The 288,358-nt window shown below is 42.0% G+C and overlaps 1 protein-coding gene and 2 long non-coding RNA genes across 5 annotated transcripts; all 3 read left to right on the plus strand.

The window, feature by feature from the left end:
* The first annotated feature begins 93,636 nt into the window (after positions 1-93,636).
* LOC142741291 (uncharacterized) lies at positions 93,637-141,746 on the plus strand. Of its 3 annotated transcripts, XR_012881065.1 has the most exons (6): positions 93,637-93,847; positions 94,515-94,584; positions 119,741-119,858; positions 133,098-133,262; positions 139,879-139,931; positions 141,606-141,746. It is a non-coding gene; the product is annotated as an uncharacterized LOC142741291 (long non-coding RNA). The 3 variants fall into 3 exon arrangements; XR_012881063.1 differs by lacking the exon at positions 133,098-133,262 and having other exon boundaries at positions 139,806-139,931; XR_012881064.1 differs by lacking the exons at positions 94,515-94,584; positions 133,098-133,262 and having other exon boundaries at positions 139,806-139,931.
* A 2,004-nt stretch (positions 141,747-143,750) lies between these two features.
* On the plus strand, positions 143,751-212,590 carry LOC142741292 (uncharacterized). Its single transcript, XR_012881066.1, has 3 exons — positions 143,751-143,888; positions 158,077-158,177; positions 211,660-212,590. It is a non-coding gene; the product is annotated as an uncharacterized LOC142741292 (long non-coding RNA).
* Positions 212,591-259,418: 46,828 nt separating this feature from the next.
* Positions 259,419-284,078, plus strand: LOC142741851 (phosphatidylinositol polyphosphate 5-phosphatase type IV-like). Its single transcript, XM_075851177.1, has 7 exons — positions 259,419-259,464; positions 281,640-281,735; positions 281,848-282,009; positions 282,630-282,745; positions 283,150-283,286; positions 283,496-283,595; positions 283,963-284,078. The coding sequence occupies exons 1-6, from the start codon at positions 259,419-259,421 to the stop codon at positions 283,569-283,571; spliced, it is 633 nt and encodes a 210-aa protein (XP_075707292.1). The 3' UTR covers positions 283,572-283,595; positions 283,963-284,078.
* Positions 284,079-288,358: the final 4,280 nt, after the last annotated feature.

Genomic DNA, 288,358 nt, shown 5'->3' on the forward strand with positions numbered 1-288,358 from the left:
ACCTTCCTATGGGAAACTTACTGGATGAGACTTTTGAACATAACAACACAAGAATTGTTATCTTCAAATAAAGGCCTCCTCCTCCCCTTCAGCCTTTCCTCTCCATCTCCAAAATTGGTGTCTTTACCAATCTTATGTGTCACGTATTGTAAATAGAAGCAAATACTAAAGTTCCTATAGCCTAGGACCTCATAATCCGGAAATCCAGTCAGTACAGAATTCTTAAATAAATAGTTTCAAACCCCTGGCTATCAGATATCACATACTACTCTGGTACACAGAAGTAGAGACTGGTGACAAATTTACCAAAACCAAGTCCCTGTGGAGTCACTGGTTTCAAAGACTAAAAAAACACAGTGAACACCATCACTAAAATCAAATCAGATGACTTCCTAACCAGCAAATGGCGCCATACTATGACACCTACACAGAATTTTGAAAAAAGCAGACCTCTTTATTCCCAATACCTTTCAAGGTTATTGGTCTGTGGTATTTCTCCAAAACAAACATGATACCATCTCAGACCACAAAATTTTACCTTGAGAGAGAGGAGCAATAACATAAGCATTACATCTCTCTTTATTGCCCTGACCAAATCCAGCTAAAGGGACCTACCCTAAGTTATTCCACTTCACATGAAGCACCAATATCCAAGGAGGGCCCAGCAACTGAACCAAACAAACCACTTCTGACCAGACATCTCCATTGGAAATTAGATGAACATAATGGAAATGACACAGTGATATGATAGCAATCTCACCATATTACCAATGTAACTATAATGATTTGAGGTACATCTAACTTCAATGTAACAGAATAACATATAAAATATAGTAAAAGAATCTAGATAAAATCTCCATGATTATACACAGCCAATCAAAATCAAATGAGAGTACAACATTAACATGAAATGTGCGCAAGTATAAAACAAAATTGAAAACTATACCAAAAAATCCCAACTTTTTTACAGTAAACAGGAAAACACAGAATTAATTCACCCAGAAGTGTATACCCCTTTACAAGCACTTTTTTTTACAAAATGTATTGATTCTATAGTACAACACATGATAGCTACGCATTGGAAAACGTACAAGGTCTGGATATCCTAAGTCTACACAATTTATCATCACACAAAAGCTCTCAAAATCTGCTTCAGTCCTGGTTCTTTATCTAAACCTATGGCACCACTACAGGCATTGGCTTTAAGCCCAATATACATATGAGTCTCCAACCATTTGTAAAACAGCTCTTGGAATATTAGGTGAGTAAATAATGCTACTTCTATTATATTTGTCAGATAGTGGGTACATGAAGAATTTGGAAAAAAAGATAGCGAGCTATGGGAAACTTAATAGATAAGACTTTTGAACATAACAACACAATAATTATTATCTTCAAATAAAGGCCTCCTCCTCCCCTTCGGCCTTTCCTCTCCATCTCCAAAATTGGTGTCTTTACCAATTCTTTGCGTTACTTATTATAAAAATCAGCAGACAGTAAAGTTCCCATAGCCTAAGACCTCATCATCCAGGAAACCAGTCAGTCCAGAATTCTTAAAAAAATAGTTTCAAATCCCTGCCTATGAGATATCACATACTACTCTGGGACAAATAAGTAGAGACTGGTGGCAAAATTTAATAAAAAAACAAGTCCCTATGGAGTCACTGGCTTCAAAGACTAAAATAACATAATGAACACCATCATGTAAAATAAACTCATATGACTTCCTAACAAGCAAATGGTGCCATAGCACGACACCTACATGGAATTTTGAAAAAAAAATATGTCTCTATTCCCAATACCTTCCTATGGGAAACTTACTAGATAAGACTTTTGAACATAACACAAGAATTGTTATCTTCAAATAAAGGCCTCCTCCTCCCCTTCAGCCTTTCCTCTCCATCTCCAAAATTGGTGTCTTTACCAATTCTTTGCGTTACTTATTATAAAAATCAGTAGACAGTAAAGTTCCCATAGCCTAAGACCTCATCATCCAGGAAACCAGTCAGTCCAGAATTCTTAAAAAAATAGTTTCAAATCCCTGCCTATGAGATATCACATACTACTCTGGGACAAATAAGTAGAGACTGGTGGCAAATTTAATCAAAAAACAAGTCCCTATGGAGTCACTGGCTTCAAAGACTAAAATAACATAATGAGCACCATCATGTAAAATAAACTTATATGACTTCCTAACAAGAAAATGGTGCCATACCACGACACCTACATGGAATTTTGAAAAAAAAATATGTCTCTATTCCCAATACCTTCCTATGGGAAACTTACTAGATAAGACTTTTGAACATAACAACACAAGAATTGTTATCTTCAAATAAAGGCCTCCTCCTCCCCTTCAGCCTTGCCTCTTCATCTCCAAAATTGGTGTCTTTACCAATCTTATGTGTCACTTATTGTAAATAGCAGCAAATACTAAAGTTCCTATAGCCTAGGACCTCATAATCCGGAAATCCAGTTAGTACAGAATTCTTAAAAAAATAGTTTCAAACCCCTGGCTATCAGATATCACATACTACTCTGGTACACAGAAGTAGAGACTGGTGACAAATTTACCAAAACCAAGTCCCTGTGGAGTCACTGGTTTCAAAGACTAAAAAAACACAGTGAACACCATCACTAAAATCAAATCAGATGACTTCCTAACCAGCAAATGGCGCCATACTATGACACCTACACATAATTTTGAAAAAAGCAGACCTCTTTATTCCCAATACCTTTCAAGGTTATTGGTCTGTGGTATTTCTCCAAAACAAACATGATACCATCTCAGACCACAAAATTTTACCTTGAGAGAGAGGAGCAATAACATAAGCATTACATCTCTCTTTATTGCCCTGACCAAATCCAGCTAAAGGGACCTACCCTAAGTTATTCCACTTCACATGAAGCACCAATATTCAAGGAGGGCCCAGCAACTGAACCAAACAAACCACTTCTGACCAGACATCTCCATTGGAAATTAGATGAACATAATGGAAATGACACAGTGATATGATAGCAATCTCACCATATTACTAATGTAACTATAATGATTTGAGGTACATCTAACTTCAATGTAAAAGAATAACATATAAAATATAGTAAAAGAATCTAGATAAAATCTCCATGATTATACACAGCCAATCAAAATCAAATGAGAGTACAAAATTAACATGAAATGTGCGCAAGTATAAAACAAAATTGAAAACTATACCAAAAAATCCCAACTTTTTTACAGTAAACAGGAAAACACAGAATTCATTCACCCAGAAGTGTATACCCCTTTACAAGCACTTTTTTTTACAAAATGTATTGATTCTATAGTACAACACATGATAGCTACGCATTGGAAAACGTACAAGGTCTGGATATCCTAAGTCTACACAATTTATCATCACACAAAAGCTCTCAAAATCTGCTTCAGTCCTGGTTCTTTATCTAAACCTATGGCACCACTACAGGCATTGGCTTTAAGCCCAATATACATATGAGTCTCCAACCATTTGTAAAACAGCTCTTGGAATATTAGGTGAGTAAATAATGCTACTTCTATTATATTTGTCAGACAGTGGGTACATGAAGAATTTGAAAAAAAAGATAGCGAGCTATGGGAAACTTACTAGATAAGACTTTTGAACATAACAACACAAGAATAGTTATCTTCAAATAAAGGCCTCCTCCTCCCCTTCAGCCTTTCCTCTCCATCTCCAAAATTGGTGTCTTTACCAATTCTTTGCGTTACTTATTATAAAAATCAGTAGACAGTAAAGTTCCCATAGCCTAAGACCTCATCATCCAGGAAACCAGTCAGTCCAGAATTCTTAAAAAAATAGTTTCAAATCCCTGCCTATGAGATATCACATACTACTCTGGGACAAATAAGTAGAGACTGGTGGCAAATTTAATCAAAAAACAAGTCCCTATGGAGTCACTGGCTTCAAAGACTAAAATAACATAATGAGCACCATCATGTAAAATAAACTTATATGACTTCCTAACAAGAAAATGGTGCCATACCACGACACCTACATGGAATTTTGAAAAAAAAATATGTCTCTATTCCCAATACCTTCCTATGGGAAACTTACTAGATGAGACTTTTGAACATAACAACACAAGAATTGTTATCTTCAAATAAAGGCCTCCTCCTCCCCTTCAGCCTTTCCTCTCCATCTCCAAAATTGGTGTCTTTACCAATCTTATGTGTCACGTATTGTAAATAGAAGCAAATACTAAAGTTCCTATAGCCTAGGACCTCATAATCCGGAAATCCAGTCAGTACAGAATTCTTAAATAAATAGTTTCAAACCCCTGGCTATCAGATATCACATACTACTCTGGTACACAGAAGTAGAGACTGGTGACAAATTTACCAAAACCAAGTCCCTGTGGAGTCACTGGTTTCAAAGACTAAAAAAACACAGTGAACACCATCACTAAAATCAAATCAGATGACTTCCTAACCAGCAAATGGCGCCATACTATGACACCTACACAGAATTTTGAAAAAAGCAGACCTCTTTATTCCCAATACCTTTCAAGGTTATTGGTCTGTGGTATTTCTCCAAAACAAACATGATACCATCTCAGACCACAAAATTTTACCTTGAGAGAGAGGAGCAATAACATAAGCATTACATCTCTCTTTATTGCCCTGACCAAATCCAGCTAAAGGGACCTACCCTAAGTTATTCCACTTCACATGAAGCACCAATATCCAAGGAGGGCCCAGCAACTGAACCAAACAAACCACTTCTGACCAGACATCTCCATTGGAAATTAGATGAACATAATGGAAATGACACAGTGATATGATAGCAATCTCACCATATTACCAATGTAACTATAATGATTTGAGGTACATCTAACTTCAATGTAACAGAATAACATATAAAATATAGTAAAAGAATCTAGATAAAATCTCCATGATTATACACAGCCAATCAAAATCAAATGAGAGTACAACATTAACATGAAATGTGTGCAAGTATAAAACATAATTGAAAACTATACCAAAAAATCCCAACTTTTTTACAGTAAACAGGAAAACACAGAATTAATTCACCCAGAAGTGTATACCCCTTTACAAGCACTTTTTTTTTTACAAAATGTATTGATTCTATAGTACAACACATGATAGCTATGCATTGGAAAACGTACATGGTCTGGATTTCCTAAGTCTACACAATTTATCATCACACAAAAGCTCTCAAAATCTGCTTCAGTCCTGGTTCTTTATCTAAACCTATGGCACCACTACAGGCATTGGCTTTAAGCCCAATATACATATGAGTCTCCAACCATTTGTAAAACAGCTCTTGGAATATTAGGTGAGTAAATAATGCTACTTCTATTATATTTGTCAGATAGTGGGTACATGAAGAATTTGGAAAAAAAGATAGCGAGCTATGGGAAACTTACTAGATAAGACTTTTGAACATAACAACACAAGAATTGTTATCTTCAAATAAAGGCCTCCTCCTCCCCTTCAGCCTTTCCTCTCCATCTCCAAAATTGGTGTCTTTACCAATTCTTTGCGTTACTTATTATAAAAATCCGCAGACAGTAAAGTTCCCATAGCCTAAGACCTCATCATCCAGGAAACCAGTCAGTCCAGAATTCTTAAAAAAATAGTTTCAAATCCCTGCCTATGAGATATCACATACTACTCTGGGACAAATAAGTAGAGACTGGTGGCAAATGTAATCAAAAAACAAGTCTCTATGGAGTCACTGGCTTCAGAGACTAAAATAACATAATGAACACCATCATGTAAAATAAACTTATATGACTTCCTAACAAGCAAATGGTGCCATACCACGACACCTACATGGAATTTTGAAAAAAAAAATGTCTCTATTCCCAATACCTTTCTATGGGAAACTTACTAGATAAGACTTTTGAACATAACAACACAAGAATTGTTATCTTCAAATAAAGGCCTCCTCCTCCCCTTCAGCCTTGCCTCTTCATCTCCAAAATTGGTGTCTTTACCAATCTTATGTGTCACTTATTGTAAATAGCAGCAAATACTAACGTTCCTATAGCCTAGGACCTCATAATCCGGAAATCCAGTTACTACAGAATTCTTAAAAAAATAGTTTCAAACCCCTGGCTATCAGATATCACATACTACTCTGGTACACAGAAGTAGAGACTGGTGACAAATTTACCAAAACCAAGTCCCTGTGGAGTCACTGGTTTCAAAGACTAAAAAAACACAGTGAACACCATCACTAAAATCAAATCAGATGACTTCCTAACCAGCAAATGGCGCCATACTATGACACCTACACAGAATTTTGAAAAAAGCAGACCTCTTTATTCCCAATACCTTTCAAGGTTATTGGTCTGTGGTTTTTCTCCAAAACAAACCTGATACCATCTCAGACCACACAATTTTACCTTGAGAGAGAGGAGCAATAACATAAGCATTACATCTCTCTTTATTGCCCTGATCAAATCCAGCTAAAGGGACCTACCCTAAGTTATTCCACTTCACATGAAGCACCAATATTCAAGGAGGGCCCAGCAACTGAACCAAACAAACCACTTCTGACCAGACATCTCCATTGGAAATTAGATGAACATAATGGAAATGACACAGTGATATGATAGCAATCTCACCATATTACCAATGTAACTATAATGATTTGAGGTACATCTAACTTCAATGTAACAGAATAACATATAAAATATAGTAAAAGAATCTAGATAAAATCTCCATGATTATACACAGCCAATCAAAATCAAATGAGAGTACAACATTAACATGAAATGTGTGCAAGTATAAAACAAAATTGAAAACTATACCAAAAAATGTCCAACTTTTTTACAATAAACAGGAAAACACAGAATTAATTCACCCAGAAGTGTATACCCCTTTACAAGCACTTTTTTTTTTACAAAATGTATTGATTCTATAGTACAACACATGATAGCTATGCATTGGAAAACGTACAGGGTCTGGATATCCTAAGTCTACACAATTTATCATCACACAAAAGCTCTCAAAATCTGCTTCAGTCCTGGTTCTTTATCTAAACCTATGGCACCACTACAGGCATTGGCTTTAAGCCCAATATACATATGAGTCTCCAACCATTTGTAAAACAGCTCTTGGAATATTAGGTGAGTAAATAATGCTACTTCTATTATATTTGTCAGATAGTGGGTACATGAAGAATTTGGAAAAAAAGATAGCGAGCTATGGGAAACTTACTAGATAAGACTTTTGAACATAACAACACAAGAATTGTTATCTTCAAATAAAGGCCTCCTCCTCCCCTTCAGCCTTTCCTCTCCATCTCCAAAATTGGTGTCTTTACCAATTCTTTGCGTTACTTATTATAAAAATCAGCAGACAGTAAAGTTCCCATAGCCTAAGACCTCATCATCCAGGAAACCAGTCAGTCCAGAATTCTTAAAAAAATAGTTTCAAATCCCTGCCTATGAGATATCACATACTACTCTGGGACAAATAAGTAGAGACTGGTGGCAAATTTAATAAAAAAACAAGTCCCTATGGAGTCACTGGCTTCAAAGACTAAAATAACATAATGAACACCATCATGTAAAATAAACTCATATGACTTCCTAACAAGCAAATGGTGCCATACCACGACACCTACATGGAATTTTGAAAAAAAAATATGTCTCTATTCCCAATACCTTCCTATGGGAAACTTACTAGATAAGACTTTTGAACATAACAACACAAGAATTGTTATCTTCAAATAAAGGCCTCCTCCTCCCCTTCAGCCTTGCCTCTTCATCTCCAAAATTGGTGTCTTTACCAATCTTATGTGTCACTTATTGTAAATAGCAGCAAATACTAAAGTTCCTATAGCCTAGGACCTCATAATCCGGAAATCCAGTTAGTACAGAATTCTTAAAAAACTAGTTTCAAACCCCTGGCTATCAGATATCACATACTACTCTGGTACACAGAAGTAGAGACTGGTGACAAATTTACCAAAACCAAGTCCCTGTGGAGTCACTGGTTTCAAAGACTAAAAAAACACAGTGAACACCATCACTAAAATCAAATCAGATGACTTCCTAACCAGCAAATGGCGCCATACTATGACACCTACACATAATTTTGAAAAAAGCAGACCTCTTTATTCCCAATACCTTTCAAGGTTATTGGTCTGTGGTATTTCTCCAAAACAAACATGATACCATCTCAGACCACAAAATTTTACCTTGAGAGAGAGGAGCAATAACATAAGCATTACATCTCTCTTTATTGCCCTGACCAAATCCAGCTAAAGGGACCTACCCTAAGTTATTCCACTTCACATGAAGCACCAATATTCAAGGAGGGCCCAGCAACTGAACCAAACAAACCACTTCTGACCAGACATCTCCATTGGAAATTAGATGAACATAATGGAAATGACACAGTGATATGATAGCAATCTCACCATATTACTAATGTAACTATAATGATTTGAGGTACATCTAACTTCAATGTAAAAGAATAACATATAAAATATAGTAAAAGAATCTAGATAAAATCTCCATGATTATACACAGCCAATCAAAATCAAATGAGAGTACAACATTAACATGAAATGTGCGCAAGTATAAAACAAAATTGAAAACTATACCAAAAAATCCCAACTTTTTTACAGTAAACAGGAAAACACAGAATTAAATCACCCAGAAGTGTATACCCCTTTACAAGCACTTTTTTTTACAAAATGTATTGATTCTATAGTACAACACATGATAGCTACGCATTGGAAAACGTACAAGGTCTGGATATCCTAAGTCTACACAATTTATCATCACACAAAAGCTCTCAAAATCTGCTTCAGTCCTGGTTCTTTATCTAAACCTATGGCACCACTACAGGCATTGGCTTTAAGCCCAATATACATATGAGTCTCCAACCATTTGTAAAACAGCTCTTGGAATATTAGGTGAGTAAATAATGCTACTTCTATTATATTTGTCAGACAGTGGGTACATGAAGAATTTGAAAAAAAAGATAGCGAGCTATGGGAAACTTACTAGATAAGACTTTTGAACATAACAACACAAGAATAGTTATCTTCAAATAAAGGCCTCCTCCTCCCCTTCAGCCTTTCCTCTCCATCTCCAAAATTGGTGTCTTTACCAATTCTTTGCGTTACTTATTATAAAAATCAGTAGACAGTAAAGTTCCCATAGCCTAAGACCTCATCATCCAGGAAACCAGTCAGTCCAGAATTCTTAAAAAAATAGTTTCAAATCCCTGCCTATGAGATATCACATACTACTCTGGGACAAATAAGTAGAGACTGGTGGCAAATGTAATCAAAAAACAAGTCTCTATGGAGTCACTGGCTTCAGAGACTAAAATAACATAATGAACACCATCATGTAAAATAAACTTATATGACTTCCTAACAAGCAAATGGTGCCATACCACGACACCTACATGGAATTTTGAAAAAAAAAATGTCTCTATTCCCAATACCTTTCTATGGGAAACTTACTAGATAAGACTTTTGAACATAACAACACAAGAATTATTATCTTCAAATAAAGGCCTCCTCCTCCCCTTCAGCCTTGCCTCTCCATCTCCAAAATTGGTGTCTTTACCAATCTTATGTGTCACTTATTGTAAATAGCAGCAAATACTAAAGTTCCTATAGCCTAGGACCTCATAATCCGGAAATCCAGTTAGTACAGAATTCTTAAAAAAATAGTTTCAAACCCCTGGCTATCAGATATCACATACTACTCTGGTACACAGAAGTAGAGACTGGTGACAAATTTACCAAAACCAAGTCCCTGTGGAGTCACTGGTTTCAAAGACTAAAAAAACACAGTGAACACCATCACCAAAATCAAATCAGATGACTTCCTAACCAGCAAATGGCGCCATACTATGACACCTACACAGAATTTTGAAAAAAGCAGACCTCTTTATTCCCAATACCTTTCAAGGTTATTGGTCTGTGGTTTTTCTCCAAAACAAACCTGATACCATCTCAGACCACACAATTTTACCTTGAGAGAGAGGAGCAATAACATAAGCATTACATCTCTCTTTATTGCCCTGATCAAATCCAGCTAAAGGGACCTACCCTAAGTTATTCCACTTCACATGAAGCACCAATATCCAAGGAGGGCCCAGCAACTGAACCAAACAAACCACTTCTGACCAGACATCTCCATTGGAAATTAGATGAACATAATGGAAATGACACAGTGATATGATAGCAATCTCACCATATTACCAATGTAACTATAATGATTTGAGGTACATCTAACTTCAATGTAACAGAATAACATATAAAATATAGTAAAAGAATCTAGATAAAATCTCCATGATTATACACAGCCAATCAAAATCAAATGAGAGTACGACATTAACATGAAATGTGTGCAAGTATAAAACAAAATTGAAAACTATACCAAAAAATGTCCAACTTTTTTACAATAAACAGGAAAACACAGAATTAATTCACCCAGAAGTGTATACCCCTTTACAAGCACTTTTTTTTTACAAAATGTATTGATTCTATAGTACAACACATGATAGCTATGCATTGGAAAACGTACAGGGTCTGGATATCCTAAGTCTACACAATTTATCATCACACAAAAGCTCTCAAAATCTGCTTCAGTCCTGGTTCTTTATCTAAACCTATGGCACCACTACAGGCATTGGCTTTAAGCCCAATATACATATGAGTCTCCAACCATTTGTAAAACAGCTCTTGGAATATTAGGTGAGTAAATAATGCTACTTCTATTATATTTGTCAGATAGTGGGTACATGAAGAATTTGAAAAAAAAGATAGCGAGCTATGGGAAACTTACTAGATAAGACTTTTGAACATAACAACACAAGAATAGTTATCTTCAAATAAAGGCCTCCTCCTCCCCTTCAGCCTTTCCTCTCCATCTCCAAAATTGGTGTCTTTACCAATTCTTTGCGTTACTTATTATAAAAATCAGCAGACAGTAAAGTTCCCATAGCCTAAGACCTCATCATCCAGGAAACCAGTCAGTCCAGAATTCTTAAAAAAATAGTTTCAAATCCCTGCCTATGAGATATCACATACTACTCTGGGACAAATAAGTAGAGACTGGTGGCAAATTTAATAAAAAAACAAGTCCCTATGGAGTCACTGGCTTCAAAGACTAAAATAACATAATGAACACCATCATGTAAAATAAACTCATATGACTTCCTAACAAGCAAATGGTGCCATACCACGACACCTACATGGAATTTTGAAAAAAAAATATGTCTCTATTCCCAATACCTTCCTATGGGAAACTTACTAGATAAGACTTTTGAACATAACAACACAAGAATTGTTATCTTCAAATAAAGGCCTCCTCCTCCCCTTCAGCCTTGCCTCTTCATCTCCAAAATTGGTGTCTTTACCAATCTTATGTGTCACTTATTGTAAATAGCAGCAAATACTAAAGTTCCTATAGCCTAGGACCTCATAATCCGGAAATCCAGTTAGTACAGAATTCTTAAAAAAATAGTTTCAAACCCCTGGCTATCAGATATCACATACTACTCTGGTACACAGAAGTAGAGACTGATGACAAATTTACCAAAACCAAGTCCCTTTGGAGTCACTGGTTTCAAAGACTAAAAAAACACAGTGAACACCATCACTAAAATCAAATCAGATGACTTCCTAACCAGCAAATGGCGCCATACTATGACACCTACACAGAATTTTGAAAAAAGCAGACCTCTTTATTCCCAATACCTTTCAAGGTTATTGGTCTGTGGTTTTTCTCCAAAACAAACCTGATACCATCTCAGACCACACAATTTTACCTTGAGAGAGAGGAGCAATAACATAAGCATTACATCTCTCTTTATTGCCAGGATCAAATCCAGCTAAAGGGACCTACCCTAAGTTATTCCACTTCACATGAAGCACCAATATCCAAGGAGGGCCCAGCAACTGAACCAAACAAACCACTTCTGACCAGACATCTCCATTGGAAATTAGATGCACATAATGGAAATGACACAGTGATATGATAGCAATCTCACCATATTACCAATGTAACTATAATGATTTGAGGTACATCTAACTTCAATGTAACAGAATAACATATAAAATATAGTAAAAGAATCTAGATAAAATCTCCATGATTATACACAGCCAATCAAAATCAAATGAGAGTACGACATTAACATGAAATGTGTGCAAGTATAAAACAAAATTGAAAACTATACCAAAAAATGTCCAACTTTTTTACAATAAACAGGAAAACACAGAATTAATTCACCCAGAAGTGTATACCCCTTTACAAGCACTTTTTTTTTACAAAATGTATTGATTCTATAGTACAACACATGATAGCTATGCATTGGAAAACGTACAGGGTCTGGATATCCTAAGTCTACACAATTTATCATCACACAAAAGCTCTCAAAATCTGCTTCAGTCCTGGTTCTTTATCTAAACCTATGGCACCACTACAGGCATTGGCTTTAAGCCCAATATACATATGAGTCTCCAACCATTTGTAAAACAGCTCTTGGAATATTAGGTGAGTAAATAATGCTACTTCTATTATATTTGTCAGATAGTGGGTACATGAAGAATTTGAAAAAAAAGATAGCGAGCTATGGGAAACTTACTAGATAAGACTTTTGAACATAACAACACAAGAATAGTTATCTTCAAATAAAGGCCTCCTCCTCCCCTTCAGCCTTTCCTCTCCATCTCCAAAATTGGTGTCTTTACCAATTCTTTGCGTTACTTATTATAAAAATCAGCAGACAGTAAAGTTCCCATAGCCTAAGACCTCATCATCCAGGAAACCAGTCAGTCCAGAATTCTTAAAAAAATAGTTTCAAATCCCTGCCTATGAGATATCACATACTACTCTGGGACAAATAAGTAGAGACTGGTGGCAAATTTAATAAAAAAACAAGTCCCTATGGAGTCACTGGCTTCAAAGACTAAAATAACATAATGAACACCATCATGTAAAATAAACTCATATGTCTTCCTAACAAGCAAATGGTGCCATACCACGACACCTACATGGAATTTTGAAAAAAAAATATGTCTCTATTCCCAATACCTTCCTATGGGAAACTTACTAGATAAGACTTTTGAACATAACAACACAAGAATTGTTATCTTCAAATAAAGGCCTCCTCCTCCCCTTCAGCCTTGCCTCTTCATCTCCAAAATTGGTGTCTTTACCAATCTTATGTGTCACTTATTGTAAATAGCAGCAAATACTAAAGTTCCTATAGCCTAGGACCTCATAATCCGGAAATCCAGTCAGTACAGAATTCTTAAAAAAATAGTTTCAAACCCCTGGCTATCAGATATCACATACTACTCTGGTACACAGAAGTAGAGACTGATGACAAATTTACCAAAACCAAGTCCCTGTGGAGTCACTGGTTTCAAAGACTAAAAAAACACAGTGAACACCATCACTAAAATCAAATCAGATGACTTCCTAACCAGCAAATGGCGCCATACTATGACACCTACACAGAATTTTGAAAAAAGCAGACCTCTTTATTCCCAATACCTTTCAAGGTTATTGGTCTGTGGTTTTTTTCCAAAACAAACCTGATACCATCTCAGACCACACAATTTTACCTTGAGAGAGAGGAGCAATAACATAAGCATTACATCTCTCTTTATTGCCAGGATCAAATCCAGCTAAAGGGACCTACCCTAAGTTATTCCACTTCACATGAAGCACCAATATCCAAGGAGGGCCCAGCAACTGAACCAAACAAACCACTTCTGACCAGACATCTCCATTGGAAATTAGATGAACATAATGGAAATGACACAGTGATATGATAGCAATCTCACCATATTACCAATGTAACTATAATGATTTGAGGTACATCTAACTTCAATGTAACAGAATAACATATAAAATATAGTAAAAGAATCTAGATAAAATCTCCATGATTATACACAGCCAATCAAAATCAAATGAGAGTACGACATTAACATGAAATGTGTGCAAGTATAAAACAAAATTGAAAACTATACCAAAAAATGTCCAACTTTTTTACAATAAACAGGAAAACACAGAATTAATTCACCCAGAAGTGTATACCCCTTTACAAGCACTTTTTTTTTACAAAATGTATTGAGTCTATAGTACAACACATGATAGCTATGCATTGGAAAACGTACAGGGTCTGGATATCCTAAGTCTACACAATTTATCATCACACAAAAGCTCTCAAAATCTGCTTCAGTCCTGGTTCTTTATCTAAACCTATGGCACCACTACAGGCATTGGCTTTAAGCCCAATATACATATGAGTCTCCAACCATTTGTAAAACAGCTCTTGGAATATTAGGTGAGTAAATAATGCTACTTCTATTATATTTGTCAGATAGTGGGTACATGAAGAATTTGGAAAAAAAGATAGCGAGCTATGGGAAACTTACTAGATAAGACTTTTGAACATAACAACACAAGAATTGTTATCTTCAAATAAAATCCTCCTCCTCCCCTTCAGCCTTTCCTCTCCATCTCAAAAATTGGTGTCTTTACCAATTCTTTGCGTTACTTATTATAAAAATCAGCAGACAGTAAAGTTCCCATAGCCTAAGACCTCATCATCCAGGAAACCAGTCAGTCCAGAATTCTTAAAAAAATAGTTTCAAATCCCTGCCTATGAGATATCACATACTACTCTGGGACAAATAAGTAGAGACTGGTGGCAAATTTAATCAAAAAACAAGTCCCTATGGAGTCACTGGCTTCAAAGACTAAAATAACATAATGAACACCATCATGTAAAATAAACTCATATGACTTCCTAACAAGCAAATGGTGCCATACCACGACACCTACATGGAATTTTGAAAAAAAAATATTTCTCTATTCCCAATACCTTCCTATGGGAAACTTACTAGATAAGACTTTTGAACATAACAACACAAGAATTGTTATCTTCAAATAAAGGCCTCCTCCTCCCCTTAAGCCTTGCCTCTCCATCTCCAAAATTGGTGTCTTTACCAATCTTATGTGTCACTTATTGTAAATAGCAGCAAATACTAAAGTTCCTATAGCCTATGACCTCATAATGCGGAAATCCAGTCAGTACAGAATTCTTAAAAAAATAGTTTAAAACCCCTGGCTATCAGATATCACATACTACTCTGGTACACAGAAGTAGAGACTGGTGACAAATTTACCAAAACCAAGTCCCTGTGGAGTCACTGGTTTCAAAGACTAAAAAAACACAGTGAACACCATCACTAAAATCAAATCAGATGACTTCCTAACCAGCAAATGGCGCCATACTATGACACCTACACAGAATTTTGAAAAAAGCAGACCTCTTTATTCCCAATTCCTTTCAAGGTTATTGGTCTGTGGTATTTCTCCAAAACAAACATGATACCATCTCAGACCACACAATTTTACCTTGAGAGAGAGGAGCAATAACATAAGCATTACATCTCTCTTTATTGCCCTGACCAAATCCAGCTAAAGGGACCTACCCTAAGTTATTCCACTTCACATGAAGCACCAATATCCAAGGAGGGCCCAGCAACTGAACCAAACAAACCACTTCTGACCAGACATCTCCATTGGAAATTAGATGAACATAATGGAAATGACACAGTGATATGATAGCAATCTCACCATATTACCAATGTAACTATAATGATTTGAGGTACATTTAACTTCAATGTAACAGAATAACATATAAAATATAGTAAAAGAATCTAGATAAAATCTCCATGATTATACACAGCCAATCAAAATCAAATGAGAGTACAACATTAACATGAAATGTGTGTAAGTATAAAACAAAATTGAAAACTATACCAAAAAATCCCAACTTTTTTACAGTAAACAGGAAAACACAGAATAAATTCACCCAGAAGTGTATACCCCTTTACAAGCACTTTTTTTTACAAAATGTATTGATTCTATAGTACAACACATGATAGCTATGCATTGGAAAACGTACAAGGTCTGGATATCCTAAGTCTACACAATTTATCATCACACAAAAGCTCTCAAAATCTGCTTCAGTCCTGGTTCTTTATCTAAACCTATGGCACCACTACAGGCATTGGCTTTAAAGGAACAGTGTGATCACAAATTATTTTTTTATATGTTAAAGATGTTAGTGCTTTATTAAAAACGTTTATATTCATTTGTGTGTTTGTGTTTTACTTTTTCTTATTTTTACACTTTTTCTTCCCTATGGGGGCTGCCATTTTTTGTTCCATTTCTGTCTGTGTCGATTAACCACACATACAGACATGGAATACGGCAGCCACAGTCCCATAGGGACTGCGAACGGCTCCCGTCCCATTGACTTCAGTGTACGGCGTCTGTGTGGGAACTGCGCATGCGCCGCTCCCACACAGTCCAATTCGAAATTGGCGCCGTCCGGCGCCATTTTCCTGTGGACCGGAAGTCGCGGCCGGACAGTCATATTACTACTTCCGGTCGCGGCTTCCGGATTTGTGCACTTGGACCAGCGGCAGCAAACGGAGCGGACGGGCCGGAGGGAGCCGCGGCGGCAGGAGCAGGTAAGAGATTTCAATGTATGTTCGTGTTTGTGTGTGTTTACTACTGTATGTAAACCTACTACACTGTGTGTTAGCTCAAAAAATGGCGACACACAGTGTAGGAGGTTACACCGTTCAAACCCCTCGTTTATCCCGGCACTAGCCAGGATAAAGGAGGGGGGGATGCTGAGAGCTCACTAGAGCGAGGGCTTTTAACCCAATGTTGCAATGCTGCAATTTTGGGAATAGCTCCATCTAGTGACCAAAAATGGGTAGTATTATAAATTAGAATTAATTTATAATATTTCCTGACTATTTCCTGACTCGTGAAAAAAATAAAAAAAATTTGAACAATGTTTAATCACCCACACACTAAATGTTTAATTTTTTCAAAAAAAACATGTTTTTCTGGCAACACATTCCCTTTAAGCCCAATATACATATGAGTCTCCAACCATTTGTAAAACAGCTCTTGGTATATTAGGTGAGTAAATAATGCTACTTCTATTATATTTGTCAGATAGTGGGTACATGAAGAATTTGGAAAAAAAGATAGCGAGCTATGGGAAACTTACTAGATAAGACTTTTGAACATAACAACACAAGAATTGTTATCTTCAAATACAATCCTCCTCCTCCTCCCCTTCAGCCTTTCCTCTCCATCTCAAAAATTGGTGTCTTTACCAATTCTTTGCGTTACTTATTATAAAAATCAGCAGACAGTAAAGTTCCCATAGCCTAAGACCTCATCATCCAGGAAACCAGTCAGTCCAGAATTCTTAAAAAAATAGTTTCAAATCCCTGCCTATGAGATATCACATACTACTCTGGGAAAAATAAGTAGAGACTGGTGGCAAATTTAATCAAAAAACAAGTCCCTATGGAGTCACTCGCTTCAAAGACTAAAATAACATAATGAACACCATCATGTAAAATAAACTCATATGACTTCCTAACAAGCAAATGGTGCCATACCACGACACCTACATGGAATTTTGAAAAAAAAATATTTCTCTATTCCCAATACCTTTCTATGGGAAACTTACTAGATAAGACTTTTGAACATAACAACACAAGAATTGTTATCTTCAAATAAAGGCCTCCTCCTCCCCTTCAGCCTTGCCTCTCCATCTCCAAAATTGGTGTCTTTACCAATCTTATGTGTCACTTATTGTAAATAGCAGCAAATACTAAACTTCCTATAGCCTATGACCTCATAATGCGGAAATCCAGTCAGTACAGAATTCTTAAAAAAATAGTTTCAAACCCCTGGCTATCAGATATCACATACTACTCTGGTACACAGAAGTAGAGACTGGTGACAAATTTACCAAAACCAAGTCCCTGTGGAGTCACTGGTTTCAAAGACTAAAAAAACACAGTGAACACCATCACTAAAATCAAATCAGATGACTTCCTAACCAGCAAATGGCGCCATACTATGACACCTACACAGAATTTTGAAAAAAGCAGACCTCTTTATTCCCAATTCCTTTCAAGGTTATTGGTCTGTGGTATTTCTCCAAAACAAACATGATACCATCTCAGACCACACAATTTTACCTTGAGAGAGAGGAGCAATAACATAAGCATTACATCTCTCTTTATTGCCCTGACCAAATCCAGCTAAAGGGACCTACCCTAAGTTATTCCACTTCACATGAAGCACCAATATCCAAGGAGGGCCCAGCAACTGAACCAAACAAACCACTTCTGACCAGACATCTCCATTGGAAATTAGATGAACATAATGGAAATGACACAGTGATATGATAGCAATCTCACCATATTACCAATGTAACTATAATGATTTGAGGTACATTTAACTTCAATGTAACAGAATAACATATAAAATATAGTAAAAGAATCTAGATAAAATCTCCATGATTATACACAGCCAATCAAAATCAAATGAGAGTACAACATTAACATGAAATGTGTGTAAGTATAAAACAAAATTGAAAACTATACCAAAAAATCCCAACTTTTTTACAGTAAACAGGAAAACACAGAATAAATTCACCCAGAAGTGTATACCCCTTTACAAGCACTTTTTTTTACAAAATGTATTGATTCTATAGTACAACACATGATAGCTATGCATTGGAAAACGTACAAGGTCTGGATATCCTAAGTCTACACAATTTATCATCACACAAAAGCTCTCAAAATCTGCTTCAGTCCTGGTTCTTTATCTAAACCTATGGCACCACTACAGGCATTGGCTTTAAGCCCAATATACATATGAGTCTCCAACCATTTGTAAAACAGCTCTTGGTATATTAGGTGAGTAAATAATGCTACTTCAATTATATTTGTCAGATAGTGGGTACATGAAGAATTTGGAAAAAAAAGATAGCGAGCTATGGGAAACTTACTAGATAAGACTTTTGAACATAACAACACAAGAATTGTTATCTTCAAATAAAATCCTCCTCCTCCCCTTCAGCCTTTCCTCTCCATCTCAAAAATTGGTGTCTTTACCAATTCTTTGCGTTACTTATTATAAAAATCAGCAGACAGTAAAGTTCCCATAGCCTAAGACCTCATCATCCAGGAAACCAGTCAGTCCAGAATTCTTAAAAAAATAGTTTCAAATCCCTGCCTATGAGATATCACATACTACTCTGGGAAAAATAAGTAGAGACTGGTGGCAAATTTAATCAAAAAACAAGTCCCTATAGAGTCACTGGCTTCAAAGACTAAAATAACATAATGAACACCATCATGTAAAATAAATTCATATGACTTCCTAACAAGCAAATGGTGCCATACCACGACACCTACATGGAATTTTGAAAAAAAAATATTTCTCTATTCCCAATACCTTCCTATGGGAAACTTACTAGATAAGACTTTTGAACATAACAACACAAGAATTGTTATCTTCAAATAAAGGCCTCCTCCTCCCCTTCAGCCTTGCCTCTCCATCTCCAAAATTGGTGTCTTTACCAATCTTATGTGTCACTTATTGTAAATAGCAGCAAATACTAAAGTTCCTATAGCCTATGACCTCATAATGCGGAAATCCAGTCAGTACAGAATTCTTAAAAAAATAGTTTCAAACCCCTGGCTATCAGATATCACATACTACTCTGGTACACAGAAGTAGAGACTGGTGACAAATTTACCAAAACCAAGTCCCTGTGGAGTCACTGGTTTCAAAGACTAAAAAAACACAGTGAACACCATCACTAAAATCAAATCAGATGACTTCCTAACCAGCAAATGGCACCATACTATGACACCAACACAGAATTTTGAAAAAAGCAGACCTCTTTATTCCCAATTCCTTTCAAGGTTATTGGTCTGTGGTATTTCTCCAAAACAAACATGATACCATCTCAGATCACACAATTTTACCTTGAGAGAGAGGAGCAATAACATAAGCATTACATCTCTCTTTATTGCCCTGACCAAATCCAGCTAAAGGGACCTACCCTAAGTTATTCCACTTCACATGAAGCACCAATATCCAAGGAGGGCCAAGCAACTGAACCAAACAAACCACTTCTGACCAGACATCTCCATTGGAAATTAGATGAACATAATGGAAATGACACAGTGATATGATAGCAATCTCACCATATTACCAATGTAACTATAATGATTTGAGGTACATCTAACTTCAATGTAACAGAATAACATATAAAATATAGTAAAAGAATCTAGATAAAATCTCCATGATTATACACAGCCAATCAAAATCAAATGAGAGTACAACATTAACATGAAATGTGTGCAAGTATAAAACAAAATTGAAAACTATACCAAAAAATTTCCAACTTTTTTACAATAAACAGGAAAACACAGAATTAATTCACCCAGAAGTGTTAACCCCTTTACAAGCACTTTTTTTTTTTACAAAATGTATTGATTCTATAGTACAACAAATGATAGCTACGCATTGGAAAACGTACAAGGTCTGGATATCCTAAGTCTACACAATTTATCATCACACAAAAGCTCTCAAAATCTGCTTCAGTCCTGGTTCTTTATCTAAACCTATGGCACCACTACAGGCATTGGCTTTAAGTCCAATATACATATGAGTCTCCAACCATTTGTAAAACAGCTCTTGGTATATTAGGTGAGTAAATAATGCTACTTCTATTATATTTGTCAGATAGTGGGTACATGAAGAATTTGGAAAAAAAGATAGCGAGCTATGGGAAACTTACTAGATAAGACTTTTGAACATAACAACACAAGAATTTTTATCTTCAAATAAAGGCCTCCTCCTCCCCTTCAGCCTTTCCTCTCCATCTCCAAAATTGGTGTCTTTACCAATTCTTTGCGTTACTTATTATAAAAATCAGCAGACAGTAAAGTTCCCATAGCCTAAGACCTCATCATCCAGGAAACCAGTCAGTCCAGAATTCTTAAAAAAATAGTTTCAAATCCCTGCCTATGAGATATCACATACTACTCTGGGACAAATAAGTAGAGACTGGTGGCAAATTTAATCAAAAAACAAGTCCCTATGAAGTCACTGGCTTCAAAGACTAAAATAACATAATGAGCACCATCATGTAAAATAAACTTATATGACTTCCTAACAAGCAAATGGTGCCATACCACGACACCTACATGGAATTTTGAAAAAAAAATATGTCTCTATTCCCAATACCTTCCTATGGGTAACTTACTAGATAAGACTTTTGAACATAACAACACAAGAATTGTTATCTTCAAATAAAGGCCTCCTACTCCCCTTCAGCTTTGCCTCTCCATCTCCAAAATTGGTGTCTTTACCAATCTTATGTGTCACGTATTGTAAATAGCAGCAAATACTAAAGTTCCTATAGCCTAGGACCTCATAATCCGGAAATCCAGTCAGTACAGAATTCTTAAAAAAATAGTTTCAAACCCCTGGCTATCAGATATCACACACTACTCTGGTACACAGAAGTAGAGACTGGTGACAAATTTACCAAAACCAAGTCCCTGTGGAGTCACTGGTTTCAAAGACTAAAAAAACACAGTGAACACCATCACTAAAATCAAATCAGATGACTTCCTAACCAGCAAATGGCGCCATACTATGACACCTACACAGAATTTTGAAAAAAGCAGACCTCTTTATTCCCAATACCTTTCAAGGTTATTGGTCTGTGGTATTTCTCCAAAACAAACATGATACCATCTCAGACCACACAATTTTACCTTGAGAGAGAGGAGCAATAACATAAGCATTACATCTCTCTGTATTGCCCTGACCAAATCCAGCTAAAGGGACGTACCCTAAGTTATTCCACTTCACATGAAGCACCAATATCCAAGGAGGGCCCAGCAACTGAACCAAACAAACCACTTCTGACCAGACATCTCCATTGGAAATTAGATGAACATAATGGAAATGACACAGTGATATGATAGCAATCTCACCATATTACCAATGTAACTATAATGATTTGAGGTACATCTAACTTCATTGTAACAGAATAACATATAAAATATAGTAAAAGAATCTAGATAAAATCTCCATGATTATACACAGCCAATCAAAATCAAATGAGAGTACAACACTAACATGAAATGTGTGCAAGTATAAAACAAAATTGAAAACTATACAAAAAAATTCCAACTTTTTTACAATAAACAGGAAAACACGGAATTAATTCACCCAGAAGTGTATACCCCTTTACAAGCACTTTTTTTTTTACAAAATGTATTGATTCTATAGTACAACACATGATAGCTATGCATTGGAAAACGTACAAGGTCTGGATATCCTAAGTCTACACAATTTATCATCACACAAAAGCTCTGAAAATCTGCTTCAGTCCTGGTTCTTTATCTAAACATATGGCACCACTACAGGCATTGGCTTTAAGCCCAATATACATATGAGTCTCCAACCATTTGTAAAACAGCTCTTGGTATATTAGGTGAGTAAATAATGCTACTTCTATTATATTTGTCAGATAGTGGGTACATGAAGAATTTAGAAAAAAAGATAGCGAGCTATGGGAAACTTACTAGATAAGACTTTTGAACATAACACAAGAATTGCTATCTTCAAATAAAGGCCTCCTCCTCCCCTTCAGCCTTTCCTCTCCATCTCCAAAATTGGTGTCTTTACCAATTCTTTGCGTTACTTATTATAAAAATCAGCAGACAGTAAAGTTCCCATAGCCTAAGACCTCATCATCCAGGAAACCAGTCAGTCCAGAATTCTTAAAAAAATAGTTTCAAATCCCTGCCTATGAGATATCACATACTACTCTGGGACAAATAAGTAGAGACTGGTGGCAAATTTAATCAAAAAACAAGTCCCTATAGAGTCACTGGCTTCAAAGACTAAAATAACATAATGAACACCATCATGTAAAATAAACTCATATGACTTCCTAACAAGCAAATGGTGCCATACCACGACACCTACATGGAATTTTGAAAAAAAAATATATCTCTATTCCCAATACCTTCCTATGGGAAACTTACTAGATAAGACTTTTGAACATAACAACACAAGAATTGTTATCTTCAAATAAAGGCCTCCTCCTCCCCTTCAGCCTTGCCTCTCCATCTCCAAAATTGGTGTCTTTACCAATCTTATGTGTCACTTATTGTAAATAGCAGCAAATACTAAAGTTCCTATAGCCTAGGACCTCATAATCCGGAAATCCAGTCAGTACAGAATTCTTAAAAAAATAGTTTCAAACCCCTGGCTATCAGATATCACATACTACTCTGGTACACAGAACTAGAGACTGGTGACAAATTTACCAAAACCAAGTCCCTGTGGAGTCACTGGTTTCAAAGACTAAAAAAAAAACAGTGAACACCATCACTAAAATCAAATCAGATGACTTCCTAACCAGCAAATGGCGCCATACTATGACACCTACACAGAATTTTGAAAAAAGCAGACCTCTTTATTCCCAATACCTTTTAACCCCTTCCCGCACCTTGGCGTAACTGTACGTCCAGATAAGCAGTAACGTCCGCGCTTTAAAAGTTAACCGCCGCGCGGCGCTACACCGCAGCGGCGGTTAACTGTGCAGGGTGTCAGCCCTGCTCTCCCCGTTGCCGATCAGCGGCCTGTCGCCGCTGAAATCGGCAATTAACCCCTTCGATGCGGTGGTCGATTGCGATCACCACATCGAAGAGGTTTACAGCGGATCGGCAGCCCCCCACATGTATTTGCGGGGGCTGGCGATCCCTATCATGGCAACCAGAGGCCAGACAATGACCTCCGGGTTGCCATGTACGGAAGCCTCGGAGGATCAGCCTCCGGCCGTTCCTCCTCTGCTTCCTGTCAGTGTGACAGTTACGTCACAATGACAGTTAGAACACATTACACTACGTGTGTAGTGTAATGTGTTCCAGCAGCGATCAGAGCTGCCAGTCTAAGTGTCCCCTAGTGGGACAAGTAAAAAAAGTTAAAAAAAGATAATAAAAATGTTTTGAAAAAGTGTAAAAATCAAAGTTATAAGTGACATAAACAAAGAATGCTTTTTTTCCTATAATAAGACTTTTATTATAGGAAAAAAATTAACACGTTAAAAAAAGTACACATATTTGGTATCGCCGCATTCGTAACGACCCCAACTATAAAGCTGTAATATTATTTTTCCCGCACGGTGAACACCGCAAAAAAAATAAACGAAAAACAGTGCCCGAATCACAATTTTTTGGTTACCAACCCTCCCAAAATATACAATAAAAAGTGATCAAAAAGTCGCATGTACGCCAAAATGGTACCAATACAAACTACATCCCGTCCCGCAAAAAACAAGCCCTTACACCGCTTTTTTGACTGAAAAATAAAAACGTTATGGCTCTAAGAATATGGGGACACAAAAAATAATTTATTTTATAAATAAGTGATTTTATTGCACAAACGCTGCAAAACATAAAAAAATTATATACATCTGGTATCGCTGTAATCATATCGACCCGCAGAATAAAGTATAATGGTCATTTATAGCCCAGGGTGAAGGCCATAAAAAAAACAAAGAAAAAACATTGTCAGAATTGATGGTTTTTGGTCACCTTGCTTGCCAAAAAATGGAATAAAACGTGATCAAAAAAAATTCTGGTACCCCAAAATAGTACCAATGAAAACTACAGATTGTCCCGCAAAGAATAAACCCTCACACGGGTCCGGTGGAGAAAAAATAAAACAGTTCTGGCTCTCAGAATATGGGGGATGCAAAATGTGCATTGTGTCCAAAAGCAGATAAGATCGGGCACCATTTATAAGTGCGACACCGGCCACATATCTGCGGATTATTATTTATTTACTGCATTATTATACCCTCTTATTATACTCTGATGTACCCCGCACAGATAACATATGCCCCCACATTATAAACTGAAACACCAGTAAAACCCCAAACAGAACAACTACCAAGTAAACTCTGTGCCCCAAAAGCCAAATGGCGTCCCTCCCTTCTGAGCCCTGCAGCGTGCCTAAACACCAATTTACGTCCACAGATATGGCATCGCCATACCCGGGAGAACCCGGTTAATATTTTGAGTTATTTGTCTTCAGTGGCACAAACTGGGCATAACATGTAGTGCACTAAAATGGCATATGAGTGGAAAATTGTAATTTTCACTCTGCACCATGCGCTGCGCATTAACCTCTGCGCGCACCACGACATAGCATGTCGTAGTGTGGGGGGTGATGTATGGAGCGTCTCACGTAAAAAATAAAGAATTTAGAACGGCAAAATCGCTGTTTTTTTGGTCACCTTGGCTCTACCTAAAAATTTAATAAAAAGTGCTCAAAAAGTTGTATGTACCAAAAAGTTGCACCAATAAAAACGACCGCTCGTCCCTCAATAAATAAGCCCTCATACCGCTCTATTGACTGAAAAATAAAAAAGTTGTGGCTCTTGGAACGCGGGGAGGAAAAAACTAAGAAGGAAAAGAAAAAAATGGATCACTCCAGAAAGGGTTAATTACTTTCTAATGAAAAACCATTTATGACCACACGTGGGGTATTGCCGTACTGGGGAGAAATTGCTTTACAAATGTTGGGGTGCTTTTACCCCCTTTATCCTTTGTGAAATTGAAAAAAATGCAACATTTTAGTGGAAGAAATGTCGATATTCATTTTCACGGCCTAATTCTAATAAATCCTGCAAAAGACTTGTGGGGTCTAAATGCACACTATATCCCTAGATAGATTCTTTAAGTGGTGTAATTTCCACTTTTGGGGGGTTTCCCCTGTTTTGGCCTTTCAGGGGCTTTGCAAATGCGACATGGCACCCAAAAACCATTTCAGCTAAATTTGAGCTCCAAAAGCCAAATAGCGCTCCTTCCCTTCTAAGCCTTGCTGTGGGTCCAAACAGCAGTTTATTACTACATATGGCATATTTCCGTAATCGGGAGAAATTGTTTTACAAATGTTGGGGTGCTTTTTCTCCTTTATTCCTTGTAAAAATTAAAAATGGCTACCCTTTTTCAGAAAAAAAGTCGATTTTTACCTTTACAGAATAATTCCAATGAATTCAGCAAAACAACCGTGGGGTCAAAATGCTAACTTTACCCCTAGAAAAATTCCTTGAGGGGTGTAGTTTCCAAAATGGGGTCACTTTCCGGCGGTTTCCACTATTTTGTTCCCTCCAGTGCATTTCAAACGCGACATGGCACTGAAAACCATTCCAGCAAAATCAGAATTTCAAAATCCAAATGGTGCTCCTTTCCTTCTGAGTCCTGCTGTGGGTCCAAACAGCAGTTTATTACCACATATGGGGTATTGCTATAATCAGGAGAAATTGCTTTACATTTGTTGGGGTGTTTTTTCTCTTTTATACCTTGAAAAAATTAAAAATTTCTACGTTTTTTCAGAAAAAAGTAGATTTTCATCTTCACAAACTAATTCAAATAAATTTAGCAAAAAAACTGTGGTTTCAAAATGCTAACTATACCCCTAGATAAATTCCCTGAGGGGTGTAGTTTCCAAAATGAGGTCACTTTTGGGGGTCTTTATTGTTTTGGCCCCACAAGACCTCTTCAAACCTGACATGGTACCTAAAATATATGCTAAAAAAAGAAGGCCCCAAAATCCACTAGGTGCTCCTTTGCTTCTGAGGCCTGTGTTTCAGTCCATGACCGAACTAGGACCACATGTGGGGTATTTCTAAAAACTGCAGAATCTGGGCAATAAATAATAAGTTACATTTTTTGGGAAAAACCTTCTGTGGTATAGAAAAAAATGTATTACAAATGAATTTTGTATAAAAAAAATGAAATTTGTAACTTTCACCTCTACTTTGCTTTAATTCCTGTGAAACGCCTAAAGGGTTAATACACTTTCTGAATGCTGTTTTGAATACTTTGAGGGGTGCAGTTTTCAAAATGGGGTGATTTATGGGGACTTTCTAATATATAAGACTCTCAAAGCCACTTCAGAACTGAACTTGTCCTTGTAAAAATCGCCTTTTGAAATTTTCTTGAAAATATGAGAGATTGCTGCTAAAGTTCTAAGCCTTGTAACGTCCTAGAAAAATAAAATAATGTTCAAAAAACGATGCCAAACTAAAGTAGACATGTGGGGGATGGTAACTAGTAACTATTTTGTGTGGTATTACTATCGGTTTTACAAGCAGATACATTTAAATTTAGAAAAATGCTAATTTTTGCAATTTTTTGCTAAATTTTGGTGTTTTTCACAATTAAATACTGAATCTATCGGGCAAATTTTGACAGTAACATAAAGTCCAATGTGTCACGAGAAAACAATCTCAGAATCGCTTGGATAGGTAAAAGCATTCCGGAGTTATTACCACATAAAGTGACACATGTCAGATTTTAAAAATCGGCTTCGTCCTGAAGGCAAAAACAGGCTCAGTCCTGAAGGGGTTAAGGTTATTGGTCTGTGGTATTTCTCCAAAACAAACATGATACCATCTCAGACCACACAATTTTACCTTGAGAGAGAGATGCAATAACATAAGCATTACATCTCTCTTTATTGCCCTGACCAAATCCAGCAAAAGGGACCTACCCAAAGTAATTCCACTTCACATGAAGCACCAATATCCAAGGAGGGCCCAGCAACTGAACCAAACAAACCACTTCTGACCAGACATCTCCATTGGAAATTAGATGAACATAATGGAAATGACACAGTGATATGATAGCAATCTCACCATATTACCAATGTAACTATAATGATTTGAGGTACATCTAACTTCAATGTAACAGAATAACATATAAAATATAGTAAAAGAATCTAGATAAAATCTCCATGATTATACACAGCCAATCAAAATCAAATGAGAGTACAACATTAACATGAAATGTGTGCAAGTATAAAACAAAATTGAAAACTATACCAAAAAATGTCCAACTTTTTTACAATAAACAGGAAAACACAGAATGAATTCACCCAGAAGTGTATACCCCTTTACAAGCAATTTTTTTTTACAAAATGTATTGATTCTATAGTACAACACATGATAGCTACGCATTGGAAAACGTACAAGGTCTGGATATCCTAAGTCTATACAATTTATCATCACACAAAAGCTCTCAAAATCTGCTTCAGTCCTGGTTCTTTATCTAAACCTATGGCACCACTACAGGCATTGGCTTTAAGCCCAATATACATATGAGTCTCCAACCATTTGTAAAACAGCTCTTGGAATATTAGGTGAGTAAATAATGCTACTTCTATTATATTTGTCAGATAGTGGGTACATGAAGAATTTGGGAAAAAAAGATAGCGAGCTATGGGAAACTTACTAGATAAGACTTTTGAACATAACAACACAAGAATTGTTATCTTCAAATAAAGGCCTCCTCCTCCCCTTCAGCCTTTCCTCTCCATCTCCAAAATTGGTGTCTTTACCAATTCTTTGCGTTACTTATTATAAAAATCAGCAGACAGTAAAGTTCCCATAGCCTAAGACCTCATCATCCAGGAAACCAGTCAGTCCAGAATTCTTAAAAAAATAGTTTCAAATCCCTGCCTATGAGATATCACATACTACTCTGGGACAAATAAGTAGGGACTGGTGGCAAATTTAATCAAAAAACAAGTCCCTATGGAGTCACTGGCTTCAAAGACTAAAATAACATAATGAACACCATCATGTAAAATAAACTCATATGACTTCCTAACATGCAAATGGTGCCATACCACGACACCTACATGTAATTTTGAAAAAAAAATATGTCTCCATTCCCAATACCTTCCTATGGAAAACTTACGAGATAAGACTTTTGAACATAACAACACAAGAATTGTTATGTTCAAATAAAGGCCTCCTCCTCCCCTTCAGCCTTTCCTCTCCATCTCCAAAATTAGTGTATTTACCAATCTTTTGTGTCACTTATTGTAAATAGCAGCAAATACTAAAGTTCCTATAGCCTAGGACCTCATAATCTGGAAATCCAGTCAGTAGAGAATTCTTAAAAAAATTGTTTCAAACCCCTGGCTATAAGATATCACATACTACTCTGGTACACAGAAGTAGAGACTGGTGACAAATTTACCAAAACCAAGTCCCTGTGGAGTCACTGGTTTCAAAGACTAAAAAAACACAGTGAACACCATCACTAAAATCAAATCAGATGACTTCCTAACCAGCAAATCGCGCCATACTATGAGACCTACACAGAATTTTGAAAAAAGCAGACCTCTTTATTCCCAATACCTTTCAAGGTTATTGGTCTGTGGTATTTCTCCAAAAAAAACATGATACCATCTCAGACCACACAATTTTACCTTGAGAGAGAGGAGCAATAACATAAGCATTACTTCTCTCTTTATTGCCCTGACCAAATCCAGCTAAAGGGACCTACCCTAAGTTATTCCACTTCACATGAAGCACCAATATCCAAGGAGGGCCCAGCAACTGAACCAAACAAACCACTTCTGACCAGACATCTCCATTGGAAATTAGATGAACATAATGGAAATGACACAGTGATATGATAGCAATCTCACCATATTACCAATGTAACTATAATGATTTGAGGTACATCTAACTTCAATGTAACAGAATAACATATAAAATATAGTAAAAGAATCTAGATAAAATCTCCATGATTATACACAGCCAATCAAAATCAAATGAGAGTACAACATTAGCATGAAATGTGTGCAAGTATAAAACAAAATTGAAAACTATACCAAAAAATCCCAACTTTTTTACAGTAAACAGGAAAACACAGAATTAATTCACCCAGAAGTGTATACCCCTTTACAAGCACTTTTTTTTCCAAAATGTATTGATTCTATAGTACAACACATGATAGCTACGCATTGGAAAACGTACAAGGTCTGGATATCCTAAGTCTACACAATTTATCATCACACAAAAGCTCTGAAAATCTGCTTCAGTCCTGGTTCTTTATCTAAACCTATGGCACCACTACAGGCATTGGCTTTAAGCCCAATATACATATGAGTCTCCAACCATTTGTAAAACAGCTCTTGGAATATTAGGTGAGTAAATAATGCTACTTCTATTATATTTGTCAGATAGTGGGTACATGAAGAATTTGGAATAAAAGATAGCGAGCTATGGGAAACTTACTAGATAAGACTTTTGAACATAACAACACAAGAATTGTTATCTTCAAATAAAGGCCTCCTCCTCCCCTTCAGCCTTTCCTCTCCATCTCCAAAATTGTTGTCTTTACCAATTCTTTGCGTTACTTATTATAAAAATCAGCAGACAGTAAAGTTCCCATAGCCTAAGACCTCATCATCCAGGAAACCAGTCAGTCCAGAATTCTTAAAAAAATAGTTTCAAATCCCTGCCTATGAGATATCACATACTACTCTGGAACAAATAAGTAGAGACTGGTGGCAAATTTAATAAAAAAACAAGTCCCTATGGAGTCACTGGCTTCAAAGACTAAAATAACATAATGAACATCATCATGTAAAATAAACTCATATGACTTCCTAACAAGCAAATGGTGCCATACCACCACACCTACATGGAATTTTGAAAGAAAAATATGTCTCTATTCCCAATACCTTCCTATGGGAAACTTACTAGATAAGACTTTTGAACATAACAACACAAGAATTGTTATCTACAAATAAAGGCCTCCACCTCCCCTTCAGCTTTGCCTCTCCATCTCCAAAATTGGTGTCTTTACCAATCTTATGTGTCACTTATTGTAAATAGCAGCAAATACTAAAGTTCCTATAGCCTAGGACCTCATAATCCGGAAATCCAGTCAGTACAGAATTCTTAAAAAAAATACTTTCAAACCCCTGGCTATCAGATATCACATACTACTCTGGTACACAGAAGTAGAGACTGGTGACAAATTTACCAAAACCAAGTCCCTGTGGAGTCACTGGTTTCAAAGACTAAAAAAACACAGTGAACACCATCACTAAAATCAAATCAGATGACTTCCTAACCAGCAAATGGCGCCATACTATGACACCTACACAGAATTTTGAAAAAAGCAGACCACTTTATTCCCAATTCCTTTCAAGGTTATTGGTCTGTGGTATTTCTCCAAAACAAACATGATACCATCTCAGACCACACAATTTTACCTTGAGAGAGAGGAGCAATAACATAAGCATTACATCTCTCTTTATTGCCCTGACCAAATCCAGCTAAAGGGACCTACCCTAAGTTATTCCACTTCACATGAAGCACCAATATCCAAGGAGGGCCCAGCAACTGAACCAAACAAACCACTTCTGACCAGACATCTCCATTGGAAATTAGATGAACATAATGGAAATGACACAGTGATATGATAGCAATCTCACCATATTACCAATGTAACTATAATGATTTGAGGTACATTTAACTTCAATGTAACAGAATAACATATAAAATATAGTAAAAGAATCTAGATAAAATCTCCATGATTATACACAGCCAATCAAAATCAAATGAGAGTACAACATTAACATGAAATGTGTGCAAGTATAAAACAAAATTGAAAACTATACCAAAAAATTTCCAACTTTTTTACAATAAACAGGAAAACACAGAATAAATTCACCCAGAAGTGTATACCCCTTTACAAGCACTTTTTTTTACAAAATGTATTGATTCTATAGTACAACACATGATAGCTATGCATTGGAAAACGTACAAGGTCTGGATATCCTAAGTCTACACAATTTATCATCACACAAAAGCTCTGAAAATCTGCTTCAGTCCTGGTTCTTTATCTAAACCTATGGCACCACTACAGGCATTGGCTTTAAGCCCAATATACATATGAGTCTCCAACCATTTGTAAAACAGCTCTTGGAATATTAGGTGAGTAAATAATGCTACTTCTATTATATTTGTCAGATAGTGGGTACATGAAGAATTTGGAATAAAAGATAGCGAGCTATGGGAAACTTACTAGATAAGACTTTTGAACATAACAACACAAGAATTGTTATCTTCAAATAAAGGCCTCCTCCTCCCCTTCAGCCTTTCCTCTCCATCTCCAAAATTGTTGTCTTTACCAATTCTTTGCGTTACTTATTATAAAAATCAGCAGACAGTAAAGTTCCCATAGCCTAAGACCTCATCATCCAGGAAACCAGTCAGTCCAGAATTCTTAAAAAAATAGTTTCAAATCCCTGCCTATGAGATATCACATACTACTCTGGGACAAATAAGTTGAGACTGGTGGCAAATTTAATCAAAAAACAAGTCCCTATGGAGTCACTGGCTTCAAAGACTAAAATAACATAATGAACACCATCATGTAAAATAAACTCATATGACTTCCTAACATGCAAATGGTGCCATACCATGACACCTACATGGAATTTAAAAAAAAAAAAATGTCTCCATTCCCAATACCTTCCTATGGAAAACTTACGAGATAAGACTTTTGAACATAACAACACAAGAATTGTTATGTTCAAATAAAGGCCTCCTCCTCCCCTTCAGCCTTTCCTCTCCATCTCCAAAATTGGTGTCTTTACCAATCTTTTGTGTCACTTATTGTAAATAGCAGCAAATACTAAAGTTCCTATAGCCTAGGACCTCATAATCTGGAAATCCAGTCAGTACAGAATTCTTAAAAAAATTGTTTCAAACCCCTGGCTATAAGATATCACATACTACTCTGGTACACAGAAGTAGAGACTGGTGACAAATTTACCAAAACCAAGTCCCTGTGGAGTCACTGGTTTCAAAGACTAAAAAAACACAGTGAACACCATCACTAAAATCAAATCAGATGACTTCCTAACCAGCAAATCGCGCCATACTATGAGACCTACACAGAATTTTGAAAAAAGCAGACCTCTTTATTCCCAATACCTTTCAAGGTTATTGGTCTGTGGTATTTCTCCAAAACAAACATGATACCATCTCAGACCACACAATTTTACCTTGAGAGAGAGGAGCAATAACATAAGCATTACTTCTCTCTTTATTGCCCTGACCAAATCCAGCTAAAGGGACCTACCCTAAGTTATTCCACTTCACATGAAGCACCAATATCCAAGGAGGGCCCAGCAACTGAACCAAACAAACCACTTCTGACCAGACATCTCCATTGGAAATTAGATGAACATAATGGAAATGACACAGTGATATGATAGCAATCTCACCATATTACCAATGTAACTATAATGATTTGAGGTACATCTAACTTCAATGTAACAGAATAACATATAAAATATAGTAAAAGAATCTAGATAAAATCTCCATGATTATACACAGCCAATCAAAATCAAATGAGAGTACAACATTAACATGAAATGTGTGCAAGTATAAAACAAAATTGAAAACTATACCAAAAAATCCCAACTTTTTTACAGTAAACAGGAAAACACAGAATTAATTCACCCAGAAGTGTATACCCCTTTACAAGCACTTTTTTTTCCAAAATGTATTGATTCTATAGTACAACACATGATAGCTACGCATTGGAAAACGTACAAGGTCTGGATATCCTAAGTCTACACAATTTATCATCACACAAAAGCTCTCAAAATCTGCTTCAGTCCTGGTTCTTTATCTAAACCTATGGCCCCACTACAGGCATTGGCTTTAAGCTCAATATACATATGAGTCTCCAACCATTTGTAAAACAGCTCTTGGAATATTAGGTGAGTAAATAATGCTACTTCTATTATACAGTGGAGGAAATAAGTATTTGATCCCTTGCTGATTTTGTAAGTTTGCCCACTGTCAAAGACATGAACAGTCTAGAATTTTTAGGCTAGGTTAATTTTACCAGTGAGAGATAGATTATATAAAAAAAATAAAATTGTCAAAATTATATATATTTATTTGCATTGTGCACAGAGAAATAAGTATTTGATCCCTTTGGCAAACAAGACTTAATACTTGGTGGCAAAACCCTTGTTGGCAAGCACAGCAGTCAGACATTTTTAGTAGTTGATGATGAGGTTTGCACACATGTTAGATGGAATTTTGGCCCACTCCTCTTTGCAGATCATCTGTAAATCATTAAGATTTCGAGGATGTCGCTTGGCAACTCGGATCTTCAGCTCCCTCCATAAGTTTTCGATGGGATTAAGGTCTGGAGACTGGCTAGGCCACTCCATGACCTTAATGTGCTTCTTTTTGAGCCACTCCTTTGTTGCCTTGGCTGTATGTTTCGGGTCATTGTCGTGCTGGAAGACCCAGCTACGAGCCATTTTTAATGTCCTGGTGGAGGGAAGGAGGTTGTCACTCAGGATTTGACAGTACATGGCTCCATCCATTCTCCCATTGATGCGGTGAAGTAGTCCTGTGCCCTTAGCAGAGAAACACCCCCAAAACATAATGTTTCCACCTCCATGCTTGACAGTGGGTACAGTGTTCTTTGGGTCATAGGCAGCATTTCTCTTCCTCCAAACACGGCGAGTTGAGTTAATGCCAAAGAGCTCAATTTTAGTCTCATCTGACCACAGCACCTTCTCCCAATCACTCTCAGAATCATCCAGATGTTCATTTGAAAACTTCAGACGTGTTTGTAAATGTGCCTTCTTGAGCAGGGGGACCTTGCGGGCACTGCAGGATTTTAATCCATTACGGCGTAATGTGTTACCAATGGTTTTCTTGGTGACTGTGGTCCCAGCTGCCTTGAGATCATTAACAAGTTCCCCCCGTATAGTTTTCGGCTGAGCTCTCACCTTCCTCAGGATCAAGGATACCCCACGAGGTGAGATTTTGCATGGAGACCCATATCGATGTCGATTGACAGTCATTTTGTATGTCTTCCATTTTCTTACTATTGCACCAACAGTTGTCTCCTTCTCACCCAGCGTCTTACTTATGGTTTTGTAGCCCATTCCAGCCTTGTGCAGGTCTATGATCTTGTCCCTGACATCCTTAGAAAGCTCTTTGGTCTTGCCCATGTTGTAGAGGTTAGAGTCAGACTGATTAATTGAGTCTGTGGACAGGAGTCTTTTATACAGGTGACCATTTAAGACAGTTGTCTAATGCAGGCACCGAGTTGATTTGGAGCGTGTAACTGGTCTGGAGGAGGCTGAACTCTTAATGGTTGGTAGGGGATCAAATACTTACTTCTCTGTGCACAATGCAAATAAATATATATCATTTTGACTATGTGATTTTCTTATTTTTTTTTTATATAATCTATCTCTCACTGGTAAAATTAACCTAGCCTAAAAATTCTAGACTATTCATGTCTTTGACAGTGGGCAAACTTACAAAATCAGCAAGGGATCAAATACTTATTTCCTCCACTGTATATGTCAGATAGTGGGTACATGAAGATTTTGGAAAAAAAGATAGCGAGCTATGGGAAACTTACTAGATAAGACTTTTGAACATAACAACACAAGAATTGTTATCTTCAAATAAAGGCCTCCTCCTCCCCTTCAGCCTTTCCTCTCCATCTCCAAAATTGGTGTCTTTACCAATTCTTTGCGTTACTTATTATAAAACTTAGCAGACAGTAAAGTTCCCATAGCCTAAGACCTCATCATCCAGGAAACCAGTCAGTCCAGAATTCTTAAAAAAATAGTTTCAAATCCCTGCCTATGAGATATCACATACTACTCTGGGACAAATAAGTAGAGACTGGTGGCAAATTTAATAAAAAAACAAGCCCCTATGGAGTCACTGGCTTCAAAGACTAAAATAACATAATGAACACCATCATGTAAAATAAATTCATATGACTTCCTAACATGCAAATGGTGCCATACCATGACACCTACATGGAATTTTGAAAAAAAAATATGTCTCCATTCCCAATACCTTCCTATGGAAAACTTACGAGATAAGACTTTTGAACATAACAACACAAGAATTGTTATGTTCAAATAAAGGCCTCCTCCTCCCCTTCAGCCTTGCCTCTCCATCTCCAAAATTGGTGTCTTTACCAATCTTATGTGTCACTTATTGTAAATAGCAGCAAATACTAAAGTTCCTATAGCCTAGGACCTCATAATCCGGAAATCCAGTCAGTACAGAATTCTTAAAAAAATAGTTTCAAACCCCTGGCTATCAGATATCACATACTACTCTGGTACACAGAAGTAGAGACTGGTGACAAATTTACCAAAACCAAGTCCCTGTGGAGTCACTGGTTTCAAAGACTAAAAAAAAACAGTGAACACCATCAGTAAAATCAAATCAGATGACTTCCTAACCAGCAAATCGCGCCATACTATGAGACCTACACAGAATTTTGAAAAAAGCAGACCTCTTTATTCCCAATACCTTTCAAGGTTATTGGTCTGTGGTATTTCTCCAAAACAAACATGATACCATCTCAGACCACACAATTTTACCTTGAGAGAGAGGAGCAATAACATAAGCATTACATCTCCTCTTTACTGCCCTGACCAAATGCAGCTAAAGGGACCTACCCTAAGTTATTCCACTTCACATGAAGCACCAATATCCAAGGAGGGCCCAGGAACTGAACCAAACAAACCACTTCTGACCAGACATCTCCATTGGAAATTAGATGAACATAATGGAAATTACACAGTGATATGATAGCAATCTCACCATATTACCAATGTAACTATAATGATTTGAGGTACATCTAACTTCAATGTAACAGAATAACATATAAAATATAGTAAAAGAATCTAGATAAAATCTCCATGATTATACACAGCCAATCAAAATCAAATGAGAGTACAACATTAACATGAAATGTGCGCAAGTATAAAACAAAATTGAAAACTATACCAAAAAATCCCAACTTTTTTACAGTAAACAGGAAAACACAGAATTAATTCACCCAGAAGTGTATACCCCTTTACAAGCACTTTTTTTTTTACAAAATGTATTGATTCTATAGTGCAACACATGATAGCTATGCATTGGAAAACATACAAGGTCTGGATATCCTAAGTCTACACAATTTATCATCACACAAAAGCTCTCAAAATCTGCTTCAGTCCTGGTTCTTTATCTAAACCTATGGCCCCACTACAGGCATTGGCTTTAAGCCCAATATATATATGAGTCTCCAACCATTTGTAAAACAGCTCTTGGAATATTAGGTGGGTAAATTATGCTACTTCTATTATATTTGTCAGATAGTGGGTACATGAAGAATTTGGAAAAAAAGATAGCGAGCTATGGGAAACTTACTAGATAAGACTTTTGAACATAACAACACAAGAATTGTTATCTTTAAATAAAGGCCTCCTCCTCCCCTTCAGCCTTTCCTCTCCATCTCCAAAATTGGTGTCTTTACCAATTCTTTGCGTTACTTATTATAAAAATCAGCAGACAGTAAAGTTCCCATAGCCTAAGACCTCATCATCCAGGAAACCAGTCAGTCCAGAATTCTTATAAAAATAGTTTCAAATCCCTGCCTATGAGATATCACATACTACTCTGGGACAAATAAGTAGAGACTGGTGGCAAATTTAATCAAAAAACAAGTCCCTATGGTGTCACTGGCTTCAAAGACTAAAATAACATAATGAACACCATCATTAACTATTTCATAACTCTATAGGTAGAAAATGTATCGATTCTCTAGTAACACAGATGATAGCTACACATTGGAAAACAAACAAGCCCTGGATATCCTAAATCTACACAATTTATCATCACACAAAAGCTCTACTTATCTGCTTCAGTCCTGGTTCTTTATCTAAACCTATGGCACCACTACAGGCATTGGCTTTAAGCCCAATATACATATGAGTCTCCAACCATTTGTAAAACAGCTCTTGGAATATTAGGTGAGTAAATAATGCTACTTCTATTATATTTGTCAGATAGTGGGTACATGAAGAATTTGGAATAAAAGATAGCGAGCTATGGGAAACTTACTAGATAAGACTTTTGAACATAACAACACAAGAATTGTTATCTTCAAATAAAGGCCTCCTCCTCCCCTTCAGCCTTTCCTCTCCATCTCCAAAATTGTTGTCTTTACCAATTCTTTGCGTTACTTATTATAAAAATCAGCAGACAGTAAAGTTCCCATAGCCTAAGACCTCATCATCCAGGAAACCAGTCAGTCCAGAATTCTTAAAAAAATAGTTTCAAATCCCTGCCTATGAGATATCACATACTACTCTGGAACAAATAAGTAGAGACTGGTGGCAAATTTAATAAAAAAACAAGTCCCTATGGAGTCACTGGCTTCAAAGACTAAAATAACATAATGAACATCATCATGTAAAATAAACTCATATGACTTCCTAACAAGCAAATGGTGCCATACCACCACACCTACATGGAATTTTGAAAGAAAAATATGTCTCTATTCCCAATACCTTCCTATGGGAAACTTACTAGATAAGACTTTTGAACATAACAACACAAGAATTGTTATCTACAAATAAAGGCCTCCACCTCCCCTTCAGCTTTGCCTCTCCATCTCCAAAATTGGTGTCTTTACCAATCTTATGTGTCACTTATTGTAAATAGCAGCAAATACTAAAGTTCCTATAGCCTAGGACCTCATAATCCGGAAATCCAGTCAGTACAGAATTCTTAAAAAAAATACTTTCAAACCCCTGGCTATCAGATATCACATACTACTCTGGTACACAGAAGTAGAGACTGGTGACAAATTTACCAAAACCAAGTCCCTGTGGAGTCACTGGTTTCAAAGACTAAAAAAACACAGTGAACACCATCACTAAAATCAAATCAGATGACTTCCTAACCAGCAAATGGCGCCATACTATGACACCTACACAGAATTTTGAAAAAAGCAGACCACTTTATTCCCAATTCCTTTCAAGGTTATTGGTCTGTGGTATTTCTCCAAAACAAACATGATACTATCTCAGACCACACAATTTTACCTTGAGAGAGAGGAGCAATAACATAAGCATTACATCTCTCTTTATTGCCCTGACCAAATCCAGCTAAAGGGACCTACCCTAAGTTATTCCACTTCACATGAAGCACCAATATCCAAGGAGGGCCCAGCAACTGAACCAAACAAACCACTTCTGACCAGACATCTCCATTGGAAATTAGATGAACATAATGGAAATGACACAGTGATATGATAGCAATCTCACCATATTACCAATGTAACTATAATGATTTGAGGTACATTTAACTTCAATGTAACAGAATAACATATAAAATATAGTAAAAGAATCTAGATAAAATCTCCATGATTATACACAGCCAATCAAAATCAAATGAGAGTACAACATTAACATGAAATGTGTGCAAGTATAAAACAAAATTGAAAACTATACCAAAAAATTTCCAACTTTTTTACAATAAACAGGAAAACACAGAATAAATTCACCCAGAAGTGTATACCCCTTTACAAGCACTTTTTTTTACAAAATGTATTGATTCTATAGTACAACACATGATAGCTATGCATTGGAAAACGTACAAGGTCTGGATATCCTAAGTCTACACAATTTATCATCACACAAAAGCTCTGAAAATCTGCTTCAGTCCTGGTTCTTTATCTAAACCTATGGCACCACTACAGGCATTGGCTTTAAGCCCAATATACATATGAGTCTCCAACCATTTGTAAAACAGCTCTTGGAATATTAGGTGAGTAAATAATGCTACTTCTATTATATTTGTCAGATAGTGGGTACATGAAGAATTTGGAATAAAAGATAGCGAGCTATGGGAAACTTACTAGATAAGACTTTTGAACATAACAACACAAGAATTGTTATCTTCAAATAAAGGCCTCCTCCTCCCCTTCAGCCTTTCCTCTCCATCTCCAAAATTGTTGTCTTTACCAATTCTTTGCGTTACTTATTATAAAAATCAGCAGACAGTAAAGTTCCCATAGCCTAAGACCTCATCATCCAGGAAACCAGTCAGTCCAGAATTCTTAAAAAAATAGTTTCAAATCCCTGCCTATGAGATATCACATACTACTCTGGGACAAATAAGTTGAGACTGGTGGCAAATTTAATCAAAAAACAAGTCCCTATGGAGTCACTGGCTTCAAAGACTAAAATAACATAATGAACACCATCATGTAAAATAAACTCATATGACTTCCTAACATGCAAATGGTGCCATACCATGACACCTACATGGAATTTAAAAAAAAAAAAATGTCTCCATTCCCAATACCTTCCTATGGAAAACTTACGAGATAAGACTTTTGAACATAACAACACAAGAATTGTTATGTTCAAATAAAGGCCTCCTCCTCCCCTTCAGCCTTTCCTCTCCATCTCCAAAATTGGTGTCTTTACCAATCTTTTGTGTCACTTATTGTAAATAGCAGCAAATACTAAAGTTCCTATAGCCTAGGACCTCATAATCTGGAAATCCAGTCAGTACAGAATTCTTAAAAAAATTGTTTCAAACCCCTGGCTATAAGATATCACATACTACTCTGGTACACAGAAGTAGAGACTGGTGACAAATTTACCAAAACCAAGTCCCTGTGGAGTCACTGGTTTCAAAGACTAAAAAAACACAGTGAACACCATCACTAAAATCAAATCAGATGACTTCCTAACCAGCAAATCGCGCCATACTATGACACCTACACAGAATTTTGAAAAAAGCAGACCTCTTTATTCCCAATACCTTTCAAGGTTATTGGTCTGTGGTATTTCTCCAAAACAAACATGATACCATCTCAGACCACACAATTTTACCTTGAGAGAGAGGAGCAATAACATAAGCATTACTTCTCTCTTTATTGCCCTGACCAAATCCAGCTAAAGGGACCTACCCTAAGTTATTCCACTTCACATGAAGCACCAATATCCAAGGAGGGCCCAGCAACTGAACCAAACAAACCACTTCTGACCAGACATCTCCATTGGAAATTAGATGAACATAATGGAAATGACACAGTGATATGATAGCAATCTCACCATATTACCAATGTAACTATAATGATTTGAGGTACATCTAACTTCAATGTAACAGAATAACATATAAAATATAGTAAAAGAATCTAGATAAAATCTCCATGATTATACACAGCCAATCAAAATCAAATGAGAGTACAACATTAACATGAAATGTGTGCAAGTATAAAACAAAATTGAAAACTATACCAAAAAATCCCAACTTTTTTACAGTAAACAGGAAAACACAGAATTAATTCACCCAGAAGTGTATACCCCTTTACAAGCACTTTTTTTTCCAAAATGTATTGATTCTATAGTACAACACATGATAGCTACGCATTGGAAAACGTACAAGGTCTGGATATCCTAAGTCTACACAATTTATCATCACACAAAAGCTCTCAAAATCTGCTTCAGTCCTGGTTCTTTATCTAAACCTATGGCCCCACTACAGGCATTGGCTTTAAGCTCAATATACATATGAGTCTCCAACCATTTGTAAAACAGCTCTTGGAATATTAGGTGAGTAAATAATGCTACTTCTATTATACAGTGGAGGAAATAAGTATTTGATCCCTTGCTGATTTTGTAAGTTTGCCCACTGTCAAAGACATGAACAGTCTAGAATTTTTAGGCTAGGTTAATTTTACCAGTGAGAGATAGATTATATAAAAAAAATAAAATTGTCAAAATTATATATATTTATTTGCATTGTGCACAGAGAAATAAGTATTTGATCCCTTTGGCAAACAAGACTTAATACTTGGTGGCAAAACCCTTGTTGGCAAGCACAGCAGTCAGACATTTTTAGTAGTTGATGATGAGGTTTGCACACATGTTAGATGGAATTTTGGCCCACTCCTCTTTGCAGATCATCTGTAAATCATTAAGATTTCGAGGATGTCGCTTGGCAACTCGGATCTTCAGCTCCCTCCATAAGTTTTCGATGGGATTAAGGTCTGGAGACTGGCTAGGCCACTCCATGACCTTAATGTGCTTCTTTTTGAGCCACTCCTTTGTTGCCTTGGCTGTATGTTTCGGGTCATTGTCGTGCTGGAAGACCCAGCTACGAGCCATTTTTAATGTCCTGGTGGAGGGAAGGAGGTTGTCACTCAGGATTTGACAGTACATGGCTCCATCCATTCTCCCATTGATGCGGTGAAGTAGTCCTGTGCCCTTAGCAGAGAAACACCCCCAAAACATAATGTTTCCACCTCCATGCTTGACAGTGGGTACAGTGTTCTTTGGGTCATAGGCAGCATTTCTCTTCCTCCAAACACGGCGAGTTGAGTTAATGCCAAAGAGCTCAATTTTAGTCTCATCTGACCACAGCACCTTCTCCCAATCACTCTCAGAATCATCCAGATGTTCATTTGAAAACTTCAGACGTGTTTGTAAATGTGCCTTCTTGAGCAGGGGGACCTTGCGGGCACTGCAGGATTTTAATCCATTACGGCGTAATGTGTTACCAATGGTTTTCTTGGTGACTGTGGTCCCAGCTGCCTTGAGATCATTAACAAGTTCCCCCCGTATAGTTTTCGGCTGAGCTCTCACCTTCCTCAGGATCAAGGATACCCCACGAGGTGAGATTTTGCATGGAGACCCATATCGATGTCGATTGACAGTCATTTTGTATGTCTTCCATTTTCTTACTATTGCACCAACAGTTGTCTCCTTCTCACCCAGCGTCTTACTTATGGTTTTGTAGCCCATTCCAGCCTTGTGCAGGTCTATGATCTTGTCCCTGACATCCTTAGAAAGCTCTTTGGTCTTGCCCATGTTGTAGAGGTTAGAGTCAGACTGATTAATTGAGTCTGTGGACAGGAGTCTTTTATACAGGTGACCATTTAAGACAGTTGTCTAATGCAGGCACCGAGTTGATTTGGAGCGTGTAACTGGTCTGGAGGAGGCTGAACTCTTAATGGTTGGTAGGGGATCAAATACTTACTTCTCTGTGCACAATGCAAATAAATATATATCATTTTGACTATGTGATTTTCTTATTTTTTTTTTATATAATCTATCTCTCACTGGTAAAATTAACCTAGCCTAAAAATTCTAGACTATTCATGTCTTTGACAGTGGGCAAACTTACAAAATCAGCAAGGGATCAAATACTTATTTCCTCCACTGTATATGTCAGATAGTGGGTACATGAAGATTTTGGAAAAAAAGATAGCGAGCTATGGGAAACTTACTAGATAAGACTTTTGAACATAACAACACAAGAATTGTTATCTTCAAATAAAGGCCTCCTCCTCCCCTTCAGCCTTTCCTCTCCATCTCCAAAATTGGTGTCTTTACCAATTCTTTGCGTTACTTATTATAAAACTTAGCAGACAGTAAAGTTCCCATAGCCTAAGACCTCATCATCCAGGAAACCAGTCAGTCCAGAATTCTTAAAAAAATAGTTTCAAATCCCTGCCTATGAGATATCACATACTACTCTGGGACAAATAAGTAGAGACTGGTGGCAAATTTAATAAAAAAACAAGCCCCTATGGAGTCACTGGCTTCAAAGACTAAAATAACATAATGAACACCATCATGTAAAATAAATTCATATGACTTCCTAACATGCAAATGGTGCCATACCATGACACCTACATGGAATTTTGAAAAAAAAATATGTCTCCATTCCCAATACCTTCCTATGGAAAACTTACGAGATAAGACTTTTGAACATAACAACACAAGAATTGTTATGTTCAAATAAAGGCCTCCTCCTCCCCTTCAGCCTTGCCTCTCCATCTCCAAAATTGGTGTCTTTACCAATCTTATGTGTCACTTATTGTAAATAGCAGCAAATACTAAAGTTCCTATAGCCTAGGACCTCATAATCCGGAAATCCAGTCAGTACAGAATTCTTAAAAAAATAGTTTCAAACCCCTGGCTATCAGATATCACATACTACTCTGGTACACAGAAGTAGAGACTGGTGACAAATTTACCAAAACCAAGTCCCTGTGGAGTCACTGGTTTCAAAGACTAAAAAAAAACAGTGAACACCATCAGTAAAATCAAATCAGATGACTTCCTAACCAGCAAATCGCGCCATACTATGAGACCTACACAGAATTTTGAAAAAAGCAGACCTCTTTATTCCCAATACCTTTCAAGGTTATTGGTCTGTGGTATTTCTCCAAAACAAACATGATACCATCTCAGACCACACAATTTTACCTTGAGAGAGAGGAGCAATAACATAAGCATTACATCTCCTCTTTACTGCCCTGACCAAATGCAGCTAAAGGGACCTACCCTAAGTTATTCCACTTCACATGAAGCACCAATATCCAAGGAGGGCCCAGGAACTGAACCAAACAAACCACTTCTGACCAGACATCTCCATTGGAAATTAGATGAACATAATGGAAATTACACAGTGATATGATAGCAATCTCACCATATTACCAATGTAACTATAATGATTTGAGGTACATCTAACTTCAATGTAACAGAATAACATATAAAATATAGTAAAAGAATCTAGATAAAATCTCCATGATTATACACAGCCAATCAAAATCAAATGAGAGTACAACATTAACATGAAATGTGCGCAAGTATAAAACAAAATTGAAAACTATACCAAAAAATCCCAACTTTTTTACAGTAAACAGGAAAACACAGAATTAATTCACCCAGAAGTGTATACCCCTTTACAAGCACTTTTTTTTTTACAAAATGTATTGATTCTATAGTGCAACACATGATAGCTATGCATTGGAAAACATACAAGGTCTGGATATCCTAAGTCTACACAATTTATCATCACACAAAAGCTCTCAAAATCTGCTTCAGTCCTGGTTCTTTATCTAAACCTATGGCCCCACTACAGGCATTGGCTTTAAGCCCAATATATATATGAGTCTCCAACCATTTGTAAAACAGCTCTTGGAATATTAGGTGGGTAAATTATGCTACTTCTATTATATTTGTCAGATAGTGGGTACATGAAGAATTTGGAAAAAAAGATAGCGAGCTATGGGAAACTTACTAGATAAGACTTTTGAACATAACAACACAAGAATTGTTATCTTTAAATAAAGGCCTCCTCCTCCCCTTCAGCCTTTCCTCTCCATCTCCAAAATTGGTGTCTTTACCAATTCTTTGCGTTACTTATTATAAAAATCAGCAGACAGTAAAGTTCCCATAGCCTAAGACCTCATCATCCAGGAAACCAGTCAGTCCAGAATTCTTATAAAAATAGTTTCAAATCCCTGCCTATGAGATATCACATACTACTCTGGGACAAATAAGTAGAGACTGGTGGCAAATTTAATCAAAAAACAAGTCCCTATGGTGTCACTGGCTTCAAAGACTAAAATAACATAATGAACACCATCATTAACTATTTCATAACTCTATAGGTAGAAAATGTATCGATTCTCTAGTAACACAGATGATAGCTACACATTGGAAAACAAACAAGCCCTGGATATCCTAAATCTACACAATTTATCATCACACAAAAGCTCTACTTATCTGCTTCAGTCCTGGTTCTTTATCTAAACCTATGGCACCACTACAGGCATTGGCTTTAAGCCCAATATACATATGAGTCTCCAAACATTTGTAAAACAGCTCTTGGAATATTAGGTGAGTAAATAATGCTTTTTCTATTATATTATTTAGATAGTGGGTAATTAAAGAATTTGGACAAAAAGATAGCGAGCTATCAAAAACCTTTGTTAGGGCCTATTCACATCACCGTTCATTTCCGTGCCGGGGTTCCATCGGAGGTTTCCGTCGGGTGAACCCCGCAATGGAAAGTGAAACTGACAGCACAGCTTCCGTTTCACTTTCCGTTGCGGGGTTCACCCGACGGAACCCTCTGACGGAACCCCGGAACGGAAATGAACGGTGATGTGAACAGGCCCTTAATAAGACTTTTGAACATAACAACACAAGTATTGTTATGTTCAAATAAAGGCCTCCTCCTCCCCTTCAGCCTTGCCTCTCCATCTCCACAATTGGTGTCTTTACAAATGTTTCGTGCCACTTATTGTAAATAGTAGAAAATAGTAGAAAATAGTAAGGTTCCCATAGTACAGTGGTACTCAGAAGTAGTCTGGTCGCAAATTTACTAAAACCAAGTAACTGTTGATTCACTGGATTGAAAGACTAAAAGAAACTTACTGAACACCATCACATAAAATAAACTCATATGACTTCCTAACCAGCAAATGGTGCCATACCACGACAGCTACATGGTATTTTGAAAAAAGAAGATATCTGTAAAGGGAATTGTTTTATATATTTATATCTATGTACATGTAGTATAGATATATATATATATGTATTTGTCACTCCAGAAAGGTATCATCTAATCAGACACCCTGGATGTAAAACAAACAATGAACTAATCCAGGAAGCAGGAAGTTCCAACTGCCCTTCTATCCCCCTACTAGATAATGGAATTCCATGAGGCCCAGGCTCCCTCCCTTTCACGTGCATGAGCCTGTGAGGTCACACAGATGTGCACGGGGGGTGGGGGTTTAAAAGGACAAACAGTCTCAAAGTTCTCGCTCTTGTTCCTGCTCCCTGGCTCCACTAAGGGTCTCCTCTTCCCTCCTGGCCTGCTCTTGCCTCATGGCCCTTCCTGAGAGACCACACCAACTTGTACCACATGAAGCGCTAGTTAGTGTATAAGTGATTAAACATTGTTCTAATTTTTTTAATTTTTTTCACGAGTCAGGAAATATTATAAATTAGATTCTAATTTATAACATTTCCCAGTGCTGGTCACTTGATGGAGCAATTCCCAAAATTGAAGCATTGGCATGTGGTAAAGCAACCACATTGCTTTATGCTGCAAAATTTGAGAATACTCACTCGCTCTAGTGAGCTCACAGAATCCCCCTCCTTTATCCTGGCTAGTGCCAGGAGAAAGGAGGGGATTGAACGGTCAAACCTCCTACACTGTGTGTCGCCATTTTTTGAGCTAACACACAGTGTAGTAGGTTTACATACAGTAGTAATCACACACTAAAAACACGTACATACACAGACCTAACTTACCTGCTCCTGCCGCCGCCGCTCCCTCTGGTCCGTCCGCTCCGTCTGCTCCCTCCGCTCCAAGTGCACAAGTCCGGAAGCCGCGACCAGAAGTAGTAATCTTACTGTCCGGCCGCGGCTTCCGGTCCACAAGAAAATGGCGCCGGACATCGCTCGGCCGAAAACCTTCAATTTGGACTGTGTGGCATGCGCCGCTCCCACACAGACGGCGTACAGCATAGTGGATGGAACGGGCCCTGTTCGCATTCACTATGGGGCTGTATGTGCCGTATTCCATGTCTGTATGTGTCGTTAATCGACACATACAGAGATGGAAAAAAAAATGGCAGCACCCATAGACAAGAAAAAGTTAAAAAATAAAAAAAAGTAAAACACAAACACACAAATAAATAAAACATTTTTTAATAAAACATTAAAAGAAAAATTGATATAAATTTTTTTTTTTCCGCGACACTCGTCCTTTAAAAGGATATTCTCATCTTAGATATTTATGGCATATCCAGAGTATGTGTCTGATGGATGTGGATAATAGCTGTAGGACCCGCACTTATTTTGAGGATGGGAGATCCCTGATAGCATACCTGTCGCCTAATATATGTCATAAATATACAAATAAACCATCATCCATTTCTCAAACAGAATTGTTGTCATTATTAAGTCTTTTCAAACAGTAAATTTGCAATAGCCTAGAATCAAAACTCAGTAATTCTGTTAATCCATAATTGAAACAGGCTAAAAAAAATAATTCAAACAACTTGCATAGGTATAACAAAATAAATGTAGCAACACTCACCTTACCAATAAAATTGAAAAAATATAATAATACTCACCTTACCAATAATAAAAAAAACAGTAATCCAAATTTTTTTGATCCCCTTTTCTCCCATGCTAGCGTGTCCCTGGTTGCCTGCTACTCCCTGTTCTTCTGACCTCAGCAATGATGTGTCGACACGACATGTGACCGCTGTAGTCAATTACTGGCTGTAGTGGTGATATGTCCACACCACTGGGTTTACCTTTGCAGTCAGTGATTGTCTGCAGCAGCCACATGTCTTGTCAACACATTAATGACACGAGCGCTGTGTGCGTAGTTTTTCACGTCCGAGGTGCATCCGTGCTCTGCGCTGTGGGACGTGATGTCACGCATCCCCCATAGATTAGGCCTTATTCACATGAATGTGATAAACGTCCGTGTGTCGGCCGTTGAAACAACGGCCGTCACACGGACCTATATAATTCAATGTGGCCGTTCACACGTCAGTTGTTTCAACAGACCATGTGAAGGGTCAGTGAGAAAATAGGACATGTCCTATTTTTTCACGCTTCACGCATCCCTCCATAGGCTCTAATCTATGGGGGATGCGTGACATCGCATCCAGCACCGCAGAACTGTCGTTTTTCACGTCCGAGATGCGCAGTGCTCGTGTGAATAATGCCTTAGAGTCTATGGAGGGATGCGTGAAGTGTGAAAAAATAGGTCATGTCCTATTTTCTCATGGACCCTTACCACGGTCCGTTGAAACAACTGACGTGTGAACGGCCACATTGAATTATATAGGTCCGTGTGACGGCCGTTGTTTTAACGGCCGACACAGGGACGTTTATCACGTTCGTGTGAATAAGGCCTAAAGCTAAACAGATATCAGCGGGGGACAATGAAAGTGTCGGAACAGGAGTGGCAGGGTATTGGTAAGGTGAGTATTACTTCTTTTGTTATTGTAAACACATGTAAGCTATTTGGAAAAATTGTCATTGGGTTGGACGACCACATTATTATTATAGTGTAACTTCTACATTGTTACATGTAATGGTTGTTTACCTATCATAATTACTGGCATATCTCTAGGACATGCCAACAAATATAATGTCTGACCGCCTAAACTAATACTGATCAAGAGATGCCAGACATAGCGGAAGGAGCAGCGTCAATCCAACCAGTGCCGATACAGCATTATTCTCTTCACAGGCGGCAGTCCTAGCAGTCACACCGGCACTAAGTACATCTTCATGACATGATGTAGCAATATCAATCAATCCTGATACGTTGTTTTTTTTTTACTTTTCATCGAACACAGAATAATTGAGGGAACAAGGATTTGTTGACTTAAAACTCAAAGGAAGTAGATTAAGGTTATTCTGTTCTTTTTGTAGCTGCTATATGGAGCAAAATTTCAATACGATGTATATTAAAAAGTAACTTTAATTTATATTATTACAAAATTCATTTAGCTGGGCGGTATTACAGCACTTCTTGTGGCTTTATTTGGGCATTTTGAGTTGGTTTTACTCTAGAAATGTAAGGCCTTACTATAAAGTGCCCATTTTTGGCCTTCTATAGCAGTGTCATTTTGGCATGGGATGTTGATATTATTTGATTTCTGAGTTGAGGTGTTACAAAATTCAGTCCTAGTAAGTGACTAGGACACTGCTGCTTGGTTACTGAATGGCAGTATTAGTTGAAGTGGTTCTGTACTAATGCTAAATAAATGTTAAAAAGTGTCAGCACCTAAAGTGATAAGTAATATACAATGTATTAAAATTCTGCCTCTGTAAATAGATACTCTACTGAGATACCAATGAGCTACAAGCATCTTCTTTCTAGGGAATGGTGGGTGGTATCAGAGACTACACCCCAGTGATGAAAACCTCTGATATGTCTACATATAGGTTTTCTATACTGGACGTGTTGTTTAAAGGGGTTGTCTTATGAAGACATGTATATGAAGAAGATATAGAAGGTGATTAGACGCTCAGGAACCCCCAGTCTATGAGCCAAAATGGAGAGACAATATGTTAAAGCGGTTCCTGTTCTGGAGGACTGGAGTCGTCTATACATAACATAAATAGCCATTCATTTGACTTGTCACTATGTAATATTACATTTCCCTTCCTCCTTTCTCGTCTCTGATGGGACAATCCTTTAATGAACTTGTGTTGGCTGATGTTCTTCTCTCTTACATGCAGTTGAGGATCGCAGTTATAAATGATTTCTACTTTTCAGTTTTACGCTACAGTACATTTACATAAAAAGGTTTTTCCATTGATGTTTTACTAAATTACATTTCTAGATTATATACAAATGGACTGGCCATTTCCAATTATACCATAGACTGGCCAAATAAAGAGATATAAAGGGCATCATCACAATGCAGACCAGGCATATCATAATGATTATAATATTGATCATGTGAAGGGAAAGGCACAGTAAAACAATAAATATAAAAACATTAAAGGGGCTGTCTGGGCATGGGACGGTTTTCCATACTGATGACCTATCCACAAGATAGGTTATCAGTATGTGATGGGTGGGGGTCCGACACCCAGACCCCGAACCAGGCATCGGATGTTATGCAGTTTCCGGTGTTGGAAGCAGATGGCTTGTACACTGTATTGCAGCTGTGCTATAGTACTGCAGCTCTGCTCCTATTCACTTGAATAAGAGCAGAGCTGCAGTTCTGCAGCATGGCCGTTATCCTGTGAATGAATCCATCTGCTTCCGGCACGGACCACTGCATAACTTCCAGAGGCAGCCAAAACAGCTGATCGTTGCGGGGTCTGGGTGTTGGGCCCCCGCCGATCATATGCTGATAACCAATCTTGTGGATAGGTCGTTAGTATAAAAAAATGCATACGGACAACTCCTTTAAATCCAGTGACTTACGGCTGAGGTGGTTCGCTTTACTTTTCATTTTTGTCAGGGCTAGACCATTGTGAAGTGTTCTTACAGCTACGACTTTACTCTTCAGCAAATGAAAGTCTCGGCTCTAGCAGGGCACAAAAAAATAAATGTTTTAGATGCCATAGTAACCCAGTTGCATTACCATGGTATACATTGTCTACCACATTGCCTACCAGCTGCCACATAAAAAGTGGCTGCTAACCCCATAAACAGTGTCAGCCCTGCTGCCACTTTAAAAAAAAAAAATGGCCAGCTGGGCCGATGCATAGTGCCAGCCATGGTGCTCAAATGCTGTGAAACAAAAATATCATGCCATTTCCTAACAGCATTGTCTGGCCTAATTCTACCTTAATTTCATGATTTGCACACAGATTCATGGCGCTGAGGTTCATACATTGGTGTAACTATAGCCGTAACAGCCATAGCAGCTGCAATAGGGCCCAGAGGTCTAGAGGGCTCAATCAGGTGCAAGAACATTGTTCCTTTTTGTGGAGATTACAAAGTTGGTGGCTTTCTGCTATCTAGCACCACTATATGGGTTCTCTGATATACGGGACTATTATCCATTTCTTCAAGTCTCGCTACTTATGCTGCTTTGTTCGCTCTCAGCCATATCCATCACTCAGCTGAACTGACGGTTTGGCTGAGAGTGGGTCCTGTGTGTCTCTAACAACTTAGATGTGATCAACACCCGCTCTTAGCTGAGCCATCATTTCAGCTGAGTGACAGATTTGGGTGTTAGTGAATGATGCAGCTTCTAAGTATAGAGGATATATGAAGGCCGCATCTGAAAAATTATAGAACCTTTTTTTAATAAAAGTCAATATAAAATAACAGCTAAAACATACATTTAATAAAAATAAATAAAGTTGCAACACAAGGATGTCACAAGAGGGAGCAAACTGAATACAGATTTATACAAGCTCACTGGGCAATGTAAAGTGGAGCAGTTGTCCATAGTAACCAAAGCAATCATTGCTTTCATTTTCCAAAGGGCCACTGAGAAATGGCAGCTGGAATTTGATTGGTTGCCATGGGCAACTGCTTCACATTTCCCTTGCACTAGTCTTAATAAATCTCAGTGATCCTGTATAAATCATTACTCACTTTGCTCCCTCTAATTATAAATTATCTCAGAATTTTATCTCTGGCGGTTCTGCGGTGGTCTTTCCCTATTGAAGATGAGCAGTCAGTGACCAGCATTATAACCATAACATTTCTGTTTTTATATGAAAATGAAAGTAGAGCAATGAGGGTGATAAAAAACATGTTTAAAAAAAAAAAAGGTGATTTTATGTTTTTGTTTTTATTTCTGAAAAAAGACATACAAAATATGAGCTATAGGGAATCACATGAGACCTTATAAAGGTTTTTTTTCCTGTGAAGGACATTTAAGGGAGATTAATTTGATATGTGTTTGATTGGTGGGAGTCTGACCAATGGGACCCCACTGGTCCCTAGGATGGAGCATGCTCAGCTGTTACCGTTTCTCCCATAGACATTAATGGAGGGTGACTTCCCATGCTTGGCCACTTTTACACTGGATGACGGGGTCTGGAATATTTAGTAGTGAAATGAGGGCACTTACCTCTGTACCAACACTTTTAGTAGACATGCTGGTGTCTGGGTGGCATCTGTATTCACCTTACAGTCCAGAAACAGGGTAGAGTGAGAAACAGCATCATCTCCATACAATTCGTAGGGTCACAGCACTGGTCTTGCAATGGTCTTCAAGCGGTCTGTAGGGTGGCAGTTGAACTGACCAGTGCTGCAGCATAACAGTTGTCATAGCAACTGAGCCCAGCTCTGCCAACAAACAGTGGAATGTACCACTACAAAAACAGGTAAGAGTCACCAAAATGAAAAATATGATACAGAAAGGCAGCCATACAATTAAAAACATGAAAAAGTGAAAGTTCTGCGTCTCACTGCGTCTTCTCTTTTTTTTTAAGCATATTGCTGCAGTTTACCTGCTCTTTTATTTTATCCACCCATCTATGGTTCAGTCCGTTGTTTGATTACCGACGAGTTGCTTTAAAATAAAAAATTTTACCTATAAAAGTATAATTAAAGGGCAAGTTACGATTTATTTTTCAAGACAGTTTTTAAAACGCAATAGTTACTTATGCTGTTTACATGTAATGAAATTGCTGCAGATTTTCCTTCTGGATTTGTGGGCGGAAAATCTGCAGAGTATTACAGTAGCAGCAAAGTGGATGAGATTCAACAAATCTCATCTACATGCTGCAGAAAATGTATGTGCAGAAATTGAACTGCGGTGCAGAATTTTTAATCTGCAACATGTCAATTTATGCTGCATAATGGTTGCGCATTTGTTTCAGATTTCTCCATTGAGTTCAATGAGAAAGGAAAAATCTGCAGCAAATGATCAGTGTCGGGAGTTTCCCTGCAGAAAAGCTGAGACGTCGCAGGAAAAATAACAAGCAAGAAAAAGGATTTTTTTTTACTCTAAAATAAAAACAAAACAGACTTCTCCCCCTGGCGCTCTAGTAGCAATGCCTCACTGCTCCCCTGGGTTCTTCTCTGTACAGCCAGCCTCCTGGGATGACAGGAGTAGGTGAGTATGGACTTTTTTTTTTAATCCCCTATTCCCCCCTGATCTTCTCTGCAGCGGCAAATCTGGTCAAAAATCTGCACCAAATCAAACACGATTTGGAGTGGATTTACAGTATCTAAATCGGATTTACTGCATTGTTTTCCGCAGCAAATCCAACCTGTGTAAACTTACTATCAAAATGGACAATATACAATCAACTGTCTGATGAGAGTAATAATTAATAATTTTATCATACTTTGTCAACTACACCCAAAGTTACGATAAATATTTTAGTAGAGAATGTCCTAAATTCAACATAATGTAAAACACTAAATAAAGAATGTATTCACTTGTGGACTCACAAGATTGTCAAAATAAAAGATATACAATGCATATGGTTGTATGGTTTATACAACATTTATCTGCAAATAACCGCTCAGGTGTGACTTGTGTGTTCAGTGCGGATATGGAAACAATAATCTCAAGAATATTCTCTCTTAGACTATCACTATAAATACTTCCAATCATGGACATGGATTGTAATGGGGCCATATTAACAATTCTACTACTCCTAGCTGGTCGTTCTGTAATGCTGGGCTTACTCGAGTAGCGCCCCATCAAAACAAATACAATCGCAGACCAAATGACCATTGGACAATTATCTTTACTGAACACACAACTATTATTACATCAGCTTATTTGGTTACAACACTTGTGGTACGGTGGCTCAAACAATACTATACTGCTCATATATATATATATATATATATATATATATATATATATGATAGGATGTCCAGGACCTTATATATATATATATATATATATATATTGTAGCAGTGCAGCTAATGGACAGTACAGAAACTGTCCGGCTTTAAGCGACCAGGGAATATGCACAGCAGAGAGGGTTTTCTCTGCTGTTGCTTGGGTATAAAACTCGGAATAGGGCCTGGTTTGCTGGAGTGTGAAGGAGAAGGGCGGGCTTCCACTCCATACAGACTGTCCGTGTCTTGGGCTGTCTGATGAGCCTACTTAGGCTTCTCCTGAGGCGGCTCTTTAACCCCTTCCCTCTTTGGCCACTTTTGATTTTCCTGACAGAGACTCATTTTTCAAATCTGACGTTTCACTTTATGTGGTAATAACTTCGGAATGCTTTTACCTATCCAAGCGATTCTGAGACTGTTTTCTCGTGACACATTGAACTTTATGTTACTGACAAAATTAGCTCGATACATTGAGTATTTAATTGTGAAAAACACCAAAATTTAGTGAAAAATTGCGAAAATTCACAGTTTTTCTAAATTTAAATGTATCTGCTTGTAAGACGGGCTGTTATACCACACAAAATTGTTTCTAATTAACATCCCCCATATGTCTACTTTAGATTGACATAGTTTTTTGAACATCCTTTCATTTTTCTAGGACGTTACAAGGCTTTGAACTTTAGCAGCAATTTCTCACATTTTCAAGAAAATGTCAAAAGGCTATTTTTTCAGGGACCAGTTCAGTTGTGAAGTGGCTTTGAGGGCCTGATATATTAGAAACCCCCAATAAGTCACCCCATTTTAAAAACTTGACCCCTCAAAGTATTCAAAACAGCATTTAGAAAGTTTCTTTTTTTTTTAAATGCTTTATTTGGTTTTTCATCTATATAAAAAAAACTCAACTCAACTCGCGGGTGGAATTTTGTATAAACATACATTTATATTGACAAAAGAGATATTTCAAATATACTCCCCCCCCCCCTATCCATGGTCCATGCTCATCCTCTTTCCTTTCATTTTATTTTAATTTATGTACATCTCTTTAAACTCTGCTCTAGATAATATTCTACTAACAATTGGCTCCCATTTTGTTTTCCATCTAGCTGGATTATTCTCTCTTTTTAATTTATTTTTGTCGATCCACTGTTAATATAATATTTTTTTCCATAATCTCTTAACCTGCAGAAATGATGGAATGTGCATTGATACCCACTCTGATAGAATAACTTTTTTCACTGAAAGTGTCATTACATGAATTAGATCAGAAAGATAGTTATCTTTTACACCCGGTTTAAACTGTACCAAAACACATCCATTCGTCTAGTTTTACCTCTTTATTTAGTACATAGCTAATATATTTTTCTGCCAAAACCCACAACCTTCTGATTGCCGGGCATAGCCAGAAACAATGGATCAATCCTGCGTTAATCTCCCCGCATTTTGGGCATCGTCGTGTATAATTAGGTACATATATTTCGTAAAGCAGATTAAATGAATTATAAAGTCTAGCCCCTACCTTACACTGCATCTCCATTAAATTTTCAGATGACGTTGCCCTCCTAACCCGGGCCTATCCTTTTACCAGGCGTTCTTCTACTTCTTCCTCCGAGATATGTGTATCCAGATCTCATTTGCATTTTTAATATATTTTTTATACCTTTCCTATCCTCCTTAACTGAGATTTTTTTTCTAATAAATGCAATCGATGGACTCCCCTGCATACCTCTCATCATATCTCCAAATTCCTTTTGTTTGATACCCAGTCATTTTTTTTTAAATCCCCTTGTTTTTGTATTATGTGGCATATTTGAATGTGTTGCAAGAAAAACCCTTGCTCAAGATCACATTTTTCTTTTATTTGGCCAAAGGTTTTAAGTTTTCTATTTTGTTCATCCATCAAATCAGAGATTCTGCATATACAGTGGAGGAAATAAGTATTTGATCCCTTGCTGATTTTGTAAGTTTGCCCACTGTCAAAGTCATGAACAGTCTATAATTTTTAGGCTAGGTTAATTTTACCAGTGAGGGATAGATTATATAAAAAAAATAATAATAAATCACATTGTCAAAATTATATATATTTATTTGCATTGTGCACAGAGAAATAAGTATTTGATCCCCTACCAACCATTAAGAGTTCAGCCTCCTCCAGACCAGTTACACGCTCCAAATCAACTTGGTGCCTGCATTAAAGACAGCTGTCTTACATGGTCGCCTGTATAAAAGACTCCTGTCCACAGATTCAATTAATCAGTCTGACTCTAACCTCTACAACATGGGCAAGGCCAAAGAGCTTTCTAAGGATGTCAGGGACAAGATCATAGACCTGCACAAGGCTGGAATGGGCTACAAAACCATAAGTAAGACGCTGGGTGAGAAGGAGACAACTGTTGGTGCAATAGTAAGAAAATGGAAGACATACAAAATGACTGTTAATCGACATCGATCTGGGGCTCCATGCAAAATCTCACCTCGTGGGGTATCCTTGATCCTGAGGAAGGTGAGAGCTCAGCCGAAAACTACACGGGGGGACTTATTAACCCCTTAAGGACGCAGCCTAGTTTGGGCCTTAAGGCTCAGAGCCCATTTTTCAAATCTGACATATTTCACTTTATATGGTAATAACGTCGGAATGCTTAAACCTATCCAAGCGATTCTGAGATTGTTTTCTCGTGACACTTTGGGCTTCATGTTTGTGGTAAAATTTGGTCGATATATTCAGTCTTTATTTGTGAAAAATTGCAAAATTTAGAGAAAATTTACAAAAAATAGCATTTTTCAGAATTTAAATGTATCTGCTTGAAAAACAGACGGTTATACCACCAAAAATAGTTACTAGTTCACATTTCCCATATGTCTACTTTAGATTGGCATCGTTTTTTGAACATTATTTTATTTTTCTTGGACGTTACAAGGCTTAGAACATAAACAGCAATTTCTCAAATTCTTAAGAAAATTTCAAAAGCCTTTTTTTGAAGGTGCCAGTTCAGTTCTGAAGTGGATTTGAGGGGCCTATGTATTAGAAACCCCCATAAAACACCCCATTTTAAAAACTAGACCCCTCAAAGTATTCAAAACAGCATATAGAAAGTTTTTTAACCCTTCAGGCATTTCACAGGAATTAAAGCAAAGTGGAAATGAAATTTGCAAATTTAATTTTTTCTGCTGACTTTCAATTTTATTCAATTTTTTTTTAGTAACAGAGAAGGTTTTACCAGAGAAATACTACTAAATATGTATTGTCCAGATTCTGCAGTTTTTAGAAATGTCCCACATGTGCCTCTAGTGCGCTCGTGGACTAAAACACAAGCCCTAGAAGCAAAGAAGCACCTAGTGCATTTTGAGGCCTCTTTTTTATTAGAATATATTTTAGGCAGCATGCCAGGTTTGAAGAGGTGTTGAGGTATCAAAACAATGGAAACCCACCAGAAGTGACCCCATTTTGGAAATTACACCCCTCAAGGAATTCATTTATGGTTTTTGTTATCATTTTGACCGCACAGTTTTTTCACAGCACCTATTTGAATTGGGCTGTGAAATGAAAAAAATGATATTTTTTCCAATAAGATGTCATTTTTGATCAAAATTTCTTATTTTCACAGGGAACAACATACCCCATTTTGTTGCCCAATTTGTCCTTAGTGCGGCAATACCCCATTTGTGGTGATAAACTGCCGTTTGGGCCCATGGGAGGGCTCAGACGGAAAGGAGCGCTATGTGTTTGTTGGAGTCCAGATTTTGCTGGATTGGTTTTCGGGTGCCATGTCGCATTTGCAGAGGCCCAGAGGTATCAAAGCAATGGAAACCAACCAGAAGTGACCCCATTTTGGAAACTACACCCCTCAAGGAATTCATTTATGGTTTTTGTTATCATTTTGACTGCACAGTTTTTTCACAGCATCTATTTGAATTGGGCTGTGAAATGAAAAAAATGATATTTTTTCCAATAAGATGTCATTTTTTATCAAAATTTCTTATTTTCACAGGGAACAACATACCCCATTTTGTTGCCCAATTTGTCCATAGTGCGGCAATACCCCATTTGTGGTGATAAACTGCCGTTTGGGCCCATGGGAGGGCTCAGACGGAAAGGAGCGCTATGTGTTTGTTGGAGTCCAGATTTTGCTGGATTGGTTTTCGGGTGCCATGTCGCATTTGCAGAGGCCCAGAGGTATCAAAACAATGGAAACCCACCAGAAGTGACCCCATTTTGGAAACTACACCCCTCAAGGAATTCATTTATGGTTTTTGTTATCATTTTGACAGCACAGTTTTTTCAGAGCACCTATTTGAATTGGGCTGTGAAATTTAAAAAATGATATTTTTTCCAATAAGATGTCATTTTTGATCAAAATTTCTTATTTTCACAAGGAACAACATACCCCATTTTGTTGCCCAATTTGTCCTTAGTGCGGCAATACCCCATTTGTGGTGATAAACTGCCGTTTGGGCCCATGGGAGGGCTCAGAAGAAAAGGACCACCATTTGGCCTACTGGAGCTTTTCTGGTGCTAAGTCATGTATGCAGAAGCCCCTGAGGTACCAGTACAGTTGAAACCCCCGAGAAGTGACCCCATTTTAAAAACTACACCCCTTAAGACATTCATCTAGAGGTGTAGTAAGCATTTTGACCCCACAGGTACTGTGTAAAAGATAATGCGCAGCAGATGGTGCAGTGTGAGATTTGCAATTTTATATATATATATGCCATTTCAGTGTCCAATATAGTGTGCCCAGCATGCGCCACCGGAGATATACACCCCTTAAATTGTAATGTGGGTTCTCCTGGGTACGGCAATACCCTACATGTGGCTGTTATCAGCTGCCTGGGCATACGGCAGGGCTCAGAAGGGAAAGATGAGGGGGGTAAGCTGTGCGGAGTGCATCAGGGTAAATTAAAAATCAAGGGATGTATGATACATTTTAAAACAATCTTTTATACAGAGCTCTGGTTTTTCGAGACACGTGTCACATTGGTATATTGTGTTCTTCCTTATCCCCCTCTTATAGCAGACTCTGCACCTCTTTTGACTCTTTCCCTTTCCACCGGTTTGGGGAACCTCTCCTGGAAAGTGTTGCCCTGGTACGATGCGTGTGGCCTCGCTTCCAGAAGTACTGGGTGCCCCCCCTTCCTGGTCCCTAAAGATTAGATCTTGAAATTCCAGGAAAGTTCCCCTCTGGCCTGAACATCGACGTAGCACGTACACATTGTACAATGCCATCTGTATGATGTGCCCGGCCAGCTTCTTATACCACACCGCATGGCGCTGTAGGGCTTCAGGACTTGATTTGACAAATCCATCCCTCCCATGTACCTATTGTAGTCCAGGATGCAGTCTGGTTTGCGGGTGGCCTTTCCTTCATATATCCTAAATCTGTAGGTATACCCTGATGCCCTCTCGCAGCTTATACATCTTCACGCCATACCTTGCCCTCTTACCTGGCAGGTACTGGCGGAATTGAACCCTCCCTTTAAAATGTACCAGGGACTCATCAATAGAAAAACACTTCTCGGGGGTGTATGCTTGGGAAAACCGGGCACTGAAACGGTCTAATAGGGGTCTCCGTTTATCCAAACGGTCAAAACTGGGGTCATCTCGGGGTGGGCACGGCTCATTATCAGTATAATGTAAGAAGCGAAGTATTGCCTCATTTATTTATTTTTTTAGGTTCCAGTTCATTTCTGAAGTTGCTTTGAGGGGCCCATATATTAGAAACCCCTATCAAACACCCCATTTTAGAAACTAGACCCCTCAAAGTTTTCACAACAGCATTTAGAAAGTTTATGAACCCTTTAGGTGTTTCACAGAAATTTAGAGCAAAGTAGAGGTGAAATTTACTCTTTTTATACCATTTTTTTTATAACACAAAAGGATTTATCAGAGAAACACAACTCAATACTTATTGCCCAGATTCTGCAGTTTTGAGAAATATCCCACATGTGGCCCTCGGGCGGTAATGGACTGAAGCACCGGCCTCCGAAGCAAAGGAGCACCTAGTGGATTTTGAGCCCTCTTTTTTATTAGGCACCATGTCCGGTTTGAAGAGGTCTTGTGGTGCCAAAACATTGGAAACCCCCCAAAAGTGACCCCAATTTGGAAACTAGACCCCTTGAGGAATCCATTGTAGTTTTCTTGGGGTGCATGCGGCTTTTTGATCAGTTTTTATTCCATTTTTAGGTGGCGTGGTGACTAATAAACAGCAATTCTACTATTGTTTTTGTATACTTTTTTTTTTACAGCGTTCACCGTGCACTATAAATGACATATTCACTTTATTCTGCGGGGCGATACGATCACGTCGATACCAGATGTTTATAGTTTTTTTATGTCTTATGGCGTTTGCACAATAAAATACGTTTTGTAAACAATCATTCACTTTTTGTGTTACCTTATTCTAAGAGCCAGAACGTTTTTATTTTTCAATCAATAAAGCCGTGCGAGGACTTATTTTTTGCGTAACGAACTGTAGTTTCGATCAGGACCATTTTTCGGTACATGCGACTTTTTGATCTCTTTTTATTCCATTTTTTGGGAGGTGAAGTGACCAAAGAATTGTGATTGTGGTACGGTTTATCAATATATTTTTTTACGGCGTTCACCGTGCGGGATAAATAACAAAATAATTTTGTAGTTCAGGCCGTTACGGACGCGGCGATACCAATTATGTATAGTTTATTTGTTTGTTTATATATTTTTATTAATAATAAAGGACTGATAAGGGAAAAAGTGGGACTTTTACTTTTATTACTTTTAAAACTTTTATTTTCTTATTTTTACACATCTTTTTTTTACTTTTTTTTTACTTTATTACTTTGTCCCACTAGGGGACATGAGGGCAGGAGGCCCTGATCGCTATTCTAATACACTGCACTACATGCGTAGTGCAGTGTATTAGAGCTGTCAGCTACTCACTGACAGCAAGCATAGTGGGTCCTGACGTTGTCAGGACCCACTAGGCTTCCGTCTATGGCATAGCCGGACGCCATTGTTTGGTGTCCGGTTGCCATAGTCACCATCGCCGGCCGCTATCGTGTAGCAGGCCGGCGATGGCGGATTAACCCCTAAGAAGCCGCGATCGCTATTGAACGCGGCTTCTGAGGGGTTAATCGGCGGGGGAGCTCCGCGATCGGTCCCGGCACATTGAGCAGTGATAGTCTGCTGTCGGAAACAGCAGCTATCACAGCTCATGAACGCGCCCCGCGCGAACGGCGCCGTGTTTACTCCATGACCTACTATTAGGTCACTGAGCGCGAACGCTACAGTTAGCATGACCTAATAGTAGGTCATGGAGCGTTAAGGGGTTAATGATCTCAAGGCAGCTGGGACCACAGTCACCAAGAAAACCATTGGTAACACATTACGCCGTAATGGATTAAAGTCCTGCAGTGCCCGCAAGGTCCCCCTGCTCAAGAAGGCACATGTACAGGCCCGTCTGAAGTTTGCAAATGAACATCTGGATGATTCTGAGAGTGATTGGGAGAAGGTGCTGTGGTCAGATGAGACTAAAATTTAGCTCTTTGGCATTAACTCAACTCGCCATTTTTGGAGGAAGAGAAATGATGCCTATGACCCAAAGAACACCGTCCCCACTGTCAAGCATGGAGGTGGAAACATTATGTTTTGGGGGTGTTTCTCTGCTAAGGGCACAGGACTACTTCACCGCATCAATGGGAGAATGGATGGAGCAATGTACGATCAAATCCTGAGTGACAACCTCCTTCCCTCCACCAGGACATTAAAAATGGCTCGTGGCTGGGTCTTCCAGCACGACAATTACCCAAAACATACAGCCAAGGCAACAAAGGAGTGGCTCAAAAAGAAGCACATTAAGGTCATGGAGTAGCCTAGCCAGTCTCCAGACCTTAATCCCATCGAAAACTTATGGAGGGAGCTGAAGATCCGAGTTGCCAAGCGACAGCCTCAAAATCTTAATGATTTACAGATGATCTGCAAAGAGGAGTGGGCCAAAATTCCATCTAACATGTGTGCAAACCTCATCATCAACTACTAAAAATGTCTGACTGCTGTGCTTGCCAACAAGGGTTTTGCCACCAAGTATTAAGTCTTGTTTGCCAAAGGGATCAAATACTTATTTCTCTGTGCACAATGCAAATAAATATATATAATTTTGACTATGTGATTTTTTTTATTTTTTTTTTATATAATCTATCTCTCACTGGTAAAATTAACCTAGCCTAAAAATTCTAGACTGTTCATGTCTTTGACAGTGGGCAAACTTACAAAATCAGCAAGGGATCAAATACTTATTTCCTTCACTGTACCTTTTTTAGCCCATTTTTTTTCCATTCTATATAATTCTGATAGCCTTTAGATTGTAAATATTCCTTAATGGTCAGAAACCCTGACAAGCTATAGGATAAATCAAAGCTTTTTCTTAGCATTCTCCATATTATTTTAGAGTCTCTCAACAAAACCGAAGATCCTGTCCTCAAGGGACCCCCACCCGGTGATTGATGGAGATATGAACGGAAAGAAGTTTGAAACTGTTTATTGTTTTTCGATTTTACAAATAACAAATGTATTATTATCATTAATCCACTCTATAACATATCTTGCAATACAAGCAATATTATATGCCCTGATGTCCGGGAAGGATATCCCTCCTACTCTAATATCTTTTTGTAGATTCTTCATCGACATACAGGATATTTTGTGTCTCCACGTAAATTTCTGAAAGGCTTTATTGATATTATTTATGTCATTATGTTTCAATAGGAGTGGAATCATTTGGAGCTTATACAATAGTCTAGGGAAGATCCCCATTTTTATTAGGTTCTTCCTATCATATAATGATAATGACCAATCCTTCCAAAATATTAGTTTCCTTTTGGCATCATCCAGTACCGGCACAAAATTCCTCCTGTAAATATCATGTATGTCTCTCCCAATATAGATCCCCAGATATTTGATCTAGTCTTTTACAATTTTCAATCCAATCTCTTGATTCCATCCCACATCCATCTGTTTATCCAGCAATAAAACCTCAGTTTTTGTGCTATTCATTTTCAAACTCGTGCAGTGTTTCTTAGAAAGTTTCTTAACCCTTTAGACGTTTCACATGAATTAAAGCAAAGTACAGGTGAAATTTACAAATTTCATTTTGTTTTTGCAGAAATTCAATTTTAATAAAAAAAAAATTGTAACACAGAAAGTTTTACCAGAGAAATGCAACTCAATATTTATTGCCCATGTTCTGCAGATTTAGGAAATATCCCACATGTGGCCCTAGTGTGGTAATGTACTGAAGCACAGGCCTCAGAAGCAAAGGAGCACCTAGAGGATTTTTGGGGCCTTCTTTTTATTAGAATATATTTTAAGCATCATGTCAGGTTTGAAGGACTCTTGCGGTGCCAAAACAGTGGAAATACCCCAAAAGTGACCCCATTTAGGAAACGACATACCTCAAGGAAATTATCTAGGGGTATAGTGAGCATTTTGACGCCACAGGTTTATTGGAGAAATTATTGGAATTAGGCCGTAAAAATTTAAATCTAAATTTTTCCAAAGAAAATGTAGGTTTAGCAGGAATGGTTTGCGGAGGCCATGTCACATTTGCAGAGCCCCTGAGGGGACAAAACTGTGGAAACCTCCCACAAGTGCCCCCATTTTGGAAATTACACCCACTGAGGAAATTACCTAGGGGGTATAGTGAGCATTTTGACCGCAAAGTTTTTTTTGCAGAAAGTATTGAAATTAGGCCGTGAAAATTAAAATCTAATTTTTTTTCAAGAAAACGTAGGTTTAGCTAATTTTTTTTCATTTCCACAAGGACTAAAGGGGAGAAAGCACCACAAAATTTGTAAAGCAATTTCTTCCAAGTAAAACAATACCCCAAATATGGACATAAATGGCTGTTTGGACACACGGCAGGGCTTAGAAGGGAAAAAGTACTATTTGGCTTTTGGAGATCACATTTAGCAGGAATGGTTTGCGGAGGCCATGTCACATTTGCAGAGCCCCTGACGGGACAAAACAATGAAAACAACCAAAAAGTGACTCCATTTAGGAAACTACACCCCTTGAGGAATTGATCTAGGGGTGTAGTGAGCATTTTGACCCCACAGTTTTTTTTTTATAGAATTGGGAAGTGAAAATAAAAACAATCTCTTTTCTTCAATAAGACGTAGTTTTAGCTCAGCATTTTTCATTTTCTCAACAAAGTACAGCAATATCCCATATGTGGTCATAAACTGCTGTTAGGGCGCACGGCAGAGCTCAGAAGGGAAGGAGTGGCATTTGACTTTTGGAGTGCAGATTTTGCTAGATTGGTTTCAGGTCGCTATGTAGCATTTGCAAAGCCCCTATGGAACCAAAACAGTGGAAACCCCCCAGAAGTGACCATATTTTGGAAACTACACCCCTTAGGATATTCACCTAGGGGTGTAGTGAGAATGTTAATCCCACAGGGGTTTTGCAGAAATCAGTGAGCACTCGATGTTGCAGAGTGAAAATTGGATTTTTTTCCATAGATATGCCAATATGTGGTGCCCAGCTTGTGCCACCATAACAAGACTGCTCTCTAATTATTATGCTGTGTTTCCTGGTTTTAGAATCACCCTACATGTGGCCTTTATATTTTGCCTCGACATTTAACAGGGCTCAGGAGTGAAAGAGTACCATGTAAAATTGAGGCCTAATTTGGTGATTTACAAAGTATTGGTTCACAATTGTAGAGGCTCTGATGTGAAACCCCTGAGAAGTGACCCCATTTTGGAAACTGCACTCCTCAAGGCATTTATTAAGGGGTGTAGTGAGCATTTTCACCCTACAGGACTTTTCCATAAATGATTGCGCTGCTGATGGTGCAAAGTAAAAATTAAAATTTTTCACTAGATATGCTGTTTCAGTGGCAAATATGTCGTGCCCAGCTTATGCCACTGGAGACACACACCCCAAAAATTGTTAAAAGGGCTCTCCCGGGTATGGCGATGCCATATATGTGGAAGTAAACTGCTGTTTGGGCACGCTGTAGGGTTCAGAGCGAAGGGAGCACGATTTGGCTTTTGGAGCGTGGACTTGCTTGGTAGTAGTTTTGTTTGAGTATTGCTGGTGATTCCGTTTTCTAATGTGGGGCATATGTAAGCTGGGCAGAGTACATCAGGGGCATAGTCAGGTATAATAACTGGGTTAAAAAAACGGTAAAATAATCCATAGATGTGTGTTACGCTGTAACACAATCCTATCTGCACAGGCCGGTGTCACACTGATAAATGTCCTTCCTTATCCCCCTTTTGGTCCACACTCCGCACCTTTGCAGTTTGGGGAATTTTGCTAGGAAGTGTTGTCCTGGTATAATACGGGCGCCCTCACTTCCAGCAGATATGTTTGAGCCCTCCCCTTCCTGGTTCCCTAATTTTAGGGCCTTGATAATTTGCCGCTTGAAACAGAAGAAATGTTCCAATCGTGCCTGCACAACTGCATATTTTTAAATTCCTTGCTTATTGGAGCTTTAACTAATGTAGTTTTTTCATAGACGTAGTGGTATGAGGGCTATTTTCTTGGGGGACAAGCTCTAGTTTTTATTGGTACCATTTTTGGGTACATGCGACTTTTTGATCACTTTTTATTCCAATATTTGTAGGGCAAAGTGACCAAAAAACAGAAATTCTGGTATAGTTTTTTCAAGGGTTTTTTTTACGCCGTTCACCGCGTGAAATAAATAACATTATATTTTTATAGTTCAGGCCGTTACGGTCGCGGCGAAACCAAATATGTATGTTTTTTTGTACTAGATCTGTCAGTCATTCACTGACAGCAAGCCAATCTGCTAGCAACCTCTAAGATGCAGCGATCGCTTTCGATCGCTGCATCTAAGGGGTTAATGGCAGGGATCGGAGCTAGCTCCGGTTCCTGCCATTACAGGTGGATTGTCAGCTGTAACATACAGCTGACATCCACCGCTGATGACGCCGGCTCAGCTCCTGAGCCGGCGCCAACTTGCCGTCGGCTACGAAAGCCTTTCAGGCTCCGCCTCTGGGCGGGGCCTGGAAGATTTCTGTGCTAAGCTATGCCATTGCAATCACTGGAACCCCTGCAATTTAATTAGCTTTTGACAGCTGCATTTAAGGGGTTAATGGCGGGGATCGAAGCTCATTTCGGTCCCCGCCATTACAGACGGATGTCAGCTGTAATACACCACTGACATCCGGCGATGATGGCATGGACTCAGCTTCTGAGACGGCGCCATGCATTTGTCGTATGGATACGGAAAAATGCGGGAAGCACTAGCTTTCCATGACGTATCCATTAGGCAAATGTCGGGATTGGGTTAATGATTCATGATTAAAAAAATTTATAACTCATGATACATGATTCATGATAAACGATTAATGAATTATGATGCATGATTCATGATTACTGGTTATCCACAAAATAGGGGATACATGTGTGATCGCTGGCACTGATAAGGAGAACGGGGGACCGAAAGTCCCCCGAAATTCTCCATGACTAACCTCTGACTTCCGGAGTCTGCGCAGCTCAATAAAAATGAAAGGAGCGCTGGTCACGCATGCGCACAAACGCGACCGGCGCTCCATTCATTTCTACGGAGCTGCTGACACAGACCCCGGAAGTCCGAGGTTTGTGATGGAGAACTTCAGGGGACTTTCGGTCCCCCGTTCTCCCTGTCACTGCCAGCGATCACACATGTATCCCCTATCCTGTGGATAGGGGATACATGTCTTATGTAGGAACAACCCCTTTAATGGCAGAGCGGGGAGAAACCTCCCTGCTCTGCCATAGTGTATAGTGGCGTCGCGCTGTAGCAGCCATAGCGGCAGCTAGCGGAGCCTCCGGAGATGGAGGGGGCCCATGCCGGCGGGCGACACGGGCCTCCTCATGCCGCGGGCCCCGTAGCAGCCGTTACGGCTGCTATAGCGGTAGTTACGCCACTGGAATCATTTATCATGAATCATGAATCATAAATCAAATCATGAATTATAAATCATGTATCATTAATCATGAATTATACATCTTAAATCATAAATCATGAATTATTAATCATGAATTATTCATCATGAATAATGTATCATGAATCATGTATTATGAATAATTAATAATAAATCATTTATTATCTATCATTAATCGGAAATCATGAATAATGTATTATGAATCATGAATCATCATTAATTATGAATAATGTATCATCAATCATTAAACATGTATTATGAATTATAAATCTTGAATCATTTATCATGAATCATGTATTATGAATCATGTTACATGATTCATGATTAATTATTCATGATTAAATGATTCATGTTTAATGATTCATTATATATTATTCATAATTAATGATTAATGTTTCATGATTCATAATACATGATTCACGATTCACGATTATTGATTCATGATACATGATTCATAATACAATATTAGTGATTCATGACACATTATTCATGATTAATAATTCATGATCAATAACTCTTGATTAATGATTAAGGATACACGATTTATGATTCAAGATTCATGATACATAATACATTATTAATTATTCATAATACATGTTTAATGATACACAATTCATGATTAATATAACTTTTTATTTTTTTTAAATGAACATTTTTATTCAACACAGTGTCAAAATTTGACAGGAATAGAATAACTTTTAACAGAATATTGCAATACACACTTTATAATACAAAATTACTTTTAAAACTTTTACCATAACCCTTGACAACCCCCCACCCCCCATAATGCCCCTCCGCCCTTATCCACCTTTAGACAGGCATAGAATCAGACTACTTGAAAATTACTAGAAATTACACAGGAATAGAATCACTACCATTGGCCCCAGTAGCAATTTTTAAGGTTACTCCAGGAGGTACTATTGTTGTTTATTTTTTCATAACTTATGATTGTTTTCACATTATGGATCCATGCTTTTACAGCCTTAGGAGTGTTAGAGATCCATTTTCTAATGATCTGAAGTTTGGCGATAAACAATAACTTTATTACACCATTTTTCCAGTGTCTAGGTACATTTAAAGCAGAATCATCTCCCTGTAATACTAATTGGGGAGAGAAAAGAATATCCACTTCCTGACAGTCCAACATTTCTTTAGAGATTGCTACCAAAAATGTTATAACTGTCGGACAGCTCCATAGGATGTGCAAATAGTCGGCCTTCACTACCATACATCCGGGACAGTTAGATGACTTTTTTTTATAGATTCTGTTCAGGAACACTGGAGTGTAATAAAGTCTTTGAACTATATTGAATTGTATCAATTGGTGATTCCTGTTTAATGAGGCTCTACTAATGTTTTTATATAGAAAAAATGGGGAGAAACCTCCAGCTCACCAAATCCTGCGTCCCAGCCTGACACCTCGCACGGATCTCCGCGACGGCCCACGGTGGAAGTTGCAAGAAAAAAGGAGAAATGATCCAGCGCTGTGTCGGGATAAAAAGGATACGTGGATCCCACTTTTATTGACAATAGAATATATCTACATTGCAGTGCCGATCACATGCAATAGGAGATAGGGGTTTGAGAATCTGGTGACGGAGCCTCTTTAATGCAGATAAATTTCAATTTAGGAATATTGAAAAATGGGAAAATTATTTGAAATGTGTAGGCAAGTTAAAATGAGATATTATATATAAAAACATTGCAAGAAAAAAGGAGAAATGATCCAGCGCTATGTCGGGATAAAAAGGATACGTGGATCCCACTTTTATTGACAATAGAAGATATAAAATGTAGAACGAGACGCAGTCCCAGGATGGTTGATGGTGCGGGCGTGTGCCCGAGCCTACGCGTTTCAAGCACCGACCGTGCTCTTAGTCATGGCAAGAAATGAAGACTTCCATAACTTGGCCAAGTTATGAGCTATTTTATATTTATGCAAATGAGGTTTGAAATGGACAACTGGGCGTTTTTTTTTCAATTATGTCCAACTGGGCGTGTTTTGTGTTTTTAACTGGGCGTTTTTACGTGTATGACGCTGACCAATCAGTGACCAGTCAGCGTCATACACTCCTCAACATCTGCACGCTCCTCTCCTGAAATATTCTGTGCTGCTGTGATCTCTGCTCTTACCATTACGTAGCTCTCAGTCTGTTACCTCTCCTCCACTCCTGTCCTCAATAACACCTTCACATGATTGGCAAGTCACCACCCCGCACAAGATCCGCACGCTCATCTCCTGAAATACTCTGTGCTGCCTTAAACTCTGTGGACAGGTCAGGATCCTGTTTTTTTTAAATTCTGCTGGGGAACCCGCTCGATCCACTATATAAGGCTGCGCCTCCATCCTCTTCTGCCCCAGTCACTTATTCCCAAGCACTGTAAACTTTCAGATTGGTTGCGCTGTGAATATTCGGAGAACATGATTGGTTTATGTGCAGGGTAATGAACATACAGACAAGCAGTAGAAGACTGAATTCAATGAAATGCTCAGCCCTTAGTCAGTCTTCTACTGCTTGTCTGTATGTTCATTACCCTGCACATAAACCAATCACGTTCTCCGAATATTCACAGAAAAAAAACGCCCACTTGTCCATTTCAAAGCTCATTTGCATATATATAATATAGCTCATAACTTGGCCAAAAATGAAAGTTTTTTTAAAAAAAAAGCATGTTGCTGTTATCTACATTGCAGCGCCGATCACATGCAATAGGAGATAGGGGTTTGAGAATCTGGTGACAGAGCCTCTTTAACTTCTAACAATGTTTTATAGATATTAGAGCCTTGACCCCTACTTCTTGGATGAAAAATCTTGAATAGAAGCCATTCGTAACATCCTTGTAAAGAAGCAATTTATTGTCCAAGTGATCAAGGGCGGGTTTTAATTGCGCAAAGGAGAACCTTTCCTTTGAGGATAGACCAAAAACTGCATAAAGTTGCTCCTATGATTTAATTTTTCCCTCCTCCCCTCTAGTATACGCCTTATTTCTTTTTGTCTTAGGAGAGGATGCTCTGAGATATCCTTGAGCTGCTTGAACCATGAATTATGCCATAAAGGCGAGAATTCTATTGAACTTTTCCTTCCTATAATTTTACCCATGAGAGTACAACAGTCATGTAGATGACGGGCTGTTGGCACAATTGCTAGTACACCGGATAGTAATTGGCCTGACTCTAACACTTAAAAAAAATTGGAGTATTGACCTTTGGTCTTAGACATAACACACAGCAAATCCTTGTTCCATTCCTTAATGTAAAGTAGTTGGGCTGCTAAAAAATACAAGCGGATCTCAGCGAATGCCAAACCTCCACTTGTCTTTGGAAGGTATAAAAAATCTAGTTTTATCCGAACCCTTTTCCTCCCCCATATAAGTTCATTGGACATAATAATAATTATTTTGAAGTGCTGGATCCCGACTGGGCATACTCCAAAAATAAACAATAATTTAGGTAATAAAACTGCTTTTATCTGTAATGACGGGGGTAGGGAAACGGACAAGTGAGCCCTAATCTACCCGCCACTCTGTCCCTGCCTAATTGCAACGACCCGCCCTAGGCGACGGGGTACAACTGGGCGGCGGTCCCTACGCTCAGTAAGTGCACGAGACAAACAGACAAGGGAACAAAAAGCAAAGGGAAAGGGGCAGTTGCCCACGGCAACACCGTGAGCAACAAGAGTGGTGAACGAGCCGAGTCAAACCAGGAGTGCACGAGGTACCAAACGCAGAGCAGGAGAGTAGTCAGTAAGCCAGGGTCAGTATGGAGCAGGATCAAATAGTTAGAAGCTGTAGCTGGGCCAGGAAACCACACGAGAAGAATCACAAGGAAAGGAGGAACAGGAAAGGCAGGTATAAATAGAAAGAGGGCGGGAGCTAGCTCAGTCTGGCCAGGCTGCGATAGGCTCTCCCACTCCTAAGCCTGCCATCCTGAGTGGTGGAAGATGGAGTCAGTCTCAGAGACATAGACTCAGGTGCAGACTGATTACCTATGGGAGTATACACAGAAGTTGTGCCTGGCAGATCCTTTACAGTACCCCCCCTTTTATGAGGGGCCACCGGACCCTTTCTAAGTGGACCTGGTTTATTGGGGAAACGAAGGTGGAACTTCCTGACCAATACCCCAGCGTGAACATCCCGGGCGGGTACCCAAGTCCTCTCCTCAGGCCCGTATCCTCTCCAATGGACCAGGTACTGGAGGGAGCCTTGGACCATCTTGCTGTCCACAATCTTGGCAACCTCGAATTCCACCCCCTCAGGGGTGAGAACGGGAACAGGAGGTTTCCTCGAGGGAGCCAAGGACGGGGAGCAGCATTTAAGGAGGGAGGCATGAAACACGTCGTGTATTCGAAAAGATGGGGGCAATTCCAGTCGGAAGGAGACAGGATTGAGGACTTCAATGACCTTATATGGCCCAATAAACCGGGGAGAAAACATCTTGGAAGGGACCTTAAGGCGCAAGTTCCTAGACGATAACCACACCAGATCCCCGACCATAAACAAGGGGTTAGCAGAACGTCTTCTATCAGCCTGAGTTTTTTGTACGCTCTGGGACGCCTCTAGGTTCTTCTGAACCTGGGCCCAGACTGTGCACAGTTGCAGATGAACGACCTCTACCTCGGGATTGTTGGAACTACCAGGTGAAACGGAGGAAAACCGTGGATTAAACCCAAAATTACAGAAAAAGGGGGAGACCCCTGACGAGTTACTGACCCGGTTATTAAGGGAAAATTTGGCGAGGGGAATGAATGAGACCCAATCATACTGACAGTCAGAGATAAAACACCTTAAATATTGTTCTAGAGATTGATTAGTCCTCTCAGTTTGGCCATTAGTTTCAGGATGGAAGGCAGAGGAGAAGGACAGATCAATCTCCAACTTTTTACAGAAGGCTCTCCAAAACAATGAAACAAATTGTACCCCTCTGTCCGAAACAATATTGACAGGGACCCCATGGAGACGCAGGATGTGTTTGACAAACAAGGTAGCTAACGTCTTGGCGTTGGGTAGTTTCTTGAGGGGCACAAAGTGGCACATCTTACTGAAGCGGTCTACTACCACCCACACCAACGACTTGCCTTGAGATGGAGGCAAATCGGTGATAAAATCCATGGAGATATGGGTCCAAGGTCTCTGGGGAATGGGCAAAGAATGTAGTAAGCCCGCTGGTCGGGACCTGGGAGTCTTGGACCTAGCACAAACCTCACAAGCGGCGACGTAGGCCTTAACGTCTTTAGGCAACCCAGGCCACCAATAGTTTCTGGCAATGAGGTGTTTGGTACCCAGGATGCCTGGATGACCAGATAGTGCGGAGTCATGATTTTCCCTAAGTACCCTTAGCCGGTATTGCAGGGGAACAAACAGCTTGTCCTCAGGAAGGTTCCCGGGAGCTGAACCTTGATCAGCCGCAATTTCAGAGACTAAATCAGAATCAATAGAAGAAATGATTATACCAGGAGGCAAAATACAAGCAGGATCTTCCTCCGAAGAAGGGCTGGCCATGAAGCTACGCGACAGTGCATCAGCCTTAATATTTTTAGACCCAGCCCTATAGGTAACCAAAAAGTTGAATCTGGTAAAAAATAGCGCCCATCGAGCTTGTCTCGGGTTTTGCCTCCGGGCAGATTCTAGGAAAACCAGATTCTTGTGGTCGGTAAGGACCGTTACCTGGTGCCTAGCCCCCTCCAGGAAGTGGCGCCATTCTTCAAATGCCCATTTAATGGCTAAGAGTTCGCGGTTGCCAATATCATAGTTACTCTCAGTGGGCGAAAACTTCCTGGAGAAGTAGGCACAGGGGCGGAGATGGGTGAGGGACCTGGTACCCTGGGACAAGACAGCCCCCACTCCCACCTCGGATGCGTCAACTTCCACGATAAATGGCTCCATTTGGTTGGGCTGAACCAGCACCGGGGCCGAGATAAAGCACTTCTTAAGGACCTCAAAAGCCTGGACAGCCTCAGGAGGCCAGTGGAGGAGATCAGCACCTTTGCGAGTGAGGTCCGTAAGAGGCTTAGCGATGACCGAGAAGTTAGCAATAAATCTCCTGTAATAATTAGCGAACCCCAAAAAACACTGTAACGCCTTCAGGGAGGCAGGTTGGACCCATTCCGCCACAGCCTGGACCTTGGCGGGGTCCATGCAGAATTCATGAGGAGTGAGCATTTGACCCAAAAATGGTATCTCCTGTACCCCAAACACACATTTTTCGGTTTTCGCAAACAGTTTGTTTTCCCGAAGGACCTGGAGCACCTTCCTGACCTGCTCAATGTGGGAGGACCAGTCCTTGGAAAAAAACAGTATGTCATCAAGGTACACTACAAGAAATACCCCCAGGTAATCTCTTAAAATCTCATTTATGAAATTCTGGAAGACCGCAGGAGCATTACACAACCCAAAGGGCATGACGAGGTATTCGAAATGACCTTCGGGCGTGTTAAACGCAGTCTTCCACTCATCCCCCTCTTTGATGCGGATAAGGTTATACGCCCCCCGTAGATCAAACTTAGAGAACCATTGGGCCCCCTGAACGTGATTAAAGAGATCAGGAATCAAAGGAAGGGGATACTGGTTCCTTACTGTGACCTTATTCAAGTTACGGTAGTCAATGCATGGCCTAAGACCACCATCCTTCTTCCCTACGAAGAAGAAGCCAGCACCTGCCGGAGAAGTAGAGGAGCGAATGTAACCCTTGGCCAGGCATTCCTGGATATACCCTCTCATGGCTTCACGTTCGTGACAAGAAAGATTAAATATCCTACCCTTAGGAAGCTTAGCTCCTGGTACCAATTCGATAGCGCAATCGTATTCTCTATGAGGAGGTAACACTTCGGAGGCCTCCTTAGAGAAAACATCAGCGAAGTCCTGAACAAACTCAGGTAGCGTGTTCACCTCCTCAGGGGGAGAAATAGAATTAACAGAAAAACATGACGTCAAGCATTCATTACCCCATTTCGTAAGCTCCCCAGTATTCCAGTCAAACGTGGGACTATGCAACTGCAACCAGGGAAGGCCTAAAACCAAATCGGACGATAATCCCTGCATCAACAGTACAGAGCACTACTCCAAATGCATGGAGCCAACAAGGAGTTCGAAAACAGGGGTATGCTGTGTAAAATAACCATTAGCAAGAGGAGTGGAGTCGATACCCACTACCGGGACAGGTTTAGGCAAATCAATCAAAGGCATAGCTAGAGACATAGCAAATTCCACAGACATGATATTAGCAGAAGACCCTGAATCCACGAAGGCACTGCCGGTAGCAGACCTACCACCAAAAGAGACCTGAAAGGGAAGCAAGATTTTATTAAGTTTCATATTTACGGGAAATACCTGTGCGCCCAAGTGACCTCCCCGATGATCACTTAGGCGCGGAAGTTTTCCGGCTGCTTATTCTTACGCCTAGGACAGGTGTTCACTTGATGCTTGTCATCCCCACAATAGAAGCAGAGACCATTCTTCCTGTGGAACTTGTTGGGGGGACACGGAGGCCCCGAGTTGCATAGGTACCTCCGAGTCTTCCGTGGAAGAGCGAAGCAACGGGACCTCGGGAGGCATCATGGGGGAGTCAGAGGGGAAGACACAAAAATGTTCAAGCTGTCGTTCCCTGAGACGTCGGTCAAGTCGTACCGCTAAAGCCATAACCTGGTCTAGGGAGTCAGAAGAGGGATAGCTAACAAGCAGGTCTTTCAGGGCGTTCGACAGACCCAACCTAAACTGGCACCTTAAGGCAGGGTCATTCCACCGAGAAGCTACGCACCACTTCCTAAAGTCAGAACAATACTCCTCAACAGGTCTCTTACCCTGACGTAAGGTCACCAGCTGACTCTCGGCAAAGGCAGTCCGGTCAGTCTCGTCATAAATGAGTCCGAGAGCAGAAAAGAAACGATCAACGGAGGAAAGTTCAGGGGCGTCAGGAGCCAAGGAGAAGGCCCACTCTTGGGGCCCTTCCTTGAGCCGGGACATAATTATACCTACCCGCTGGCTCTCAGAACCTGAGGAATGAGGCTTTAAGCGAAAGTAGAGCCTACAACTCTCCCGAAAGGAGAGAAAAGTCCTCCGGTCCCCTGAGAACCGGTCAGGCAACTTGAGGTGGGGTTCAAGAGGTGAGGTGAGGGGCACTACCATGGTAGCGTCAGGCTGGTTGACCCTCTGAGCCAGGGCCTGGACCTGTAGGGAGAGACCCTGCATTTGCTGGGCCAGGGTCTCAAGGGGGTCCATAGTAGTGTCAGGGAGCAGGGTAGACTAGGTATATGGGCTTGTGATTATGTAATGACGGGGGTAGGGAAACGGACAAGTGAGCCCTAATCTACCCGCCATTCTGTCCCTGCCTACTTGAAACGACCCGACCTAGGCGACGGGGTACAACTGGGCGGCGGTCCCTACGCTCAGTAAGTGCACGAGACAAACAGACAAGGGAACACAAAGCAAAGGGAAAGGGGCAGTTGCCCACGGCAACACCGTGAGCAACAAGAGTGGTGAACGAGTCGAGTCAAACCAGGAGTGCACGAGGTACCAAACGCAGAGCAGGAGAGTAGTCAGTAAGCCAGGGTCAGTAAGGAGCAGGATCAAATAGTTAGAAGCTGCAGCTGGGCCAGGAAACCACACGAGAAGAATCACAAGCAAAGGAGGAACAGGAAAGGCAGGTATAAATAGACAGAGGGCGGGAGCTAGCTCAGTCTGGCCAGGCTGCGATAGGCTCTCCCACTCCTAAGCCTGCCATCCTGAGTGGTGGAAGATGGAGTCAGTCTCAGAGACATAGACTCAGGTGCAGACTGATTACCTATGGGAGTATACACAGAAGTTGTGCCTGGCAGATCCTTTACATTATCAGAATAATTCTGTCAGCTTTTGATATAAGTAGTTTACCCCAAATTTTTGATTTTCCCCCCAGTTCTTTTATCATACAGGTAAGGTTAAGAGCCCCAAAATATTCTATCTTATTGTAGATTTAAATTCCTAGGTATTAAAATGTTTGACCCGGGTAAAATCACTTATTTTATTTTGTAGTATTACATTTCTTTAATGAAGGGACAACAACGTGGCTTTCGCCCAATTAATTTCAAGACCAGAGAAAAAAACAAACTTCTGAATTTTGGCTATTACATACTGCAATTTACCCTCTAGATCTTTCACAAACAGGAGTAAGTTATCCGTGTAGAGGCCAATTTTGTCCTCTCTCACCCCAGCACCAAATCCCTCAATGTACTGGCCTGTCCTGACTAGATTGGCCAAGGGTTCAACCGCCAAGGTAAATAACAGGGTGAGGTAGAGGACAGCCTTGCCTCATACCCCGCTTTAAGAAAAAAACTCTGAATTCTTCCCATTGACCCGGATATTAGCTCTGGGAGCGGTATATAGTAATCTAACCAATCCAATAAAAAAATTGCCAAATCCTATTTTCCTCAACACTGCCCAAAGGTATCCCCACTCCACCCTGTTGAACGCTTTAACTGCGTCCAAAGACCGGATGGAGCGGGGATCCCACCCAGATGTCACTTGAATATTACCAAAGACTCGTCAGACACTTTGCCACACTGTTCTGCCTGGAATAAAACAGTTTTGATCCTCATGAATTACCGTTGTGATTATTTTTGCCAATCTAATTGCCAAGACTTTTGCAAAAAGTTTAACGCTTGTATTTAACAGTGAGATTGGTCTTAATGAGTCCACCTTTACTAGGCATTTATCTTTTTTTAATATCAAAATAATTTTTGCTTCTGTCATGGTAGTTGGCAGTTTACATGCCTTTTGTCACGTTGGGTATGTGGACCCACTGGACCGTACCACCTTGACGGTATGGCAGCTGGCCAACAGGACACGGGTCACAGTCTATAGTTCTTATAGTGTACCTGTGGTAGCTCAGACAGTAGGAAGACAGGTTCGGCTGGGACTAGGCAGCAGGCAGGCTCCAGGCGTGGTGTAGCAGGACAGGCGTGATACACAGCACAGCACAACTTCAGCTCAACCTAGTGGGTTGCAGGGCAGGGCACAGCCCTTCTTATAGCCCAGGGTGGTCTGGGAAACATCAGCTCAATCTCCCACCTGTGTGCGCTTTGGCTCCTTAAGTCAGGACTGAGCTTGCGAGCATACCCTGGTGATCACTGTGGAACAGGACGGCCGCATGTGCAGACATCTCTGAAGAGAAGGGCGTCGACTGTATGGAAGGAGATCGTGGTCAGTGACCACAGATGATACAGTATCCCCCCCTCTTACGCCCCCTCCTCTTGTGGCCAGAGCGAGAGAGAAACCTCTTAAAGAGGGTAGGAGAATTGAGATTCTCTTCTGGCTCCCAGGACCTCTCTTCAAGACCAAACACCTCCCAATCAACTTTTTTAGTGTCCAGGATCTCCTTAACCTCAAAAGTCTCTGATGTACCGCTGGGAGCCACTGCAGGAGTGGAAGTCTCGGAGTAGCGGTTCAAAATCACCGGCTTCAGCAGGGAGATATGTAAGGAGTTGGGGATCTTGAGGGTATGAGGCAGCCGAAGCTTGTAGGAAACAGGGTTGATTTGTTGCAAAATCTCGAAGGGTCCAAGGAACCTGGGAGAAAACTTGTACGATGGCATCCTCAGCCGGATATTCCTAGAGGACAGCCAGATCTTAGTACCTGGAAGGAACTGGGGAGGCTCTCGTCTTCTTGTGTCTGCCTTTCTCTTCATGCGGTCGACTGCCAGAAGAATAGAAGATCGAGTCTGCTGCCAGATTTGTAGAAAGTCTCTGAATGCAGAGTCAGCTGCAGGCACCTGGGACGTAGTGGAAACAGGAAGAGGTATACGAGGGTGTTGCACCCAGTATTCATGCTGCCTGAAGATAAAGTGTCGTAGATAGTTCTCCATAATCTGGTTTATTCTCTCGAATTGACCATTGGACTGGGGATGGTAGGCAGAGGAAAGTCCAAGCAGGCAGAGGGCTCTCCAGAACTTAGAGGTGAACTGAACCCCCTGACACAATATGTAGAGGCAAGCCGTGCAGACGGAAGATGTGTTGGACAAAGAGATTGGCCAGTTGGGAAGCGGACGGTAGGCCGGTCAGTGGAATGAAATGAGCCATTTTGGAGAATCGGACAACCACCACCCAGACCGTACTGCAACCAGCAGAGAGAGGCAGGTCCGTGACAAAGTCCATAGCAATATGTTGCCAGGGGGCATCGGGCACAGGCAACGGCTGGAGCAGGCCCGCCAGTTTGGAGTGGGCAACCTTATTTGCTGCTCACACCGTGCAGGAGACAAAGGCCATGATGTCTTTGGGCAAGGTGGGCCACCAGAACTGATGAGCAATCAGGTCTCGGGTCTTACGGGCGCCCGCATGACCTGCAAATTTGGAACGGTGTTCCCAGTGGAGGATTCTTCTTCTGTCCGCCAGACGCACAAAAGTCCTCCCTGGGGGAATGTATCTAACTCGCCTAGGGTTGACAGGGATGATGCAGGATGGGTTAATGATACTCTGTGGAGACTCCATAGTGTCCTCTGTCTTGAATGACCTGGACAAGGCATTGGCTGGACGGTAGTGGAGCTCAAACTGGAACCGGGCAAAGAACAGCAACCACCTGGCCTGACCAGGATTCAGTCGTTGGGCCGTCTGGTGATAAGTGAGGTTCTTGTGGTCCGTAAATATCAAGATAGGATGAACTGCACCCTCTAATAGATGTCTCCACTCCTCCAGAGCCAATTTAATGGCCAGTAACTCCCGATCCCCAATCGAGTAGTTGCGTTCTGCGGAAGAGAAGAGCTTATAGTAATAGCCACATACCATTGACTTGCCCTTGGAACCTTTTTGGAACAGGAGTGCTCCAGCACCAACAGAGGAGGCGTCCACCTCCAACGAGAACTGTCGAGAAACATTTGGATGATGGATGATACAGGCTGACGTGAAGTCACTCTTCAGGCTATTAAATGCGAACTCTGCTTCTGTAGTCCACAACTTGGCGTTCATGCCTTTCTTGGTGAGGTTAGAGATAGGAGATGTCAGTGAGGAGAAGTTTGGAATGAACAGTCTGTAGAAATTGGCGAAGCGCTGTATGGCCCTCAAGCCTTGAGGGCATGGCCATTCCAGGACAGACTTTACCTTTTCAAGATTCATCTTGAGACCTTGATTCGAGATGATGTAGCCCAGGAAGGGTAGAGCATCTTTCTCAAACATGAACTTCAACTTGGCGTACAGGCGATTCTCCCTCAACCGCAGCACAACTTGACGGACATGCCTCTGATGAGTCATTGGATCTGGAAAAAAAAATCAAGATGTCATCAAGATAGACCACAACACAAACATTGGAGGAGGTCGCGGAAGACGTCATTAACTAACTCGTGGAAGACCGCAGGAGCACTACACCGGCTGAAGGGCATTACTAGATATTCATAGTGTCGGTCACGGGTGTTAAATGCAGTCTTCCATTCCTCACCCCGGCGAATCCGAATTAGGTTGTAAGACCCACCCAGGTCTAGTTTAGAAAAAATCTTGGCAGCACGTATACGATCAAACAGTTCAGAGATCAATGGCAACGAATACCTATTTTTCACCGTGATCTGGTTGAGACCCTGGTAGTCGATGCAAGGACGCAGAGAACCATCCTTTTTCTTGACGAAGAAGAACCCGGCTTCTGCCGGGGTGGAAGACTTCTGTATGAAGCCCCTATCCAAGTTCTCTTTAACATAGGCGGACATGGACAGAGTCTCTGGCAAAAAGAGAGGATATACCATACCATGGGGAAGGGAAGCATCAGGAACTAGGTCGATAGGAAAGTCATACGCGCGGTGTGGGGGCAGCATCTCAGCCCCTTTCTTGCTGAAGACGTCCGAAAATGCAAAATAATGACCAGGCAATCCTGACAAGGACTGAGGCAGAGGAGGCTGAATCGAACTAATCTGTACCAGGCAACGATTGAGACACTCAGGCCCCACTCGAAAACCTCTCCAGAATTCCAGTCCAGGACTGGGGCATGCAGTCGGAACCAAGGGAGACCCAACAGCACGGGTTGACGGCCTTAGGCAGGACAAAGAACGAGAGGAGCTCGGAGTGGAGGGCTCCCACTTGGAGCCTCAGCAGCTTGGTCACAGCTATAATTGGGTCTGGCAGAGGTAGTCGATTTACAGAAGCAACCATCAATGGCCTCTCCAGAGGGGTAGTGGGCAATTGGAGAAGATCCACCAGGTCTCTACGAATTAAATTAGCGGTGGATATAGGGTCCAGATACGCAGAGACCTGATGCATTTTCTCGTCGGACACTATGGTCACGGGAATGGACAATTTAGACGAAAGTCCTTCTTTACCCAAGGTTGTCTCTCCGACCAATCCTAGGCTCTGGGGCTTTTGGGGAAACAGACGCACAAGATGGCCTCCGAGGCAGCAATATAGACAGAGTCCCGAGATGCGTCTGTGTTGTCTCTCCTGGATAGATAGCTTAAACTGGTCCGTTCCCACAGACTCCTTAGGAGCATCGGCATCTGAGGACAGAAGGGGTTGCTGCAAAGTAGGGACCGGACTAGGGAGTCCTTTCTCCCAACGACCTACTTGGAGCTGTTCTCGGATCCTTATATCAATCTGGGCGGCCAGAAGGATGAGGTCATCCAAGGTAGATGGTAGATCTCGGGCGGCAAGCTCGTCCTTAATCTTAGGAGACAGTCCCTGCCAGAATGTAGCAACCAAGGCCTCATTGCTCCACAACAGTTCTCCCTCCAGGGTGCGGAAGTGGATGGCGTACTCGACCATAGAGGTGTCTCCCTGGCGTAGGTTCAGCAGGAGGCGGCTGCAGACAAGACTCATCCGGGCTCCACAAACACTGTGCGAAATGTCTGGAGGAACCTTTGGAAGTCACGTGTCTCTGGTCCTTGTCTCTCCTAGATAGGATTCGCCCATGTAAGGGCCCTGCCAGTGAGGAGAGAGAGAGACGATGAAAGTGACCCTTGCGCCATCAGACATAAATGCCCTTGCATACAGGCTAAAGTGGATCTGGCACTGGTTCAAAAATCCATGGCAGGTCCTTGCGTCTCCATCATAGCGGTCAGGAAGTGGCAAAGAAAATCTGGGATCAGCACTGCCAGGAGGTGTTAGTCAGACGATCGGCAGCTTGCACCTCCAGCCGACGTGCAATTATGTTCAAGGTCTGGAGAAGTTGGTACTGTTGAGACTGGAGGTCTAGCATATCCGCCCCATCTCTTGTGACGTCATCATGGTCTTGTATTGACCAGCGGGGTCCATGTCCTGAGCCTACTGTCACGTTGGGTACGTGGACCCACTGGACCATACCGCCTTGACAGCTGTCAAACTTCAGCTCAACCTGGTACTTGACCAAGACAGCACGGGATACAGGTTACAGGTGGCAGGAACGGGAAGCACTGGGAACTGGGAAACACTAGGAGACCATTTGCTTAGACAGACTAGGGTAGACAAACAGGCTCAAGCACTGCAGGGAGGGGCACAGCCCTTCTTATAGCCCAGGGTGGTCTGGGAAAAATCAACTCAATCTCCAACCTGTGTGCGCTATGGCTCCTTAAGTCTGGACTGAGCTCACGAGCACACCCTGGTGGTGGAACAGGACGGCCGCATGTGCAGACATCTCTAGAGAAAAGGGCATCGACTGGATGGAAGGAGTTCGTGGTTAGTGACCATGGACATTACACCTTTATTGATGAGCACAGTGTCCTATATAGTGCTGTAAGCAATTCCTCCTCGTATTTTCTGTACAGCTCAAAGGGAAACACATCCAAACCTGGGGCTGAATTACCCTTTACCCCCTTTAAAGCACTGGGAGTAACTGGGAGGTCTAAATGTTCCCTTTGAGTGCATGATATTTGAGTCCAGGGGATAGAGTCCAAATGCTCCTCTAACTGTACCTTGCTATACTTTACCCTGGACTTATATAAATTTGAATAGTATTCAAAGAATTAATCTCTAATCATAGAGTCATCTATAATTATTAAGCATTTCCTGTTCCTCAACGCTAAAACATTATTACCCTTATTTTGATTTTTAAAGAGGCTCTGTCACCAGATTTTCAAACCCCTATCTCCTATTGCAGCTGATCGGCGCTGCAATGTAGATAACAGTAACGTTTTTCTTTTTCAAAAACGAGCATTTTTGGCCAAGTTATGAGCATTTTTATATTTATGCAAATGAGCCTTTCTTATGGACAACTGGGCATTTTTAATCTTATTTCCAACTGGGCGTGTATTGTGTTCGTTACATCTGGGTGTGTTTACTTGTTTTACTAGCTGGGCGTTCTGAATGAAAGTGTATGATGCTGACGAATCAGCATCATCCACTTCTCTCCGTTACCACCCAGCTTCTGGCAGTGCACAGACACACAGCGTGTCCTCGCGAGATCACGCTATGACGTCACTCACTTCCTCCCACACGCTGTGTGTCTGCGCACTGCCAGAAGCTGGGTGGTAACGAAGAGAAGTGGATGATGCTGATTCGTCAGCATCATACACTTCTATTCACAACGCTCAGCTAGTAAAACAGGTAAACACACCCAGATGTAACGAACACAATACACGCCCAGTTGGAAATAAGATTAAAAACGCCCAGTTGTCCATAAGAAAGGCTCATTTGCATAAATATAAAAATGCTTATAACTTGGCCAAAAAGGATCGCTTTTGAAAAAGAAAAACGTTCCTGTTATCTACATTGCAGCGCCGATCAGCTGCAATAGGAGATAGGGATTTGAAAATCTGGTGACAGAGTCTCTTTAAAGAGGCTCTGTCACCAGATATTGCAACCCCTATCTGCTATTGCAGCAGATAGGCGCTGCAATGTAGATTACAGTAACGTTTTTATTTTTAAAAAACGTGCATTTTTGGCCAAGTTATGACCATTTTTGTATTTATGCAAATGAGGCTTGCAAAAGTACAACTGGGCGTGTTTACAGTAAAAGTACAACTGGGCGTGTATTATGTGTGTACATCTGGGCGTTTTTACTTCTTTTACTAGCTGGGCGTTAGGAATGGGAGTGTATGATGCTGACGAATCAGCATCATCCACTTCTGTTCGTTAACACCCAGCTTCTGGCAGTGCAGACACACAGCGTGTTCTCGAGAGATCACGCTGTGACGTCACTCACTTCCTGCCCCAGGTCCTGCATCGTGTCGGCCACATGGGCACCAGAGGCTACAGTTGATTCTGCAGCAGCATCAGCATTTGCAGGTAAGTAGCTACATCGACTTACCTGCAAACGCCGATGCTGCTGCAGAATCAACTGTAGCCTCTGGTGCCGATGTGTCCTCGCTCGTCCGACACGATGCAGGACCTGGGGCAGGAAGTGAGTGACGACACAGCGTGATCTCTCGAGAACACGCTGTGTCTGCACTGCCAGAAGCTGGGCGTTCTGAAGAGAAGTGGATGATACTTCTCGTCAGAACGCCCAGCTAGTAAAATAAGTAAACACGCCCGGATGTAACACACATAATACACGCCCAGTTGGACTTTTACTTTAAACACGCCCAGTTGGACTTTAGCAAGCCTCATTTGCATAAATACAAAAATGGTCATAACTTGGCCAAAAATGCTCGTTTTTTAAAAATAAAAACGTTACTCTTATCTACATTGCAGCGCCGATCTGCTGCAATAGCAGATAGGGGTTGCAAAATCTGGTGACAGAGCCTCTTTAATAATGTTTATTAACATCTTATTCGGGCTACCTGCTTCACAGAAACTTTTTTCCTTAAAAAGAAAATTTTATTTTAAGCTTTGTTTAGTAAACATTCTTTGTACTCCTTCTGTGATATTTTCCACTCGCTCAAGAGGGCTTCCGTTGAGTTTTTAGTGTAAATTTTTTCACATTTCTTTCCCCTTACAACTTTATTATATTCACGTTTTAATTTGACAACATTCCCAAAGAGTATACCTCTAATAAACACCTTTATTGTGTCCCACACTATTAACCCCTTCCCGACATTTGACGTATCCATACACCAAAGTCGGGTAGGGGAAGTATGGAACGGGCTCACGGAGTGAACCCGCTCCATACGATGCCGGTGTCGGCTGTTTGTTACGGCCGACACTTCAGAGTAACTAGCGGCATCGCGCTCGAGCGCGATCCCGCTCGTTTAACTCATTAAATGCTGGGCTTAAATGGGGCTTAACAGTTACCTGTCAGAATCACGATATACTGCAATACATTAGTATTGCAGTATATCGTGCAAGCGATCTAATGATCGCTGGTTGATGTCCCCTAGGGGGACTAATAAAAAAAGTAAAAATGAGTTAAATAATTCACTGTATTTTATGATAGTTAACTTGTGCTCCCACAAAGTACTAAAGATTGCAATTCACTGAAGTGATAAATGAGTAAAACTTATAATTTTTATTGAATAACTCTCTAAAAACAGGGGTACAATCACCACTGTGAAAACAGCCCACCGTGATTAATAAAAAGTGTATTAAACATATACTGCAATTGCTGGTTCGTTTGTGAACCCTCCTCAGATTGAGTATGCTTAAAAGTGTGGGATCAGCGTTTGAGCATTGGTGTATCAGTGAATGGGACCCTACAATATAACAGAGCCAGCAGTTTCCGCTTCTAAATACCCCAGTGCTGGGGTTACCCAAAGATACCACTGTCACCTAGGGCCATGCGAGCACGCTTCCGTGTGTGTGTAGCAGAATATCTGTTACAGTTTGATATCACTGGCGTCTTAGCCAGAATGACAAAGACATAGACCCCTGATGAAATAATGCATAGAAACGCGTAGGGTCAGAGGAGATAGGGATTATAGCGTAGGTGACAGTGGTATCTTTGGGTAACCCCAGCACTGGGGTATTTAGAAGCGGAAACTTCTGGCTCTGTTGTGTTGTAGGGTCCCATTCACTGATACACCAATGCTCAAACGCTGATCCCACACTTTTAAGCATACTCAATCTGAGGAGGGTTCACAAACGAACCAGCAATTGCAGTATATGTTTAATACACTTTTTATAAATCACGGTGGGCTGTTTTCACAGTGGTGATTGGACCCCTGTTTTTAGAGAGTTATTCAATAAAAATTATAAGTTTTACTCATTTATCACTTCAGTGAATTGTAAAAATGAGTTAAATCCAGTTTTTTTTATGTAAAAAAAAAATTAAAAGTTCAAACAATCCCCCTTTTTCCATTTTCCCCTTAGAGCATAGTAAAAAAATAAATAAGTAAACATAATTGTCTGAACTATTACAATGAATCATTTAACCCACACGGTGAACGCGGAAAAAAAAAATTGTATATGCCAGAATCTCTATTTTTTGGTCACCTAATCTCCCACAAAAAAAATAAAATAAAAAGTTATCAAAACATCGCATGTACACCAAAATGGTATTATTAAAAACTACAGCTTATCCCGCAAAAAAAATAAGCCCTCATACCACTTAATTGACAGAAAAATAAAAAAGTTATGGCTCTCGGAATTTGGCGACACAAAATAAATTTTCTTTTTTAAACTTAGGTTTTTACTTGCAAAAGTAGTCAAATATAGAAAAAAACTATGTATATTTGGTATCGCCGTAATCATATTGACCCACAGAATAAAGTTAACATGTTGTTTTAATTGCACAGTGAATTCCGTAAAAACGGTGCGCAAAAAACCATTGAGGAATCGCTGTTTTTTTCATTTTCTACCCCACAAATAATTTTTTACCCATTTCCTAGTACATTATATTGTAAAATAAATTGTGCTACGAAAAACTACAACCCGTCCCGCAAAAATCAAGCCCTCATAGGTCTATATCGACGGAAAAATAAAGAAGTTCTGCCTTTTGGAAGATGGGGAGGAAAAAACTAAAATGAAAATCTGAAAAAGGGCTGCGGCGTGAAGGGGTTAAATCAGGAGTTGAGCCCCAATTAATGTCTATTATACTTTTAAGCTGAGCTTTTATTAAATCTAAGTTTTGTATCAAAGTGAACCAGTACGGATTAATTCTAATACTTTTTTGGGAAACATGAAAGATTTAAAGAACACTACAACCCGTGATGATCCGATATACTTCTGGTGTCATATGTCATTTTCCCAATTAACGTGATGAAGGAATCGCTGCACAGCACCATATCAATACGTGTCACTGTGTGATGTGAGGCATTATAACAAGAAAAGCATTGATTTTGTGGGTTCTTAAGGCGCCAGATAGCCAACAGGCCCAACTCTTCGCTTATTCTGGCCAAAGGCGTTATTACCAAAATTCTAGGGCCTCTTTCAGGGTTAAACGTATCTATGGCCTCATCCATTACACAGTTCATATCTCCGATAAACATTACAGGACAGTCGTTTCTCCCCAACATAAATACACACAATTTCTTAAACACCACGGATGAGAACGGACGTGGTACATATACAAATGCTAAAATAGCTAGTGTTTCTTTTAATATACAGTGAAGGAAGACAAACCTTCCTTCCTCATCTATATACTTATCAAAGATTTTGCATTGTGTGCCCATGTGAATAAGTACAGTAACACCCCTAGAATACGAGGAGTGTGTAGAATAGAATTGTTGTGCCCACCATCTATTCTCTAATCTACTAATCGTCTCTTTTGTTAAGTGCGTTTCCAATAAACAAGCAATTGAAGGAAAGTGAGATTTTATATATCCCATAATTGTGAACCTCTTTCATTTCTCACCTATACCCCAAACCACTATTTTCATGCTCATCCGTAGGATTCAATATGTATAAACTGTGGGGATTCCTTAATAATGGCCCCAAAATTATACAACTTAATTCTATTAGCTGAAAAACAATTTTTGTTTTTCTCATCCATACCAGTTTTACCCCCTCCCCTCTCCTCTCCCCGTGTTGACTTGTCTTTTCTAACAGGCCTCTCCACTAAACATGTACCCCGTTTTCCCTGTGAATAAATACATAATTATTTTAAACCCTCTAAGTCTCACCATTTTTCAACCTCTTTCTGGTAGGAATAAAAATTGACTTTGTCCTGATGTACAAGCCTCAACTTTGCTGGGTACATTAGGGATTATTTGAATCCTGACAAATGTAATTTTTTCCTAAGGCGGGATTCACACGACCGGGTCGCGCCCGAGCCCGAGTGCCGGCCGGTAAAATCGGCCGGGCAGATCTGGACAGTGACATCAGCGGCAACTCCTGAAGGGGAATCCCCATGTGTTCGGGGATTCCGCTTCAGGAGTTTCCCCTGATGTCACTGCCCAGATATGGACAGAGACATCAAGCGCTCTGTCCAGGAGCGGAATCCCCGAAAACAAAAGGATTCCGCTCCTTCAAGGAGCTAAAGTGCGGCTAGCACATAGCAGAGCGGGGAGATACCTCCCTGCTCTGCTATAGTGGCGTCGCTGCAGTAGTAGCAGCTGCTAGCGGCGCCATCGAAGGTGTCGCCGGGCCAGGGCGCTTTTAAAACAAGCAGGGGAAGGGAGCCAGCGCAGCGCTCCCTTCCACCTGCTGTACACCCCGGCCCTGCCACACAGTGTACAGCGATGCCATTCGTCAGAATGGCATCAACTCTTCCTCCTCACATGCACTCTGCGCTGTGAGGAGGAGGAGATAGAGCGCAAGCGCCGGAAAACCCGGCCATCACTCGGGACACATCCCGCTGATGGCCGTGTATTACCCAGCCCCATAGACTTCTATGGGAGCCGGGCGACCGGTTATCCGGCCGAAGATAGAGCATGTCCTATTTTTTGACGGCCGGTTTCCCCGGCCGTCAAAAAATCGGTCGTGTGAATAGCCCCTTTAGGGGTCTATTATTCCTAATGCAGCCGGGTGCCGGCCGATTTATGAACGGCCGGCACCCGGCCGGGAAACCCTGTCGTGGGAATGAGGCCTAACTGGAGTAAACGCCTGTCTTTTTAGTTGTTTCATAAGAATAATCTGGGTATATAGATATTTTTATGTTATTAAATAATAAATTCGATGATACGCTAGCTTTCTTTAGGATGATGTCCCTGTCTTTTGAACTCTGGATTCTTGCAATTATTGCCCTCAGCTTAGTGCCATAGGATAATGGCTTAGCAGGTATTATATGTGCTTTATCTATTCCAAATCCTAGAGACAAATGATTTGCCCCAACTTGATCTTTTATCCAGTTCTGAACAAAAGCCTCAGAATCAGTTTTTCAATCCGTTCCGGGAAGCCCAATAATCTTATATTACATCTTCTTGACCTATCCTCCATATCAATGATTTTATTTTTAAGAGATGTATTACCTTCTGACAGGCCCTTAACTTCTATTTAAAAAAAAATAATTCAAAAAGGCTCCGAGGAAGGTTTCAGCCTCCTTGCTTTAATGGCCAACAGTCAAACAATCTTCTCAAAGTTCTCTAAGGAGAGTATGTAAGTGCTCTGGACTGAGCCCAGTCTCTCATGATGTTATATATAATGCAAACATCTCCTGGAAACAACAGAGACTGATCATATTTAGCATTTACTCTGGCTGGCATCAGAATACACATGCAGGTTATTTCTTATAACAAAAGCATTGAGAAATGCAGTAATGTATACCTGAAAATGATCTATATTGCCAATACAGACAAAGCCATATGATCTACAGAGCATAGCATATAACAAAGTATGTAACAGTACTTAGCTGACTTCAGTAATCCATGTGCAATGTTCGGTGTTTCACCAATTCAGTATTCAGCCAGCAGGAGAAACATAGTGCACCAATCTGTGTTAGTGGCCTCAGCTATGCTATGCCACTTCAGTAACTGGAAACAAGCAGCAGAGGGCGCCAGAGACCATGCAATGCAAGGCCGTTCTGTGAAGAAATCGCTCAGTATTGATGTTAGAGCTAGCAAAGCACAGGGAGCTGGAGAGTCAGAGAAACAGGGAGGAGAGGCAGAAGGGATCCACTCTATGGCTTCAGCGTCGTATGCACATGGTCAGGGGGCCAGATACGAGGTGTTCCTACATGCTTGCTTCCTGTCCCATATCAAATATAGCTATTAAATAATCTACAATCCCTATCCAGTACAGAAATATTTTCAGGCATCGCCATATCAGGCCGCATTGGGGGAAACTAGATGAATCCCTATGATCCATTCTAAACAGAGACTTAGGTGTGTAATCCAATCTATTACAATCTCGCATTTAACATCAACTGAGGGAATCCATGCGCACTTATGGATAGCTCGCTGGGTATGTGTCGGCGTCCTCCGATCATCTGAGCCAATTGCGTGGCACTTACCTGCAGGTTATCATATAGACCACATAACTGGAGGTGCATGAATATTAAAGTAGATTCCTATATGCCTTTCCAGTGTACGGCTGTGCAAGGAATTCCCCTTTAACCGTATTACTACAACATTATCATCATAAACATGAGAAATCTCCCTGTATCGGGATGCTCAAATACAGGGCCGGCCTTAGGGTAGATGGTGCCCCGTGCGAAATTATCTTTCGGCGCCCCACGCCATTATAAAAAATGCCCCATAAAAAAGCATAATTCCTCCCCACAGTATAATGCCCTATATAGTGCCCCCACACAGTGTAATGCCCCTTTAGTGCCCCACACACAGTATAATATTTAATAATGTAATATATTATAACGCCTTCAAGGACACAGTATTTTGTCCTCTAATTGTGCCCACACAGTGTTATGCCCCCTAAGTGCCACACACATTATATTGTCCCCTGTAGTGCCCCTACACAGTATGATGTCCTCCACAGAGTATAATGCCCCCACAGCCCCCCTAGTAGAAAGTGCCCCCTGTAGATTGTGCCGTACAGCCTCCCTGTAGACAGTGCCATAATCCCCCACCTCCTCCTTGTGGACAGTGCCATACAGCCCCCATCTGCCCCTTGTAGTGTCATACAGCCCCCATCTGCCCCTTGTAGTGCCATACAGCCCCCATCTGCCCCTTGTAGTGTCATAAAGCCCCACCTCCCTCTTGTACACAGTGCCCCCCACCGCCCCCTTGTAAACAGTGTCATACAGCACCTACCTCCCCATTGTAGAAAGTGACATACAGCCCCCACCTCCCCCTTGTAGACAGTGCCATACTGCCCCCCACCTCCACCTGACAGGATCCTTGCGTAGGCCGGCTTGATCCAGAGATGTCATCACGCCGACTGCGCAGGGATCCTGTCCCTGCGCCTCATAGGCTGCAGGCGCCTCTGTAGCCTGTTACAGAGTTTCCCAACCTTTTCGGACTTGAGCCACCCCTGGAAAAAAAAAAAATCCTCAGGGCCCCCCTACCAAAAATTGTTTAGAGAGAGACAGAAAATAGCTAAAAATAAGCACTACATTCTTAGGGTATGTTCACACAGCGTTTTTTTGTAAGGCAGAAAAAATCTGCTTTTGAATTGACAGCGTTATTTGATGGGGTTTTTTTAGCGGTTTTTTTTAAGCCGTTGAAGCGAATGCAAAAGACGCAGCAAAAAAAGCTCCAAAAGAGCGCCAAAGCTATTTTCTTCCTACTATTGATTTCAATTGGGGGTCAGAGGTGGAAACCACTTGAAGACCATCAGCCCCCCCCCCCCCACTCACAGTAAAATGACCATCAGCCCCCCACTCACAGTAAGGCTGGGTTCACACACACTATTTACGGACGTAATTCGGGTGTTTAAGCGTCGGCAAAGATCTGCCCATTCATTTGAATGGGTCTTACGATATTCTGTGCCGACGGTCGCGTCCGCGCCCGCGTCAAAGAAAAGCCTGTCACTTCTTGAGACGTAATTTTCCCTTGACTCCATAGAAAAACAGCTCCAATTACATCCGTAATGGACGCAGCGAATAGCGCCTGCACATGCCATTACGTCTGAAATTCCGGAGCCGTTTTCTCCTGAAAACAGCTCCGTAATTTCAGCCGTAATGGACGCTGCCCGTCCACTCACAGTAAAACTACCATCAGCCCCCACTCACAGTAAAACGACCATCAGCCCCCCACTCACAGTAAAATGACCATCAGCCCCCCACTCACAGTAAAACTACCATCAGCCCCCACTCACAGTAAAACGACCATCAGCCCCCCACTCACAGTAAAATGACCATCAGCCCCCCACTCACAGTAAAATTACCATCAGCCCCCCACTCACAGTAAAACGACCATCAGCCCCCCACTCACAGTAAAACGACCATCAGCCCCCCACTCACAGTAAAACTACCATCAGCCCCCCACTCACAGTAAAACGACCATCAGCCCCCCACTCACAGTAAAACTACCATCAGCCCACCACTCACAGATGCCCCCTGTAGATAGTACCACACAGCCCCTTGTAGGTCGTGCCACACAGCCCCCTTGTAGGTAGTGCCACACAGCCCTCTTGTAGGTAGTGCCACACAGCCCTCTTGTAGTTCGTGCCACACAGCCCTCTTGTAGGTAGTGCCACACAGCCCTCTTGTAGGTAGTGCCACACAGCCCTCTTGTAGGTAGTGCCACACAGCCCCCTTGTAGGTAGTGCCACACAGCCCTCTTGTAGGTAGTGCCACACAGCCCTCTTGTAGGTAGTGCCACACAGCCCCCTTGTAGGTCGTGCCACACAGCCCCCTTGTAGGTCGTGCCACACAGCCCCCTTGTAGGTCGTGCCACACAGCCCCCTTGTAGGTAGTGCCACACAGCCCCCTTGTAGGTAGTGCCACACAGCCCCCTTGTAGGTAGTGCCACACAGCCCCCTTGTAGGTAGTGCCACACAGCCCCCTTGTAGGTAGTGCCACACAGCCCCCTTGTGGTTCGTGCCACACAGCCCCCTTGTAGTTTCGTGCCACACAGCCCCCTTGTAGTTTCGTGCCACACAGCCCCCTTGTAGGTCATGCCACACAGCCCCCTTGTAGGTCATGCCACACAGCCCCCTTGTAGGTCATGCCACATAGCCCCTTTGTAGGTAGTAGGGATGTCACGACACCTGAATTTGGACTTCAATACCGATACTTCGTGTAGTTTTGCAATTTCGATACCAAAACGATATTTTGCCAACAGTAATAAAAAAAAGTTCTTCCATTTTCTGATGTGGGCGCGAGGTGTGATGATGAATTTAACCTCCATTTGCCTCACATTAATAGTAATTAACCCCATCATGTTTCTCAGTCATAATGGGTTAATGTGTGAGGTACATGATGGGGTTAATTACTATTAATGTGAGGCACATGGAGGTTAAAATCATCACACCTCGTGCCCCATAATAATAAGTGAAAGAAGTTTTTTTTAAATTTATTTCTGAAGTCTTTCTGCCAAAAAAACTGCACCAAAATTTGGTGCTGTTTTTCAGGTGAAATTCCCTGCGGTTCTCAGGACGTATACACTGTGTCGTTTTACGTATCCACCCTGTGTGTTCCTACCCTTATAATCAAGTTGCTCTCCCCACAAATATTATCTCTAAGGGCTTATTTAGACGAACGGGATATACGTCCGTGCAACGCGCGTGATTTTCACACGCGTGGCACGGACCTATATTAGTCTATGAGGCCGTGCGGACATGTGTGTGATTTTTATGCTGCGTGAGTCCGCTGCGTAAAAGTCATGACATGTCCGTTCTTTGAGCGTTTTTTGCGCATCACGCACCCATTGAAGTCAATGGGTGTGTGAAAACCATGCATGCCACACGGAAGCACTTCCGTGCGAACAGCGTGATTCGCGCAACAGCTGTCAAAAGGATGAATGAAAAAAGAAAAGCCACGTGCTTTTTTGTTTACAAACATCCAAATGGAGTGTCATAATGATGGCGGCTGCGCGAAAAGCACACAGCCGCGCATCATATGCTGCTGCCGCACGGAGCTGTCAAATGCATTTTGCGCAGGCAAAACGCCGTGTTTTTTGCGTGCGCAAAAGGCACGCGCTCGTGTGAATCCAGCCTAAGGGTAAGGCCACACGGAGCAGCCCTGACATGGTCGCAACGCAGCTAACAACCACGCCGCCACCATGTTCAGTGCGGCTGTCAAACAGCCTGTTAGTGGCCGCACGTATTCCGGTTACACGCGCACTGCCGCTTTTGCACGATTTTGCAGATAAAGGGACGGTTTACCAGCGTTAACGTGCGGCCATGAATTAATACACCCTTTATGGCCGCACGATTTTGCAAATTACAACAACTTACCCCCTATTCATTCTCTATGGGAGCGGCGGAAAAAGCAGAACACTGCACTCGGCTATCTCCGGCGCTCCCATAGAGAATGAATGGAGCGGCAGTGCGCACGCGAGTGTAACCGGAATACCCCTTAACGAGGTATTGGACAGCCGCTCCTACATAGTGCCAGCGCGGTTGTTGGCCGCGTTGCGACAGTGTGAGGGCCGCTCCATGTGGCCGTACCCTAAAGAATCCTTTCTCCCCATACATAACGCTAAGTTCCCCTCCCCCATGATTCATAATAAGCTCCTACACCACTAAATAAACTATACAGAAGTCCCCCTCCCCACAAAATACATGTATAAAGAATCCCCCCCACTCCTATAGCATTTAGGGCAATGTCCCCTCCCCCACAAAATCGATCTGTAAAAAATACACACTCAAAGTACCTCTAACCTAGCCTCCCCTCCCCCACAAAATCGATCTGTAAAAAAACACACACACACACACACACACACACACACACACACACACACACACACACACACACACACACACACACAAAGTACCTCTAACCTAGCCTCCCCTCCCCCACAAAATCGATCTGTAAAAAAACACACACACACACACACACACACACACACACACACACACACACACACAAAGTACCTCTAACCTAGCCTCCCCTCCCCCACAAAATCGATCTGTAAAAAAACACACACACACACACAGACACACACACACACAGTACCTCTAACCTAGCCTCCCCTCCCCCACAAAATCGATCTTTTAAAAAAACATCCTGTTACACATCAAATAAAGCCCACTCTCTCCCCCTCCCTCACACAGCACATAAATAGACATAGATTAATCTAAAGCTGCTGCACTTACCTGACTCTGGAGCTCCGTGGAGGAGTCTTCACTGGGGCAGCAGCACAGCAGGAAGGAGCTGCTTGAGGTGCTGAGTGTGTGTGACACTGCAGTACAGGCTGTGCCGATTGGTGGAGCAGACAGAGGCACCTGCTGCTCCTCCAATCAGCGCTCACTTCACGCAGCAGTGCAGAGGGAGGAACATTTCTCCTCTCTTCTGCTCGTACCCACTGGCGCCCCCCTTACAGCATGGCGGCCGGCGCCCTGTGCGACCGCACGTGTCGCACATAGCTAAGGCCGGCCATGCTCAAATACGTCTGTTGGGGACATTTATTTGTTACAACGTCTGATCAGACAAGCCGATCTCTTAAATTAGGACTCCGTCGGTATGGTAACAGAGGAGGCGATTTAAATTCAGGTATTCCTAAGCAACCCCTTTCCAATATTGACCTGTTTTGTCTCAGGTTGTCCCCAATCCCATTACTAAGAGGGCGGTAGATGGACACAAATGGGATTCATTGCAAGTTGTCCGTTCTACACTTTCTACCCAAGAGTGACTCTTTGTCCACCATACGGCCTTCCCTTTCTGTTGTTGAACCACATTTAATGGATACCCTCTAGATATAAATCTTTGGCACATTTCTTCTAGCCGATTATTTACATTGTCCTCACTCCTCACAATCCTCCTAACTCAGGCCCCATGCACACGACCGTAAAAAACCTCCGTTTTTGCGGACCACAATTGCGGTCCGCAAAAACGGAGCCATTCACTTTCACTGAACACTGACACCTTTCCGTAGCACTACGGAAGGGTGTAAGTGCCGTGGAAATGTTCCGGGAATTATGGAACATGTCCGTTTTTTCGCATTTTGCGGGCTGTGCTCCCATACTTTGTATGGGAGCACGGCCCGAAAATGCGGCTGTCAGTCAGCGGCCGGCCGTGCCCGCAATCGCGTGCCGTGATTGCGGGCACGGTCGTGTGCATGGGGCCTTAGTAACTGGCTTAACGGTAGTGAATTAACCATATTCTTTGGATTATGGCTCTGGTAATTCAACATGTTGTTCCTATCTGTTGTATTTTTTAGAAATATCTGATACCAAATAGTCACCATTCTTGGAGACCATAGTGTCTCTTGAATTTCCCTATCTGAGTGGGTAAGTGTGAATTTTAACTCTATATATATATTATTAGGTTCCTCCTGGAACAATAATAGTTCCTCCACTGAGCTTGTCCCTCTGCGCTGCCGGTAAAAATAATCTCCAAACATAAAACAATTATGTCAGTGTATTCAGTACAGCAGCTCAAGGACAAATCGTGTACACCAAGGAGACATATCCGAGCCGGTGAGCACACACTGCACTGCTTCCAAACCTCTATCTTGTACAATTGATGTGTACAACCATACATCAAAGGAAGCCAAAATGGCCGAACCTGATGTCAGAAGCTGTATCTCAACAACTATATTATTTTTTAATAAAAACCAATTACAAAGTTGCATTAAACACTGTTGTTTTAGTTAAAAAAAAATGTCTTCTAAAGCTTACATAGCCTTTAAAGGGAATGTGTCGCGAATGAAACTTTTTTTTTTTAAAGTAAGTTACTTATTTCTATTATATTTTTAAAGTTTTTTTGCTGTATTTTTTTTCCTTCCACATTGTGGAAAGTATTAAAAATGAAATAATAATTTTACATGTTTTCCTATGTTGGCCACCAGAGGGAGCACTTCCCAGAATTACAGCAAGGCAAAGCAACCTGACTCACAGCTGCCATAAATGTGGGAGGGAATCTCAGCACCCCTCCTACAAGCCAGGAAAAGGTGTCTTGAAATTGCTAAGCAGTGTCCGGCTGCCATTTTCGGAGTGATTGTATAAATGGCAGCTGGCAGAAGCTATAGGACACACCAAAAGGCTAAGGGTATGTTCACACACTTACTAAACAAAGGGAAAACAGCTCATGATTTTCAGCAATTTTTTTTATCAAACTCGCATTTTTGGCAGCGTTTTTTACAGCCGTTTTTGTAGCTGTTTTTCTATAGAGTCAATGAAAAACTGCTCCAAAAACCTCCCAAGAAGTGACATGCACTTCTTTTTGGCGGCCATCTTTTTACGTGCCAATTTTGGAAAACGGTCACGTAAAAAAATGCACCGTCGGAACTGAACGCCGTATTTCCCATTGGAAACAATGACCAGATGTTTGTAGGTGTTCTGCTTCCAATTTCAGCCTTTTTTCAGGACGTTTATGGCCCGAAAAATGGCTGAAAACACTGCGTGTGAACATACCCTTAGAATGATGAAAGTGAAGTGAATGATTTTTCAGTTGACAGGTTCACATGGCATGTATTTCAGGAGGAGACATAGTGATACTCAGTGACCGGCGATCAGGTGATCAGCCTATGCTGTTAGGAGAATGTTTTTAAGTGCCTTCTTATAGGCGTTAGTAGGGTTAGAGGGGATAATTTTATAGCAATTGCGGTTGTCAAGGATCCCGAGGCACATAGAAATGCCTGGCGATCCATGACGACCACATTGCCCCCCTTGTCCTATGACTTGATAATAATAGACTCATCGTTTTCAAGGAGTCGTAAACTCTCAAGTTCATCAGGGGTAATATTGCTACAGCCCCCTTTACGACAAATATGGGATAACTGGTCAGTCACCACCTTCAAGAACATATCAATTGGTGTATTTTCACTCATAGACTATGCACATTGATAAGAATCTTACGTTCCGTTAATTTCTAGATTTACTGCCTGATTAGAACGATTAGGCTGGGTTCACACGACCTATTTTCAGACATAAACGAGACGTATTATGCCTTGTTTTACGTCTGAAAATAGGGCTACAATACGTCGGCAAACATCTGCCCATTCATTTGAATGGGTTTGCCGACGTACTGTGCAGACGTCCTGTCATTTACGCGTCGTCGTTTGACAGCTGTCAAACGACGACGCGTAAATTGACTGCCTCGGCAAAGAAGTGCTGGACATTTCTTTGCAACGTAATTTGAGCCGTTCTTCATTGAAGTCAATGAAGAGCAGCTCAAGATTACAGGCGTCAAAGACGCCTCGCATAATACGAGGAGCAGCATTTACGTCTGAAACGACGCAGCTGTTTTCTCCTGAAAACAGTCTGTCTTTTCAGACGTAAAAGCCTCTCATCGCGTGCACATACCCTAAAAATAAATTTTATTGATAGATACTAAAATAAGCTCTTGAAGCCCAATTACATATAACAACAGGCTCAGACAGGTGGTCAGCAGCAGAGAAGGTCTATTAGTAGTGGTAATATTGATAAGAAAACTAAGGGTGGAATAATATTACCACTACTAATAGACCTTCTCTGCTGCTGACCACCTGTCTGAGCCTGTTGTTATATGTAATTGGGCTTCAAGAGCTTATTTTAGTATCTATCAATAAAATGTATTTTAATCGTTCTAATCAGGCAGTAAATCTATTTTCACTCATAGGTGGATTCTTATTTGAGGGCAAGGCCAAGTCCGTAAATGGACCTTCTCCTGTTGGCTACCACCTTACTTGAGTAAATCCCCCATAGTCCTAAGAAGGGGCATATATGCCTCCTCTAAACCCAACTCCTGACACCTACGTCTGTCATTAATTTATTTTTATTTTTTTAATTTTAGCTTCCGCCTAAACAGTTGTAGGTCTTTGACCCATGAAAACAAGTCAAAAGTCAGGGTAGGGACAAATGAGAGTCCTCTCTTTAACACACAAATTTCCCCTTTAGATAGTACTCTTTGAGAAAATTTGTGTTGGGGTATTGGGGTCTGCCTCTTCCCCTAACACTAGGACGCGAAATGTATCACTGTCGTAATCAAATGAAGATATTTCTGTATACATATCTGGTATACACTACCGTTCAAAAGTTTGGGGTCACCCAGACAATTTTGTGTTTTCCATGAAAACTCACACTTATATTTATCAAATGAGTTGCAAAATGACTAGAAAATATAGTCAAGACATTGACAAAGTTAGAAATAATGATTTTTATTTGAAATAATTTTCTCCTTCAAACTTTGCTTTCGTCAAAGAATGCTCCATTTGCAGCAATTACAGCATTGCAGAACTTTGCCATTCTAGCTGTTAATTTGCTGAGGTAAATGGGAGAAATCTCACCCCATGCTTCCAGAAGCCCCTCCCACAAGTTGGATTGCCTTGATGGGCACTTCTTGCGTACCATACGGTCAAGATGCTCCCACACCAGCTCTATGGGATTGAGATCTGGTGACTGCGCTGGCCACTGCATTACAGATAGAATACCAGCTGCCTGCTTCTTCCCTAAATAGTTCTTGCATAATTTGGAGGTGTGCTTTGTGTCATTGTCCTGTTGTAGGATGAAATTGGCTACAATGAAGCGCTGTCCACAGGGTATGGCATGGCGTTGCAAAATGGAGTGATAGCCTTCCTTATTCAAAATCCCTTTTACCTTGTACAAATCTCCCACTTTACCAGCACCAAAGCAACCCCAGACCATCACATTACCTCCACCATGCTTGACAGATGGCGTCAGGCACTCTTCCAGCATCTTTTCAGTTGTTCTGCGTCTCACAAATGTTCTTCTGTATGATCCAAACACCTCAAACTTCGATTCGTCTGTCCATAACACTTTTTTCCAATCTTCCTCTGTCCAATGTCTGTGTGCTTTTGCCAATATTAATCTTTTCCTTTTATTAGCCAGTCTCAGATATGGCTTTTTCTTTGCCACTCTGCCCTGAAGGCCAGCATCCCGGAGTCGCCTCTTCACTGTAGACGTTGACACTGGCGTTTTGCGGGTACTATTTAATGAAGCTGCCAGTTTAGGACCTGTGAGGTGTCTATTTCTCAAACTAGAGACTCTAATGTACTTGTCTTGTTGCTCAATTGTGCAGCGGGGCCTCCCACTTCTCTTTCTACTCTGGTTAGAGCCTGTGTGTGCTGTCCTCTGAAGGGAGTAGTACACATCGTTGTAGGAAATCTTCAGTTTCTTGGCAATTTCTCGCATGGAATAGCCTTCATTTCTAAGAACAAGAATAGACTGTCGAGTTTCACATGAAAGCTCTCTTTTTCTAGCCATTTTGAGAGTTTAATCAAACCCACAAATGTAATGCTCCAGATTCTCAACTAGCTCAAAGGAAGGTCAGTTTTATAGCTCCTCTAAACAGCAAAACGGTTTACAGCGGTGCTAACATAACTGCACAAGGGTTTTCAAGTGTTTTCTAATCATCCATTAGCCTTCTAACACAGTTAGCAAACAGAATGTACTATTAGAACACTGGAGTGATGGTTGCTGGAAATGGGCCTCTATACACCTATGTAGATATTGCATTAAAAAACAGACGTTTGCAGCTAGAATAGTCATTTAGCACATTAACAATGTATAGAGTGTATTTCTGATTAATTTCATGTTATCTTCATTGAAAAAAACTGTGCTTTTCTTTCAAAAATAAGGAAATTTCTAAGTGACCCTAATCTTGTGAACGGTAGTGTATATATATTTATAAATAAAAAAAAATATATATATATATATATATATATATATATATATACTGTATATATATATATATGTATATAAATGTTTTCAAAGGTGTACATAGTCTTTAAACAGAATCCCCTCACCCCACACATAACATTCACAGTCAAGCTCCCCCTCCCCCACATAGCATTCATAGCCATATCCCCCCTCCCCCACAAAAAGTTTTACACATAATCCCCTACCCCACACCAAACATATTGGCACAATTCACACAGAGTTTTTTTTACGCTGATTTTGATGCGGAAACTGCATCAGAATCAGCAGCAAAAATGTCCAAAACCACCTCCCATTGACTTTAATGGGAGACGGAGGTGTTATTTTTCTGTGACAGTTTTTAGCCGCTCGTGGCAAAAAAAAGCGTTATGATCTTCCTTGCCGCGGTTCCACCTCTGACCTCCCACTGAAATCAATGGGGCAGAGAAAGCGTCTTGCACTGCGTTTTTTGCCAGCAGCACTCAATGGCTGCGGTCGAAAAACACTGTGAAAATCGTGGCAAGAATTTTCAGGCAGGTCAAAATCTGCCTGCAAAAAAAACTCAGTGTGAACAGAGCCTTACAGTTAAGTCCCCCGTCCCCCTCAAGAGCGATTTGTAAAGAATCCCCTCCCCCACACATAACATTTACAGTTTCATCTTCATCAGCTGTTACATGTTGCAGGCAGGAGGGTAGGAGAGCTGTGTGTTACTGCTTCTCTTCAGCCCTTTCTTCTTCTTTCTTCTTCCTCCATCCTCCCTGCTTGTTTGTGATGGGGCCGTGCAGTGCAGCAAACGGCAGGGCCCCATATGTTATTACAACCTGGTCGGAGAGAAGAGCTGTGATTCTCCTGCACAGAGTGTGTGGCCACGGGTAGCTGCATTATACATCAGATGTGACGTCATATAATGCAGCCACCGGACGTCAGATGTTCTGTGCAGGAGAATCACAGGCATTCTCTCCAATGCTCCCCTGCGCTACCCTTAACTCCCCGTGGCCCTAATCATCTACTAGACAACCGGCCCCGGGGGCACACACCTCCCTTCCCCCTGGCTCAGCCCGCTTCTGACTGCCGTGTGACAGTGTCCTTATAGCTAGACAGCTTAAACTTAGACCAGACAAGCACAAAATGTGCCATATTTATCACAGTTATACAACCTGAATGATAATTTTGGCACATCTTGCGTAACCTCTTAGGCACTTGTTTGTTCCTCACACCACTTTAGATTTGGCTAATTTTGCACCAGCATTTTAAGCCACGTGCTTTTCTGACAAGTCACAACTCTTTAGCTGCTAAGTATGCCCCTTTTCAGTACTAAAAAATGTCTAGTGAGATGCAAACATCAATATTGCGCCAAACTGCGACTATTTTGCATCCAAATTTTGCTCATTTTTTATCACTTCTAGATCCAAACACAATAGTAAATCTGCCTCAAATAGTTTATCCTTAGATAATAAAAATAAAAAAAAATAAAGATATACACTTATAGCTGTGAAACAGTGTAGCATCTATAGACAAACCAATCAATGATTTATTATACACTGCCTATCAGGTCCGATCCTAGCTTTTCTGCTGCCTGAGGCGAAAATTTGAAAAAAAGCACATAACTTTGCAAATAATATACGTTTTAAACACAATTTATACTGTAGTTATCGGCATCATAGCGCATATTAGATTAGTTAGGAGATAGGGCATTAATAAACTAGTGATTCAGTCAGATGCTCTGACACCCTCCCTTGTAGAATAATAACTATTGAGGGCTTTAGAGTGGGGATTATACTGCGGGGGGGGGGGGGGGCTGAGCAACTTATTGACTGCTGAGTGCTCTATGGGGAAGGATAATTCTGCGCTCAATTATCCCCCCACAGAGCTCTCTGCAGTCAGTCAGATGCTCAGACCCCCCCCCCCCCCCCCGCCCCTTCAGTATAGCAACTACTGACGGCTCTATGGGGGATTTTTTCCCCCCTCAGTGCCCTTTGCTGTCAGCAAGATGCTCAGTAACCCCCCTTGCCCCTAGCGTCGGCCTGGTCACTTTTAAAGAGTGGAAGCAAGAGGCTGAGTCTGAGCACAGCAAGCAGCGGTCTGCCGCTCTAGTCTTAACATGGCTCACCTTACAGATCACCACTCTGCTCCACCTCTCTGGCAGTGCATGCTTCGTGCAGTGTCAAAGAGGAGGAGTGTTCTCCAGCAGACGTGCGCACATCTGCTAATTAAGTTACGCTGCACCCCCCTGCGCTCCAGCCCCCTGTGCTCCACCCCTAGCCCAGCCCATCTCAGTCCGTCCCTTCCATGGCTCCTGGCTGACTGAGATTAAAACACAAAATTTGCCCCCCCCCCCCTTTCTAACTAAGTGGCGCTCCCTGAGGCAGCAGGCTCACCTCGCCTATCTATCTATCATCTATCTATCTATGTATCTATCTATCTATCTATCTATCTATCTATCTATCTATCTATCTATCTATCTATCTATCTATCTATCTATCTATCTATCTATCTGTCTGTCTATCTATCTATCTATCTATCTATCTGTCTGTCTGTCTATCTATCTCCCTCTTTATCTATCGATCCCATATCTATCTGGACATGATCATCATTTTTATGTTAATGTATTAGGCTTCGTTCACATCTGCGTCGGGTTCTGTTCATGGGTTCCGTCAGACCTTTCCGTCAGGCGAACCCATGAATGGAAACCAAACGGAAACCATAGCTTTCCGTTTGCATTACCATTGATTTCAATGGTAATGCTTCCATTGCTAATTGTTTCCGTTTGTGTCCGTTCTGTAAGGTTTCTGTTTTTTTGAGCGGAATCAATAGCGCAGTAGAGTACGGAAGAGATAAACGGAATTAGCAACAGAAGCATTACCATTGAAATCAATGGTAATGCAAACGGAAACCTCTGGTTTCCGTTTGGTTTCCATTCATGGTTTCCCCTGACCAAAAGGACTGCAGCACGGTGGCTCAGTGGTTAGCACTATTGCCTTGCCACGCTGGTTTCCGCCCACACCCCAAAAACATACCAATAGGGAATTTAGATTGTGAGCCCCAATGGGGACAGTAAAAAAGAGGACCTCTGTACAGCACTGCGTAATATGTTGGTGCTATATAAGTAACTGAAATAAATAAATAATAAATAAACCCCTTCGCAGATGTGAACGAAGCCTTAACTATTTTCTTATTTCCTTCCTCAGCATATTCAATGTCACTTTCACTTTCTTCTGAACAGTCCTGTATATCAGAGTAAGGGAACCTTTACTTTCATTTTGTGAACTCCGTACATGAATAACACAGCCTTGTATGAACAGGATTTTAATATCTGATCACTGCAGTGAAGATTCATTGTAGACTTAAAACGGACGTCCAAGAAGTTACAGTGATTTTTTTCTTACTACCAAATTTAACATTGGAAGAAAACTTAAGAAACATTTTTTGATAAGTTTCATTTCCTGTATTGTGGATATGTCAATGCAGATCTGTGACGTCACTCACAGGTCCTGCATCGTGTCGGCACCAGAGGCTACAGTTGATTCTGCAGCAGCATCAGCATTTGCAGGTAAGTAGCTACATCGACTTACCTGCAAACGCCGATGCTGCTGCAGAATCATCTGTAGCCTCTGGTGCCGACATGATGCAGGACCTGTGAGTGACGACACAGCGTGATCTCTCGAGAACACGCTGTGTCTGCACTGCCAGAAGCTGGGCGTTGTGAAGAGAAGTGGATGACACTTCTATACACAACGCCCAGCTAGTAAAAGTAGTAAACACGCCCCGATGTACGCACATAATACACGCCCAGTTGTACTTTTACTTTTCAACACGCCCAGTTGTACTTTTGCAAGCCTCATTTGCATAAATACGAAAATGGTTATAACTTGGCCAAAAATGCTCGTTTTTTAAAAATAAAAACGTTACTGTAATCTACATTGCAGCGCCTATCTGCTGCAATAGCAGATAGGGGTTGCAAAATCTGGTGACAGAGCAAAATCTGGTGACATTTAAGGCAGTCTTCAATGTGTTTTCTTAGTAAAGATATGTTGCAAATCTCTTTGTATTATAGCTGGCCAAAAACGTAAAGATTAATAATAATAAGAGGGGTTGTACAGTTCCTAAAAATTGATGGCCTATCCTCAGAAAAGGCCATCAATATCTGATGGTTCGGGGTCCGACTACTGGCACCCCCGCCGATCAGCTGTTTTGAAGGGGCCGCAGTGCTCGTACAAGCCCTGCTTCCCCTTCATTCCTTATCTGCTCGTACTGTGAATAGCCGACACGCTTTTAGCAGCGATTCACAGTATTACTTACATTCACTTCAATGGCAGAAGGCTCTAGTACTGTGAACCGCCGCTACATGTGTGTCCACGATTCACAGTACGAGCAGATAAGAAAAAAGGGGAAGCAGCGCTCATACGTGCACTGCGGCCCCTTCAAAACAACTGATCGGCGGGGGTCTCGGGAGTCGGACCATGACCGATCAGCTGCTGAGGATAGACCATCAATTTTTAGGGACCGGACAACCCCTTTAAAGCTATGTCTATGGTACTAGAAACAACTTCTCGGTTGGAACATATATTGTCCATTCTAAAGAATTTTTCTCGGTTGTTAGCAGTAAACTCTCTATTTTCAGCAGGTTGGCAATGTAAACATACAATATTTCTCACAATACGAATGATCTTTCATGGGATTTATGGCAATTCACTCAAGTGACAAACAATGTAAATATCTACTCAACCTGTACTGCAAAATGAGATTCTCTTCATGCCCCACTTGACTTATCAGCCAGACTCCTGTTCATGACCTGCCTAAGTAGAGTCGTGTGTTAACCTTATACCATACTATCCCCCCACCCCCACTTTAGTAAAGACACATGACACCGAGGTTGGATGTGAAATGGCCACAGCAGCCGTTTATTAATTTCACAGTTTTATAAAAACAATTTAAATCCGAAACATTCGGATAACTAGTTAGGAATCCACCAGAGAATTCCTCCTAATAATTCACATGACCCAACATGGGTCATAACATTAACCCGAGCAGAGGAAGTCCTTGAAGCCCCCTCAGATAGTCCTTTTTAAAGAACACACCGAATTAGCCATCTGCAAACCACCAATTACCTCCAGCCGTAAACCAGCTCGGAAGCACCGTTCACCTCTGCAGATGGCTCCAACCACTAGAAGTCCACTTCAAGGGGATAACACCCGATGAAGCCCTCAAGTGATATACCGACCACTAGAAGTCCACTTCAAGGGGATAACACCCGATGAAGCCCTCAAGTGATATACCGACCACTAGAAGTCCACTTCAAAGGGATAACACCCGATGAAGCCTTCAAGTGATATACCTTCTACCAGAAGACCACTTCAAAGGGATACCACCCGATGAAGTCTTCAACCATGTACCTTTTTTGGGGGACGCATACCCCCGATGCGACCCCCCACCATTTTGTACTGACTGGCCTCAAGGACTCCCCCCGCCAGCTGCCATGACAACAGAACCTACTCCGGAAAAAGAAAAACATGTTAAATAAGCACACAAATAAAAAACCAACACTCATAGACGGACGTACATAAGACCTAAAGAGTAACAAACCAAGGGCGGGAGGGTGGGAGCTTACTATTTCTGTGTTACTCCTCCCGCTGCTTCCGGCTCAATGCCGAGAAACAGCGGGAAGCTCAGTAACTGCCCCCCGTCCCCCTTAACTCCTCCCCGTCCCCCCTCCAACTCCCTCCAACTCTCCCTCACCTAATTAACCCTTTCCCTACTAGGACGGTCATGTCGGCTTCCCTTAATCCCTGCAGGCTGCGTCCAGCCTCTTCTTGACCTGCCTAAGTAGAGTCGTGTGTTAACCTTATACCATACTATCCCCCCACCCCCACTTTAGTAAAGACACATGACACCGAGGTTGGATGTGAAATGGCCACAGCAGCCGTTTATTAATTTCACAGTTTTATAAAAACAATTTAAATCCGAAACATTCGGATAACTAGTTAGGAATCCACCAGAGAATTCCTCCTAATAATTCACATGACCCAACATGGGTCATAACATTAACCCGAGCAGAGGAAGTCCTTGAAGCCCCCTCAGATAGTCCTTTTTAAAGAACACACCGAATTAGCCATCTGCAAACCACCAATTACCTCCAGCCGTAAACCAGCTCGGAAGCACCGTTCACCTCTGCAGATGGCTCCAACCACTAGAAGTCCACTTCAAGGGGATAACACCCGATGAAGCCCTCAAGTGATATACCGACCACTAGAAGTCCACTTCAAGGGGATAACACCCGATGAAGCCCTCAAGTGATATACCGACCACTAGAAGTCCACTTCAAAGGGATAACACCCGATGAAGCCTTCAAGTGATATACCTTCTACCAGAAGACCACTTCAAAGGGATACCACCCGATGAAGTCTTCAACCATGTACCTTTTTTGGGGGACGCATACCCCCGATGCGACCCCCCCACCATTTTGTACTGACTGGCCTCAAGGACTCCCCCCGCCACAGCGAAACAGGCCTTGACCACCTTAAGCCTGTGAGTTCCTCCACACCACCACCGCCCTTTCTATTCCTTCTGCTATCGCCAAGCTCCAAAGATCAATGCCAACCTCGGTCAGATGAACCCCGTCACTCCTCCAGAAATTCCCCACTCCTGACTCCAAATCCCTATGCCTCACGCAAATGCCCCCGTTTTTTGCCACAAAACGGGACACCGCCCGATTAACTTTAATGCGAGCCTTATTGACTCTCTCCACAGATCTAGCTAACCGCCAATGCTTTCTTGGGACTATGTCCGACCACACTATCACCAACTTGGGATAAGATACCCACAAACACAACATATCATGTTTGATATCCCGCACCAACTCACGAAAGGGGCGGACTCCTAAGTCATTCCCACCCACGTGCAACACTAAGACCTCCGGAACCCTATCAAGCCGAGCATATGTCTGGAATTCCGCCAACACCCTGCTCCACGACATACCTCTAAAACCCAGCCAATGCACAACCGCATCCTGTCGCGGAATGCGCAACTGGCGACCATTCGGGCGGACGTCCGCCCTCAAAGCCCCCCAGTGCACGTAAGAATGACCCATCAACCACACCAAACACGGAGGCGAATCTGAAACGGAAAAAACAATTAGGCACCACCATATAACATTTGTAAAGCGTTAACAGCAAAATTCATAACATATGGGGGCGGACATAGGACTTAAACCTGTTGGACTCCCAACGACCAATACGCCTCACCCCCTCATCATCCAACCCCCAGCGCCCCGCTTCTGTTGCTGCGCCAATCCTGAAGGAATGAGATGAATATGAGCCTGCCGCGACACCAACCGCCGTCAAACATTTTTTAAATACAGCTCCAAACTGAAACCTGGACAAAAACGACCCGTCCACATGACGTAACAAAGGCAAATCTGGAGACCCCCTGTTTGGCGTAAAACCCCGCATGCACTCTACTGGGCACATAACCGACCCCGGGGCGCAACCCCTTCAAAGCCTGCGATACCAGAAATTCCTTCGATACATCCTGAAAGCCCCGCAACTTAAACCCAAACGCCACCGCAGATATGAACCGGTTCACCTTCGCCACTGAAAACCCCGCCTCCCAGGCGTCCCCTAACCAGTACAAAAGTGCCACCAACCTGTCTCTATCCGTATTGACGTCACCCAACTCTCTTACCCACTCCTCCCACTGCCTCCAACAAGCAGCATAAGCACTCCACGTCGTGCGCGCCAAAGACCTTTGTACCAATTGTTCTACGGGACCGAGACCAGATCCCAAAGATGCTGCGGACAAGCCAAACCGAGACGTTCCGCTCCCAGTGCCAATTGCCGAAACCGGTCCCACTGCGAGCGAGAAAGAGCATCAGCGATACCATTCCGTACACCCGGGACATGCACCGCCACCACCCACGCGTTCAACGACAAACATACCAACACTAAACGTCGCAACAATTGAACTACCGGAGGAAAGGACGCCGTGATGTTATTAATGGCAAGCACCACCCCCATGTTGTCGCAGTAAAAAACGGACCTTCTTATCCCTGAGCCTGTCCCCCCAAATGGTAGCCGCCACCACGATGGGAAACAGCTCGAGCAGGGCCAGATTCCGCGTGAGTCCACTGGACACCCAGCTAGCCGGCCATTGACCTGCGCACCACGGACCTCCCCCGTAAGCTCCAAAACCACCCGCCCCAGCCGCATCCGTGAAAATATTCAAAACACTCGTATCCTGCGCTGGGGCCATCCATAGCGAGCGACCATTGAACTGGCCCAAGAAGTCATTCCAAACCTGAAGCTCAGCACGGTACTCCTCCTTGAGCCGCACAAAATGATGCGGCGCACGCACTCCCACCGTTGCCGCCGCCAACCTCCTACCAAACACCCTCCCCATCGGCATAATCCGGCAGGCGAAATTCAACTTCCCCAGCAGCGACTGAAGCTCCCTCAGCGTCATTTTCTTCATTCTACAAGCCCGTTGAACCTCCAGCCTCAAAGCACCCAACTTATCCGCCGGGAGACGACACTCCATTGCCACCGAGTCTATTTCGATTCCCAAAAAACAAATCGTCGCTACCGGGCCCTCCGTTTTTTCCCGGCGCCAAAGGAATCCCAAAATCCCTCGCCACCTTCTGTAGAGCATGAAGCAAATTACCGCAAACCGGCGAACCCCCCGGGCCAACGCATAACAAATCATCTAAGTAATGGATCAACGAGTCGACCCCGGATACTCCCCTCTTTACCCACTCCACGAAGCTACTAAACGCCTCGAAGTATGCACAAGAAAGGGAACACCCCATCGGAAGGCACTGATCCACGTAAAAGGCCCCATTCCAAAAACAACCCAACAGCCGTTGGCTTTCTGTATGGACCGGCAACAACCTGAACGCCGCCTCGATGTCAGTTTTTGCTAGCAGCGCCCCAGGACCCGCAGCCCGCACTAACCCCACCGCCTTATCGAATGAGGTATAAACTACGGAGCACAACTCGTGATCAATCCCGTCATTTACCGACGAACCCTTGGGATACGATAAATGTTGAATCAAACGAAATTTTCCGGGCTCGCGTTTAGGGCCAATACCCAACGGGGACACAACTAAATCTTTTACCGGCGACTCAACAAACGGCCCCGACATGCGGCCCAACGAAACTTCTTTTTAACAACTTTTCCGACACGACTTTTGCATGCAAGTAAGCCGATTTTAAATTCCTCCGCGTAACCGGAACCTCATAAGGAGGCGGAGGAATAACAAAAACCAACACGAAACCCTTCATGAAGCAACTTAGCCGCCGCCCTATCCGGATACTCATTTAGATAAGGGGCCAACTTTTCCACCCTCACCGGCGACACCCCCTTGACCAGCCGCGTGCTGGTTACCTGACCTCTTTTTTCGCAGACATTTTGCCGCCCCGTGTGCTGCACCATTACACTCGGAACACACGTGCTTGAACTTGCACGTGGCCCCGAACTTGCACTGACCTTCATTAAATTGCCAGCAAAACTCCGCCTTTCCCCCGCCGCTTTGTCCAACCTAACTAGACTGGCCTCCCTGGCCGGCGCTCCCGGGAAAGGACTGCCTAACCGGAGCCGTAACCCGTAACCAGAGAGCAATATCCTTCTGGTCCCACCGAATCGCCGGCCGAACCGCCTTCCGCTGACGGAATTGCTCATCGTATCGCAGCCATGCTTGACCCCCATACGCCCTGTGAGCCTCCCCAATGGCATCAAAATAACAAAACAACGCCGAACAATTTTCCGGCGCCTTTTCCCCTATCACACTAGCCAATATGGCGAACGCCTGCGACCAATTACCGAACGTCTGCGGGATAAGCCTATACCGCCGCCGTTCCTCCTCGTCCTTTTTACTCTCATCCCGCTTGCTCTTATCCAAATTAAATTTAGCGAGCGGCAAGAGAGAAAAAATTTCAACCTACTCGTCCTTCCAGATCCGCTCGCGCACCTCCTGCTTTAAATGCGCCCCCACCGAACCTTCAAAACAAACGTACACCTCCCCCCGAGCACGATCATCAATACGCACTCGATCGCCATCCTTTTGTGCCTCGGTCTGTACCGACACCGCGACCGCCTCTCTAACCGCCATCACGGGACGCGCCTGTACCGATCCCACGTCCCTGGGGCCTTCCCAAACTACCGCAGGGGACACTTCCGTTACTACCGGCGCCGCGGCCCTATCTAGGCGCCCCACCAGCTCCCGTAAGCAACCCACTAAGTCCGCCAAACCCGCTCCGTCGCGTCCGCCCGCGCCACTACCGGCCCCCGATGCAATACTAGCAGCCCCCCCGCCGACACCCGACATAAAAATCGCTGGATAAGACAGAGATGGAGTTATACACTCACCGGGCTGCACAGGCGCTGTGTTCCCGTCAGCCGGACCATCCTGACCTCGACGATACACGTCCAGTTCACCTTCCTCCAGCTCTTCTCTCGCCGACGACTGTCCATCCCAACGACATCTGTGGAACGGGGATGAGGACGCGCTGACCGATGGGCCGGCAACCTGCCGCCCGACCGCCGGGACCCAGACTTCCGACCGGACCTGTTGCCTCGACGTCGCTGCAGATCTAGGCGTCCGTCTAGACGATCCTGACGAAGCCTGCCCCCTGGCCGGAACATCACCAGGCGGGGCGGCCGTACCTTGTCCTCCAAATCTTCCATCTGATGGGGGAGGGGTGACAGGGAGCCCAGCCTGCGACTCCCTGCTTACCGCCGGACCCCGTCGCGGCCTGGGATTCCTGCCAGGACGCAGGGCCTGAGAAGGGGCGGTCCTCCCAGATGCCTGGCCTGCAGCGTCCGGGATCGGGCTCCCTCTGCGACGCCGTGTCCGCGGGCCTGCCTCCGGACTGAGGCGCTCTGGAGGTCGGGACCGCCGAGAGGGACGGGTCGACCCGGCCTGCGTCGCCGTCACCCCCGGCAACGCTCTCTGCCTGCTCTGCGCAGGAGCGGTTGTTGCCGACTCCCCCCCCGCCGCCATAACCATGCTTGTAAGGGGGCCGGGGGAGGGGAGCCTGTCCTGTGCAACAGACCCCGAACGCCGGGCCCGACGTGGCGAAACGGCGTCCGGGATCTTAGTTATTGCAGCCACGGTCTCCTCTAGCCATCCGGGACCGTGGTGCACAGCAGCGGCCCGCAGCCGCTCTAACATTAAAGCCTCCTGAGAAGCACGGGCAACGGGGAGCTTACTATTTCTGTGTTACTCCTCCCGCTGCTTCCGGCTCAATGCCGAGAAACAGCGGGAAGCTCAGTAACTGCCCCCCGTCCCCCTTAACTCCTCCCCGTCCCCCCTCCAACTCCCTCCAACTCTCCCTCACCTAATTAACCCTTTCCCTACTAGGACGGTCATGTCGGCTTCCCTTAATCCCTGCAGGCTGCGTCCAGCCTCTTCTTTACAATATATATCCTTTCTAACGTTATTAAGCTACCTAACCACATACCAAGAGCCAACTGCAAGACATTTAACGCCAGCTGCACCCCCACACCCCCCAACACACACACACACACACACACACACACACACACACCAGCAACACTAATGCCTTTTTTTAAACTCTGTCCTGCAATCCAACATTGGAAATGTCCAATCCTATTTCTGTTAGGTGCACACCATCCAACACAAATATTTTTGGCAGACTACCTTCCAAGATCCAAGGCCTGACTACGACCCCACTCAATTTCTTGTTAGAAATAACCTAAAGTCGCTGGATTCCTAGCATAAAGCTCACACAACCACAGCATCACTTCGAGACTTGTCTTAAATCATAATCACCACATACAAAATTCAAGATATTCTCAAAGGTTTTCAGAATTTTGCAGTATTTCTGGTTTCTTTCCTCTTCCACCTTATTTTTAATCCCTCCTTTAATTATGCCTGTTATCTAATTATTCCTGGTTATCAGAGAAAACAGCTCCACAAATTCACCATTTGGATGCTCTCCCCTGCTCAGGCTTCAAATGGGCCTGCAAAAGCCAAGCCTTTACCCTGATGTGCTGTCTAATGAGTCCATAAGAAAGGTTGCCGCTCCCCTCTCTTAACTAATTACAACCAATTCTATTAACATGGAGCCCAAAGTGGGACTAACAAGGTTCCACTCCATGGTAGGTTTAACAGCAGCTGATGACGCCATACATTTCATGTAAGGCCAACAGACAGGAGGTGGACACACTGGGTTTCTAACATGTTTGGCATAGACTAGACCAGTGAGAGGACTCTATAAGATCATCTATTCTTCACGTCATTTGAGGTCTCCCCTTGATGCAAAACACACCATCTATGTCACAACACCAGCAGATAAAATATTTGCTAAACTGTTGGTTGTCAACATAGGCCATATAACTGTGTGCACATGAGCGGCGAGGGGACAGAATCGGCTTGTGTAAAAGCAACTTAACAGATGAAGATCCAATCAGCCGATAAACGATCGTTTGCTCGTTCATCGGCTGTTTGTTGGCCTGTTTACACAGGGAAATGATCAGGATCGAGTATAAACGTTCATTTGCCCAATCATTAGCCAGTGTAAAAGGGCTTTTACTCAACCTCTTTTACTTGGTTCATTGTCAACTTCTGCAAAGATAAAGAATCCAAATGTACATATTAAATTAAGGCAATCCCACGTAAAGCATATTTATGCCATTCTCTATTTCTTTTCTTCTTCCAGTATATTACTTTTCCTACTTTTGCTGCCCATTAGCATCACTCTGCTTCCTTCTCAACTTCTATTTTTTGCTACTTCTCTCTTTGGCTTCTTCTTTTACTACTTTCTTTTTTTCTCTGCTAAAGTCTTCTCTCTCACTCAGGTATTTTTTTCTGGTTATATACTTCGGACCAGATAACCTTTCCTATATTCTTCACAGAGTTCCTGTTTTTTTATTTTTTTTCTTCCTTTCTAAGCCCTGTTGGTAGTTGCTGGATCACAATATTTGTAATAATATTCTAATAATAGCAATACCAGATTAATCTCAGGAGCCTATATGCACAAAATGTCCTCTGGTAAAGTTTTATTGAGCCAGTGTAATTATAACAGACCATGGACAGCACTCCATCGATATGAGAACTTTTGCCACAGAGCGTTGAGTGGAGTACAAATAAATATTCATCTATTGGCGTTTACACCACTGGGAAACATCACATGTATATAAGTAGTGAGTGAAGAAAATATAATGCAGCTCTTACCCTGTTAACAGATGCTCTATCTTATGGCCACCCTTAGACATAGTGTTGGTGACTGATTGACAGGTGTGTTCTGCACATCAATCAAGGGCGTACGTATTAGTGAGGCAGACCATGCAATTATTATAGGGCGCTGGGGGAGGCTGGTCCCATCTCCTTTGCTACTGGATAGCGAGAACCTGTGCAAGACTCCCCCTCCAGAAGAATCTTATTGTTAGCAAGTAATGGGATGTGGAGGGTAAAACAAACACTAGTCCCTTCTGTCCTTGGTGGTGAATCCTAACACCATAATGGGGGGCTCTTTTTTTATATTTGCTGTGCGAGCCCCTCTCTTCTATGTATGCCACTGACATTGTGAGAGCAGGAGACATTCATTTTGTAATAGACAGTTTTTATTTACTAAAATGCTTTCCACATTCATTTTCTTACTAAAATCAAGAACTTCACCACTTAAATAAAACACTAATTTATGAGTGGACAGGAATGTTCTGCTTTTTTACAGAGTGTTTGAAACATTACTTCGCTTTGAGCAATTACTTTTTGTTAGCAGTGTCCACCAATGATAAGCGGATCATAGAGTGTCCTGCCGTGGCCTCCGAGGACCACCAGCAATTAGCTGTAATCTGTGGGGGGAGTCAAGCAGCATGTGTTCAGCGCCACCACAGGGGAAATTAAGCATTACATGGTGCCCATTGTAGTTAATAGCCTGGCCACTTGCTCCTCGGCTAATCTGCTTGTTTACGTGGCCAATAAAATGGTCAGTAGTCGGCAGCACATCTCCCTGTGTAATCGAAATGTATGGGGACAAATGATTGTAGTAATGATCGCTCATCCCCATATATAAGCAATCATTGCTCCTTGTGAAAAGAGCAAACAATCGCCGATCAACGAGCTGTCTTGTCGATCAGAGCTCGTTTTTACAGCCCAAATTGTGCCGTGTAATAGGACACTTTAAGTGGAAGACATTTATTGCAGTCACTCTCCACTCCACTGGTTAATAAACAAGAGTCCTGAAGGGAGGACCCCTCTCAATTAACCCAGAATTGTCTACTAGGGTATTTGATAATAGGTTTTCTAAAGAAGACATCTCCTTTATGGAACACATTTTTAATAACTTAGAAAATGTCAATCTATATCTCTATTCATGTTTCATGTTTGTTGTACAATAAGTTTTATTTGTGGAAATTGGTGAATGCAAACATTTTCCACATTCCATAGCACAACAGGGTTACATTCTTATAAAACAAGGACATTGTACACAAATTGTGAGTTTATATAACATATTCCTTCAATGTTAATACTAAAACTGTACTTTAATTGAAGCATATAATTCTGTCACAACTTTAGTTTTGATGGTGATGGATTATAGAGGATGCAGACAATTATTCTGAACGTTTAAAAATTATGTGTGTTTTTCTTAAATCGCTTCAAGTTTTCATGAGAATATCCGCTATATTTAGAGAAATAAACCGAGACTTGTAATGCTAAAAGTGAAATTGAAAGGACATCTCATTTAAGCGTTAAGGGGAAATATTTCATGATATGGAATGTGTGAACAGAAAGGGTACATAGCGTATGGGTGAATATCTTACATGCCTAATGCATGGATAAGGACCCATTATAGAACTGGACTCTTAGCATGGTGGTAGTTCAGTCAGTGACCTTTAAATCCTTTCTAAAATGGAGACAAGTATACTGAATCTCCTTATGTTATATTCCATTTGCAATTAGACTCTTTGGTGAAATAAGTTTTCAGAGGTTTCAGGGGGTTACTACCTTCTAAAGAAAGCAGAGGCATTGACTCAAAGCAGTGGCTTATGGTGTTTACGTAGTATTTGTAACCATGTATATTTTTATAGTATGATCTTTAAAGATAATTGTACAATCAAAATTTCTAGAATGACTGGGTCTCATATATAAAAACTTAAAGGGACATTCCTATCTCAGACATTTATGGCATATCCACAGGCCCCCTGACCTCCATCCTGCCTTCTCCCTCTATTGCTGGACTTCAGCCACTGAGTTAAATGTATGGAACCAGCAAAGCTTTCTGAGCTACTTGGTTTGCGTAACTCCAGTAGAAGTTAATGGGAGTTACAGAAACAGCATAGCAAGGCGAGCTACGCTGATTCCATAGCTCCAGAGTTCTAGGACAAAGCGTAGCTCCCTGCAACCAAATAACTCGATGGCTAGAGGTGGGACACGCATCTGTCGGACTTTGATGGCATATTCTGTGGATTTGCCAAAATGTTTTAGATGGAAATATCCCTTTAGAGTTGTTCTCCAGGACCATGATATTGATGGCCTATCCTTAGTGTGTGCATTGGTTAGCCCGCTTAAACTCGCTCTATAAATTTGTAATGGTGCGGGTTTAAAGACCAGGACTGCCTACCGTAAATTTACGGAAGTGGTCCTAAAAAGGGGTATTCTCATCTAAAACTGTTTACATAACTCCTATATAAATGAATGGAGGATGCCACACATGCATGAAGACCTCTCCATCTATTCTCCGCCTGGATATGGCAACTGGTGGGTTGGGGGTCGAGTGATCCACATTCTAGAGAGGAGTGCAGGTGCCAGAACTGGGACTCATATCTATCAGACATTTATGGTATTTCCAGAATGAATTAATAATTAAACACTAAACCTAGAAATTAAATGGTAACTAAACGTACAACAAACTTCATAGTGATAAATAGTGTCAAAAGTTTTCATTGGTCTGGGTCCGAGCACTGTGACCCCCACCAATCGCTAAAATGAAGCAGCTGAAGCACTCGTGTGAGCTCTGAGCCGCTTTGTTTCTGTTTGGCTTTTTACGGAAAGCCGATGTAGCGGTGTACGGGCTCATAGACTTTCTATTGAGCCAGTACTTGGATACATTGATTTCTGGAAAAAGCCGACCAGAAACTAAGCAGCTCCGCGCTCACACGAGCGCTTCTGCCGCTTCATTTTAGCAAATGGACCCCCACCAATCAAAACTTTTGACATGTTATAGTGAGTGACATGTCAAAAGTTTGTTGAACGTTTAGTTACCCTTTAATGGTGAAAGTAAACCGGAGATTAACTTTGTCACATACTGTGCCAGTCTGCATTATTTTCTGCATATTTTCAAAACAGTCTTGTAGAAATCCTGCAGAGAACACAGGGGTTAATTTCCTACTGATCTGCTCCATTTTGTATGTTTAGTGTTCCTTTACCAAGTTAAAAATGTAAGGAGTTTTTTTATATGACCATAGCAACCAACAGATCACGCCTTTCACTTTCAGTCCTGGTCTGGAAAAATTAGAATTAGAATATGAGTACTCTAGGCTAGTGATTATGAACCTCACCTATAAGGGAGCTGGGCGGCTGCCTTATTAGCGGATATCAAGACTAAGGGCGGATTTACACGAACGTGTAATACGTCCATGCAACGCGCGTGTTTTTCACGTGCGTCGCACGTACCTATGCTAGTCTATGGGGCAGTGCAGACTGTCAGTGATTTTTGCGCAGCGTGAGTCCACTGCGTAAAACTCACGACAGGTCCTATATTTCTTTGTTTTTTGCGCATCACGCACCCATTGAAGTCAATGGGTGAGTGAAAATCACGCGCACCACACGGAAGCACTTCCGTGGGACGCGCGTGATTCGCGCAACAGCAGTCAAAAGTATGTTTGCAAACAGAAAAGCACCACGTGCTTTTCTGTGTACAAACATCCAAACAGAGTGTCATAATGATGGCGGCTGCGCGAAAATCACGCAGCCGCACATCCTATGTGATGACTCACGGAGCTGTTAAGTGCCTTTTGCGCTCGCAAAATGCCGCGTTTTTTGCGTGCGCAAAAACGCACACGCTCGTGTAAATCCGCCCTTAAACTGACAGTGAGTGCCCCTAAATCCTAACTGAGTCCGCAGCACATGTCCTGTCAGCCCCCCTAGCTACCTACCAACAATTGAATTCTCATTTTGGGAACATTCTAAAGTCCCGCCATCCGCACAGAAATGTCCACAAATCCTCCCAGAAACACTCCTTATGGGACATACAGTTTCTGCATAAACCTTACCCTATTCCACAATTTTGCAATCCTGTGAAAAGCAAGATAGTTGGGAGGTATGGTGTAAGTACCTCCTAGAGAAAAGTCATCTACCCCTTTGAAGTATATGTTATACAAGTTGAAACCCTAGACTCTAGGCAACACTGACACTTTTGTTTTGAACAATCACTGATATTTCACTATAATATGGAAACTGGTAAAGCTGGTACTATCATAGCACTATTTATATATTTGGGTACATTTGTACTGACACTAATGTGGCTGTAGTATTATATGGATTGGGATGCTTTTTGCTATATTTGTCTTGGGCACCAAAAGAGTTTGACCTCCTGGTCCTTGCATCATGTATAAAAACCGATGAAGAAAATAGGGCAGCGTGACCATAGAAAACCAATTGAATTCCAGCTTTCTTTTTTTAGGAGAAAAAGAAAAAATTCTATAGGCATTATTAACACTTTTGTCTTCTTCTGTTCTTATAATACTTACCTACTCTCCTGGCAAGTCTCCTACATTGGGTATGTTCCCCACAATGACTATGTTAGGGGAAGCACTATGCTAGCACTGTTTATAAGGGGTACTCTGCTGACAATATTGCTTATTATGCTAATTCTGTTAGCATAAAATCAATGCGGCAAAACAAAAATTACGTGTTTTTATTGGGCAAAAGTATTAAAACCTAAAAAAATATACATTATCGGTATCACTGTATTCATACCGACCTTTAGAATAAAATAAATAGTTGTTTTTTGTTTTTTTTTGCTGCATGGTATAAAAACTGGGGGAACAAACTTGAAACACAATTGCAGAAATTAAATTTTTGTTTTTTTTTGCATTTTCCCCAAAATCAATAAATAATACGTACAGTGGAGGAAATAAGTATTTGATCCCTTGCTGATTTTGTAAGTTTGCCCACTGTCAAAGACATGAACAGTCTAGAATTTTTAGGATAGGTTAATTTTACCAGTGAGAGATAGATTATATAAAAAAAAAATCAAAAAAAAAAATCACATTGTCAAAATTATATATATTTATTTGCATTGTGCACAGAGAAATAAGTATTTGATCCCTTTGGCAAACAAGACTTAATACTTGGTGGCAAAACCCTTGTTGGCAAGCACAGCAGTCAGACATTTTTAGTAGTTGATGATGAGGTTTGCACACATGTTAGATGGAATTTTGGCCCACTCCTCTTTGCAGATCATCTGTAAATCATTACGATTTCGAGGCTGTCGCTTGGCAACTCGGATCTTCAGCTCCCTCCATAAGTTTTCGATGGGATTAAGGTCTGGAGACTGGCTAGGCCACTCCATGACCTTAATGTGCTTCTTTTTGAGCCACTCCTTTGTTGCCTTAGCTGTATGTTTTGGGTAATTGTCGTGCTGGAAGACCCAGCCACGAGCCATTTTTAATGTCCTGGTGGAGGGAAGGAGGTTGTCACTCAGGATTTGACAGTACATGGCTCCATCCATTCTCCCATTGATGCGGTGAAGTAGCCCTGTGCCCTTAGCAGAGAAACACCCCCAAAACATAATGTTTCCACCTCCATGCTTGACAGTGGGTACGGTGTTCTTTGGGTCATAGGCAGAATTTCTCTTCCTCCAAAAACGGCGAGTTGAGTTAATGCCAAAGAGCTCAATTTTAGTCTCATCTGACCACAGCACCTTCTCCCAAAAGCTCTCAGAATCATCCAGATGTTCATTTGCAAACTTCAGACGGGCCTGTACATGTGCCTTCTTGAGCAGGGGGACCTTGCGGGCACTGCAGGATTTTAATCCATTACGGCGTAATGTGTTACCAATGGTTTTCTTGGTGACTGTGGTCCCAGCTGCCTTGAGATCATTAACAAGTTCCCCCCGTATAGTTTTCGGCTGAGCTCTCACCTTCCTCAGGATCAAGGATACCCCACGAGGTGAGATTTTGCATGGAGACCCATATCGATGTCGATTGACAGTCATTTTGTATGTCTTCCATTTTCTTACTATTGCACCAACAGTTGTCTCCTTCTCACCCAGCGTCTTACTTATGGTTTTGTAGCCCAATCCAGCCTTGTGCAGGTCTATGATCTTGTCCCTGACATCCTTAGAAAGCTCTTTGGTCTTGCCCATGTTGTAGATGTTAGAGTCAGACTGATTAATTGAGTCTGTGGACAGGAGTCTTTTATACAGGTGACCATGTAAGACAGCTGTCTTTAATGCAGGCACCAAGTTGATTTGGAGCGTGTAACTGGTCTGGAGGAGGCTGAACTCTTAATGGTTGGTAGGGGATCAAATACTTATTTCTCTGTGCACAATGCAAATAAATATATATCATTTTGACTATGTGATTTTCTTATTTTTTTTTAATATAATCTATCTCTCACTGGTAAAATTAACCTAGCCTAAAAATTCTAGACTGTTCATGACTTTGACAGTGGGCAAACTTACAAAATCAGCAAGGGATCAAATACTTATTTCCTCCACTGTATGTATTATATGTGAAAAATAAAACTTGTTCTGCAAAAAGTAAGTCCTCATACAGCTCGATCAGCGGAAAAATTAAAAAAGTTATTCCTTTTGAAATGTGACAATGGAAAAACAATATGAAAAAATTATAGCAATTTTGTGATCTACTTTATTACCTTATTTTCGCTATCAGATAATAGAGCAGGTCAAACTTCCACCAAGGGGAGGAGAGAAGACTGATGTAAAAAAAAGATTCATAGGTTGAAAATTGGTGCGCAAAGAGTTGTGTGTGATCAAACAGGATCTTAGATAAGACACAAAATTGGTACGGTCAGAGAATAGAACTGTATAGAATTGGTAGATGCAAGGCAAATTTAATAAACAAGCTACGCAAGTGCCAAATTCACTAGACTACCCGTGAATGAGTTAGTACGACCTTTAGAACTGAAAAAACAGATTTGACTTTCGCCTCTTTGTTTAACCTTGTATATACTCTCTAAGAGAAACGTTCTTTGTAACGGCTCTCACACTCCGCCTAAAAAATGAGGATCTTGAACAGGGGACCGCCTGTATTAACTCAGAATTTTCTAATAGGGTGTATGAAAATGGGTTTTCTAAACTGGACAGCCCTTTAAACTACAGGCCAAATATGAAAATTCAGCTCTTGGTTACAATTAGGCATGTTCGAGCACTATGTTCAGTGTACCTGTTTAAACATTGCTGCTAAATGTAGTGCCGCATATTTCGCCCATTTAATGTAATGGGTGAAATCCGCTGCAAATCCACAGCACAATCCATGGCAAAATCTGCACATAATACGTGCAGATTTTGCTGCAGAATCGTTGTAGATCCACTGCGGATTGCTGTGAATTTTTCCCCTGCATGTGGACTCAGCCTAAGGGGGCCGACTGTGACTTTATCGCCCAAGGGCTCACGTAAACCTAGAGCTAGCCCTAATACTAGTACTTAGTATGTTGTCCGTTATTTTTATGGTCACTGTCATTTTCACAGATTTTGCATAAATCGATAGTACAAGCGAAGATAAGAAACTTGGTAAAATATCTTATTACAGAAAAAGTCCTTCTTGCAATGTATGTTATGTATGCAATGTATGTATGTATGTTAATATTTATGTCTTATTATTGCAGGAGAAGATAAAAACAATCATTCCACAAACCATTACATTGTCTCCTCAGCTCAACCAGGATCCACATGACTATTGTTCCTTTCCTGAAGAGGTGATATGCCAAGTTCCTGGAAGTTTAAGTAAGTTTAAGGCTGGGTTCACACGACCTATTTTCAGACGTAAACGAGGCGTATTATGCCTCGTTTTACGCCTGAAAATAGGGCTACAATACGTCGTCAAACATCTGCCCATTCATTTGAATGGGTTTGCCGACGTACTGTGCAGACGACCTGTAATTTACGCGTCGTCGTTTGACAGCTGTCAAACGACGACGCGTAAATTGACTGCCTCGGCAAAGAAGTGCAGGGCACTTCTTTGCAACGTAATTTGAGCCATTCTTCATTGAACTCAATGAAGAGCAGCTCAAGATTTACGAGCGTCACAGATGCCTCGCATAATACGAGGAGGAGCTTTTACGGCTGAAACGAGGCAGCTGTTTTCTCCTGAAAACAGTCTGTCATTTCAGCCGTAAAAGCCTCTCATCGTGTGCACATACCCTAACAGTATGTAACTTAGAAAGTGGAATGAGATACAAAGAGCCGTGGATCATACGATAGATTATAATAACGGTGTATATAGTGGTGGCATGGGTTTTCATTGTAGCGCCTTCTTAGCTACAGTACTGTGATCGCAATGGGGTCACTTTACGCCTTGATCTCCATGCAGGTTCAAATCGATAGGTAGGACGAGCTGCTCGGAGAAGTAACAGATACACTGAGACGTTTCTCAAGGTAAAATACTTCTAATTTATTGAACTACAGACGTTCATACTTATAGCATCAGACGAACAAAGAACATTCCATAACATATGAGTCATCTGTGTATTCTAGCCTTACAGCTTCCTTTCCCATAGAAGCTCATTGGTGGAGCACCAGGTATTCCCTTATGTTTCCTTTATGCTTAGGGGGGTGGTCAAGCGATTGACCTCCATCTGTTTGCAATTTCAAGGGACAGCAGAGCATCTGCAAACTATTTCCTCTCTTAACCTTTCTAAAATACCTTTACATTGCAACACATGTTCTCCTTTATAACATTTCACTCCTTATGGTCCCAAATACATTATATATGTATATTTATACCATAACAGTACGTAACCAAGATTTTTGGTTAACTTTGCCTAATAGGATTCAGTGAATATGGTTTCTCCACACAAAAATCCACAATAGGATTTAATTGTGGATTTATTTTTCCCCATTGAATTCAATTGGGAAAATCCACAAAAAATCCGTGCTCATTCCGCTTCTGATATTAACATGCTGCAGATTTTAAAATCCGCACCAATTCAATTTCCGACAGAATAATAGCCCAGCATGTAGATGATATTTGTTAAAATTTTATCCACATGGCTGGTACTGTAATCTGTTATCTATTGCGGATTTTCCATGCACCAAGTCGCACAGAAAATCTGCAGCATTTCCACTACATGTGAATTCAGAGTCATTGTCTTTTATCAGTAAGATGTATTCTCAAAGTAAAGGCCCTTTTACACTGGGCAAATATCGGGCAGACAAGCGTTTATAGCTCAAACACTCGTTCATCTACTGATCGTATAGTTTTAAAAACTGAAATATTATCATTTTAAACAGGGAGACGCGCTGCCGACATGATAATAATGTATGAGGATGAGCGATCGTAGTAACGAGCGCTCATCCCCATACGTAGCATCTTACGACAGGAGCAAACGCGCCAATCAACGAGCTGTCTCGTTGATCGTCGCTCGTTGCACCTGCCAATATTGGCCGGTGTAATAGGGCCTTAAGACCAAAATGTGACTGTTGTCTGAACATTGGTGTTAACTTTACTTGTCAATACTGATAAACACACCAATGCCTTTCTATATAGTTTTATTGATCGTGCCCTGCGAAAGTATTAACCCTTTTGGTGTTTTTGGGGTTTTGTTTCATTACAACCTAGAATTAAAAGGGATTTCTGGGGGGTTTGTAACATTTGGCTTACACAACATGCCTACCACTGTGCAAAATATTTTTTACTGTGACACAAACAATAATTAAGACAAAAAATAGAGAACTTTTAAGTGCATAAGTATTCATCCCATGAAAGTCAACACTTAGTGGAGCCACATTTTGCTGCAAATACAGATGCAAGTCACTTGGATTATGTCTCTATTAGCTTAGCACGTCTAGACACCGGGACTTTTGCCCATTCTTCTAGGCAAAATTTCACCAACTACTTAAGCCACACATTCACAATAGGATTGAGGTCTGGGCTTTCACTAGGCCATTCTAAGGCTCTATTCACGCGACAGGGTCCGAGTGTCGGGTGATAAAAACGGCCGTTTTGGTCCCTTTTTCTCAGCCGTTTTTCATCCGTTCTGTTTTTGTTCCAGGCCGTGTTTCTGTTTTTAACAGCAGATTTTGACCCGTTTTGCATCCACTTTTTTCCCTGTCTGTTTTAAAAACGAATGAATTTCATGTGTAAATTTTTTGCCACACAATTCCCTCTGTAGATAATACCACACACTGCCCTCTGTCGGTAATGCCCACTGCCCCTGTAGGTAATGCCACACAGCCCCTTGTAGGTAATGCCACACAGCCCCCTGTAGGTAATGCCACACAGCCCCCTGTAGGTAGTGCCACACCCCCCTGTAGGTAATGCACACAGCCCCCTCTAGGTAGTGCCACACAGCCCCCTGTAGGTAATGCCACACAGCCCCCTGTAGGTAATGCCGCACAGTCCCGTGTAGGTAATGCCCCACAGTCCTCTGCAGGTAATGCCACACAGCCCCCTGGTAGGTAATGCCACACAGCCCCCTGTAGGTAATGCCACACAGCCCTCTGCAGGTAATGCCACACAGCCCCCTGGTAGGTAATGCCACACAGCCCCCTGGCTGGTAATGGCACCCCCTACCTTTCTGTAGATAGAGCCACCGTTCCAGGAGAAGTCCATGACTTCAATGTCCATATATGGACAGTAAAGTCAGGGACTTCTCCTGTAGCGGAAACGCCGGCCACAGCGCCGGGAATCTCGCTTCATAAGTCCCTGACGTCACTGTGTCCATATATGGATAGTAAAGTCAGGGACATCTACTGGAGCGGAAACACCGGCCAAAGCGCCGGGGATTCCGCTTCAGAAGTCCCTGACGTCACTGTGTCCATATATGGACAGTGAAGTCAGGGACTTCTCCTGGAGTGGAAACACTGGCCACAGCGCCGGGGATCGCGCTTCAGAGGTCCCTGACGTCACTGTGTCCATATATGGACAGAAGTCAGGGACTTCTCCTGTAGTGGAAACACCTGCCACAGCGCCGGGGATTCCGCTTCAGACGTCCCTAACGTCACTGTGTCCATATATGGACGGTGAAGTCAGGGAGATCTCCTGGAGCGGAAACAACGGCCACAGCGGCGGGGATTCCGTTTCAGATGTCCCTGATGTCACTATGTCCATATATGGACAGTGAAGTCAGGGACTTCTCCTGAAGCGTTGCCGAAGCTGTGGCCGTGGGATTGGGGATTCCGCTCCTACAGGGAGCAAAAAAATAGCCTCCTCCTCCTCACATGTGCTTCGCACTGTGAGGAGGAGGAGGAGAGAGCGAGCGACGTAAGACACGGCCGTCACTCGGAACACATTCCAGTGATGGCCGTGTATTATCCGGCCCCATAGACTTTCCCAGCCCGTCAAAAAATCGGTCATGTGAATAGCCCCATTTGGGGTCTAATGTTCCTACTGTAGGAGTGTGACAGACGTTTTTTCAACGGCTGACACACGGCCGGGAAACACTGTCGTGTGAATGGGGCCTAAGACATTTAAATGTTTACCCTTAAACCACTCCAGTGTACTTTATCAGTATGTTTATGGTCCTTGTCCTACTGGAAGGTGAACCTCGTCCCAATCTCAAATCTTTGGCAGACAAACAGGTTTTCCGTAAGAATTTACCTGTATTTACTGCCATCCATCTTTACTTCAATCCTGACCAGTTTTCCAGTCCCAGCCAATGAACAGCATCCCCACAGCTTGATGCGGCCATCACCATGTTCTTGGGGTAATGGGAAGTGTTGGTTTGTGCCACACATATCACAATAATGGACAATCATTGACAAAAAGTTACTATGATCGCTCTCCCCCTTGAATTTCCATCATATTGGCAGTGCATCTCCATGTTTACACAGGAAGTTGTGCTGCTGACAACGATAATATTTTGTGCTGCAGAAACGATTCAATTAGCCGATGTATTTGTCATGGTTTTTGCTTCATTATTTTTTTTGCATGTGTTTTTTGGGCAAAAATACTAAACATATTTTCCTGTAATTTTAATCAAAGAACACCAAAACTACCTTAAACAGTAACTAAACTTTTAGACTTGTCAGAAGTTTTGATCGGTGGGGGTCTGAGCACTATGACTCTCACAGATTGCTAAAACGAAGTGGCAGAAACACTCGGGTAAGTGCTGTGCCAATTCGTCTCTGATTGTCTTTTCTCAGCTTTCCTCGGAGTGGTGTACAGGCTCAATAGAAAGTCTATGAGTTTGAGGAAAGCCGATTAAAAACAAAGCGGCAGAGCACCCACCTGAGTGCTTCTGTCACTTAGTTTTAGCGATCGTGGGGGTCTTAGTGTTTGGACACCCACCGATCAAAACTTCTATGGTATTTTTGGCGTTCTTTGATTAAAATTACAAGAAAATATGTTTATACTTTTTACCCCAAAAAAACACATGTTAATGCAAAATAAAGCAAAAACCTAGACAAAAACATCACTGACATTATTGTTATCTAGTATACTCGGTTCATGAAGGAAGTTGAGGCATAAGGGTATGTTCATACGCTGCAGATTTGATGTGTATCCGCCCAGTGGCGTAGCTAAAGGCTCATGGGCCCTGGTGCAAGAATTCAGTGTCACGGCTCAGGGTGTGGGACCCATAATGCAATGTCTATAGTTCAGAAAGGGTACCTGAGGCAATGTAGACAGTAGCGGTGGAGTCAGGCTAAGATGAAGTTCCGACAGTAGACACACACCCGGCGGGGTGCGACACAATAGAGACTCCAACTCTTGAATGCACCATAGCACGGACACAGGGTACAGGCAGCAGGAACGGGTAACACTGGGAACTGGAAAACACTAGGAGACCATTTTCAAGGAAAAAATTAACCCCTTCCCTCCGCAGCCATTTTTCGGATTTTCACTTTTGTTTTTTCCTCCCGACCTTCCAAAAGCCATAACTGTTTTATTTTTTCATCAATATTGCCGTATAAGGGCTTGTTTTTTGCAGGACGAGTTGTAGATTTTCACAGCATCATTTTTGTTACCATATAATGTAGTGGGAAATGAGAAAAAAAATATTTGTGGGGTGGAATAGGAAAAATATAGCGGTTCCTCAACCATTTGGGTGGTTTTATTTTTACGGCGTTTACCGTACGGAAAAAATGGCATGTTAACTTTATTCTGCGGGTCAATACAATTACAGTGATACCAAATATATATAGTTTTCTTTATGTTTTACTACTTTTACAAGGAAAAAACTGATGGTTAAAAATAAAATTTTAGTTTTCTCGCCACATTCTGAGAGCCATAAAGTTTTTTATTTTTCTGTCAATTTACCCGTGTGAGGGCTTATTTTTTGCGGGGCGAGCTGCAGTTTAGGTACGTGAGAATTTTGAATCACATTTTATGTAATTTTTTGTGGGAGAAGAAGTGACCAAAAAACAGCATATATGATGTTTTTAATTTTTTTTTTTTTTACGCGGTTCACCGTGCGGACTAAATAATGATATATTGTAATAGTTCAGACTTTTACAGACGCGTCGATACCAGTTATGTTAACTTTTTATTTTTTTTACATTTTGCTTCAAGGGAAAATTGGAAAAGTTTTTTTTTTGAGCTTTTCATTTATTTCTTTTTTTGTATTTGTTAAAAAAAACGTTATTTGACTGTTTCTTACTTTTTTTACTTGTCCCCCTAGGGGACTTTAACCAGCGATCGTTAGATCGCTTGCACGATATACTGCAATACTAATGTATTGCAGAATATCGCTATTCTGACAGTCTCCTATGAAGCCCTTATAAGAGTACAAAGATCGCGGACCCGGGGCGACTTCGTCAGACTCCCAGGCAGCCGTGCCGTGACAACCAACGGGGGGGGCATAGGGACGTTACAGGGGGTCGCCCCACTGTTTTTTAGTAATTTAAATTCCACATTCGCTATTGAACACGGCATTTAACGGGTTAAACAAGTGCGATCACGCTTGAACGGGATCCCGCTCGTTACCCGCAAGTGTCGGCTGTAACACACAGCCGACACACTCGCTCTATGGAGTGGTCTCAGCCCGTGAGCCCGCTCCATATACCCCCACCAGGCGTGCACAGTATATATACGGCGGATGTCGGGAAGGGGTTAAGGTAACATAACAATGCTCAGGACAGTCGAGAGGGCAGAGCACCTTTTATAGTCCCAAAGCATTCTGGGCTAATTGCAGTATTCTGCAACTGTGCGCGTACTGGCCCTTTAAGGCCGTGAACGCGCGGGCGTGCGCGCCCTACGGGAGACAGTGTCCGGACTACTCGCTCGTCCATGACCGCGGACATCAGAGGGTGAGTCAGGATGACGGTCCGCAGCCATAGATGTTACAGTATCCCCCCTCTTACGCCTCCTCTTACGCCCCCTCTTCTTGGGGCCAGAGCGGGAGAGAAACTTCTTCAGGGAGCAGGAGCATTGATGTTCTCCTCTGGCTCCCAGGACCTCTCCTCTGGATCAAATCCTCTCCAATCTACCAAATAAAACGTTCTTCCTCCTCCTACTCTCTTGGTGTCCAAGATCTCCCTCACCGCAAATGTCCCTGACGAGTCGCCAAGAGCCACTGCGGAACTAGGAGTCCTGTAGTAGCGGTACAGGACCACAGGCTTCAGCAAGGAGATGTGGAAGGAGTTTGGGATCTTGAGGGTGGGAGGCAGACGAAGCTTGTAAGAGACAGGATTTATTTGCAGCAGAATCTCGAGGGGTCCGAGGAACCTGGGAGCAAACTTGCAAGATGGCACCCTTTTAGTCGGATATTCTTGAAAGACAGCCAGACCTTGGTACCTGGAGGAAACTGGGGAGGTTCTCATCTTCTAGTGTCTGCCTTTCTCTTCATGCGGTCGACCGCCAGCAGAATAGAAGATCGGGTCTGATGCCATATCTGCAGAGGGTCCCTGAAAGTAGAGTCAGCTGCAGGCACCTGGGACATAGTGGAAACAGGAAGAGGTATTCGTGGGTGTTGGCCATAGACAATGAAGAATGGGCTGGAGGTGGTGGACACACTAGTATGGTTTTTATTAAGAGAACTCAGCCCAAGGAAGTAGCTGCACCCAGTCATCATGCTGCCTGGAGATAAAGTGCCGTAGATAGTTCTCCATAATCTGATTAACCTTCTCGACTTGACCATTGGACTGGGGATGGTAGGCCGAGGAGAAGTCCAACTATACACCGAGGAGACCGCAGAGTGCTCTCCAGAACTTTGCGTTGAACTGAACCTCTCGATCCGAGACAATATGCAGAGGCATGCCGTGCAGACGGAAGATGTGTTGGAAGAAGAGGCCGGCCAGTCGGGAAACAGAAGGCAGACCAGTCAGTGGAACAAATTGAGCCATTTTGGAGAATCGATCCACCACCACCCAGACCACACTACATCCAGCAGAGAGAGGCAGATCTGTGACAAAGTCCATTGCAATATGTTGCCAGGGGGCATCGGGCACAGGAAGTGGCTGGAGCAGACCAGCTGGTCTGGAGTGGGCAACTTTATTTGCTGCACATGCCGTGCAGGAAGAGACAAAATCTGTGACGTCTTTGGGCAGCGTGGGCCACCAGAACTGACGTGGCAATTAGGTCTCATCAGGACGATGAAGGATTGATGCTGACGTGAAGGCCTTCTTTAAGCTCTTGAATGCGGTCTCTGCTTTTGGAGTCCACACCTTGGCCTTCATGCCCTTTTTGGTGAGGGTAGGGATTGGAGCTGTCAGTGAGGAGAAGTTGGGAATGAATAGCCAGCGTCTCCCAGGAGGGAGTTGCTGCCGGGAACTCGCTCGTCCATGGCCGCGGCCGTCAGAGGTTGTCAGGATGACGGTCCGCGGCCATAGATCTTACAGTATCCCCCCTCTTACGCCCCCTCTTCTTGGGGCCAGAGACGGAGAGAAACTTCTTCACGAGGGCAGGAGCATTGATGTTCTCAGGAAAATGGTCCGCAGCCATAGACGTTACAGTCAGCTTGGGCCCCCTTACCCTACCCAACACCCCAAGACCTCTGCACGCACTTATGCCCAGCTGCCTTGCCCAACAGCCCCCATCGATACCCACACAATATAATGCCCCCCATAGCCGGCCCACACAGTATAATGCTCCCCATAGCTGCCCCCATACAGTATAATGCTCCCTGTAGCTGCCCCCATACAATATAATACCCCCATAGCTACCCCCATACAGTATAATACCCCCATAGCTGCCCTCATACAGTATAATGCCCCCCATAGCTGCCCCACACACAGTATAAAGCCCCGATAGCTGCCCCCACACAATATAAGGCTTCCCATAGTTGCCCCCATACAATATAATGCCCCCGATAGTTGCCTCCATACAGTATAATGCCCCCATAACTGCCTACACAGTATAATGCCCCCTTTGCAGAACCCATAAAGAATAATGTCCCTCATAACTGCCCAACACAGTATAATGCCCTCATAGCTGCTCCACACAGTATAATACCCCGATTGCAGACCCCACACATTATTTATGCTCCCCATAGTTTCCCCCATACAGTATAATGCCGCCATACAGTATAATGCCCCTCATAACTGCCCAATACAGTATAATGCCCCCCATAGCTGCCCCCCACACAGTATAATGCCCCCATTGCTGCCCCATGAGTGACTCGGCCCAGACAGGCACGATGACATCACTAAATCGTGCCTGTCTGCGCCGAGCCGCAAGTGGCTCACGGCACAGTTAATGCTGGAGCAAGGAGCCGTCAACTCCTTGCTTTCTCATTAAATTTAACTGTATCTGAGGACGCATATACAGTTGGAACTGGGACCTCGGTGAGTAGGTCACAACCCCCCGGTTGCAATGTTTTGTATCATGCAGTTTGTGGTGGGGAGAGGAGAGGGGGGCCCTGTAATTTAAAGCCCCACCCTCTCCTCTCTCCACCGCAAACACAGACAGCACAATAAAACACACATACATTACGGCCCCCTCTGCAGCTCACCTGCAGTCTTCCGTGCTCTTCCACACATACTCTTCCACACTGATAGGAACGCCCCTCACGTGACGTCATGGTCACATGGTACACGTCTAAAGGAGCCCTGCCAGTAACCAGGAAGTTTCGGCGTCACGGCACATATAGAATTAGCATTAGCGCACTATGGGCCCCCCTGGTTTAGGGGCCCGGTCGCAAGTGCGACTGCTGTGACCCCTATAGCTACGCCTCTGCATCCGCCTCAATTTACTGTACAATTTGTGTAGATGGGATTTTATTTTTTTCGACAATGTTTTGGGGGAAAAGGGAAAAAGTTTTTTTTCTTCGAACTGTTAATATTTTTAATATAATTAATATATGGAAAAATGTATTTAACTTTTATTATTAGTCCCTCTAGGGGACTTCAACCAGCGATCGTTGTATCGCTTGAATGATAAACTGCCATACTATTGTATATCTCAGTATATCGCCTGAGGCAGGGTTTAATAGGATCACAAAGGTGGCAGACCTGGGGACCTTCATTAGGCCAACAGGCTGCCATGACAACCATTGACACACTGCAATCGCATCACGGGGGGGAAGCAGGATCCTTCTTGTTGCAGTGAAGTGTCGGCTGTTTCATACAGCTGACACACGCAAGTTATTTGCGGGCTCGTGAGCCCGCTCTATACTTTCCCTCCCGGCCTCCACAGTATATATATGGCAGATGTCGGGAAGGGGTTCAAAACCTCATTTACATGTACTGGAAAAAAAATCAACACTGAAAAACAAGTATGCTGTTGATTTTCAAATCCACGGCATTCCTACGTTATGGGTTATGACCGCAGATATCGTCCATTTAATGTATCAGGTGAATTCCACTGTACAATCCATTTAAGAAGTGAAAGTTTTGCTGCAAAATCACTGTGATTTCAGCTGCGGATTTGTGGCAGGATATGAGGGTGAATTTTTCCACTGCATGTGAACTCAGCCTAAGGGCGGGTTCACACATAGCGGAATTTCACTTAAATTCCGCTGCGGACACTCCGCAGCGTTAATCCGCAGCGGAGCCGTTTCTCCATTGACTTTCACTTTAATTTAGCAGTGTTCGTTTACACGATGCGTACAATTCCGCTGCGGAGCATAGGCTGCGGAGCGGAATTTGGTGTCCGCAGCATGCTCTGTCTGTTGCGGAGCAGTGGCGGACTGGTTGCGGACTCATGGCGGAATTTCTCCATTGACTTCAATGGAGAGTCAAAATTCCGCAATGAAGTCCGCAGATCTTATGTGTGCTGCGGAGCGTATTGTTTTTACTACCATGACATTTCTTCATTCTGGCTGGACCTATGTATTTCTAGGTCTACAGCCAGACTGAGGAAGTCAATGGGGCTCCCGTAATGACGGGAGCGTTGCTAGGAGACGTCTGTAAATAGTCACTGTCCAGGGTGCTGAAAGAGTTAAGCGATCGGCAGTAACTGTTTCTGCACCCGGGACAGTGACTACCGATCACAATATACAGCAACCTGTAACAAAATATAAGTTCATACTTACCGAGAACTCCCTGCGTCTGTCTCCAGTCCGGCCTCCCAGGATGACGTTTCAGTGTAAGTGACGGCTGCAGCCAATCACAGGCCAAGCACAGGCTGCAGCGGTCACATGGACTGGAGCGTCATCCAGGGAGGTCGGGCCGGATGCCGAAAGAGGGACGCGTCACCAAGACAACGGGCGGTAAGTATGAATTTCTTTGACTTTCACTAGGGAAAGTGCTGTCCCTTCTCTCTATCCTGCACTGAATAGGGAGAAGAGAAGCACTTTTCCTGCAGTCCGCAGCGGCCAGTCCGCATCAATTTTCTGCACATTTTGTGCAGATCCGCTGCAGAATCTGCAACGCAGATTCTGTGCGGCATTGATGCGGACAGTTGCGGAGGAATTCCGCCATGTGTGGTCATGCCCTAAGGGCTTGTCCGAACGTAGCGGAATTGCTGCTTTTTTCTCGTCCAGAATTGAGGAATGAAAAAACGCAGCAGAATACAGTAGCAGCAAAGTGGATGAGATTTAACAAATAATGAGCGGAAAAAACGCTCAGAAATGGACCTGCGGTGCAGAATTTTATTCCAGAGCATGTCAATTGTTTTTGCATAATCGCTCCGTATTTTCTGCGAGTTTTCTTGAATTCAATGGGGAGGTAAAACCCTGCAACAAATAACAGTAAAAAAAACACCATGCTTACCTAGGAGTCTGTATTTCTTCCACCAAGCAGGCCTCCTGGGATGACGCTTCAACCCATGTGACCTCCACTGCAGCTAATTACAGGCTGCAGCAGTCTCGTGTGATGAAACTTATTTAGTATATTTTCCATTACTTAGAGTCCATCTTGTTTCACCAAATTTTCCATAAATCAAGTACAAGTGATGATACATTTTGTAAGGCCTTGTTCACATCTGCGTCGGAGGCTTTGTTAGGGGTCTCCATCGTAGATCCGGCTGAGATCACCGGAGATCAGCATGCTGCGCTATTGTCTCTGGTAAAACCACAGACACACTGACGGAAAGCCGGCGGAACCCATTAAAGTCAACGGAAACATTGCTTCTGGCATTACAGAATGTCACAATGCAGATGTGAACATAGCCTTAGATATCTTTTATAGCAAAATGCCTCTTTCTCCATCTACACCAACTTTTCTCTTCGTCCAGCCTCTTAAAACCAATCTCTCACTTTTAATCCACTGCTAATATCCGTCAATTTTCGGCTTCACTGGGGGATCAGGCTACAACTTCTGCCCATAGAAGTCTAAGAAGAGGGGGTGGAGGAGGGCCATAGGTTCTTAATCTCAGCCTGTGCCTAACAGGAGAGCCTGAGTAAGGCCTCATGCACACGACCGTATTTTTGTCCACCCGTAAATACTGGCGTAAATACGGGTCCTTGGTCACACGTATTCGACCCGCATTGCACCAGTATTTACGGACCCGTGCCCGTAAATACGGGTCCGGTGTCACCCGTACTCCACCCGTATTTACGGGCACGTTTTTGGCTGCAAAATTGCACTGCACTAATCGGCAGCCCTTCTCTCTATCAGTGCAGGATAAAGAGAAGGGACAGCCCTTTCCGTAATAAAAGTAAAAGAAATTCATACGTACCCGGCCGTTGTCTTGGTGACGTGTCCCTCTCCTGACATCCAGTCCGACCTCCCTGGATGACGCGGCAGTCTATGTGACCGCTGCAGCCAGTGATTGGCCTGTGATTGGCTGCAGCGGTCACATGGACTGTAACGTCATCCCACGAGGCCGGACTGGAGGAAGAAGCAGGAAGTTCTGGGTAAGTATGAACGTCTTTTTTATTTTTATTTTTACAGCTTTATCTATATTCTGATCGGTAGCCACTGACCAGGGTGCTGAAACAGTTACTGCCGATCGTTTAACTCTTTCAGCACCCTGGACAGTGACCATTTACTGAGGTCGCCTAGCAACGCTCCCGTAATTACGGGTGCACACACGTAGTCACCCGTAATTACGGGAGCCCCATAGACTTTTATGGGCTGCCCGTGCCGTAATTACGGCCTGAAATAGGACATGTTCTATCTTTTTCAATGACACGGGCACCTTCCCTTAAGCATACGGGGAGGTACCCGTGGCCAATAAAAGTCTATAGGCCCGTAATTACGGGAGTTTTTATGGTCGTGTGCATGAGGCCTAAGAGAAAGGTAAAGACACACAGTTACAGTATTGGTGCTTGGGAGTGGTTTTAGTGCCAGACTTGGCTTCTCTGTTTCTAGAGCTGCAGCTCTGTGAGAACCATGTAGCATAAGTGTGATCTCAGATGCATTTCTGCATTCTCTAGTGGTCTCTCAATCTTACTAAGCAAAGCTTAAAATATTAAATAAATTACATCAAAGTACTCCCAAGGCTATGATCATACACTGTGCTGCAGCTATTAAAACCCCAGTAAGAGGACATGGCGTTTACCCTCTGGTGTACATGTACCAGGAGTTGAGAAGCTAGGCTCTAGATGACAGCTTGTAGGACATTTAGCATGGCCGGAGAGTGTTTGTATAGTGAATAAGGGTCTACACTAGGAAAGTGGACATATTTTTATTGTACCCACCCCCCTTTGTATGCCCTTCTGTTTTTGTAACTCTAGACAACTCACCATTCTAATTTTATTTCAGGAATACATCCATCTCTGTGGAGCAGGGATGATATTATTCAGTGGTTACGATGGGCAGAGGAAGAATATTCACTAAAGAAAACAGATGACAGCAAGTTTGTAATGAATGGAAGAGCGCTGTGTATTCTTACAAAGTTTGATTTTAAAGCTCGTTCTCCTAGTTCAGGTACAGAACTTTTCACTGTTTACATTCGTAATATTCGTAATATTAATAGAGATATGCTTTTGACAATATATAATTAATTTCCTTTATGTATTAATGTGAGTTTCACATTTTTATCTAGAAATCAAATAAGCTGTTATGGAATAATTTTAATTTATTCCACTTAAGCAAGAGAAAGTAGTTAAGAAATACAAAAAAAATCTCCAAATTAGTCACCCTATGCTCGTGCAGGCACTATGTATGTGCACTTTATACACAATCTAAAGTAATTATGTTACCAAGACTAAAAGTACACTTCATAGTATGAAACATGTCCGCCTACCAGAACCCTTCATAGCTCAAGCTGGTCAAAGTTTTAATGATTATCTTCAACGATACAAAAAATTATTATGAATGTTAATGATAATCGTTATGTATATTCTACTAAAAACAATCGGCTCTGACCAATGTAAATTCCCCCCACCAGTAATTGTTCGTGCTTTAAAATTATTTGATCATATAATTTATGTTACCATCATCTGCATCTGACAAAAATTTATATGGCTTTGTGGGAAAGTGCGCGTTCAAGCTGGATAGCGGCACAGTTACGACACTCTGAGCCGCAGTAGTTTAGTATAGTTTCTACAAGGCACATATCAGGCAACTCACCTCTCCCTACACTCCTGGCGAGCAGCGGCAAAGCGGCGTCCGTTACGGCAGAAATTACGGTACTGTTTTCAGGAGAAAACAGCACCGTAATTTCAGCCGTAATGGCATGTGCAGGCGTCTTTCGCTGCGCCCATTACGGACGAAATTGAAGCTGTTTTTCCATGGAGTCAATGGAAGACGGGTCCAATTACGTCTCAAGAAGTGACAGGCACTTCTTTGACGCGGGCGTCTTTTTTACGTCGGCACAGAACATCGTAAACCCCATTCAAATGAATGGGCAGATATTTGCCGACGCTTTTGAGACGCATTTTCGGACGTAATTCGAGGCTAAAATGCCCGAATTACGTCCGTAAATAGGGTGTGTGAACCCAGCCGGAGTCTTTCTGGCAATACTGTCTGGCCGCTGTCATACCTTTAGAACAAAGTCTACAGGCCCCATTCAAGATGGTGCCAGCGCAACTGCCTGGAAGAGACCATACGGTCCACCCTTCAAGACTCTTCGGAGCCCAGCCACTCATTCCTAGAGGGCTCTTTTGTTAGACACAGGCAGAAATTAAGAGCCTCTGACTTTACAAATCTGCTACAGCAATCCCATGCCCTACTTGAGATGGAGCTGAACAAGACCTCAGCTAAAATTACTCATGACCTCATTAAAGAAATTAGGGAGCTGGGCACCCGCACAGATCTCCTAGAACAGTGCATGGATGAAATGGTGTGTCCCACTCCTCACTCCAGTATGACCTGCTGGAAGACCGGGATGACAACTTGCAACTCCATAACAAGCTAGAGGATTTTGAGAATATAGCCTGCCGGGACAATGTTTGTATAAGTGAACTATCCGAGCACATCGTTGACCTGCAAGCCACAATTACGGCGCTATTGCAGGAACTTTCCCATAAAATCTCAGCAGAGCGCCTTGAAATGGATAGGGTTCTTCAAGTCTTGATGGCTCAGTAAGTTGAGGGACCCTCCGTGACATCATCACAAAGTTACATTTATACTGCACCAGGTAGGAATTGATGTTGGCGGCCCATACTGCCACTTCCCTGACTTTTCAAGGTCACACGTACCAACTAATTTCTGACCTGGCACCTTTTATCATAGCCAAGAAACGTGCTTTAAAGCCCTACATAGAAATTCTGCAGAGGAAGAACATCATGTACCAATGGATCTTCCCCTTTAAATTTACATTTATCTCCAATGACAAGGTTCGCACTGTCCTTTACCTTAAAGGGGTGAAAAAATGCTTATCACAGCTTTGTTTGGAAGGCACCACATCCAGCCTATCACCTCCTCCAGATGACCTATCCCAGAGCAGACCCAGTACCTCACAGCTTACATTCCCTACCAGCCCAGCACGCAGCTATAAGGGCATGACCACACGTGGCGGATTTCCTCCGCAACTGTCCGCATCAATGCCGCACAGAATCTGCGTTGCAGATTCTGCTGCGGATCTGCACAAAATGTGCAGTAAATTGATGCGGACTAGCTGCTGCGGACTGCGGTAAAAGTACTTCCCTTCTCCCTATCAGTGCAGGATAGAGAGAAGGGACAGCACTTTCCCTTGTGAAAGTCAAAGAAATTCATACTTACCGCCCGTTGTCTTGGTGACGCGTCCCTCCTTCGGCATCCAGCCCGATCTCCCTGGATGACGCGGCAGTCCATGTGACCGCTGCAGCCTGTTATTAGCCTGTGATTGGCTGCAGCCGTCACTTAGACTGAAACGTCATCCTGGGAGGCCGGACTGGAGACAGAAGCAGGGAGTTCTCGGTAAGTCTGAACTTCATTTTTTTTTACAGATACATGTATATTGGGATCGGTAGTCACTGTCCCGGGTGCAGAAACAGTTACTGCCGATCGCTTAACTCTTTCAGCACCCTGGACAGTGACTATTTACAGACGTCTCCTAGCAACGCTCCCGTCATTACGGGAGCCCCATTGACTTCCTCAGTCTGGCTGTAGACCTAGAAATACATAGGTCCAGCCAGAATGAAGAAATGTCAAGTTAAAAAAGCAAGACGGATCCGCAGCACACATAACATGTGCATGACAGCTGCGGACTTCATTGCGGAAATTAGAATCTCCATTGAAGTCAATGGAGAAATTCCGCCATGAGTCCGCCACTGCTCCGCAACAGACAGAGCATGCTGGGGACACCAAATTCCGCTCCGCAGCCTATGCTCCGCAGCGGAATTTTACGCCTCGTCTAAACGAACACTGCTAAATTAAAGTGTAAGTCAATGGACAAACGGCTCCGCTGCGGATTAACGCTGCGGAGTGTCCGCAGCGGAATTTAAGTGAAATTCCGCCACGTGTGAACCCAGCCTAAACGCTCAACCTCATTCCAGCATGTGCCTTGACTTCTTGCTGGACTTTCCACATTGTGCAGCTAAATGTAATCAGCAACTCTAGATTAGTATCACATACATTTTTTTGCTTCTCATTTGCAACATACGCCTCTTATGCTGTTGCTGATTGACATTACGAGTAATTTTTATTGATTTTCAGTTTTTTCCTCCCCAACCCCCTCTTTTTTTTTTTTTTTTAGTAATTTATTCTTATTGTTATCTTTTTGCTTATACTTGCATATTGATATGTAGGCTAATACCTGTATAATGTTTTCAATGTGTTCACAGTCATTCTACATCATGATGTTTCTTTAGGCTTCTGTCCCCCTGTTCCCCTCCGTTGGTCACACCAGATAAACTTTATATTGCGCCCTTCAATTCTACAATTGCAGAGTGTTCTCTATTCCTCACCACTGCAGTGCAATGTCGTCCCTCTTTCACCACACTTATCTTTCACGGAAACCCTACACCACATGGGTCGCTGATGATCATATACTGATCGATAGTTTAATGCTGCTCTCCTCATGCCCTTAACTTTAGTATTGCACAGCGTGCAAGGCTAAAACTCACCGCACAATAAATCCAAAAGATTCCATTATCACCATATTATCCATGTTGATGTGGTTTGCTTACAAGAGACTCATTTCTCCACATCCTCTCGCGCCTAACCATATAGTCCATGCAGTACCTGGCTATTCCCCTACCTGTTTTAGAGGCTGTACTTCCACTTGTGATGTTCTGTATACATGGAGGACTTGGAGGACTTGCACCACAGTAGCAAATTTTAGTAGCAAGATATACTACCTCATTTGTACTGTGACAGGCTAATATTTGAGAAAAATTCCCTTTGGGAAGTCCTTCTCAATAAAAATATTAAAGGGGATTCCTATGCTAAGCAGAAGCTTGCCGGCATCCTATTTGTAGCCACAAAGCAGATGATAGCAAGCTCCTGAAAGCAACCTGTCCTCTTCTTATGAGAGATTTGTTCTCGAATGCAATATTACATGATTAACCCCTTATTGACCGGCCTATTTTAGACCTTAATGACGAAACTATTTTTTACGTTTTTACATCGTCTCATTCAAAGAGCTATAACTTTTTTTATTTTTGCATAGCTGTCTAAGGCCTAAGGCCTTATTTTTTGCGGGACAAATTGTAATTTTTAATAGCACCTTTTTGGGGTACATAGAATTTAAGGCAGGATTCAAAGAAAACAGCAATTTTTGCATTGTTTTTTTATTTATTTTTTTTTGGAGGTTCACTGTGCGGGTTAAATGATGTAATAACTTTATAGTTGGGGTTGTTACGGACGCGGCGATACCAAATATGTGTAACTTTTTTTACTTTATTTTGTTTTTTAATAATAAAGCATTTTGTTAATAATAAGTGGGTTTTTAATTTTTTTCTTCACTTTTTTGTTTTTACTTTTTATTAAACTTTTTTTAACTTTTTTACTAGTCCCACTAGGGGACTTCACTATGCGATCCTTAGATCACATTTATAATACACTGCAATACTTCTGTATTGCAGTGTATTATGCCTGTCCGTGTAAAACGGACAGGCATCTGCTAGGCCGTGCCTCTGGCATGACCTAACAGGCATATACTACATGCAGACCTGGGGGCCCTTATTAGGCCCCTCGGCTGCCATAGAAGACACCAGCACTCTGTGATCACACTCAGGGTGCCGGTGGGATGAGAGCTCCCTCCCTCCCTCTCTTCAAAACCACTCAGTCACCCTACTACAGTCCTTCCTGAAGATATGGGACCCATAAATAGCCTACATGTCCCCTCCTTGAGAGGCCTAAATTATCTCTCACCCCTAGGAGTCCCATTAATCACCCTACCGGATCATGACTCTCCTTTAGACCGAGTATATTTTGATAACTTGCCCACCGATACCCTCCCCTAGCCCTGTCTGTCCATGTTCCGCTTTCTAGTTATCTGTGGGCCACCAGTTACAGTTTTATTATGTCTCCACTTGTGTAGCAATTGTCTTTTGTCTTCTACGTATATGCAATGCAGTTACGATCTTCTGTAGCAAAAGAGATGCCACTTTGTATTTGTATGTATTAATGTTGTTTATTTAGAAATGTAATAAAAACAATGTTTTAAAAAAGGCATAATGTCTCCCATGATACAAAAAGATAATCCTGGTAAATATATATTTGTGTATGTTCCTTTTCCAATTAACATACTCACAAAAGCATTTGGAATACTTATCGTATCGGAAAATAATTCAATTTATAGCTCGTTTTACTTCTTCCTATATTCTCATTGTCTTCTGTCAGAGGTATGTTGAGTTGTGAAGATACACTCACAAAACAGCAGTATATCTAGCAATAAACTAAATGGGTGACATTAGTCAGGCATGCCATTACATTATGACTGGCTTTTGACTACTTATGTCCAAACATTTAAAATCCATTGAGATAGCAGGAAAAGGTAGATGACAAAATTCTAAGACTGTTTAAAGCCTTAACAGAACAGGGCAGATCCTTATATTTAGCTTGTATATTCTCTGTGCATTGCATAACTACCAGTGATTTAATAGCTTTCATTTGGTGAACCTCAAAAACTTTGTAAGCGGTTCTCATAGGCAGGAAGGTATAATAAGAGCATGGCCTCAAATTTCTCTATCGCCATCATGGAAATATTCGGAGCTATGACTATAACGCTAGATTCACATGAGCGTAGGATATCTCGAACGTGAAAAACTGCAATTTTTCACGACCGGGGTGCATCTGTGCTGCACCCCTGTGGGTCGCGTTATCACGCATCCCCCATAGACTAGAGCCTATGGAGGGATGTGTGAAGCACAAAAAAATTGGACATGTCCTATTTTTCATGGACCCTTCACAAGCTCTGTTGAAACAACGATTGTGTGAACGGCCCCATTGAATTACATAGGTTTGTTTAGACGGCCGCCACACTGACTTATTCAACGTTCATGTGAATAAGGCCTAAAGTGTCTAAATGGCTTAGAAATGACAAAGCATGTCAAGATTTATTAAGTAATGTCTGGTATGGTGGCACAACACATATATAGGTGGTCCACCTTAAGATTTAAAACATTTAAAGTTGTGACACAAAGAGGATTGGAGGTCAGAGGGCTACATCTGGCTGAGCAGGTCTGATGTCGAACTATAAGAGACGTTGACATAACAGGAGTAATGTAGCTGTGGGTGCAGAGGTTGCAGTTGCAGCCAAGCAATGGTGCTATATCTACGTAAGATACTTCTACAGAATTATATCAATTACGTGATATTTGAAAGTGCCAGATTTTGCATCTGGGCTCAACAGGGTTTTCCAACAATCGAAAGACTCCCTAAAGCAGACTAAAATAGTTTGATGACATTTTAACCATGGTGACGTCATTATGGACGACATGTCAATGTGCTAGGACATAAACATTGGAGTAGTTGGGAATAACAAGGATAAATGTTGGAAAACCTCTTTCATGCTACGTTTCTCTATCACATATTTAATCATGTACTTTGGACTGTAAAAAAGACAGTAACACAAGCTAATACCTTTCTTCTTTTTTACAGGTGATGTTTTGTTTGAATTACTACAATGCATTAAGAATCACAGACAGGGGTTAGTAAGGTATTCTTTTTTCAGCCAGTGTATAAGAAAAAGTCACCATCCGCATCTACAGAGCTGCATAAATACAAGTGAGATATTCATTGTACACTGTATCTGTGTACTGGCTGTATGCTCATATGTACTTATTATATTGTACTTATTATATTTATATTCATAAATTAATTTGTGTTAATTCTTAGAGTGTCGCTGTTTCTGGAAAATAGGCAGACCCTTTTTTCTAATTTTGGATAACTCGTTTAAGCTGGCCATTTTCAGCAGATCACATGCATTTTAACTAAATAAATGACATCAGTTAAATGGATTTCATTGTTTTTTTATCTTCTGGCATCCCAGTTAGAGAAATTACCCACTTCTGTACCCATTTGTCTCTGATTAGCATCTTGCTTGAGTATTTGCATAGTTCAGAATATCTGAGCACATATAGGGTCAGTTCACACGTTGCGTAAATACTGCAGATTTTCCGCAACGGAATTCGGAGGTAAAACCCGCAACAAATAGCAGTTGTTGCGTTTTTTAGCGTCGGAATCACAGAGATTCCGCTGCAAAGAACTCAACTCACAATTAAAAAAAAAAATCTTATACTTACCCAGAAGTCTGTGTTTCTTCCTCCAGGCCAGCCTCGTGCGGTGCCGTTTCAACCCATATGACCGGTGCAGCAAATCACAGGCTGTAGTGGCGGTCACATGGGAAAAAAAGCAGCATGCTCTTTCTTGCCGCGGTTACGCCTCTCACCTCACATTGAAATCAATGGCAGGCAGAGAAAACGTTTTTCACTGCATTTTTTGCCATCAGCGCTCAATGGCCATGTCGAAAAACGCAGCGTAACACGCCACGAAGATTGCGGCAAGAAATTACAGACAGGTCAAAATCTGCCTCAAAATTCCTGAAGGAATTTTGAGGCAGATTTGTCTGCCTGTAAAAACAATACGTGTGAACAGGGCCTTAGACATTTTCATTTCAGGATTTCATCATTGTAATGTTTTGTATGTTATAAATGTCAAGCCAGGAGTACAGATGATGCAATCTTTAGAAATTATTTTGTTTTTCCAGAGTGTCTGCAAATTTTTTGTCTGTCCATGATTTTTGGCTAAGTTGTTTAGAAAATAAAAAAAAAGGGGTTGGTGACCCTGGTTACAATATATACTTCTGGATATGTGTTACCTGTTAGTATTACCTTTTAATATTCTGCTGCTACTATTAATTGTAATTCAATATTTAGACCAATTGATAGATATCTGAAGTTAGTATCAAATACAATAAAAACATTGGTAAGTCTTATGTGTCTAGTTGAAGTTAGACAACCAAATGTAAAATATGATGTTTTCACTGAAAGTACATTCTTATCAACATTTAAATCGCAAATTACAGGGCACTTAAAGCTCTACCCATCCTGCCTGGGAACACTACCAAAATCGTTAACCGCCCCAAAAAATCTTCAGGAAAACCCCTTTAAATGCAGATTAGAATAAACCTTGTCCCCTTTATGGTCCGGTTTGCAGGACAGTCCCACAAAAATAAGGACATTTAGCAAGTATGCAAATAAAATCTCTATAGTTATTTTAGGCAATGAAGGTGTCTGTGATATGAGTCTCAACTTCCATATAAGTATTATTAAAGAGGAAAATAAAAAAGAGTAATTAAAAGCTATGGGTGATACATGATTATTGCTTGAACTCCAATATACAAATATGAATAAATATTGCATAAAAACAACCTAATCATATATTGACTTGTGTGTTTAGAAACAGAGAATTCTCAATTATCTGCAAAACCAGCTACAGAGGATAATGTCCAAGATGTACCTCTCAATCTTTTCCGAAGGACACAAGGAACACAAAATAATGAAAGCTCTGCAGAGCACATTGACTATATGGATGGAAAAATAAAGGGTAAATCTGAAAATAGAGAATGTCAAAAACGTTTTAAAATAGCTCAAAGCAGTCAATGGAAGATGTGGAGAGGCTTCAAGTAGGTCATTACTGAAATTAATGTCAGGAAGTCTCAAAACAAGTCTTCCTATGATACTTTATCTTACATATGTCCAGTTCTGATAATCTCCAGAAACATTTAATCACTTTATTTTTTACTAGTCATAACTGTATACTGACACAAATTCCTTTTTTCTAATCTGTTTTTATTTTCTGATTGTTTATATTTTTATTTTCTGTACATGATTATGGGGGTGAGTTCCTGCTCTGAGCTGTGAACAGCATTTTAGAGATTTGCTTTACAACAGCCACATAGAAAACCCAGTCAGAAAACAACTCATTGACTTCTATGGAAGAGTGTTGTGGGCATGCTCTGTGTGCAGAGTTCATGTGCAGGGAGGGAAAAAGGTGAGGAGGATTGTAATCCTGCCTGTGAAAAGTGATCTCTGCAGAACAAGAAGTGTTAGCCTATTGTGAGGCTCAGTGGTCAGCGTGAGAACTGCAAGATCAATATTTTTTTTTCGATACTGATATTAATAGATTGTGTTATGGAAAATGATAAAACAAAAATGTAAGGGGTTAGCCTTTTTACCCTTATTATTGAGACTGTTCCTGTTATTTCCACCCTTGTTATTGTGTGCGTGTAGCCTAGTGCTTAGAGGTTATACTCTAATATTAACTATCGCCACTACATGTTATAGCAGAGACCAGGAGGAAGTGAGATAAGGGAACTGGTTGCAGGAAGTAGAGTCGGTGTGTGTGTGTGTGTGTGTGTGTGTGTGACTGAGAGCTCGTGGAGGGTTAGAGGAAGTGCTGAGCTTATTTTACGACAGCAGGCCACACCCAGCTAGCGTGAGATTTGCCGGTAGGCTGGAGAAATTCAGTGAGAGCCATTGCTATTTGACCAGCCGTGGCTGTGCCCAAAAGCATGCTGAACCTAGAGTGAGAGACTGGCCAACTGTTGATTGTAACTGTTCAGAGTTATTCCTTAAAGCCTCAGACTTGGACTAAAGACTGTGTGTGCCACTTCATGACGTGGGAACTGTACTCATGTATTGTCCGGAGAAATGTGGGCAGTTGGAGTCACCTTATAGGTAGTGTCGTAACGGCTATGAGAACCCACTGAGTTGCATGGCGTTCTCGATACTACTACTGCTGGTGCATAGGCGAGATAGGCTGTGGCAAAGAGTGACCTCACAGAGAACAATAGTGGCACGGCAGAATAGGCTAAGAGACAACAGTTACTTTGGCGCAACTCAATTTGGTGGGACCTCAGGCATACTTGTTAGGTTCACCGGCCTCGGTAAGGACTGCACTGAATAAATTCAAATTGCCTGAAGTGCCCGTATTCTAAAGTCATACTGCGAGAATTTTATAAATCTATTGATCTGCAACAATTTGTGATTCATTCGAAAACACTGTTTACACACCACCATGTTTGACACAAAAACTTGATTTAAACAATAGGTCATTTTGTCATGATACATTTTCTTTATATGTATATTTTTGAATTATAATATTATTATTTTCTAAGCCTTACTTTATAATCTCTGGACTATAGACAATTATGGCATATCCCCAGGATATGCCATAATGATCTAATAGGTATAGGTTTCACCCCAGCAAACTCCACATATCTTAAGAACATGTAAAGAATGAATGGAGTGGCACTGCAAATGCGTGGCTCTCTCCATTTAGCAAACTTGGTAGCCAGGCAGTATGTGTGTCAAGGAACCCCTATTATCAATATAGGTGGGGGTCCCAGAGGTGGGACTTGCACCTATCAGATATTTATGGCATGTATCTGTTAAACATCAATTCAAATTTAATTCCTAATTTGTGGTTTTCAATTACAAAAAGACATTATTAACCACATATAGACCATTGTCAGTAAAATATATTATGGTGTCTGTAGTAAACTGATTAAAGTAATAGTCTGTAATTGTGAATCCAGGTTGCAGGATCTTGTGGGATTATTTGCACAAGCTCCTTGAGGACAAGCACTATGAATCATCCATACGGTGGGAAGATAAAGAACTGAAAATCTTTAGGATAGTGGATCCAAACAAGCTCGCCACATTCTGGGGAAATCATAAGGTAGTTTCCATATAATGTATTACCAACATAAAAATAAATGTAAACACAACCATGCAATAATTACTTAATAATGTTTACTGGTAGGTTAAGTTGTTTAACAAGATGGAAACAAAGGGAGTTTTCAGCATTTGAACTGTTATGGTGTGTGAATTATGTGGTGAATTCTAAAGTACAATAAATGCCTGGCAACTGTGATATTTGGGACACTGAGGGTCCGAAATTTAGGAATCCTCCTGACAATTTCTGAAGTGCAGACAATCATTTGCATTGGCTGGCTTCTAAATCTAATTTTATGTATTGCCCCAAGGCGACTCCAATAACACTTACTGCAATTGTGCGTGTACACAAAGTCAGGGCAACCACTGGCGTCAGCTGCTTACTACAAAAATTATTGTCCGGTATATAGACAAAATGTAGATGGAAACCCGATGGCACTCATTAAGTCAATGGGTCCAGTCTGGCGCTGTTGGTTTCCATCAGGCAACAGATTAGGCGCTTCCTGTATTCTTATTGTTCTGCTCCTTTGATCGAGCTGAACAACGGAACACGGAACGCATATGTGAACAGAGACTTACTGACTAACCGTTACAGGCAGTCTGTACACTATAGAGGTTAGAAATGACACCCGAAACACAATACAGGGTCTTAAATAGTGTTCTGGGCACATGCCATCACATGCTGTGAAAAAAAATTTGCTGATATCGCTACTTTCATTTGCAATTTGCTGCCAGTAATACAGAGATTGTTTGGTGAACCTCTTAAACTGCTTAATTTTGCTTCGAATCTCGCATTTAGGCTGGATTCACACGACCATGTTACGTCCATAATGTACGGAACGTATTTCGGCCGGAAGTCCCATACGGAACACAGTGCAGGAAGCCGGGCTCCTAGCATCATAGTTATGTACGATGCTAGGAGCCCCTGCCTCGCTGCCGGACAACTGTCCCGTACGGTAATCATGTTTTCAGTACGGGACAGTTGTCCTGCAGTGAGGCACGGACTCCTAGCATCGTACATAACTATGATGCTAGGAGCCCGGCTCCCTGCACTGTGTTCAGTCCGGGACTTGCGGCCGAAATACGTTCCGTCCATTACGGACGTAATGTGCTTGTGTGAATCCAGCCTAAGTGTAACCATTCGCTTATCTCTACCTAGCAATAGTTGCATAGTACATAGCAACAACACTGCAGCAGTACAAAGACTGCATTCATCAAAGCCATAAAATGCATGAAATAGGACCTGCAGTTTCAAAAAATTGCAATCTGCCTAAAAAAATGTGCATTTTATAAAAACATTCCCCTCTATGTAAAATCTGTATGCCGAAAAGCATTCAGAAACTTAGATACAAGAATGTACTCTTCATGTGATATTAATTGTGGTATAGAAGTCAGAACATCACCTAACGTCACGAACTGAACTTCCTGGACTTGAACTCTGGACTCTCCATTCTTGCTTTACAGCATCCATCGGTCTGCTACAGAGATCCTTGCTTGTTCTATCCTTGTTCCAGCCATGTGTTTGCTGATCTTGGTGATTTGTTATGGATTGCACCTGCTATGTGGCCAATCACAGTATTTGCTGCCCTATATTTACCCACAACTTTGTACTTCCTGTGCCTGATTATTTTGGCTTGCCAGTAATCCAGCTACTGTGCGTTTAACGTCCATTTTTTTTCTTCCTGTGTACTGAACTCTGCATACGTTTAGCTACAGCTGATCTCTCGCCCCTGTGTACCGAACTCTGCGTACAAATGACCGTGGCTTATCCCTCTGTCGATTGTACTACTTCCAGGGGCGTAGCTAAAGGCTCATGGGCCCGGGTGCAAAAATTCAGCTTGGGCCCCCCTACCCCTCCCCAACACTACCATCATCAGACCCCTGCGCGTGCCTGTGCCCAGACGCCTTGCCCAACAGCCCCCATAGTATAATGCTCCCATAGCTACCCCCACACAATATAATGCTCTCATAGCTACTCCCACACAATATAATGCCCCATAACATATAATGCCCCCCATAACAGCCCCATACCGTATAATGCTCCCCATATCAGCCCCCACAGTATAATGCCCCACATAGCTGCCCCGATACATTATAGTGCCCCCCATATCAGCCCCCATACAGTATAATGACCCCCATGTCAGCTCCCCATACAGTATAATGCCCCACATATCAGCTCCCCATACAGTAAAATGCCCCCCATACCAGCTCCCCATACAGTACAATGCCCCCCATATGAGCTTCCCATACGGTATAATGCCCCCCATATGAACTCCCCATACAGTAAAATGTCCCCCACATGAGCTCCCCATACAGTATAATTCCCCCATATCAGCCCCCATGCAGTATAATGCCCCCCATATCAGCCCCCATACAGTATAATTCCCCCATATCAGCCCCCATGCAGTATAATGCCCCCCATATCAGCCCCCCATACAGTATAATGCCCCCCATATCAGCCCCCATGCAGTATAATGCCCCACATCTTATCAGCCCCCATGCCATATAAGCCCCCATGCAGTATAATCCTCCCCCCTGCAATATCAGCCCCCCCCCGGATCCTTCGCCTCCTCCAGTGTGTGCTATGAGTGACTCGGTGCAGACAGGTGCGATGATGTCGCTACATCTCGCCAGCCTGCGTCGAGACGCTCAGGGCACAGTGAATGCTGGATCAAAGAGACGTCAGCTCCTTGCTCCAGCATTGAATGGAACCGGGACCTCGGTGAGTGACTCGCGACCCCCCGGAGGTCTTCACACGAATCCCAAGGGGGACGCGACCCACAGTGTGTAATGTATTATGTTGTATTGTGCAGTTTGCGGTGGAGAGAGGAGGGGGGCTGTCATTTAACGGGCCCCCCTCTCCAACGCAAACAGCACAATACAACACAATACATTACAAGGCAACACAATATATTATAATACATTACATTACAATACATTACAAGCTAACACAATACAACACAACACAATACATTACAATACAGGTCCTCCGAAAGGCTCTTCCACTGCACTGGCTGGAAGACGTGTCACATGACAACACGGTCACATGGTACACTAAGTGTACCATGTGTCCGTAACCAGGAAGTGCCGGCTTCACGGCACAGAAAATTAATTTATCAAGCATGCTGTATGGCAACGGAGGCCCGTGGGCCCCCCAGGCTTAGGGGCCCGGTCGCAACTGCGACCGCTGCGACCCCTATAGCTACGCCACTGACTACTTCATCTGTAGGCTAGCTGTCATTTGGAGACTATCCTGGGGACTGGGCCCTGGGAATCCTAGCCCAATTATGGCTATTCCATATTCCAGCTTGCTGCATGTCACAAAACAACACTCAGTCCGTACTTACCTGGGCAGATGGTTTCAGAGACGGGGCAGGAGCTCCCTCTAGTGGCTGGAATGCGAGGATACATGCTGGAGCTCCCTCTAGTGGCTGGAATGCAAAATACAATCTAGAACTCCCTCTAGTGGCTAGTACATGGCATTGTAGCTATGACTAAGGAACCTAGCGGTCTGAAATGCGTAAGCGTGGTCCCGGGATCTTTGTTTTAAACCTTCTGTTTTAAGATGACCGAATAAACCATTTAACTTTTATACCGAGTGCTGGATACATCTTTCATTGTTCACCTCCATTACATGGGATTACCTCAACTCTGGTAAACTCCCCCCGGACATCACATGACACCTAACTATAGGACAGCCCATATAAGCCTCTCTCTGAGCACCAACAGGTGCCAGAGTACCAGGTCATTTCTACCTAGCTGCAGCATTGTACTATACCTGAACTGACTTCCTATGTTACGACTCTGCATGTATCTCTGACCTTTGCATCTGTGCCTGTGATCCTAACCACGCTATTGTATCCTGATCCTAGGCTGCATCCGTGGCAACATCTGCACTGTTCAAGGCCGCTTATTTTAAAGGGAGAGATCTGCAGATTCCCGGCACCAAAGTCCAAACAACCTTGCGGCGATCCCTGGTGAAAATCGGGGGGTCTGTTTGTATCGACGCCTCAGTGATTTTAAGCGCTTCTAGAAGCTGGCAAAAAGGAATCCCATCCTTCCTCCTAAAAAGTTCCTGAACCAGTGTTCTATCCATTTTGAGTTACTTCCAGGAAATTTTTCCTCTGACAAAGCCGAAGTGGCCTTCATTATCTCCCTGCTTTCCGGACAGGCCTTGGCATGAGCCTCTCCTTTGTGGGAACAAAATGACCCTATATTATACAACTGTCAGGCCTATCTTGACACCTTCCAGAAGATTTTTGCTGAACCGGGAAGAGTGTCATCTGCCGCAGCCTCCTTGCTACGTCTCCGTCAGGAATCCATGACCATTGTCCAGTATGTGGTCCGGTATCGAACTTTAGCCTCTGAACTGAAGTGGAACAACGAGGCTCTCATGGCAGTTTTCTGGCAGGGGTTGTCCAATCCGATTAAGGATGAATTGTTCTCTCGTGAACTACCTCCTTCATTGGACGAGTTGATTTCACTATGTAACAAAGTAGATATCCGTTTCCGAGAGTGAGCTATTGAGCAGCGGAGATCCAGATGTTTCACTTTCAAGTTGGCTCCAAAGTTCCAAGCACCTGAGGTTCCCCCAGAAGAACCAATGCCGTTTGGGCACGCAAAATTGTCCCCGGAGGAACGTGAGAACAGAATGAATGTGCCTGTATTGCAATGCACCCAGGCACCTATTAGCTTCCTGTCCCAATAGGTCAGGAAACTCCAGAATCTAGACAAGGAAGGAGAGCTTGTTCTAAGTCCTCTGTGCTTCTCTCCTGTACAGAAAAAAGAGACATCGTGCTTCACTATCATAGTGCTTCTGCACACACCTGTAGGGATTAAATACATCTCTGCCTTCCTAGGCTCTGGAGCTGCCGGAAACTTTATCACCTCCGCTCTTGTATCTGTGAGGAAAATTCAGATTAAATTACTTTCTGGTCCCTTTTTTCTGGTGGGCATCGATGGAAATCGGCTGCCAGATGAGGCTATCCAGGCCCGTACCAAATCACTCTTCATGAATGTGGGAGTCCTGCATCAGGAATTTATTGACTTTCTTGTGGTCCCTAAAACCATCAGTCCAGTTATCTTGGGATACCATGGTTGCAAATTCACGCTCCCACATATCGATTGACAGACACGGGAAATTGTATCTTGGAGTTCTAAGTGTCACTCGTCCTGTTTGAAGAAGGTGACCCCTCTAAGACAACTGATTCCTCTGTGCACCTCAAAGCTTGAGGGTATCATCCCCCGTAGTACTCTTCCTTCACAGATGACTTCAGCAAGTCTCAAGCAGAGAAACTTCCTCCCCATCGTCCCTGGGACTGCGCTATTGACTTGCTCCCCAATAGAACTCCTCCTCGTGGGCAGACCTACCCTCTCTCGCTAACCGAAACTCAAGCTATGTCTGAATATATCCAGGAGTATCTTGAATGGGGGTTTATCTGACATTCCTCTTCTTCAGCTGGCACAGTGTTCTTCTTCGTGGAAAAAAAAGACGGTGGTCTTCGCCCATGTATTGACTATCGAGAATTGAACGAAATCACGGTCAAGAATAAGTATCCGCTCCCTTTGCTCTCCGAGTTATTTGACCGGATACATGGTGCAACAGTGTTCACTAAGCTCGATCTGTGAGGCGCTTACAATCTCATCCGCATCGTCTGGCGTTGAAAGGAAGACAGTCTTTAACACCAGGGATGGCCATTACGAGTACTTAGTCATGCCCTTCGGCCTGAGTAATTCGCCCACAGTGTTCCAGAGTTTCATAAATGACATTTTCAGGGACATGCTGTACCACTTCGTTGTCATTTATCTGGACAACATGATCTTTTCCCGTTCCCTTTCGGATCACCGCAACCACGTGCGCCATGTCCTAACCCGACTGAGAGACAATCAACTTTATTGTAAACTGGAGAAGTGTCTCATTGAACAGTCCTCCGTTCCGTTTCTGGGATACATTCTGTCGGGCACCAGACTCAAGATGGATCCAGTCAAGGTCCGGGCTATTCAAGACTGGCCGCAACACACTGGGCTAAAGGCCGTTAAGAGCTTTGTGGGGTTTGCCAACTATTAAGAACCATGGACCCACATCTCAATGGATTTTGTTACCGATCTCCCACCATCTAAAGGGTACAATACCATCTAGGTCGTGGTAGACCGAATCTCCAAAATGGCGCATTTCACCCCTTTGAAAGGTTTACCCTCAGCGGCTGTCCTGGCTTCTATTTTTATCAGAGACATTTTCTGTCTTCATAGCTGCCCTCAAGAGATTGTGTCTGACCCAGGGTCTCAATTTACATCACGGTTCTGGCAAGCTCTCTGTAAAATAATGGGAGCTAAGCTCAATTTCTCCTCAGCCTACCTCCCACAGTCAAACAGACTGTAAAGGATTTGCCAGGCACAACTTCGGGGTTAACTCCCAAAGGTAATCAGTCTGCACCTGAATCTACGTCTCTGAGACTGACTCCATCTTCCACCACTTAGGATGGCAGGCTTAGGAGTGGGAGAGCCTATCGCAGCGTGGCCAGACGGAGCTAGCTCCCGCCCTCTGTCTATTTATACCTGCCTTTCCTGTTCCTCCTTTGCTTGTGATTCTTCTCGTGTGGTTTCCTGGCCCAGCTATAGCTCCTATCTATTTGATCCTGCTCCATACTGACCCTGGCTTACTGACTACTCTCCTGCTCTGCGTTTGGTACCTCGTGCTCTCCTGGTTTGACTTGGCTCGTTCACCACTCTTGTTGCTCACGGTGTTGCCGTGGGCAACTGCCCCTTTCCCTTTGCTTTGTATTCCCTTGTATGTTTGTCTCGTGCACTTACTGAGCGTAGGGACCGCCGCCCAGTTGTACCCCGTCAAATAGGGCGGGTCGTTGCAATAGGCAGGGACAGTGTGGCGGGTAGATTAGGGCTCACTTGTCCGTTTCCCTACCCCCGTCGTTACATAATCACAAGCCCATACCTAGTCTACCCTGGTCCCTGACACCACTATGGACCCCCTTGAGACCCTGGCTCAGCAAATGCAGGGTCTCTCCCTACAGGTACAGGCCCTGGCTCAGAGGGTCAACCAGCCTGATGCTACCTTGGTAGTTCCCCTCACCTCACCTCTTGAACCCCACCTCAAGTTGCCCGACCGGTTCTCAGGGGACCGGAGGGCTTTTCTCTCCTTTCGGGAGAGTTGTAGGCTTTACTTTCGCTTAAAGCCTCATTCCTCAGGTTCTGAGAGCCAGCGGGTGGGTATAATTATGTCCCGGCTCCAGGAAGGGCCCCAAGAGTGGGCCTTCTCCTTGGCTCCTGACGCCCCTGAACTTTCCTCCGTTGATCGTTTCTTTTCTGCTCTCGGACTCATTTATGACGAGACTGACAGGACTGCCTTTGCCGAGAGTCAGCTGGTGACCTTACGTCAGGGTAAGAGACCTGTTGAGGAGTATTGTTCTGACTTTAGGAGGTGGTGCGTAGCTTCTCGGTGGAATGACCCTGCCTTAAGGTGCCAGTTTAGGTTGGGTCTTTCAAATGCCCTGAAAGACCTGCTAGTTAGCTATGCCTCTTCTGACTCCCTAGACCAGGTTATGGCTTTAGCGGTATGACTTGACCGACGTCTCAGGGAACGACAACGTGAGCGTTTATGTGTTTTCTCCTCTGACTCCCCCATGATGCCTCTAGAGGTTCCGTTGCTTCGTTCCTCCCCGGAAGACTCGGAGGTACCTATGCAACTCGGGGCCTCCGTGTTCACCCAACAACGTAGAGATTTCCGCAGGAAGAATGGTCTCTGCTTCTACTGTGGGGATGACAAGCATCAAGTGAACAATTGTCCTAAGCGTAAAAATGCAGCCGGAGAACTTCCGCGCCTAAGTGATCATCGGGGAGGTCACTTGGGCGTACAGGTATTTCCCGTAAATATGAACCGTAATAAGATCTTGCTTCCCTTTCAGGTCTCTTTTGGTGGTAGGTCTGCTACCGGCAGTGCCTTCGTGGATTCAGGGTCCTCTGCTAATATCATGTCTGTGGAATTTGCTATGTCTCTTGCTATGCCTTTGATTGATTTGCCTAAACCTGTCCCGGTAGTGGGTATTGACTCCACTCCTCTTGCTAATGGTTATTTTACACAGCATACCCCTGTTTTTGAACTCCTTGTTGGCTCCATGCATTTGGAGCAGTGCTCTGTACTGTTGATGCATGGATTATCGTCCGATTTGGTTTTAGGCCTTCCCTGGTTGCAGTTGCATAATCCCACGTTTGACTGGAATACTGGGGAGCTTACCAAATGGGGTAATGAATGTTTGACGTCATGTTTTTCTGTTAATTCTATTTCTCCCCCTGAGGAGGTGAACACGCTACCTGAGTTTGTTCAGGACTTGGCTGATGTTTTCTCTAAGGAGGTCTCCGAAGTGTTACCTCCTCATAGAGAATACGATTGCGCTATCGAATTGGTACCAGGAGCTAAGCTTCCTAAGGGTAGGATATTTAATCTTTCTTGTCCCGAACGTGAAGCCATGAGAGAGTATATCCAGGAATACCTGGCCAAGGGTTACATTCGCCCCTCTACTTCTCCGGTAGGTGCTGGCTTCTTCTTCGTAGGGAAGAAGGATGGTGGTCTTAGGCCATGCATTGACTACCTCACCTGAATAAGGTCACTGTAAGGAACCAGTATCCCCTTCCTTTGATTCCTGATCTCTTTAATCAGGTTCAGGGGCCCAATGGTTCTCTAAGTTTGATCTACGGGGGGCGTATAACCTTATCCGCATCAAAGAGGGGGATGAGTGGAAGACTGCGTTTAACACGCCCGAAGGTCATTTCGAATACCTCGTCATGCCCTTTGGGTTGTGTAATGCTCCTGCGGTCTTCCAGAATTTCATAAATGAGATTTTGAGAGATTACCTGGGGATATTTCTTGTAGAGTACCTTGATGACATACTGGTGTTTTCCAAGGACTGGTCCTCCCACATTGAGCATGTCAGGAAGGTGCTCCAGGTCCTTTGGGAAAACAAACTGTTTGCGAAAACAGAAAAATGTGTGTTTGGGGTACAGGAGATACCATTTTTGGGTCAAATCCTCACTCCTCATGAATTCCGCATGGACCCCGCCAAGGTTCAGGCTGTGGCTGAATGGGTCCAACCTGCCTCCCTGAAGGCGTTACAGTGTTTTTTGGGGTTCGCTAATTATTACAGGAGATTTATTGCTAACTTCTCGGTCATCGCTAAGCCTCTTACGGACCTCACTCGCAAAGGTGCTGATCTCCTCCACTGGCCTCCTGAGGCTGTCCAGGCTTTTGAGGTCCTTAAGAAGTGCTTTATCTCGGCCCGGGTGCTGGTTAAGCCCAACCAAATGGAGCCATTTATCGTGGAAGTTGACGCATCCGAGATGGGAGTGGGGGCTGTCTTGTCCCAGGGTACCAGGTCCCTCACCCATCTCCGCCCTTGTGCCTACTTCTCCAGGTAGTTTTCGCCCACTGAGAGTAACTATGATATTGGCAACCGCGAACTCTTAGCCATTAAATGGGCATTTGAAGAGTGGCGCCACTTCCTGGAGGGGGCTAGGCACCAGGTAACGGTCCTTACCGACCACAAGAATCTGGTTTTCCTAGAATCTGCCCGGAGGCTAAACCCGAGACAAGCTCGATGGGCGCTATTTTTTACCAGATTCAACTTTTTGGTTACCTATAGGGCTGGGTCTAAAAATATTAAGGCCGATGCACTGTCGCATAGGTTCATGGCCAGCCCTCCTTCAGAGGAAGATCCTGCTTGTATTTTGCCTCCTGGTATAATCATTTCTTCTATTGATTCTGATTTAGTCTCTGAAATTGCGGCTGATCAAGGTTCAGCTCCCGGGAACCTTCCTGAGGACAAGCTGTTTGTTCCCCTGCAATACCGGCTAAGGGTACTTAGGGAAAATCATGACTCCGCACTATCTGGTCATCCTGGCATCCTGGGTACCAAACACCTCATTGCCAGAAACTATTGGTGGCCTGGGTTACCTAAAGACGTTAAGGCCTACGTCGCCGCTTGTGAGGTTTGTGCTAGGTCCAAGACTCCCAGGTCCCGACCAGCGGGCTTACTACGTTCGTTGCCCATTCCCCAGAGACCTTGGACCCATATCTCCATGTATTTTATCACCGATTTGCCTCCATCCCAAGGAAAGTCGGTGGTGTGGGTGGTAGTAGACCACTTCAGTAAGATGTGCCACTTTGTGCCCCTCAAGAAACTACCCAACGCCAAGACGTTAGCTACCTTGTTTGTCAAACACATCCTGCGTCTCCATGGGGTCCCTGTCAATATTGTTTCAGACAGAGGGGTAAAATCTGTTTCATTGTTTTGGAGAGCCTTCTGTAAAAAGTTGGAGATTGATCTGTCCTTCTCCTCTGCCTTCCATCCTGAAACCAATGGCCAAACTGAGAGGACTAATCAATCTCTAGAACAATATTTAAGGTGTTTTATTTCTGACTGTAAATATGATTGGGTCTCATTCATTCCCCTCGCCGAATTTTCCCTTAATAACCGGGTCAGTAACTCGTCAGGGGTCTCCCCCTTTTTCTGTAATTTTGGGTTTAATCCACAGTTCTCCTCCGTTTCACCTGGTAGTTCCAACAATCCTGAGGTAGAGGTCGTTCATCGGGAACTGTGCACAGTCTGGGCCCAGGTTCAGAAGAACCTAGAGGCGTCCCAGAGCATACAAAAAACTCAGGCTGATAGAAAACGTTCTGCTAACCCCTTGATTATGGTCGGGGATCTGGTGTGGTTATCGTCTAGGAACTTGCGTCTTAAGGTCCCGTCCAAGAAGTTTGCTCCCCGGTTTATTGGGCCGTATAAGGTCATTGAAGTCCTCAATCCTGTCTCCTTCCGGCTGGAGTTACCCCCATCTTTTCGTATACACGACGTGTTTCATGCCTCCCTCCTTAAATGCTGCTCCCCATCCTTGGCTCCCTCAAGGAAACCTCCTGTTCCCGTTCTCACCCCTGAGGGGGTGGAATTCGAGGTGGCCAAGATTGTGGACAGCAAGATGGTCCAAGGCTCCCTCCAGTGCCTGGTCCATTGGAGAGGATACGGGCCTGAGGAGAGGACTTTGGTACCCGCCCGGGATGTTCACGCTGGGGTATTGGTCAGGAAGTTCCACATTCGTTTCCCCAGTAAACCAGGTCCACTTAGAAAGGGTCCGGTGGCCCCTCATAAAAGGGGGGGTACTGTAAAGGATCTGCCAGGCACAGCTTCGGGGTTAACTCCCATAGGTAATCAGTCTGCACCTGAATCTACGTCTCTGAGACTGACTCCATCTTCCACCACTTAGGATGGCAGGCTTAGGAGTGGGAGAGCCTATCGCAGCCTGGCCAGATGGAGCTAGCTCCCGCCCTCTGTCTATTTATACCTGCCTTTCCTGTTCCTCCTTTGCTTGTGATTCTTCTCGTGTGGTTTCCTGGCCCAGCTACAGCTCCTATCTATTTGATCCTGCTCCATACTGACCCTGGCTTACTGACTACTCTCCTGCTCTGCGTTTGGTACCTCGTACTCTCCTGGTTTGACTTGGCTCGTTCACCACTCTGGTTGCTCACGGTGTTGCCGTGGGCAACTGCCCCTTTCCCTTTGCTTTGTATTCCCTTGTATGTTTGTCTCGTGCACTTACTGAGCGTAGGGACCGCCGCCCAGTTGTACCCCGTCAAATAGGGCGGGTCGTTGCAAGTAGGCAGGGACAGTGTGGCGGGTAGATTAGGGCTCACTTGTCCGTTTCCCTACCCCCGTCGTTACACAGACAGACAGAGAGGGTAAACCAAGACCTTGAGAAATTTATAAGACTCTACCCCTCTCCGGCTTAAGACAACTGGGTAGACCTCCTACCGTGGGCAGATTTCGCACATAACAATCTGTTCCACGAATCGTCATCTGAGTCCCCATTCTTCATCAACTATCAGAAGCATCCACGCCTTCCCACTTTTCCAGCTCTTCCCATCTTTGATGTCCCAGCTGCGGATTCCTGCATCCGAGAATTCTCGGTCATCTGGTCTCAGGTAAAGACTAATCTTCAGAAAGCATCTGCCAGGTACAAATCCCAGGCGGATGAAAGGAGACACAAAGTTCCAAGATGAGGACCAGGGAACAGAGTCTGGTTGTCCACTCGTTTTATCATCCTCAGAGTGCCAACTATGAAGTTTGCCCCATGTTACATCGGGCCGTATATTATATCCCAAGTAATAAACCCAGTAGCCTACCGCTTGTCCTTGCCTCTGTTCCTACGCATCCCAGATGTCTTCCATGCCTCTCTCCTTAAGCCTGTGGTCCTCAATAGATCCTTGTCCTCTCAAGCACCTCCCAGTTCCATCTCTGTTGATCAGCATGAGGAATATGAAGTGGATGAAATCTTGGACTCCAAGTTATCCAAGGGGATCTTGCACTTCCTCGTTAATTGGAAAGGCTATGGTCCTGAGGAGCGCTGTTGGATCAAGAATTCGAACGTGTATGCCCCTCATCTTTTGAAGAAGTTTTATAAGAAATTTCCCCACAAACCGGTTTTGGCGTGTTCAGAGCCCACCCCTAAGGAGGGGGGTATTGTCACAAAATGATGCTCCGTCCGTACTTACCTGGGCAGACGGTTTCAGAGACGGGGCAGGAGCTCCCTCTGCTGACTGGAATGTGAGGGTACATGCCGGAGCTCCCTCTAGTGGCTGGAATGCAAAATACAATCTGGAACTCCCTCTAGTGGCTAGTACATGGCATTACCTAAATTCTGATAAACTCCCCCCTGACGTTACATGATGCCTAACTATAGGACTGCCCATATAAGCTTCACTCTGAGCACCAACAGGTGCCAGAGTATCAGGTCATTTCTGCTTAGATCCAGCATTGTACTACACCTGATCTGACTTCCTGTGTTACGACTTGTATCGCTGACCTCTGCATCTGTTCCTGTGATCTTGACCACGCTATTGTATCCTGATCCTGAGCTGCATCCGTGGTAACACCTGCACGTTCAAGGCCGCTTTTTTTAAGGGACGCAATCTGCAGATTCCCCGCAGTGAACTCCAAACAGCCTTGCGGCGGTCCCTGGTGAAAACCGGGGGGGGGTCTGTTAATATTGACACCTCAGTGCTTTTAAACGCTACTAGAAGCTGGCGAAAAGGAATCCCGTCCTCCCTGCCAGGTTTGTGACACTGCACTACAACTCCTTGAATTACAACTCCTTAAAATGCAACTCCTCAAGTGCTACAAACTTTTTATTATTACTGAATAATGTGTACGGTGTCGTTGACTTGCCTATTGGAATCCAGAGCAGAGAACCAGCATCATTACACCTAAAGTGTCCAGTGCCGGTGAGAGGAAGCTTCTTTTAGTGTGCCAATTCCTATTGGCTGTCCTGCACAATAGCTGAATTCACTCTGCCGCTCGTGCATAATTGGATCCGGGAAGTGGCACTGAGCTACTGGGCATGTGTGACTACAAGCACTGGTCATATTAGGTGGACTTTCTGAGAAGGTATCAAAAGAACATAAGGAGGACCATAAAAAGTCTGTAAAAGCAATATCTCCTGAAAGAAGCATTTAAAAAAAAAAAAAAAAAATCCAATTGAAAATTTGTTCTGGTTTGCCTGATTAAACAAAGAAAGTTAATATTTAATTATAGGACAACCTCTTTGAAATCAATGTACGAATAATTGTGAAATTTTCAAATCTGAAAGTAAAATCACTGATAGTAACCTAGATAATGGCACAGTAACCTCTGAGTGCATCATGTTATAGAGCAGGAGGAGTTGAGTAGATTGATATATATTCTTGTGGGATAAGATTAATTATAACTTGCAGTTTATCATTCTCGGCTTAGGAGTTTAACGGGTGCAGTGACTCAATGATTGACAGCCTTTATGACATGCATACAGAGATAGCTAGCAGTCACTAAGGACCATCCACTGGATTCCTAAGCCTAAAATTAGTAGGGATTTTAATAATTAAATTAGTAGTTATAATAAAGAACAAGCAATGAAAAGTTGTCCCAATTTTAGTATTTTATACATGTTTTAACAGCAACTAGACAGCTCTTTGTGTTTTACTGTCTCTTAGTAAATCACAAGATGTTTGACATTATCAGTGCCACATTGGTTATTATGATACATTTTATTTATATGATTTAAAAAAAGGCCACTTCTTGCAGCAGAATATTATCACAAGTTGAAAAAAATAGCCCATAACCATAGTGAGAATAAATAATTTAACTTATTTACTGCAGAATCGACCAAACATGACCTATGAGAAGATGTCAAGAGCCCTGCGACAATACTACAAAATAAACCTTTTAAAAAAAGAATTTGGACAGAGGCTAACCTTCAGGTAAATTCTTATTGAAACCATAAGGATTCTTCCCTTGGTGTTAAAGGGGTTTTCCTGTACAGTAATATTGATGGCCTATTCCTAGGATAGGTCATCAATATTTGATTGCTGGGAGTCCGACTCTTGGCACCCCTTCTGAATGATGGGGCCGCTGCTCTCTATTAAGTTCCACGTCCCCTTTATTGTTTACCCAGGCACACCGCCATACATGGTTATGGCTATGCCTTGTTCTACAGCTCAGTTTCATTCACTTGAATGGAACTGAGCTGTGGCCCATCATTCAGCTGATCATGTGGGTGCCAGGGGTCGGACCCCTAGTAATTAGATATTACTGACCTATCAGTAATTACTATTAGATATTACTGGCCTATCAATGTTACAATCTTGGAAAACCCCCTTAAGTCAAATGAGTAATAATACTGGGCATTCAATATTGAAGGGTTAAAAATATAGTTTTTGGACCCTGTAACCCAATAACATATAATAATTCCCAGAATGTCTACATATAATAATTTGCATACATCTTTTAGATATTTAGAACACTGATATTGGAGCTGAAAATTATTATTACAAAAATAATGTAGCACCTGAATAATAATGCGTGCGCATACATTCGCATAAATGTCCTTCAAGTTCAATCAGGGGAAAAAAAGGAAAAACGCTCATAACGGAAGAGACAATATGCACTAAAGGAGAAATAATTAGTTCCTGACCCTGAGTAGTAAACAGGATCAGCTGCCATTTAATGTGTGAATCTCCCAGTTTGTAGCCTGTATAGAGCATTTATATTTTGGAAAACTTACCAGAAGAATTCTTAAAGGGGTTGTCTGGGCACGGGTCAGTTTATCATCCTGATGATCTATCCACGGGATAGGTCATCAGTATATGATCATGGACACATGGACCCCGCACAGATCAGTTGCTCCGCTGCCTCCGGTCACTGGATGTTATGCAGTGGCCAGTGGCGGAAGCAGATGGCTCCGTACACTGTAAAGTGGCTGTACTGAAGTCCTCCAACACTGCTCCTATTCATTTGAATAGGTGCAGAGCTGCAGTACCGCAGCTCGCCACTATATTGTGACCGGAGCCATCTGCTTGGACATTCACCGATCATATACTGATGACCTATCCTATGGATAGGTCATCAGTATGAAAAACCGCCCCGTGTCCGGATAGTCCCTTTAAATTCTAATTATCCGCTGCTTCAAGATAGAAAGACTCATCCTTTTACGCTGTGGTTTCTATTAAATATATCCTCATGTATGATAATAGAGCACTTTATAATTTTTATAATTATATGATAACTTGGGACCATGTTGCACATTAAAAACCCTAGTTCAAGTTATTTATTCTCTTTAGAATATATTCAAGTCAAAATATAGAAGCTACTAATTGAAACTTATATACAATTTTATAGAACGCGAGCCAGTTCAAAGTAACATCATATTTTTCATGGGACATGGGTTCCCTCTAGTAATAAGTAGAGTGGAGCATTATGTGTAGATACATAAAATAGTATTAGTGTCCCTCGGCATGACATGTTTTGCTATAACTGCAGCGTCTTCATGAGTCCAAGACATAACAATACTTAATTATGAAACATTCTAAGAAGGACATCAAAAGAACAAAAGTGTTCAGGAATTCACAAGGAAGAGACTGGCCAAAAATGTGATTCTTGGAAGAGTAGAAAGGAAACACTACTACTTACTTAGAGTAGCATTAATGCTCGTCTCATATTTGCCAAAAACAACTGGATGAATGCCAAGCCATATAGAATAAGATTCTATCAGACAAAACACACAGGGTTCATTATAACTGGCAGAAGATAAAGAAGGCAGTTTATAAGTAACAACATCATACCAATGGCTAAACTGCATAGAGGTAAGGTTATTGAGGATACTTTGCTGCCCCTGGACCTGGACAACGTGTCATTATTTGAATAAACCACTAATTCTGCACTGTACTATAACATCAGTTCAGTCATGAGTGTAGTACACTCTTGTCTCTGCACAGTAGAATGGTATAGCCCATGTATTATTCCTAAGCAATTTTTCCTCTAAGCTAGGGCTACAGGGCGACTTTTGGCAGTGACACCGGTTGCACGGCCAAATATTGCTGTGTGCCTCTGCATTGCAAATAATTAAAATGAATTTGGATGAATTGCAAACCGCAGATTGCCGCGACCCTGACCCTAACCAGTAGGTCCCAACACAGCCAAATTCACTTTAATTACGTGCGATTCACACAGGGGCACACAGCTACCTGTGTTGCAGCTAAAGTTGCCATGTAGCCCTATCCTTAAAGGGGTTTCCAGAGTTAAAATGTGTTTGTATTAATGCTTTTAACTTATGAATGTAAATACAATTGTAATGTATTTACTGTTTCCAAATTGGCCCCTTTTCCAGATACTGGCGTGGGGCACATGCCTGGGGACGTCACTCTCTGGCCGCTGTGTTGATCATCAATTTCCTTCCGGGTATACAACTAGTCACTAGCGATGTGCCATGTATGGGCTGTTCTATTATACAGCCAGTAACGCGCATGCGCGGTACTGACTGTATTTCAAAATAGCCCATACACGGCACGTCACTAGTGACGTGTCGTATACCCGGAAGTTATTTGATGATAAGCACAGCGGCCAGAGAGTGATGTCACCAGGCATGTGCCCCACGGCAGCATCTGGAAACGGGGCCAATTTGGAAACTGGAAGTACATTACAAATGTATTTACATTTATAAGTTAAAAGCATTAACACATGCACGTTTTAACTTGGGAAAAACCCTATAAAGCTGCATGGCAGTGTGGCTGCGCAGCTTAGAAGCTTCCCCCATAAAGGGGTTGTATAGTCTTAGATGCTTCCCAGAAATAGCTCCACTCCTGTCCATCTGGTATGTTACGTCTGGTATTGCAGCTTCTCATGTATACAAATTGCCGTTGTTATCATATAATTTAATAGAAATGGGGCTTGTTTTTTGCGGAGCGAGCTTTCGTTTTTATTCATACCATTTTGAGGTACATAAGACTTTTTGATCACTTTTTAATTAATTTTTTGTGGGAGATGAGGTGATCAAAAAACATCGATTCTGGTGCTTTACATTTTTTTGTTGTACTGTGTTCATTGTGCTGGTTAAATAATGTTATATGTTAGAAGTTCGTACATTTATGTAAGCGCCGATACCAGCTATGTTAATTTTTTTTTTTTTACTTTGCATTTGGGGGAAAATGAGAATGGTGTTTTTTTAATATTTTTATTTTTTTATACAAAAAATCTTTATTTAACTTTAGTTCCCCTAGGGGACTTGAACCAGCGATTATTGGATCACTTGCATGATATACTGCAGTAGTAATGTACTGCAGTTCATCATGATTTTTATAGGCTCCAATTAAGTCTTACCTCTGAGACAAATCAAGCAATCAATTCAAGAAATACAGAGCGGCAGGAATCAAGAGAACCTGGACAACAGATTCAGCAGTGGAGCTGTCCAACCTTTCAGATGGCTCAAAGAGAAGAGCTATTGCCTGAGACGCAGAAGTTTCTGGGTACAAATTCTATCAATGCTCCCTTTTTTCCAAGATGTCCTCTGGACGCCCTAGGGGCTTTTTTTTGTTTAGGATATCTCTGATTAAATTATTTTGTAAGTTTAGAAGCATGAACATTTTGCATCAAAAAAAGCAGGATGCACATTCATAGATTTAGGAAGTTTTAAATGAACGGGACTTCATCAATTTGAGCAAAAATTAGCTTTCCGGTGTTTATCAGCAGCCTATTTAAATACATGTTTAGCATCGTGCAAACTCTCAACAATCTTTTCTTTAACCTTTGGTAAGATCCAGCTATTATCAATTACATCTAATTTCATGAACTTAGATGTGATTGATAATAGCTGGACCTGTGTGTTAGAGACACACAAGACCAGCGTTCACCGAGACCTGACAGATTCATCTTTGACCGCAAGATACAGCTTCAATGTATACAGGGTACATAAAAGCTTTTTCCGTAAAGCTTCGTTTGAGCAGTTGGTGCTCGGACCCCCACCAATCAAAACTTCTGACATGTCAATATGACATGTCAGAAGTTTGTCAAACATTTAGTTACCCTTTAATGCTTGAAAATTTGATAATTTGCAGATCTTAGCGACACCTGCTACTTCCTCGATATGCATGATCTACTGGCATGCCTTTCTTAATGTTGCAATTTCAATGTTGAAGGGTGTATTAGGCTATGCCTCTGGCGCGGCCGAATGGGCATATAGCCAGGGCACATCTGAGGGCCTTTGTTAGGCCCCCGACTGCCATGGCAATCCATCAGCGGCCAGCGATTGCGTTCGCAGGCCGCCGATGGGTGACAGAAGGAGCCCCCTCCCTCTGTGAATACACTACGTGACACCAAACAATTCTAACACCATTACTAAAAATGAAGTTATCAATCTCTCTACACATCCCCTCACTCAAATTCAAATACAGGTCCTGGAGAGGGGCCTGTCCTTTGTCCTGATGGAGAAATTTGACTCCTTCGTCTGGACCAAGGACATAGCCCTATTCTCCAGAAAACTGCACTGGCATAAATTTTTTTGTGAGAAAAATAAAAGGACCTGTCAGGACTTTAATTTGGATCCTGTTGATCTAGACACAGCAAATGACCTTGCAGATCTCTTGGAAGATAATATCAGAGACAGAAGCAAGGGACCTTTCACTAATCTAAGATCGACAAGTACCAAAATGCCACCAATATGTAATAATAACCCAAATATAGAGATTTTCAGGAGACTAGCAGAGGAGGATCTAAGGGCTCTTGAAGGCCAGGAACCTATACATAGAAATATGACAAGGGAGGAATCTAGAACTCTGAATAATCTATCGGTAAATAAAAAAATAACAATAAAACCTTCTGACAAAGGGGGTAACGTAGTGGTGATGGAAACGTCCCCTATCTAGATATGTGCAACACAATTCTCTTTCACTCAGCAACATATCATCGATTGCAAGGCAGCCCTTTGGAAATATGTATGGGAGAACTGAGGATAATTCTGGAGAGGGCATTACAGAATTACATCATTAACCCCTTCAGGACGCAACCCTTTTTCAAATTTTCACTTTTGTTTCTTTCTCCCCACATTTCTAAAGCTATCATTTTTTTATTTTTCCATCTATATAGCTATATGAGGTCTTGATTTTTGCGGGACAAGTTGTAGTTTTTCATGGCACCATTTATTGTACCGCAAAATGTACTGGGAAGCTGAAAAAAAAATATTTGTGGGGTGACATGGGCAAAAAACAGCAATTACGTCATATTTGGGGGGGTTTTGTTTTTACGGCGTCCATCAGGTGTTAAAAACTACATATTCACCTTATTCTAAAGGTTGATACGATTACGGCGATACCAAATTTATATGTTTTGTTTTATGTTTTACCACTTTTAAAAAAATAAAACCATTTGCTAAATTTAATAAAACTTTTGTGTCGCCGTATTCTGAGAGCCATAACTTTTTTATTTTTCCATAAATTCAGCGATGTGAGGGCTTAAGTTTTGCGGGGCGAGCTGTAGTTTTCACCGATACCATTTTGGGGTATATGTGACCTTTTGATCATTTTCTATTTCATTTTTTTGGAGCGCTAATGTGACCAAAAAACAGCAATTTGTGTGTTTTATTGTTTTATATATATATTTTTTACAGCATTCACCGAGCGGGTTAAACAACGCTATACTGTGATAGTTCAGACTTTTACGGACGCGGTGATACCAGTTATGTTAACTTTTATTTTTTTTAACATTGATTTAGGGGAAAAATGTGAAAAGGGTTTTTTTTTTGAACATTGAATACTTTATTGTTTTTGGAACATAACAAAAATCTTTAACTGTTTTTTTACTTTTTTTATTTGTCCCCCTAGGAGACTTGAAGCAGCGATTGTTGGATCGCTTGCATGATATACTGCAATACTAATGTAATGCAGTATATCGTGATTCTGACAGTCTCCTTTGAAGCCCTGCAGGCAGAGCTTCAAAGGAGTACAAAGATGGCGGACCTTGGGGATTTTGTTCGGCCCCGAGGCTGCCATAGCAGGGAGGCGCGATCGCGAGTTTGAGGGGGCGCCCCCCTGATTCTAACACTTTAAATGGCGCGGTCGCGATTGATTGTGGCATTTAAGGTGTTAAACGGGCGGAATCAAAGTGAACTTTGATTCCACTCATTGCAGGGAGGTGTCGGCTGCGTGTAACAGCCGTCACCCGCTGTGTATGGAGCTCGCTCAGCCCGTGAGCTCGCTCCATACTTCCCCTTAACCCTCATCACGTACAGTTACGTGATACAGGGGTTAGTAAAATGGAACACCAATTTCTATCCCCAGAAAATCCCAAAGTGGCAACTTTTTATACAATTCCGAAGATACACAAAGGGACTAACCCCCTCAAGGTGAGACCTATAATCTCTGGGATTGACAGCCTAAACCAGAACATAGGAATATACATTGATAGAATCTTGCGCCCATTTGTGCTGAGTCACCCTTCATACATTAGAGACACTACAGATTTACTTCTAAAACTAGAGGGCATAGTCATGGAGAATAACATGATTTTTGCCTCCATTTATGTTGTAGCATTATACAGTTCAATTCAGCACCAGTTCGGAGTGGAATCTGTCGTCCACTTTTTGAAAATGAGAGGAAACCATCTTATTGCACATAACGCATTTGTTATGAAATTATTGGAGTTCAACTTGACCAAAAATGTATTTCTGTTCAAGGACCATTACTTCCACCAGCTATGGGGCACTGCTATGGGGAGCCCATGCGCCCCCTCATATGCGAACCTGTTCCTGGGCTGGTGGGAGGCAAATATAGTCTTTGCAGATACCAATAGCAAATGGCATGAATCAATAGGCCTATGGCTGAGATTCATTGATGATATTTTCATCCTATGGATAGGTAACCAAGAAGAATTCCGGGACTTTGTTCGTGACTTAAATACTAACCAAATAGGACTTAGATTCACCTCAGAGAGTGATACAGATAACCTGGCCTTCTTGGATGTGAGAATCTCCAGGGGGGATAAAGGTAGGATTATAACTGATGTATTCAGAAAGTCTACCACAACAAACAATCTCCTGAGGTGGGAGAGCTCCCAACCATATGCCCTAAAAAATTGTAAACCTAAGGGACAATACCTCCGCCTCAGAAGGAACTGTTCTAACATGAAGACTTACTTACTACAAGCAGAGGATTTGAGAAACAGGTTTCTACAGAGGGGATACCCCAAGAGAATCCTGAAAGAAGCATTTAACAATGCAGTGGGAATGAAAAGATTTGACCTTCTGATAATAAAGCAAAAGAACAGAAAGACAACATGATGCGCATCATAGGGACATATGATGGTTCTCACATAGAAATAAGGGAAATAATTAACAAGCACTGTGGAATATTAATGGAAGATGAAGACCTTAGACAAGCTATAGGTGGGAGACCCCAAATCACATTCAGAAGAAGCAAAAGCCTGAAGGATAAACTAGTGCGAAGCCACTTTGTAGATGAACCCCCTGAAACATGCTGGCTCAACAGGAGGCCCCTGGGGACCTTTAGATGCGTTAGATGTCTCGCCTGTGAAGCAGTTTGTAATGTCCGTGGCTGCGAGCTGTCAAATCCGTTCTCCCCCTGACAGCCGCAGCCACGAGTCGGCAAGCGCTGGCCCCAGCCTCCTCCTCAGGAGAAGCCAGTGCTCGCGTCTACTCACCACAGCCGGATCCCGTAAAGGGGCAGCGCGCGCACCGGTCCTCATTAATGAACCTTGACCCGTGAGTACTCTGGACTATAAAAGGGGTCCAGCCCCCTAGTTCTATGCCTGAGCTTTGTTGTGTATTCCTAGTCTGTCTTGCATATGGTCCCCTAGTGTTTCCTGCTAACAGTGTTCCGGTTCCTGTAATCTATTACTTGTATCCTGATCTAGTGCCGTGCTGCGTTGGATACCACGCCTGTTCTGATTCTCCACACCTGACGTCCACCTGCATACTGTTGGCCAGCTGCCTTACCGCCAAGACGATACGCCCCAATGGGTCCACAGACCCTTCGGGACACAGTTGAGGTATCTAGGGCATTTACTAGTGCGACGACAGGCATTGGATACCTGAATAAACAGTTTATTAATTGTAAATATAGAGGGGTGATATATTTAGCTAAATGTACGTGCCCTGATGATTATGTGGGGAAGACTAAAAGAGAGTACAGGAGACGCATCAGGGATCATTATAATGATATCATAAACAAAAGAGACACTACAATATCAAGACACATTTGTTTGGCACATAGGGGAAACACAAAATCCATCAGATTCCAGAGTATACAACATATTGAACCTAGCCCTAGAGGCGGCAACTGGGATAAATTATTATTACAGCAGAGTCGAGATGGATATACAAGATGAGATCGGTATCTCCAGACGGTGTGAATGAAAATGTGAATTTTGCATGTTTCCTATAGGGATTGGGTTAGACTACGCATATAGAGGGGAGGGGAAGGATGCAATATACGATCCTCGTATAAGACTCTGACTATACTCTGAACAAAAATCTTAACACGGGAACCAATACCCTATACCTAACTGACACTTATTGTAATGATGGGGGTAGGGAAACAGACAAGTGAGCCCTAATCTACCCGCCACTCAGTCCCTGCCTACTTGCAACGACCCGCCCTAGGCGACGGGGTACAACTGGGCGACGGTCCCTACACTCAATAAGTGCACGACAGACAAACAGACAAGGGACCACAGAACCTAAGGGAAACAGGGCAGTTGCCCACGGCAACACCGTGAGCAACAAGAGTAGTAAACGAGCCGAGTCAAAACAGGAGAGTACGAGGTGCCAAACACAGAGCAGGAGAGTAGTGAACAAGCCGAGTCAAACCAGGAGAGCACGAGGTACCAAACGCAGAGCAGGAGAGTAGTCAGCCAGCCAGGGTCAATACGAAGCAGGGACAAATAGTACAAGGAGCTGCAGCAGGGCCAGGAAACAGAGAAGATTCACAAGCAAGGAGGAACAGGAAAGGCAGGTATAAATAGACAGAGGGCGGGAGCTAGCTCCATCTGGCCAGGCTGCGATAGGCTCTCCCACTCCTAAGCCTGCCATCCTGAGTGGTGGAAGATGGAGTCAGTCTCACAGACCTAGAAGCAGGTGCAGACTGATTACCTATGGGCGTTGATAAAGAACCTGTGCCTGGCAGATCCTTTACAGTACCCCCCCCCCTTTTATGAGGGGCCACCGGACCCTTTCTAAGTGGACCTGGTTTATTGGGGAAACGAAGGTGGAACCTCCTGACCAATATCCCAGCGTGAACATCCCGGGCGGGTACCCACGTCCTCTCCTCAGGTCCGTATCCTCTCCAATGGACCAGGTACTGGAGGGAGCCTTGGACCATCCTGCTGTCCACAATCTTGGCCACCTTGAATTCTACCCCCTCAGGGGTGAGAACAGGGACCGGAGGTTTCCTCGAGGGAGCCAAGGACGGGGAGCAGCGTTTAAGGAGGGAGGCATGAAACACGTCGTGTACTCGAAAAGATGGGGGCAACTCCAGTCGTAAGGAGACAGGATTGAGGACTTCAATGACCTTGTACGGCCCTATAAACCGGGGAGCAAACTTCTTGGACGGGACTTTCAGCCGCAAATTTTTTGACGATAGTCACACCAGATCCCCGACCATAAACAAGGGGTTAGCAGAACGTCTTCTATCTGCCTGAGTTTTTTGTATGCTCTGGGATGCCTCTAGGTTCTTCTGAACCTGGGCCCAGACTGTGCACAGTTCCCGATGAACGACTTCTACCTCGGGATTGTTGGAACTACCAGGTGAAACCGAGGAAAACCGCGGATTAAACCCAAAATTACAGAAAAAGGGGGAGACCCCTGACGAGTTACTGACCCGGTTATTAAGGGAAAATTCGGAGAGGGGAATGAATGAGACCCAATCATATTGACAGTCAGAGATAAAACACCTTAAATATTCTTCTAGAGACAGATTAGTCCTCTCAGTTTGGCCATTAGTTTCATGATGGAAGGCAGAGGAGAAGGACAGATCAATCTCCAACTTTTTACAGAAGGCTCTCCAGAACAATGAAACAAATTGTACCCCTCTGTCAGAAACAATATTGACAGGGACCCCATGGAGACGCAGGATGTGTTTGACAAACAAGGTAGCTAACGTCTTAGCATTGGGTAGTTTCTTGAGGGGCACAAAGTGGCACATCTTACTGAAGCGGTCTACTACAACCCACACCACCGACTTGCCTTGAGATGGAGGCAAATCGGTGATAAAATCCAAGGAGATATGGGTCCAAGGTCTCTGGGGAATGGGCAAAGAACGTAGTAAGCCCGCTGGTCGGGACCTGGGAGTTTGGACCTAGCACAAACTTCACAAGCGGCGACGTAGGCCTTAAAGTCTTTAGGCAACCCAGGCCACCAGTAGTTTCTGGCAATGAGGTGCTTGGTACCCAGGATGCCTGGATGACCAGATAGTGCGGAGTCATGATTTTCCCTAAGTACCCTTAGCCGGAATTGCAGGGGAACAAACAGCTTGTTCTCAGGAAGGTTCCCGGGAGCTGAACCTTGATCAGCCGCAATCTCAGAGACTAAATCAGAATCAATAGAGGAAAGGATTATACTTGGAGGCAAAATACAAGCAGGAGCTTCCTCCGAAGGAGGGCTGGCAATGAATCTACGCGACAATGCATCAGTCTTAATATTTTTAGACCCAGCCCTATAGGTAACCAAAAAGTTGAATCTGGTAAAAAATAACGCCCATCGAGCTTGTCTCGGGTTTAGCCTCCGGGCAGATTCTAGGAAAACCAGATTCTTGTGGTCGGTAAGGACCGTTACCTGGTGCCTAGCCCCCTCCAGGAAGTGGCGCCACTCTTCAAATGCCCATTTAATGGCTAAGAGTTCGCGGTTGCCAATATCATAGTTACTCTCAGTGGGCGAAAACTACCTGGAGAAGTAGGCACAGGGATGGAGATGGGTGAGGGACCTGGTACCCTGGGACAAGACAGCCCCCACTCCCACCTCGGACGCGTCAACCTCCACGATAAACGGCTCCATTTGGTTGGGCTGAACCAGCACCGGGGCCGAGATAAAGCACTTCTTAAGGACCTCAAAAGCCTGGACAGCCTCAGGAGCCAAGTGGAGGAGATCAGCACTTTAGCGATGACCGAGAAGTTATCAATAAACCTCCTGTAATAATTAGCGAACCTCAGGAAGCACTGTAACGCCTTCAGGGAGGCAGGTTGGACCCATTCCGCCACAGCCTGGACCTTGGCGGGGTCCATGCGGAATTCATGAGGAGTGAGGATTTGACCCAAAAATGGTATCTCCTGCACCCCAAACACACATTTTTCAGTCTTCGCAAACAGTTTGTTTTCCCGAAGGACCTGGAGCACCTTCCTGACATGCTCAATGTGGGAGGACCAGTCCTTGGAAAACACAAGTATGTCATCAAGGTACACTACAAGAAATACCCCCTGGTAGTCTCTTAAAATCTAATTTATGAAATTATGGAAGACCGCGGGAGCATTACACAACCCAAAGGGCATGACGAGGTATTCGAAATGACCTTCGGGCGTGTTAAACGCAGTCTTCCACTCATCCCCCTCTTTGATGCGGATAAGGTTATAAGCCCCCCGTAGATCAAACTTAGAGAACCATTGGGCCCCCTGAACCTGATTAAAGAGATCAGGAATCAAAGGAAGGGGATACTGGTTCCTCACAGTGACCTTATTCAAGTTTCGGTAGTCAATGCATGGCCTAAGACCACCATCCTTCTTCCCAACGAAGAAGAAGCCAGCACCTACCGGAGAAGTAGAGGGGCAAATGTAACCCTTGGCCAGGCATTCCTGGATATACTCTCTCATGGCTTCACGTTCGGGACAAGAGAGATTAAATATCCTACCCTTAGGGAGCTTAGCTCCTGGTACCAAATCGATAGCGCAATCGTATTGTCTATAAGGGGGTAACACTTCGGAGGCCTCCTTAGAGAAAACATCAGCGAAGTCCTGAACAAACTCAGGTAGCGTGTTCACCTCCTCAGGGGGAGAAATAGAATTAACAGAAAAACATGACGTCAAGCATTTCATTACCCCATTTGGTAATATCCCCAGTATTCCAGTCAAACGTGGGATTATGCAACTGCAACCAGGGAAGGCCTAAAACCAAATCGGACGATAATCCCTGCATTAACAGTTCAGAGCACTGCTCCAAATGCATGGAGCCAACAAGGAGTTCAAAAACAGGGGTATGCTGTGTAAAATAACTATTAGCAAGAGGAGTGGAGTCGATACCCACTACCGGGACAGATTTAGGCAAATCAATCAAAGGCATAGCTAGAGACATAGCAAATTCCACAGACATGATATTAGCAGAAGACCCTGAATCCACGAAGGCACTGCCGGTAGCAGACCTACCACCAAAAGAGACCTGAAAGGGAAGCAAGATTTTATTACGTTTCATATTTACGGGAAATACCTGTGCGCCCAAGTGACCTCCCCGATGATCACTTAGGCGCGGAAGTTCCTCCGGCTGCTTATTCTTACGCCCAGGACAGTTGTTCACTTGATGCTTGTCATCCCCACAGTAGAAGCAGAGACCATTCTTCCTGCGGAACTCTCTACGTTTTTGGGGGGACACGGAGGCCCCGAGTTGCATAGGTACCTCCGAGTCTTCCGTGGAAGAACGAAGCAACGGAAGCTCGGGAGGCATCATGGGGGAGTCAGAGGAGAAAACACCAAGACGTTCAAGTCGTCGTTCCCTGAGACGTCGGTCAAGTCGTACCGCTAAAGCCATAACCTGGTCTAGGGAGTCAGAAGAGGGGTAGCTAACTAGCAGGTCTTTCAGGGCGTTCGACAGGCCCAACCTAAACTGGCACCTTAAGGCCGAGAAGCTACGCACCACTTCCTAAAGTCAGAACAATACTCCTCAACAGGTCTCTTACCCTGACGTAAGGTCACCAGCTGACTCTCGGCAAAGGCAGTCTTGTCAGACTCGTCATAAATGAGTCCGAGAGCAGAAAAGAAAAGATCAACGGAGGAAAGTTCAGGGGCGTCAGGAGCCAAGGAGTGCCCATTCTTGGGGCCCCTCCAGGAGCCGGGACATAGTTATACCCACCCGCTGGCTCTCAGAACCTGAGGAGTGGGGCTTTAACCCCTTAACGCTCCATGACCTACTATTAGGTCATGCTAACTGTAGCGTTCGCGCTCAGTGACCTAATAGTAGGTCATGGAGTAAACACGGCGCCGTTCGCGCGGGGCGCGTTCATGAGCTGTGATAGCTGCTGTTTCCGACAGCAGACTATCACTGCTCAATGTGCCGGGACCGATCGCGGAGCTCCCACGTCGATTAACCCCTCAGAAGCCGCGTTCAATAGCGATCGCGGCTTCTTAGGGGTTAATCCGCCATCGCCGGCCTGCTACGCGATAGCGGCCGGCGATGGTGACTATGGCAACCGGACACCAAACAATGGCGTCCGGCTATGCCATAGACGGAAGCCTAGTGGGTCCTGACAACGTCAGGACCCACTATGCTTGCTGTCAGTGAGTAGCTGACAGTTCTAATACACTGCACTACGCATGTAGTGCAGTGTATTAGAATAGCGATCAGGGCCTCCTGCCCTCAAGTCCCCTAGTGGGACAAAGTAATAAAGTAAAAAAAAAGTTAAAAAAAGATGTGTAAAAATAAGAAATAAATTTTTTATAAGTAATAAAAGTAAAAGTCCCACTTTTTCCCTTATCAGTCCTTTATTATTAATAAAAATATATAAACAAACAAATAAACTATACATAATTGGTATCGCCGCGTCCGTAACGGCCTGAACTACAAAATTATTTCATTATTTATCCCGCACGGTGAACGCCGTAAAAAAAAATATGAATAAACCGAACCAGAATCACAATTGTTTGGTCACTTCACCTCCCAAAAAATGGAATAAAAAGAGATCAAAAAGTCGCATGTACCGAAAAATGGTACTGATTGAAACTACAGTTCGTTACGCAAAAAAAAAGTCCTCGCACGCCTTTATCGATTGAAAAATAAAAACGTTATGGCTCTTAGAATAAGGAACACAAAAAGTAAATGATTGTTTACAAAACGTATTTTATTGTGCAAACGCCATAAGACATAAAAAAAACCTATAAACATCTGGTATCGCCGTAATCGTATCGCCCCGCAGAATAAAGTGAATATGTCATTTATAGCGCACGGTGAATGCTGTAAAAAAAAAAGTATACAAAAACAATAGTAGAATTGCTGTTTATTAGTCACCACGCCACCTAAAAATGGAATAAAAACTGATCAAAAAGCCGCATGCACCCCAAGAAAACTACAATGGATTCCTCAAGGGGTCTAGTTTCCAAATTGGGGTCACTTTTGGGCGGTTTCCAATGTTTTGGCACCACAAGACCTCTTCAAACCGGACATGGTGCCTAATAAAAAAGAGGCCTCAAAATCCGCTAGGTGCTCCTTTGCTTCGGAGGCCGGTGCTTCAGTAAATTACCGCACTAGGGCCACATGTGGGATATTTCTAAAACTGCAGAATATGGGCAATACGTATTAAGTTGCGTTTCTCTGATAAATCCTTTTGTGTTATAAAAAAAAATGGTATAAAAAGAGTAAATTTCACCTCTACTTTGCTCTAAATTTCTGTGAAACACCTAAAGGGTTCATAAACTTTCTAAATGCTGTTGTGAATACTTTGAGGGGTCTAGTTTCTAAAATGGGGTGTTTGATAGGGGTTTCTAATATATGGGCCCCTCAAAGCAACTTCAGAAATGAACTGGAACCTAAAAAAATAAATAAATGAGGCAATACTTCGCTTCTTACATTATACTGATAATGAGCCGTGCCCACCCCGAGATGACCCCAGTTTTGACCGTTTGTATAAACGGAGACCCCTATTAGACCGTTTCAGTGCCCGGTTTTCCCAAGCATACACCCCGAGAAGTGTATTTCTATTGATGAGTCCCTGGTACATTTTAAAGGGAGGGTTCAATTCCGCGAGTACCTGCCAGGTAAGAGGGCAAGGTATGGCGTGAAGATGTATAAGCTGTGCGAGAGTGCATCAGGGTATACCTACAGGTTTAGGATATATGAAGGAAAGGCCACCCCCAAACCAGACTGCATCCTGGACTAAAATAGGTACATGGGAGGGATGGACTTGTCAAATCAAGTCCTGAAGCCCTACAGCGCCATGCGGTGTGGTATAAGAAGATGGCCGGGCACATCATACAGATGGCTTTGTACAATGCGTACCTGCTACGTCGATGTGCAGGCCAGAGGGGAACTTTCCTGGAATTTCAAGATCTAATCTTTAGGGACCAGGAAGGGGGGGCACCCAGTACTTCTGGAAGCGAGACCACACGCATCGTACCAGGGCAACACTTTCCAGGAGAAGTTCCCCAAACCGGTGGAAAGGGAAAGAGTCAAAAGAGGTGCAGAGTCTGCTATAAGAGGGGGATAAGGAAGAACACAATATATCAATGTGACACGTGTCCCGAAAAACCAGGGCTCTGTATAAAAGATTGTTTTAAAATGTATCATACATCCCTTGATTTTTAATTTAACCTGATGCACCCCGCACAGCTTACCCCCCTCATCTTTCCCTTCTGAGCCCTGCCGTATGCCCAGGCAGCTGATAACAGCCACATGTAGGGTATTGCCATACCCAGGAGAACCCACATTACAATTTAAGGGGTGTATATCTCCGGTGGCGCATGCTGGGCACACTATATTGGACACTGAAATGGCATATATATATATAAAATTGCAAATCTCACACTGCACCATCTGCTGCGCATTATCTTTTACACAGTACCTGTGGGGTCAAAATGCTCACTACACCTCTAGATGAATGTCTTAAGGGGTGTAGTTTTTAAAATGGGGTCACTTCTCGGGGGTTTCAACTGTACTGGTACCTCAGGGGCTTCTGCATACATGACTTAGCACCAGAAAAGCTCCAGTAGGCCAAATGGTGGTCCTTTTCTTCTGAGCCCTCCCATGGGCCCAAACGGCAGTTTATCACCACAAATGGGGTATTGCCGCACTAAGGACAAATTGGGCAACAAAATGGGGTATGTTGTTCCTTGTGAAAATAAGAAATTTTGATCAAAAATGACATCTTATTGGAAAAAATATCATTTTTTTCATTTCACAGCCCAATTCAAATAGGTGCTGTGAAAAAACTGTGCGGTCAAAATGATAACAAAAACCATAAATGAATTCCTTGAGGGGTGTAGTTTCCAAAATGGGGTCACTTCTGGTGGGTTTCCATTGCTTTGATATCTCTGGGCCTCTGCAAATGCGACATGGCACCCGAAAACCAATCCAGCAAAATCTGGACTCCAACAAACACATAGCGCTCCTTTCCGTCTGAGCCCTCCCATGGGCCCAAACGGCAGTTTATCACCACAAATGGGGTATTGCCGCACTAAGGACAAATTGGGCAACAAAATGTGGTATATTGTTCCCTGTGAAAATAAGAAATTTTGATCAAAAATGACATCTTATTGGAAAAAATATCATTTTTTTCATTTCACAGCCCAATTCAAATAGGTGCTGTGAAAAAACTGTGCGGTCAAAATGATAACAAAAACCATAAATGAATTCCTTGAGGGGTGTAGTTTCCAAAATGGGGTCACTTCTGGTGGGTTTCCATTGTTTTGATACCTCTGGGCCTCTGCAAATGCGACATGGCACCCGAAAACCAATCCAGCAAAATCTGGACTAACAAACACACAGCGCTCCTTTCCGTCTGAGCCCTCCCATAGGCCCAAACGGCAGTTTATCACCACAAATGGGGTATTGCCGCACTAAGGACAAATTGGGCAACAAAATGGGGTATGTTGTTGCCTGTGAAAATAAGAAATTTTGATAAAAAATGACATCTTATTGGAAAAAATATAATTTTTTTCATTTCACAGCCCAATTCAAATAGGTGCTGTGAAAAAACTGTGCGGTCAAAATGATAACAAAAACCATAAATGAATTCCTTGAGGGGTGTAATTTCCAAAATGGGGTCACTTCTGGTGGGTTTCCATTGTTTTGATACCTCAACACCTCTTCAAACCTGGCATGCTGCCTAAAATATATTCTAATAAAAAAGAGGCCTCAAAATGCACTAGGTGCTTCTTTGCTTCTAGGGCTTGTGTTTTAGTCCACGAGCGCACTAGAGGCACATGTGGGACATTTCTAAAAACTGCAGAATCTGGACAATACATATTTAGTAGTATTTCTCTGGTAAAACCTTCTCTGTTACTAAAAATAAATTGAATAAAATTGAAATTCAGCAGAAAAAATGAAATTTGCAAATTTCATTTCCACTTTGCTTTAATTCCTGTGAAATGCCTGAAGGGTTAAAAAACTTTCTATATGCTGTTTTGAATACTTTGAGGGGTCTAGTTTTTAAAATGGGGTGTTTTATGGGTGTTTCTAATACATAGGCCCCTCAAATCCACTTCAGAACTGAACTGGCACCTTCAAAAAAAGGCTTTTGAAATTTTCTTAAGAATTTGAGAAATTGCTGTTTATGTTCTAAGCCTTGTAACGCCCAAGAAAAATAAAATAATGTTCAAAAAACGATGCCAATCTAAAGTAGACATATGGGAAATGTGAACTAGTAACTATTTTGGGTGGTATAACCGTCTGTTTTTCAAGCAGATGCATTTAAATTCTGAAAAATGCTATTTTTTGTAAATTTTCTCTAAATTTTGCAATTTTTCACAAATAAAGACTGAATATATCGACCAAATTTTACCACGAACATGAAGCCCAAAGTGTCACGAGAAAACAATCTCAGAATCGCTTGGATAGGTTTAAGCATTCCGACGTTATTACCACATAAAGTGAAATATGTCAGATTTGAAAAACGGGCTCTGAGCCTTAAGGCCCAAACTAGGCTGCGTCCTTAAGGGGTTAAGCGAAAATAGAGCCTACAACTCTCCCGAAAGGAGAGATAAGTCTTCCGGTCCCCTGAGAACCGGTCAGGCAACTTGAGGTGGGGTTCAAGAGGTGAGGTGAGGGGCACTACCATGGTAGCATCAGGCTGGTTGACCCTCTGAGCCAGGGCCTGGACCTGTAGGGAGAGACCCTGCATTTGCTGAGCCAGGGTCTAAAGGGGGTCCATAGTAGTGTCAGGGACCAGGGTAGACTAGGTATATGGGCTTGTGAATATGTAATGATGGGGGTAGGGAAACAGACAAGTGAGCCCTAATTTACCCGCCACTCAGTCCCTGCTTACTTGCAACGACCCGCCCTAGGCGACGGGATACAACTGGGTGACGGTCCCTACACTCGATAAGTGCACGACAGACAAACAGACAAGGGAACACAGAACCTAAGGGAAACAGGGCAGTTGCCCACAGCAACACCGTGAGCAACAAGAGTAGTAAACAAGCCGAGTCAAACCAGGAGAGCACGAGGTACCAAACGCAGAGCAGGAGAGTAGTCAGCAAGCCAGGGTCAATACGAAGCAGGGACAAATAGTACAAGAAGCTGCAGCAGGGCCGGGAAACAGAGAAGATTCACAAGCAAGGAGGAACAGGAAAGGCAGGTATAAATAGACAGAGGGCGGGAGCTAGCTCCGTCTGGCCAGGCTGCGATAGGCTCTCCCACTCCTAAGCCTTCCATCCTGAGTGGTGGAAGTTGGAGTCAGTCTCACAGACCTAGAAGCAGGTGCAGACTGATTACCTATGGGCGTTGATAAAGAAGCTGTGCCTGGCAGATTCCTTTAACTTATATGTTATGTATGTCAGTATATGTCCTTATAAGTAAATGTGTGATGTTCCATGTTTTAACAGCTTATTAAAAGCTAAGTTTTATATTTACTCCTTCTGTAGCTTTATAATATAATCACTGTTGACCGCGGCATTTAAGGTGTCAAATGGCAAGATTGGAGGTTTCTCCAATCCTAGCTGTTGCAGCGGATGCCCAGCGGTCAGTAACAGCCAGGCTCCTGCAGTGATCGTGCGGGCACAGCTTCTGTGCCCGCGCGATCAGAAGCATGTATGTGATTATATGCTAAGCTGTTAATTTAATGAAAGCATTCTGAGCTTCAGGTATCCAAGTAAAGCAAATATTCTTTTTTTGAGTGACTGGTACTACTATCCTGGAGACATTTCGAACTAACTTTCTGTAGACATTAGCAAAACCAATAAATCACTGAATTTTCCATTTGTTTTGGTTGGCCAATCAACAACAGCCAGTCCATACTGAGATGTGCTGGAGATATACTGTACCCAAAGAAATTGAATTGTAGTCTATTCAAAATTACATTTCTCAAGTTTAATATATACAGTGAAGGAAATAAATATTTGATCCCTTGCTGATTTTGTACGTTTGCCCACTGTCAAAGACATCAACAGTCTATAATTTTTAGGCTAGGTTAATTTTACCAGTGAGAGATAGATTATATAAAATAAAAAAAAAAACAGAAAAACACATTGTCAAAATTATATATATTTATTTGCATTGTGCACAGAGAAATAAGTATTTGATCACTTTGGCAAACAAGACTTAATACTTGGTGGCAAAACCCTTGTTGGCAAGCACAGCAGTCAGATGTTTTTTGTAGTTGATGATGAGGTTTGCACACATGTTAGATGGAATTTTGGCCCACTCCTCTTTGCATATCATCTGTAAATCATTAAGATTTCGAGGCTGTCGCTTGGCAACTCGGATCTTCAGATCCCTCCATAAGTTTTCGATGGGATTAAGGTCTGGAGACTGGCTAGGCCACTCCATGACCTTAATGTTCTTCTTTTTGAGCCACTCCTTTGTTGCCTTGGCTGTATATTTCGGGTCATTGTCGTGCTGGAAGACCCAGCCACGAGCCATTTTTAATGTCCTGCTGGAGGGAAGGAGGTTGTCACTCAGGATTTGACGGTACATGGCTCCATCCATTCTCCCATTGATGCGGCGAAGTAGTCCTGTACCCTTAGCAGAGAAAAACCCCCAAAACATAATGTTTCCACCTCCATGCCTGACAGTGGGGACGGTGTTCTTTGGGTCCTAGGCAGCATTTCTCTTCCTCCAAACACGGCGAGTTGAGTTAATGCAAAAGAGCTCAATTTTAGTCTCATCTGACCACAGCACCTTCTCCCAATCACTCTCAGAATCATCCAGATGTTCATTTGCAAACTTCAGACGGGCCTGTACATGTGCCTTCTTGAGCAGGGGGACCTTGCGGGCACTGCAGGATTTTAATCCATTACGGCGTAATGTGTTACCAATGGTTTTCTTGGTGACTGTGGTCCCAGCTGCCTTGAGATCATTAACAAGTACCCCCCGTGTAGTTTTCGGCTGAGCTCTCACCTTCCTCAGGATCAAGGATACCCCACGAGGTGAGATTTTGCATGGAGCCCCAGATCGATGTCGATTGACAGTCATTTTGTATGTCTTCCATTTTCTTAATATTGCACCAACAGTTGTCTCCTTCTCACCCAGCGTCTTACTTATGGTTTTGTAGCCCATTCTAGCCTTGTGCAGGTCTATGATTTTGTCCCTGACATCCTTAGAAAGCTCTTTGGTCTTGCCCATGTCATAGAGGTTAGAGTCAGACTGATTAATTGAGTCTGTGGACAGGAGTCTTTTATACAGGTGACCATTTAAGACAGCTGTCTTTAATGCAGGCACCAAGTTGATTTGGAGCGTGTAACTGGTCTGGAGGAGGCTGAACTCTTAATGGTTGGTAGGAGATCAAATACTTATTTCTCTGTGCACAATGCAAATAAATATATATAATTTTGACTATGTGATTTTCATTTATTTTTTTTTTTTTATATAATCTATCTCTCACTGGTAAAATTAACCTAGCCTAAAAATTCTAGACTATTCATGTCTTTGACAGTGGGCAAACTTACAAAATCAGCAAGGGATAAAATACTTATTTCCTTCACTGTAAGCAATATTCCCAAAGTCTTTGTAGTACAGTGCAGACATGTTTCCGATGCTCTTAGAGAATGTCTGAAAAAAAATGAGGATATCATCCAGGTAGGCTATTACAAGTTGCCAATATAAGTTCCTAAAAAGATCATTCATAAAGTTTTAGAAAGCGACTGAAGCATTACAAAGTTCAAAAGACATTAAAAGATACTCAAAGTGTCCAAACTGTCTCCTGAAGGCAGTCTTCCATTCATCCCAAGGACAGATTAAAACAGGGTTATTTGCTCCTCTTAGATCAAGCGTATTAAATATTTTAGCTGTGCAAAGCCTTTTAAGTAATGCTGGAATTAAAAGGTGAGGATATTGTTTTGTTTTTTTTATAAATTCTTTGTTTAACTCTTTTAAGGGAGGAGATAGAGAGTACATAACGGAAGGAAAGAGGGCAGGGGGTTACAAAATATACAAATACAGAAAGAAAAACGAACAATTGTCTCTGCTGTTGTTAGTATGAATTAGAAACAGACCTATATAATTCTGTACAAGATTAAAGGATTATATGATATATGTAACTGGCATCAAGTATTCTAAGTTTGAGAAGAAACTGACACCCCACCAATCATAAAAAGTTAGTCAAAATTTTGTGCTTTTATCCATCTGCCCTAAATCGTGTAATATTTATCTAGATTGTTCTATTGACCATTTTGTTTCGCTTCGTGTCTGTTCGGCTTTTTCCGGAAATTAATGTATCGGAGTAGTTGGAACAGGCCAGCAGGTCTGGAGTGAGCAACTTTATTTGCTGCGCATACTGTGTATGAGGAGACAAAGTTCATAATGTCTTTTTTACACCGAGAAGGCCGCAGAGTGCTCTCGAAAACTTCGAGATGAACTGGACCCCTCGGTCCGAGACAATATGCAGGGGCAAGCCGTGCAGACGAAAGATGTGTTGTATGAAGAGGTCAGCCAATCGCGTAGCAGATGGCAGGGCGGTCAAGGGAATGAAGTGAGCCATCTTGGAAAATCGATCCACCACCACCCAGATCACACTGCAACTCGCAGAAGAAGGAAGATCCGTGACAAAGTCCATAGCGACATGTTGCCAGAGGGCAACGGGCACAGGCAGAGGTTGGAGCAGGCCAGCAGGTCTGGAGTGAGCAACTTTATTTGCTGCGCATACCGTGCATGAGGAGACAAAGTCCATAACGTCTTTGGGTAGCGTGGGCCACCAGAACTGACGGGTGATTAGATCTTGGTTCTTACGAGCACCGGCGTGACCTGCCAGCTTAGAACTGTGACCCCAGCAAAGAATTCTTCCTCGGTCAGCCAGACGTACAAAAGTCCTACCCGGAGGAATGTCTCTAACTTGCAGGGGATTCACAGAGAAGATGCAGGATGGGTCAATGATATTCTGTGGGGATTCCATGGCGTCCTCGGTTTCAAAAGATCTGGACAAGGCGTCGGCCCTCACATTCTTGTCGGCCGGTCGGTAGGGGAGTTCGAACCGGAACCGAGCAAAGAACAACGACCACCTGGCTTGACGAGGATTCAACCGCTGGGCCATCTGTAGGTAGGTCGAATTCTTGTGATCCGTGAAGATCAGGATAGGATGAACTGCGCCCTTCAGTGTATGTCTCCACTCCTGCAGAGCCAGCTTGATGGCCAGTAACTCCCGGTCCCCAATCGAGTAGTTGCGCTCTGCGGAAGAAAACCGCTTAGAATAGTAGCCACATACCACAGTCTTGCCTTTCGATCCTCTCTGGAACAACAGTGCACCAGTACCAACCGAGGAAGCATCCACCTCTAACGAAAACCGTAGGGATACATCAGGATGGTGCAGAATGGAGGCAGACGTGAAGGCTTTTTTAAGGATTCAAATGCGGTTTCAGCCTCCGGAGTCCACATCTTGGCATTCCTACCCTTCTTAGTGAGGGTGGAGATAGGAGCAGTCAAAGATGAGTAGTTGGGGATGAACAGTCGGTAGAAGTTGGCGAATCCTAGGAAGCGTTGTATGGCTCTTAAGCCTCGGGGGTGTGGCCACTCCAGGACAGCCTTTACCTTCTGGGGGTCCATCTTGAGGCCCTGATCGGAGATAATATAGCCTAGGAAGGATAGAGACTTCTTCTCAAATACACATTTCTCCAACTTGGCATAAAGGCGATTCTCTCTTAGACGGAGCAACACCTGGCGGACATGACTTAGATCAGTTACTGGATCTGGGGAAAAAATCAAAATGTCATTGAGATACACCACAACACAAACATAAAGGAGATGACGAAAAATTTAATTGACAAATTCTTAAAATACTGCGGGGTATTACACAGGCCGAAGGGCATAACTAAGTATTCGTAGTGCCCATCATGAGTATTAAAGGCAGTCTTCCATTCATCACCTCAACGAATCCGAATCATATTTTAGGCCCCCCGCAGGTCCAGTTTCGAATTTTTTTTCGCCCCCCCCCCCCCGTATGCGATCAAACAGTTCAGAAATCAAAGTCAGAGGGTACCTGTTCTTCACCGTTATCTGGTTTAGACCTCGGTAGTCAATGCAAGGTCGTACCGATTCATCTTTTTTTTTAACAAAGAAGGACCCCTCTCCAAGTTCTTCTTAATGTAGGCTGACATGGACTGGGTCTCTGGCAAGGAGAGAGGGTACACTCTGCCTTGAGGAGGAGACAATTTGGGAACCAGGTCGATCGGACAGTCATATGCCCGATGTAGCGGCAAGGTCTCAGCCTCCTTTTTGTTGAAGACATCGGAGAACATGGAGAAACAAGAAGGCAACCCTGTCAAAGACTGAAGAGGGGCAGGCTGTGGTGACTGGATATGCCCCAGACAGCAGTCAAGACACTTCGGACCCCACTGGAGGACCTCTCCAGAGTTCCAATCCAGGACGGGGGCGTGCAGACGGAGCCAAGGCAAGCCCAGCAGCACGGGGTTGACGGCCTTGGACAGGACGAACAGGGAGATGAGTTCAGCATGAAGGGCTCCTACTTGTAGTCTCAACGGCTTGGTTACGGACACAACTGGGTCAGGCAATGGCAGTCCATCCACTGAGGCAACAATCAACGGCCTTTCAAGCGGGATAGTAGGCAACAGAAGGAGATCCACAAGGTCCTGGCAGATGAAGTTGGCTGCAGAGCCGGAGTCCAGATAGGCAAAGACCGGATGGGACCTCTCGCCAGCAATGATGGTTACGGGAATTAATAGTTTGGAAGAGAGTTCTTGATTCAATGTGTTGACGCCCAGGGTTGTCTCTCCAACCAAACCTTGGCGCTGGGTTTTTTTTGGCTTGTGAGGACACAGATGCAGAAAATGGCCAGCGAGGCCGCAATATAAGCAAAGTCCAGAGGTGTGCCTGCGCTGCTTCTCCTGGACCGATAATTTTAGTTGGTCTACTTGCATCAGGACCTCGGGCAAAGCAATAAAAGCAGGCAAGAGGGGTTGCTGAAAGTTGGACGCCAGTCTAGGGCGCCGACGCTCCTGACGAACCTCGTGATATCTCTCCCTCAGCCTTATGTCTACCCGAGTGGCAAGCAGAATCAAGTCGTCCAAGGCAGGAGGCAGGTCTCGAGCGGCCAGTTCATCCTTGATCTCGGACGACAGGCCATGCCAATAGGATGCCACCAAGGCTTCATTGTTCCAGGATAGCTCTCCTGCCAGAGTCCGGAACTGGATCGTATACTCGCCCACAGAGGTGTCCTCTTGGCGAATGTTGAAGATGGCAGTGGCTGCCGATGGGACTCGCCCAGACTCCTCAAAAACAGTTCAAAATATTTGCACGAACCCCTGGAAATCTTGGGTCTCGGGTTCCTGACGTTCCCAGATAGGATTAGCCCATGCCAGGGCCTTACCAGTCAGGAGGGATATGATGAATGCGATCTTGGCACCGTCCGACGGAAATGCTCGAGAGTGCAGGGTAAAATGAATGTGGCATTGGTTCAGAAACCCCCGACAAACACTGGCGTCTCCATCGAACTGAGAGGGCAATGGCAGCCAGAACCGAGGATCAAGACAGGAACTGCCAGGAGGAGCAATAGGAGGATCGGCTTGAAGGACTTGCATAGAGGCAGGAAGAGAAGCAACTAGCGTCCCTAGCTGCTGCGCCATAGAGTCCACTGCCACAAGGAGCTGATCCTGCCTAGTTCGGAGATCCAGCAGGTCCGCCTGCATGACTTGGGAGGGTGCCAAGCCCTTGAATTGACCAGCGGAGTCCATGGCCAGAGCGTACTGTCACGATGCGGGGTGTGAACCCACTGGGCCATACCGCGTAGCGGGATGGCAGCTGGCCAAACTGGTAAGTACAGAGTTCAAATAGTTCAGCGAGGGTACCTGAGGCAATCGTAGGCAGTAACGAGGCAGGCACATCCAGGACCAGGCGGCGGGAAGACGTCAGGAGAGGCGTAGCAAATCAAGCGAGACTGTAGCACAGCATGGAAACAGCACTAGATCTGGGTAGCACGGACACAGGATAGAGGATACAGGAACAAGGTACACTGGGAAACTGGAAGACACTGGGAGACCATAAGCACGACAAACTAAGGGTAACAAACAGCGCTCTGGCAAGGGGCAAGAGGGCAGAACCCTTTTTATAGCCCAGGGCATCCTGGGCTAGATTTGTAGACTTCCTGCAAAATGCGTGCACTGGCCCTTTAAGACCGTACACGCGCGGGCGCGCCCGCTGGAGACACTCGAAGTCTGGAAGTGAGTGCCGACGCCTCACAGTGGGACGACGCTGCAGGGAGGTAAGATGTCCATGGCCACGGCCGTCGAGGTTAACGGCAGAACGACGGACTGTGGCCATAGACGTTACAATAACTCTGTCTTGTACCATTTTTTATTTCAAAATTATGCAAAAACTCAGCATTTATTTTGATTTTTTCAGATGGATTTTTATATAGAGCCATAATTTTATCTACAAACATTAGTAGTAGCCCAAATTTCTGTAGTCTCAGTTTGATAAAAAGCCAGTCTACTCTATCGAAAGCCTTTTCGGCGTCGGCGGTGAGTAGAGCTAGAGGGATATTTTTATAATCTGTGCGACTTCAATTACATTCAGAATTCTGACTATTTATTTTGCTTCTCTATCTGGTGTCAAGCCTACTTGTTATAGGATAATTATGTTTGGTACGAAATTTGTAAATCAATTAGCTGTTGTTTTTGCAAATGGTTTGATGTCATTATTTATTAGAGAGATGGGTCTGTAATTTCCACAAATATTGTTGTCTTTCTCTTCTTTAGGCATCAAGGTGATGTGTGCAGTTAAGGACTCTTTACAGAAAAGGTTGTGTAAGTCTATTGTGTTGAAGTATTGTGTTAGGAAGGAAGATAGAGTTTCACTAAATATTTTATAGTATGACATACAAAACCCATCAGGTCCTGGGCTTTTGCCTTTTGGGCTAGTATTAATAGTGTTGTCTATTTCTTGTTTTGAGATGGGTAAAGTTAGCGTTTGACTCTGAGCTTCTGAGATGTAAGGAAGTGTTATTTTGTCTAGTAGTTTATTAATCGCTTCGGTTTTTTTAGTCAATGTTTGGTCATTGAGAAGTTATATACCTCTGAGTAAAAGGAACAAAATTCCTTGGCTATTTCTTCAGTAGCGTAATGAAGTTTAGTTTGTTTTGGGTATAAAGGTGTTTGAGTGTTGTTTTTTAATTATATTGGCTAATTTATTTTCACATTTATCTGCATTCACGTACATTTAAGATTTTGCAAAGTTAATTTTTTTTCTGCATTATACTTCAGTAAGTCTTTCAGTTCTGTTCTGAGTTTAACCTTTTCATGCCGACAATCTGTAGATTCACGTCCTATTCGCATATACCCCGTGCAGATAGGACGTGAATCTGCAGACCTCTGCTTTTGCCAGCATAGAGCTGGAGAGATCGCTCTGACACCGGTGGTGTCAGTGTCCGCGTCTCCCCAGCAACCTGTTCTCTGACAGCTAAACCGATTGGTTTAGCTACAGAGAATATTATCACCATTTTTAACTGTTTCCCGACCGCCCACAGTAAATTCATGTCGGCGCGTGCTGGGCTCTGTGCAGCTCCAATGTGAATTCACAGTGGGTGTTAAAAGCGCGATCCAGTGTCTCAGAGTAGTGCTGACACCCGGATCGCGCTGTTAACCCCTGCCTCTGGTCTGGGAGACATGATCGAGACCTGATTGGTTCTGGTCCCGATCATGTGATCGCAGGGAAAGTTTGTTGTAGCAACAAACTGGAAAGTTTGTTGCTACAACAAACTTTCCCGGGACCGATTGCGGGTGCTGTCATCGGTTGCATGGCAAAACCGGAGGCCATACAACGGCCTCCGGGTCTGCCATGCACGGAAGCCTATGACGACCAGCTAGGTTTCCTGTCAGTGTGACTCTCATCGTCACACTGAGAGTTTATAACACGTTACACTACCTAGGTAGTGTACTGTATTATAGCAGCTATCAGTGTTGCAGGTCTAAAAGTAAAAAACAAATGTAATAAAAATGTTTCAGAAAAGTGTAAAGACAAAAAATGTTTTTTTTTCCTATAATAAGACTTTTATTATAGGAAAAAAAATGAAAATATTAAAGAAAGTACACATACTTGGTATCACCGCGTTCGTAACGACCCAAACGATAAAACTTTAATATTATTTTTCCCGCATGGTGAACACCGCAAAAAAAAAAAGCCAGCATCACTATTTTTTTGATCATCACCCCTTCCAAAATATAGAATAAAAAGTGATCAAAAAGTCGCATGTAACCCAAAACAGTACCAATAAAAACTACAACCCACCCCACAAAAAACAAGCCCTTACACAGCTTTTTTGACTGAAAAATAAAAAAGTTATGGCTCTCAGAATATGCTTACACAAAAAATAAATAATTTTATAGAAAAGTGATTTTATTGTGCAAATGCCACAAAACATAAGAAAACCTATATACATATGGTATCGCCATAATCGTATCGACCCGCAGAATCAAGTAAAATCTCATTTATGGCGCGTGGTGAACACTGTAAAAAAAAAAAAAAAAAAAGGACGAAAAACGTCAAAATGTATGTTTTTTTGTTACTTTGCTTGCCAAAAAAAATCGAATAAAAAGTGATGTACCCTAAAATTGTACCAATGAAAACTACAGATTGTAACGGAACAAATAAGCCCTCTCACAGCTCCGGTGGAGAAAAAATAAAAAAGTTTCATTTTCACAGACAAACCAATAAATATAGCAAAAGAACTGTGGATCAAGATGCTAACTATACAGCTAGATAAATTCCTTGAGGTGTGTAGTTTCCAAAACCATGTCACTTTTGGGGCGCTTCCACTGTTTTGGCACCACAAGACCTCTTCAAACCTGACATGGTGCCTAAAATATATTCTTAAAAAAAAGGAGGTCCCAAAATACTCTAGGTGATCCTTTGCTTCTGAAACCGGTGCTTCAGTCCATTACCACACTAGAGCCACATGTGGGATATTTCTAAAAACTGCAGAATCTGGGCAATAAATATTGTGTTGCGTTTCTCTGATAAAACCTTCTGTGTTACAGATTTTTTTTATTACAAATGAATTTTGGCAAAAAAAATGAAATTTGTAAATTTCACCTCTACATTGCTTTAATTCCTGTGAGACGCCTAAATGGTTAAAGCACTTTCTGAATGCTGTTTTGAATAATTTGAGGGGTGCAGTTTTTAAAATGGGGTGACTTATGGGGTCTATCTAGTACATAAGTGCCCTCAAAGCCACTTCAGAACTGAACGGGTCCTTGAAAAATAGCCTTTTGAAATTTTCTTGAAAATGTCATAAATTGCGGCTTAAGTTCTAAGCCTTGTAATGTCCTAATAAAATTAAATAATGTTCAAAAAAGGATGCAAATATAAAGTAGACATATGGGGGATGTTAATTAGCAACAATTTTGTGTGGTATTACTATCTGTTTTACAAGTAGATACATTTATAATTAGAAAAATAATAATTTTTGCAAATTTTCTTTACATTTTAGTGTTTTTCACAAATAAGCAATGAATTTATTGACCACATTTTTTCACTAACATAAAGTACAATATGTCACGAGAAAACAATCTCAGAATCGCTTGGATTGGCAAAAGCATTCCAGAGTTATTACCACATAAAATTACACAAGTCAGATTTGAAAAAATGGGGCTGGTCCTGAAGGCCTAAATGACCTTGGTCCTGAAAGGGTTAAATAGTTATTTTTCTGATTTTATACATAATGATTTCTTATATTTTAGTTCCAATATCTATCTTTAGTTGTTCTAAAAGTTCGTGATTTTTTTGTTTTCTTCTTTTTTTTTCTGAGCCTAATTCAATTAGAAAACCTCCAATTACAGCTTTCTGCGGTTTCCAAGTGTTTGAATTACAGTTGTTATCAGGAATATTATCTAAGAGATATTCTTGTATATGTGAGAGCAAGTGGGCTTTGTCTTCTTGGTTAGTGAGTAAGCCAGGGGCGTAGCTAGGGGGGCAGGCGGGGCATGTGCCCCGGGCGCAAGGGAAGGGGGGGCGCCGAAGAGCAGCTGATCGCTGCTGACAGGCGCCCCGTATGTCAGACACCTGCAGCAGCTTAGGAAGAGCCAAGAAATTAGGGCATTCTGACTGGGGTCTGTGACGGCCAGGGAATGGACCAGGCCAGTCACCTGACTTGTCACCTGACCTCACATCAGTGACATGATGTCAGATTACTCGGGTCAGGGGACAGATCCACTCCCGTGCTGCAGCCTTCCAGCTCTGAAGTTACACATGCCGAGAAGCAGAGAGGAAGCTCCGCCCACAGCCTGTCCTGACCTGTCAGCAAGGAGACATGGTGAGTGTCTGTGTGTATATGTGTGTGTAGTGTGAATACAGTGTGTGTCTCTGTGTTTGTATGTGTATATGTTACAGTGTGTGTGTGTGTGTGTGTGTGTGTGTCTCTGTCTGTCTGTGTCTCTGCATGTATTTGTCTCTTATATCTACTAAATTATCAGTACTCAGAGAGTTATCAATGTGTTATCTGTGGTGTTACATAGGACTGCAGGTAACATCTACTACATTATCTGTACTCAGAGAGTTATCACTGCGTTATCTGTGGTGTTGCATAGGACTGCAGGGGACACAACTACATTATCAGTACTCAGAGAGTTATCGCTATGTGTTATCTGTGGTGTTACATAGGACTGCAGGCAACAGCTACTACATTATCTGTAATCCGAGAGTTATCACTATGTGTTATCTGTGGTGTTACATAGGACTGCAGGCAGCAGTTACATTATCTGTACTCAGAGTTATCACTGTGTTATCTGTGGTGTTACATAGGACTGCAGGTAACACTACTACATTAACTGTGCTGTGTACATATGTGCCTGTGTGCGTGTATATATATGGGTCTGTTTGTGAATGTGTCTTTGTGCTTCTATATTTGTGCCTTTTATGTATTTGTATATGTTCCTGTCTGTATATTTATCTGCCGGTGTGTGTGTGTGTGTGTGTGTGTGTGTGTGTGTATATATGTGTCTGTACGTCTATATATTTACCTGTATGTATGTATTCCAGAATGTGTGTATGTATATTTGCCTGTATGTCTAAATATCTGTCTTTATGTATGTACAGTATATATGTTCTAGTGTGTCCATATATGTGGTTACGTTTTGGTTTGTGTAGGGGGCGGCAATAGAGAGTCCCGCACAGGGCGCCATCCAAGCTAAGGCCGGCCCTGCCTGTCACCAACCCTAGTCAGAAGGAACTCCGCCGCTGCCTGCGCCGCATGACCTCCTCGGCTTCTCCGGTAAGTCACACCAGGCAGAACAGAGAGTGGTAGCAGTAGGCTACCGCTCACCGGTCTGTTCACAGTGTGGCGCTAAGTACAAGGGGTGGGAGTGTGGCACTATTTAAAACGGGGGAATGTGGCGCTATTTACAAGGAAGGGGAGTGTGGCGCTATTTACAAAGGGGCAGCGGGCTGTGTGTGGAACTATCTACAAGGGGGGGGAGTGTTCCGCTATCTACTAGGGGGGAAGCGAGCTGTGTGTGGCGCTATCTACAGGGGGCTGTGTGTGGCCTCTTTAATTTATTTTCTGTTAATTAATTTTTATGTTAATTACATTATAGAACTATATCGCTTGTAAAATGTAGAAATGCTTTTATACTCGCGTTACATTAAAAAAATTGTGAAAAAAGAATTACACCTCATTGATTGGTAGGGAAAGAAAACATGGCGAGGGGGAAGGAGAAGTCGGGAAATAAGTTGGGGGGGGGGGTTGCGCCAATCTGAATCTTTGCTACGGGTGCAAGAGAACTTAGCTACGCCTCTGGAGTAAGCTATCATTTAGCTTCCAGTTGACATAATTGATGCTCTGTTTTTTTTAGATTGAAAGTTTTAACATAAGTGGAGCATGGTCCGATTGTGTAATTGAACCATATTTCACCTGTGTTATAGCATTGATAAGGGGGATGAGAAATAAGCAAATAGTCTATTCTAGAGTACTTTTTATGAACGGTTGAATAGAATGAATAATCTCTGGTAGAAGGGTATCGAGTTCTCCATACATCAACTAAATGAAACTCTGCAAAGAGTGTCTAATGAGGGTTGAAGTGCTGTATTAAAGTCACCACCTGCGATTAAATTGCCCTCATTGAATTTCTCAAGTTTTAGTAATATTTGCTTGAAATTTTTTCCTGATTAGTGTTGGGCGCAATTTGCAAACGTGAATATTCTACCAAAGATAATTCCCTTCAGAAAAAAAAATATCTATCTTCAATATCTATAACTACATCTTTGTAAGTGAAAGGAACCCTTTTGATGATAATAATGGCAACCCCTTTAGATCTTTTATGAGGTGTAGATGAATTATACCACTTTCTATAAGCCTTATTTGTTGTTAATATAGTGTAGTCTTTTTTTAAAATGGGTTTCCTGTAATAATGCAAAGTCTACTCGTTCCTTTTCTAAAAACTGCAGTATTTGAAGTCTCTTATTGAAAATATTGATGCCTTTGTCTTTTTCATCTTTTTCGTTTTCTTTGGGTTAGTTGTTTCCCAATTGTCATGTTTTAGAAGTTGTGGAAAGTTGAGTTGTTCTTTTGGACTGGTCCAATCTGGAATTTGTAGATGACATAAATCCAATTAGCTAAGGACAAAGTCCAGGTCATCTAGCGTTTTAACGGTCATTGTTTTGTTGTGTAAAGTTATTTCAAGTCCAAAGGGAAACATCCACCTGTAGGGGATACTTCTCCCTCTCTCTCAATGTTTTACTCAAAGTTTATAGTTGGCCTCTCAGTTCCAAAGTGAGTTTAGAGAGGTCTTGATAAATAAGAGTTTTGCTTTCATTTCTTCATATTCAATTCTCTTAGCGTATCTTGCTTTCAGTAGTATTTCTTCTTTCATTTTAAATTTTTGTGTGCAACATAGAATGTCTCTCGGTTTTTCTGGGCCGACAGATTTGGGCAAGAACAGTCTGTGTGCTCTTTTGGGACTTATATCATGGCTTTCTTCTTTCCCCAGAAGTTAGTTGAATATTTGAGTGAGTACATTAGGAATTTATTTATCAGGTATACCTCTTATTCTTCTAGATCTATTTTCAAGGTCATCTATATGTAGTCTTTGCAAAAACATTTTGTTTTGCTTGTCCATGAGTATCTCAGACATTCTTTCAACATTAGAGATAACTCGGGTGCAGATATACTCTAGGGATTGGATTCTGGTAAAGGCTTGTTTAACATCATTCCTCATTTCTGATATTTCTTCTTTTATTGTCTGGGTAAATTCTTTAAATAAGCTCCAGATACAGGCCATTGTAGGAAGAGCTTTAAAGAGGCTCTGTCACCACATTATAAGTGCCCTATCTCCTACATAATGAGATCTCGCAAGATCACGTGTGCTGTCATTCACAGAAACTTTACCGAAGTGTCAGGAGTGATGAATAGATATCGCGTCCTGGCTGGAGGTGATGTCTATCCACTCCCAAGATACTTCGGTAAAGTTAATATGGGAGTATGTGACTGCACAGCGTGATCTCGCGAGATCACGCTGGGTTGTGAGCACTGCTAAAAATTTATGGAGAGAAGTGTATGGCGCTGATTGGTCACTGATTGGTTAGCGTCATACACTTCTCTCCACAACGCCCAGTTGGTAAAAAAGTAAAAACACGCCCAGTTCTCTATTAAGGAACAAATTAGCATAAATCTAAAATTGTGCATAACTTGCTCAAAATTTATTGTTTTTCAAAATAAAAAACACTGTTGTTATCTACATTACAGTGACAATCCCTTTATGTACGAGGTAGGGCACTTATAATGTGGTGACAGAGCCTCTTTAATATAGTCCTTGAGATCAGAGGAACCTTGTATTGCTAGGTCTTCTTCTTCACTGTCTGACCAACATGAAGTTGCAAAATTATCCTTAGATTTATCTTTCTTAGGATCAACTCTTGAAATCGAGCTTTGATTTTCCCCTAAGGCTGGTAATTTCCATTTCTTTACCTTTTTTTTCTTTACCTTTTTTTTCTTGTTTTGCTGTTTTTGACTTGTTCATCGATTGAGTTTTTTGGGGGTTTGCCCATTATGATCCATTTCTTATATAACTTGCTGGAAGAACTGTATTATGTAAATAGGACATTTAGGGTTCCCATATTAACCCCTTAAGGTTGCAGCCTAGTTTGGGCCTTAAGGCTCAGAGCCCATTTTTTAAATCGGACATATTTCACTTTATGTGGTAATAACGTCGGAATGCTTAAACTTATGCAAGCGATTCTGAGACTGTTTCCTCGTGAGACATTGGGCTTTATGTTAGTAGTAAAATTTGGTCGATATATTCAGTGTTCATTTGTGAAAAATTGCAAAATTTAGAGAAAAATGTGAAAAAATAGCATTTTTCTGAATTTAAATGCATCTGCTTGTAAAACAGATGGTTATACCACCCAAAATAGTTACTAGTTCAAATTTCACATAAGTCTACTTTAGATTGGCATAGTTTTTTGAGCATTATTTTATTTTTCTTGGACGATACAAGGCTAAGAACATAAACTGCAATTTCTCATATTTTTAAGAAAATTTCAAAAGCCTTTTTTTTAAGGTACCTGTTCAGTTCTGAAGGGGCTTTGAGGGGCCTATGTATTAGAAACCCCCATAAAACAGCGCTATGTGTTCTTAGGAGTCCAGATTTTGCTGGATTGGTTATCGGGTGCCATGTCGCATTTGCAGAGCCCCAGAGGTATCAAAGCAATGGAAACCCACCAGAAGTGACCCCATTGTGGAAACTACACCCCTCAAGGAATTCATTTATGGGTGTTGTGACCATTTAGACCCCACAGTTTTTTCACAGAACTTATTTGAATTGGGCTGTGAATTACAAAAAAAACAACTTTTTTCCAATAAGATGAAGTTTTGGCTCAAAATTTCTTATTTTCACAAGGAATAAAATACCCCATTGTGTTGCCCAATTTGTCCTGAGTGCGGCAATACCCTATTTGTGGTGATAAACTGTCGTTTTGGCCCATGGGAGGGCTCAGAAGGAAAGGCCCACCATGTGGCCTACTGGGGATTTTCTGGTGCTAAGTCATGTGTGCAGAAGCCCCTGAGGTACCAGTACAGTTGAAACCCCTGAGAAGTGAACCCCGTTTTAAAAACGACACCCCTTAAGGAATTCATCTAGAGTTGTAGTGAGCATTTTGACCCCACAGGTACTGTGTAAAAGATAATGCGCAACAGATGGTGCAGAGTGAGATTTGCAATTTTTCTATATATATATATGCCATGTCAGTGTCCGATATATTGTGCCCAGCATGTTCCACCGGAGACATACACCCCATAAACTGTAATGTGGGTTCTCCCGGGTATGGCAATACCCTACATGTGGCTGTTATTAGCTGCCTGGGCACACGGCAGGGCTCAGAAGGAAAGGACCACCATTTGGCCTACTGGAGCTTTTCTGGTGCTAAGTCATGTACGCGGAAGCCCCTGAGGTAGGGCTCAGAGGGGAAAGATGAGGAGGGGTAAGCTGTGCGGAGTGCATCAGGGTAAGTAAAACTGTGGTAAATTAAAAATAAAGGGATGGATGATAAATTTTAAAACACTTTCATACAGAGCTCTGGTTTTTCGGGACATGTGTCACATTGGTATATTTTGTCCTTCCTTATCCCCCTCTTATAGCAGACTTTGCAGCTCTTTTGACTTTTTCCCTTCTTGCCAGTTTGGGGAACTTCTCTTGGAAAGTGTTGCCCTGGTACGATGCGTGTGGCCTCGCTTCCAGAAGTACTGTAGGGCTTCAGGACTTGATCTGACAAGTCCACCCCTCCCATGTACCTACTGTAGTCCAGGATGCAGTCTGGTTTGGGGGTCTCTGTTCTGGTACCTCATACAGGTACATGGATACTGGTGGGACATCTCTCTTGTCTTGTACTTGACACACAATATATTGCTGCTGGAGTGTGCCCAGCTCTCACCACTTCTTGTTTTCCCAAGCAGAGTCTTAGGGAGGCTTCTCAGATTTCTTCTAGCAGTGCCGCATGCCGCAGGACTTCTGGAAGCAAGGCAGTTGAAGAGTGGGACGCTGGTATAAAAATTATCCAGGTAGAGGTGGTAACCCTGGTCCAGCAGTGGGTGCACAAAATCCCACACAATTTTTGTATTAACTCCCAGTAAAGGGGGCATTCTGGGGGCTGAATACTGGTGTCCTTCCCTTCATATATCCTAAATTTGTAGGTTTACCCTGATGCCCCCTCGCACAGCTTATACATCTTCACGCCATACTTTGCCCTCTTACTCGGCAAGTACTGGCGGAATTGAAGCCTCCCTTTAAAATGTACCAAGCACTCATCAATAGAAATACTATTCTCGGGGGTGTATGCTTGGGAAAACCGGGCACTGAAACGGTCTACTAATAGGAGTCTCCATTTATACAAACGGTCAAAACTGGGGTCATCTCGGGGTGGGCACTGCTCATTATCCGTATAATGTAAGAAGCGAAGTATTGCCTCATTTTTATTTATTTTTTAGGTTCCAGTTTAGTTCTGAAGTTGCTTTGAGGGGCCTATATATTAGAAACCCCTATCAAACACCCCATTTTAGAAACTAGACCCCTCAAAGTATTCACAACAGCATTTAGAAAATGTATTAACCCTTTAGGTGTTTCACAGGAATTTAGAGCAAAGTAGAGGTGAAATTTAATTAATTTAATTTATTAGGCACCATGTCCGGTTTGAAGAGGTCTTGTGGTGCCAAAACAGTGGAAAAACCCCCAAAAGTGACCCTATTTTGAAAACTAGACCCCTTGAGGAATTCATTGTAGTTTTCATGGGGTGCACGCGACTTTTTGATCAGTTTTTATTCTATTTTTAAGAGGCGTGGTGACTAAAAAACAGCAATTTTACTATTGTTTCTTATTCTATTTTTTTTTACAGCGATCACCGTGCGCTATAAATGAAATATTCACTTTATTCTGTGGGGCGATACGATTACGGCAATACCAGATGTGTATAGATTTTTTATGTCTTATGGCGTTTGCACAATAAAATACATTTTGTAAAAAATCATTTACTTTTTGTGTTACCTTATTCTAAGAGCCATAACTGTTTTATTTTTCCATCAGGAAAGCCGTGCAAGGACTTATTTTTTGCGTAACAAACTGTAGTTTCGATCAGTACCATTTTTAGGTACATGCGACTTTTTGATCTCTTTTTATTCCATTTTTTGGCAGATGAAGTGACCAAACAATTGTGATTCTAGTACGGTTTATTATTATTTTCTTTTACATCGCTTTGTAGTTCAGGCCGTTACGGATGCGGCGATACCAATTATGCATAGTTTATTTGTTTATTTATATATTTTTATTAATAATAAAGGACTGATGAGGGAAAAACGGGGATTTGTACTTTTATCTTTTTTAAAACTTTTATTTTCTTATTTTTACACAACTTTTTTTAAACTTTTTTACACTTTTTTTTACTTTGTCCCACTAGGGAACTTGAGGGCAGGAGGCCCTGATCACTATTCTATTACACGCGTACTGCAGTGTATTAGAGCTGTCAGCTATTCGCTGACAGCAAGCATAGTGGGTCCTGACTTTGTCAGGACCCACTAGGCTTCCATTGATGGCGTAGCCAGAGTCCATTATTAGTACTCTGGTTGCCATAGCAGCCATCGCGGGCTGCTATCGTGTAGCGGGCCGTCGATTGTGGCTTAACCCCTAAGAAGCCGCGGTCGCTATTGAACGCGGCTTCTAAGGGGTTAATCGGCGGGGACCACCGCGATCGGTCCCTGCACACTGAGCTGTGATAGCCTGCTGTCGGAAACAGCAGGTATCACAGCTCAAACACGCGCCGGGGAAAGATGGCGCCGTGTTAACACAGGTCAGTACTATTACTGAACTGAGCGCAAACGATGCGCTCAGCACGTCGTAATAGTACTGAGCTGAGCGGGAAGGGGTTAATACATGTTCTGAACTACTACTGAGTATAATATAACCGAAAAACACAGCATGGATCCAGAATGGCTCAAGAAAAGTAAAATGCAGCCATCAGCAAGCATGTGTCCAAGTGTGAACCAGATCCTAGGGCGTATACCCATAAAGCATCCAAAGCATGAATATATATAACCTAAAGAAAGAGATGCCACAAGACTAGAAAATATGGAAAAATAGAAAAGTACTTTATTAGGAAATAACACATTAATACACAATGATTAAAAAGAATCCATCTACCAACAGGTTAAAAAAAGACATACAAGCCATGCAGAATACAAGGTAAGTAACGTCTAAATAGACAAAGATAATAAAGACCAAATGGTATAACCTGGTACTAAATTCATCGGCAAATTGTATATAGTTTTAATGAGTACAAATAAATAGAAGTATATGCCAAATAATGGTCTAAGAAAGAGTACTCAGAAACATGAAAATAATGCCGCAAGAGAAAATGAGCAGTGCTAATATATAAAAAATATTAACAAAAGATGATAGTAGTTAAGCATACCCATTTATAGTCCAGGTAAGTGCACAGCGAGATGTCTGCCCCAACGCGCGTTTCGGCGCAACTGCCTTCGTCTGGGGGTAGCATTGAATAGTATGTGTTCCACTTCTTATAGGAGAAGCCGACCAATCAAAGAGCATCCTAATCAGGGGACCCAGGTGTAAAGGTATAATAATACATATATCGCCGCATATTTACCGTTCGCTTCCTTGAGGTGGAAACAAGATGGCCGCGCCTACCGGAAGCGCTGTTCACGAGGGGCCGGAGCCGGATACACGTCATCGCGTCAATAGACGCGGTCACATGAATCCGAAGTCCGGCGCGTCATGAGCGGCGGGACGGAGGCCGGCCAACTGTGCACCAATCAGAGGAAGCGACGCAGCGAGGAAATGGGTAACCCTGGATACGCAATGTTTGTAAAGACGGCCGTGAATCCTAATAAGGTTTAAGACACCAGTGGAGGAAATTTTTGTGATTGAAATGTGACTCTAATGCAAAGCAACACATGTACATGAGACATTGTTATATGTCATAAGGACATAATGGATGCAACGATCATGGGTGACAAACCCATAAATATAAAAGGAAAAGAGAAAAATAATAATGAATGAAGGAATGAATGAATAAAAAGTGCAAAGTGCATGAAAGTGAGAATGTATGTAGGAATGATGATGAGGGTGACAGAAATGAATGAATGAGTGAAAATGTGAACAAAACAAAAATAATGTGAAAGAGAAATGAAGTTGAATAAGATGTAATAAGACAATAAGTCCAATACAAAGAAAAGAAAAATATTAAGCACTTGAAATAATGCATGGTGGTGAAGAAAGGTGCATGAAAAATAAAATATTTATTCATATACAAATGTCATTATAAGAAACTCTACATGAATAAATAAAAAAATAATAAAATAACACTGGTTATTATGTTGACACGAATGGCCATAAAACCATGACGGCAAGCACAGGAGTTGATCTGCGTGCTGACTGGTCACTGCGCATCACAAAAGGACAAGATCAGTGGTGATGTACAGCAACATCCTAAGAAGTGGAAAGCAAGGAATCCAGGTATAATGAAATACAAGAACTCATATCAAGAGTCTAATCTGTAAGAAACAAATGTAAAATATTAAAATCACAAAGACACACAAGATCCTTAATGTGCAACAATGAACAAAATCCAACACCACTAAAAGCTGCTGACAGTCAGAGGAATGATTAAAACTCTGCGGTCTCATTGAGACCTGCCGGGTGCATGGTTTGAAGTCTCCAGATCCATTTGCATTCCCGCTGCAATAGACGTTTTTTGAGATCACCCCCACGCATACCAAGATTAATATGATCAATGCCCCTAATTTTTAACATCTTAGAGTTACAGGCATGATGTAGTCGGAAATGTCTAGGGATTGTCTTAAGCTGTTCAGCATTGTCTGCGGTTTTAGCGTTTTCAATGTCCCTAACATGCTCCCTGACCCTCAAACGCAGCTCGCGAGTGGTCATGCCTACATATATCTTCGGGCATGGGCAAAGAGCATAATATATAACCCCCTTAGTGCCACAGGATATAGGCCAACAAATTTTGAAGACCTGATTACCACTGGAATCCGCAAAATTTTCCGAACGCTCAACATTGGTGCAACTGATACAGTCACCGCATGGTTTGCAGCCCCATTTTGGCCCCTTAGTGCCAAAAATCTTGCCTGGTTTAGTAGGTGAAAGGTAACTACGTACCATGGCATCGCGCAGGTTGAGAGCTCTGCGCGGTGCCATGGCAGGATAATGAGGAAGAACCTTCAGCAGGATGGGGTCGGTCAGTAATATGGGCCAAAATTTGTTCAGAACATTACGCATTTCTGTCCACCGTGAATTAAAGGTGGTAACAAATCTCACCTTAGGTTGGGTACCAGTTTTTGGGATCACTTGAAGTAGTTGTTGTCGATTGATTTTTGACGCTCGATGCCGAGCTTTACATATGCTGCATTGACTGTAACTCCTTTGGGTAAACCTGTCTCCCAGCTCTTTAAAACGAGACTTAAGATCTTCCTCGGTGGAGCAGATCTTCTTGATGCGCAAAAATTGGCCCACTGGAATAGCATCAATGGTATGTCGAGGGTGTGAGGAGGTAGCATGCAGTAGTGAGTTGGTAGAGGTTTCCTTCCGATGAAGATCTGTCTGTAAAAGACCATTGCCATCTTTCTTAATTAGAATATCCAAAAAATCACCCTGGAATAACTCCATTTATATGTAAGTTTAATATTGTGCAGATTGCAGTTCAAAGCATTGATGAATAATAAGAGGTCATCGGGAGTGCCCTGCCAGATCATAAAGATGTCATCAATGAACCGTGCCCAAAAGGGGACACGGCTCATTGGCGGCCCATGATCCGACAGGAAAAGGTCCCTCTCCCACAGCCCCAGGAACAGATTGGCATACGAGGGTGCGCAAGCTGCCCCCATAGCCGTCCCCTGGAGCTGTAGGAAAAACGAACCGTTAAAGGTAAAAAAATTATGTTTGAGTGTAAAATCTAAGAGTGATAGAATAAGTTGGGAAATCTCACTTTCGATATCACTCATTAACAAAAAATTCCTAACTGCATGCAAACCGTCACTATGCTGAATACTGGTGTAAAGAGACTCATCATCGCATGTGACTAATAGATGGTCTGAATCTAAATGGATCCCCTCGATCTTCAATAGTAGATCAGCTCAGTCACGCAAGTAGGATGGAAGACACTCAACCAGGGGTTTCAAATGGAAATCAATCCATTTACATGCTTTTTCAGTGAGACCCCCAGTGCCAGAAATGATAGGCCTACCTGGCGGGTTCTTTGCATCTTTGTGAATTTTAGGCAGTAGGTACATCGTTGGTATGGTGGGTTCCGGTACATATAAAGAATCGCTTAAAGATTTCGTGATTGTACCATTCTCCACCGCATCCTGCAGGATCTTATGAAATTTCAATCTAAAGTATGACAGGGGGTTAAAAGTAAGCTTTTGATAACAAACTGCATTCCGTAGTTGGCGGTTGGCTTCATGAATGTACAATTGACGTGGCCAAAGTACTACGTTACCCCCTTTATCCGCCGGTTTCACTATCACATCATCCCAAGCTTTCATTTTAGCGAGACTTGCTCTCTCTGACCGATTCCGATTGTCATGGCCAATTCCACTAGATATTGTACTCCATTCATTGGAAACAAGCTTCACAAATAAATCGACAGCTGGACAGATGGAAAGAGGGGGAAATTTGGTGGACTTATTCTTTATACACGTCGGTATCTTACCTTTAGGCGTACATTCTTCTTGATCAAGCAATTCTTCCAACACACGCAATGTCTCTTTTTCTTGTGATGTTGTGAAGATGTTATCCTCCTCCCTGAAGTACCACTTCTTAAAGATCAGGGATCTACGAAATAGTTGTAAATCTTTTACTGCCGAGAAATGGTCAAAAGAAGAGGCAGGGGAAAAAGTTAGCCCCCTTTCCAAAAGAGACATGTCACTAGACGTAAGTGAGTGTTGAGAGAGATTGATTACCTTAAGATGTTGGTGACCCAAATTAAGCTCCAAAGTTGGAGTAGGGTGCACTTGTCTGGGATTATAATCAGCTCCTCTATTAGCTCTTCTTTTGGGGTATACTGAATTATTATAATTGACTTTGCGTTTTTGTCTAGTATTGATACGTCCTGGGCCCGTATTGCGTGTCGTCATGTCGTATTGATCACTAAGGGATGATATAGAAGAAATGGATGGAGAACGACTGGCATTCAGAATTGGTGTTCGGCGGTTCCATCTATACATCCGTTTTTGGGTGTAATCATCATGGTCACTAATCAATTTTTTAATTTTAATTGACTCGATTTCTTTCTCCCATGTAGTACATTGTTGTTCCAAATGACCATTGAAAATCTCGAGACTCTCCCTGGACATTTACGACTTAAAACGTGATTGGATGGATTCCAGCTCCACATCCATTGTATTGAGTGACTTAGTATTGAGATCAATAAGCAGATCCATCATTTTTCGTGAGCAGGCGTTGCAATTGTTTTCCCACGAAGATGTGAAACTCTCATCCTCAATGGGGAACGATGGGAACACCTGGACACGTAAGCCCCTGGGGATAAGGTTGTGTTGAAGGTAATTCTGTAGAAAACGGTTCCACCATATCTTCATCCTTTTGTGCATGAGGTTTTTAAAATAATTCTGAGATTCCCTAACATCTCTCTGACTGCCAGCACCTGTGGCCATGGATACATCTTTAAAAACATTCGAAATTTGGGAGAGCCAAGATTGTTCCCTGGCCCGAAAGTCCATAGTTGGATTGCTGGAAGTATCTGTGGAAAACAGAAACAAAGCGAATAATATAACCGAAAAACACAGCATGGATCCAGAATGGCTCAAGAAAAGTAAAATGCAGCCATCAGCAAGCATGTGTCCAAGTGTGAACCAGATCCTAGGGCGTATACCATCCAAAGCATGAATATATATAACCTAAAGAAAGAGATGCCACAAGACTAGAAAATATGGAAAAATAGAAAAGTACTTTATTAGGAAATAACACATTAATGCACAATGATTAAAAAGAATCCATCTACCAACAGGTTAAAAAAGACATACAAGCCATGCAGAATACAAGGTAAGTAACGTCTAAATAGACAAAGATAATAAAGACCAAATGGTATAACCTGGTACTAAATTCATCGGCAAATTGTATATAGTTTTAATGAGTACAAATAAATAGAAATATATGCCAAATAATGGTCTAAGAAAGAGTACTCAGAAACATGAAAATAATGCCGCAAGAGAAAATGAGCAGTGCTGATATATAAAAAATATTAACAAAAGATGATAGTAGATAAGCATACCCATTTATAGTCCAGGTAAGTGCACAGCGAGATGTCTGCCCCAACGCGCGTTTCGGCGCAACTGCCTTCGTCTGGGGGTAGCATTGAATAGTATGTGTTCCACTTCTTATAGGAGAAGCCGACCAATCAAAGAGCATCCTAATCAGGGAACACAGGTGTAAAGGTATAATAATACATATATACTACTGAGTATAAATGATATTCTCTAAATTTGTAGGACGGACCTTTTGTGCTGATAGGTCTAGTAGTAAATTTCCTTTTTAGATTGAATACTCAGATTAGAAGTTAATCAGAGAGTCCAGAAATTTTAGAACTATGCTCTTTCTTGTTTAAATTCACAGTTCTGTAGAAAGGTAATTAGTTGTTCTGAGACCATAGAGATTTAATTAAAAGCACTAAGCACTTGTATAATGAGAAAAAACAAGGTGGCTCCTTTTACAAAGGAGAGTTACCTCTTATTTCACAGTAAAATGTAGACCTTTATTTCTCTGGTGAGGGCACTCTGCAAGGCTGTTCTTTTATCTTGCTGTAAAAGAAAGCATTTACTGCATAAATAGCGTTCTGGACGCCGTGTTCATTTTCCAGTATAGGACAAAATTCAGTCCCCTTTTTTGAGGCCTAGTAAGGGTTTGATTTCTTCCCTTTCCCAAAGTTATTTTCAATGAAAATGAAGCAAAGAGTGGATGCCTCAAAATGGGACTGGGTTCAAAGTCCTTATGAGTACACACAAAAAAAGTAGCGAGGCAGCACATCCAAAAAAAAAGTGGGAATTTATTCACCCAATGCAGAACACTGGGGGTGCGTAAGCCCACTACAGCCCAATATTAAATTCCCACTTTTTTGGATGTGCTGCCACGCTTCTTTTTTTTGTGTGTACTCATAGGGACTTTGTACCCAGTCCTATTTTGTGACATGTACACTTTGCAGCATTTTTTCTGGTGCTGTGACATTTTTGTTTTTGTCTATTGCCATCGGTCCTATCACTTTGCACAGAACAATATTGGACTGTAGTGGGAATTACATTATGGCTTCCGCACCCACAGTGTTCTGCATTGGGTGAATAAATTCCCACTTTTTTGGATGTTCTGCCTCGCTTCCTTTTATGTCTTCTCAATGGTATGTCCTACCGTTTAGTATCTGGGGAAGGTGACTGATGCTCTCCGTGCAATGTTTGCATACTTTAGGCATGTTATTTAGGTATGTTAGTATGAGTGCCGTTCCTAGCCAAGTGAATAAGGACTCAGTTCGGACGGTGTCTTTGATCCTTTGGTACGTCAGTGGGGTCGGTGACTCTCTGTGTTACACCTCAACAGTGCTTCCCCATCGCATAAACAGGGCGTCTGTAAACGTTAGTGTCTCAGAGATCTAAGAGGGGGGGGGGGCGCGGGTCTGCCCTTACATGCGGTAGAAATCGAACAGGCTGCGTTATAGTTTACGCCTTAACCTTTTGTTGAAATATGACTGGGGAGAGATTTAATCTCTTGATTGGTACGCCGCTCACCTTTGATGATGTTTCTGAGCCTGCGTGGCAGCTGTCCCCATTGGTGTAGCGCGTGGTCTGAGCATGGTCTAGGCCACAATGGTATTAAACTTGTCTGCAAAGAATCCAGCGATGATTGACCAGCTGCAGAGAATCTCTTTGCACTACCACACCGGTTCAGCTTTCAAAAAATAGCTTTAAAGGCTGTGATGTTATTAGATTCTTTTTTTTAGATCCGGAGCTCCTGAAAGCACGTCTGCTCAGTTCTCCGGCTAGCCACACCCCCAGAGGATATCGGTTTTTAACTGTTAGTTTTTTTGCTCCCTATAATCAATGCAGGGACGTAAGGTTAAATATTTCTTCTCAACAAAGAACAAGGGTGCTCCCGCAGGACATGTAGATGGAAAGATAAAGCCTGTATTCAAATTTTCATCCAAATATTCCTTAAGGGCTTTCAGTTCTGTTTCCGAAAGAAAGTAGATTCGACCAAAGGGTTATGTAGCTATGGGTAACAGTTCTATTGGGCAATCATTAACCATGTGGAGGTAGCTTATCTGCATTCTTTTTATCACAGACATCCTGAAATTCTTTGTATTGTGATGGTAATTAATCTTTAACCCCTTAACGACCGGCGTATAGTTTTTTTTACGTCGGCCATTCAGGGTAGTTCTTCTGAAGCGCCGCCTTTTCACGTCGGCACTTCAGAAGAACTTTCCCCGCATCATCTGGGGATCTCCTGAAGCCCTTGCTGTTGCTAACAGCCTCGGGCTTAAGGACAACGATTGGAGACCACTAGCAGTGTTCTCCGATCTTATTTAACCCCTCAGATGCGGCATTCAATAGTGAGCGCCGCATCTGAGTGATTTTAGAGGGAAGGGTCTCCCTCTCTCATCCCACTGGCATCCCCGCGTGTATCACGGGGTGACGATGGGTTCTATGGCAGCCTGGGGGCCTAACAAAGGCCCCCAGGTCTGCCTTTAGTGATTGCCTGTACGGCTATGCCAGATGCATGACCTAACAGGTGCGTGTCAGTTTTACACTGACCGGCAATATTACACTGCAATACCGAAGTATTGCAGTGTATTATAATAGCGATCAAAAGTTTGCACTGTAAAGTCCCCCAGTGGGACTAAAATAAGTAAAAAAAAGTAAAATAAAGTTTGAAATAAATAAATGTCCCAAGTAAAAAAATAAAAAATAAATACCCACTTTTTCCCCTTACAAAATACTTTATAATGAAAAAAAAGTTAAAAGTTACTCATATTTGGTATCGCCGCGTCCGTAACAAACTCAACCATAAAATAATTACATAATTTAACCTGCACAGTGAACGGCGTAAAAAATATAATAAAAAAACAACGCCAGAATTGCTGTTTTCTATTCATCCTGCCTTCAAAAGTATTTGACAAAAACTGATCAAACAGTCGCATCTACTCCAAAATGGTACCAATAAAAACTACAAATCGTCCTGCAAAAAAAAAAGCCCTCATACAGCTGCATCGGTCAAAAAATAAATAAGTTATGGCTCTTAAAATATGGCGACACAAAAGCAAATAATTTTGAAAAAAATTTGTTGTTACTGTGTAAAAGTAGGAAAACATAAAAAAAATCAATATAAATTTGATATCGCCACAATTGTAACGACCCGCTGAATAAAGTTATTATGTTATTTATACCACACGGTAAACGGCGTAAAATTAAGACGCAAAATAATTTCTGTTTTTAAAAAAGTTATTAAAAAGTTAATCAATAAATTATATGTATCCCAAAATGGTGCTATTATAAAATACAACTTGTCCCGCAAAAAAAAAAAAGTCCTTATACAGCTCTGTCGACACAAAAATAAAAAAGTTATAGATCTTTGAATGTGACGATGGAAAATCCTACAAAATTGCTCGGTCATTAAGGTTTAAAATACCTTCGGTATTAAGGGGTTAACAGCAAGTTCAGATATTGATGTGTTCTCAAGTATTGAAAAAGTTTAGGCAGACAATTTAGCTGACAATACTCAGATGGAAAATGTATACAACGTGTTTCCCAACTGATGAATAGTTTGTGAGTAAAAAGCCAAGGAATTCCCCAAATCACTGAAAACTTTGGAGAAGAAACAGTTGGAAATGAATAACTTCTTGATGATCAGGCATGATGAGAACTTGAAGATGCTTAATTTCATGAGAAAAAGGCCATGATGATAGGGGTCAAATATATCAGAACAAGAAATCTCATGTGTTTTAGTGCATATGTGTATTGGCACTATAAAATAAGATTCTCTGGTGCCAGCAACTTGTCTTCGTCCTGTGACAGAGGAAAAATGTCATGTATTTTTTAATACAACAGATCAGACGTCTCCATTTTCTATTACATCTTTGACAGCGATCGTCCTACGGATCTAATTTGAGCAATAAACAGCATAGTACACTTCAATAAAGGCAAATATTTTTTGTAGGTCGCCTCTCTTTTTCTGCTGTTGTTTTTGAATAACATAAATTCAAATTGGTTCAAATATAGATTCAGTATCTTTCTCAGTATTCTGACTTGATTGATCGAAGGAGAAGGCAGGATTATCTCCAAATACCCACAGTATAGTCTTTTGTTTTTCATTAATTCTCTGATCAATTTGAATGCACAATTGCATTAAGTCCTCCAACTTTTCTGGCGTTATCACTTTGGAAAGTACATCCTTCACTTAATCTGAAAGCCCTCTCTGAAATTGGCTCTTCTGAGCCGCTAGCTTCCCTGTGGTATCAGTTACCCAGCAGCTCTTCTGTGCATTCCGGAACTGAGCACCTTCCTTGCCGCAGATTATGCAGTCTAACTTCAGCTGTGGCATAACAATTAGGATCATCTAAAACTTGATTCATAGCAGTGATACAGTCTTCCAAAACATTCAGAAGATTACTATCCTTTTCTACATAAAGAGAAGCCAACACTGGAGCTTCATCTGTCAGAAGATTAATTGTAAGCAATACATTTTTCTTTTCACTAGTAAATTTGAAAAATATATGTAGAATATTTAAAGAGGTTGTCTGAGCACGGGGCAGTGTTTCATAGTGAATAGGAGCAGAGCTGCAATAACCCAGCACGGCCGCAATACAGTGTACGGAAGCCTTCTGCTTCTGACACAAGCCACTGCATAACATCCAGGGCCTGGAAGCATCCCCAAAAACTGATCGGTATGGGGTCTGGGTGTTACACCCCCACCATATACTGATGACCTATCCTGTAGATCAGGTCAACAGTATGAAAAACCGCTGAACCTTAGAGATGGACGTTGTGTGCTGCCAGCGTCAGGACCTTGTATGTGCCACGGTGCAGACCATTGCCAGGGACTAATGTAGCAAGCGTGAGGGGGATTCGGTCCCCTTCCCCTCCGGTCAGGGTTGCAGGGGGTTTGTTACGCCAATGGGTAATGGCGTGTAAACTTGAGCCTGTGGCTGAGTGAGCCACACACATACGAAAGTTGTCTTTGTAATTAAATCATCTCTCTTTGTTGCTCTCCCAATCGATTTTGCAGCTGAGAACATTTTTTTTTTTTTTATAAGTAGCTCCAAATGCTTGTAGTTCAGCAATTTGTTGCTTCATAGTTGTCAAAGGATTTGTTCCAGGGGATTCCACATGTGAGCCAGACTAGTCTGCTAAGGTTTATAGCAGATTAAGATTCTAGATCATGTAGGAGGGTGATAATAGCAAGAGTAACCCAGTAACAGCCCAGGATCGGTACACAGATGAGCAGCAACAGGTTACCGCGTGAGGCAGAGACGTGGTCAGGAAAAAATGCAAGTTCGGTACACAAATGACAGCAACATTTTGTAGTGAGAGTCAGAAAGGAACTAGACTTGAGGCAGGAAGCTTAATAGCCTGGCCAGATTTATATAGTATGCCAAAAGGGTGAGATGAATTAAGCAATTAAGGCAAATAATCCAGAGAGGCAGGAATCCATCCTATGGGTGGATTACTTAGGACTAATCCATTATACTGTGCAGAGACTGGAGTCGACTACACTAGTAAAAATAAATTATGTGAGCAGAATTTTAATTACATATAAATTACAAAATTGTATTGTTTCCAATTCTAGAAATGAATAAATAAAAATGACAATAAAACAGAATATCCCTCCAAATATTGTGATACAGTCAAGAGTTTGCATATTCGACACACAAATGTTCAATTGTAAAATTAGCTTTCTCTGCATATTAACCCCTTAAGGACGCAGCCTAGTTTTGGCCTTAAGGCTCAGAGCCCATTTTTCAAATCTGACATATTTCACTTTATGTGGTAATAACGTCGGAATGCTTAAACCTACCCAAGCGATTCTGAGATTGTTTTCTCGTGACACATTGGGCTTCATGTTTGTGGTAAAATTTGGTCGATATATTCAGTGTTTATTGGTGAAAAATTGCAAAATTTAGAGAAAATTTTGAAAAAATTGCATTTTTCAGAATTTAAATGCATCTGCTTGTAAAACAGACGGTTATACCACCCAAAATAGTTACTAGTTCACATTTCCCATATGTCTACTTTAGATTGGCATCGTTTTTTGAACATTCTTTTATTTTTCTTGGGCGTTACAAGGCTTAGAACATAAACAGCAATTTCTCATATTTTTAAGAAAATTTCAAAAGCCTTTTTTTTAAGGTACCTCTTGAGTTCTGAAGTGGGTTTGTGGGGCCTATGTAGTAGAAACCCAGATAAAACACCCCATTTTAAAAACTAGACCCCTCAAAGTATTCAAAACAGCAGTTAGAAAGTTTTTTAACCCTTCAGGCATTTCACAGGAATTAAAGCAAAGTGGAGGTGAAATTTGCAAATTTCATTTTTCTTGCTGAATTTCAATTTTATTCATTTTTTTTTCTGGAACACAGAAGGTTTTACCAGAAAAACACTACTAAATATGTATTGTCCAGATTCTGCAGTTTTTAGAAATGTCCCACATGTGGCCCTACTGCGCTCGTGGACTAAAACACAAGCCCTAGAAGCAAAGAAGCACCTAGTGCATTTTGAGTCCTCTTTTTTTATTGGAATATATTTTAGGCAGCATGCCAGGTTTGAAGAGGTGTTGAGGTGTCAAAACAGTAGGAATCCCCCAATAGTGACACCATTTTGGAAACTACACCCCTCAAGGAATTCATTTAGGGTTGTTGTTACCATTTTGACCGCACAGTTTTTTCACAGCACGTATTTGAATTGGGCTCTGAAATGAAAAAAATGTCATTTTTTCCAATAAAATGTCATTTGTGATCAAAATTTCTTATTTTCACAGGAAACAAAATACCCCATTTTGTTTCCAAATTTGTCCTTAGTGTGGCAATACCCCATTTGTGGTGATAAACTGCCGTTTGGGCCCATGGGAGGGCTCAGAAGGAAAGGAGCGCTATATGTTTGTTGGAGTCCAGATTTTGTTGGATTGGTTTTCGGGTGCCATGTCGCATTTGCAGAGCCTCAGAGGTATCAAAGCAATGGAAACCCACCAAAAGTGACCCCATTTTGGAAACTACACCCCTCAAGGAATTCATTTAAGGTTGTTGTTAGCATTTTGACCACACAGTTTTTTCACAGCACCTATTTCAATTGGGCTGTGACATTAAAAAAATGACATTTTTTCCAATAAGATGTAATTTTTTACCAAAATTTCTTATTTTCACAGCGAACAAAATACTCAATTTTGTTGCCCAATTTCTCCTGAGTGCATCAATACCCCATTTGTGGCAATAAACTGCCGTTTGGGCCCATGGGAGGCCTCAGAAGGGAAGGAGCGCTGTGTGTTCTTTGGAGTACAGATTTTGCTGGTTTGGTTTTCGGGTGCCATGTCGCATTTGCAGAGCCCCAGAGGTATCAAAGCAATGGAAACCCACCAGAAGTGACCCCATTTTGGAAACTACACCCCACAAGCAATTAATTTATGGGTAATGTGACCATTTAGACTCCATAGTTTCTTCACAGAACTTATTTGAATTGGACTGGGAATTAAAAAAAAATATATTTTTTCCAATAATATGTCATTTTAGCTCAAAAATTCTTATTTTCACAAGAAATAAAATACTCCATTTTGTTGCCCAATTTGTCCTGAGTGCGGCAATACCCCATTTGTGGTGATAAACTGCCGTTTGGGCCCATGGGAGTGCTCAGAAGGAAAGGAGCGCTGTGTGTTCTTTGGAGTACAGATTTTGCTGGATTGGTTTTCGTTTGCCATGTCGCATTTGCAGAGCCCCAGAGGTATCAAAGCAATAGAAACCCACCACAAATGACCCCATTTTGGAAACTACACCCCTCAAGGAATTCATTTATGGGTGTTGTGACCATTTTGACCCCATAGTTTTTTCAACAGAACTTATTTGAATTGGGCTGGGAATGAAAACAAAATTATTTTTTTCAAATAATATGTAGTTTTGGCTGAAAATTTCTTATTTTCACAAGAAACAAAATACCCCATTCTGTTGCGCAATTTGTTCTGAGTGCCGCAATACCCCATTTGTTGTGATAAACTGCCGTTTGGGCCCATGGGAGGGCTCAGAAGGAAAGGACCACCATTTGGCCTACTGGGGATTTTCTAGTGCGAAGTCATGTATGCAGAAGCCCCTGAGGTACCAGTACAGTTGAAACCCGCAAGAAGTGACCCCGTTTTAAAAACTACACCCTTGAGGCATTCATCTAGAGGTGTAGTGAGCATTTTGACCGGAGACCTACACCCCATAAACTGTAATGTGGGTTCTCCCGGGTATGGCAATACCCTACATGTGGCTGTTATCAGCTGCCTGGACACACAGCAGGGCCCAGAGGGGAAAGACGAGGGGGGATAAGCTGTGCGGAGGGCATCAGGGTAAGTAAAATTGGGGTAAATTATAAACCAAGGGATGTATGATAAATTTTAAAACACTTTCATACAGAGCTCTGGTTATTCGGGACACGTGTCACATTGATATATTGTGTCATCCATTATCGCCCTCTTATAGCAGACTTTGCACCTCTTTTGACTTTTTCCCTTCTTGCCAGTTTGGGGAACTTCTCCTGGAAAGTGTTGCCCTGGTACGATGCGTGTGGCCTCGCTTCCAGAAGTACTGGGTGCCCCCCCTTCTTGGTCCCTAAAGATTAGGTTCTTGATAATCACCTCTTGAAATTCCAGGAAAGTTCCCGTCTGGCCTGCACATCGATGTAGCACGTACGCATTGTACAATGCCATCTGTATGATGTGCCCGGCCAGCTATTAATACCACACCGCATGTCGCTGTAGGGCTTCAGGGCTTGATCTTACAAGTCCACCCCTCCCATGTACCTATTGTAGTCCAGGATGCAGTCTGGTTTGGGGGTGGCCTTTCCTTCATATATCCTAAATCTGTAGGTATACCCTGATGCACTCTCGCAGCTTATACATCTTCACGCCATACCTTGCCCTCTTACCCGGAAGGTACTCGCAGAAATGAACCCTCCCTTTAAAATGTACCAGGGACTCATCAATAGAAATACACTTCTCGGGGGTGTATGCTTGGGAAAACCGGGCACTGGAACGGTCTAATAGGGGTCTCCGTTTATACAAACGGTCAAAACTGGGGTCATCTCGGGGTGGGCACAGCTCATTATTAGTATAACGTAAGAAGCCAAGTATTGCCTCATTTATTTATTTTTTTAGGTTCCAGTTCAGTTCTGAAGTTGCTTTGAGGGGCCCATATAGTAGAAACCCCTATCAAATACCCCATTTTAGAAACTAGACCCCTCAAAGTATTCACAACAGCATGTAGAAAGTTTATGAACTCTTTAGGTGTTTCACAAAAATTTAGAGCAAAGTAGAGGTGAAATTTACATTTTTTTTTTGTCAGAAAATCCTCTTTATACCATTTTTTTTTATAACACAAAAGGATTTATCAGTGAAACGCAAATTAATACGTATTGCCCAGATTCTGCAGTTTTGAGAAATATCCCACATGTGGCCCTAGTGCGGTAATGGACTGAAGCACCAGCCTCCGAAGCAAAGGAGCACCTAGTGGATTTTCAAGCCTCTTTTTTATTAGGCACCATGTCCGGTTTGAAGAGGTCTTGTGGTGCCAAAACATTGGGAACCCCCCAAAAGTGACCCCATTTTGGAAACTAGACCCCTTGAGGAATTCATTGTAGTTTTCTTGGGGTGCATGCGGCTTTTTGATCAGTTTTTATTCTATTTTTAGGTGGCATGGTGACTAATAAACAGCAATTCTACTATTGTTTTTTTTTTTCGTTTTTTTTTACAGCGTTCACCGTGCGCTATAAATGACACATTCACTTTATTCTGCGGGGCGATACGATTACGGCGATACCAGATGTTTATAGTTTTTTTTTATGTCTTATGGCGTTTGCACAATAAAATAAGTTTTGTAAACAATCATTCACTTTTGGTGTTACCTTATTCTAAGAGCCAGAACTTTTTTATTTTTCAATCAATAAAGCCGTGCGAGGACTTATTTTTTGCGTAACGAACTGTAGTTTCGATCAGTACCATTTTTAGGTACATGCGACTTTTTGATCTATTTTTATTCCATTTTTTGGGAGGTGAAGTGACCAAAGAATTGTGATTGTGGTTCGGTTTATTATTATTTTATTTTACGGCGTTCACCGTGCGGGATAAATAATGAAATAATTTTGTAGTTCAGGCCGTTACGGACGCGGCGATACCAATTATGTATAGTTTATTTGTTTGTTTATATATTTTTATTAATAATAAATGACTGATAAGGGAAAAGGGGGATTTTTACTTTTATTACTTTTAAACCTTTTATTTTCTTATTTTTACACATCTTTTTTTAACTTTTTTTTAACTTTATTACTTTGTCCCACTAGGGGACATGAGGGCAGGAGGCCCTGATCGCTATTCTAATACACTGCACTACATGCGTAGTGCAGTGTATTAGAACTGTCAGCTACTCACTGACAGCAAGCATAGTGGGTCCTGACGTTGTCAGGACCCACTAGGCTTCCGTCTATGGCATAGCCGGACGCCATTGTTTGGTGTCCGGTTGCCATAGTCACCATCGCCGGCCGCTATCGCGTAGCAGGCCGGCGATGGCAGCTTAACCCCTAAAAAGCTGCGATCTCTATAGAACGCGGCTTTTAAGGGGTTAATCAGCGGGGACACAGCGATCGGTCCCCGCTGTAGGAGCTGTGACAGCTGCTGAACAAGACAGCAGCGTCACAGCTCCTGTATGTGTCGGGAGGACGGCCGAAACGGCCGTTACTCCCGAGACGTACTATTACGGCATGGAGCGCGAACGATACAGCTGCCATGACGTAATAGTACGTCAAGGAGCGGGAAGGGGTTAAAAATATGTATTTATATGCTGATTAATTCCACAATTATTTTGTTTAGGTTTCTGAGGTCACCTAAAGAGAGACATGCATCAGAGGAGAAACTGCAAACGCAAGACACATATGACTCTGATGAATATGTCATTGCTGTTTCCCCTTGAGATATTTCACTAAGGATACTTTCACACGGCAGTTTTTGGTCAGTATTTGGCATCAGTATTACGAAGCCAAAACCACGAGTGGGTCCAAAACATGGAAGAGGTACAAATCTTTCCATTATACTTCCAAATACTTCCAAATACTGATGCAAAATACTGACCAAATACAGCCCAAAATACTGAAAACATGTACTGAAAACATGATGGAGCATACTGAAATTTTTTTTAATGTGGACTCAGCATGTGTTTCCACCATTGTACAGATGTGCCCACCATTAACTTTTCTTGAATTGCGTTGTTATACAATTTGTCATGATACCATTTCAATACAATCTCGCACCTTCTAGTAAAAAACCTATTAACATAGGATAACAAATGGCTGTTGGATGTCATCTGTCAGACACATTCGTCACAGCTATCCAGTAAAAACAAATACATTAGAGCTATGGTTTTTTTTAACATGGGAGTCAATGGGCAATGGATGGCTGAAGAATGGCATCTGTCGGAGGTTTATGGTTTTTTTACCTGCTTGTTTAACATTTTGTGTCACACATTTCGGGATTTGTCGGCTTTAGAAACAAGTTAAGGGTGGACACATCTGCCCCATTGAAATGCAGTAACATCGTATTGAATATCCTTGTGATATGAATGACAAATACGCTTGTGTGCATGATGCCTATGGCTGGTGCTGCATGCAACTTCTATTATTTCCTATGAACTGAGAGCAGAGCCAAGTGTATACATATGAAGATAATAATTAAGAAAACTTGTGTTAATTGCCATTGAATTATGGATATGTGCAGTGAATGTGTTATATGCAGTTATATGCTAACATAAGGAAAAAATAATAAAAATAAAGAATAAAAATGTCACAGAAATACTTTTTTTGTTGTGTTTCTTTTAGTCTTCAGCATAGACTGCACTGAATTATTTTTAACATGACCACGGTATCTGCTTGCCAAAGAGAATCTATAAGATGGCCATGGTTTTCTGCTTTAGCAAGAGCTATTGAACATGCTGAATAGTGCCCCAAACAACGGTTAGGGGAGTCATCCAGAAGTGTGCACCATATGCCAATATTTTTTCAACGGGAGACATCATGTGATTGCGGCCATACCACTTGTGTGCTTAGTCGAGTCGCAGACAAAACTATTTTGATTTGCCAATCAGGCCTGAGCACACACCATAATTAGTATAGCACGCTTTTGCATGGCACCTGAAGCACATTACGTGCACAGCCAAGTGTACCCCAATGTCCTATTCAGTTTTGAAAGAGTCTGAGAGGTCAGAAAGGGCCATCATGTGAACCCTCTTGGTCAGTAAAAAATAGCAAAAGGGATTATGTGTACACATTTACATATTGTGTGGTTAATCTTTCAGCCACCAATGAGGAGATCAAGGTCATTTAGTGAGTGCTCCTTCCGTTTAGCAATACGTTTTGTAGATGTTCTGAAATAAGGGACTCTGCTTTATTATGTTTATGATCAACTCAAAAAGTACAGGGTGGGCCATTTATATGGATACACCTAAATAAAATGGGAATGGTTGGTGATATTAACTTCCTGTTTGTGGCACATTAGTATATGGGAGGGGGCAAACTTTTCAAGCTGGGTGTTGACCATGGTGGCCATTTTGAAGTCGGCCATTTTGTATCCAACTTTAGTTTTTTCAATGGGAAGAGGGTCATGTGACACATCAAACTTATCGAGAATTTCACAAGAAAAACAATGGTGTGCTTGGTTTTAACTGTACTTTATTATTTCATGAGTTATTTACAAGTTTCTGACCACTTATAAAATGTGTTCAAAGTGCTGCCCATTGTGTTGGATTGTCAATGCAACCCTCTTCTCCCACTCTTCACACACTGATAGCAACACCGCAGAAGAAATGCTAGCACAGGCTTCCAGTATCCGTCGTTTCAGTTGCTGCACATCTCGTATCTTCACTGCATATATAAACCTATTGGTACATGCAGGGAAGAGGTCTAAATGGTATACATATGAATATATGCTATACTGCTGCCTATATATAAAGGCTAGACCTCAATGAAGCCAAGTAACCCTTGGTGTGTTGCCCTAAACAACTGATATAAACCTAAAAAGAGTGTAGGGCACAATTAACACAAGTAAATTGGAAAAAATATATAGATCTTTATTGAGTATTACAACGTTAAAAAATAGGTCATACTGAGCAAAAACACAAAGACGTCTGACAGATGCAGAGGACATACAGAAAACAGGTAAGTAGCGATGTCAAAAATACAAATGTAAATCCATTACTGGGTGAATTTAACCTGATCAGATAGTAATTGGAGCCTCTCTATATATATAACAAAACATGTAGTTTGGCGAAGTGAGAGATATATATATGTATGTATACAAGTGAGAGAGAGCTGGCACGACAGATAGTTGTACCCAGTACAGCGTTTATCAGCAAACAGTAAATTTAGGACTGAAGTCCAATATGAAAGACATGGTGTGCCAGCAGTCTATGATGAGGTAAATAGGGTAAAGAAATACCCAAGAAAAGGAGTGTGTGACATACCCATTGTAGTCCTCTGCATGGAGAGAACGTCAGTCCCGACGCGCGTTTCGGCGGAATGCCTTCGTCCGGGGGTGGCGTCTCTCCAGCAGGGACCTCCCCCTTTAAGGTATGTGGCCATCCAATCATATTAGCACTAAGAATCACATGGGGCAGTGGATTTGTATGTAGTGGCGTCATGTGCCGGGGACGGGAAGGCTCGTCACTAACCCTCGACCGCGCGTCATCAAGGGGGCGTGGATCGACGGCGGCTGACGCCGTGGAGACACGCCCACCCCGATGCAGACGCGCCAGTAAGAGGGAAGCCGAGGAATCCCTCCCGACACAAGCGCACGGACAAACACTGCTAGAATAAATATATCCCATGAGATGTTAGAGGTATGGGACCGGACGGAAAAAATGGGAAGAATAGAACAAGCGATTTAATGTCAATCACTGAGCAACCATACATTGAATTGGATGCAGCGAAAATGGACATGTTTAAAATATAATAGGATGATATGAAGTGTGATGAAGAACAATATTATTAGAAGTAAATAACATATTATAGTGATACAAAATATACATCAGTTTATACCATATATTGAAAATAGCTAATATATCATGTTAGTAATGAATATCATATATATATATCCATTGTGACAATGCGGCAGCACATACAAGGCTATGCAGATACAAATATATATACCAAAGGTATTGCGAATAGATAGAGATATGTACATAAAATTTTATATATACATGATAAAACAAAAAATAATAAAAAATAAAATAATGGATATAAATAATATACATGAAAGATTACATTAAGAAAAACAGATAAATATTATGTAGAAAATTATATATATATATATATGTTATATATATATATATATATATATATGTATAGTGTATACGTGAAGTGAGAATTGATAATAATAAGAAGGTAAATGTGTATGTGTTATGTATAGTGTATACGTGAAATGAGAATTGATAATAATAAAAAGGTAAATAATATAGATGTCGATATGAAATGTGTTAATGTAATATAGTGATCGTGAAACAAATAAAAAACAAAGTGAAAGTTGTGTGTGTATAGGGAAATATATATGTAGGTGTACGATGTACATATGAATGTAGGATGAGTGTCATAAATATATACAGAAATTAAAGTGTTGTGTGAGTGAGTGTTATAAAACACCGTATTGTATATGTAACAATAAATTAGTAAATGTGTTAATTACAACATATATAATAAACAAGTGAAAATACATTAAATGAAATGAAAAAGTGTGAAAAAGTGGGAGTTTGTAAGTATATGAATGTTTGTGAATGGGTGAGTGTTGCTACATATAAAAATGTAAATAAATAAAATGAAAAGAATATAAAATAAGATAAAAAATGAAAAATAATAAATAATGATAATAGACGGTGTACTGATAAGGAATAAATATATATATATATATATATATATATATATATATGAACACACATGCATATAGATACGTTAGGTCATGAAATTTTTTTTTTAAAAGAGAAGAAAAATAAGTAGCATTCTTTGTTGGGTATGAATAGATGTCCATCGCACTTCATTTATGGCCACTCATTCTCCAAATGCGTATCGCATAAATGTTCTATAATAAAGGAGGAGGTAATTAGACATATAAATACTAAAACATATATAAAATAACCCACTGGAGGTTAACGGTCAAAGGAATGGAGCGAAATTCAGGTTCTCATTGAGCCCACAAGGAGACATAGTCCCTAGAGTCCAGATCCACTTAGATTCACATCTAGCCAGATTTTTAGAAATATCGCCCCTTCTGATATGTTTTTCTATACAATCGATTCCTCTAACTTTAAGTTTGGTTGAATCGCACGAATGGTATAGCTTAAAATGTCGAGCGACAGGTTTCAAAGTCTCTGGGGTCTCAATCGTTTTAGCTGACGTAATGTCGCGGACATGTTCTCTGACTCGAGTTTTAAGTTCGCGAGTAGTAAGTCCGACATAAATCTTGGGACAGGGGCACTGCATAGACAATTGCCTTCAGATGACCCCAAAGATAAAAGTCTAAGGGGGTCAGACCAGGAGACCTAGGGGGCCATTCAACTGGCCCATGCTGACCAATCCACTTTCCAGGAAACTGTTCATCTAGGAATGCTCGGACCTGACACCCATAATGTGGTGGTGCACCATCTTGCTGGAAAAACTCAGGGAATGTGCCAGCTTCGGTGCATAAAGAGGGAAACACATCATCATGTAGCAATTTCAGATATCCCGTGGCCTTGAGGTTTCCATTGATGAAGAATGGCCCCACTATCTTTGTACCCCATATACCACACCATACCATCAATTTTTGTGTTCCAACAGTCTTGGAGGGATCTATCCAATGTGGGTTAGTGTCAGACCAATAGCGGTGGTTTTGTTTGTTAACTTCACCATTCACATAAAAGTTTGCCTCATCACTGAACAAAATGTTCTGCGTAAACTGAGGGTCCTGTTCCAATTTTTGTTTTTGCCCATTCTGTAAATTCAGTGCGCCGATCTGGGTCATCCTCGTTGAGATGATGCAGCAGCTGGAGTTTGTAAGTGTGCCATTTGTGAGTAGCTAATATCCGCCGAAGGGATGTTCGACTGATGCCACTCTCCAGTGCTACGATGTGGTCTCTTGCTGATTGAAGCTAGGACAGCCACTGATGTTTCTTCATTAGTGACAGTTTTCATGCGTCCACATTTGGCCAAATCCAACACTGAACCAGTTTCACGAAACTTGGCAAGCAGTTTGCAAACTGTAGCATGGAAGATGGGTGGTCTCGTAGGGTGTCTTGCATTGAAATCTGCTGCAATGACCCGAGTACTGCGTTCACCAGACATCAACACAATTTCTATCCGCGCCTCACATGTTAACCTCTGCGACATGTCAATGGCTGTAAACAAAGAGAAGCTTGTAAATAACTCATGAAAGAATAAAGTAACGTTAAAACCAAGCACACCATTGTTTTTCCTGTGAAATTCTCGATAAGTTTGATGTGTCACATGACCCTCTTCCCATTGAAAAAACTAAAGTTTGATACAAAATGGCCAACTTCAAAATGGCCGCTATGGTCAACACCACGCTTGAAAAGTTTGCCCCCTCCCATATACTAATGTGCCACAAACAGGAAGTTAATATCACCAACCATTCCCATTTTTTTTAGGTGTATCCATATAAATGGCCCACCCTGTATAATTATATACACACATACACAAGTTTGTGAAAACCATACATTTAAATTATGGCAAGTAAATCTACTGCCAGCGCTTATAAAACTAATATGTAATCTAGGAAAATGTAAATTGCTTAATCCTATAGACTTATTGGGGAAGATGTATCAAGATTGTGCCAGTTTTAGTTCTAACAAGCTAGAGTAAGATGCAACAAATTTATTAAGAGGCAAATGACTCTTAATAAATGTTTTGCATTTTCGGTTGTCCATGCGACACTAAATAAAATCTATGCCAACCTGGAGCTGTCGTAGATCTTTGCTATAATTTTCACAAGTTGCCAGTTTCTGTTGTAAATTATAGTAAATATGTCGGGCCGAAGTGGGCACGCCCCTTCCACTAAGCTCCGCCTACATTTTCAAAAGGGGTCGAAAGTGGAGGATACTGCCCAAAAGATGCAAATTTTGCGACTTTTGATCTGTTTGCAACATTTCTTTGCCAGAAAACAGGCATATTAACATGGCTAACTTTCTCCCATTGAGTATTATTTTACATTCTTATTTTAAGCCCAAGCACTGTACCTTTCCCATCTTAAAATAATGCAAAACTCGATAGAGAGAATTTAAGTCGTCCAGGTACAGTGTCTTCAAACGCTACCCATATCATATAAAGTTAGCTTTATTGGTACACTCCCTTGGACTTGGCAGAGATTTCATGTACAGTTGCCCTATATCGAGAGTGTAGGCTAAGAGAATGCCTTTGATGTGCTATTTATACACACCCATCTTTCCTGCACATTTATGGTTTACATACTGTATACGGATTACAAAATGCCAAAATACTTATTTACACTATTACTCTATTTGTATTGTGCTTTGAAAAAAAATAAAATAATCTGTTTTAGGGCCAGTTCACACAGAGTTTTTTTAACACGTTCTTTGACACGGAAACCGTGTCAGAAAACGCGCCAAAAAATTGACGAAAATGCCTCCCATTGATTTCACCGCGCGTTCACCGCGCGGGATAAATAACGAAATACTTTTGTAGTTCAGGCCGTTACAGACGCGGCGATATCAATTATGTATAGTTTATTTGTTTATTTATTTATTTTTATTAATAATAAAAGACTGATAAGGGAAAAAGGGGGATTTTTACTTTTGTTACTTTTAAAACTTTTATTTTCTTATTTTTACACAACTTTTTTTTTACTTTTTAGCTGGATGCCATTGTTAGGCGTCCGGTTACTATAGCCACCATTGCCGGCCGCTATCGTGTAGCGGGCCGATGATGGCAGCTTAACCCCTAAGAAGCCGCTATCTCTATTGAAAGCGGCTTTCAAGGGGTTAATCAGCGGGGACACAGCGATCAGTCTCCGCAGAAGGAGCTGCGGCGACTGCTGTACGAGAAAGCAGCTGTTACAGCTCCTGTATGTGTCGGGAACACGGCCGAAATGGCTGTTCCTCCCGCGACATACTATTCCAGCGCTGAGCGCGAACGATGCACTTAGCAAGAAGGAATAGTACGTCGCTGAGCGCGAAGGGGTTAAGCATCAGTTTCCTAAAATGTAATATTAGACTCCCTTTACAAGCGGCGACAATACGATTAAGCAAATATTTTCTTTACGTTTCCCAGTATATAATATGGTACAATAAATGGTGCCGTGAAAAAGTACAACTTGTCCTTCAAAAAACAATCCCTCATACGTTTTTTTTGGACCAAAAAATAAAAACTTATGGCTTCTGGAAGTTGGAGAGGAAAGAGCGAAAATGAAAAACCAAAAATAACTGTAAAAGTCAGGGGTTAAATATGAGGTTATAGGTAACATAAGTAATAATTCATGGCGTGATATATTTAGTAAAGTCCAGTTCATCTCATTCCACTATTGGACAGGAATAGTTGGTACACTGAAACTTGTAGAATTTCTAATTCTCTTGATGTAGGGATATGAATCTTGGACAATATGGGTGTAAGTATTAAAGGGGTTCTCTGCAAATAAACCTTGATCACTGTAAAATAAAAAATGTTATACAACTTTATAATATCCTTTGTGCTAAAATTTCTGTTTTAACTTTTGCTGTAATGGGATGAAAACACGGAGTGAAAACCCAAAGAAGCCAAATACTTCTCATGGATAGTAATATGCTACAATTGTATCCAGCCTAAGCAATAATCTGTAAACTAAACAGCATGGACTCTAAGGCCTCATGCACACGACTGTAATGGCTTTTATTCTACTCAAATACGGATCCCTAGTCATCCAAAGTCATCTGCGACTCATTCGCATATAGGCACGCTGTCCGCAAATACGTACCGTCATGCATCCTTAGTTCATCCGCATTTACGGATTCGCAAAAAAAAGAAATGGGAGTCTACAAATGATGTCACCACTATGTCACAACCCCTTGAAAAGGTCACATGATCGCTCTGGCACCATTTTCTCTGGCATTTGTGCTTTGTGAGAGCTCTGTTGGAATCCTCGGCTGATATAACTTTGGTTTCTGGCATTTCTTTCGTTGCAAGGATGCACTACCCACGTGTGGTTCATGCTCTCATGCTCTTCTGGACTGGCTCGTCTCTCGGCGATTCGGACAGTAAGCTATGCTGGACGAAGAACCGAAGAGGAGGAGGAGGTACTGGGTTCACCCCATTGTCTCCCAACAGCCCAGAAAGGTGCATTTCCATACCCTGTATGCAGACCTGCGGCAGCACCCGGACAAGTTTCACAACTTCTGCTACATGTCGATTTCCAGCTTTGACCGACGGTGCATCTCGGAGGAACGGCTCATCGTTTCTCTCAGGTAAGAACACCAAATGTCCCTTTTGTCCATTGCTGCCATGTCACCTTGCTACAGGTAGTATAACCGTAGTTGTCCCCTGGGCCCATTGCCGCCATGTCTCCCTGCTACAAGTTGTATATAATTGTAGTTGTCCCCTGTGCACATTGCCGCCATGTCATAATGCTACAAGTAGTATATAACCGTAGTTGCCCCTGTGCCCATTGCCGCCATGTCACTCTGCTACAAGTACTATATAACCCTGGTTGTAGCCTTTGCCCATTGCCACCATGTCACCCTGGTACTTCTAGCACTAATTATTATAAATATTTTTTTCACAAATTCCTGGCAACAGGGAACTCATTTGCATCACTGCATTTTGAATTTCTACTTGGGTGTTCCACCATTTCACAGATCATCTGTCTGACCCTGCGAAGTCATCTGGCAGCGACTGAGAGCGACGATGATGCCACAGCCCAAGGCACAAGACTGGTTTCGGATTGCCGAGGGCTTTTACCAACAATCACAGTTTGCCAACTGTGTTGGCGCACTGGATGGTAAACACATTAGTGTGAAGAAGCCACCTCACTCATGGTACCTATATTTCAATTACAAGCAGTATTTATTGGTGATGCTGTTCGCCTTGGCTGACAGCAACTACCAGTTTGTAATTGTAGATATAGGGGCCTATGGGAGCTCTTCAGATGCTGGCATCTTCAGGGCTTCCAGAATGGGTGAATGGCTTCAGTCCAAACAGCTCTCCGTTCCAGAACCGAGACAACTACCTGGATCTACTGGACCTCCTGCCCCATTTCTCATCGTGGCAGATGAAGGAATTGGACCATATATTCTACGTACAGCACACTTCCGGTACTGATGGGAAGAAAGAGCTGGCTCAGAAGCTGAGCCTGCGTCATCAGTCGTGGTTGTTAGCCTAATCGGCTTGCTGTCAGTGAACGACTGACTGTTTTAATACATTGTGCTACATAGGTAGTGCTATGTGTTAGAAGATAAATCAGAAATTATACCTTCAAGTCCCATAGTGGGTCTAAAAATAAATTTAAAAAAAGTTGTAAAAAATAAAATAAAAGTTTCAAGTAATAAAATAAAACACAATAGCCTATTTTCCCTTATTAAGTCCTTTATTATTGAAAAAATATATAAACCATACATATTTTGTATCGCCGCGTCCGTAACGGCCTGAACTTTAAAAATATTATGTTATTTATTCTATGTGGTGAATGGCGTAAAAAAATGTACATAAAGAACAATGCCAGAATTGCTTTTTTTTGGTCACTTTGCCTACCAAAAATTGGAATAAAAAGTGATTAAAAAGTCGCATATATGCAAAAATTATATGAAAACTATAAAAACTATAGCTCAGCTTGCAAAAAACAAGCCCTCATATAGCTCCATCAACGAAAAATTAAAACGTTATGGCTCTCAGAACATGGTGACAGAAAAAATATTTTTACTAAACTAACTTATTTTGCAAAAAGTTGTAAAACAGAAAAAAAGTACTATAAATTTGGTATCGCCGGAATCGTACTGACCCGCACAATAAACGTAACATGTAATTTATAATGCATGGTGAACGCTGCATAAAAAAAACTAGAAAACTCTGCCAGAATTGCTGTTTTTTGGTCACCTTGCCTCCCAAAAATAGGATAAAAAGTGTTAAAAAAGTCTCATGTACCTCAAAATGGTAGCAGTAAAAATGACAGCTGGTCCCGCAACAAAACAGCCCTCATCCACTACGTCTATAATAAAAATAAAATATAATTAGGGAACCAGGACTGTGAGGGCCCAAACATATCTTCTGGAAGCGAGGACACCTGCATTATACCAGAACACTTCCCAGCAAAATTCCCCAAACTGCAGAGGTGCAGAGTGTGTACCAAAATGGGGATAAGAAATGACACCATTTATCAGTGCGACACTGGCCTGTGCATAAAAGATTACTTGACAGCGTAACACACATCTATGGATTATTGTTTTTTTCTTTTTTACCCAATTATTATGCCCTGATGTACTCCGTACAGCTTTCATGTACCCCCACGTTATAAACTGAAACACAAGTAATACTCCAAACAAAACTACTACCAATAAAACTCCAAATGGGCGCTCCCTCCCTTCTGAGCCCTACAGTGTGCCCAAAAAGCAGTTTACTTACACAAATATACCCGGGAGAACCCATTTAACAATTTTTGGGTTGTGTGTCTCCAGTGGCACAAGCTGGGCACAACATATTTGCCACTGAAATGGCATATCTAGGGAAAAATTGCAATTTTACTTTGCACCATTTGTAGCGCATTAATTTATAGAAAAGACCTGTGGGTAAAAATGCTCACTACTTTACTACTTTGTAAATCGCCAAATTAGGCCTCAATTTTGCATTGTACTCTTTCTGTCCTGAGCTCTGTCGAATGTCCAAGGAAAAGATTAGGGCCAGATGTAAGATATTTCTAAATCTGGGAATCACAGCATAATAGTTAGAGAGCTGTCTTTTCATGGTGGCACAAGCTGGGTACCACATATTGGCATAGCTATAGAAAAATTACCATTTTCACTCTGCAACATTGAGTGTACACTAATTTCTGGAAAACACCTGCAGGGCTAACATGCTGACTACATCACTAGGTGAATAACTTGAGGGGTGTCATTTCCAAAATGAGGTCACTTCTTGTGGGTTTCCACTGTTTTGGTACCATAGAGGCTTTGCAAATGCGACATAGCGCCCCGAAACCAATCCAGCAAAATCTGCACTCCAAAAGCCAAATGGCGCTCCTTCATTTCTCAGCCCTACCATGTACCCAAACAGTAGTTTATTACCACATATTAGGTATTGCCATATTCGGGAGAACTTGCTTTACAAATGTTGAGGTGTTTTTTCTCCATTTTTCGTTAAGAAAATAAAAATGTTGCGCTAAATCTAAGTCTTATTGGAAAAAAATGAAATTTTTATTTTCACTGCCCAATTCTAATAATATCTATAAAAGTCCTCTGGGGTCAAAATGCTCACTACACCCCTAGATAAAATCGTCAAGGGGTATAGCTTCCAAAATGGAGTCACTTTTGGGAAGTTTCCAAAGTTTTGGTCCCACAGGGGCTTTGGAAAAGCAACATGGTCCCAAGAAAACAATCCAGCAAAATCTGCGCTACAAAAGCCAAATCGCACACCTTCCCTTCTGAGCCCTGCTGTCTGTCCAAACAGCAGTTTATTACCACCTATGGGGTATTTACATACTCTGGAGAAGTTGTTTTACAAATCTTGGGGGCTTTTTCTTCTTTATTCCTTGTGGAAATTGGTTTTTTTTCAGCAAAAATGACATCTTATTGGAAAAAAATGTAGTTTTTTATTTTCACGTCCAAATTGTAACAAAATCTATCAAGCACCTTTGGGGTAAAAATGCTAGATGAATTTCTCAAGGCGTGTAGTTTCCCAAATGAAGTCACTTTTGGGAAGTTTCCATTGTACTGTTACCTTAACGGGCTTTGCAAATGCGACATGGCACCAAGAAACCAATCCAGCAAAATCTGGACTCCAAAAGCCAAATGGCGCTTCTTCCCTTCTGAGCCCTGCCATGTGCCCAAACTGCAGTTTATGACGACATATGGGGTATTTCCATACTCTGGAGAAGTTGCTTTACAAATGTTGGTGGCTTTTTCTTCTTTATTCCTTGTGGAAATTGATTTTCTTTTTCGCTAAACAACATCTTATTGGAAAATAATATGCATTTTTTATTTTGACATACAAATTCTAATAAAATCTGTGGGGTCAAAATGCTCACTATATGCCGAGATGAATTCCTTGTTGGGTGTTTCCGTTGTTTTGGCATCGCACCTCTTCAAACCTGACATGGTGCCTAAAATATAATCTAATAAAAAGAAGGCCCCAAGATCTTCTAGGCACTACATTGCTTCTCAGGCCTGTGCTTCAGTAAATTAGCACACTAAAAACTGCAGAATCTGGGCAATAAATATTAAGTTGTGTTTATCTCGTAAAACCTTCCGTGTTACAGAGAAAAAAGGATTAAAAATTTATTTCTGCAAAAAAACCTGAAATTTGTAAATTTCACCCCTACGTTGCTCTAATTCTTGAGAAAGGTCTGTAGAGTTAAGAAACTCTCTAAATGCTGTTTTGAATACTTTGAGGGGTATTGTTTTTAAAATGGAGTGCTTTATGGGGGTTTGTATTGTATGGGCCCCTCAAAGCCACTTCAGAACTGAACTGGTCCCTGTAAAAACAGCCTTTTGAAATTTGTGTGAGAATGTCTGCTAAAGTTCTAAGCCTTGTAACGTCCTAGAAAAATAAAAGGATGTTCAAAAATCTATTCCAATCTAAAATAGAGATATGGGAAATGTTAATTAGTAACTATTTTGTGTGGTATAACCATATGTATTACAAACAGATACATAGAAATTTGTAAAAATGCTAATTTTTCGCACAATTTTGGTGTTTTTCACAAATAAATACTGAATGTATCTACCAAGTTTTACCAGTAACAAAGTTCAATGTGTCACGAGAGAAGAATCTTACAATCGCTTGGATAGGTGAAAGCATACAAACATTTGCTAAAATAGACATGTTTGGAGGATTGACATGTCCTCATTAAATCCAGTGACTCACAGGTGACGTCTTCGCTGATTGTAGACGTTCTCTTTCCTTTTCTTCCCTTTCCAGCCAAGATTGTTATGACGACTTGCCATAATAAATGCAGAGTCTGCTGCCCAGACTATTTTGGCCTATTGCTTCTGCAGCAATTCCCAGCATTTTAAGTAACAAGAATAAACTCAGACCCCAGACCAAACACCAAAATTAATTCATATCCCAGACCAGACCCCTATATAAATTCAGAATTTAAACAGGACTCCTATATAAATTAAGATTCCAAACCTTACCGCTTTTATAATCCAATTCCTAACAAGACCCCTTAATTTTAATGGGACAGGGGTGCAATACCATGCACAGCCACTAGAAATGTAACAGCACGTGCTAATACGAACGAGAAGGTAAACCATGAAAACAATGAAGAGGCTGCAGCTCTCATACAAGGGTTGCAGACCCTTCAAATAGCTGATCGGCGAGGGTGACAAGAGTCGAACCCACCCCGCTCTAATATTGACAGCCTATCCTAAGTACAGGCCATCAGTTTTAAAAACCCAGATAACCCCTTTGAATAATAAAATTCCTGCTTTCTGCAGCTGTCTCTGTGTACTGTTTGCTGTATATAAATTTATATAACTTCCACTTAGTGCAATGCAACATGCAGTAAATCCATATACAGAAAGCTGCCCTAGTTGTACCTGCAGGCACCCAGAATTTTATTATTTCAATAAAGCTGTGTAAAGGGAAGCAGGGAATAAACTCTCTATCAGAAAAACGAAGCTTGGCTTAGAAAGATAATTGGTGCATTTCTGGGATCACATATAACTCCGCTAACTTGAGAAATATAGAAACATTTATGCCCGATAAACATTATTATGACAAATTATTCACTTAATTAATGATTAATAAAAGAAACACATTGAACCTTTTACATGCTGTGGATTTCTCAGGTATTAATGGGTTTCATAAATACTGTAGTTATATGAGGTTCACTGGCAACCATTGGATGATGAGGACATGAGACATTTGTAAATTACTTAAGCATTTCTTGATGTCGCTCCCTGTCTTTACAGTTTACCTAATGGGCCAGCAATGGTTTTAGGAGTGACCAGGATTAAGGAACCAGGCAGGAATTCTTTGGTCCTCTTGACTTCAAATGCTGCAGAGAATGTGATATCCATAAAATTATCATGCAGCCATTTTTCATGAATACATCTGGGTGTTGGTCTTCTACCCCCTCTGGGAGGCCTATGATTAGAGATGAGCGAACTTATCAAAAGTTCGGTTCGGCTAGTTCGCCAAATTTCACTAAAAAGTTCAATTCGGACCGAACTAGTTCGGACCGAACCTGTCATTTCCGTGTGCCGAGCATAGTACTGTCCAGGGTGCTGATAGAGTTAATGGGCTGCACTAACTCTTTCAGCAACCTTGACAGTACATGCTCGGCGCGCGGAAAATAAAATTTTAATGTAATAAAAAAAAAAATAATACGTTCATACTTACTTTCCTCCTGTCCGGCCTCCAGCGATGACGTTCCATCCATGTCGCCGCTGCAGCCAATCACCGGCTGTAGTGGCGGTCACGCACGTCAGGATGACGTCAGAAGGCCGGCCTCCAGGGATGACGCTTCATCCCACGTGACCGCCTCTGCAGCCAATCACAGGCTGCAGCGCACTCTACACTACACTACACTACATTACAAATCTTTGTGGGAATGTCTTAGGTGAGTTTATTTATGTATGTATGTTTGCATGTATGTATGTTTGCATGTATGTATGTTGTCATGTATGTATGTTGTCATTTATGTATGTGTATATGTGCATGTATGTTGTCATGTATGTATGTTGTCATGTATGTATGTGTATATGTGCATGTATGTTTGCATGTATGTATGTTTGCATGTATGTATGTTTGCATGTATGTATGTATGTTGGCATGTATGTATGTTGTGATGTATGTTTGTATGTATGTTGTCATGTATGTATGTATGTATGTATGTATGTATGTTTGTATGTATATATATGCATGTATGTTTGCATGTATGTTGGCATGTATGTATATATTTGCATGTATATATTTGCATGTATGTATGTATGTATGTATGTTTGCATGTATGTATGTTTGTATGTATGTTTGCATGTATGTATGTTGGCATGTATGTATGTTGGCATGTATGTATGTATGTATGTTGTCATGTATGTATGTATATATGTGCATGTATTTTTGCATGTATGTTGGCATGTATGTATATATGTGCATGTTTGTATGTATATTTGCATGTATATATTTGCATGTATATATTTGCATGTATGTTTGCATGTATGTATGTTGTCATGTATGTATGTTATCATGTATGTATGTGTATATGTTCATGTATGTTTGCATGTATGTATGTTGTCATGTATGTATGTTGTCATGTATGTATGTGTATATGTGCATGTATGTATGTTGGCATGTATGTATGTTGGCATGTATGTTGTCATGTATGTATGTATGTATGTATGTATGTTGTCATGTATGTATGTATGTATATATGTGCATGTATGTTTGCATGTATGTTGGCATGCATGTATATATGTGCATGTATGTATGTATATTTGCATGTAAATATTTGCACGAATATATTTGCATGTATGTATGTATGTATGTTTGCATGTATGTATGTTTGTATGTATGTTTACATGTATGTATGTTTGCATGTATGTATGTTGGCATGTATGTATGTTGGCACGTACGTACGTACGTACGTACGTACGTACGTACGTACGTACGTACGTACGTTGTCATGTATGTATGTATGTATGTATATATGTGCATGTATGTTTGCATGCATGTTGGCATGTATGTATATATGTGCATGTTTGTATGTATATTTGCATGTATATATTTGCATGTATGCATTTGCATGTATGTATGTTTGTTTGCATGTAAGTATGTTTGCATGTATGTATGTTGTTATGTATGTATGTATGTTGGCATGTATGTATGTATGTTGGCATGTATGTATGTTGTCATGTATGTATGTATGTATGTATGTATGTTTGCATGTATGTTGGCATGTATGTATGTTGGCATGTATGTATATATGTGCATGTATGTATGTCTGCATGTTTTTATTTTTGCATGTATATTTGCATGTATGTTTATATATATGTGCATGTATGTAATTATGTTTGCATGTATTTACGTTTGCATGTATATTTGTGCATGCTTGTATATATGTATGTATGTATGTATGTATGTATGTATGTATGTATCTTTGCATGTTTGTTTGTATGTATGTTTTCATGTGTGTGTGTGTGTATGCATGTATGTATGTATGATAGTTTGCATGTCTGTATGTATATATGTTTATGTTTGCATGTATGTATGTATGTTTGTATATATGTATGTATGTATGTTTGTATATATGTATGTATGTATGTATGTTTGCATGTATGCTTGTTTGTTTGTATATATATCTGTATGGCCATGTATTATACTGTCTGCTGGCGCCCTGTATCTAAGTCAACTTTGCGGCAGGCTTCTATACATGGTATAACAGTCAGTATCACACATTAAACTGAATCTAAGAATACGACATGTTTTATTTCATATTTTTTATTTTTTTTTACAGGTTTGGTGTTTGGACTACGTCGGTTTCGAGGACTACTTAGATGATGGTTTTTTTCTACAATAAAATGGTAAATGAGGGTTGTGTTGGGGGTGCTGTATTTCAATAAAATATTTTATCTATATCTTTGCCTTTTTCTTTTCAAATTTTATTACTACCACTTTAGTAATGGCCGCTGTCTGAGTGACAACATCCATTACTAAGGCGAGGCTTAGTGTTAGTCGGTGCAGAGGCTAGCACTAACCACCCATTATTACCCCGGTACCCACCACCATATAAACAGACAAACACACACACATATACACGAACTCACACATATACAAACAAAAACACACATATCCAAACACACACATATACACGAACACACACATATACACAAACACACACACACATATACACAAACACACACACACACATATACACAAACACACACACACACACACACACACATACACAAACACATATACACAGTTATACACAAACACAACAAGATATACACAAACACACACACACACACACACGAACTAACACATATACACAAACACATATACAAACAAAAACACACATACCCAAACACACACATATACACAAACACACACATATACACAAATACACACATATACACAAACACATATACACAAAAACACCCATATATACACAAACACACACACATAAACACACACCCATATACACACATATACACAAACACACCCATATACACAAACATATACACACACACATATACACAAACACACATATAAAAACAAAAACAGACAAAGACACATACCCAAACACACATATATACACAAACACACACATACACAAACACACACACACTGTTTCTTTTAAATGCTGCTGGGGAACCCGCTCGATCCACTATATAAGGCTGCGCTACAGTGCAGCATTTAAAAGAAACAGGATCCTGACCTATCCATAGAGTTTAAGGCAGCACAGAGTATTTCAGGAGATGAGCGTGCAGATTCAGTGCTGCTGTGAACTCTGCTCTTACCATTACGTAGCTCTCAGTCTGTTACCTCTCCTCCACTCCTGTCCTCAAGAACACCTTCACATGATTGGCAAGTCACCACGTAATGGTAAGAGCAGAGTTCACAGCAGCACAGAGTATTTCAGGAGATGAGCGTGCGGATCTTGTGCGGGGTGGTGACTTGCCAATCATGTGAAGGTGTTATTGAGGACAGCAGTGGAGGAGAGGTAACAGACTGAGCTACGTAATGGTAAGAGCAGAGTTCACAGCAGCACAGAGTATTTCATCAGAGGAGCGTGCAGATTCAGTGCTGCTGTGAACTCTGCTCTTACCATTACTTAGCTCTCAGTCTGTTACCTCTCCTCCACTCCTGTCCTCAATAACACCTTCACATGATTGGCAAGTCACCACGTAATGGTAAGAGCCGAGTTCACAGCAGCACAGAGTATTTCAGGAGATGAGCATGCGGATCTTGTGCGGGGTGGTGACTTGCCAATCATGTGAAGGTGTTATTGAGGACAGGAGTGGAGGAGAGGTAACAGACTGAGCTACGTAATGGTAAGAGCAGAGTTCACAGCAGCACAGAATCTGCATGCTCACCTCCTGAAATACTCTGTGCTGCTGTGAACTCTGCTCTTACCATTACGTAGCTCAGTCTGTTACCCCAGCATTTGTAAAACAATTTCTCCTGATTACGTAAATGGACCCACACCAGGGATTTTGGAGCTCAAATTTAGCTGTAATAGTTTTTGGGTGTCATGTCGAATTTGCAAAGCCCCTGAGGTACTAAAACCGTGGAAACCGCCCAAAAGTAACCCCATTTGGGAAACTACACCACTTAAGGAATCTATCTAGGGGTATAGTGAGCATTTAGGCCCCACACGTCTTTTGCAGAATTTATTAGAATTAGGCCGTGAAAATTAATATCAACATTATTTCCACTAAAATGTTTAATTTTTTCAATTTCACAAAGGATAAAGGAGAAAATGCACCCCAACATTTGTAAAGCAATTTCTCCCGAGTACGGCAATACCCCACATGTGGTCATAAATGTTTTTTCATTAGAAAATAAATTAACCCTTTCCGGACTGATCCATGTTTTGCTTTTTCTTTTTTCTCCCCGCTTTCCGAGAGCCACAACGTCTTTATTTTTCCGTCAATAGAGCGGTGTGGGGGCTTATTTTTTGCGGGACGAGCTGTAGTTTTTATTGGTACCATTTTTTGGTACAGAAGACTTTTTAAGCACTTTTTATTACATTTTTTGGTAGAGCGAAGGTGACCAAAAAACTGCGATTTTGCCATTTCAAATTCTTTATTTTTCACGGCGTTCACCGTGTGAGTTAAATAATGGTATATTGTAATAGCTTGGACTTTTACGGACGCAGCAATACCAATTTTGTGTATTTTTTTTATTTTTTTACATTACTTTAGAGAAAAAATATGAAAATGGTTTATTTTTGGACTTTAAATATTTATTTCATTTTTTCCACTAATAATAACTATTTACTTTTGTTTTTACACATTTTATTAGTCCCGCTGGGAGACTTGAACCAGCAATCGTTAGATCACTGGGAGAATACACTGCAATACTAATGTATTACAGTATATTGTGATTTTTACATGATCCTGTAACAGCGCGATCGCTGTTTCTGTCCGTTAGTCCCGGGTATCAGCTGTAATACACAGCTGACACCCGCAGCGTATGGCGCGGGCTCAGCGCGTGAGACGCTCCATATATCACCCCCCACACCACGACATGCTATTAAGTCATGGTGCGCGAAGGGTCTAATGCGCAGCCGATGGTGGAAAGTGAAAATTACAATTTTCCACTGATGTGCCATTTTAGTGCACTATATGTTGTGCCCAGTTTGTGCCACAAATACCACAAATAAAATATTAACAGGGTTCTCCCGGGTATGGCGATGCCATATCGGTGGACGTAAACGGCTGTTCGGGCACGCTGTAGGGCTCAGAAGGGAGGGACGCCATTTGGCTTTTGGAGCGCAGATTTTGCTTGGTAGAAGCTCTGGCGTTTTGCTGGTATTTCAGTTTATAATGTGGGGGCAAATGTAGGTTGGGCAGAGTACATCAGGGGCATAATAAGAGGGTATAATAATGGGGTAAATAAATAATAATCCGCAGATATGTGGCCAGTGTTGCACTTATATTATAAATGGCGCCCGATCTTATCCGCTTTTGGAACGCTCTGCACATTTTGCATCGCCATATTCTGGGAGCTGGAACTTTTTTTCTTTTTTCACCACCGGAGCCGTGTGAGGGCTTATTTGTTGCGGGACAATCTGTAATTTTCATTGGTACCATTTTGGGGTACATGCGATTTTGTTGATCACTTTTTATTCCATTTTTCGGCAAGCAAGGTGACCAAAAACCATCAATTCTGACAATGATTTTTATTTATTTTTTACAGCGTTCACCCTGGGCTATAAATGACCATTATATTTTATTCTGCGGGTCGGTTCGATTACGGCGATACCATATGTATATAGGGTTTTTTATGTTTTGCAGCGTTTGAGCAATAAAATAACTTATTTAGAAAATAAATGTATTTTCTGTGTCACCATATTCTGAGAGCCGTAACTTTTTTATTTTTCAGTCAAAAAAGCTGTGTAAGGGCTTGTTTTTTGCGGGACGGGTTGTAGTTTGTATCGGTACAATTTTGTCGTACATGCGACTTTTTGATCACTTTTTATTGTATATTTTGTGAGGGGTAATGACCAAAAAATAGTGATTTTCGCTTTGTTTTTCATTTATTTTTTTTGCGGTGTTCACCGTGCAGGATAAATAATATTATAGTTTTATAGTTGGGGTCGTTACGAACGCGGTGATACCAAATATGTTTACTTTTTTTTTACGTGTTCATTTTTTTTCCTATAATAAAAGACTTATTATAGGAAAAAAAAGCAGTTCATGTTTATGTCACTTCCAACTTTTATTTTTACACTTTTTTTAAAACATTTTTATTCTTTTTTTTACTTTTTTTACTTGTCCCACTAGGGGACACTTAGACTTGCAGCTCTGATCGCTGCTGGAATACATTACACTAGACACGTAGTGTAATGCATTCCAACTGTCATTGTGACGTAACAGTCACACTGACAGGAAGCCTACGACGACAACCCTCGGGGTGGTCCTCATAGGCTTCTGTACATGGCAACCCGGAAGCCATTGTCTGGCGTCCGGTTGCCATGGGTACGATCGCCAGCCCCCGTGTATTCACATGGGGGCTGCCGATCGGTGCTAAACACCTTAATTGTGGCGTTCAAATCGAACGCCACAATTAAGGGGTTAACTGCCGAAATCAGCGGCGACAGGCCGCTGATCGGCAACGGGGAATGCAGGGCAGACGCCCTGCACAGTTAACCGCCGCTGCGGTGTAGCTCCGCGCGGCGATTAACTGTCATAGCACAGACGTAACTGCACGTCAAGGTGCCCGAACTTACTGCACACATTGACGTAAAGTTACGTCAAGGTGCGGGATGGGGTTAAAAGAAACAGGATCCTGACCTGTCCACAGAGTTTAAGGCAGCACAGAGTATTTCAGGAGATGAGCACGGCCGGCCACGGGCAGCCGGTCTTTTTTCCGAGCCGTGCTCCCATTATGCACGCGACCGTAAAAACACCCGTTATTGCGGGTCGTAATTACGACCCGCAATAACGGGCTCATAGACTTCTGTTACCCACGGGTACCTTCCCGTTTTCTCATGGGAAGGTGCCCGTGCCGTTAAAAAAATAGAACATGTTCTATTTTTCTATTTTACGTGCCGTGCTGCTATACATTATAATGGAAGCACGGCTCTCAAAAGCGGCCGGCTGCCCGTGGCCGGCCGTCCCCGGCCGTGCTCGTAATTACGAGTCGTAATTACGAGCACGGCCCGTAAAATAAAAAAATACAACATGTTCTATCTTTTTAACGGCACGGGCACCTTCCCGTGAGAAAACGGGAAGGTACCCGTGGCTAACAGAAGTCTATTGGCCCGCTATTTCGGGTCGTAATTACGACCCATAATAACAGGTTTTTCTACAGTCGTGTGCATGAGGCCCCGTAATGACGGGTGACTACATGTGTGCACCCGCATTACGGCAGCGTTGCTAGTCGACGTCAGTAAATAGTCACTGTCCAGGGTGCTGAAAGAGTTAACTGATCGGCAGTAACTGCTTCAGTACCCTGGATAGTGACTACCGATCACAATATAGAGTAACCTGTAAAAAAAAAAAACACGTTCATACTTACCGAGAACTTTCTGCTTCCTCCAGTCCGGTCTCCTGGCCGTTGCCTTGGTGACGCGTCCCTCTCGACATCCGGCCCGACATTCCTTGATGACGATGCAGCCCATGTGAGCGCTGCAGCCAATCACAGAATGCAGAGGCCTCTGCAGCCAATCACAGGCTGCAGAGGCCTCTGCAGCCAATCACAGGCTGCCGCGTCAGAAAAGAAGGTCGGACAGGAGGAAGAAGAGGGACTCGTCACCAAGACAACGACCAGGTACGTATGAAATGCTTTTTATTTTATTTTTAATCAGCAGCCTCTTTTCTCTATCAGTGATTGATAGAGACAAGTGGCGGCCGATTTTTATAATATTTTTGACCGGGTTCGGTCAAAACGGGTTCGGCCGAACCCGGTAAAGTTCGGATTCGCTGCGAACAGAACTTTTCCGGAAGTTCGGACCGAAACCGGGTTCGGTTGTCCCGGTTCGCTCATCTCTACCTATGATCTATATACTATTCCAACTTAGTTGGTTCCCGAAGTTATTCGCCTTCTGGTGCCACAGATCTACTTTTTAGAACAGGAGAGCAACTGGCAGGGATTATGTGCAGTTATCTCTGAGCTATTTATGCTGAATACGTCTGACCGTCTCCTCTCAGGATGAATAGATCAATTCTTACCACCTCTTTATTCCCTCGAGAGCTGAGCACAGGAGATGCAGCATGTAGGATGTTCTTACTGGTGCAGAGCCCCAGCACCTTATGAGGGTCTTCAGGTTTTTAGTCATATTTATTACAAAGATTATGTATTTTAATATAATATTAATTGTTTCCTCAATGTCACACAGACAGAAATTATTATCTGTCAGATGTTCAGCAGCTGCAGATCCGTCCAGATTGTAATAACTAGACACACACTAAACCAACTGTGAGAGATGAACATTACAAGTTCCATGCACCAAGACTGAACCATATCTCTGACTTTTACAATTTATTATGGGTTTTAATTCTATCCCTGATCTCCTGTCTTGGCAGTACTGGGTAAGAGTCTGTCCACGGAAACATTATGAATATAGAAACTACATTCAAAATATAAATAACAATCAAACATTAAAAATATTGTTAAAGCCATACTGAAATATGCAAATTATGTGTGTGGTCATAAAAGCAGCTCACGCCGGGTATATCTATTGTGATGTCACTACTATTAATGATGGTAAATCTATACTTGAAATATGCAAATTATGGGTGAGGTCATAAAAGCATCTATTGTGATGTCATAGAGCTTGGGTATATGCAATGATGCTGGTCACAGAGCTGCCACTCAGTTGGATGTGACCGGTAAGTTCTGTATCATTTCTCTATCTGTACCTGACTCTGATCGATCCATTATATTAGGAACATTGAATCCATGCCTTCAAGATATGGTTTAATAGTGGTTGTAATATCTTTTTTTGTTTCATTATACAATTGAATTGCTTAAATATCATAGAAAGAACACAGGCTGTAAGAAATGGCAGCCTACATTCAGCCGATAATAGATTTGCAGGGTAACAGCACATCATTTTGGTTCCCTGCAGCCCTGAGAACTTATTTTGTCTCTCGATTGTAAAGGAGAAATTACAGGATGGTCATATTAGGGGACTGTTATGTAGTAAGTCCTTATATTAGTGTAAATTCCCTAAAAATAATTACATAAATTAACACATTAACACAATGTAATAACATTCAGAATTTTGATCAAGTAATATAAAAAAAATATGTAAAAGCCATTGAAAATGCCATATTAAGATCTGTAAGTTATAACGAGTGTAGTTAGGTAATCCACCTACACTATATGGCCAATAGTATTTGGAAACCTCTCCTAATTATTGAGCCAGGAATCAGCTGGATGGGTGTAAAACACGTCGCCGTTGAATTTTGGAGCATTGGAAACATGTTCTGTTGAGTAATAAATCACGGTTCACTATCTGGCCATCTAATGGACGAATTTGCGTTTTGTGCCTGCCCGGGAAATGCTACCTACTGGACTGTATAGTGCCTATTATAAAATGGAGTGAAGTTTGTATAATGGTCTGGATTGTTTGTAAGGGGTTGGATTAAATCCCCATTTTTCCAGTAGGGGTTAATAAGACTTTTAAACAATTGTATGCTTCCAACTTTGTGGTAATAGTTTGGGTAAGACCCTTTCCTGTCCTAGTATGACTGTGCCCCTGTGCACAAAGAGGGTCCCTAAAGACATGGTTTGACAAGTTCGATGTGGAGGAACTTGCGTATCTGCACAGAACCCGGACCTCAATCCCAACAAAACCTTTGGAGTGAATTGGAAAGGCAATTGCGAGCCAGACCTTTTTGCCCAACATCAGTGTCTCAACCATTGGTGTCCATATACTTTTGGCCATATACTGTAGTGTACCGAGTGTATATCTATTGTGATGTCACCGAGCTTAGGTATAAAGTATAGTGCTGGCGAGAGGGCTGTCATTTATCAGGTGGATGTGATCGGTACGGTAAGTACTTTATCATTGCTACGTCTCTAGAACAGTCTCATCTATCAGTCTCTTTATGAATATTGGATTCTTACATGTAATTCTAGTGTTTGTCGTGTTATTTTTGTTTTTTATTTGGCATACTTATACACTAGGAAATTGCTTAAATAGCAATATTGTGGCCTGTCACATCTGCTCCATAGACAGAATGCAGATTGCAGACAGAAATTGGTGTCTGTATTCTGCTGGTTGATTCATAAAGCAACCACAAAGCAAAGATTGTGAATCTCTCGGAACTTATTATCACACCCTCCAGTTTATAACACCGGTGGTTCTGAGAATTGTCCAAGATTAGTCCGTCAACAGGACTAACTCTTTTCTCTGACCACTTGTTGTGAGCCCGGTGGGCTGGAATTATTTTCTCTTAGCAAGTTGCTGTCAGGGCTGTATACTATAAGAGGAGAGTCTCACCACCTCCTATCCCTGACTACCTTGCCTGAGCCTGAATATATGTTACTATTGGGATATATGAGCCATATTTTATAATATACTAATAAAATTCAATTTTAATCGTTCTAATCAGGCAGTCAATCTATCTATTCAGTGAACGACATTTACATTACCATTAAGTGGATTCATTACTCCAATTACTTAGGTTCTAAATTCTGGTTATCAATTAATATAAAAAAAAATTCAACCCTTTAAAATGCCATATGGTCAATTTAACAACCAATACCAATTGTTTCAGCTTCCAAACCTAATACAATGTTATCAACAGGGGCTCCCAGGTCCAAGACCCCAAGTCATGTGATCCTCTGACACTTATGATTGACAATATTCTGTTATAGGAATACCCTATTTAATAACTAATTTTTCCAGCTAGTTTCATCACAAGTAACGACTCCCTTATAGTTTTCTGGTCTTTCTAGGTCTTGCTGTTGGATTGACACTGTGTTACTTACTGTGTTGCTTATACGGTTAGCGATTTGTCCTATTTTCGGAGAACTAGAGGCGATTAGTCAAATTCTATCTTGACTGTCTCCTGGTTTTCTACCAAGGACATTGGTGCAGATTTGCACCCGGGCATTAAACAACCATGCCCTTTTGGAAAAAATCTAAGAAATATCATGTCTCCCAAATTCCTGATAAAGGAAATCTGATGGGAGACATACCAACTATGGAGGAGCCTAACATCTTGCTCAAGAAGTTTTCTGTCATCAAAGATATGGCAGATGAAAAATCCAGCGATCTTAGTCACAGCAAATATTGTGACATTACGTCAAAGAACACCAAGAAGAGCGCATTCAGCCTGCTGACCCGCCTGCACTCCAAAAATATCCGTAAAAGGTATGTAACTAATAATTCTCATACATTGCTCAGATATCCAGAGCTGTGGTATAACAGTCACTAGATCTTTAATTCTCCCCATATCTTCACAGAAACTTTGGCAGCAGCGCTGTGATCGGCGCTAGAGAACTGGATCGCTATTTCCCAGATAGACGGTTGAGACTATATGTTGCCACCTGGAATATGGAGGGAAAGGTGAGAAGTAATGTACAATATTTATTGTGACCCATCAGTGTGCCCAAGCTCAAGTTGGATGAAATGGGCCAGTAACCATGTCTCTTTAGTTTGTAGTTGAATATCACATAGACAGGTTATATTCTACCCTATGTCAGTTGAGTTGGCGCTCTTTGTATACAATATTAATGTTTGTATATTTTGAACAGGATTACCCGCAAAATGTGGAGGATCTGCTGTTACCATCAGATGATACGAAAGACATTTATGTTATTGGCGTTCAGGAAGGATGTCCAAACAGGTAAGTCTTCTCAGGTTGTCTTACACCAGCCTATGACTGCAGATGGACAGCAGGGCGGCTGATACAAATTCTCTCTCAATGCTCTACTTATTGTATTATCACTCCTTAATTTTCAAAATGTATCCCCACAGGTTATTATATGGAGTCTTGATACAGATGAGTTGAGTATCTTAATCTTGTGTCATTTATTAATATGTAAATCTGAAATTGTGTCTTCTTGTAGACGGGAATGGGAGATAAAATTACAGGAGACCCTTGGACCACACTATGTATTATACCACTCCTCCGGGCTCGGAGTCCTGTATCTCACCATCTTTGTTCGACGGGAACTAATCTGGTTCTGCTCAGGTAAGATTCACATTCCTATGTCTAAATAAGAAGTCTTGAATGTAGTCATTAGCTGGAACATCTTATTTAGTTATTAGAATTAGATGCCTAAGAGCTTGGCTCTCAGATTCTTGACTTCTGAGTATTGGAGATCTAAAAGTTCACACCACAGTTACAAAGTATGAAATTATGTTCTAGTAATATTTCCATAGTTTAATTGGAAATAATTTCTATTCCATTGTTGCATGTAGTACTCTTAACCACTGACCCGTCTTTTTGTGTTTCATTTCTTATACAGAGGTAGAGCACACCCATGTAACAACCAGGCTATTCCACCATGTGAAAACTAAAGGAGCCTTGGGTGTTGCCTTCACCGTTTTTGGAACATCTTTCCTTTTTATTAATTCACATCTGAGATGTAAGTATTTACAATATTAATATATGACCATGTACAGTTTTACTTTGTATAAAATTGCTGCTATTTGATAATTAACTGAAATATATGGGATGATATGAAGAGATCTGTACTAATAATGTTTTGGTAAAAATAAAAGGTTTGTTCCAGTTTGATCAAACTTTTTCTAATCTATCAATCTCATTCTATGTTGTGAGTGGCCAGTAATACAGATACACGCAGGTACAATTAGTGCAGGAGGGGGTGGCGGCGGCTGGTTTCAGTTGCGCCGCCTCCCCCTCAGGGAGGCAGCAGGGCGGACGGTGCGGCCGTATAATCCCTCACACCCACCCCTCCTCTCCATTAGCAGCGGTGGCACGCTGCAATGTGTTTTTTAGAAAATAATATGCGATTCGGGCCGCCCATATGATCATCCGCCACTGCTAATATGTATTTTTTTGTTGGCAGTTGGGGCAGTCAACAAGAGGATCCAGGACTATAAAACCATCACTGAGGGTCTCCGTCTGCCTCAAATTATTCCGGAAAGAATCAACTCCAATGCCTGTGAGTATTACTTATGTGGTTGAACCTATGGATCCTTTTATCTCTCTATTTGTCTCCGTTGAGTCTAATGCAGTCATGTGCTATAATTTTTTTATTTATTTTTATTCTACAGTGGACGTCACCAGCCGCTTTGATCGGGTGTTTTGGTTTGGAGACCTAAATTTTCAACTTAAAGAGGACAGAAAAAATGTGGAATCTCTTCTGCAGAAGATCGAAGGAAAAGATATGTCCAGTCTCCTCAAACACGACCATCTGAATGAAGCCAAGAACAATGGTATATTTACTAGTAGACCAGTATATCATCGGTGCGGGTCCGACACCTGGACGCTGCACCGTTAAGCTGCTCCAGTGGCCTGCGGGCACCGGATGTTATGGCACACAATGCTATGTACGGAGCCGGAAGCAGTTGGCTCCTTACATAGCATAGCTGCCATGATGCATAACTGCAGGTCTGCCTCCTATTCACTTGAATAGGAGCAGAGTTGCAGTACTGCAGCTCGGCTGCAATTCCGTGGCCGGCGCCAACTGCATCCGACATGTACGTCTGGTGCTCAAAGGCACCGGACCAGCTGATTAGTGCAGGGTCCGGGTGTCGGACCACCACAGATCATGTACTGATGACCTATCTGGTGAGTATGTCATCAGTTGTCAGAAGTTGGAAAACCCCTTTAATACCACAACCACTTCCACAGATTAATACAAATCACTGACATGATGGTTGATATGTTCCCCATATTCTTATATAGTGCTAAAATTATCAATTGTTCCTTTTTTTTTTTAATACTGACAACTTTTTTTTCTTTCAACTTAACCCCTTAAGGACGCAGCCTAGTTTGGGCCTTAAGGCTCAGAGCCCATTTTTCAAATCTGACATATTTCACTTTATGTGGTAATAACGTCGGAATGCTTAAACCTATCCAAGCGATTCTGAGATTGTTTTCTCGTGACACTTTGGGCTTCATGTTCGTGGTAAAATTTGGTCGATATATTCAGTCTTTATTTGTGAAAAATTGCAAAATTTAGAGAAAATTTACAAAAAATAGCATTTTTCAGAATTTAAATGCATCTGCTTGAAAAACAGACGGTTATACCACCCAAAATAGTTACTAGTTCACATTTCCCATATGTCTACTTTTGATTGGCATCGTTTTTTGAACATTCTTTTATTTTTCTTGGACGTTACAAGGCTTAGAACATAAACAGCAATTTCTCATATTCTTAAGAAAATTTCAAAAGCCTTTTTTTGAAGGTGCCAGTTCAGTTCTGAAGTGGATTTGAGGGGACTATGTGTTAGAAACCCCCATAAAACACCCCATTTTAAAAACTAGACCCCTCAAAGTATTCAAAACAGCATATAGAAAGTTTTTTAACCCTTCAGGCATTTCACAGGAATTAAAGCAAAGTGGAAATTAAATTTGCAAATTTCATTTTTTCTGCTGAATTTCAATTTTATTCAATTTTTTTTTAGTAACAGAGAAGGTTTTACCAGAGAAACACTACTAAATATGTATTGTCCAGATTCTGCAGTTTTTAGAAATGTCCCACATGTGGCCCTACTGCGCTCGTGGACTAAAACACAAGCCCTAGAAGCAAAGAAGCACCTAGTGCATTTTGAGGCCTCTTTTTTATTAGAATATATTTTAGGCAGCATGCCAGGTTTGAAGAGGCGTTGAGGTATCAAAACAATGGAAACCCACCAGAAGTGACCCCATTTTGGAAATTACACCCCTCAAGGAATTCATTTATGGTTTTTGTTATCATTTTGACCGCACAGTTTTTTCACAGCACCTATTTGAATTGGGCTGTGAAATGAAAAAAATGATATTTTTTCCAATAAAATGTCATTTTTGATCAAATTTTCTTATTTTCACAGGGAACAACATACCCCATTTTGTTGCCCAATTTGTCCTTAGTGCGGCAATACCCCATTTGTGGTGATAAACTGCCGTTTGGGCCCATGGGAGGGCTCAGAAGGAAAGGAGCGCTATGTGTTTGTTGGAGTCCAGATTTTGCTGGATTGGTTTTCGGGTGCCATGTCGCATTTGCAGAGCCCCAGAGGTATCAAAGCAATGGAAACCCACCAGAAGTGACCCCATTTTGGAAACTACACCCCTCAAGGAATTCATTTATGGTTTTTGTTATCATTTTGACCGCACAGGTTTTTCACAGCACCTATTTGAATTGGGCTGTGAAATGAAAAAAATTATATTTTTTCCAATAAGATGTCATTTTTGATCAAAATTTCTTATTTTCACAGGGAACAACATACCCCATTTTGTTGCCCAATTTGTCCTTAGTGCGGCAATACCCCATTTGTGGTGATAAACTGCCGTTTGGGCCCATGGGAGGGCTCAGACGGAAAGGAGCGCTATGTGTTTGTTGGAGTCCAGATTTTGCTGGATTGGTTTTCGGGTGCCATGTTGCATTTGCAGAGCCCCAGAGGTATCAAAGCAATGGAAACCCACCAGAAGTGACCCCATTTTGGAAACTACACCCTTCAAGGAATTCATTTATGGTTTTTGTTATCATTTTGACCGCACAGTTTTTTCACAGCACCTATTTGAATTGGGCTGTGAAATGAAAAAAATGATATTTTTTCCAATAAGATGTCATTTTTGATCAAAATTTCTTATTTTCACAAGGAACAACATACCCCATTTTGTTGCCCAATTTGTCCTTAGTGCGGCAATACCCCATTTGTGGTGATAAACTGCCCTTTGGGCCCATGGGAGGGCTCAGAAGGAAAGGACCACCATTTGGCCTACTGGAGCTTTTCTGGTGCTAAGTCATGTGTGCAGAAGCCCCTGAGGTACCAGTACAGTTGAAACCCCCGAGAAGTGACCCCATTTTAAAAACTACACCCCTTAAGACATTCATCTAGAGGTGTAGTGAGCATTTTGACCCCACAGGTACTGTGTAAAAGATAATGCGCAGCAGATGGTGCAGTGTGAGATTTGCAATTTTATATATGTATATGCCATTTCAGTGTCCAATATAGTGTGCCCAGCATGCGCCACCGGAGATATACACCCCTTAAATTGTAATGTGGGTTCTCCTGGGTACGACAATACCCTACATGTGGCTGTTATCAGCTGCCTGGGCATACGGCAGGGCTCAGAAGGGAAAGATGAGGGGGGTAAGCTGTGCGGAGTGCATCAGGGTAAATTGAAAATCAAGGGATGTATGATACATTTTAAAACAATCTTTTATACAGAGCCCTGGTTTTTCGGGACACGTGTCACATTGGTATATTGTGTTCTTCCTTATCCCCCTCTTATAGCAGACTCTGCACCTCTTTTGACTCTTTCCCTTTCCACCGGTTTGGGGACCTTCTCCTGGAAAGTGTTGCCCTGGTACGATGCGCCCCCCCTTCCTGGTCCCTAAAGATTAGATCTTGAAATTCCAGGAAAGTTCCCGTCTGGCCTGCACATCGACGTAGCACGTACGCATTGTGCAATGCCATCTGTATGAGGTGCCCGGCCAGCTTCTTATACCACACCGCATGGCGCTGTAGGGCTTCAGGGCTTGATCTTACAAGTCCATCCCTCCCATGTACCTATTGTAGTCCAGGATGCAGTCTGGTTTGGGGGTGGCCTTTCCTTCATATATCCTAAACCTGTAGGTATACCCTGATGCACTCTCGCACAGTTTATACATCTTCACGCCATACCTTGCCCTCTTACCCGGCAGGTACTGGCGGAATTGAACCCTCCCTTTAAAATGTACCAGGGACTCATCAATAGAAAAACACTTCTCGGGGGTGTATGCTTGGGAAAACCGGGCACTGGAACGGTCTAATAGGGGTCTCCGTTTATACAAACGGTCAAAACTGGGGTCATCTCGGAGTGGGCACGGCTCATTATCAGTATAATGTAAGAAGCGAAGTATTGCCTCATTTATTTATTTTTTTAGGTTCCAGTTCATTTCTGAAGTTGCTTTGAGGGGCCCATATATTAGAAACCCCTATCAAACACCCCATTTTAGAAACTAGACCCCTCAAAGTATTCACAACAGCATTTAGAAAGTTTATGAACCCTTTAGGTGTTTCACAGAAATTTAGAGCAAAGTAGAGGTGACATTTACTCTTTTTATACCATTTTTTTTATAACACAAAAGGATTTATCAGAGAAACGCAACTCAATACTTATTGCCCAGATTCTGCAGTTTAGAGAAATATCCCACATGTGGCCCTCGGGCGGTAATGGACTGAAGCACCGGCCTCCGAAGCAAAGGAGCACCTAGCGGATTTTGAGCCCTCTTTTTTATTAGGCACCATGTCCGGTTTGAAGAGGTCTTGTGGTGCCAAAACATTGGAAACCCCCCAAAAGTGACCCCAATTTGGAAACTAGACCCCTTGAGGAATCCATTGTAGTTTTCATGGGGTGCATGCGGCTTTTTGATCAGTTTTTATTCCATTTTTAGGTGGCGTGGTGACTAATAAACAGCAATTGTACTATTGTTTTTGTATACTTTTTTTTTTACAGCGTTCACCGTGCGCTATAAATGATATATTAACTTTATTCTGCGGGGCGATACGATCACGGCGATACCAGATGTTTATAGTTTTTTTTTATGTCTTATGGCGTTTGCACAATAAAGTACGTTTTGTAAACAATCATTCACTTTTTGTGTTACCTTATTCTAAGAGCCATAACGTTTTTATTTTTCAATCAATAAAGCCGTGCGAGGACTTATTTTTTGCGTAACGAACTGTATTTTCCATCAGTACCATTTTTAGGTACATGCGACTTTTTGATCTCTTTTTATTCCATTTTTTGGGAGGTGAAGTGACCAAACAATTGTGATTGTGGTACGGTTTATTAATATTTTTTTTTACGGCGTTCACCGTGCGGGATAAATAACAAAATAATTTTGTAGTTCAGGCCGTTACGGACGCGGCGATACCAATTATGTATAGTTTATTTGTTTGTTTATATATTTTTATTAATAATAAAGGCCTGATAAGGGAAAAAGTGGGACTTTTACTTTTATTACTTTTAAAACTTTTATTTTCTTATTTTTACACATCTTTTTTTAACTTTTTTTTTACTTTATTACTTTGTCCCACTAGGGGACATGAGGGCAGGAGGCCCTGATCGCTATTCTAATACACTGCACTACATGCGTAGTGCAGTGTATTAGAACTGTCAGCTACTCACTGACAGCAAGCATAGTGGGTCCTGACGTTGTCAGGACCCACTAGGCTTCCGTCTATGGCATAGCCGGACGCCATTGTTTGGTGTCCGGTTGCCATAGTCACCATCGCCGGCCGCTATCGCGTAGCAGGCCGGCGATGGCAGCTTAACCCCTAAAAAGCCGCGATCTCTATAGAACGCGGCTTTTAAGGGGTTAATCAGCGGGGACACAGCGATCGGTCCCCGCTGTAGGAGCTGTGACAGCTGCTGAACAAGACAGCAGCGTCACAGCTCCTGTATGTGTCGGGAGGACGGCCGAAACGGCCGTTACTCCCGAGACGTACTATTACGGCATGGAGCGCGAACGTTACAGCTGCCATGACGTAATAGTACGTCAAGGAGCGGGAAGGGGTTAAGGGTCCATATTTCTAGGGTTCAAGGAGCACACCATTGATTTCCTTCCTACATATAAGTTTGACATTGGCACAGACACCTATGATACATCAGCAAAGCAGAGAATTCCATCATATACGGTAAGATATCTTATTTCCAGGTCTACAGAGCTTGAGAGACAATAGAATCCATGGGCCAGAGCACCCATTATATAATGAATCCCCTCCCCCAATGTAATGAATTGTTATTATTATAGCTGGAAGAGTAATTTCTTATGAACAAAGCTTTCAGTTAATTTTACTTTTATGTAGTGAGTTTGTCATCACAGTTTCCCAGTGTAATATGTCGTTGCCAGCATGGGTCAAGAATACTTATTTAATGAAATCTGTGTGACCAAGTCAAACCTAAAATGCATAAAGTCTCAATATTCTGCAATATAAATAAAGTAGGCCCAACATTTAGGTCTGTGTTGTTTTGCAGTTTAATAATATATTATAATATGATTTCACTAATGATATTTGTTATTTTCATGACCTCTACAGGACAGGGTGTTGTTTAAAAGCCAATGTGAGGGAGATGTACGAGTCCTGAGATACGACTCTTGCCCTGTTTTGAAGACCTCAGACCACCGACCTGTTTTTGGCATCTTTGAAGTAAAGATCAGGCCCGGTTCAGATGAGTAAGTCATGTTTTCCTCCATGTTGTTGGTATGATACTTTCAGTAGCCGTCATTACTACATGGTCCTTATAGCCAGAGCTCACACTTTGGGGCAGGTGGCTGTACACCTTGGTAACAGTACTGGAGGATTATAGGATGTGAAACTAAGCAAAGTGTGGTTACATGCTAACATTATCATATGTCTTACATAAATATATTTCTTATTCCAGCATCCCCTTGGCTGGTGGACGCTTTGATCGTAAAATCTATGTAACGGGCATTAAGAGGAAAGGACAAAAAAAGTAGCTGCATCTGTTCATGTCCTTACAGGTAAGAGCTTTGTAGTTGTCTATTATGTTTGCGGTGAAAATGTTCTTCCATCTCTTAGGTTTTCCTCTGTATCTGTAATTTATTTTATCAACTAATTTAACTAAAGTGTAAATAAGTATTTTCAATCTTAAAATTCCAACTCCTTGTATTCAGACACGTTTTCATTTCTGAATGAAGGTTGTGGGCTTTGGGGAACAACTTCCCCAACTGTAAGCATGTATGTAGTATAGTACAATGAGTTTCCTAAAGGAACCTGTCATCTGAATGGATGGAACAACTGGATTTTATGATGCATTAGTTTCTAAGCAAAAATGATGGATACAAGGAACTTTGCTATTGATGGAAGACATTACTTGGCATCTTGCAGGACTCCTAAGGAACAGTTACAATCTCCGGGGCATAAAACATCGGAACATTAGAAAGTTCCCGTAACATGCTGAAGAGCGCAGCTCTAGGTCAGACCCACTGCTTGCATCAACCATCTTCAAGGTTTGTAGTGTGACGCCAAGGATCAATTAAGAAATGTATTTACCTCAAATCACCTTAAAAAGTCTTCTAGATTTTGTGTCTGCTAAGAAACACACATTATAGAACATTAATAGCAAATATTTGTCTTGCAGCATAAACATCAATTCCGCAGTACATCTGGCGAGAATAGCGCTCCCTGTCACCGGAGGAGCCACCATCAATGCTGATAGAAAGGTAAGTTCCTCTGGATGTGTCCCCTCTCTATATTTATCAAGCAGCCTGAATGATCAATATTTAATAGGGTTGTGTGCTTCTCCCCCCAGAACAAGTCAGCAGATATCAACAGAACATCAACACCAATAACAACCAAGGGCAGAATCCGCCATCTTACAAGAATTCCAATGGCGAGACTTAACATTTCTACAACATCTGTCACAGAAGAGACATCAATGTGGTCACCAGGGCATCAATATCACCCAGAAGACCAGGTTCAGAACAGGACAATATGTCATCTCTTCTTGTGTCTGTGGAATCCAGATTTTCCACCCCTAACTGATACTACAGTATATACTGTGACATATTCCGTAGTTTTTGCTGGATCTTGTATTACCATCATCTTTACCATTATATATTTTGATCCACAAAAACCTTAAATAAATCTTTAACATCAATGCATAAGTGTGACTGGTAATTGTTATGTGCGCGGCTGCAACTTACTACAGTGTATACAATTCACCTAACCGACCCTTCACAGCGCTATTTGTGTGATATCGCGTTTAATCCAGTGGTAGGTGACAGGACATTGTATCATATGTACACAATACAGAGTGTATGGAACGTGCCGCCATATGTACTGGATTATATACTGTAGGACAAAGAGTGACAAGAGATGTAAAACATTGATATATTTGATAGTTGCTTAACCACTTAAGGACGCAGCCTAGTTTGGGCCTTAGGGCTCAGAGCCCATTTTTCAAATCTGACATATTTAACTTTATGTGGTAATAACGTCGCAATGCTTAAACCTATCCAAGCGATTCTGAGATTGTTTTCTCGTGAGACATTGGGCTTTATGTTAGCTGTAAAATTTTGTTGATATGTTCAGTGTTTATTAGTGAAAAATTGCAAAATTTAGAGAAAATTTAGAAAAAATATAATTTTTCTAAAGTAAAAAATGCATCTGCTTGTAAAACAGATGGTTATACTAACCAAATTATTTACTAGTTCACATTTCCCATAATTCTACTTTAGATTGCCATCATTTTTTGAACATTCTTTGATTTTTCTTGGACGTTACAAGGCTTAGAACATAAACAGCAATTTCTCATATTTTTAAGAAAATTTCAAAAGCCTTTTTTTTAAGGTACCTGTTCAGTTCTGAAGTGGCTTTGAGGCACCTATGTATTAGAAACACCCACAAAACTTCCCGTTTTAAAAACTAGACCCTTCAAAGTATTCAAAACAGCATTTAGAGAGTTTTTTTTAACCCTTTAGGCATTTCACAGGAATTAAAGAAAAGTGGAGGTGAAATTTGCAATTTTCATTTTTCTTGCTGAATTTAATTTTATTCTATTTTTTTTCTGTAACACAGAAGGTTTTACCAGAGAAACACTACTAAATATGTATTTTACAGATTCTGCCGTTAATGTCCCACATGTGGCTCTAGTGTGCTCTTGGACTAAAACACAAGCCCCAGAAGCAAAGAAGCACCTAGTGCATTTTGGGGCCTCATTTTTATTAGAATATATTTTAGGCAGCATGCCAGGTTTGAAGAGGTGTTGAGGTGCCAAAAAAGTAGGAATCCCTCAAAAGTGACCCAATTTTGGAAACTGCACCCCTCAAGGAATTCATTTATGGTTGTTGTTACCATTTTGACCCCACAGTTTTTTCACAGAGCGTCTTTGAATTGGGCTGTGAAATTAAAAAGATGAAATTTTTTCCAATAAGATGTCATTTTTGATCAAAATTTCTTATTTTCGCATGGAACAAAATGCCCCATTTTGTTCCCCTACTTGTCCTGAGTGCGGTAATATCCCATTTGTGGTGATAAACTGCCGTTTGGGCCCATGGGAGGTCTCAGAAGGAAAGAAGCGCTATGTGTTCTTTGGAGTCCAGATTTTGCTGGATTGGTTTTCGGGTGCCATGTCGTATTTGCAGAGCCCCAGAGGTATCAAAGCAATGGAAACCCACCAGAAGTGACCCCATTTTGGAAACTAAATCCCTCAAGGAATTCATTTATGGGTGTTGTGACCATTTAGACCCCACAGTTTATTCTCAGAATTTATTTGAAATGGGCTGTGAATTAAAAAAAATGTGTGATAAACTGGGCCCATTGGAGGGCTAAGAAGGAAAGGACCACCATTTGGCCTACTGGGGATTTTCTGGTACTAAGTCATGTATGCAGAAGCCCCTGAGGTACCAGTACAGTTGAAACTCCCGAGAAGTGACCCCGTTTTAAAAACTACACCCCTTAAGGCATTCATCTAGAGGTGTAGTGAGCATTTTGACCCCACAGGTATTGTGTAAAAGATAATGCGCAGCAGATAGTGCAGAGTGAGATTTGCAATTTTCTATTCATATATGCCATTTCAGTGTCCGATATATTTTGCCCAGCATGCGCCACCGGAGACATACATCCCATAAACTGTAATGTGGGTTCTCACGGGTACGGCAATACCCTACATGTGGATGTTAACAGCTGCCTGGGCACACAGCAGGGCCCAGAGTGTAAAGATGAGGGGGATAAGCTGTGCGGAGTGCATCATGGTAAGTAAAACTGGGGTAGATTGAAAATCAAGGGATGTATGATAAATTTTAAAACACTTTCATACAGAGCCCTGGTTTTTTGGGACACATGTCATATTGATATATTGTGTCTTACCTTATCCCCCTCTTATAGCAGACTTTGCACTTCTTTTGACTTTTTCCCTTCTTGCCAGTTTGGGGAAATCCTCCTGGAAAGTATTGCCCTGGTACGATGCGTGTTGCCTTCCTTCCAGAAGTACTTGGTGCCCCCCCCTTCATGGTCCCTAAAGATTAGGTTCTTGATAACCACCTCTTGAAATTCCAGGAAAGTTCCCGTCTGGCCTTAACATCGATGTAGTACATACGCATTGTACAATGCAATCTGAATGATGTGCACGGCCAGCTTCTTATACCACACCGCATGGCACTGTAGGGCTTCAGGACTTGATCTGACAAGTCCACCCCTCCCATGTACCTATTGTAGTCCAGGATGCAGTCTGGTTTGGGGTTCTCTGTACTGGTACCTCGTACAGGTACATGGGCACTGGTATGGCCATGTATTGTAGTCAATACAACGACATCTCTCTTGTCCTTGTACTTAACACACAATATGTTGCTGCTAGAATGTGCCCTGCTTCCACCCCTTCTTGTTTGCCCAAGCAGTGTCTTAGGGAGGTGTAATGTCAGGATAGGGAGACAGACAGGTGAGCCCTAATCTATCCGCCACTCAGACCCTGCCTACTTTCACAGCCCGTCCTAGGCGACGGCTTACAAATGGGCGACGGTCCATACGCTCAATATGTGCACGACAGACAAACAAGACAAGGGTACACAAAAGCAAAGGGAAGTGGGGCAGTTGCCCACGGCAAAACCGTGAGCAACAGAGTAGTGGATGAGCCGAGTCAAACCAGGAGTGTACGTGGTAACAAATGCAGAGCAGGAGAATAGTCAGTCAAGCCAGGGTCAATATGAAGCAGAGGTCAATGGTAACAGCAGGAACAGCAGAGCCAGGAAACAACAGAATCACAGGCAAAGGACAAGCATCAAATGAAGTTATAAGTAGACCAAGGGCGGGAGCTAGAACCGTCTGGCCAGGCTGCGATAGTCTCTCCCACTCCTCAGCCTACCAGCCTGAGTGGTAGCAGATCGAGTCACTCTAGCAGACCTAGACACAGATGCAGGCTTATTAACCACGGGCGTCGACACAGAAGCTGTGTCAGGCAAATCCTTCACAGGAGGCCTCTCCGATTTCTTCTAGCAGTGCCGCATGCCACAGTACTTCTGGAAGCAAGGCACTTGAAGAGTAGGACGCTGGTATAAAAATTATCCAGTTAGAGGTGGTAAACCTGGTCCAGCAGTGAGTGCACCAAATCCCACCCAATTTTTGCGTTAACTCCCAGTAAGGGGGGGCATTCTAAGGGCTGAATACTGCTGTCCTTGTAAGTATACCCTGATGCACTCTCGCACAACTTATACATCTTCACGCCATACCTTGCCCTCTTACATGGCAGGTACTGGTGGAATTGAAGCCTCCCTTTAAAATGGACCAGGGACTCATCAATAGAAATACAATTCTCGGGGGTGTATGCTTTGGAAAACCGGGCACTAAAATGGTCTAAAAGGGGTCTCCGTTTATACAAACGGTCAAAACTGGGGTCATCTCGGGGTGGGCGCTGCTCATTATCAGTATAATGTAAGAAGCGAAGTATTGCCTCATAATGCATCCTGGACACGGCCATACGGTACATCGGGGTGTGGTATAAGAAAAAGCCTCTTTGGGGGGGCCTATATATTAGAAACCCCTATAAAACACCCCATTTTAGAAACTATGCCCCTCAAAATATTCAAAACAGCATTCAGAAAGTTTATTAACCTTTTAGGTGTTTCACAGGAATTTAAAGCAAAGTAGAGGTGAAATTTACATATTTCAGTTTTTTTGTAAGAAAATGGTTTTTATTCCTTTTTTTTTCTGTAAAACAGAAGGTTTTACCCCGAGAAACGCAACTCAATACTTATTGCCCAGATTCTCCAGTTTTGAGAAATATCCCAGATGTGGTCCTAGTGTGGTAATGGACTGAAGCACCGGCCTCCGAAGCAAAGAACCACCTAGAGGATTATGAGGCCTCCTTTTTATTAGGCACCATGTCCGGTTTGAAGAGGTCTTGTGGTGCCAAAACAGTGGAAAGCCCCCAAAAGTGACACTATTTTGGAAACTAGACCCCTTGAGGAATTCATTGTAGTTTTCATGGGGTGCATGTGACTTTTTGATCAGTTTTTGTTCTATTTTTAAGAGGCGTGGTGACTAAAAAACAGCAATTATTCTATTGTTTTTTATTCTATATTTTTTACAGCGTTCACCGTGCGCTATAAACAACATATTCACTTTATTCAGCATGGCGATACGATTACGGCGATACCAAATGTTTATAGGTTTTTTTTATGTCTTATGGTGTTTGCACAATAAAATAATTTTTATTAAAAATCATTTACTTTTTGTGTTGCCTTATTCTAGGAGCCATACAGTTTTTGTCTTTTTTTCCATCAGGAAAGCCGTGTGAGGACTTGTTTTTGCATAACGATCTGTAGTTTCGATCAGTACCATTTTTAGATACATGCGACTTTTTGATCTCTTTTTATTCCATTTTTTGAGAAGTGAAGTGACCAAAAAACTGTGATTCTGGTATGGTTTATTATTATTTTCTTTTACGTCGTTCACCGCGCTGGATAAATAACGAAATACTTTTGTAGTTCAGGCCGTTACGGACGCGGCGATATCAATTATGTATAGTTTATTTGTTTATTTATTTATTTTTATTAATAATAAAAGACTGATAAGGGTAAAAGGGGGATTTTTACTTTTGTTACTTTCAAAACTTTTATTTTCTTATTTTTACACAACTTTTTTTAAACTTTTTTTAACTTTATTACTTTGTCCCACTAGTGTACTTGAGGGCAGGAGGCCCTGATCCCTATTCTAATACACTGCACTATATGCGTAGTTCAGTGTATTACAGCTGTCAGCTACTCACTGACAGCAAGGCTTCCATAAATGGCATAGCTGGATGCCATTGTTAAGCGTCCGGTTGCTATAGCCACCATCGCCGGCCGCTATCGTGTAGCGGGCCGATGATGGCAGCTTAACCCCTAAGAAGCCGCTATCGCTATTGAAAGCGGCTTTCAAGGGGTTAATCAGCGGGGACACAGCGATCAGTCTCCGCAGAAGGAGCTGCGGCGACTGCTGTACGAGAAAGCAGCTGTTACAGCTCCTGTATGTGTCGGGAAGATGGCCGAAATGGCCGTTCCTCCCGTGACATACTATTCCAGCACTGAGCGCGAACGATGCACTTAGCACGAAGGAATAGTACGTCGCTGAGCGTGAAGGGGTTAAGCATCAGTTTCCTAAAATGTAATATTAGACTCCCTTTACAAGCGGAGACAATACGATTAAGCAAATATTTTCTTTATGTTTCCCAGTATATAATATGGTACAATAAATGGTGCCGTGAAAAAGTACAACTTGTCCTTCAAAAAACAATCCCTCATACGTTTTTTTTGGATTAAAAAATAAAAACTTATGGCTTCTGGAAGTTGGGGAGGAAAGAGCGAAAATGAAAAAACAAAAATAACTGTAAAAGTCAGGTTAAATATGAGGTTATAGGTAACATAAGTAATAATTCATGGCGTGATATATTTAGTAAAGTCCAGTTCATCTCATTCCACTGTTGGACAGGAATAGTTGGTACACTGAAACTTGTAGAATTTCTAATTCTCTTGATGTAGGGATATGAATCTTGGACAATATGGGTGTAAGTATTAAAGGGGTTCTCTGCAAATAAACCTTGATTACTGCATTTACGGATCCGCAAAAAAAAGAAATGGGAGTCTACAAATGATGTCACCACTATGTTGCAACCCCTTGAAAAGGTCACATGATCGCTCTGGCACCATTTTCTCTGGCATTTGTGCTTTGTGAGAGCTCTGTTGGAATCCTCGGCTGATATAACTTTGGTTTCTGGCATTTCTTTCGTTGCAAGGATGCACTATCCACGTGTGGTTCATGCTCTCATGCTCTTCTGGACTAGCTCGTCTCTCGGCGATTCGGACAGTAAGCTATGCTGGAAGAAGAACCGAAGAGGAGGAGGAGGTACTGGGTTAACCCCATTGTCTCCCAACAGCCCAGAAAGGTGCATTTCCATACCCTGTATGCAGACCTGCGGCAGCACCCGCGCAAGTTTCACAACTTCTGCTACATGCCGATTTCCAGCTTTGACCGATGGTGCATCTCAGAGGAACGGCTCATCGTTTCTCTCAGGTAAGAACACCAAATGTCCCTTTTGTCCATTGCTGCCATGTCACCTTGCTACAGGTAGTATAACCGTAGTTGTCCCCTGTGCCCATTGCCGACATGTCTCCCTGCTACAAGTAGTATATAAGTGTAGTTGTCCCCTGTGCACATTGCCGCCATGTCATAATGCTACAAGTAATATATAACTGTAGTTGCCCCTGTGCCCATTGCCGCCATGTCACTCTGCTACAAGTACTATATAACCCTGGTTGTAGCCTTTGCCCATTGCCACCATGTCACCCTGGTACTGCTAGCACTAATTACTATAAATATTTTTTTCTCAGATTCCTGGCAACAGGGAACTCATTTGCATCACTGCATTTTGAATTTCTACTGGGGTGTTCCACCATTTCACAGATCATCTGTCTGACCTGCGAAGTCATCTGGCAGCGACTGAGAGCGACGATGATGCCACAGCCCAAGGCACAAGACTGGTTTCGGATTGCCGAGGGCTTTTACCAACAATCACAGTTTGCCAACTGTGTTGGCGCACTGGATGGTAAACACATTAGTGTGAAGAAGCCACCTCACTCATGGTACCTATATTTCAATTACAAGCAGTATTTATTGGGGATGCTGTTCGCCTTGGCTGACAGCAACTACCAGTTTGTAATTGTAGATATAGGGGCCTATGGGAGCTCTTCAGATGCTGGCATCTTCAGGGCTTCCAGAATGGGTGAACGGCTTCAGTCCAAACAGCTCTCCGTTCCAGAACCGAGACAACTGCCTGGATCTACTGGACCTCCTGCCCCATTTCTCATCGTGGCAGATGAAGGATTTGGACCATATATTTTACGTATAGCACACATGGAGCTGAGCCTGCACCATAACCAATTGGCTGAAACTCTCCTGTAGCGGCAGGGACCAGACTGAGGTCTGATCTCCGCCAATTAACTCCCTAAATGGTGCGGTCAATTGCAACCGCAGCATTTGGTTGGTTTGTACGCTATCTGGATCCCTGTGACGCAATTGCGGGGGTGGCGATGTTTGCTATGGCAACTGTAGGCCTAACAATAGCCTACTGCTTGCCAAGTACAGAAGCCTATTAGGACCTGCTTAGATGCGGGACCTAATAAGCTTGCTGTCAGTTTATGACTGACAGGTCTAATACACTGCACTATGTATGTAGTGCAGTGTATTAGAATAGCGATCAGGTCTTCAGGCTTTCAAGTCCCCTAGTAGAAAAAAAATATTTGAAAAAGTTATTAAAAATGTTGAATAAAAAAAAAAAAATAGTTTCAAGTTACATAAACAAAAAAACACATTTTTTTCCCATAATAAAAGTTTTATTATAGGAAAAAATTGAAAACATTAAAAAAGTACACGTATTTGGTATCGCCGCTTCCTTAACGTCCCCAACTATAAAACTTTAACATTCATTTTCCTGCATGGTGAACGCCGTAAGTTTTGTTTATAGAAAACAATGCCAGAATCACAGATCACCTCGCCACCCAATTCACTGATTGTGACTAAAGAGTAAAATGTATATACTTTATTAATATCTCGCTAAAATCAGGGGTACAATCACCACCGTGACAAAAGCCCAATGTGCTAAAATATTTATTTGAAAATGATTTTATATTTTATTCACTGATTCTATTGTAAACCCTGCAAAATGAATATTTTCGTATGATATATGGTGTTAGAACGTTTAAACATTGGTGTAACAGTGAATCACTCCCAGACATGTACTGGAGTAACCAGGAAAAGGATTCCTGAGAACCACAGTGTCAGGGTAAAGATATCGATAACACTGCCACCTACGCTAAATTCCCCTTCTCATATTGAACCTACATGTTTCTATCTCAACATTTCATCAGGGGTCTTATTCATTATAGAGCTAGCTACTACGCCAGCAACATTAAATTGTGCAAACATTTCATTCCATATGCACAAACACAAAGCGTACTCACATTGATATTAGCGGCACGCTTCTCTCTGGGCTATATATAACTTATACTCCGCCCCCTATGCTGAGGCCAAGCTCCCATATCGACCAATAATCGTCACATGCGCAAGCAGTGACTTGCGGATATTTAATGCCGGGCGCGTCATGTGACATGCCCACCATACGCATCCACCATACACGCATGCGCAGAGTAGGGGAGCGGGGCGTATCTGGCTGCAGCCTCAAGCCTTTCCTATCTAGAAGGAGGAGTAACCTATTCCTATGGGAACAAAGGACGCTGCCCAGCTCCAGACAGCGTCCTGGCACACCACTATAATCCGTGCATAAGTAATCCGGCACTATAGGAAGTGTATTAAGAAAGGTATTAAATTGACCACCAGTAGATTAATCACTAGTAGATTAACCACTAGTATTGGGGAACCTAGAAGATAGACTTAGATAAAGCCCCAAAACCAATACAGAAGGATAGGCAAATATATAAATGACTGGACTCATATAGATATGAGTTTAGATAAAGCATGTATAATTTATCTGCTCGTTTAGCCCATCTGGTTGTATACATGCTAACCTATAGATCCACTGGGCTTCTTTTCGCAGGATCAAGTTGTCCCAATCCCCACCTCGTTTAGGTGGACACACCAATTCTATTGCCTGAAAATGAAGACATTCAGCGTTTCCTTGATTTTTCTCATGTACATGTTTGGATACGGGGGTATCACTTGTATTTTTCACGTGCCCTACATGTTCTCTAATACGCCAATGAAATTGCCGAATGGTCTTACCTACATAATTCAGTGGGCATGGACACGTGATCAAATACACAACCCCCGCTGTTCTACAATTAACAAAGTCCCGAATGTCGTATTCAATTAAGGTGGCGACACTTTGGAATTTCTTCCGGTCCAACCATGTTCCATGACCAGAGTGTCATCACCGCTGCTGATGGAAAATGCGATCTTCGAAGACAAACATGTTCCTTTCCAACACCAAGTGCAGTAGTTGAAGGACAAAGTCATTGTGAGCCACATATTGAGTGCCTCTTTACATAAGAAAATAGCCCACTGCTTGGCAGCCCAGCCCATGTGGTATCGAGGAATATAATGCCTCTACATCCAAGCTTGCCAGCATAGTTCCTCTTTCCAAAGTAATACCATCAATTTGTTTAAGTACGTCCATCGTATCACGTACATAAGATGTCAGACTAAGAACAAAAGGACGCAGGACTACATCAATATATGTGCTGACATCCTGGGTTAGATTATTAATGCCTAACACAATAGGCCTACCACGTAACGGGGGATAACGCTTGTGGATTTTTGATAGACTATAGAAACATGCCATAGTTGGAAATTGTGGAAGGAGAAAACTAAGTTCACTGGGATTTATCAGTGCATTACTTTTTGAGTTGAGTAGTATGTCCTCACACATCTTTTTTGTAATCCTCCCTAATCAAAATCACGATATTCCCACCCTTATCTTATGCTTTTGAAATTATATTTTGCTTCCTCTCTAACGCAGTTAAAGCCTCACGTCGCAACCCAATTTTTTTTTAAAAAAGTGATCAAAAAGTTACATGTAGCCCAATAAAAACTACAGCTTGTCCCGCAAGTAACAAGCCCTTGCACAGCTTTGTCGATGAAAAAATAAAAAAGTTATGGCTCTTAGAATATGGCAGCCTAAAAAAGATACGATTTATGTGTTAACGCTGTAAAACATTAAAACCGATAAACATGGTATCGCCGTAATCCTATCAACCCGCAGAATAAAGTTAATATGTCATTTATAGCGCATGGTGAACGCCATAAAAACAAATAAAAAACATTGCCAGAATTGCTATTTTTTGGTTACCTTGCTCGCAAAAAATTAAATAAAAACTGATCAAAAAAATTGCATGTACCCCAAAATGGTACAAGTGAAATCCACAAATTGACCCACAATAAATTAGCCCTCACACAGCCCGGTGGAGAAAAAATAAACAAGTTCTGGCTCTCAGAATATGAAGACAAAAAGTGCAAAGTATATTCCGAAAGTGGATAAAATCGGGCACCATTTATCTGTGCGACACTGGCCAAACATCTATGAATTATTTATTTACTGCATTATTATACCCTCTTATTATATACTGATGTACTCCGCACAGCTCACATATGCCCCCACATTATAAAATGAAATGTCAGAAAAACCCCAAACAGAACAACTACCAAGCAAAATCTGCACTCTAAATGCCAAATGGTGCTCCCTCCCTTCTGAACCCTACAGTGTGCCCAAACATCAGTTTACGTCCACATATATTAAATCGCCATACCCGGGAGAACCCGATTAATAGTTTATGAAGTATTTGACTTCAGTGGCACAAACTGGGCACAACATATTGTGCACTTAAATGGAATCAGTGGCCATTTTCACTTTGCACTATCTGCTACGCATTAATTCCTACTTGATAAATGCCAAGAGGGGAGTAGTTTCCGAAACTGGGTCACTTCTTGGGGATTTGTTTTACTATTTGACCTCGGATCCCTGAAATTGTGGAACATTGCTGTGAAAATAACCAATAAAGAACTCCAATGTGCATGGTGCTCTTTCAATTCTGAGCCCTGTCATACTTCTAGGCAAATGATAAATGCCTTCAGCGGTGTGGTTTCCAAAATTGGCTCACTTCTCGGGGCTTTTATCACTGTACTCTGGTACCGCAGGGGCTTTGAAAATATTGTATGGCGCTCGAAAGCTATCCAGTAAAATGTGAGCTCCAAATGCCAAATAGCGCTCCTTCCTTTCTGAGCCCTGCCATGTGCCCTACTGCCATACTCGGGAGATATTGCGTAACATATCTCGGGGTGTTTTTCTCCTATTACCCCTTGTGAAAAGGAAAAATTAGGAGCTAAATCTAGATATTTTTGGAAAAAATAAAAATTTTAATTTTCACTGCCTAATTCTAATCAACCTAGGAAACACCTGTGGGGTCAAAATGCAAACTACACCCCTAGATGAATGCCCTGAGGAGTGTAGTTTCAAAAATTGAGTCACTTCTCGGTGTTTTCTACTGTACTTGTACCTCAATGGTTCTGCAAATATGACATGTCGCCTAAAAAACAATCCTGCAAAATCGGCAGGCAAAATAGTGCTCCTGCCCTTCTGAACCCTACCGTGTGTCCAAATAGCAGTTTAAAACCACATATGGGGTATTTCCGTACTAGGGAGAGATTGATTTACAAATGTGTGGGAGGTTTTTCTGCTTTATGCCTTGTAAAAATGAAGAAATTCTACAATTTAGTGGAAAAAGTGTAGAGTTACATTTTCACGACCTAATTCCAATAAATTCTGCAAAAGACATGTGGGGTGCTAACTATATCCCTGGATAGATTTCTTGTGGGTGTAGTTTCCCAAATGGGGTTACTATAGTTAAATACACAAATGGGACCAGGTTTATCGGTTGCAGTCTTTTAGCTGGAACGGACCTTGGCGGTTACAGTTTCAAAGTGGTACAGGCGGTTTTTGAACTGTAAATACGCACGGCGCAACTCATTTCATTTTCGTTACACAGACTCACGTGTCTTTCCTTGACTGAGCTTCTGGCCACTCTCTATTCGACAAGTATCCACAGCCTCCACCTGCCTTAGTTCAGGAGCTCTTTCCCTTAGGAGGAGGTCCGTAACCACATGCAGCAGACACAAGATCTCCCAATCAAAAGTCACTCGGATCAGCCGGTTTTGGTCAAGGTTACTGGTGCATACCGCCCATCAGGATCTTAACAGCAATAAAAGCTTGCACAACTAACTCCTCTCCAAAATCCTTTCTCCTGTTTCTGTTCCGCCGCCAGTCCCATGCAGTATTTCGTCCTCACAGTTGACAGAATGCTCCACTGTACTCTCTCAATCAAGGACCATCACTCTCCACTGACGTGCTCTCTGCAGCCAACAACAACAATGAAGCATGGCACACACTAAATCACCTCCTTATATAGAATTAGCTCTGCCTACTTACAAAGTCTGTGCAGCATTATCTCAGGTGTCCACATCAAGACAAGAGTCTACCAACATCTCTCACATGCCTACCATATTGCCAAATCATCACAGCTTTAACCCCTTCCCGACATTTGTCGTATGGATACGTTATGGAAAGCCAGTGCTTCCCGCAAATTGCCATATCCATATGACAAATGGATTTAGAAGTTGAGTCAGTGCTATCATCCCTGGTTGTCAGCTGTATGTTACAGCTGACACCCTGATATAATGGCGGGGACCGAAATGAGCCCTGATGTCCGCCGTTAACCCCTTAAATGCAGCAGTCAAAAGTGACCTCTGCATTTAAGGTGTTTGTAGCCAATTGCCTCCCCAGTTGGCGGACTTGCCAGGGGGCAGATGGCTGCAATGCCAACCGGAGGCCTAACACTGGCCTCCCGATCTGCCTAGTACGGAAGCCTCATAGGCCCCACCTGGAGGCGGGTCCTAAATGGCTTCCGGTACTGATGGGAAGAAAGAGCTGGCTCAGAAGCTGAGCCTGCGTCATCAGTCGTGGGTGTTAGCCTAATCGGCTTGCTGTCAGTGAACGACTGACTGTTTTAATACATTGCGCTACATAGGTAGTTCTATGTGTTAGAAGATAAATCAGAAATTAGACCTTCAAGTCCCATAGTGGGTCTAAAAATAAATGTAAAAAAAGTAAAAAAAAGTTGTAAAAAATAAAATAAAAGTTTCAAGTCATAAAATAAAACACAATAGCCTATTTTCCCTTATTAAGTCCTTTATTATTGAAAAAATATATAAACCATACATATTTTGTATCGCCGCGTCCGTAACGGCCTGAACTATAAAAATATTATGTTATTTATTCTATGTGGTGAATGCCGTAAAAAAATTAACATAAAAAACAATACCAGAATTGCTTTTTTTTGGTCACTTTGCCTACCAAAAATTGGAATAAAAAGTGATGAAAAAGTCGCATGTATGCAAAAATGATATGAAAACTATAAAAACTATAGCTCAGCTTGCAAAAAACAAGCCCTCATATAGCTCCATCAACGAAAAATTAAAACGTTATGGCTCTCAGAACATGGTGACAGAAAAAATATTTTTACTAAACTAACTTATTTTGCAAAAAGTTGTAAAACAGAAAAAAAGTGCTATAAATTTGGTATCGCCGGAATCGTACTGACCCGCACAATAAACGTAACATGTAATTTATAATGCATGGTGAACGCTGCATAAAAAAAACTAGAAAACTCTGCCAGAATTGCTGTTTTTTAGTCACCTTGCCTCCCAAAAATAAGATAAAAAGTGATCAAAAAGTCTCATGTACCTCAAAATGGTAGCAGTAAAAATGACAGCTGGTCCCGCAACAAAACAGCCCTCATCCACTATGTCTATAATAAAAAAATAAAAAAATTAGGGAACAAGGAATGGGAGGGCCCAAACATATCTTCTGGAAGCGAGGACACCTGCATTATACCAGAACACTTCCCAGCAAAATTCCCCAAACTGCAGAGGTGCAGAGTGTGTACCAAAATGGGGATAAGAAATGACACCATTTATCAGTGCGACACTGGCCTGTGCATAAAAGATTACTTGACAGCGTAACACACATCTATGAATTATTGTTTTTTTCTTTTTTACCCAATTATTATGCCCTGATGTACTCCGCACAACTTTCATGTACCCCCACGTTATAAACTGAAACACCAGTAATACTCCAAACAAAACTACTACCAAGAAAACTCCAAATGGGCGCTCCCTCCCTTCTGAGCCCTACAGTGTGCCCAAAAAGCAGTTTACTTACACAAATATACCCGGGAGAACCCTTTTAACAATTTTTGGATTGTGTGTCTCCAGTGGCACAAGCAGGGCAAAACATATTTGCCACTGAAATGGCATATCTAGGGAAAAATTGCAATTTTACTTTGCACCATTTGTAGTGCATTAATTTATAGAAAAGACCTGTGGGTAAAAATGCTCACTACTTTACTACTTTGTAAATCGCCAAATTAGGCCTCAATTTTGCATTGTACTCTTTCTGTCCTGAGCTCTGTCGAATGTCCAAGCAAAAGATTAGGGCCAGATGTAGGATATTTCTAAATCTGGGAATCACAGCATAATAGTTAGAGAGCTGTCTTTTCATGGTGGCACAAGCTGGGTACCACATATTGGCATAGCTATGGAAAAATTGCCATTTTAACTCTGCAACATTGAGTGTACACTAATTTCTGGAAAACACTTGCAGGGCTAACATGCTGACTACATCACTAGGTGAATAACTTGAGGGGTGTAATTTCCAAAATGAGGTCACTTCTGGTGGGTTTCCACTGTTTTGGTACCATAGAGGCTTTGCAAATGCGACATAGCGCCCCGAAACCAATCCAGCAAAATCTGCACTCCAAAAGCCAAATGGCGCTCCTTCACTTCTGAGCTCTACCATGTACCCAAACAGTAGTTTATTACCACATATTAGGTATTGCCATATTCGGGAGAACTTGCTTTACAAATGTTGAGGTGTTTTTTCTCCATTTTTCGTTAAGAAAATAAAAATGTTGCGCTAAATCTAAGTCTTATTGGAAAAAAATGACATTTTTATTTTCACTGCCCAATTCTAAAAAAATCTATAAAAGTCCTCTGGGGTCAAAATGCTCACTACACCCCTAGATAAATTCGTCAAGGCGTATAGCTTCCAAAATGGAGTCACTTTTGGGAAGTTTCCAAAGTTTTGGTCCCACAGGGGCTTTGGAAAAAATAATCCAGCAAAATCTGCGCTACAAAAGCCAAATCGCACACCTTCCCTTCTGAGCCCTGCTGTCTGCCCAAACAGCAGTTTATTACCACATATGGGGTATTTCCATACTCTGGAGAAGTTGTTTTACAAATCTTGGGGGCTTTTTCTTCTTTATTCCTTGTGGAAATTGGGTTTTTTTCAGCGAAAATGACATCTTATTGGAAAAAAATATAGTTTTTTATTTTCACGTCCAAATTCTAACAAAATCTATGAAGCACCTTTGGGGTAAAAATGCTAGATGAATTTCTCAAGGCGTGTAGTTTCCCAAATGAAGTCACTTTTGGGAAGTTTCCATTGTACTGTTACCTTAAGGGGCTTTGCAAATGCGACATGGCACCAAGAAACCAATCCAGCAAAATCTGCACTCCAAAAGCCAAATGGCGCTTCTTCCCTTCTGAGCCCTGCCATGTGCCCAAACTGCAGTTTATGACGACATATGGGGTATTTCCATACTCTGGAGAAGTTGCTTTACAAATGTTGGTGGCTTTTTCTTCTTTATTCCTTGTGGAAATTGATTTTCTTTTTAGCTAAACAACATCTTATTGGAAAATAATATGCATTTTTATTTTGACATACAAATTCTAATAAAATCTGTGGGGTCAAAATGCTCACTATATGCCGAGATGAATTCCTTGTTGGGTTTAGGTTCCAAAATGGGGACTTTTTTGGGGTGTTTCCTTTGTTTTGGCATCGCACCTCTTCAAACCTGACATGGTGCCTAAAATATAATCTAATAAAAAGAAGGCCCCAAGATCCTCTAGGCACTACATTGCTTCTCAGGCCTGTGCTTCAGTAAATTAGCACACTAAAAACTGCAGAATCTGGGCAATAAATATTAAGTTGTGTTTATCTCGTAAAACCTTCCGTGTTACAGAGAAAAAGGGATTAAAAATTTATTTCTGCAAAAACACTTGAAATTTGTACATTTTACCCCTACGTTGCTCTAATTCTTGTGAAAGGTCTGTAGAGTTAAGAAACTCTCTAAATGCTGTTATGAATACTTTGAGGGGTACTGATTTTAAAATGGAGCGCTTTATGGGGGTTTGTATTGTATGGGCCCCTCAAAGCCACTTCAGAACTGAACTGGTCCCTGTAAAAACAGCCTTTTGAAATTTGTGTGAGAATGTCTGCTAAAGTTCTAAGCCATGTAACGTCCTAGAAAAATAAAAGGATGTTCAAAAAACTATGCCAATCTAGAATAGAGATATGGGAAATGTTAATTAGTAACTATTTTGTGTGGTATAACCATATGTATTCCAAACAGATACATAGAAATTTGTAAAAATGCTAATTTTTCGCAAAATTTTGGTGTTTTTCACAAATAAATACTGAATGTATCTACCAAGTTTTACCAGTAACAAAGTCCAATGTGTCACGAGAGAAGAATCTTACAATCGCTTGGATAGGTAAAAGCATACATACATTTGCTAAAATAGACATGTTTGGAGGATTGACATGTCCTCATTAAATCCAGTGACTCACAGGTGACGTCTTCGCTGATTGTAGACGTTCTCTTTCCTTTTCTTCCCTTTCCAGCCAAGATTGTTATGACGACTTGCTATAATAAATGCACAGTCTGCTGCCCAGACTATTTTGGCCTATTGCTTCTGCAGCAATTCCCAGCATTTTAAGTAACAAGAATAAACTCAGACCCCAGATCAAACACCAAAATTAATTCATACCCCAGACCAGACCCCTATATAAATTCAGAATTTAAACAGGACTCCTATATAAATTAAGATTCTAAACCTTACCGCTTTTATAATCCAATTCCTAACAAGACCCCTTAATTTTAATGGGACAGGGGTGCAATACCGTACACAGCCACTAGAAATGTAACAGCACGTGCTAATACGAACGAGAAGGTAAACCATGAAAACAATGAAGAGGCTGCAGCTCTCATACAAGGGTTGCAGACCATTCAAATAGCTGATCGGCGAGGGTGACAAGAGTCGAACCCACCCCGCTCTAATATTGACATCCTATCCTAAGTACAGGCCATCAGTTTTAAAAACCCAGATAACCCCTTTGAATAATATAATTCCTGTTTCTGCAGCTGTCTCTGTGTACTGTTTGCTGTATATAAATTTATATAACTTCCACTTAGTGCAATGCAACATCCAGTAAATCCATATACAGAAAGCTGCCCTAGTTGTACCTGCAGGCACCCAAAATTTTATTATTTCAATAAAGCTGTGTAAAGGGAAGCAGGGAATGAACTCTCTATCAGAAAAACGGAGCTTGGTTTAAAAAGATAATTGGTGCATTTCTGGGATCACATATAACACCACTAACTTGAGAAATATAGAAACATTTATGCCCGATAAACATTATTATGACAAATTATTCACTTAATTAATGACTAATAAAATAAACACCTTGAACCTTCTACATGCTGTGGATTTCTCAGGTATTAATGGGTTTCATACATACTGTAGTTATATGAGGTTCACTGGCAACCATTGGATGATGAGGACATGAGACATTTGTAAATCACTTAAGCATTTCTTGATGTCGCTCCCTGTCTTTACAGTTTACCTAATGGGCCAGCAATGGTTTTAGGAGTGACCCGGATTAAGGGACCAGGCAGGATTTCTTTGGTCCTCTTGACTTCAAATGCTGCAGAGAATTTGGTATCTAGAGATGAGCGAACTTATGAAAAGTTTGGTTCGGCAGATTCGCAGAATTTCATGAAAAAGTTTGATTTGGACCGAACTAGTTCTGACCGAACCTGTTATACAAGAAAGCCCCTAAAAATCATGTATAACACTGTTTAAAAGCCCTAGAAGCCCTGTATAATACTCTTAGGTCACCCATGAGTGTATCCAAGTACTTTTGAGCTGTCTTTAAGGCAAAGTTAGTGTCAAAGTTACACCAACATGTATGGCTATAGGAAAACGGATGGGACACGGTGATAACTAACAGAAACCACTGCACTTGTGCATGTTGTATGCTTAATGCATTGTTAAAAAAGGTACAAAAATTAACCATTTTAGGCGGCTAATGCCTGCCAGGGTTCATACATATAAGGTGGTAAAAGAAGAAGCAATGGCTTTTGACAAGACCTCAAAAAATGTACCCTTTATGGTGGCAGATGCCTGCCGGGGTTCATCCATACAAGGATGTAAAAGCAACAAGCAATGGCTTTTCACAAGTCCTCCAAAAATTTACCCTTTTTATTGGCAGATGCCTGCCGGGGTTCATCCATACATGGATGTAATGTAAAAGCAACAAGCAATGGCTTTGAGTGCAAGCCCTCCAAAAATTTACCCTTTTTATTGGCAGATGCCTGCCGGGGTTCATCCATACAAGGATGTAATGTAAAAGCAACAAGCAATGGCTTTTGACAAGCCCTCAAAAAATGTACCCTTTTTATTGGCAGATGCCTGCCGGGGTTCATCCATACATGGATGTAATGTAAAAGCAACAAGCAATGGCTTTTGACAAGCCCTCCAAAAATTTACCCTTTTTATTGGCAGATGTCTGCCGGGGTTCATCCATACATGGATGTAAAAGCAACAAGCAATGACTTTTGACAAGCCCTCCAAAAATTGACACTTTTTATTGGCAGATGCCTGCCGGGGTTCATCCATACATTGATGTAAAAGCAACAAGCAATGGCTTTTGACAAGCCCTCCAAAAATTGACCCTTTTTATTGGCAGATCCCTGCCGGGGTTCATCCATACAAGGATGTAATGTAAAAGCAACAAGCAATGACTTTTGACAAGCCCTCCAAAAATTGACACTTTTTATTGGCAGATGCCTGCCGGGGTTCATCCATACATTGATGTAAAAGCAACAAGCAATGGCTTTTGACAAGCCCTCCAAAAATTGACCCTTTTTATTGGCAGATCCCTGCCGGGGTTCATCCATACATGGATGTAAAAGCAACAAGCAATGGCTTTTGACAAGCCCTCCAAAAATTTACCCTTTTTATTGGCAGATGCCTGCCGGGGTTCATCCATACATGGATGTAAAAGCAACAAGCAATGGCTTTTGACAAGCCCTCCAAAAATGTACCCTCTTTATTGTCAGATGCCTGCCGGGGTTCATCCATACATGGATGTAAAAGCAACAAGCAATGGCTTTTGACAAGCCCTCCAAAAATTGACCCTTTTTATTGGCAGATGCCTGCCGGGGTTCATCCATACATGGATGTAAAAGCAACAAGCAATGGCTTTTGACAAGCCCTCCAAAAATTGACCCTTTTTATTGGCAGATGCCTGCCGGGGTTCATCCATACATGGATGTAAAAGCAACAAGCAATGGCTTTTGACAAGCCCTCCAAAAATGTACCCTCTTTATTGTCAGATGCCTGCCGGGGTTCATCCATACATGGATGTAAAAGCAACAAGCAATGGCTTTTGACAAGCCCTCCAAAAATTGACCCTTTTTATTGGCAGATGCCTGCCGGGGTTCATCCATACATGGATGTAAAAGCAACAAGCAATGGCTTTTGACAAGCCCTCCAAAAATTGACCCTTTTTATTGGCAGATGCCTGCCGGGGTTCATCCATACATGGATGTAAAAGCAACAAGCAATGGCTTTTGACAAGCCCTCCAAAAATTTACCCTTTTTATTGGCAGATGCCTGCCGGGGTTCATCCATACATAGATGTAAAAGCAACAAGCAATGGCTTTTTACAAGCCCTCCAAAAATTGACCCTTTTAATTGGCAGATGCCTGCCGGGGTTCATCCATACATGGATGTAATGTAAAAGCAACAAGCAATGGCTTTTGACAAGCCCTCAAAAAATGTACCCTTTTTATTGGCAGATACCTGCTGGGGTTCATCCATACATGGATGTAAAAGCAACAAGCAATGGCTTTTGACAAGCCCTCCAAAAATTGACCCTTTTTATTGGCAGATGCCTGCCGGGGTTCATCCATACATGGATGTAAAAGCAACAAGCAATGGCTTTTGACAAGCCCTCCAAAAATTGACCCTTTTTATTGGCAGATGCCTGCCGGGGTTCATCCATACATGGATGTAAAAGCAACAAGCAATGGCTATTGACAAGCCCTCCAAAAATTGACCCTTTTTATTGGCAGATGCCTGCCGGGGTTCATCCATAAATGGATGTAAAAGCAACAAGCAATGGCTTTTGACAAGCCCTCCAAAAATTGACCCTTTTTATTGGCAGATGCCTGCCGGGGTTCATCCATACATGGATGTAAAAGCAACAAGCAATGGCTTTTGATAAGCCCTCCAAAAATGTACCCTTTTTATTGTCAGATGCCAGCCGGGGTTCATCCATACATGGATGTAAAAGCAACAAGCAATGGCTTTTGACAAGCCCTCCAAAAATTGACCCTTTTTATTTGCAGATGCCTGCCGGGGTTCATCCATACATGGATGTAAAAGCAACAAGCAATGGATTTTGACAAGCCCTCTAAAAATTGACCCTTTTTATTGTCAGATGCCTGCCGGGGTTCATCCATACATGGATGTAAAAGCAACAAGCAATGGCTTTTGACAAGCCCTCCAAAAATTGACCCTTTTTATTGGCAGATGCCTGCCGGGGTTCATCCATACATGGATGTAAAAGCAACAAGCAATGGCTTTAGACAAGCCCTCCAAAAATTGACCCTTTTTATTGGCAGATGCCTGCCGGGGTTCATCCATACATGGATGTAAAAGCAACAAGCAATGGCTTTTGACAAGCCCTCCAAAAATTTACCCTTTTTATTGGCAGATGCCTGCCGGGGTTCATCCATACATGGATGTAAAAGCAACAAGCAATGGCTTTTGACAAGCCCTCCAAAAATTGACCCTTTTTATTGGCAGATGCTTGCCGGGGTTCATCCATACATGGATGTAATGTAAAAGCAACAAGCAATGGCTTTTAACAAGCCCTCAAAAAATGTACCCTTTTTATTGGCATGATGCCTGCCGGGGTTCATCCATACATGGATGTAAAAGGAACAAGCAATGGCTTTTGACAAGCCCTCAAAAAATTTACCCTTTTTATTTGCAGATGCCTGCCGGGGTTCATCCATACATGGATTTGAAAGCAACAAGCAATGGCTTTTAACAAGCTCTCCAAAAATTGACCCTTTTTATTGGCAGATGCCTGCCAGGGTTCATCCATACATGGATGTAAAAGCAACAAGCAATGGCTTTAGACAAGCCCTCCAAAAATTGACCCTTTTTATTGCCAGATGCCTGCCGGGGTTCATCCATACATGGATGTAAAAGCAACAAGCAATGGCTTTTGACAAGCCCTCCAAAAATTGACCCTTTTTATTGGCAGATGCCTGTCGGGGTTCATCCATACATGGATGTAAAAGCAACAAGCAATGGCTTTTGACAAGCCCTCCAATAATTGACCCTTTTTATTGGCAGATGCCTGCCGGGGTTCATCCATACATGGATGTAAAAGCAACAAGCAATGGCTTTTGACAAGCCCTCCAAAAATTTACCCTTTTTATTGGCAGATGCCTGCCGGGGTTCATCCATACATGGATGTAAAAGCAACAAGCAATGGCTTTTGACAAGCCCTCCAAATATTGACCCTTGTTATTGGCAGATGCCTGCCGGGGTTCATCCATACATGGATGTAAAAGCAACAAGCAATGGCTTTTGACAAGCCCTCCAAAAATTGACCCTTTTTATTGGCAGATGCCTGCCGGGGTTCATCCATACATGGAGGTAAAAGTAACAAGCAATGGCTTTTCACAAGCCCTCCAGGCCTGCTTGTAGCAGACGGCAGTGGAGGTGTATTGGTGGTAGTAGAGGTAGCCAACGGACAGCAAGGGTGGTGGTAGTAATAGTAGCAGCACATTAAAAGACACTCTTCAGTCACAGGACAAAGCCCTGTGGTGGGGCAGGCCTCAGGCCTGCTTGTAGCAGACGGCAGTGGAGGTGTAATGGTGGTAGTAGAGGTAGCCAACACAGACAGCAAGGGTGGTAGTAGTAGTTGCAGCACATTAAAAAAAGAGACTGGACGACAGTCACAGGACAAAGCCTTGTGGTGGGGCAGGCCTCAGGCCTGCTTGTAGCAGACGGGCGGCAGTTGGGGTGTATTGGTGGTAGTAGAGGTAGCCAACAAAGACAGCAAGGGTAGTAGACTGGTAGTAGTAGTAGCAGCACATTAAAAAAAGAGACTGGACGACAGTCACAGGACAAAGCCCTGTGGTGGGGCAGGCCTCAGGCCTGCTTGTAGCAGACGGGCGGCAGTGGAGGTGTATTGGTGGTAGTAGAGGTAGCCAACACAGACAGCAAGGGTGGTAGTAGTAGTAGCAGCACATTAAAAAAAGAGACTGGACGACAGTCACAGGACAAAGCCCTGTGGTGGGGCAGGCCTCAGGCCTGCTTGTAGCAGACGGGCGGCAGTGGAGGTGTATTGGTGGTAGTAGAGGTAGCCAACACAGACAGCAAGGGTGGTAGTAGTAGTAGCAGCACATTAAAAAAAGAGACTGGACGACAGTCACAGGACAAAGCCCTGTGGTGGGGCAGGCCTCAGGCCTGCTTGTAGCAGATGGCAGTGGAGGTGTATTGGTGGTAGTAGAGGTAGCCAACACAGACAGCAAGGGTGGTAGTAGTAGTAGCAGCACATTAAAAAAAGAGACTGGACGACAGTCACAGGACAAAGCCCTGTGGTGGGGCAGGCCACAGGCCTGCTTGTAGCAGACGGGCGGCAGTGGAGGTGTATTGGTGGTAGTAGAGGTAGCCAACACAGACAGCAAGGGTGGTAGTAGTAGTAGCAGCACATTAAAAAAAGAGACTGGACGACAGTCACAGGACAAAGCCCTGTGGTGGGGCAGGCCTAAGGCGTGCTTGTAGCAGACGGCAGTGGAGGTGTATTGGTGGTAGTAGAGGTAGCCAACACAGACAGCAAGGGTGGTAGTAGTAGTAGCAGCACATTAAAAAAAGAGACTGGACGACAGTCACAGGGCAAAGCCCTGTGGTGGGGCAGGCCACAGGCCTGCTTGTAGCAGACGGGCGGCAGTGGAGGTGTATTGGTGGTAGTAGAGGTAGCCAACACAGACAGCAAGAGTGGTAGTGGTAGTAGCAGCAGCACATTAAAAAAATAGTGGACAGGACAGAATCCCATAGTAGCAGGCGGCAGCAGCAGGCGGCAGCGGCAGCAGCAATGTCAGATCTAATCAGTGGCATCAGGCACAGGGGTTTTAAAATCCTCACCGATCCACGCTTGATTCATTTTCAGAAACTTGAGATTTTCCAAGCTGTTGGTGGACAATCTTGTTCGCTTAGGGGTGACGAAGCCCCCTCCCGCGCTGAATACCCTCTCTGACGCTACACTGGAGGGTGGACAAGACAGTACACCCATGGCAAACTGGGCCAGTTCTTGCCAATAATCCAATCTGCTGACCCAGAAGTCCATGGGGTCTGGGATCAGCATTTCTGACGGAGAAAGGGCACAGTCCAGGTACGAGTGAACCTGGTTGTTTAGGTGCTGCACCTGGTGATGGTGAACATCCCTTTGGTGACAACGATGTGTGTCAGGTCGGGGTATTGGATGTAAAAATGTTGTCATCATATTTTCCAAACTGAATTGGCTGCTGCTGCTACCGCTGCTGCCGCCTATTGCAGAGGTAGCTCTGCCAGAGGCGGTGGAACGATGAGACAGTGGGGAGCGGAGAGTGGCCCCCGGTCAGACATGCTTGCAGCAGGTGTTTGCCGTTTGAAAGCCGTGACAAGCTGGCTGCATAGCTTCTCTCGATAATAAGCCAATTTTGCCTCCCTCTCGGAAGGCGCAAAAAACTCCCCCATTCTGGCTTTATACCGAGGGTCTAAAAGTTTGGCTATCCAGTACTCATTTCTTTGCTTCATGCTAACAATACGACAGTCAGCGCGCAAGTAACGAAGCATACAGCTCGACATCCTGGCCAGCGTTTTAGAGGGCCCGGTTGGTTCCATCTCCGCCCCATACTGCCATGGTTGTCCATCATCAAGGTCGTCGTCAGACTCGTCATCACCACCATCACTGTCATGTTGTGCGGCTGCCTTGTCCCCTATCCCTTCCTGTGATTCCATCTCCAAATCCAGCTCCTCTTCAGGTCCTGTTTCCTCATCCTCCTCCTCCTCCTCAACATCCATAGCCAGATGTGATCCTTCCTCCATCCTTTGCTAAATCATCACTGTGAGCGTTTGCTCCATAATGAATATCAGCGGCATAACATCGTTAATTCCGCTAGCGTCACGGCTCACAAATCGTGTGGCCTCTTCAAAGGGCCTCAAAACGCGACATGCATCTCTAACCAGCTGCCAGTGCCTGAGCTCGAAATTACACTGGCTCCAAACGCTGCCCGTCTGCTGCATCAGGAAATCATTCACGGCTTCCCGCTGTTCGTACAGACGGTCCAACATGTGCAGGGTGGAATTCCAACGTGTTGGAACGTCGCAAATCAGGCTGTGTTCTGGGAGATTGTTTTGACGCTGCAAGTCCAGGAGGGCGTGCTTAAATGCATACGAACGTCTAAAGCAAACGCAAACCCTCCTGGACATGGCCAGCACACCCTTCAAACCAACATATGACTTTAAGAAGCATGTTATGACCAGATTGATCACATGTGCCATGCAAGGAGCGTGTGTCAGGTGACCTAGACGTAGTGCAGCCACAACGTTCTTCCCATTATCAGAGACAACATTGCCCAGTGTGAGTTTCAGAGGAGACAGCCAGCGTGCGATTTCCTCCTTGATGCACAGCAGCAGCTCCTGCCCTGTGTGGCTTTTCGCGCCCAGGCTCAGCAGGTGTAAGACAGCGTTGTGGCGCTTCACCTTGCAACTATGAAAAGAGGAGGGAGGAGTAGTGGAAGATACGCTGTGTCCTGTCGGGGATGGGAAGACCTCCAAGGAGGAAGGCAAGGAGGAGGAGTAGGAGGAGGAGGATGGTAGGCGCCTGGTGTCCGGAGTTGAACCAGAAAGATACAAGTGTGGAGGGGGTAATGCCTGGCATTGCTGCGGTGGTGCATCGGACTGCAAAATATTGACCCAGTGGGCCGTGAAAGACATGTACTGTCCCTGCCCATAGTTGCTGCTCCATGTGTCGACGGTGGCATGTACCCTGCTGCACACGGATAATTGCAAGGACTGGCACACCTTTTCCTCCACATGCTTGTGCAAGGCAGGGACAGCTGTTTTGGAGAAGTAATGTCGGCTAGGTATTCGCCACCTAGGCTAAGCGCACGCCATCAATTGCTTGAAGCCGGCGGAGTCGACCAGGTAATACGGCAGCGACTGCACCACCAACAACTTAGCCAGGTGTGAATTAAGCCGCACGACAAGTGGATGACTGGGTATATATTGTTGCTTATTGGACAACGATTCCGTAATAGATAACTGACGGGACGTAGGAGGAGCACTAGATGACAGTGATGATGATGATGACAACGACATGGTGGATAAGGCCTGGCTACTACTTAGATGACAGGGACTCGGAGCAGCAGCGGCAGAGGGGTCTTCATTAGATGTACATGATAATGGTGGGGCATGTCGATTGTCCCACATGGCCTTGTGATGCCGCTCCATGTGTTTACGTAGAGCGGTAGTTCCTACATTGCTGCCCTGCCCACGCCTTACTTTCTGCTTGCAGATACGGCACTGTGCCATGTTTTCGTCCTCCGGGAAGGTACAGAAAAATTGCCACACGGCAGAGTATCGTAAAGAGGTAGTACCACGTCCACCAAAACCACCACCACCACCACCCGAGCTTGCCCCTTGTCTGGCAGGCTTTTTTCGGGAGCCTACACCAGCATCAGTGTCGCCGTCACCGGCTCCTGAGCTGACCCTACCGCTGCAACGTTTTGCAGATTGACTTCTGCCCCTACCTCGGCTTGGCTGTTTATCACGGCCAGTGCCGCCACTACTACCCTCCTCCTCTGACGCCGTCATCACCTCGTCACCTGGTGCCCACGTCCTGTCTAAAACAGCATCATCATCATAGCCTTCCTCATCATCCCCGCCACTTCTGTCACTGTGTTGTGAATGTGATGTGACATCATGGCGGGCTCCATGCCCCCCTCATTACTGCGTCTAACCACCATGGCTACCTCCACCAACACCCCCACAACCGCAGCTATGCGTCTCGGACACCGCTTCCACCTCCACCACCGCCGCAACACACTCCGTTGGCTGACTCGCGGAAAACAAATCATCATCATCACTATGTTGTTCAGTATCTTCCTTCGCACCCGAGGAGATGTCTCTTAGGACTCTCAGGAAAGATGGCTTCCCGCTAGGAAGGGGGAGCGAAGACATAGATGATGGAATGGAAACGCTAGAAATACCTATATTACTACTGTCACTGTGCCAAGGAACTGTAGAGGATCTAGAATCCAACGAAACCTGGCTTGAAGCCAGATCGTCAGAGTCTTCCTGCTGAGATGACCGCGAGCCAGCCAACCAGTCCACAATGGCCGTATTGTCTAAAGTAACCCGCCCACCGGAGGAGATGGACCAGTCTGGCTTGCTGATACTGCTACTACTACTACCAGCAGGCACATGGCTGCTGCTACTAGTGGAACTGGGCACATGTCTTGTGCCACAAATGCTGGTACTGGGTCTGGCACCAACAGATCCAACATTTTGACTGGAAGAGGAGACGGCATGGGTGTTTTTTCCTTTACCTCGTCCTTTCACAACCTTTTTTTTACCAGACATTTCACTGCTGGAGTGCAGCAAGTTGAATCAAAACCTGGGGGATGAGCCCCTTCTAAAAGCGTATTCACACTGACACTGGCTTGGCAAATGGCAATGAATGAGAATTTCTATCAGCCACGCCGCGGTGCACTCAGGGAATGCTGGGCCTTGCAGTACTACTACTACTACAACAAAGGCTGCCTCTATTGCAAGTTGGACTGTTATTTGTTTGTTATGTTAACGGCCGGGGATGAGCCCCTTCTAAAAGCGTATTCACACTGACACTGGCTTGGCAAATGGCAAAGAATGACAATTTCTATCAGCCACGCCGCGGTGCACTCAGGGAATGCTGGGCCTTGTTGTACTACTACTACTACTACTACTACTACTACAAAGGCTGGCTGTATTGCAAGTTGGATTGTTATTTGTTTGTTATGTTAACGGCCGGGGATGAGCCCCTTCTAAAAGCGTATTCACACTGACACTGGCTTGGCAAATGGCAATGTATGAGAATTTCTATCAGCCACGCTGCAGTGCACTCAGAGAATGTTGGGCGTTGTAGTACTATGTCTACTACAAAAGCTGCCTGTATTGCAAGTTGGATTGTTATTTGTTTGTTATGTTAACGGCCGGGGATGAGCCCCTTCTAAAAGCGTATTCACACTGACACTGGCTTGGCAAATGGCAATGTATGAGAACTTCTATCAGCCACGCTGCAGTGCACTCAGGGAATGTTGGGCGTTGTAGTACTACGTCTACTACAAAAGCTGCCTGTATTGCAAGTTGGATTGTTATTTGTTTGTTACGTTAACGGCCGGGGATGAGCCCCTTCTAAAAGCGTATTCACACACTGACACTGGCTTGGCAAATGGCAATGAATGATAATTTCTATCAGCCACGCCGCAGTGCACTCAGGGAATGCTGGGTGTTGTAGTACTACATCTACTACAAAGGCTGCCTGTATTGCAAGTTGGATTGTTATTTGTTTGTTATGTTAACGGCCAGGGATGAGCCCCTTCTAAAAGCGTATTCACACACTGACACTGGCTTGGCAAATGGCAATGAATGAGAATTTCTATCAGCCACGCTGCAGTGCACTCAGGGAATGCTGGGCCTTGTAGTACTACATCTACTACAAAGGCTGCCTGTATTGCAAGTTGGATTGTTATTTGTTTGTTATGTTAACGGCCGGGGATGAGCCCCTTCTAAAAGCGTATTCACACTGACACTGGCTTGGCAAATGGCAATGAATGAGAATTTATATCAGCCACGCCGCAATGCACTCAGGGAATGCTGGGCCTTGTAGTACTAGTACTACAAATGCTGCATGTATTGCAAGTTGGATTGTTATTTGTTTGTTATGTTAACGGCCAGGGATGAGCCCCTTCTAAAAGCGTATTTACACACTGTCACTGGCTTGGCAAATGGCAATGTATGAGAATTTCTATCAGCCACGCTGCAGTGAACTCAGGGAATGCTGGGCCTTGTAGTACTACATCTACTACAAAGGCTGCCTGTATTGCAAGTTGGATTGTTATTTGTTTGTTATGTTAACGGCCAGGGATGAGCCCCTTCTAAAAGCGTATTCACACACTGACACTGGCTTGGCAAAGTGCAATGTATGAGGATTTCTATCAGCCACGCTGCAGTGCACTCAGGGAATGCTGGGCCTTGTAGTACTACATCTACTACAAAGGCTGCCTGTATTGCAAGTTGGATTGTTATTTGTTTGTTATGTTAACGGCCGGGGATGAGCCCCTTTTAAAAGCGTATTCACACACTGACACTGGCTTGGCAAAGTGCAATGTATGAGAATTTCTATCAGCCACGCTGCAGTGCACTCAGGGAATGCTGGGCCTTGTAGTACTACTACTACAAAGGCTGCCTGTATTGCAAGTTGGATTTATATTTGTTTGTTATGTTAACAGCCGGGGATAAGCCCCTTCTAAAAGCGTATTCACACACTGACACTGGCTTGGCAAATGGCAATGAATGAGAATTTCTATCAGCCACGCCACAGTGCACTCAGGGAATGCTGGGCGTTGTAGTACTACGTCTACTACAAAGGCTGCCTGTATTGCAAGTTGGATTGTTATTTGTTTGTTATGTTAACGGCCGGGGATGAGCCCCTTTTAAAAGCGTATTTACACACTGACACTGGCTTGGCAAAGTGCAATGTATGAGAATTTCTATCAGCCACGCTGCAGTGCACTCAGGGAATGCTGGGCCTTGTAGTACTACATCTACTACAAAGGCTGCCTGTATTGCAAGTTGGATTGTTATTTGTTTGTTATGTTAACGGCCGGGGATGAGCCCCTTTTAAAAGCGTATTCACACACTGACACTGGCTTGGCAAAGTGCAATGTATGAGAATTTCTATCAGCCACGCTGCAGTGCACTCAGGGAATGCTGGGAATTGTAGTACTACTACTACAAAGGCTGCCTGTATTGCAAGTTGGATTTTTATTTGTTTGTTATGTTAACGGCCGGGGATGAGCCCCTTCTGAAAGCGTATTCACACACTGGCTGAGTAGTGAGTAGTGGATGAGCCCCTTCGATTGCTGGATTCCTGCCTTTTAGATTCCTAAAGCTTTCCCTTACTGCACAGAGATGCTATCCCTACAGCTCCTGTCTGTAAAATGGCCGCTGAGCTCCGTGCATAAACTTTTATTGCAGGCTTGAGCCCGCCTCTATGCTGCCTCCTGATTGGCTGGGAGAGCCGTTTGCAAGGCATTATGGGGTAGCCTGATGTCAGGTGATCTTGTGAAATCCTCCATTTTAGATGTAACATGTGGCAGGCGCCAAAATGTAGCCGGGTTCGGTCAAAACGGGTTCGGCCGATGAACCCGGTGAAGTTCGGATTCGCTGCAAACCGAACTTTTCCGGAAGTTCGGACCGAAACCGGGTTCGGTTGTCCCGGTTCGCTCATCTCTAGGGGTATCCATAAAAATATCATGCAGCCATTTTTCATGAATACATCTGGGTGTTGGTCTTCTACCCCCTCTTGGGAGGCCTATGATCTATATACTATTCCAACTTAGTTGGTTCCCGAAGTTATCCGCCTTCTGGTGCCACAGATCTACTTTTTAGAACAGGAGAGCAACTGGCAGAGATTATGTGCAGTTATCTCTGAGCTATTTATGCTGAATACGTTCACATCAGGTCTGACCGTCTCCTCTCAGGATGAATAGATAAATTCTTACCACCTCTTTATTCCCTCGAGAGCTGAGCACAGGAGATGCAGCATGTAGGATGTTCTTACTGGTGCAGAGCCCCAGCACCTTATGAGGGTCTTCAGGTTTTTAGTCATATTTATTACAAAGATTATGTATTTTAATATAATATTAATTGTTTCCTCAATGTCACACAGACAGAAATTATTATCTATCAGATGTTCAGCAGCTGCAGATCCGTCCAGATTGTAATAACTAGACACACACTAAACCAACTGTGAGAGATGAACATTACAAGTTCCATGCACCAAGACTGAACCATATCTCCGACTTTTACAATTTATTATGGGTTTTAATTCTATCTCTGATCTCCTGTCTTGGCAGTACTGGGTAAGAGTCTGTCCACGGAAACATTATGAATATAGAAACTACATTCAAAATATAAATAACAATCAAACATTAAAAATATTGTTAAAGCCATACTGAAATATGCAAATTATGTGTGTGGTCATAAAAGCAGCTCACGCCGGGTATATCTATTGTGATGTCACTACTATTAATGATGGTAAATCTATACTTGAAATATGCAAATTATGGGTGAGGTCATAAAAGCATCTATTGTGATGTCATAGAGCTTGTGTATATGCAATGATGCTGGTCACAGAGCTGTCACTCAGTTGGATGTGACCGGTAAGTTCTCTATCATTTCTCTATCTGTACCTGACTCTGATCGATCCATTATATTAGGAACATTGAATCCATGCCTTCAAGATATGGTTTATTAGAGGTTGTAATATCTTTTTTTGTTTCATTATACAATTGAATTGCTTAAATATCATAGAAAGAACACAGGCTGTAAGAAATGGCAGCCTACATTCAGCCGATAATAGATTTGCAGGGTAACAGCACATAATTTTGGTTCCCTGCAGCCCTGAGAACTTATTTTGTCTCTCGATTGTAAAGGAGAAATTACAGTATGGTCATATTAGGGGACTGTTATGTAGTAAATCCTTATATTAGTGTAAATTCCCTAAAAATATGTCCATAAATTAACACATTAACACAATGTAATAACATTCAGAATTTTGATCAAGTAATATAAAAAAAACATGTAAAAGCCATTAAAAATGCCATATTAAGATCTGTAAGTTATAACGAGTGTAGTTAGGTAATCCACCTACACTATATGGCCAATAGTATTTGGACACCTCTCCTAATTATTGAGCCAAGAATTAGCTGGATGGGTGTAAAACACGTCACCGTTGAATTTTGGAGCATTGGAAACATGTTCTGTTGAGTAATAAATCACGGTTCACTATCTGGCCATCTAATGGACGAATTTGCGTTTTGTGCCTGCCCGGAGAATGCTACCTACTGGACTGTATAGTGCCTATTATAAAATGGAGTGAAGTTTGTATAATGGTCTGGATTGTTTGTAAGGGGTTGGATTAAATCCCCATTTTTCCAGTAGGGGTTAATAAGACTATTTAAACAATTGTATGCTTCCAACTTTGTGGTAATAGTTTGGGTAAGAGCCTTTCCTGTCCTAGTATGACTGTGCCCCTGTGCACAAAAAGGGTCCCTAAAGACATGGTTTGACAAGTTTGATGTGGAGGAACTTGCGTATCTGCACAGAACCCGGACCTCAATCCCAACAAAACCTTTGGAGTGAATTGGAAAGGCAATTGCGAGCCAGACCTTTTTGCCCAACATCAGTGTCTCAACCATTGGTGTCCATATACTTTTGGCCATATACTGTAGTGTACCGAGTGTATATCAATCGTGATGTCACCGAGCTTAGGTATAAAGTATAGTGCTGGCCAGAGGGCTGTCATTTATCAGGTGGATGTGATCGGTACGGTAAGTACTTTATCATTGCTACGTCTCTAGAACAGTCTCATCTATCAGTCTCTTTATGAATATTGGATTCTTACATCTAATTCTAGTGTTTGTCGTGTTATTTTTGTTTTTTATTTGGCATACTTATACACTAGGAAATTGCTTAAATAGCAATATTGTGGCCTGTCACATCTGCTCCATAGACAGAATGCAGATTGCAGACAGAAATTGGTGTCTGTATTCTGCTGGTAGATTCATAAAGCAACCACAAATCAAAGAATGTGAATCTCTGGGAACTTATTATCACACCCTCCAGTTTATAACACCAGTAATTCTCATAATAAATGTTTATAAGGGAATTCATATTTGTGAATTTTAGGTTTTCTGTCTGTAGACTATACTATTTATATATCAGGTCAATCCTGAATATTAGCTGGTATGGCTATGCAACCAACCTACATCAGGTGCCGCTATTGTGATGTCTTGAGATGAGTCTAGATAGCCGTGTTTCTTACTGCGTCTATGGTAGTATTGGTTTTATTACAAGATTGAAACTATTTGATGTTTGAATCATGTACATAAATAAAAGATTATAAGGAGTATTGCTTTTTTTTATTTTTTTTAGTAATAAAATATTATTAAGTCCAGGAATAAACAGCCTAATAGCATTCGTGAGACTAAATTGTAGAAGGATAGTGCTAATCCCCTGGAAACGTGTCCTTATTAACAATTAAAATTAATAATTATGTATATAATCATAATAATAATAATAACAATAAAAAACATAACAATAAAAAGTATTTATTACTAACTCCAATTACTTAGGTTCTAAATTCTGGTTATCAATTAATATAAAAAAAAATTCAACCCTTTAAAATGCCATATGGTCAATTTAACAACCAATACATTGTTTCAGCTTCCAAACCTAGTACAATGTTATCAACAGGGGCTCCCAGGTCATGTGATCCTCTGACACTTATGATTGACAATATTCTGTTATAGGAATACCCTATTTAATAACTAATTTTTCCAGCTAGTTTCATCCCAAGTAACGACTCCCTTATAGTTTTCTGGTCTTTCTAGGTCTTGCTGTTGGATTGACACTGTGTTACTTACTGTGTTGCTTATACGGTTAGCGATTTGTCCTATTTTCGGAGAACTAGAGGCGATTAGTCAAATTCTATCTTGACTGTCTCCTGGTTTTCTACCAAGGACATTGGTGCAGTTTTGCACCCGGGCATTAAACAACCATGCCCTTTTGGAAAAAATCTAAGAAATATCATGTCTCCCAAATTCCTGATAAAGGAAATCTGATGGGAGACATACCAACTATGGAGGAGCCTAACATCTCGCTCCAGAAGTTTTCTGTCATCATTGATATGGCAGATGAAAAATCCAGCGATCTTAGTCACAGCAAATATTGTGACATTACGTCAAAGAACACCAAGAAGAGCGCATTCAGCCTGCTGACCCGCCTGCGCTCCAAAAATATCCATAAAAGGTATGTAACTAATAATTCTCATACATTGCTCAGATATCCAGAGCTGTGGTATAACAGTCACTAGATCTTTAATTCTCCCCATATCTTCACAGAAACTTTGGCAGCAGCGCTGTGATCGGCGCTAGAGAACTGGATCGCTATTTCCCAGATAGACGGTTGAGACTATATGTTGCCACCTGGAATATGGAGGGAAAGGTGAGAAGTAATGTACAATATTTATTGTGACCCATCAGTGTGCCCAAGCTCAAGTTGGATGAAATGGGCCAGTAACCATGTCTCTTTAGTTTGTAGTTGAATATCACATAGTCAGGTTATATTCTACCCTATGTCAGTTGAGTTGGCGCTCTTTGTATACAATATTAATGTTTGTATATTTTGAACAGGATTACCCGCAAAATGTGGAGGATCTGCTGTTACCATCAGATGATACGAAAGACATTTATGTTATTGGCGTTCAGGAAGGATGTCCAAACAGGTAAGTCTTCTCAGGTTGTCTTACACCAGCCTATGACTGCAGATGGACAGCAGGGCGGCTGATACAAATTCTCTCTCAATGCTCTACTTATTGTATTATCACTCCTTAATTTTCAAAATGTATCCCCACAGGTTATATGGAGTGTTGATACAGATGAGTTGAGTATCTTAATCTTGTGTCATTTATTAATATGTAAATCTGAAATTGTGTCTTCTTGTAGACGGGAATGGGAGATAAAATTACAGGAGACCCTTGGACCACACTATGTATTATACCACTCCTCCGGGCTCGGAGTCCTGTATCTCACCATCTTTGTTCGACGGGAACTAATCTGGTTCTGCTCAGGTAAGATTCACATTCCTACGTCTACATAAGAAGTGTTGAATGTAGTCATTAGCTGGAACATCTTATTTAGTTATTAGAATTAGATGCCAAAGAGCTTGGCTCTCAGATTCTTGACTTCTGAGTATTGGAGATCTAAAAGTTCACACCACAGTTACAAAGTATGAAATTATGTTCTAGTAATATTTCCATAGTTTAATTGGAAATAATTTCTATTCCATTGTTGCAAGTAGTACTCTTAACCACTGACCTGTCTTTTTGTGTTTAATTTCTTATACAGAGGTAGAGCACACCCATGTAACAACCAGGCTATTCCACCATGTGAAAACTAAAGGAGCCTTGGGTGTTGCCTTCACCGTTTTTGGAACATCTTTCCTTTTTATTAATTCACATCTGAGATGTAAGTATTTACAATATTAATATATGACCATGTACAGTTTTACTTTGCATAAAATTGCTGCTATTTGATAATTAACTGAAATATATGGGATGATATGAAGAGATCTGTACTAATAATGGGAGGCAGCAGGGCGGACGGTGCGGCCGTATAATCCCTCACACCCACCCCTCCTCTCCATTAGCGGCGGTGGCGCGCTGCAATGTGTTTTTTTTAAAATAATATGCGATTCGGGCCGCCCATATGATCATTCGCCACTGCTAATATGTATTTTTTTGTTGGCAGTTGGGGCAGTCAGCAAGAGGATCCAGGACTATAAAACCATCACTGAGGGTCTCCGTCTGCCTCAAATTATTCCGGAAAGAATCAACTCCAATGCCTGTGAGTATTACTTATGTGGTTGAACCTATGGATCCTTTTATCTCTCTATTTGTATCCGTTGAGTCTAATGCAGTCATGTGCTATAATTTATTATTTTTTTTTTATTCTACAGTGGACGTCACCAGCCGCTTTGATCGGGTGTTTTGGTTTGGAGACCTAAATTTTCAACTTAAAGAGGACAGAAAAAATGTGGAATCTCTTCTGCAGAAGATCGAAGGAAAAGATATGTCCAGTCTCCTCAAACACGACCATCTGAATGAAGCCAAGAACAATGGTATATTTACTAGTAGACAGATCTCTATCACTCCTCAACCTTCATTAAAGGGGTTCTCCACCTTCTGACAACTGATGACCTATCCACCGGATAGGTCATCAGTATATCATCGGTGCGGGTCCGACACCTGGACGCTGCACCGTTAAGCTGCTCCAATGGCCTGCGGGCACCGGATGTTATGGCACACAATGCTATGTACGGAGCCGGAAGCAGTTGGCTCCTTACATAGCATAGCTGCCATGATGCATAACTGCAGGTCTGCCTCCTATTCACTTGAATAGGAGCAGAGTTGCAGTACTGCAGCTCGGCTGCAATTCCGTGGCCGGCGCCAACTGAATCCGGCATGTACGTCCGGTGCTCAAAGGCACCGGACCAGCTGATTAGTGCAGGGTCCGGGTGTCGGACCACCACAGATCATGTACTGATGACCTATCTGGTTAGTATGTCATCAGTTGTCAGAAGTTGGAAAACCCCTTTAATACCACAACCACTTCCACAGATTAATACAAATCACTGAAATGATGGTTGATATGTTCCCCAAATTCTTATATAGTGCTAAAATTATCAATTGCTCCTTTTTTTTTTTTAATACTGACAACTTTTTTTTCTTTCAACTTAAGGGTCCATATTTCTAGGGTTCAAGGAGCACACCATTGATTTCCTTCCTACATATAAGTTTGACATTGGCACAGACACCTATGATACATCAGCAAAGCAGAGAATTCCATCATATACGGTAAGATATCTTATTTCCAGGTCTACAGAGCTTGAGAGACAATAGAATCCATGGGCCAGAGCACCCATTATATAATGAATCCCCTCCCCCAATGTAATGAATTGTTATTATTATAGCTGGAAGAGTAATTTCTTATGAACAAAGCTTTCAGTTAATTTTACTTTTATGTAGTGAGTTTGTCATCACAGTTTCCCAGTGTAATATGTCGTTGCCCAGCATGGGTCAAGGATACTTATTTAATGAAATCTGTGTGACCAAGTCAAACCTAAAATGCAATAAAGTCTCAATATTCTGCAATATAAATAAAGTAGGCCCAACATTTAGGTCTGTGTTGTTTTGCAGTTTAATAATATATTATAATATGATTTCACTAATGATATTTGTTATTTTCATGACCTCTACAGGACAGGGTGTTGTTTAAAAGCCAATGTGAGGGAGATGTGCGAGTCCTGAGATACGACTCTTGCCCTGTTTTGAAGACCTCAGACCACCGACCTGTTTTTGGCATCTTTGAAGTAAAGATCAGGCCCGGTTCAGATGAGTAAGTCATGTTTTCCTCCATGTTGTTGGTATGATACTTTCAGTAGCCGTCATTACTACATGGTCCTTATAGCCAGAGCTCACACTTTGGGGCAGGTGGCTGTACACCTTGGTGACAGCACTGGAGGATTATAGGATGTGAAACTAAGCAAAGTGTGGTTACCTGCTAACATTATCATATGTCTTACATAAATATATTTCTCATTCCAGCATCCCCTTGGCTCGTGGACGCTTTGATCGTAAAATCTATGTAACGGGCATTAGGAGGAAAGGACAAAAAAAGTAGCTGCATCTGTTCATGTCCTTACAGGTAAGAGCTTTGTAGTTGTCTATTATGTTTGCGGTGAAAATGTTCTTCCATCTCTTAGGTTTTCCTCTGTATCTGTAATTTATTTTATCAACTAATTTAACTAAAGTGTAAATAAGTATTTTCAATCTTAAAATTCCAACTCCTTGTATTCAGACACGTTTTCATTTCTGAATGAAGGTTGTGGGCTTTGGGGAACAACTTCCCCAACTGTAAGCATGTATGTAGTATAGTACAATGAGTTTCCTAAAGGAACCTGTCATCTGAATGGATGGAAGAACTGGATTTTATGATGCATTAGCTTCTAAGCAAAAATGATGGATACAAGGAACATTGCTATTGATGGAAGACATTACTTGGCATCTTGCAGGACTCCTAAGGAACAGTTACAATCTCCGGGGCATAAAACATCGGAACATTAGAAAGTTCCCGTAACATGCTGAAGAGCACAGCTCTAGGTCAGACCCACTGCTTGCATCAACCATCTTCAAGGTTTGTAGTGTGACACCAAGAATCAATTAAGAAATTTATTTACGTCAAATCACCTTAAAAAGTCTTCTAGATTTTGTGTCTGCTAAGAAACACACATTATAGAACATTAATAGCAAATATTTATCTTGCAGCATAAACATCAATTCCGCAGTACATCTGGCGAGAATAGCGCTCCCTGTCACCGGAGGAGCCACCATCAATGCTGATAGAAAGGTAAGTTCCTCTGGATGTGTCCCCTCTCTACATTTATCAAGCAGCCTGAATGATCAATATTTAATAGGGTTGTGTGCTTCTCCCCCCAGAACAAGTCAGCAGATATCAACAGAACATCAACACCAATAACAACCAAGGGCAGAATCCGCCATCTTACAAGAATTCCAATGGCGAGACTTAACATTTCTACAACATCTGTCACAGAAGAGACATCAATGTGGTCACCAGGGCATCAATATCACCCAGAAGACCAGGTTCAGAACAGGACAATATGTAATCTCTACTTGTGTCTGTGGAATCCAGATTTTCTACCCCTTACTGATACTACAGTATATACTGTGACATATACCGTAGTTTTTGCTGGATCTTGTATTACCATCATCTTTACCATTATATATTTTGATCCACAAAAACCTTAAATAAATCATTAACATCAATCCATAAGTGTGACTGGTAATTGTTATGTGCGCGGCTGCAACTTACTACAGTGTATACAATTCACCTAACCGACCCTTCACAGCGCTATTTGTGTGACATCGCGTTTAATCCAGTGGTAGGTGACAGGACATTGTATCATATGTACACAATACAGAGTGTATGGAACGTGCCGCCATATGTACTGGATTATAAACTGTAGGACAAAGAGTGCTAGGAGATGTAAAACATTGATATATTTGATAGTTGCTTAACCACTTAAGGACGCAGCCTAGTTCGGGACTTAGGGCTCAGAGCCCATTTTTCAAATCTGACATATTTAACTTTATGTGGTAATAATGTCGAAATGCTTAAACCTATCCAAGCGATTCGGAGATTGTTTTCTCGTGAGACATTGGGCTTTATGTTAGCTGTAAAATTTTGTTGATATGTTCAGTGTTTATTAGTGAAAAATTGCAAAATTTAGAGAAAATTTAGAAAAAATTGAATTTTTCTAAAGTAAAAAATGCATCTGCTTGTAAAACAGATGGTTATACCAACCAAAATATTTACTAGTTCACATTTCCCATAATTCTACTTTAGATTGGCATGATTTTTTGAACATAAACAGCAATTTCTCATATTTTTAAGAACATTTCAAAAGCCTTTTTTTTAAGGTACCTGTTCAGTTCTGAAGTGGCTTTGAGGCACCTATGTATTAGAAACACCCACAAAACTTCCCGTTTTAAAAACTAGACCCCTCAAAGTATTCAAAACAGCATTTAGACAGTTTTTTTTAACCCTTTAGGCATTTCACAGGAATTAAAGCAAAGTGGAGGTGAAATTTGAAAATTTCATTTTTCTTGCTGAATTTAATTTTATTCAATTTTTTTCTGTAACACAGAAGGTTTTACCAGAGAAACACTACTAAATCTGTATTTTACGGATTCTGCCGTTTTTAGAAATGTCCCACATGTGGCTCTAGTGTGCTCTTGGACTAAAACACAAGCCCCAGAAGCAAAGAAGCACCTAGTGCATTTTGGGGCCTCATTTTTATTAGAATATATTTTAGGCAGCATGCCAGGTTTGAAGAGGTGTTGAGGTGCCAAAAAAGTAGGAATCCCTCAAAAGTGACCCCATTTTGGAAACTGCACCCCTCAAGGAATTCATTTATGGTTGTTGTTACCATTTTGACCCCACAGTTTTTTCACAGAGCGTCTTTGAATTGGGCTGTGAAATTAAAAAGATGAAATTTTTTCCAATAAGATGTCATTTTTGATCAAAATTTCTTATTTTCGCATGGAACAAAATGCCCCATTTTGTTGCCCAATTTGTCCTGAGTGTGGTAATATCCCATTTGTGGTGATAAACTGCCGTTTGGGCCCATGGGAGGTCTCAGAAGGAAAGAAGCGCTATGTGTTCTTTGGAGTCCAGATTTTGCTGGATTGGTTTTCGGGTGCCATGTCGAATTTGCAGAGCCCCAGAGGTATCAAAGCAATGGAAACCCACCAGAAGTGACCCCATTTTGGAAACTAAACCCCTCAAGGAATTCATTTATGGGTGTTGTGACCATTTGGACCCCACAGTTTATTCTCAGAATTTATTTGAAATGGGCTGTGAATTAAAAAAAATGTGTGATAAACTGGGCCCATGGGAGGGCTAAGAAGGAAAGGACCACCATTTGGCCTACTGGGGATTTTCTGGTACTAAGTCATGTATGCAGAAGCCCCTGAGGTACCAATACAGTTGAAACCCCCGAGAAGTGACCCCGTTTTAAAAACTACACCCCTTAAGGCATTCATCTAGAGGTGTAGTGAGCATTTTGACCCCACAGGTATTGTTTAAAAGATAATGCGCAGCAGATAGTGCAGAGTGAGATTTGCAATTTTCTATACATATATGCCATTTCAGTGTCCGATATATTGTGCCCAGCATGCGCCACCGGAGACATACATCCCATAAACTGTAATGTGGGTTCTCACGGGTACAGCAATACCCTACATGTGGGTGTTAACAGCTGATGGGCACACAGCAGGGCCCAGAGTGTAAAGATGAGGGGGATAAGCTGTGCGGAGTGCATCATGGTAAGTAAAACTGGGGTAGATTGAAAATCAAGGGATGTATGATACATTTTAAAACACTTTCATACAGAGCCCTGGTTTATCGGGACACGTGTTATATTGATATATTGTGTCTTACCGTATCCCCCTCTTATAGCAGACTTTGCACTTCTTTTGACTTTTTCCCTTCTTGCCAGTTTGGGGAACTCCTCCTGGAAAGTATTGCCCTGGTACGATGCGTGTTGCCTTGCTTCCAGAAGTACTTGGTGCCCCCCTTCATGGTCCCTAAAGATTAGGTTCTTGATAACCACCTCTTGAAATTCCAGGAAAGTTCCCGTCTGGCCTTTAGATCGATGTAGTACGTACGCATTGTACAATGCAATCTGAATGATGTGCACGGCCAGCTTCTTATACCACACCGCATGGCACTGTAGGGCTTCAGGACTTGATCTGACAAGTCCACCCCTCCCATGTACCTATTGCAGTCCAGGATGCAGTCTGGTTTGGGGTTCTCTGTACTGGTACCTCGTACAGGTACATGGGCACTGGTATGGCCATGTATTGTTGTCAATACAACGACATCTCTCTTGTCCTTGTACTTAACACACAATATGTTGCTGCTAGAATGTGCCCTGCTTCCACCCCTTCTTGTTTACCCAAGCAGTGTCTTAGGGAGGTGTAATGCCAGGATAGGGAGACAGACAGGTGAGCCCTAATCTATCCGCCACTCAGACCCTGCCTACTTTCACAGCCCGTCCTAGGCGACGGCGTACAAATGGGCGACGGTCCATATGCTCAATATGTGCACGACAGACAAACAAGACAAGGGTACACAAAAGCAAAGGGAAGTGGGGCAGTTGCCCACGGCAAAACCGTGAGCAACAGAGTAGTGGATGAGCCGAGTCAAACCAGGAGTGTACGTGGTAACAAATGCAGAGCAGGAGAATAGTCAGTCAAGCCAGGGTCAATATGAAGCAGAGGTCAATGGTAACAGCAGGAACAGCAGAGCCAGGAAACAAGAGAATCACAGGCAAAGGACAAGCATCAAATGACGTTATAAGTAGACCAAGGGCGGGAGCTAGAACCGTCTGGCCAGGCTGCGATAGGCTCTCCCACTCCTCAGCCTACCAGCCTGAGTGGTAGCAGATCGAGTCACTCTAGCAGACCTAGACACAGATGCAGGCTTATTAACCACGGGCGTTGACACAGAAGCTGTGTCAGGCAAATCCTTCACAGGAGGCCTCTCCGATTTCTTCTAGCAGTGCCGCATGCCACAGTACTTCTGGAAGCGAGGCACTTGAAGAGTAGGACGCTGGTATAAAAATTATCCAGTTAGAGGTGGTAAACCTGGTCCAGCAGTGGGTGCACCAAATCCCACCCAATTTTTGCGTTAACTCCCAGTAAGGGGAGGCATTCTAAGGGCTGAATACTGCTGTCCTTGTAAGTATACCCTGATGCACTCTCGCACAACTTATACATCTTCACGCCATACCTTGCCCTCTTACACGGCAGGTACTGGTGGAATTGAAGCCTCCCTTTAAAATGGACCAGGGACTCATCAATAGAAATACAATTCTCGGGGGTGTA

This window comes from Rhinoderma darwinii, chromosome 2 (assembly GCF_050947455.1).
Source record: "Rhinoderma darwinii isolate aRhiDar2 chromosome 2, aRhiDar2.hap1, whole genome shotgun sequence".
In the NCBI taxonomy this organism is placed as follows: domain Eukaryota; kingdom Metazoa; phylum Chordata; class Amphibia; order Anura; family Rhinodermatidae; genus Rhinoderma; species Rhinoderma darwinii.

What these genes read in the sequence shown, in the direction of transcription:
- LOC142741851 (XM_075851177.1), top strand. Translation starts at nt 259,419, where the DNA reads ATGGATTTAGAAGTTGAGTCAGTGCTATCATCCCTGGTTGTCAGCT. An exon ending in ATCATCCCTGGTTGTCAGCT is followed by an intron (nt 259,465 to 281,639) that starts GTATGTTACAGC and finishes TTTTGTTGGCAG; the next exon opens with TTGGGGCAGTCAGCAAGAGG. An exon ending in ATCAGGCCCGGTTCAGATGA is followed by an intron (nt 283,287 to 283,495) that starts GTAAGTCATGTT and finishes TTCTCATTCCAG; the next exon opens with CATCCCCTTGGCTCGTGGAC.